The 288,358-nt window shown below is 38.9% G+C and overlaps 1 long non-coding RNA gene across 1 annotated transcript; it reads left to right on the top strand.

Annotated features, from left to right (window-relative positions):
• The first annotated feature begins 58,588 nt into the window (after positions 1 to 58,588).
• On the top strand, positions 58,589 to 215,446 carry LOC122234997. The gene is made up of 4 exons (XR_006213034.1): positions 58,589 to 58,638; positions 169,206 to 169,333; positions 171,185 to 171,247; positions 215,377 to 215,446. It is a non-coding gene; the product is annotated as an uncharacterized LOC122234997 (long non-coding RNA).
• Positions 215,447 to 288,358: the final 72,912 nt, after the last annotated feature.

Here is a 288,358-nt window from a genome sequence, read left to right as displayed (position 1 = left end):
AATATTAATGAAGGGAAAAGCCTCAGTATTATTGTGGTTAACACAGTTTTTTAAAACTTCACAGCACAAAACAATATGTTTTATATTACTGCTTACCCCCTTGAAGGAAACGGTTGTTTTAAGGGGACATCGTGAGACCAATCTCCTTATGTGCCACCATGGCGGCTCACATATCTTCTAGAAATCTGAAATGCTTTAAACACATCCAGATATTTTCACAGTGAGAATTTCCATGTGCAGTGTTGCCAAGCCCTGCTCTAGTCACAGAATGAGATTAATTATTTACCAGAGGGCTCTGTTAATTACTAAAACAAATAATTTACCACCTCTTTTGGATAGGCATGGCAGTATGTGATTATGGATATTTTGTCACCTACAGTTTTAGATGTTACTTTTTCCTTCTCTAAAAGTCAGAAGGGGTCTGAACATTCTTCTTCACTGACAGTCCCTCTGCCCAATTCATTAGCTGGAGTCGGGGACGAGGTGATTCTTTTGGGGCTGGAACAGTAGCGGATGCACTTTGTGTCCTGCCCACACCTCCTTGTCATTCACCTGTGCACCTCTGCTCACTGGGCCACCAGTGGCTCTCTGCTTCAGGACTTTTTTTCCTGGCTGTGAAGTGCTCTCAGGGTCTCTGGGGCAAATCGGAAGTTCTATTGAGTGGATGCCTTGAAGTCACCTCAATCACTGAAGGATAAAGTTTAGATGGATAAAAGCCATAAGCTTCCTTGCTCCTCAGGATAACTCAGTGTGGGAACTCCTACTCTCTCCCAGTGTTCCCTGGAGGGATTGAGCTCCAGGTACTAACTGGTTATGCAAAGCCCCCTTTATGCTTCTTCCTTGCCTGCAAAAGTTTCCAGCTCCGGAGGGGGGTGATTCCAGGGCTCACCTCCCAACCAGCAACCCACACTTGAATCTCAGAATCTGTCTCCTCAGAAAAAGTTTCTGAACTGATTTTGGGATTCAAGCAGAAGGCATCTGAGTTATATTGAACCAGCTCCAGCTTGTCACGAAGAAGCTCTATGCCTCGTTGCTTTTCTTGTTTTCAGTAGACTTTATTTTTTTTTTAGAGCATTTTTAGGTTCACAGCAAACTTGCACTGAATGTACAGAGTTCTTGTATACCCTGTGCCCCACATGCAGTGTCCCCCACTATAAGTATCTCACATCAGAGTGGTACTTTGGTTACAACCGACGAAACTACATCGACGTGTCCTCATGTCCCAAAGTCCATAGTTTACCTGAGAGTTCCCTCTTGGTGTTTCTCATTCATTGTATGGGTTTGGACAAATGTATAATGACATGCATTCACCGTTCTCTGTGCTGTCCCCTAAGGACTGAACGCTTGCTTAAAAAAAAAAAAAAAGAAAAAAAAAAGCCCTCTAAATTAATATTTAAATTTCACTCCCGTAGCTTTCTGTCCTGAGCGGCTGCCGCATGGGAGTGCCTGGCGATTATTTGCTGCATTTCATCTGCATCGCAGCCTCGGGAAAGCCATCCCTTAGCAGGTTGTTGGGGGGTGGGGGGGGGCTGCGCACACCTAAATGTGTAGGTATTGTCACATGCCTTGGGATCTTTAGTTGAAACGGACTATGTAAATATTATCTATTATTATTACTAATTATTACTCCCAGCTGTAACGGTGATAAAGCGTGCGCAGTGAGTCCCAGATGTGAGCCTCCTGGGCCCCTGTGTTCAACGGTGGCGTGAACCGCAGTGAACTTGTCTTGTCAGACCACGTCTCCACACAGAGAACAAAATCCCTGTTGCTCAGAGATGGTGGCCTGTCGTGCTCTACTGCAACGCAATCCTCATTTGCACTTCGGAGGAGTACCCTCCCCCCGCCCCGCCTTTTCTTTTTTAAAATGTAGAATGGAATAATCAGCTATAGTTCTTGGTGGGAGGTCCCCTGTGTTCTGCCCTAGATTTTCAATCTGGCTGTCAGGCCAAGCTGAATTGTAGATGGAAGAGGGTTTTTTGTTTGTTTGTTTGTTTTTTGTTTTTTGAGTGTTTTTTTTTTTTTTTTTTTGAGGGGGAGGGAGGCTCGGCAATTTTCTTTCTTAACTTTTTCTTGTTTTTCCCTTTCCTTTCTCCCTGCTCTTTTTTATCCCCTCTAAATCACAGTGCTTAACAGCTGCGCGGTTTCAGAAACTGTACATGCTCCCTGCTGGGCTACAAGCAGCAGCTTATCTGCCTGCCCTGAAGGGGAAAGTGACAGCTTGGGACCCAGGAGCCTGAGCTAGCTGCAAGGCTGAAGGCCCCCTAGCTTAATATCTCGGCAAGATTTAGGGGAGGTTTAGATTCCCAATCCGTATACTATCTGTGAGTATTTGAAGCATTGTAGAGTTACAGATATCTTTCTTATTTCCTCTTATTCTATTTCTTTATTTATTTACTTTTTGAGAGAGAGAGAGAGGGAGAGGGTGCAAATGAGCTGGGGGGGGGGGGGAGAGAGACAGAGAGAGAGAGAGAGAGAGAGAGGGGCAAGGCTCCCCTGAAGCAGGGCTCGAACTCATGAACAGTGAAATAGTGACCTGAGCCAAAGTCAGATGTTTAACAACTGAGCCACCCAGATTCTCTCCTCTTAAAAGTCCCTCTTTGTTTTATTTAAAATGATTCTGTGGGGCGCCTGGGTGGCTCAGTCGGTTAAACGTCCGACTTTGCCTCAGGTCATGATCTCACAGTTTGTGGGTTCCAGCCCGGTGTCGGGCTCTGTGCTGACAGCTCAGAGCCTGGAGCCTGCTTCGGGTTCTGTGTCCATGCTCTGTCTCTCTGTCTCAAAAATAAATAAACGTTAAAAAAAAATTAAAATGATTCTGATCTGGTGCTACTGTGTTCGTTGGTTAATTCACCTTCCCGACCACCTGCATCTTGCACTGGCTACAAAGCGCCGCCCCGCCCCCTCCAGCACCCTGCCTGACACTGAGAGAATGCTCAGCTAATCTTTGTGTTGAAGGAGCAAATGCATGAGCTAGAAGGCATCCTAGCTATGGCGTGCCCCACTGTTCTCATCCTGTAGATGAGAAACACTAACACTCAGTGAGGAAAATGACTTCTTAAAAGTTGCAGGGCTAAGATACAATGAGAAACCACAAGGGAAGGGCTTTAAAACTATACCAGGCCATGGAAATACAAAGTGTATTGTTTTTGCTTCTGGTGGTAAACTGGGCAAGATGTCAGTGTGCTGATGTGGGAACAGGCTGGAACCTCGGCGAGTTACCCATCCAGAGTGACGTCTGATGCACCCCTCAGGCCCTGCGACAGTTTTTATCAAGTCTATCAGACTGCCCTGACCACCTTCGTGGGATTTTACCAGGCTCATTTCCAGGGCAGGAGGGAGGCACCTCCAATTTGTTTTTCAGCCCAATTTCCCATTCGAATTCCTTCCTAGCCAGCTGCATGTCCTATTAGCTGTCTTTCAAACAACGGCACCTTCAAACGGCTGCTGACTTCCAGGCAGCTATGTTTTTATTGACTGCCTCCCTATCTGAAGCGGGGCTAATGTGTTCTGGACGAATACTGTTTTCTATGAAATACAGTTGGAGAAGTGGTCACCAGTCTCTGGGGCGGAGCTATAGGCATGGAAGGATATTTTTAAAAGTCTGGGGCTGAATGTGTGCAAACAGGAGGAGTGGTTTCAGTAAGGCTATTTTATTGGAGTGAGGTGGGGTCTTGTGATTCAGATTAAGGACCAGGTGCCAAGGCTTAGAATGCCAATTATGGAAGGAAAAATGCATTAGCCATTACTTCAGTCTGGCAGACTCTAGACAGACATATAATAACGACATTGCTGTACCTGTAAGCCAGTTACATGCTGAGGAAGTCAGCTCAGTTTTGGGAAGCCATTCTTCTCTGAAGGGGGATTTTTTTTCGTCTTCTGCAGTGTTTCCCCCCAATGAAATGTTAACAAATGCTTTTTAAAAAGCCCAGTATCTGTGGTCAAATACATTTTTCAAAGGGAAGTTTCAAAGCAGTTAAACAGGTTACGATGGGACCTTTCTTAGTCTTTGCTTAGTCTTAGCGTTCTTTGGGAATGTCCGAGAGCAGCTATGGTTTGTTGAGTATCCCAACCTTATTAAACCATGGAGAACACTTTTTGGAAAAAGTGTGTCAGAAGATTCTAATTTTGAGAAACGTACCTTTGGAAACAACCTTTTGGTATTTTCCCCAGGGTTCAACCATTTGTGATTTGAATGTCTCGTTAGCTTCCTTGGATAAATTTTTCCTGCCTTAAAAAATTTTTTTTTCCTGCCCTGAGAATTGAATTTTCATGAAACCTTTTCCACCATGCTTGTCTTCTTGGCATTTATCAGAATGAATAGTTCCCTAATCGTTATTGGTATGGTAATTTTAGATACATCTAAATATTATTTGGAACTTGAAGAAATGAGCACCCAGATAGGTCAAGCAGTCTATCCAAAATCACATCGTTATTTTGTTTCTTTTTCCTCTCTGAATACAAGAGCTTCTTCAGTGAAGATCTTCCCAATTTCCCTCCTCAGGCCATTCAGAGCATCTTGGTTGAAAATGCTTCTTCCCATTTTAGAACAGGGCAGGTCTGACTCAGAGACCTGAGTGCCTTTGTGTAAACTCAGTGAAAGTGATGCTCATTCCTGAGAAATTTTTAATCTTAATGTGGAGTTCTGAGAAGATGTTTTTGTTGGTTTGTTTAGTGTTAATTCCTTTTGCATCTTGAGCAATGAAGAAACTGAAATGCCAAAGAGGGAGAGGAAGAGGAGGAGAAAGAGGAGGAGGAAGAAGAAGGAGAGGAGGAGGAGGAGGAAGAAGGGGAGGAGGAGGAGAAGGAAGAAGGGGAGGAGGAGGAGGAGGAGGAGGAGGAGGAGGAGGAGGAGGAGGAGGAGGAAATAATCACAGAAAAGCTGGGTTGCTATGAATAATGAACCCACTTTTTCCATAGCCCAATTGCTGGGACTTGAAGACCAGGTAAGTTTTCACCTGCATGATGGAAAATGCTAGACTGAAAAAGGAGTTCTGTCTTCCCCTCCTGGTTGGTGGGAGGCCCTTCTTTCCTGGCAGAGGGAGGAAGAGCCAGAAATATTGGTTTTTCGACTTTACTATCGGCAGTTGTGTTGGGACGCTATGCTGTGTTTTGGTTTGATTTTCAGATGAGTGATTGCCATACCTCTAAGAAGGGCAGAGGGAAAAATGCTCACAGGCAGGGATAAGGACAGATCTGACATAGTTGTCACTACTTCCCCAGGAAGACCCAAAGGGCTTGAAGTCCATCAAAACAGGAATTCCCAAAGTGCATCAGCAGGAAATATGTGAGGACAGCATTTTCCTTGGGGAATTTGGTTATAAAAGACTATTGAGTGGACAACAGGACTCAGCCTGGCAGAAATCTATCATAGAGTTTTATTCAACTGAAATGGCTTGTCAACGGCTTCTCCCATTGTCCAGAAATGCAAACTGACTCGGGTGTGTAACATGTAATACAGAAGTAGGCACACATGTTGGATGCATGTGCCTTACACCATTAACTAGTTCAATTTTGTAATCCCAGCACTTGGCACAATGGCTTGCATGAAGTAGGAGCTTAATGATATTTATTGAATGAAAAAATGACTAAAGTTATGAAAGTTCCGATGTTGCAATGTCCTGGTTTAGAGATGGCTAAATCAGCCTGAGGCCTTTGAACCTCTCCTTTCGTCTCAAGTCTCCTGCTAAAAATCTGATAATTAACTGTCCTTTTGTTGTTCAATATAGGAATCTGGCAACCTTACTGTCTTTGCAATTATAAAGATAAACTTGATGTTCCAGAGTGACTGAGGACAATAGGGAGACCACAACAGCCTCTTCTGTGTGACAGAGAAGCAGCTCCAGGGAAGGACGCTGCTGGCTGAGCTTGCAGCAACTGTTTGATAAACTAGTTATTGGAGACACTGCAGCCCAGTTGCCTGCGGGAGAAACTCATCTGTGATGTGGTTTTGAGAACATCCTGGTTTTTCATGGTGTTTCCTCGTCTGAATTCCAATAGCACCTTCTTCTCTTTTGTTTTGTTTTGTTTTGTTTCGTTTTGTTTTGTTTTTACCTCATCTTGCTTGGGAAGAATGAAAGGCTCAGGGTTGGGATTACTGGATTCAAGTTGGGTTGCTGCCCCCTTACTGTTGAGTGACCTCAGGAAAGTCACTGGATGGCACTGAACTTCAGGGCTCTCTCTTGATAATGTCTTGTCGCATTTTTCTAAGGATTAAACAAAATAATAAATGAGGAAATGTTATAAAAGCACAAAGCATCTTGCAAATTATGGTAGCATCTCATTTTATACTTACTTTTAGGTATTTCCACCAGTCTGCTCATTCTTTAAAAGCAGGAGGCTATAGATGATCAATTTTTCTTTCTATGTCACAGTATCCAGCAGGTGGACTTACATAAAATAATTGAAGTATTGAATCAATACCCTGATAGAGTTAACAAATCAACAAGCCTTAAACGGAGAGCAAATGCTCTTTGCCAGCTCTGAGAAACTTATGGTAATAAGGAGGAGCCCTTAAGAGATTAAGGAGGCTCAGGACACGCAGAGGTGGAGGAGAGAGTAATATAGAAGAGATATGGTGAGATATATATATATATATATATATACACACACACACACACACATATATACATATATATCATATACATATTTACATATTTATATTTATATTACACATTTACATATTTATATTTATAGTAATAGAGGGGAAGTCATATCAGAGGTTTGGGAAGGTAACTGCCATCTTTTCCTACAGAGCCATGTAGGAGAGAAATAACCAGGAGGCCCAGTGGAAGTGCTCTTGAGAACTCGAGTGCCTTCTTTCATGACAGCCAAGCAGGCATCTAAACTGATCATAAACAACAGGGCTGGCTCGGAAAACCCAGGCTTAAAAGCCAGCAGCAGCAGCAAATGAAAGGAATAACCTGAAGGTTTGAAGGAACCAAATGCTTGATCTCCATTTAAGTTTGAAGGAGAATTCTAGGTCCATTGGCTAAGGTAAGATCTTATATTCTTCCCAGCTAGGGGTAAAGTAGGGATAAAGGGGACAACAAGAGAGTTGAGGAAACTCCCACCCTTTTTTTTTTCTTGGCTGAGCTCCAACTGTATTTGAAGGCCAAATATGTGGAAGATATGTGGCCAATATTTGGAAGATCTGGTGATCTTGGACAACTGTTAAGCCATACAAATGTGTTTTTAGTTTAAATGAGGTTCAACATGATCCGTGACAGGGTCGGTTGCTGAAGTGTTCCTTCTATCTCTTAAGGCAAATGAGGAATGGTTTAATCTTTGATGGTAGTCACTCCATGAAGCTGTGGACTAGGCATTACTCCCTCTGTTAAAGCGTGCCCTGGCCCTGTCTGTTTGCCCAGACTTTTCCTCTTTTCTCCCGCGTCTTCTTTCTGTATCTGCTGTATGATCCTTTGTGTCGGAGGTTGGCACCTCTGCCTGGGAGTTCTCTCACTGTGGGTTTGGGTGTGGTTTGCAAAGACAAAGATGAACATTCCTGCTGGCTGTCTCCCAAGTGATTCTTCCAGTGGCAGCAGAATAACACCTGTGGGAAAGTCATTGAAGGCTAAACAGGACCCAGAGGGAGTACGTCTGTCTCAATACCTCCTTGCCCAAGTTTTTGTTCCCCTCTAGGCTTCTCTGTATCCACCATTCTCACAAGATAATCACACTCCTAGGTGGTCCCAAAGGCTAACCTTCTCTGACGTTAAGCCACTCAAATTGCCGTCATTTGCTATGTTGTTTCTGCATCCGTTTGTGTGTGAAGCTAACATTTTCTATCTTCAATTATAAGTTCACAGCCATGAGGATCACCTTTGATTTGATTGGGTCTATCATAATGAGCATCTTGAGGAGAGTGACAAAGGCATATTCATGATTGTATCCATGGGACCTAGGATGGAGTTACTGCTCTGGTACTACACATGGATGTTGCTCAATAAAGATTTGGAGGATAGGAAATTGAATAATGCCAGGCTTATGTATGTGCCAGGAAAGTAAAATATAATGGTCATGAATCATGGATGCGTTCATTAATGACCCAGGTAAAAATTCAAAGTGGTCACATGAGTACAGGGCTAGTGATGACCTAAGATGAGTTTCTGCTTTGCTTTTGACCACCTTATCATTGACAGGCCCTACATTTCAACTGGTAGCAAATGTAGCATCTTTATTTATATTGGGATCTATAAGTTCTTTGAAGAAAGAAAAGACTTGAGCAGCCAAAAGCAGACTTGCAATAGTTTATGTCTTTGGGAGATCAAGGAGGCTGTCCAGAAGTCAATGTGAAGCCATGAAACTGTGTTGGGCAACCTTTTCCATAGTTTCTTTGCTGGCTCAATAGTTCCCTCTTCAGCTGTGTGTGTCCCCTTAATAAATCTGTCTTTTCCCCTAATAAATCTGCTCATTATGTTGTGTACACATAGTTCTTTTAATTTCTGACTGGCTCAGTTACTCCTCGGAACATTGTATAATTTCTATTGTGAATTGTTATTGCTTTGAGAGACAGGTTGGGACTCATTTGCATGTATACCCTCTTTAAGGTAGTGCCACCATGAGATCACACCCCTAATTCATGACTAAGATTTTTTTAATGTTTATTTATTTATTTTGAGGAGGGCGGGGAGAGCATGTGTACATGCACACACTGGGGAGGGGCAGAAAAAGAGGGAGAGAGAGAGAATCCTAAGCAAGCTCCATGGTGTCAGCATAGAAACCTAAGCTGAAATCAAGAGCTGGACATTTAACCAACTGAACTACCCAGGTGCCGCACTAAGGTTTTTAAAAAATCAGTGTCATCAAGCTGAGATGTGCTTCACCCTGACCCATGGACTCTGCTCATTTTTACACAATAATTTACAAAACAATTGAAGGAGCAGGAGAATGGGAATTATGCAAATCCTGACCCCTTTCTCTGTGTCCAGAGATGGCATAGATGGATTGAACCAAAAATTCTTGTTTATAGTGATGGGCAAAAACAGAGATGAAAAGAGTAACATTGTAAGGAAATACTTTCTAAGGTTATTCTAGGCATGGATTACTGCATACCAATTAATACTGAAGAAGTTATAGCTCACGAATGTCTACATTTTGATCAGCTTGAAATGACCAGGTTAAACCAAACAGTTCAGTTTCACTGAACTGAGCCCCTACTATAAACCTAGAATATTTACTAGGCACTAGATATGCACAACTGGATGCCACAGGCTCAGTCTTCGAAGAACCCTTCAGAAGTTTTGTTCACAGGAATGAGGAATGCTGCGTTTTACTCTTCACAAGGTTCTGAAAGAATGTAGATTTCACACCAAATGTATAGCACAGGTGCTATACTTCTTCCTATTACTATTCCTCATTATTAATCTGTATCGTTTTCACATTGGTGTTCTCACAGTCCCCATTGGTATCTGCAAAATTGTTTACGTGGTCAATCTCAAATGTATTGATTTACCTGAAGGCCATTCCTTTTTCAGGGGCATACATATGTAAATAGTTTTCAAGCAGGTTTAGAGAAAAGAGAAAAATATGTATAAACTCTAATTATTACAGTGCCAGATTCAGCAAGAATTTTCTTTTACATTTTTACCTGTTGCTGTGAATCTCTATCTTCTCTTTTCCCCTACCTTGAATTTTCCTCTCTCTTGGGTTCAGCTCAAATCCCAACTTTCTTAAATGACCCACACCCTTCTCCAGGTCCTCAAATACTGGTTTATCTGACTCTATTTTGGCACTTAACATGTATTTTATTGTTATTATCTCTCATCTCTGTTCTTCAGTTAGCCCTATAGCAACTCAAAATGTAGCCACATTGCCTGTTCTTTTGTGTTCTTTGAGCATCTAGACTAGAACCTCACATATAATGAGCAGCTAATAGCTCCTATTTGTTAATTGATTTTGCTTTTTCCTACGTGAGGTGTTCGTTGCCCATATTAATTAATGCCCAAGGCAAAACATGTGAGAGCTACATGTGCTGGTCTAAGAAAAATAAAAATCAAAGCAAACCCTTGAAATCTGAGAGCCTAAAACCTCATCTTGATAAGGGAAAGAACAGTTTTATGAGCTCAGGCATCGTTTAGGATTTTGGCTTCTCCTTCGTGAATTGGCACTGTACCACACCACAGCAAAGTTTGTTTTCTCCTTAGGACCCTGTGCGGGGGCACAATGCCACTCTCCAATTGCCTACTTTTGTCATTTTTCATGTTTGGCAATTGAAACTGATGCAAAATAAAATGTTATCTGAGAAAGAGTTAAAAACAAAATGACCACTGGAAAAACATTCTTCTTTGAATAGAGAACATCTCTGTACTGCTTGTTTGCTTTTAACATCCAGATTGGCAAATTACTGGTTTATCAGTGCTTGGCTGTTCACTAGCAGCATCTTATTGGAACAATTAAAATGGTACAGAAAAGTCGTGGCAGTGGAGCTGAAGCTGGGAGTTTCCTGGGAACTATTTAAGATACTTGGCAGTTTATGCCAAACAGGCCTAGGCCATATGTAGGCAAATAATCATGCATTAAATAAAATTTCAAATCTCTAAGTAATCTCTCTTGGACATCTTTTTTCTTTTGTTTCCCAAAACACAAAATGAAAGAGCCAGTGCCACTGAGCATAAATCATCTAAAGTTGCTCAGGGGTGACATAATGCGGGTCAAGGTCCTGGAAAGATGAAGTCTAAGAGAGCAGGACTCTCAAGCTTGCCCAACTTCCTCCATGCTGCTAGCCCATGGAAACTACTTCCTCTGGTTCTGATATGTACCCTAAGTGTATAGCTCCCAAGACCTAAACCTGTATCTATATTTGACAACTTACAGAAAACCTTCTTCTTTAGGGTGGTGGAGAAAGAAAGCAATAGGTAAATCTGATCAACCCTTTAAGCACAAGACCCTCTGTCTAAACCTTTACAATGAGAGTCCTTTTAGAGTTGTAAATCAGTAAAGTAGAATTCTAGTACTGCTCCTTTTGCAAGGGAAAAATGCTCTCATGGAACCAGAGGCTTTGGAATTTATTTGTGGCCACAGAGATAATCCTTTTCATAGAAAGAACGAACTAGCAAATAATTCCCAGCCTTGAGCATGCTTATCTCTTGCTGAATCCCCCCCTTTTTTCCCAAGTTAAATAGTGTTTTTTGAGAAATGCATTTGTTTTCCCAGTGATTCTCTCCTTGTGTCTTTTTTTTTTTTTTTTTTTTTTTTTTGGAGTTTTGAAGTTCAAGGTGCTTGTCTTGAAGGAGGCTTGGGTTATTTCCAAACTCATCCAAGGTATGGAGCAAAGATATCAGCCCAGGTTAAACTGCATTTTCTTGCCCACAAATTCACATTTGCATCTGTATCTTAGCCAGTCTTCGTTTCTTGGAAAGCATTTTTCACACATGCTGAGCCTTGGTGGGAAAATATAAACTCCTGGCTTTGAAGGGTGCCATGTATGCAAATGTAAAAATGTGGTAGGATAAAATAGATCTCCCAACTGGGCCAAGGTTGGCTTTATAATTTCTCATTTCAGTTGGCATCCATGGCTTTCACTATTCTGAAAATCAAGTACAGAGCTGGGTGGGGTTTACGTAGCTAATCTTACCAATGTAGATATACAGTCTGAATCATCCAGACCTCTAACTTCCATTTTAATTCAAAGGGGCTTTGAGACTCAGTGTTCCTTTCATTTTGCCTGTCAGGGTGCAGCTTGACAGTTTCCAATGGGCTACTCTTTCCTTGCTACAGGGGGATAAAAGTTCTTTCAAGACTAAAGGAGTAGGAATCTAGAAGTTAGGTGCAAAGCTGTGGAAATGATTTGGGGAACATTCTTTTCTTATCCAATTTAACCGAACTACTCAAAGTGTGGAAAAATGAAAATAACTCTTATTAAATGGTATAATCTAGTCAGGTATTTTCAAAAGACAAAAATGACACTGGGAAACTTTGCATTCTAGACAGTTCTGTCAGGAAGTTCTAACAAAGGACTGAAACTCATGGGCATAGCCATGGAAAATCACAATGAAATAATGAAGTGTCACCAAAGTTCACTTAAGTAACACAAAGTGAACCAACGAAACCGGTGAGCCAGTTTTGAGATGAGAAAATATTTTCATTCCACTGGAATAATTTTTCCAGCCATTTACTGTGACCCTCTAAAATGTCTATGGATTTCAGGCTTTCTATATTGCATTTGAATTCTCAAAATTGGGCAGTAAGTGTTGATCTAGGTACTGGAGCTCAGAGAATTGTAGAACCTGTTCATTTTACCAGCACTGTGTGGGCAAAGCAGATGTGTTTTCATGGAATCTATATTCTGGAGTTAATGACATAACTAAGGGAACGTTGTGCCTGGCCTATGGTATATGCTCAATGCTGCAATTATTAGTATGTTTTAGAAAAACACTTTGTCATCCAGGAGCACATGGTCAAGTAAAGAAAGCAGAAAAGAGACATGAAACTATTATGAATGACACAAGGCAGCATGTGATAAGGTATCTGTATGTACAGTATAGTCAGCCAGACTGAGCCTTAGTGGTCCAGGGAAGGGAGACAACAGGATGCACTTTGGCGGTGGAAGAGGTCTCATGGAGCAGAAAGGACCTGAGCTAGGACTGAGGTTAGGGAGGGGCAGGCGAACAGAAGGAAAATGAGAGAACGAGAATAAGCAACTGACATGGCAATGTTGAGGAGCAATGAGGCCAAAAGTTTGTAAGGTAGTGGGCTAGATTTTCTCTGCATGCACCAGATCCCTGAAAGGAATATTTTCCTCCCTTGGTTAGTCATATTGCCCCCCCCCCTTTTTTTTTTCTTTGAGTGGGAAAATGGGCTTAGTTTATCACCGTAGAGGAGGCTGAGGTACCAACTTGCCTGTTTTTTAAATGGAGTGGCTTTCCTGGCCACACAAACTACAAAGTAGATTCAGAAGGAGATTCTTTGGTGTAGATTTCCCAGAATATCTGACCATTGTCTGGGTCATGGAATTGACATTCCAAGTGCAAGTTAGATCATTTCCATTCATGGACATAAGTTAAATGCTACTCCTTTAGGTAATTTGTTTGAAAAATGCTGGTTCTTGAGAACACATTCTTTCTTTCATAGGGCAAATGTTATGCACCCACAGCATAGGGCAGGATACCATAAAAGATATTTGCTCAGAGTTTAATTATCGTACACAAGACTCCAGCAGAGTGATTTCAAAGCCTTTTTGAATGACTGAATATTCACTTTTCTGTGCCCACAGCTGTCTATTCTTATGCTTTATGGAGGCCTTCCATTTTTCTATTTGTTGAAGATATAAAACCACATCTCAAAACCCATGTAAAAATACTATAAAAAGCATACATGATTAATAGAACATTTTCTACATTAACTGTCTTAACCAATTCTATTAAAAGAAATTTTGAAGAATATCTCCCCCCTTTTTTCTCCTTCCAAGTTTTAGGGGGTGTTCCAAATATGGAAGCCTTCTGTCAGAATTCCCTCAGATTGACAGGGTGGCTTTATGATCGTGATATAAAAAGACAGAGGTTTCTCCTTTTTCCTCCCAAATTGTTGTTTTAAGTATTTTACAACTAAAAATATGCTTAAGAGCTTGGTACCCTTATGATTATAGAAGTAACATACTTTATCTAAGACCGTATCCACTAAAAAAAACTTCAGGAAATAATCAGGGTGACTTTGTTGCTACACTAACTCACTGCTTGGGGTTCTCCTCTTTCAGTGGCTGCACCATGTCTGGGGATCACCTCCTCTCTCGTGTAATGTTTTCCTCCACTGTCCCAACTGCTGACCCTTTTGTAGACTTCATTTCACTTATGATAAATTGAAATGACAACTTAACCAAGGCAGTGATGGTCAAGTTTCAAGACACAATATAACATGTTGAGGAGAAACAATCACCAGAGTGCAAGCACTTGTAAGAAGCCCAAGATAAAAGAATCTTGTTTTTTTGGCAAGCCCCATAGATGTTCTGCAATGACGAATGATAGGACTGTTATCTTGACACCATACTCTCCCATGTTGAAACTGTTTATGAGAAACAAACATCATATGAAAAACAGATTGCCAGACACTAAGTAAATCACTATAAAGGGTAGTGAGTCAAGTATTGCCAGTTTTACCCACATTGTCATTGTTATGATGTAACACATTCCTTGAGGCTGATATTGTATCCAAATTTGGGCACAGAAACGTCCTCTTGATCAGTTGGCTGAGATTCTGTACCCTATAATATGTCACACACAGTCACACACACACACACACACACACACACACACACACACACACACGGATTTGGACACACACCCAACCTGAATTAGGCACAAAGGATAGTCCAGAAAGGATGGAATATTAAAAAGGTGTGCAGAGATTATACAAACTGTAAATTTCAGCCCTTGCCCAGGCAATAAACCCAGTAATCCTCTAAGCTCTGCTAGCAATGATTAATAAACAGTTGGTGTGCTAAACATATGGAAAAATCATCCCATCTGGACCATTTAAAACTAGGACATAGACTTTATCTTTGTTTATTTCATCCTTAGCTAAAAGGCTTATTATGAATTGCAATAATCCAAGAAGCCAACCATGGAAGACAGACAAACTCTTTAGATAAAACCAAAAAAGCAAGTTCTGTAACCGAGGACCAGATGTATTTTTGGGTTTAGCCCTTGTACATATTTAGCCGAGCTTTTCAAGTGGTGAAGATTTGCATGTTTGTTTTGCAATACTAATGAATATGTTTTTGATTTACATTTTAGAAAATGGAAACTTTTATCTTCTTGGGGCTTTGTAACTTAATGACTTCCAGAGGGTGGTTTGTGTCCTCTTTTAACCCTTCACCACGAGAAACGTATCTCTTTCAGAAGCCCAGCGCTCTATCTTGCTAAATAAAACCCCTAAGATAATGTGGTTCTTCTGTCTTTTGTTGCCGGAACGGCAAGGGTTGAAGAGCTTTTGACTTTCAATCTAGTGAAAACATATGTAAATGGCAAATTATTTTTAAACTAGCTTTAATGTGAATCTTGGGGGTATAAAGAATGACTCCACAGATGATATTTATATTAGATGAATAAGGACAACTCTTTTGGAAAAACATTGAGAAGTAAGATCTTGAGTATTGGTTCAATTTCTTTGGAGATAAAGATTGTTTTAGGAGGATGAGGAAAATGTCTTCCTGAATTTTTTACTGTTGGAAGATATCCTTAGGAGTTCTTTCTTCCTTAAAGTTTCTTTGAAGATGTTACGTGGAAAAATAAGTAAACACATTTCTCCCCCAAGACTTCCTTTGCTTATAATTTGGATTGGACAAGGACCTTATCAGAAATGGAACAATTTGTCCTTGAGGGATAACAAGAGTATTTTAGAATAAGAGATAACTAGAGCTTTGAACTCTCATTATTTGACAAATTGGTCCGAACAGATAGCTTTTCTTTCAAATTCTTCAGTAGTTTTTTAAAAATAGAATGCGATAGAATAATAAATATGCCCTTAAAAGCTTGTGTTGGGGCCATTAAATATTTTAAATGTTTAACTTTCTGGGACAAACAAGTAAAGGTGTAACATCACACTGAGCGTGAAATGGGGGATGTTGAACATTATTTTTACAGTGATTAACTGCATTGAGGTTCAATGAAAATGTGCCAGTGAGGACCAAGTAGTTGTTTGATAAGGAACTGATGGTGTTTTTATTATGTAATATTGGAAAGGCTTATGATCAAGAGTCCCTAAGCCTGAGTCTTCACATGGGAAATCATTTCACCCCTAGAGAATATTTTTCCCACCCAGACTCTGTTAATAACTAGTTTTAACTTTCCAGAACAGTTTCATAGTGTTGTATTAAAATTGGATACATATTTGCTATGAGTTCTCGGTTAGCAGGCATTTTCTAACCCAATTTCCTTAAACCAAAAAAGGTTGAAATGTGGTGTGAGAATTCCTTATTTTCCCTTAAAAATTCCTCCAAAATTTTCAGTTCCAGTTTATTTTAGGTCCTAGATAAAAACTACCTAAATTAAAAAAAAATTGTTTTATTTATTTTGAGAGAGAGAAAAGCAGGAGAGAGGGAGAGAGAGAATCCCAAGTGAGAACTATGCTACGAGCAGGGATTCATCTCACTTAGGGCTTGATCTCAGGATCCGTGAGATTATGACCTGAGCCGAAATCAAGAGTTGGATGCTTAACCGACTGAGCCACCCAGGTGCCTGCTACCTAAACTTATTTTAAAAATAGATACTTTTTCTTATTGTTCAGAATCCAAGTCTAGAAGAACACTTCCTTTATTGTGATATTAACTTATTAGATCTTATTTTTAAATTGTTTATTAATAATTTAGTTTTATTTTTAATTTTTTCATGTTTATTTATTTTTGAGAGAAAGAAAGACTGTGAGTGGGGGGAGGGGGCAGAGAGAGAGGGAGACAGAATCCAAAGCAGGCTCCAGGCTCTGAGCTGTCAGCACAGAGCTCAACACGGGGCTTGAACCCACAAACCGTGAAATCATGACCTGAGCCGAAGTCTGATCCTCAACTGACCGGCCGCCCAGGCCCCCCAATAACTTAGTTCTTAATTTATCCTTCCTCTTCATTTATGATAAAGAGGAAGGGAATGGGTAACTAATTAATTGTGTGAGTGCTATATGCCAGAAAGTTTGTCCCTATTATTTTATCTTCACAAAAGGCCTATAGGTAGATCTTATTACAGGGAGAGAACATCAAAGCTTAGAGAAGCTAACTAATCTGTGTAAGGTCATAGAATCCAGTTGATATTGAGCTAGAATTCAAACTGAATTCTTTGCTTTGCCTAACGTCATGCAATTTTAACCCGCCACGTATCTGAGTCACTAATTGCAAATCTTTTTTTTGTTGTTAGTGGTGTTCCTTAAAATTAATATGACCAGCATATCAGTCACCTTGAGTAATGTAAATCTGGGCATAGAAAACCAGCTACTGTGGGATTGCCAGATGAACACTTCAAGAGCAGCTGGTGACAGTTGGGGAAAAATAGAAGGAGACATTGCATAGCTTGGAATAGAACAGTGGGAGCTTTGGCCAATTGTTCTTAGCTGTTGCACAGGGTCCTTCAAGACTCTGATGGGAGTTATAGACCCTCTCCCCAGAAAATTGCATACACACACACACACACACACACACCATTTGCTAAAAATTTTAGGAATTTTCAGACTCACTAAAGCTGCTCAGATTGATAGATCCTATGCTGAGTCCTTGGCAGTAGTCCTGGCTATCCTAGAGAATTGTTCATGGACCAGCAGCATCAGCAATTTCTGATAGCTTTTACTAAGACAAGAATCTCAGGCCCACCTCAGACCTACCAAATTAGAATCTGCATTTCACAAAATCTCCAGGTGATTCCCAAGTACATTGAAGTTTGAGAAACATTGGTCTAGGTAAGCAACAGTCAGGTAAGAATGAGGGTAGCATCTTTCTTAATGAGGGGTGTTGAAGAGGTTAGAGGGTAAAGGTCGGGAATATCGTGGTTGAGCAGGAAGACTGAGGACAGTACAAGGTCTCAGATTCATCAGGAAGTGGGGAGATGGCTGGAGGCCGGCCATTCGATTGTTAACTGTGGACATTTCTCATCTTTGGTCATGATGAAGGGGATAAGTGGCATAGGTTGTCTGATTAACCTCAACAACCTATACTTCCTGGGTTTCAAATGACTGAAGCAGTTTTCACACAACTGTCATGCAAAAGTCTTAGTTGAAACAAACGACAGTAGATGGGAAGTGATGAAATTGTAGATTTGACTGTTACGTAGTCACTTAAGCTATTCAATATTGCGTTTGTTTTTTCCCTCTTGAATCAGTAAGGTTAATGGATGGGTTTCACATCATGTGGTAAAGTGGTTTGGACTATCATCTCTTAATTAGGCATTTTAGATTGATGTCCACACACTCATCACAGCTTCTGATTCATGCCCATTAGCCCTGGTAGGCAGTTGCAGGAAGTAGCTGAGCAAGATGTCTTGTATATTGCAGCCATTTAGAGTGTTTTCTAACAGGATTGGAACATCAATATGTTTATAGGGACTGACCCTGGCAAGGTTCTCCCTGGGACTGGGATCATCAGGATTCTTAATGAGAACTCATGTCACCCCACCCAAAATTAGAATTTGAGTCATATAGATGGTGGCCATACAGTTTTTCTTTCTCACTTTTTAAGCAGCTTTTAAAGTATGTGCAGCCCTTAGCAAGTATTAATTAACTGTTTTAACCTGAAGACCCCTTTGTGATATGATATCCTACAGCACATGAATGGTTCCAATGTTCTCTTATGGGCACTTGTTGGGTAAGAAAAGGACTTGAGACCCATGAGATAGTATGACTAAGCAAGGTAAAATATCTCTGGTTAAATATTTCCAGGGACAATGGATTTCTGGAGAAGACACGCCAGTGTTTTCAGTAGCAAAGCAATTTAGTCATTTAACATATATCCATTGAGAACTGGCTCTTCTGCAGGTCTTGTGCGGTGAAGGACATGCAGTTGCGACAAAGACATGTTCCCTACCCTTCAAGAATTCCAGTCAGGTGGAATGAGCGTTATGATAGGGGAGGCCAGAGTGCCCTAGAAGGATATCCTGAACCAAATTTTTTGGGACAGCAAAGGCTTCCCAGGAAGAAGTAAAGGAAGAAGGAAGTAATTTCGAAGCTCATATTTGAATGGGTAATGAGGTGGAAGTGTGCCCAGGTAGAGGGAATGGGATGTACAAGGGCTCGGAGGTGAGAGGAAGGATGACACTATCAGACCATAATGGTGTCTTGCCTGGGGATCTGGAATATAACTTTGGAGCTTGAAGAGGTCTTTCAGGTCATCTAGGCTAAGCCACCCAAGATGCCTTAACACTCTTTGTTTCTTGAGCACCTCCTGTGATGGAAAGCTTCCCAAGAATGTCTATTGTTCTTTTAGCACCTCTAATGAAGTCCTTCCACAGGAGGAAGAGAAATCCACCTTCTGCTTCCCATCGCTGGTCCTCGTTCTGTGCCTTTTGACAATTTGTAGCTTCTCCAGTGGTTAACAGTCACTGGCCAGTGCCCCCCACCCCTCCATCTCTTTGGCAACAAAATGCTGAAGGAGACAAGGCAGAGTCAAGTTGGACAAGTCATACCGGCAGCAAATACTTGTACTTCATGCATTAAAAACTTACAATATCCCTAAACTGCAGTTTTATATAAGCTCTCAGTCAATCACATTTCATGGGGGAGGTGAGGAGGCCAAATATTTGGCTTAAGGAGCTCACATTATTAAGATTATATTAAGGATTCAATTTTGTGCAAGCCTTCCTGTAAATTTCCCCTTCTCATCCACCCAGTCTCATACCATGCCACTGTTGAGTTGGCTTGAATTGTCAGCACACCTGTACTTTTTAATGATTATGGCTAACCCTCAGTGCCAGCTGGAGAGAAAGGTCACATTTCATGGTGGTGTAATTGGAGAAGTGTTTCTTAAGAATAGAGGTAGCAAAGCCTTGCTGGAAAGTTTGAGAACATAGACGTATTCAGAAGCCACTACCTTTGGTAGTGAATCATTTCTTAAATAACCGATTGGACCTTGATTTTTTATTGTGGCTGCTCCCTTATACAGCTAGAGGATTAAGTTAGCAGGCAGAATTAGATATGTATTGAACCCCAAGTAGAAAGTGAGTTGGAAGAGAGGAAAGAGTTGCAGGTAATTGGGTCCAGTGTGTAATATGGGATCCATAACACACTTTCACACCTTCACATATGAAAGGATGATTTTCCTCAGCAAGTGGCCCTGAATCATCTCTATTAGTTAAAGCCATGTTTGCTGTTCTAATAATAAAAAAGTAACTTACTTCTGTAGCCAGCCTGTTCCTTAGTGTAGTCTGTTGATGGGATGCAGACACTGGTAAGCATTGTTATAGTGCCTTTTAGACTTAAAAAAAAAGAGTCTCTCTCTATATACAATGCTTAAGTTATACAAATGAACTTGGTTTGAAAAGAGATGAAGTGACATCTCAAAGATGAAAAATGCATAGCATCTGAGTTTAGAAAATGTTAGCTTCATTTGCGGCAACACAGTGAAAATATCCAAGATCTAATCTTAAAATAAAACTTGGCTCTAAGAGACATGTGTAATAAATTAGCAGATTAAAGTTGTTTACACCTTTGGCGTTTTTAATCTCATATTTCTGCTTTAAATAGCTTTCTTGGCAATTACATTCTAGTTTTTTTTCACCATGTAATTCTAAAAGTTGCCTATTGGACACATTTTCAATATTTATCTTTACCATTTCTTTCTCACTCTCTAACTTGGAGATGATTATTGGTTAATGATAGTTGATAAAAAAACTCTATGTTTGATTTACTTTTTAAAAAATGTTTATTCAGTTTTTTGTTTTGTTTTGTTTTGTTTTGTTTTGTTTTGTTTTTTGAGAGACAGAGAGCTTGAGGGAGGGTAGGGCAGAGAGAGAGAGAGGGGAGACACAGAATCTGAAGCAGCCTCCAGGCTGTCAGTGCAGAGCCTGATGCGGGGCCTGAACTCACAAACCATGAGATCATGACCTGAGCCAAAGTCAGCCACTTAACCGACTGAGCCACCCAGGCTCCCCTGATTTACTTTTTATATGAATATAGTAGGTGCTACCTTGATACTCTGAAGTAATAGATATTTAAATTAATTCAGCACATTTATTTTTTTAACTGATTAATCTATTTTTAATTCAACACATTTAAAGAAGTATTTATTTGGGTCTCTAGTGAGCTAGATATGGTGCTACATCATATGGAAGGTATCAAACTGAGGGACACATTCTCCAGGCCCTCAGGGGCCTTACAATCTTGTAGACAATTTAGGACAAATACTCAGATGAGTAAAGTATGATGGAAGGACCATGAATGAAATTCAGAGAGAGCACTGTGAATTCAAAGGAGGGAAATGTAACATTATTACATGCTAAAAATTTAAGAGATTTTCTTAATATTCAGGTATCTCCATCAGATACTTTCTTAAGGAGACTTTTTTGACCTCTCCTAAAATGGGTATGCTTTCCTTGTTCTTAAAGATCTCTAGATGTTTCCTTAAAAAAAAAAACATATTTATTGAGGTATATTTCACATACTATAGTATCCACACATGTGGATACACCCATCTGTATGTTTCCTTGTATGTGTGTATTTGTGTGTGTGAGGTGTATGTACAAGTGTGCATGCATGTGTGTGCACTGGACTAATCTAAATCTGGGCTTCCTGGAACACGCTACTCTCCCTGCAGCCTCCCCTACTGGCAGCCCTGCTCCTCCCTCACCCCTTGCACACTGGGTGCATTTGGGTGTCTTCCTAGTTCACCATTTCTATTTCCAGGCCATCCATTCTCCCTCCCTCTTGCCTAAAACCCTGCAGCTTTGACTCCCTTGTCATTAGACAACCCCAGCCACCGCCCTCTTTGTTGCAGTCTTCTGTAGACCCCTCAGATCACTCCTGTCCACCTGTTGAAGACTTTCACCCTGGCTCACTGTCATGTTCTACTTTCTTCATCCTCCCTTGTATTATTTAAAAAAATGTTTATTTATTTTTGAGAGGAAGAGATAGAGCAGGGGAGGGACAGAGAGAGAGGAGGACAGATGATCTGAAGTGGGCTCTGTGCTGACAGGCAACAGCCTGGTGTGGGGCTCAAACTCACAACTGCAAGATCACAACCTGGGACAAAGTCAGATGCTTAACTGACTGAGCCACCAGGCATCCCATCCTCCCTTGTTTAATTTATTTATTTATTTATTTATTTATTTATTTATTTATTATTTATTATTTATTTAAAATAAAAAAAAATGTTTCTTTTTCAGAGAGAAAGAGACAGAGCATGAACGAGGGAGGGGCAGAGAGAGGAGACACAGAATTAGAAGTAGGCTCCAGGCTCTGAGCTGTCAGCACAGAGCCCAGTGTGGGACTTGAATTCATGAATGGTGAGATCATGACCTGAGCCGGTCAGGTACTTAACTGACTGAGCTACCCAGGCACCTCTCCATCCTCTCTTGTTTCAATATCTAAACGGTACTTCCAATATCCTGGTTCCTCTATTCCTTGAACTCCTTCCCTCCAGTGATTTCATTCTACACTGATTTTCCTAACCCACTACCCCAACCCCTCCTTCCCAGGGTTATACTAGACATCATGCGACCCACCCATAATTTCAATTTCAATGACCTCACCATCTGACCCCCTTTCTTCATCTATTGAACTTGGTTCCTCTAACAGCCTGGTTCTCAACCAAAACAGTACAGAGAGCCTTTGGTTCTCAACCAAAACAGTACAGTCATTACAACCATTACCCTGCTGTCCCTCTCAATTCTCTTGCCCCTCTTCCTTATACTGATGTGGCAAAACCCCAAACTTGCTTAAATAGAACTCTGCCAATTCTATGCCTGTACCCATGCATTGATGTGGCTGGAAAATACACACATGAACATAGTGGCCACGAACCTTATGTGAATATCTAATGCTTCCCAGAAATCATACCACATTTCTTCATTTATTCATCCTGCTGTTCTGACAACTATTTTATACCTTTTCTTTTCTTTTAAAACCTCTAATACCTCTATGTCACCGGAGATGGCTTTGTCACTGAAAACACAGAAGCAAAAGGTAACTTCCCACAGACACGACCACATTCACTTGCCTCCCAGCACCTGTTGTGATCCATTCTCCCATTACTAACATTCTCCTGTTACTACAGAGAGGAAATGTCCATGCTCCTATCTAAGGACAGCCACTCCATGTGTGTGCTGAATTCTATTTCCTCCAACTACTCAAGGATATTGCCTCTGCAATTCTCTTTCTCATATCAATAATTTCTCTGCTCTCCTAGGTTACCATCCCCAGCATATAAATATACAGTTATTTCTCTGAAAAAAGCCTTCATCATGTCAAATAAACTGTTTTCCTCAATGTTGCCACATTGCTAAATCCATCGGTCAACTTTCAGTGGCTACGCTTGACCCATCAGAAATGTTGGACACAGTGATCACTTCCTTCTCCTTGAAACTGTTTTACTGTTTTTTTCACTTGGCTTCCAGGATACTCATATTCCAGGTCTTTTGATGTCATCACGTTTGATGTCCTCTTGTTTCCTTTGCATATTCCTCTGCATGTCCCCAACATCTAGCGGGCTTAGCTCGTGGCTCTCTTAACTTCCCTGCACCCACACTCTTGGTGCTCTCATTTAATTTTATGACTCTACGTATTGCCAATATACTGACAGCACTTAAATTTATATTTGCAACTCCAACCTGTCTATGAGCTCCAGATTTGTATGTCCAAAAGACTCCTGGGCATCTCTCCTTGGATGTCTAATAGACACCTCAAGTGGAACATCCCTACAAGTGCACTTCTGATCCTTCCTTCCCAAAGTGCTCCACCTTCAGGGTCTTCGATCTTGACCAATGACAGTTCCATCCCCCCAGTTGCTCAGGCCAAAATGCTTGGAGTCATCTTTAACTCTCATGCCCCACATCCATTCTGTCAGCAAATATCATTGACTCTTCCTTCAAAATATATTGAGACTCTTGATACTTTTTCCGCCTTCCCCTCTGAAGGTGATGGTCCAGGCCATGATCATCTTTTATAGACATTGTTGCAATAAACTTCTAAGTGAACTCTCCACTTCCACTTTTGCCTCCCTTTAGTCTCTGCTTAAAAATACCATTTAGGCACACCTGGATGGCTCAGTCGGTTAAGCATCCAGCTCTTGATTTCGGCTCCGGTCATGATCTCATGGTTCATGGGTTCAAGCCTTGCATTGGTCTCTGCACTGACAGTGTGGAGCTTGCTTGGGATTCTCTCTTTCCCTCTCTCTCTCTGTCCCTCCCCTGCGCCTGCTCTCTCTCTCTCTCAAAAATAAATAAACTTAAAAAAAAAAAGAAAACACTACTCATATTCCTTTAAATTTTAAGATGATGTTATTCTTGTTCAAAAAAAATTCCAGTGGCTCTGCATCTGATGCAAAAGAAAGGCCAAGGTCCTTATAGTGACCCACAAGACCTTACCCAAACTGTCCACTCCTGTTCCACATTGAGCTCTCTGCATGCTACTTTTCTGCCCCTACTCTCTCCTGGTCAGCCACATGCCACCACTCTGGATATCCTCCTGGCTCAAGACCTTTATTCCTGTATTCCATCTACCTAGAAATATTTCTTTCCTTCACTTGCTTCCTCACTTCTTTCAAATCTTTGCTCAAACATCACCTTCTAAATGAAGTCTTCCTTGACCGTTAAGGTGAAGCCTATGCGGTCACATGAAAGTCTGACTATCTTGTAGGTGCCCTCTCCAGAGACGTGATTGTCAAAGCCTACCTCCCCTGTTAAACTTCTCCTTCCCCATCATTTCTCAGGGGACTATTCAAAGGAAACCAGATAGAACTGAAAGACTGACTTCCTGAGTTGAGGGAAAGAAGATGTGGGGTCCGACAGGAGGACAGAAGGGGATGAAGTGACTCAGGCAGGCATAGGGAGAGGGGAGGAGAGCAGGTCCAAAAGGAGGGGGTTTGCTTCTCTGGAGACTGGCTGACGTATGTGAGTGGGCTCCTATTTAAAAGATCAACCCAAGCCTTCCTTTCAACTCAGAGCATACCCCTACATCTCTGGGCATGCAAGATTTGTCACGCTTTCATGAGCTTTTCCTTACAGTTGTAAAAGAAAGCATCTTCAGGGATGGTGGGGGGAAGGGATGGCGGTGTAATTCATTTTTGCAACACGCTCTGAAATTCTTGCGTGAAAGGTGCTAAGCATGCAAACTGTTAGATTTTATTTTTAAATTGTGCAAGCTATATATTTTCTCCATTAAATGTTCACTTGCCAGTTTTTCCCTTTCTGCCTGAAAATAATTAAACCAAATCTTATATCATCCAATTACTAAGATAAATTTGAAATGTAAAAGTAATGATTTCTTGTTTATGTGAAATACCTCCAATCATTTAGAGGATAATATCACTCATAACGCTTTCCATATCTTCATTCCCAATATAAGTACCATTCAGTTATAGACCATTATTTCTGAATCAATAACAGAACAGAGTTGTAGAGTGTTGACAGTGTCCTCTCTCCCCCAACCTGTCCTTCTCAGTTGCTTGACCTCTTCTAAATTTTTTGAATGTTTATTTTTGAGACAGATGCGGTAGGGAGAAGGGAGTGAGGAAGACACAGAATCCAAAGCAGGCTCCAGGTTCTGAGTTGTCAGCATAGAGCTCACAAACCAAAGCTCAAGCTCACAAACCAAGACATCATGACCTGAGCTGAAGTTGGACACTTATCCAACTGAGCCACCCAGGTCCCCCTGCTTGACCTTTTCTAAAGTCAGAATGTCTCTGCCTCTACCTTCTTTATATCATCTTAATATATTTTAATTAAAAAGAATAATCTTCCATTGGTGGGAAAAATAGTTCCCCCTTCCAACACTTATGGCCCCTTTTTCCTATTAAGAAGCCCCCATGGAATCAGTCCTGTGGTTTCTTGACAATTTTTTCTTGTTCAGCCATCCATTGGACTGTACCCAAAGCGTGGTCACCTTTGAAGACCAGGATGAAACTGGGACGTTTAGAAGCCTGGGCTTTGCTCTGGGACAGACCTGACTTCCAGTCTATTGCTGTTATTTGCTATGTGGAGGGTCTTGGGCAAGTTACTTAATTGCTTTGAACCTCAGTTTCCTCTGCTGTCGAATAGAGATACATGCTTTACAGAGTTGCTTAAGGATTCGTGCAGTTCAGCTGAAGATCCCTGGGAAGACACCCGTGGTCAAACAAGTTGGATTTGTTATCCATTGCAGTGGAGAAGAACATACATCGTATAGCAAGTATAGGATGTTTCATAAAGAAGGCATTAGAAAGAACCTGTTCTAGAATTTGGGTTTTGGGCTGGTGATGCAGGGAAGGGTTTGCTCTAGATTAGATACCGTCAGAAAGCAGAGGCAATTCTATGGTTGTGTGTCTCAATTAAGCTTATCTGCAGGGAGTGGAACCAGCCTGAGTATAAAGCTGTAATTGGTGACCACACAGCAGGCATTCATTTGGGGAGAGAGGAGGTGTTTGGTATTTTCACACGGCACAGTGGCTTTGCTTGTGTCTGTGTTTGGACAAACTTATCAGGTGGCTTTGCTTTGTGTCATTTCATCATGGTCTCAGAGCAACATTGTCTTAGGTTGGTATTTTGTGAGGTGGTGAGATATGGTCTCCTAATAGGAGGCTCACAAGGCCTGGCTGGGAGTGCCAGGCCAGCTTCTGAATGTTGGGGGCTGCATTTTTTTTCCTCTCTGTAAAATATAAACCCTTGGCCTAGCATCTTAGCCCTTGAGGATTCAACACATCATGGCCCTTTCCATCGTAAAAATCTAAATTACACGCTCAGCCTTCCCAATGTCCTGAATAAACATTTCCAATTCCTTCAGCTGAGCCTCAGGGTACTGGAGGGTAGTAAAGATAGCTGGTATTTCTTTAAACCTTATGCGAACATCATGCTAAACACTTTAAATAGATGATCATGTGTGATTTTTACCACAGGCTGATGAGAGAGGTATTATTATTTTTCATATTCCACAGATGAAGAGACTGGTGTTTAGGGAGATGAAGAGACTCCCCGCCAAGGTCGCACACACCTGAGAATACCGAGGGAAGGACGGATTCACTCCCAGTAGTCATTCTTCAGAACCCAGATCCTTAAGTGTTACGTGATGTCGCCTTCTGTTTCCTGACTCCTCGCGAGTGCTCTAATCCAGAGCTCCACCAGCACCACTTACCCGTCTTGTCCCTCATCTGAATTACAATTAACATGTATTCCTTGTACTTATTTTACAACAAACCCTTTATAGTATCCATTAGCTGATAGCAGCAAAGCATGCAGCTTTAATTCAAGACAGCCGGATTGTGCCTTCAGCATTAATTGCAAGACAGATCTGGTCTGGTTTTAAATTGGAAATTTTTTAATCTTCTCTTTGGACCGGAGGAGAATGGTGATCCTAGATTGTGAATTCAAAACACATTATGGTCCCTCTGCTCCTTTTTTTAAAAAACGAGTTTACAATGTTCAAGCATAATAGTTTTTGGACTTCTCACAAAATGGCAACACGAGGCAATATGTACCAGGCTTAAATTGGCATTTGCTCGGCCTTATTATAATGTTGTTGTATCAACATTCAGTTGATGAGGATTCAAGTCTCTGGCATTCACGGTTCCATGCATTATGTCTGCCTCTTAGAGTTCTTTGTGGATTTAGAGTCTCTGCTATAGAACGGAGGTGAAAGAAGAGAATGAAAATATTTATAGTTAGCATCCTCTCTGTGCAAGGGATTGTCCCAGGTGCATTTATGTTCTCTCACTTATTCTTCAGAGAAGCCTGGAGAAGGAGAGAAGCGTTTGTGTTGCAGGCCATATCATCTCAACCTTGGTTACTGCGTTATTAGCTTTCTAATGGTGCTTCTTCGCTTTCACTTTTGCCCTCTTCTGGTGGAGTCTACAGCTTGAATTACCTTTTTTTTTTTTTTTATTTTTTAACGTTTATTTATTTTTGAGAGAGACAGAGACAGAGTGCAAGCAGGGGAGGAGCAGAGAGAGAGGGAGACACAGAATCTGAAGCAGCCTGCAGGCTCCGAGCTGTCAGCACAGAGCCTGATGAGGGGCTCGAACTCACGAACAGTGAGATCATGACCTGAGCCGAAGTCGGATGCCCAACCGACTGAGCCACCCATGCTCCCCTGAATTATCTTTTAAAATTGCGATTCAAAGCTCGTCACTTCCCTACTTAAACACTCCCTATGGCTTTCCACTGCACTTGGAATAAAATCCAAGTTCCTTGCCATGGTCTACTAGCCTAGTCTGTAGGACTTCTCTCCTGCTCCTCTGACTTTATCTCAGCCATTCTTCCCCTTCCTCGCTGTTCCTGCAGTCACACTCACATTCTTTCCTGTCTTTAACTCCTCAAGTGTGTTCTTACTGCAGGAACTTTGAGCTTGCTGTTTTCTCTGCCTGGAACCCTCTGCCCCCCATTCTTTCTTTGGCTGATCCTTCTTGCTCTTCACTTTTCAGTACAAATGCTTTTTTGTTGTTGTTGTAAGGGAAACCTGCCTCTGATTATAGAATTTACAGTAGTTTCCCATTTTCAACCAGCCATTCTCCGATTCACTGCTGTGTTTTTCTTCATAGCAATTCCCACTCTCTAAAATTATGTTGTTCATTCACCTGATCATTGTCTGTGTCTCTGCTGTCGGAAGAAGTTTCCATGACAGCAAGAACCTTGTCTGTCTTGTTTGTCACTGTATTGCTGGAGCGTAGTTCGGTGTTGATTGAATGATTGAACATGCATTTTTACAGATAAGGAAACTGAACAACCACAATAATAATCCTAATAATAGCAACTGCAGCCACTGTTTATTGAATGCCTTCAAAGCGCCAGACATTAGGCAAGGAACTTGAAAAATATTATTTCACCTCTTTAGTTAATCTTCAGAGCCACCCTCTGAGGTAGGTACATTTTTCTACACTTCACGGAGAAAAGTGTTGTAACGTGGTCAAGCTCATTCATTCCTAGAGAGAAACTTGCTTCTCTGATTTTACTGTTCTTTTCACTGTAGACAATGAGAGAACAAGGTTGTGTCAGGAGCACTTGTAACGTAGGAAATTTTCCTTTTCAATGGAAAGAGAGGCCAAACCCACTTTTGATATGATAGAAATGTTGTAGCACATAGAAATGGCAAGTGGCAGAAAGCGTTTTATACAAAGGGACCAAACGTGCTTCAAGCCAAGTGGGCAGAGGCCTGGGCGGAGGAGCAGGGCCTTGTGTGTGAAGCCTGGCCCAAGCAGGTTCTACGTTGGTGATGGATGAGGCGGTGCAAGGCTATGGTGAAGCAAGGCCCTGCCGAGCCGTGTGTGTGGGCATCTGAGAGTGATGGAAACCCGTCCACTGCTTTATCAAGGGCCAGCCACCATCTTTGGATGAGCAGAGAGCGTGGTCAGACTGGACTGACCTAGGGGGACTATTTCCAAAGTTCTTCATAAGCAGTTCCCAGACATTGCAGTTCTTTGTTCCTCAGGAAAGTAGGACTATTTCAAGGTTCTCAGAAAAAGAAATGTTGACTGTTGACCTGTTGGGCCCCAGTGAGGCTTAGCATACTCACCCTGTTGGCTTCTGCCAGAACTTCAGGTCCCCTAAACCCCATCCTGAGCCCCAGAACCTGGTCCCATCCCACTCTTTGGACTCAGACTGATGGGGGCCCGAATCTGTCCAGAGTTCTGTGCTCATCCTGGTTGGCTTCAGGCTCGCTCTCGTGGATGCTCTAAATATACAAATCTTCTTGTTAGAGGCGGTTGGGCAGTTTGACCCCTGGCTTGCATAAGGACATGTTGCACCACATATGGGTTCAGGGAAAGGGTAGAAAGGAGAAGGACAGGTAGGAACAGATTGTTTTCATAAAAATGTGTCGGCTTTCAGTGTGCCCATTAAAATTGCCAGTATGTTACTGACTTTTTAAATCACTGAGGATACTTGGAATTGTTCACCTCAGGAATTGTGTAGTGGCCTAAAATAGAGAAGTTAGTGTCTTGTTCTACATGGGCTGTGATAGAATCCCTGAATGGCTGGGTGGCTTACAAATAGCAGGTGTTTATTTCTTACAGCTCTGGAGGTGGAAAGTCAGAGATCAAGGCCCCGGCACGTTCAGTGTCTGGGGAAGGCCTGCTTCCTGGTTCACAGAGGGCTGTCCTCTCACTATATTCTCACATGGTGAAAGTAGGTCAGGGAGCACTGTCGCATCTCTAATAAGGGCACTAATGCCATTGATGAGGGCTCCATCCTCATGACCTAATCACCCCCTACATCCAAATATTATCTCGTTGAGAATTAGGTTTTAACAAATGAATCTGGGGTGGAGGGACACAAACATCCAGTGTATAGAAATTATTTACCAAGAACATGAAGGAGCCAAAAGCATTAGTGAGAGAGCAGGAATCTTGACTCCTTTTCTGGTCATGTCCAGGAATGTGATGGTTTGTGCAACAACCAGCTGGGGAGATGATGTAGTGACGTGTTATAGTATTAACATCATTGAAATGACCACATTATTTTAAACCCAGTCCAATTGTTTTAGGCACTTTGACATCATCTGTAACTTAAAAAAGTGAAATCTTTCAGAATGGCTACCACTTTTGGGGTAATAGGGACAACGTAGGCTTTGTGTCAATTATTATAATATTACTGTAACATCAGTATTTTTATTTCCATTTAAAGATGAGGACATTGAGACTCTGCCACAGTTATGTGATTTGTTAAGGGAAGACTTGGAATTAAATAGAAGTTGGTCCAAAGATGAAGCTTGTATTCTAGATCTTGTACTCTAAAGCTTTCCTCTTTGAACCATTTTCCATAATCCAGCCTTTTGATTCCTCTCAGTGCCTTAACATAATTGTACATTATGGATTGATTTTGGTTTTTCATGAGTTGTCTTATCTAAGTTGTCTTATCTAAAATTTCTTAATGTTAGCACTACTGACATTTTGCACCAGGCAAATATTTGTTGTGTGGGGATGGCCTTTGTATTGTAGGATGTTTAATAGCATCTCTGGATTCAACCTACCAGATGCAATCAACATCTCCCCTAACCCAACTGTGAAAATAAAAAGTGGTCTTAGACATTGCTGAAGGTCTTTGGAGGCAAATTTCCCCACTTGAGAACCAGTACTCTACAAAATTAAACTGAAAGCTTCTTGGAGGACAAAATCTCTAACCATATCTCAACCCCCCCCCCAAAAAAAAAACAAACCAGAAACAGAAACAAAACAAACAAAACCAACAATCCTAAAGAGGCCTATGTCACTGAGGTCATTCAGTAAACACCAAAAATCCCATTCCAACTCAAAGTTTCCCAGCTCTATTACTACATCATTGTGGGATTAGGAGAAAATTACTTAACTTGATAATTCTCTGTCTCCTCATCTGTAAACCAGGGGTAATAACATTTCCAAACTCCCTGTTTTGAGAGTTAAATGAAACAATGTCTGAAAAGCACTTAGCATAGTACCTGGACCCTGGAAGACACTAAAGTAATAAAAATATTTTTATTTAAAAAGTTAATATTCTGTTTCTTGTTCATGCCTGGCACAGAGTAAGTGCTTAAAATTCTTAATAAATGAATGACTGAAATGATTAGTTGTCATAGCTGCCTGCAAGAGTTATGAAACACAAAGAGTCAAGGAGATCTATTGCCAACAGTGTTATTCATTCAGGAAAACCCAATATCACAGTGGTACTCTTGCTTTAAAATCACTTATGCCCTTGTTGGCTTCCATGATCAGTAATGAATTTTAAGTATGGTAGCAAATGCCTATTTTATTGGGGCTCACAGGAAGGGAACACGCACAGAAATCAACCAGATGACTCCATCTTCAGACTGCTGGGGCCACTCACTGCAGATTTGATCACAGAAGTCCTCTCTACAAGTTGGGGGAATGTGCTGTTGGTTCTTAGAGAGTGAGCTGTTCTGGAACGAAACCAAAATGGCCAGGAGAAAGCTAAAAACTTCAGGCAACCCTCTTGTCACTTCGTTTTCTCCAAAAACAATTTTTTAAACATCATGCTTAACATAGGCTGATTAAGTTGACTCCAACGATGCTATTGTGGTAGATACAACTTAAATTCTCTGTTGGGGACATTAGACCTATGGAAAATGTGCCTTGAGTCTTTTATGAATCAGAGATGGAGTTTCATATTCTGAAATGAAAAGAAGTACATCAGCTAGAGGCTCTGGGACAATATGAGGGTAGGACTAAAGTTGATGAAATGGGGAATCAGGTTTCCAGAAGATAATAGAGCTAAGGCTTTGGAATCATACAAACCTGACCTAAATCCAGGCTTTTACACTTACTAGCATTAAGACTTTGGTCAGTTTATTTAATCTGTGTGTGTGTGTATGTGTGTGTGTGTGTGTGTGTGTGTAATGGTAATGATAACAATCCTTAATTCACAAAGCTGTTGAAAAGATTATGGTCATGTAGGTAAACTGCTCAGCATGGTACCCGATGCCAAGTTAGTACTCAAGAAATACTGGCTGTTATTTTTGGATATTCCATTGACATCAGACCAATACCTTCATTTTTCTGGGTCTGTTTATGCTGTTGATGTATGAGAGAATTAGACTTTATTTTTATTACTTTTTAAAAATAAGGTTATTTTTTTAAAAGTTTATTTATTTTTGAGAAAGAGAGTGCAAGCAGGGGAGGGGCAGAGAGAGGGGGAGAGAGAGAGAGAGAGAGAGAGAGAGAGAGACAAAGGATCTAAAGAGGGCTCTGTGCTGATAGCAGAGAGCCTAATGTGGGGCTCAAACTCCTGAACCATGTGATCATGACCTGAGTGGAAGTCAGACACTTAACTGACTGAGTCACTCAGGTGCCCTGAGAGTTAGACTTTATCAATCTTTTCCAAAGAGCCTTAGAGTCTTGTTGGGTGATAGTAAGAGAAATTAAGACATAGGATGCTTGTTGGGTTGGCACAGTGTGTATATGTATATGTGTGTGTGCATGCATGCATGTACGTATGTGTGTGCATGTGTGTGCGCATGCATGTGTGGTTATATGCACATGTGTGTGGATGAGGGGAAATGGTCTTTCTAACCTCTTGATTTAGCCAGAGGACCCCATACTTTGGGATTTTTCCACGTATTTGAATGAGGGGTTCTGCTGCTAATAAATACATGCTAAAATCACAGGATTATATGACTTTTTTATATCTTAGTTTAAAAATTGTAATAAACATATATGTGTATATGTATATTCATTTAGTGCAGATATATATAGCATGTATATTTGTTTTTATGTCTCGGCCTCAAAATTTTAATAATCATATATAAATACACATATATCCACTTAATGTGTACATACATAGCATATATATATATATATATATGTATAGTGTGTGTGTATATACACATATAGTATGTGTGTGTATATGTATCTCTGTGTTTGTATGTGTGTGTATGTGTGTGTGTGTGTATGCAGCTAACATTTACTGAATGCTCTCTATGTGCCTCAAACTGTACTGGGAACTTTCTGTGGAGTATCTTATTTTTTCTGCATAATACCTCAAGAAAATAGATACTGTTAGTACCCCATTTTACAACTGGACCGAGGCTTAGCAAGATTAAGTCATTTGTTCAATGTCACACAGCTAATAGGGAAGTTCAGGCTAGATTTGACAGAATTCAGAGTCTGTATTTCTCTCTCCTCTTTTAACTAATTCTCTGTTCATCTGCTGTTACATTGCTGCTCTCATCTTAAAATTCGGAGTGGATTCAGTAATTTAAAAAGTAAATGAAATCTACTAAATCCTTATCCTTACCCATCTTGTCTATTTTGGCACAATATTTAAATCCAGAGCTGCTTGTACTGGTTCAGATTGGATGGAGCTGATTTCTGCATTAGCTACATTTGTGTGTTTATCCCAGTTTTCCAGTGTAATCCAGTCACTTAGCAAATAGTCATGGAATAGCTATCGTGGGCCAGATACTGGGCTGGGTACTGAAAGGATGCTAGTATGAAAACCATGTGCTAGTTATAAAATAATGGCTTTCAGACATTTCAAACTTTTTTTTTTTTTAAGCAGTGGGATTTAAGGAAAAAAATAACAAATTCTGCCCTGGGATCCAGTATATAAGATCAATGAAAGTAGGGGTGCAGGGATAGTCGGAGCACAGGCAGGATGCTGGAGGACTGCTTTCAGGGTCCTGTAACTGTCCAGTTACAGTCCCCAGGCATCTGTGTGAAGCCCTGGGGCAATCTGGAACAGAGCCTGAAACCACAGACCTACAGCTAAGAGTGGGCTTACCATGCTCAGATACCGGCTGTCATCAGGCACTTCCTGGGTCTGCTCTGGTGACCAGGGATACACAGATGATGGTCATATGCAGTCCCTACCACTGATGGGTTTGCCTTTTTTTTTTTTTTTTTTTTTTACAAATGAAAAATAATCATCTCAACACAATACCTGTGTCCCAATGCATGTTATTTTTCAACATCTTGATCTGAGGTCAGTTATGCTTCAAGATACTTATGGAATTGCCTTCAAAGCTCTTTTTAAAGAAACTCTGCTTTTTTATTTTATATTCACACTTTAAATTAAAAACATTTCCTTAGTGCTGGATATTTGCCACACCAGATCCATACTCACATCAGTGTTCTTTAATAAAAAAAAAAAAGATCGTATGGATATCTTTACTTCTTTATTTCTGGTGAATATGTCATCACGAATAATGTCCCTCACACTAATTAACACTTGTATATGTACATGAGGTGTGTAAGTGACATACCACACCCCCATCTGAGTGCAGACTTGTCCAAGATTGCACTCACGTAACCCTCATAGCAGTCCTATGTGGTGAGTACTGATAATGTCTCTATTTTACAGACTTTTCTAATGCACCAAAAAGTTGTGTAACATGCTGAAAGTTACAAGCTGGTAACAGGGCCATCAGAGTATGACTGTAGAAAGGTTGATTCATAGACTCATGCCTATCTACCCTGCATTCTCTGCAATGGCCAAGAACTGTCCAAACCACAGCCACAGTTTTTGGTCCTTGGATGTGTCATAAGTCACCAGCTGGGGCAAAATTAATACGCAAATAATAGAACAGTTGATCAATATTATCAGGTTGATTCTTACAACGTATCTACCAGAAATGAAATTATGGGATTCCTTACAACAATCCTGAAAGGCAAATACCAATGAAATAATTGAATGTAACTGAGATGCCAAAAAGTATTTCAAAAAGTGACTTTCTCTGGGAGGCCTTCCCTGTCCATGCTGCTGAAAATTTCCACCCCTACCGACCTATGGGCTTTCATATCTCACTTCCCAAATTTATGTTTTATGTTTTCTCCTTAGTACTTACTGCTCACTAACACGCTCTGCATTTTACTTCTCATATCTTGTTTGTGGTCTGTGACCCACAGTAGGCGTCAGACTCTTTGAGGGCAGGAAGTGTGTCTGTTTTGATCTCCGCTATATCTCTGGCACCTAAAGGAGTGCCTGGCGCACAGTTTCTCAGTTAATATTTGCTGAAAGAATGAGTAAGTGAATCATGACAGTTCTATGTAGGACTCAGCCATAGCGTATTTCATTTAGCCTAAACTCTCTCCTGCTGGAGATGTATGATCAGAATATGGTGAGACACAGTGACATAAAATGGGACATCAAACAGAGAATTCCAGGAGCCAAGTGCAAATTCCACTTCTGCCCCTGAGGCTGTGTGACCTTCAGGGGCCATTTAGTCCCTCAGGCTCAGTTTCCACAAAGGTAAGGTGAAGATGGTTGATACCTGATTGTTATGGGAATGAAGTTATTTAAAACACTTGCCAAAAGTATGTGCTTAATTAATATAAGCTGGATCTGAAGCAAAACCCTTACAAGAGTATTAAAAGCTTCTCTCTTTTAGAAAACATTGATTTTTAGCTGAGGGATAAAAGCTAAAGGCAGTGTGACATTTTTATTCTCCTGAGGGGGCCCTAAAACATTTTAGCAATTTCCCTTCTGGCAAATGCCTGAATAAAAACCGGCTGCTTGGCACGCCCGCCTGCCCCATTTACTCAGGCCCACGGGAGCATGGAGAGCCCTGGGGAATCTAGGAGAGTGCAGGTGCCTTGTGGGGGCTTCCACAACCCAAGGAGGCCAGAAGCATAGCCGAATGTCAGTGGGCCTAGGTAGTGCCCTAGATTGAGTCAGCTGTGGGTGGGTTGTGCGCTTAGCGAGTGCAGATTAAGGCTGCATTTAACGACAGATTTTTATGCCGCCTGTACATGCAATGCTAGTATTAAAAATGGAAACCCAAATGAAATCAATCCAGAAAGTTGATGTTCAAGGTACAGAAATATAATGGTACATAATATCCCATGTTTTCCAATGAATCTTTATATTTCATTCCTTTGTACAGTGCCAGTGATTAGTTATGAATTATGGAGAATAATCAAGGAGGACTGTTCTTGGTGAAAGGCTCTATGAACCAAAAAATGACAGTGGTGGGAAGAAGGATCAGGTCTGAGGTGGAGCTGAGAAAGTGGTTTTGTCATCTGTGCATGGGGGCGCCGTGAGTCTTTCTAGTTGTGATAAGATGAATGAAGGGACTCCATTAACCCCCACAGGCTGGATTAATAGAATAAATTTGATTTCCTTTGATTCTAGAGGAATAGATGGCTCTAAACTGTCTCTCAGGACTGTTTATTAACATCACTTTGACGAAGGGCTTTCAAATAATAAAGGTGACGATGGGAAGACTGACACAGTTAAGGACGACGTAAGGAAGTGTTCTATTTTAAAGAAAAGTGCCTATAAAGACATTTAAAAATAAACTCAGCAGTGTGTCTTTAAGATGCCTTTATATAATGCGATGTAAAAGAGCCAGGACTGAAATTGCAAATAAACCGAGACAGTTATTCAAGGATTGTTTTGCCCCATAGCATTTCTCTTGTAAATGTTATGAGAACAATAGCTGAACAAGGAAGGTACAATTCCAGTCCTCCCTGAGAAGGCTGTAGGTTGATGACCATCACTGGTTTGTGGGTGTGGGCCTGGGGCAGGTAGAGAAGAGGTGGGTAGAAGGAAAGTGTTTCTATAGGCGTTGGTAAATCTAGATCCCACCTATTCTTGTCACTGGGTGACCTTGGTCAAATGTCTTCACTGCTCTGAGCTTCAGGGTCGTCTTCTATAAGATGCTTACATTTTACCTATCCACGTGTCACAAAGACTTTGGAGAAATTCAAATAAGTACCGTTTATGAAAGACACTGAAAAGGTGTAAAGTGAGATACAAATACAGGGGAGTACAATTCTGTTCAAATGGTTTGGACTCCAATCATTTCTTGACTCTTGCTACAACTCTCAGGTACTGTTTATTCAAGTAGAACCACAGACAGGAGGAGAGACAAGACAGAACAGGGACCTGAACCATTGGAGCCTGAGATGGGCACTGGAGCCTGGCCAGGACTGAGCTGACAGCATCCAAGAAGAAAAGAAACAGGATGAAGAGTGTGGTGTGGTATCACCAACAGCTCCACAGTGGATTATTCCTTCTTTAAGCATTTGTTTATATCATTTGAAACACTTCTGCTTTTGTGGATGATGAGTTATCTTAAGTTGTAAGGTTAAATACTAGCACGCATGGAGCATCTTTCTAGAGCAATAATATAAAAAAGGGAACAGGGAAGGAAGTAAAAGTGACTGAGTATGATATTATGGACCAGGCATTTGCATGGCAAATCTGTTTATTTAGCTCTCATTAACACTCATCTACCTGAGGAGAATCTGGCTGGCTCAGTCAGAAGAGCAGGTGACTGTTGATCTCAGGGTCATGAGTTCAAGCCCCACATTGGGTGTAGAAATTACTTAAATAAATAAACTTAAAAAAAAAAAAGTCATCCATCTGAAAGGACCAGCCAATGACAGAGCAGAGGGAAGTGTCCTTTCTGTGAGAGAGGCTGGTCCCACCATGTTCCTGGACACATGAAGCTGCCGCACAGGGACAAGGTACCAGCCAAAGTGCAGAGTGGTTTTGTACTCCCCAGGCCTGGAACCTTCACCCAGAGGTTGCTGAACCATGCCCATGGCCATGTGTACATTGACCAAAGCTTCTAAGTATCTCTATAAAACAAAATCAGTGCTATTTTATGACATGGAAACTTTAACAGAAGTACTTTTTGAATAGATAACAATGAAGGTATCATTTAGGATACGTAAGTGGAGATAAAACTAAAAAAAAAAAGTAAGGATAATAAATTCTGGATAGTGATTTCCTCACATGGGAGAGAAGGGGAATAAAATAGGGAGAGGATACTTAAATGTAAGTTATTATTCATGTTCTAGTTCTGTAGTTGGGTGTTGGGATCAAGGGAATTTGTGTATGGTTGGAATAAACCAATAATAAAAGAAGATGAAATAGCGTCTTGCATGAAACAAGGATGATGGCATGTGTGAACTGAAGATTAGGATTAATGCAATTCTGTGTATCTGATTATTAGAAAAAGAAATGAAGAAATAAAGAAATGAGTGAATAGAAGAAAATCCAATGGAACGAATGAGTGAGTAGATGAATGCTCTCTGTACATTGTGCTCTCTTGTAGCACGATAGTTTTTTTTATTCTAGTGGCTGATCTCATGACAACGCTCTTTCCTGCTGTAATTTATTTGGGGCAGGTGAAATCAAATTTATGGAGATGCTAGAATGAGGAAGGACATTGTGATTAAATAATAGGACAGTCTCAACTATTCTGAAAATGTGTTAGTCAGCATTGAAACGATGACCAATCCTTGGCTCGCCTTTCAGTGTCCAGAACTCAGCTGCTGATGGCAATGGATGTTGGCAATAAATCATGCCATCTGAAGACATGGACGTCAGCTGCATTTCCAGATTTCTTCCAATATTAATTTCTTAATGCAGTAGGCATACATTTAGCTCCTGCAAGGAGGCAGATACTGTCTTAAGTTTTTTTATAAAGCTGGCCTGACCCAGATTTTTACCTGTAGGACTGTTATCTTGAGTCCCATTGGAGTAACATATATATAAACATTTTATATCTGCTAAGATGGAACATCATAAACCAGATGAAGGTATATGACAAAAGTTTGGAGAGGAACGAGGAGCAGCAGGGACCAGGGAAGTTTTCAATGGGTGATATGCCAGCAGAATGAGTGAGTTTTCTAGGGATTTAATCCATCTAGTCTCATTTTCATGACTTATATTAGTTCCTTCAGATAAGGTTTGTGTTAGGAAGTTGGGAGAATTTAGGGAACCAGAAAAATCTGATCCCCACTTCTCTGATCAAAGAGGAGAATAAGTTGCACCTGGGTGCCTCTGTCAATTGAACGACCGACTCTGGATTTCAGCTGAGATCATGATCCCAGGGTGGTGCCTTCTTAAGATTCCCTCTCTCCCTCTCTCTCTCCCTCTCTCTCTCTCTCTCTCTCTCTCTCTCTCTCTCTCTCTGTCTCTCTCTCTCTCTGTCTCTCTCTCCTTCTGCCCCTCTCCCCCACTTACACTCTCTTTCTCTGTCTCTGTCTCTCTCTCTCTCTCTCAAAAAAGAAAAAAAAGAATCATAACTCTTAAGAAGTAATTTCCTTCTACTGTAAATTTACACTGATTAGTTGCTACTTCTTTTTCCTTCTGTGGCTCATTTTCCTCCCTTCCCTGCCCCAGTTCTCTCCTCCACCTCTCTCTCCCTCCTCCTTCTCTTCATTCTTTTTCTTCCTCTATTCTTAAGGATCAAATAGACTAGTTGTGAAACTGAGACTGATCCATGATTCTTTTGAGAGTCTCAAGAAAGTGAATCAACTTTGCATGAATTTTAAAAGGGATTTTTCAAGCAAAACCATGAAGAACTTGGCTGAATTACCTAATTTTAATATTTTGGCACATTACACAATCAAATAAAGGTCTCATTTTCATATACACAGAGTCTCTCTATATAAAATTCTACTTGTCTGTATATAGACACACATATGTGTATATCTATAAATGTACGTGTAAAACTGAAACTTTATTCTGGCAAGTAGTAGTATGCATAATATACTATAAGAGCAGTATTGCAATGCCAGCTAATGTTTATTCTTGAACAAATCTCTACAAAAGTAGCTAGTTATCTCTGTGGGTTAAAAAAAAAAAAAACATTGAAATGTGTTCAAGATGACCGAAACAATCATGCGTTAGAAAAGAAGGGAGCCCAAGGAACAAATACATAAAAGATAGAAATAGTCACTTTGGTTCCTTAGTTTACAGTTTTGAAATACCTAGCAGCTTATAGTTTATTAACTTTGGGAAGAGTCGGGGATGAATTTCGCAGTTATCTGATAGAGCAGCTTTTGTGACTTCTCTACAAAGTGAAGAAACATTCATTTGATATATTACTCATTGTTGATTTTACTAAAGCATTTGTTTATCTAATCTTCACAGAATAGTTTCCATTTAAACAGTAAAAAAACTTGAAGGGTTTTATTCATGATTGGATCTTTTGTTCTTTCTTGTAAATGTTACCTTACTTAAAAGTCACTAACTTCATCACTTCCTTTTGACAAAAGTCTCTTCTTTAGTCCAATGGGTGACCAATGAAACAAGCATTATTAGAATTATAAATTGCACCAAAAATGTTAGCTAGAATAATTCTACCTTTGGTGATAAGTGGTAATTTTAGTTCTGATTTCTTTATAACATACCTGTTAAAGAATATGAGCAGATTATGATCAACATGATACTTGATAAGTCTGAAGTACAGTTTTTCTCCACATGGGGAGAAATCACTATTTTTTGAGGATTGAAGTGTTATGAACTCAGGGACCCCTTATCAAGATTTGTGAACATTAGGGGTTGAGGAGGACTATTCTAGAAACAGCTTTGTGAGGGGTTCCTGACTAAGCAAGATTTAGGAATCAGCCATCCTCAGAGCCCCACTTTAGTTTGGATCAATCCTTGTCCAGTTTTAGAGTCATCTGGTCAGGCGCCATGGTCAGACTAGCAGTGGAGGGGAGTCTGGGAGATGGCACTTGCTGTCCACTCGACTGACATGACTAGGTCCCCTACACCATCCCTGGCTTCAGAACTTACGAGGAGTTTCTTCATATGGGTGAGTTCCTCCTTTGCACAGATGTCCTACATGCTGCACTTTGCCCTAAGAATGGATTACAAGAAGAAAAATACTTGGGTTGAGTGTTTTCTCACACATTACCAGTGCATTTTAAAAAATCCTCTGAATGATAAGGATCTTGCAGAAGGAAATTACTTTTCTACAGAGTAAAGCCAATAGGTAGTGGCACAGCTTCATTATAGGAAACAAATTGGGTTGCCCTCGGTTATGGAGTACAGAGAGAACATGGCAGTTTCACTAACACTCTTGTATTATAATGTGCAAGCCCGGAACTGTGGTGAAGACAGGAGATGATTCGGGGCATGAACAAGGCTCACCACAACTTGGAGCTTGCCGATGATAGCTTCATTTAGGTTTCAAAGCCAGAGATGAGTTCCAGCCACAGCTGCCTGGCTCTGCTCCTGAGTCCTATGGAGTGAAAACAGGTCAGCCGCCACTCTTACCAGTGAACAGATGGCTCAGAACTAGGAAGAAGGTTTGGCAGTGATGAAATGCGCAGGGAGAAACCAGCAAAAGGGTGGATCGGTGATCCACACGGATTGGTGAAGACTGGGAAGAAGATGAAGGTAACTCATTCACTCACTCAGCAAACCTTCATTAAGCTGTTTGTAAGATATGAGAGGCAGGTAAGTGCTGGGGGTTCAGAGATAAAGGATATGGATCTAGCCCTTTTGGAGATCCATCTGGGAGCTTTGATGGTAGAAGCAAAGAGGTTGAGGAGAGACTGAGAAATGTCAAAGATGACAACATAATATGGATATGGGCTGTCCTAGGGCTTTTTAGAGTGATATAGAAGATGAAAGTCAGTGGGTAAATCAAAGCCGTTTTCCAAAAAGGATGATGTCTAAGCTGACTTCAGCTGAAGTCAGAGGAAGGGTGATGGTGGTAGAGTCTGGGGACAAAAAAACAAGGGCAGAGCATTTCAGAAGGATCATCGTGAAAAAAACAGGAAAGCGTATGCATGGGAGGGGTGTGTGGTGGAGAAAGGAAATGTTCAAGCTAGGTGACTGGAGAGGGAGACCCAGAGTAGGAGCGTTTTAAGGAGAGGATTCAAGGAAAAAGGGCACAGTACAGGTGTACTGTAATTAGAGAGTTAGATTCCTAATTACATAGCAAATAAATACTTCTGTGAGTTGATTCTTAAAAGAATGACTAGAGCTTTGTTCCTAAACATTGGCTGCTCACTAGAATCGGCTGGGGCGGGGGTGGCTTTAAAAACACGGGTGCCTGGGTCTCCTCCCTCCCCCTTCTGTAACTGCCCCAGAGATCCAGATCCAAGTAACCTTGAATGAAGTCTGGGAATTAGACTAAAAACTCCCCAAGCAATTCTGTACAGTCATGGTTAAGAACAAGAATGAACTTTGTGCCTTAGTTTTGTGGTGAGTAAAATGAGTAAAATATTGCCTAACTCACAGTTAACAGAATAATCTTTAGAATAATAAAAGGGTTAGTTGGTGTGGTGCACGGAGATCAACCAGGGGTGATTTTTCCTCCAAGGGGACATTTGGCAGCGTGTGAAGACGTTTTTGATTGTCACGACTAAGGAGGGGGTGCTAATGGCATCAAGTGGGCAGAGGGCAGGGGTGCTGCTAAACATCCTACAACCTCCCCCCCCCCCCCCCGCAACAAATAATTAGCCAGTCCTAAATAGCAATAGTGCCAAGGTTGAGAAAGCCTTAGTTTGCAGGTAGACAAGTCTCTCAAGCTGGATTGCCCGGGTTCAGATCCCAGCTCCATCACAAAGCAGCTATCTACCCTTCTGAAAGGTACTACTCAACTTCTTTGTGTCTTAGTGTTGTCATAAGTTCAACAAAAATATTACTTAACTCATAGGGATTGGATAGTTAATTCATGTGAAGGCAGAGATGTCCCTGGCTAGTCCTCTACTCTTATTTAGGAAGTAAGAAATTAATACGCTGTAAATCTCAAGCCAAAATTTTGGAATTCCCCTTGCCTAGATCCATGGGTTTGGGGGCTTTAATGCAAGGAACAGTAGAAGTAATAATAGCCCCTGTTTATTGAGAGATCACTACATTTTAAGCAATACGTGAAGTATTTTTTATACATAATATCATTTAATCTTTACAATAACCCATATGATGTAAGTACCACGAATCCCATTTTACAGACACAAAATTGAAGTGCAAAAAGTTGTGGAACTTGCCCAAATTTACACAGAAAGCAGAGGGGGGTCTGTTTGGCTGCAAAGTCTGGTCACTTAACACGATATTATACAGAAAGCCAAAACTGTGGTATATGGGAAACACCAGAAAGGAATTGATCAGTCTATCAGGTGTTTTGGCTCATTCCTGCCTGGGTTTTCACTTCTGATCTGCTCTAGCCCCACCCGATTTTTCCCAGATCCTGAGTTGCCATGGAAGCTGCCATTACAGTATTCTTTGTGGGCAGGGATCTTCAAACAGACACGTGCACATTTATTTAAACATCATATACATATTCCACTGGATTACTTATGTAAAAGCTAACACATATTTTAAAAGAAAAAGATAAAATAAACATACATGTTCTAATGTTTTCCTACTGCATCACCCCCTAAGGTGAATGGATCCATTCTGGAGACCACCATTCCAGACAGTTCCTATGCTCCTGTTTTCTGTATCAAGAACTCCTTTCTCTCTTATTTTAACAAAGGTAAGTTTACATTTATTTTCTATGTTGTATGGCCTTGGAAACTAAGTGAAAAAAGGCAAAGGAAAACATAAAATCTCTTAACCTGGCTTAACCAAAACCCAGCCACAGCTGACATGGCTGGGTAGTTTACAGGATTCCAGCACACTATTTCTTTTCTGCATCTCAGACTCTGAGAGATAGGGTAGAGATGGGGAAAAACTACAGGCGGTGTTGGGATCTTATCTGCTGCACTAGCTGCACTTGTCTATAACAGGCTTACTTTGGGATAATACTCATGGGCTCTGCAAATGTTTTGAGGTCTATACTTTTCTATTTGTTTTCTTTACTCTTGGTTTCCTGCTAAGAGCCCCTTTTGAAAGAGTCCAAGATAGTCTTGCTGAAACTAATAGGAGAGGGGATTTCTTATACCATGACTGGCTGGGGATAAGCAGAAGGTCAGAGACATCAGCTGTGCTGATAGCTACAGCCATACTGACTTAGGGTCCCAGGAATTGTAGCCAGAATTGGAGCCATCACAAACAGGAAAAACCCAAGTGAAAAAGTGAAGCGAGCTGAGGTAGCAACAAGGTTTTCTCTCTCGGGTTTCTATTACTTTGTCAGAAATCCTCAATTCATCCTTTTTTCATCTGTTTTCATATGCAACTTTCAAATATTAGGCCCCGTAATTCCTGGAAAGCATCAGGCTGGAAAGATAGAAATTTGGATTTCAATTCTAAGAAAGCAGTTTTGTTGTTGTTGATATGGTAATTGAAGAAACTTGATAGTTTTTCATTCTTGGGAAGTTAAGAATATATCAACAAAGCTGAGAATCAGAAAATTCTAAAGCAATAGTTATTAAAATGAACTGAATGAAGATATTTATGAAATCAGACAGGCAGTTAAGAGGGACTAAAATGATTAGTTCTCTGCATGTGTAGCCATCTTTTATATCTGAGGATGAAGAAGCAGATGGTCTTGTTATCAGTTTGCATATTTGCCTGAAAAAAAAGCAAACAGCACAGGTGTAGGATCCACATTCCTTTCCACATGGCACACATGTGAGAGTCTGGCTCTGGGTTTGTGATTATAGATGTTGCTTATAGAGCCTGACATCATTTCCTGACATTCCAGAGTGCACTGAATCTCTGAGCAAGAAACTGACCTGTTTCTAGTGACCACACTCTAAATCCATTTATCCAAGAACCTGATGTCTCCTTTGGAGGGAGATCTCTAATGATTCTTTGACTTTATTTACTCAGATTTAATTAGTATGATTACCACCGCCAGGTACTGTGCAAGGCACCTGCTTATGAAAAATTTGATCATGAACCCAGGTCAGAGCTTTTGGATCCCAGGTGAAAGAGACATAATAATAATTGCAATTCTTACCTCAGGGAATTGTTGTCACAGCTATGTTGACATCCTATAGAGGTACTTGGAATGGACACTAAAGAGCTGTCTGGTGTGGGTCTGCTTCTTGAGAGATTCAGCTTGCTTCCTCAACTTTCGAAAATACAGTTATATGTATCTGCGAAAATCTTTGGCTATAACTACAGCTTTTTTGGTGAAGGCAAAAAGGCATATAAACCTTGATTATTACATCTGTATATCTGCAAAGTGGTCCATGATTTCTTATATATCATGTGTGAATGCTTTCAGAAAAGAGTTTTATCAGAAGGCTGCTTATAATTACAACTTTAACTCAGGTGTCAGCAGCACGGAGATACCTGAGATTTGGGAACGGTGACCATCTATGGGCCCCTTTGGAGGGCCAGTACACAAAATGGCTGCTCCAAAGTCAAATCCAACCTGCTGATGTGTTTTGCTTGGCAAATAGTGTCTGTGTATTGTGTTTTGAGGGTTTGTAGACAGAACAAACATTCCCTAGTTTTCCACAATCTTTATCACTCACTCTTATCTTATTCCTGCTTGATTCACATGTTTACATTAGTTGACTGGCCTACAGGTCTTCAACGTACTCAGCTCTGACAGGCATGAGAGGGAAAAAGACGAGTAAGAACAAATAGAGATAGTAAAAGAAAGGGCTAGAACTGCATAGAAGGCAAAGGATGGGAAACACCTGGCAGAGGACTTGGTCTGGAGCGGATGTCCACTAAAAACAACATGGGGGCATAAGAGACAGGGAGAAGAAGGAGCTAGAGGAAGAAGTTACTGATCTCTGTTAGGTATTCCATCTCAGGCATTTAACTCTCATTATCCTATACAATAAACATAAAAATTTCCCACCAAGGGGTATTCTTACAATAAGGTTATAGTAAAGAAAGGTGATCAGTACTAGCCAAAGAGTGGGGTCTCAAGCCTAGGGCTATGTGACTCCAAAGCCAGACTTTTCCCACTTTCCTACCACACTGGTTGTCATAATGGTTTTTATTTTTGTTTTTGTACCAAGTCCAATTCTAGAGAAAATTAAAACAGCTATTGGTCACATTCTTTTTCACCTAAACTTACAATAGTTTTATCATGTACTATAGAAAAAACAGTGTATTATTGCAACTTAAATTATCCATTTTATTGAATAAAGGATTGCCAGTGAGGAAATCGGAATTACTTTAAGTCACTAAGAATATTAACCCTTCAAATGTAGCAATATAGGCCAAAGAGCAGATTCAGGTGAGTTTGAGTGAGGTTGCTCAACATATACAACATGAGGCTAAAAATTACAGATAGAATCAATAGCATATTCTTGAATCTTAGCCTAAAGACTAAGCTAACGACGCAGCAGAAGAGACATGTTGATGCTTCGATTGCAGAAATATCTTCTCAGCAAAGCCACTAAAGGAATATTAAGAGTAGAAAAACATGGTCTATGATAGATCTAACCTAGGTTGCCAGGGAAAGGGAGAGAATGGGGGAGTTAGTTAATCATATAGCAAAGGATCAATGTAGGGGAAAGGAGATCTTACAAACAAAGCAGGAAAGAAATAAAAGAGAGAGAAAGTGAGAAAATAAGTCCCATTAATAAATCCATAGGATGATAAAATTAATTATGTCTGAAATCACAAAGATACAGAACTTTTAATGTGTGGTTAACAAGGCACTGTCATAAAGGAAAATATAAATAATTAGGAAATAATTAAGAGCCTGTAAAACTAGTTCTTGATAAAAGGTAGTTAAAGACCACTTGGCATGTTTGGACATATGTAAAACAGGAATGTGTGTTTCTCTTAAGATGTTGGTGACAACAGTAGTTAACAGTAGTTGTTGGTCTCTGAGGACTATTATGAAAATCCATAAGAAGTGGAAAGTGGTAACAAATTTGTTTTACTGGTGGGCTTTATAGTAGTAAAGGAACTCATGAGAAGCCTGTTTTAGATCAAGCATTTCTTGATAAGTTAAAGGACCTGAGTAACCCACTTGTCTGGGTAGTCTCTGTTTGTCCTTCCAGATCAACTTGGCCTGTGCCCTGGAGGGCTGACCTGTATCAATGGCATCAACAAGGTTCCCCTGCCCTCTGACTTTTACTTGCATTTGGCCAATGGAGGCAGTAGCAAGAGAGAAGAGGGCAGAAGAAGAGTGTGGTCAGGAAGTTAATTCTCTGGCCACTTCCCTACTGGATTGTTAGAGTCTTGTTTCTCTACCAAGGGCCACAGTTCCTGTGTATACACTTTCCTATAGCTCTGGATGAGTGCATGGAACCATCCAAGGATGACAATAGCTCTTAGTGTTTGATAGCTAAGATAGTGGGCTTCACATTGATTCTTCCTGCATCTTTGTGTCTTGTCCCTTTATAAAAACTCTCCTTAAATTCCCTATTTGAGTGTGCCCTCTGTTTCCTTACTGCTAAATCACTGATCTTCAAATTTGACCTTTGTGTAGTGGGTCGGGTTAGGCTTCTTTATGGAATTCTTTGAAGGGCCTACAGAAAGGATTTTAAGTAACTTTTCAAATTATTACAAATTGCTCTAATAGAATATTATAAATAAAGTTAGCAGTGAAAATGAAAATGTGGACATTGCCTTGGATGAACGGGAAGAAAAGCCATGTGGGTGTTTACATTAGAGAGTCTGTAGAATGGGCAGTCGCAGGGAACCCTGCAGGTGTCCGATGGCAGAATTTGCCTGGTCTTTTTAGTTCTGCTCTGTAGACTAATGTTGGGTTGGCTAAGACAGGCTCGGTGTTAGGCTTCTAGGCCATGCCATGGGTACAAGATAGAAGGTGAGATTCTGGATGAAAAAAGCACTAGTTACTGCAAATGGTTCATGCTGCTTCTTGTAAAATTGTGCCACGTCCCTTGCACACAGAGAAAGTCTTACTTTGGAAATAATTTTTCATCTGAATGCATACCTAGAGAAGGCCTTAAAATTATGTATCAGCATCAGGTCAACACACTCAAGTTAACACCTTGTCAAAGCTGTTGGTTGGGGAAGAGAGTTCATTTTCACATGGTATGAACAATTGTAACTTCCGATTGTCTTTAGTTGCTTTCATTTGGCAAGATTCCAAAATACTTTCCACATGCAGTCAGAGTAGAGGGGGAATCACAAGTCTTTGGAGATGAAACATCTTCAGAAATGAGGATGGCTGCTTCAAGGGAAGGGGATCTGGTAGCAGGTGCACAATAGGCAATGAATGAGGCCTGGGAAGAAAGGTCCCCTCCTTCCCCAACCTTCTGAAAACCATAGAAGGAATCGGAGACAGCACCATTTTTTTTTTTTTTTTTTGAGAGAGAGAGGGTGCAAGTGAGTGAGAGAGAGAGAGAATCGGTAGAGAATGAGAGAGAATCCCAGGTGGGGCAGAGGGAGACAGAGAGAAAGACAGAGAGACAGAGAGAGAAGAGAAGTGGGGCTTATGTTTATTGTTGCCCAGAGTGGGGCTCATGCTCACCCGAAGTGGGGCTCAAGCTAACCTCATGTGGGACTCGAACTCATGAACCATGAGATCATGACTGAGCTGAAGTCAGATGCTTAAGGACTGAGCCACCCAGGTGCCTGGAGGCAGCATCTTATAAATACTTAACCAGTCCTTTCCAGAGCACAGGGACAACACTTCATTCAGTGCTTTTGGCCACTAGGGAAGAACCATGTGAATTGCTGCTTCTGGCCCTACCCCTGTTCCCTTGGCCCCAAGGAATACCTCAATTCTGTCCATTCCCATTACAACACAGGGCAGCTTGGATTTTGTTTACATACTGGCCCATGTTTAATATGCTGAGCTTGGTACAAAGCTATCACTAGGAATCATTAAATATATTAATTTCCCAAGTTAAAAGGCAGCCATAAAAAGGAAAATCCAGTTGTGTTTTGAATGTGCCAGAAGTTGCCTCCCCAGGCAGAGAATTTCAGTTTCAAGAACTTCCAATCTATATGCTTTAGTTATTGCAACATGTAGAAAGGCTCTTGGAGAACCAATAAATACATCAGTGCTATGAGATGGGTTGAGTCATTCAAGGCCTCATTAGCTCCCGCCATGTTTCACACAACAGGGAGGCCAGTAGGCTGACATTAAAATTCTAAGGCTCTTTCTGAAAGAGTCATAGTAAGATATATCCCATGGGATCCTTGAATTCGGTGCCTCCCTCAAGGGAATGGAAGGTAGACAACCAAGAGAAAATTTGCAAAGGTTTTTTTTTTTTTATATCTTATAAATACAAACTATATGAATAAAAGCATTGACTGTGTGAACAATACAACCTTGTATATATAGCTCCCCACCTCTCTGTTCTCCCCTTTTTTTTCTCCTCCTGGAGAAACAAGGGCGTAAAAAGGCAGAGAAATTGCTGGTTCTTGAACAGAAATAGTGTTAGATGCAGCATTCCCTTCTCGGAGGCAGTGTTATCTCCATGTCTTTCCAAGTATAGCAGGCTCGACAGAATGCTGCTCAAAAATGAACAGTCTGTATGCAGGCAATGCTTTAGCTATAATCCTCTATTTAGTAGGAAAATAAGAAATTGCTTTTGCATGATTTGGTAGCCTCTGCCATAATATCGTATTACTGAAAAACATGCTATAGTTTCCTTTTCATAGCCCCAAATTGTCTTGTTTAACAATTTAAGGAGGAATTTAAACTAGGTCTTAACTCAAACTTAAAACAAATATTAACCTAGTTATGATTTAAAGCCAAATAATCTGTCCTAATGCATTTCCCTTGTGGGGAGGTACAGGGCAATTTAAAGAGATCTTACAAAAATAATAAATTCTACCTAAGGGAAACGGAAATCTACAATTCTTTTAACAGTGATTCACATTTCCAAGGAGCTGAGACAGGGGAGTCTCAAGTTGGCAGACTCCATCGACTGCCTGACCTGACATGGGTAGAAAGAAGCCACTCCACAGGGTATATTTCTAGTTTTGATGTAATCTGAGATTTTTTTTTTTTTTTTTTTTGTCTTTAAACAATAAGCGAATCAAGTCACGGCCGAATGGATGTAATGCTCTGGTATTTTAATGTATTACAATTTATGGCAGTATTTACTTCAGTCCTTGGCTTGCTGACACTAAAATTATCTTAAACAGGAATTATAACATAAAATTAGATTAGATATACTTCAACAAGTTTATCTCTAACAATAAATATATACAAATTCTGAAATGAAGTACCCTGCAATTTTCAGCCAGCGCTTAAAGTAATTACACATTCTGTGGTGATAACACATTTCGTTTTTTATTGTGCCACAAGCTGGTGAGATACCTCTACCGCGCATGTTAATGCTAATTAGCAGATAAAGTGTAAATCTGAGGGAGCCTCAAATTCTGTTGCTTTGCCAGTTTTCTCTTGATTGGAAATTGCAGGCCGAATTTCCTCTCATTCTGACTTGGCCTATTCAGGCATCGCCTGAGATGTCTTTCTTCGGTGCATTTTAATCCATCAGATCTGTTCGTCATTGAATGCCTCACTGTTTGTTTTTAATTCTGCAGACTCAAACAGTTTCCTCTATAACTGCCTTTTATAATCAGTCATAGGAGAATTTCAACTCCGCAGAACAATAGGTGGGGGTGACATGTTTACGCCACGCTCCCTCATCCCTGTCGAAGAGGTGTTTTTGTTTAGCTGCTAATAAAGTGGCATTTTGAAATGTGTTCCTGAAATGGGAGGGAGGGAGGGAGGCAGGGGGGAGGTATGCTCTGTAGCAAGCTTTGTTTCCACAGATGCATCTGGAGTCCTTGGACTGGGGAACACACCCAGTGACGCTCGTTACAACGAGCCTTCAGAGGGATTGGGGTGGGGGAGACTGTCCACTCTGTCCTCTGGGGTCACAAGCTCCAGGATTTCAGAACTTTAATTCTACTCTGTTGACTCTAAGCACAGCTTCAGGCACATCTCGTGACCTCTTTGCTGTAGCCCAGTTCTACCTTTGAGGTCAATGAGAGATCATGTAGGAGGAGGTTTTGCTTTGAGCGATCGAGCTTAATTTAATTTGAATTTACATTCTGGGCCTATAGCAAATATCTTTGGGTTTCATAAATTCAGATGTACTCAAGACCCTTCCGCACTCCTTTCTTTATTTCCACCTGCCTTTTTGGTTTCTACCTCTACCAGCAGTTACACAACAAAAAATCTGTCCTGCCAGCCCCATCCTCCTTTGTCATCAGTTCTGTCTATGCTTGCTAAATTCCTTTTCTCTTGAATTCTTGACTGACCATGTATGAACCGCTAGGACCCCGAAGAGTCATCAGCTGGCTATAGAGAAGAATCAAAAGGCTTGGAAAGAAAAGTAGTTCAGGAACATTTGCAATTCACTTGTGTGTGTGGAAGAGTATTGCTTCTTTCACATCCTGATAACAATGGGTGAGGAATATCAAAGTGCTGTGATTGCTTAAGAAATTAGCTATGAAGTTAAATATTTATGCATGAGGATGAAAATGAATTGGTTGCACCATGACGTTCGTATCAGTAGCTCAGGCTGCCATAACAAAATGCCGTATGGCTTAAATAGCTGAAATTTGTTTTCTCACAGTTGTGGACGCTGGGAAGTCCAAGACAAAAGTGCCTGTGGATTTGGTGTCTGGTGAGGACTTTCATCCCGGCTTGGAGCCAGCCACCTTCTTGCTGTGTTCTCATATGATAGAAGGAGGAAGGGGAAAGAGAGTGGGAGAGGAAGAAGGAGAGGGAGGGAGAAAGTACTCTTTCCTGTCTCTGTTAAAGGACACTAATCCTATCAGATCAGGGTGCCATGCTTAAGATTTCATTTCACCTTAATTATCTCTGTAAAGGCCTTACTACAAATATAGTCACACTGGGGGGTTGGGGCTTCAACATATAAATTGGGGGGTGGGGGACACAAACGTTCAGTCCAAAACAATGTGTCTTTAGGCACAAATGGCACACAAGAAGAGAGATAGTGATGTGGATTCTGAATATAAAAAAATGTCATTACAGAAGATATCACAAATATAGCTAAGGAAAAAGAAATTATCTTTAGAAAACTCGCCACCCAAAGAATATCTGCTAATACTTTAGTGAATATCCTTCTAGAATTTTCCTGTGCAAGCATATGCACGCACACACACACACACACACATACACACACACACACACACTATATTCTGTTTTTCAAATATGGATTCATATTGTGTTTGTATTTTAGAAATCTGCTTTTTTTCCTCTACCAATATATCTTGAATATTTTTCCATGTCTTTAAATGTTCTTTTATAAACATGTGTTTCCATTTTTTTATGAAAAAAAAAAAGCAGTTTCTGCTGCAGAATTTCATGGTCAACTTGTTTAAATTTATGGCAAGAACATTTTTAATTGAAAGTGTATCAGAACGACATGCCCGGTCCTGGAGAGCAAGTGGAGCAGCAGGGAAGCACAGCGGTGTAATCCGAGGACCCGCAAATACACAGAGGGCAAATCACTGAACAAATCAATACTCGAAGACGTGGAAAAGTCACCGTGCCCCAGTTTCAAGCAAAATTCATTCTGTCTCTCGGAGACATTATTTGCAACAAGCCTGGAACTCAATAAAGTTTGTGTTCACTGATGTGATATGAAGTTGATTTAATAACCAAGGACCCTGCAATTTACTCAGCTGGCATAGAAAAAGTCAGTCTTGTGGTATAACAAACGTGTGAATCTATTGGATTATGCAGGAAAAGTAGCAATCAGCTGCTGTTTAAATACTTGCAGGGATTAGTTGCCATCTCTTAAAATCAGTTTCAGAAGAACACCTTGTAAATGTACTTTCTGAACAGCCCTTGCGTGTTTGATGCAAGAATGCTAATTTGGTGATGGGCCAGAAAGTGACGGGCAGGAATATAAAAGACAATGGGAACAGACAAATTGAAGCTAAAGATATCCATTGGTTAAGGAAGTGTGACTAGAGGAATTAAAATGTAGGAGAAAGAAGAAACCAAAGGTGAAGGAAGAACCGACTCTGGTTAGTATAATTTAGAAAAGATGATTCCATATGGGGTATCCAGTCATGTGTCTGGAATATTGTATTCATCTCTCAGGGGTCAAATACTTTAGGGACCATGACAAATGATGCGCTTGCAGTGGAGACAAGAAGACATGATGGTGAAGAGTCTGAAAACCATGGTATATTAAGAACATTTGAAGAGCTATGGACATTCACTGGGAAAAAAGAACTCTATAGTCAGCTACATTTATTTCATTTGAGGTCTGAGGAAGTACATGCATACATTTCTTCTGTGCTACAACAGATGGCTCGACTAGGACCACGGAAGGAAAACTTTTCTAACAGAAATTTCTCACAGTGGTCTCGCACTGGCTGGCTGACCATTCCGGGGTGTTTGAGGCATGTCCGTGTTTGTAGTGCACTGCAGGAGATCTCTAACGTTCCCGTCAATGCAGGTGTCCAGGCCTAACCTTTGTGCATATTACATAAAAGCTTTTTGGTGGAGATGGATAATAATTCACCAAAAGTTTGTGTTCTTGCATGATACGGAGCTGTTGCTGGGGGGAAACTGCTCAGCCAGTGACTGTTTTCTACTCCCCTTCTCCTGTGGCCACATGATACCTCTCACCCACGGAACCAGACTGGCAGGGAGGGGACTCACTTCTGCGTAGGGCTTTTAAGATACAGGCTGAAATTCTTCTTTCTCCATTTCCCTGTCTGCAGTTGGGTGCAGGATCCCCTGAGAGGCCTTGGGGATGGTGAGCTACCGATGGAGGGAGCAGGTCCTCTAATTACCAATCATTGAGTAAAACTCCCGACCCATCAGTAACACCAGCTTTGGACTGTTATATGAGAAATCAGCTTTTAAGGTGTTAAGCTGTTAAAATGTAGGGGTTTATTTGTTACAGAAGCTAACCTAAAGCTTTCATCTGGGCTGATTCTGGGTGGTCCTCTGTACAAAGAAGGATAGAGAAAATAGATGAGCGCTTCAAATAAAACTATAGAGGATAAGCGAAGGGATTGTACCTGGACAACCGGACATGAAGCACTTCACTTTGCCTAGAACCAGAGGGAGGCAGGGAAGAAAAATAATAGTAATGATAATAGTTATTATTATCAGCTAACATGCATCAACACCGTACTTGGTACTTAATATTTCATCCTCACAATAACACTATGAGGTAGCCAGTAGTTTCCCTGTGATAAAAATGAGTAAACTGAGATTCAGAGAGGTTAAGTAACTCACCCAAGGTCACACAGCAAATATATAGATAGACCAGGATTTGAATGGAGTCCTTATAAAGGCATCGTTAAGTTCTAAGCTGGTGACTCGGAAGAAGGTAAAACTTTTAAAATCCTGGGTCATACTGTAAGCAAGAACCTTTCTGTTTTGCAATGATACTGGAACTTTAGGCCACAGTGTATTTTGCCCCATCTCTTCTGATAAGATAAGATTACTTGCTTTCTTGATTTTCCTGAAATTTGGCTCTTGCAGAGCCTCTTAAGACAACAAGAAATGCAGCCTCAATTAGAGCTCCACAATGCACTCTAGAAGGGAACTCATCTGGATTCCCTTCACTGCGTAGAAAGTGTAGCTCTCAGCCAGAAACACTGCCTCTGACTGCCAAGGATCCCACACAGCATCCAAAATATTCAGTCCACAGACTCTCCACTATTTATCTTAAATCAGCAAGAGAAGCTTTCTCTGTGTGTTGCGTTGTCATGACCTACACAACTCGTTTATGTCCTTGGTACCATTAACCTCTGATCTAGCTTTGGCTTCAAGAACTTAGATGAAAGAAGCCCTTTTTTACCTGTATTTAGCTGGCTGTGGATTCTCATCTCAGATGTACAGGTCGTGCCATTTGGTTGTTTTATTCCTGGGTTGTACTAGGCACTGGAGGAATTCATAGGAAGTTATTGCTGAAATGAACTGAATTTTCTTGGTCTGACACTAGGTTCTAGGGGAGGCTTAGGAACCTACATATTTAATAAGATTCTCATGGACACTAGAATTTGAAAATAAATGCTTTAGAGGATTGTAGAAAACATGTTTCTATAAAGTCTGAGTCTTTCTGCTTAAACACATTGTGATATTTTCTGAGCATCTGTCCAATGATTAAGCAAATGCGTCTATTACATTTTGCATGTCTAGAGATCTCTCCTAGGAGCTGGAGATAAAGCACCCTTCTGAAGCCTCCAGTCTAGTTTGGGAGACAAAGTCAACATTATGGTGCAATGTAGTAAATTATGGCTATGTTTTGTTCTGAGAGATCTAGTAAATTACTATGCTGTGATACACTGACTTCCTGGTTAAATTTTCCATTAAAATGGTAAGTATTATCTAAGGAATCTTTGTAGGGTTTCTCAACCTTGGGTGCCATTAGCATCATCTGGTGAATAAAGGCAGTCTTGATGCTTGGGCCGCATCCGGACCAATTAAGTCCAAGTGTCTAGTTTGGGATCAGTGCTTTGCTCCAGGTTTTAGTTTCAATTTTAATCTTAGCAGGATGCTTCTCTCCTACGCCTTTCCAAGCATCTTTGGGTGCAAGGAGAATGTGTATTTCCCAGAGACATCCATCATCGGTGGAGCAGAGTTTCCATTCAGATCTGATAGAAGGCCACATACTTGGCTTTCCAACCGGGATTCAAGGTCCAACTCTTTAATTAGGCGTCCCCCACGTCCGCTATTGTATCTCACTGTAATTATAACAAGTTGGCATGGCTTGCATTTGAGCAAACCTATGAGTGATGTGGACCTGCTTTCTGACATTGAATTAGAAAAATAAATTTGCTGAGAGTGGAATGGAGGGGCTACCAGAGAGCCCTCTACCAAATAGTCTATCTTTAGAAACATCACCTCCTATCTGTTTGTATAAAGCATTTCAGGAAGTATTGGGGCTGGGATGATGAGAGAGGTGTAAAGCAATTCTACCAGCCACCCACAGGTAAGATGTTAATTACACTGGGTGAGAGCCCAATACCAGTTGAACATGAATACGGGTGATTTTCCAGTGGAAAAAAAATCTTTTCCGTCCTGGGGGTTATGCTGCTGACCCGTGACAGTGATTTACTAGCAGAGCCATTTAGCATATACTAGATTTCTTCTTTGCCTAGGACTTTCTCAAAGACCAGGCTTAGCCTAGTGACAGGATCTCTGGCTCGGAAATGCAGGGCTCTAACGTTCTCCATTGTTTGTGTGTTTCTCCAGATGCCAGTCCACTGCGGCCTGGGTGGTCCAAGCTTGCGTTGCAGGCAGCTGCAGAGGCTCCAGCAGGCTGGAAGCCTCTGACGCAACCTTCCTTGTGAGGACTGATTGGCCAAGAGCTGGCAGGCAGCCACGGGTGGGTTTTTTTTTTTTTTCCCTTTGCAGTGTTTGCACTTTTATGTCTAAGCTGCTACCTTTGCTGAGCTGAATGGAGGCAAAGTGTTTGAGCTTTATTTTCAAAGCCGAGAAATGTTGGTGAGAAGAAAGTGGTATCCCAGTTCTCGTGTGGGTCTCCAGTAGAAGATGATGGAAGTTTGTTTTTTTGGTGAGCGTTTATAGATTCAGGTATCTCAGAGTTTTGTGATTTTCTTGTTTCTACTTTAAACTTCTTAAAGCATCATTGATTAAAATAAAGAATGATACAAGGAGGCAGTGTGCTACTCTTTTTTTGCATTCTCCCACATTGCTAATAGAAGACTCAAACATAAATAGTACCTGATCTAAGGTGATCCCCACTTTGATTTCAGAGACAAACCAAACTTATTACATCAATGTTTTATCTTTATGTGTTTCCACTATCCACTGAGAATATTTGGGCTTGAACGAGGGAATGGAAGAAATTGCTTTTTGTTGAGTGCCATCTATGTTCTAGGCTGGACTTTCAACAGCTTGAACCAGCTGGCCCTCACAATAGCCCTCTAAGGCAGGCATGCTTGGTATTCTGATTTTACAACAAAGGACACTCAAACTCAGAGACATTAAGCAACTTGGCCAAGGTTACAATATAGGGACTCCAAAATCCATGCTTTACCACTGCCATCATGTGCCTCCCTGGCCCAATCTGATCATGCAGCAGCTAATTCACAAGGCCCAGTGCTCCAACCAAGAAGCTATTTAATAACTTACTGTCTATCTCATGTATCACTATGTTCCCAGTATGGGGACTAGAGTCTGATATTTATACACTAGATGCTCAGTAAATATTTTCTAAACAAGTGAACACTTTGCTTTTAACCTGAACTCTCACAGTGGTGTTCTTGAAACACGTAAGCTTTAATTCCAGTTATGGTACTCTTTTGTTTTTTGTTTCATTTTGTTTTTGTTTGTTTTGGTGTGGAGCTTAGAATCCTCTTCTATACTTTCTAAATGATGCTTAGAAGGAAATAAGAGACCCCATTGTCTGGTTCTAGCTGGTATAGTGAATGTCAGCGGATTAAGCCCTTTCTATTGCCCTGAGGAAATCAACCACGGGAGGAATACTGGTGGGGGAAAATGCAGTTTGTGTCTTACCTGATTTGGAAATCTTATTTTGATATTCAGAGGCAAACTGGTGAAGTCTTGGTATCATCATATTCGGTGAGCTCTGTTCAAATTTAAGACTTATTTAAAGAGACACTGCTTGCACTAGAAATGCCCATGTGTATGCATATGACACCAAGTTTCTCAGGATGCCACGTTTCCTGTCTCATTTTATGGAAATGTACTATACCAGAGATCTCAAGGGCTGAGAAATGTGTGATGGGATTGGATACCTAAATTATATCAAACTACTGGCATTTTAGTGCTTACTTGTGTCCACATGGATTTACTTAGTAGAAAATGGGAGGTGGGAGAGCAATTTAAATTATCAGTGTTTTTTAAGAAGTAAAATAATCAATCTCTTTGTAGAGTATTTTTCTTTTGACTAGTCTTATAAAATATGAAAAGGTTATTATTGTAAAGTTACTTTTGCAATTAATTAGGGCTACTTCATCTAATCACTTCTTATAAACAATTTTTTTCAAGAATACTTAGGAGATTATATAGAAAGAGCACATTAATAATAATACCAAACAACAGATCTTTTTTTAAAATACCAGTCTTTGGTACAAAAAAGGACTTTATCTGTATTATCTCAGAAATGGGTGTTATTAATCTTTGGTGTGAATACTGAAGCTCTGAGAGGTTTAAGATAACACGGCCAGCGGGTAGTAGTAATTGGCTATTCGTCCAAGTTTATCTGAGAACTAAGTTCGTGGTAGGCCCTTATGTGCTGGCGACAATATTTCCTGGTGATACAGTGAAAGCTTTTTGATTACTGTGGTTTCTTTACTATTGTCCTTTCTAAGGTATAATAATGCATCTGATAGATATTCTTCTCTAAGTATTAATTAGTGTAGTTACTAGTTGAATTGCTTGGTCTCTGTATACCGAAGGAGGCCATTTAGGTGAGGATGCCCTATTGTATTTTGGCAGAGGGCAGCCAGATCCAGGAATCCAAATATCACTTCGTACAAGTCTGATTAGATTTTGGGGCCAAGAGGCAATGCAGGTCTTATATTCAGGCTGGGAAATTATGGTAACCAGAACCATATACACATAAGAGGATGTCCTAATTTATAACTAAAGGTGTCACTTGAGAATGTTCTACAGAGAATATTCCCCCTCTCTCTCCCTCTCATCCTCTCTGTCTCTCTGTTCGGTCCAACTTGGAAACAAATTTCAGCTTCAGATGTGGAATAAAATGGTGAAGAAGAGACAGAAGTCCTTCTGCCACCAGATAGGGAGGGATTTCCCCCACACCAGGCAATTCTCTCCGATGCCAAGTGGGCGTCCTACAAGTCTGTTCCATTCGCACACCAGCTGGAGTTAGCACAGACCCCGCAGGTAAAGGCTCAGTCACACAAAACTGCGCCCCACTTCCGATGCCAATCGCCACGACAGTGGTTTCCATTTCGGCACTTTCAGTTGCCCGCCTCGTTCGAGGCCAGGAAGCAGAGGGCCCTCCTCGCGATGAATCGTCAGAAGGTCAATTGCAGGCTAACTTTACGTCACGACGCACGCGGCGTTCCCCTCCCTTCATCTCGTCTTCTTGGCGTTTTTATCACCTCACCCCGGCGCCGCGCGAGGAAAGTGAGTACGGGACAAAAAGAGGGTTGGAAAGAGAGCAGAGCCACCACGGCCACACAGCTCCTGTTGCGGGACGGGCGTGCCGAGCTTTGTTGCACTTTGCGGAGAGCACAGCGCGGTCTTTCCCAGTGGGAGGTGTGCGGCCACCCGCTATGGTGCACGTGCCCTGGCCCCGGTTTCCCAAGGGTGTTTGGTCACTTCGTGTCCTCCGTGTTGCATTTGGGTAATTCTCGCAAGATTTTGAACTATTTCGTTATAATTATGTTTGCTGTGGTGATCTGTGATCCGTGAATGTGACTCGCAGAACGCCCAGATGATTGTTAGCGTTTTGAGTAATATTTTTAAATTAAGGTATGTAAAAACACAACTTTTTTTTTTTTTAATTTTAAACAGAGAGAGAGTGTGAGCAGGGGAGGGGGGGAGAGAGAGGGAGAGAGATAGAGAGAGAGGGAGAGAGAGAGAGAGTCTTAAGCAGGCTCCATGCTTAGTGCACGACCCTGGGGTCATGACCCGAGCTGAAATCAAGAGTTGGACCCTCAACTGACTGAGCTGAGCCACCCAGGCGCCCCCCAAACACATTTTTAAAAGACCTAATGCGATTGCACACTTAATAGACTATAAAATAGTCTAAACATAACTTTCATACGGACTGGGAAACCAAAAAATTCATTTGACTTGCCTCATTGCGGTATTTGCTTTATTGTGGTAGTCTGGAACTGAGCCTGCAGAATTGCTGCGGTATGCCTGTGTATTAGTACATTTGTTTTATTTTATTATTAGTTATTATTGTTAATCTCTCACTGTGCCTAATTTATAAATTAAACTTTATAGTAGGTATGTATGTGTAGGAAAAAACATTGTATGTATAGGGCTCTGTAGTATCCCCAGTTTCAGGCACCCACTGGAGGTCTTGGGACTTAGCCCCTGTGGATAAGAGGGGACTATTGCAGCAGAGCCCCAGGTTACCCACAACAGCTGTCCTACTTAGCTGCAAATTGGAGGTTCCCATGACCTGCCCCCCCCCCGCTTTAATTTGGTTATTTGCTACCAAAGTCACAGAAACACTTTCCTTCCGTGTATCAGTTTATTGTATAATAAAGGACACAGATGAACAGCCAGATGAAGAGATTCATAGGGTGAGATCTGGAAGGGTTCTCAGCCCAGGAACTTCTATCCTATGAAGATGGGGTGGGCCATCCTCCCAGTACCTGGATATGTTCACTAGTCAGAAGCTCCTCGAACCCCCGTGCTATTGGGATTTTCACGGAGGCTTCCTTGTGTAGGCATTTCCAGCTCCTCACCCCTCTCTGAAGAATGGGGCTGGGGCTGAAAGCTCAAGTTCCTAATCAGAGCTTGGTCTTTCTGGTGACCAGCCCGCATCCAGGAGCCCAGCAAGAGTCACCTCATTAGGACAAAAGCCACAACTATCACTGAGGAAATCACAAGAGATTTAGAAGGTCTGCCCCAGGACCTGGGGTCAAAAATTAAATGTTAGAACAAAAGGTTCTCCTAGCACCCCTGTTTATAAGGGTTTTAAGAGCTCTGTGTCATGAACTGAAGGTTGGCAGAGATGATTTCACTTTGGGCCAGACATTTCTTAAATTTTTTAAAAATGATGGAGCGCCAGTGGTTCCTTTCTGACACCTACCTTGGCACACACCTTACTTTGGGCCTGTAATGACTCTAGGTCATGCATTACAAAAAGACTTCTTTAGCAGTTAGAGAAGCTGCTTTAGTAACCTCATTGTTTCCTGTGTGTTTTATAACTTAGTTTAATACTATATTAAGGATGCTTTATTTATTTTAGTATGCCAAGATGCGTTCTTTACTCCAGGCCCAAATATCCATTTTAGGGTTATTTTATGCACCTGGGGGGCCCATACATTTAAAAGTATTCAATAGAATTTCATTAATTTTGATTTCTTAAAAGTTGAGTAATTCTTCTGCAGTTTCCAGACTGAAAGTAGTATTTAAAAATGAAAGTTAATTTTTCTAAATGTGCTTCATAATTTGGACCTTTTCTAGTTCCTACATGGTTCTTTTCCCCCTCCTTCATTTAAGTTAATGTAATTTATTTTATATGTGCTTTGATGACAGATAAATATATGTTAAAAGAGATTATTATTATATTATTACCCCATGCATTTTATTACTGTTTACCATTATTAATAACAATCACCAATATTTATAATAGAAGATATAGTTTGCAAGTGCTTTTGCCTGCAACATTATTATTTCCATTTAACAGATTGGGAAATGGCGCTAAGTGAGACATGACTAGTAAGTAGCAGGGTGGTAATGTCAAGCTGGATCTCACAACTCCAGAATACTTTTTCCCCAATATTCCACAATACTTTTTTCTTTTAACTTTTTTTAAGTTATTCGTTTTTGAGAGACAGAGACAGAGCATGAGCGGGGAAGGGGCAGAGAGAGAGGGAGACACAGAATCTGAAGCAGGCTCCAGGCTCTGAGCTGTCAGCACAGAGCCCGATGTGGGGCTCGAATTCACAGACCGCAAGATCATGACCTGAGCTGAAGTCAGACGCTCAACCGACTGAGCCACCCACGCACCCCTCCACAATACTTTTTTGAGAGTTAGACTGTATTTATGTATAGGTAAAAATAGGTGAAACTTCTGGAGAATTGTGAGTTCAAGATCACTGATTTATCAGAGACTCTCTCTTTAATCAAAAGGTAACATGCATTTTTGGGCTCATATTGCATATGGTGTTGTAGACATATATCTTTTTTTTTTTAAGTTTATTTATTTTTGACAGAGAGAGAGAGAGAGAGAGACAGCATGAGTTGGGGAGGGGCAGAGAGAGGGAGACACAGAATCTGAAGCAGGCTCCAGGCTCTGAGCTGTCAGCACAGAACCCCATGCGGGGCTCGAACTCCCAGACCGCGAGATCATGACCTGAGCCGAGGTCGGATGCTCAACTGGCTGAGCCACCCAGGCGCCCCTAGACATGTATTTTCTTTAAGAGTTATGACCTTGTCTCTCTAGACTTAAGATTAAGCACTTCTTAATTTCTATTCCCCCTTCCTTTTGTTTTCATATAGCAAGGATCAGAGGAATTGTAGTGTGTGACTTCCTGTGATCTTGAGCAATTTTCATAACTTTTCTGAACTTGTTTTCCTCCTGTGGTAGAATACTACAATGAGTGGCTGTAAGGATGATACAACATATACAATTTGATGGACTGTGCCATACAAATGACATGTAATGTTATTATTGCATGCAGATTGTATATAATTTATGGGGTAGATTTATAAGAATTATGAGATTAACAGTTTTTGTGTTCATCATGGAGCAATTCATTGTGTCCCTCCAGGATCAAATGTCACTCCAGAGCTTTTGCTCATTGGCTTAAAGGGATAAGAGAGGACATCCAGTGAGCTGTTCAGTTAGTTGACTAATACCTTAAAAACTGCTAACCATTTTTTAGTTCAAATGGAGAAACTGAGCTCAGAGAAGCAGTAAATGATTTAAAGTCACAGAGCAAGTTAAATGAGAGAAAATGAATAAACTTAGGTCTTCTGATTCCACATCGATGGGCAACATCCTTAGTGGAATGAACAGGGATCTGGAAATCACATGGCACTAACTGTGTATCTCAGTTCAGAGATAACTCAATTAACATGTTTATTTTCAGGCATTTCACACCTATTCCCAGGATGGGGACTCACAAGTGTCCTACGTGTAAGGTTGTTTCTTTCGTTCGTTCGTTCTTTTTTTTTTCTTTTTAAGTTTATTTATTTATTTTGAGAGAGACAGAGACAGTGTGAGCTGGGGAGGGCCAGAGAGAGAGGGAGACAGAGAATCCCAAGCAGGCTGTGCACTGTCACTGCAGATCCTGATGTGGGGCTCGATCCCTGCACCGTGAGATCATGACTTGAGCTGAACCCAAGAGTTGGACGCTTAGCAGACTGAGCTACCCACGTGCCCCATAAGGTTGTTTCCTTAGAGACTAAAACAACTTTCTGGTTATCTTAACCCGGACATTCTGGTCCACTCTTACCTGATGTAAATACTTCCTGATAACTGCCTCATTTGCAGGGTTTCAATTACTCCTTGCTCTCCTGGAAGAGAAGTAGTTCCTCATATAAAGGGCTTCTCTAAACCCAGACACCAACCATCTGAAGGAGGTGAAAGCAATGTTAGCACCTTTCTCTTCATATTTAGGATAAAACAGTGGTTTCACATAGAATTCATAAAATTAGCCTGAAATAAATATTTGGATTCATCCATCAGTGTTTGCCCATGCATTGAAACTGTTTACGTAGGTGACTGAGGGATTTGACGCAAATAGCTTTAGGGATCACAGTACAGAAACTCTCGTGCATGATTAGCAGTCCTCAATGTTTTAGACAAACAAGTAGAAAATAATGCTAATTTGTTTCTGTTTACTCTGAGACCAAATCAATAAAAGTCATGAGCAAGGAGTGATTCATTTAGCAGCATTCAGGAGTGGATACTATTTCATTAAAGTTGTAGAACACTTTTTCCTTGTTGCAGTATGTGTTTGTATTTGGGAGGGGGCTCTTTGTAGCAATCTTGGAAGCTGGTTCTTAGTTACTGGCACACTTACCTCCTTTGATAATGGCGATGAATGTTCATTCATGACAGCAGCCTGTCATTGGCTTTAGAGTTCTCATAAGATGTACATTTGGTACTATGTGTCTTTAACAGGATTGAATTCAAGAGGCATACAGGGTAAAGGTAATAAACTTCTAAAATCATGATTATTAGGAATGGTTTCATTCAGTCTTTTAGATGGTTCGAAAAAGGTTTTTCTGTGGCAGGTGAAATTCCAGTCAACTGAAAAGGTGATCTTTTAACTCAGGTACTATGGGACGTATCTTAAAGTTTTTTTTTTCTTCCATGTGAATCTGCATAGAGGAGAAACATCTCTATAGAAAACATGTTCAAATGACAGGTTTTTATGGTCTAGACATTCCAGAATTTCATAAGATTTACAAGGCTCCAGTAAAATGTGGTAGAAAAACTCATAAAACTCCAGTGGCTTGAAATGAAACATTTCCACGAAGTGGAAATCAACCTGCTTTGATTAAAACACAGTTCAAAGGGAAGTAAACCCATGTGATGCAACAGAGTTAGTTAAAGTAGTGCTTTTTCGACATCCTCTGCCACTCTCCCCCATTTCCTTCTCATCAGTAAAAATGGCATACAAAGAAGCTGCTGATTTATTTATTGGAATAATTAGAAGTTATTTATTTATTTGTTACTGTGATGATCCAGAGACTGTTTGTTCTTAACTGGCATATTAGGAAAGGATATTGCTTCCCTGAAATTGTATCTTGTTACACACACACGCACATACACATGCATGCTTTAGACTTTCACTTGGAAGAGAAGCACGGTATAGATCTCATTCTAATTTAGGGAAGACTAATTTATGTCCAGTTTAAGTGTAGTTTCAGTGTTGGATCATGGGCATGTTTTTAGTCAAGCTGAATCCTTTCCTGTTGAATTTATTGTGTCCTGTGAGTTTGGAACTCAGGCATAAGGGATGCTTAGTTTTGGTTCTTCTTGGTCAGAGCCTTATAAAATTTCTTCTGAGGGATGGATATGTATGTGTGGATGGTGGAAATGGCAGTGAGATGTACACCTTTTTGTCTTTATGTGAGTTCCCTTAGTTGATCTTTTAATTTTTATTTCAACAGAGAAGATCACCATGGCTAAGGGTCTGAATAGAGAAAGATGCCATCAGGAGATTTAGTAGGTTGAGAAGGAAGCTTGTCAGTACATTTATGGTTGTCAGGCTCTTGGAATTTGTTGCACAGTAATAAAAATTTCAAGAAATTATGGTGTGCCAGAATGCCAATTATTTAAGCAACTACATATAGTAAGTAGATTCCTCTTAAACACTAGCCTGTCAAATCAATCCATCATCTCCAGGTTGCTTATGAGCCCTGAATGAGAGCACAGAGGTATGCACGGTCTACACTATGGTTCTTAAACTTTAGTGTGTCTTAGAATCACCTAGCAGGCTTATAAAACATGTCTCTGGGTCTTATCCCCAGAGTTTCTGATTTAGTAAGTCAGGAGAGGAGCCCAATAATTTGCATTTTTTTTCTTTGAAAAAATTTTTTTAACGTTTCTTTTTGAGAGAGAGAGAGGGAGAGAGAGAGCACGCATGGGCAAACTGGGGAGGGACAGAGAGAGGGAGACACAGAATCAGAAGCAGGCTTCAGGCTCTGAGCTGTCAGCACAGAGCCCGATGCAGGGCTTAAACTCATGAGCTGTGAGATCATGCCCTGAGATAAAGTCAGATGTTTAACCAACTGAGCTACCCAGGTGCCCTGAGAATTTGCATTTCTAACAGATTTCCAGGAGATGCTGATGCTGTGGTCTGGAGGTCCACTTTAAGGACTACTATTCTAGAGTAGTAATGTACTGCTTAAGTTGTATTACAGCTTTGTGAATTATTTCACCTTTGTCATAGAATATAATTTCCCAGTGATGAGGATACTTGTGTCCACCCAATGTAATTATTTTTCACCCCAGATAATACTTGAAAAACATAAACTATTATTGACCAATGCCCTTTCTACATCAACCACAAGACAATATTATTGAGTTGTGCTACTTGCTAGGTACATCACAGCATCATTGAGATGATCATAACTTGAATAATTATTAGGTCCCAATTATGCTCTTCTGAGAACATTCCTTAGGTGTTTTGCCATGGTTGGTAATTGGATTTCCTAGGTAGAGGTTTGAGAATCTGCCTTTTCTCATTTGCAGACAGCTTCCAAAATATCTCCTTAAGATAGGGCTATTTTTCTGATGGGCAGTGTCTTTTACCGTAAGTTCTTTCACTTGCTTAATTCCAGAGGGTGGCATTTTTTCTGATTTTTGTCCCCAAATCAAATGGGGTGCACTCTTTATAGTTTCTCATGTGCAGTTATGACAAGTAATGTCATCTATCTCACATATATTTAGAGCTTTTTATGTATCAGAAGTTACTCTAGATACCTTGCATGCATTAACTTACTTCATCTTCACCACAACCATACGAGGAGTGTGCTTTTATTATCCCTACATTAAAGATGAGAAAAATGAAGCCAAAGAGAGGGGAAGCAGTTTGCCCAAGGTCATGATAATACATAGGCCATCCAGGATTTGAAGTCCAGGGTTAGATATTTGTCCATTGGTTGCTGTTAGTCCCTTCAGTATGGGTGGTGAGGAGGGGATCTTTTTCCCAGTCATGTTTCTGTAGGGTAAGGCCTTCATCGCCACTGTGCGGGTTGGTCCTTTACAAAGGAGCCAGGACAAGAGGCTGAGAGCAACTGAAATTGAGCTGTTCTCAGTTGACCAAGCCATGTCTACACTGGTGTGGACTCTACCAACTGAAATGTGCCTTCTCCTATGTCATACAAAGGCTCTGTATAGGTTAGTGCTAGTTAGAAGAGAACTTTTACTTTGCTTTCCTGGGAGGGAAAAGTACAGGAAAAGCATTTTGGGTCTCTTTCTGGCCTCCTTTTCTCTGTAGAAGCCATTTCAGTGCATCATTGCTGGTATCCAGCTGTTCCTGTGACCGGGGTGGTGGTGATAAAGTTAAATTCAGGGTGTCTGTATGGGTGGTGGAATTAGAAAGCCTAATTGTGGCCTCAAATCTAAGCAAAGTGTCTTTGGTGGGGTTCACTAGCAGAAGAGCTGGAGGCAGGGATTTAAGTAAATGCGGTTTATTGAGAGAGTGTTCAGGAAAACATGTAAGGGAGGAGAGAAGCAGAATAGGGAAAGGGAAGGAGCTGAGCAAGGCAAGATATGGCCTCAGGTCAGGTTCACCTATATCACAGGGAGAGGGCCCAGCACATAGAAACCACAGCAAAGTTGCTTCTCCTTGAGACAAGAGGGTTGGGGTGGGCTGGAGAGAGGGAGTGATGGACTTGTAACTTCTCAGGTGAAGTGATCCCATCAGCTGAGGACAACTCTTGGGCCATCATCTATGAGATGTTCAGCAGTCAACACACACAGCAGCTGAGGGTGTGTGCACTGAGCCCTAAAGGGCGTCTGGTGTGGTGCCAAATTCTGTTTTCAAATTTAGTTTTAACGGAGACAAATATTTTTATCTTTCATTTGACTCATATATCTACTCTTCACTTGTGGGAAAAGAGATGTGATTATCACTCTAAAACCCCAGCAGTAGGTGACCAAGCTTTACTCTGCATTAATACCAGCTTGAGATAGTTTATTTATAGAATAATCACACATTTACTTAAGCTTTTCATTATAGCACTGTAGGACTGAGTTTGTCTAGAAGAAGGAAATGAAAATAATAATATGTTTGCTTTGGTTATTTTTTTCTTTCTAATAAATGAAGGGTACGACTTCTAATTGTATATTGTAAAAAAGAAAACAAGAGAAGTCAAAGTAAACATATAAATGGTACTTTTGGCTAATGTTGACATTGCTCCAGCCATGAAGCTTCCATGAAGCCTTCGTAACATATTGGAGAATATCCAGGCTTTGGAGAAGGACAGAAATAGTTTCAAATGGAGATTGTGGCTCAGTAAACTGCTTCAGTTTGAGTAAATCACTTAATCTCCCTGAGATTCATTCTCTTCATTCGTTAGATTGTCAGCAGATTCAAGATATATCTAAAGCTTCTCTTACAAGTGCCTGACACATAGTAGGTGCACAAAACATTGAAAGCACTTATTCAGTAAAGATTTATTGCCTGTGCTATTTTATTTTGTTTTATTTATTTTCTAAATGTTTATTTATTTTTGAGAGAGACGGAGACAGAATGTGAGTGGGTTAGGGGCAGAGAGAGAGGGAGATGCAGAATCCGAAGCAGGCTCCAGGCTCTGAGCTGTCAGCACAAAGCCCCATGTGGGGCTCGAGCTCACGAGCTGTGAGATCATGACCAGAGCCGAAGTCGGACGCCCAACCGACTGAGCCACCCAGGCGCCTGTGCTATTTTAATATATGCTGAATAATGCACTAGGCACTGGGACTATCAGTGTGAATATAACCCAGTTCTTCACGCCCAAGAACTCTTAGTCTAGTGAGAGAAAGAGGCGCATGAGTAAATCATTACAGTGTCAAGTGGGACAAAAGAGGTGTAGCTTTGAGAGACCATATGAGGAAATAATTGCCCCTGGAGTGGGGAAGCCCAGAAAGTCTTTGCAGGGAAGAAAAGAATGGAATTGGATTTCACAAGATGGGAACAAGCTTTATAAAGGGTAGAGGGAACTATACAAGGCATGGACGCATGGAAAGCTTTGCAGTATTTAAACGCTTTGTAAAAGGCGAAAGATTTATGCAATCTGAAGAGAAATCAGAGTATTAAACACCATGTAAAGCGTCATCAGCAAAGAAAAATACAGTAAGGGGTGTCTCAAAGCCCTGCTTTGGCCAATCTGATATTCATACCTGTTGTTACACATGAATGTCCACACTCCATTTTAATCCTATAAACTTTTGAACTGAATGATTTTGTATGACATCACTTTCCTATCCCACAAACATGATTTCTGTAGGTATCAATAAACCCTCAGTAAATGATGAAGACTATGATGATACATTAATGCAGTGTATTGGAAGCTGTAGAGATGTGTCAAAATATTGATTATGTATATTTTGTTTACTTAGCATTTACTAAGATACAACTTAAATGCAGTGGAGACCTAACATTTCCGTGAATATGATATTGAATCTTTTTAAAGAAAAGACATTTTTTTGTATATTAAATAGTTATTCCTAATATACCTATACAAGTCAATACTTCTAGTTTGGGGACAGTTTAACCTGAGAGTATTATTAGAGATTTTAGATCTTTTAATTACTAAGGAGGAACAAATATGTATTGAGCACTTACCACGTGCTAGATACATTATAGTATTGTTTGAGCTTTACAACATGCTTGGAAGGTAAAAGGAGCAGTCACTACTGTTTGCCTATCTGCCCTCTACAGTACTCCTTACTAACAAAGCTCTGGTTTGTTCACATGTGTGGTGGCCATGGGCGATGAGTGATTCAATCATAGTATCATGTCCTACCAGTGTCATGATACCTCTTGGTTTAGAGGTGGACATGTGACCCAGTTCTGGCCAGTAGGACCTGAGGAGACATCTGCTGGGGGCTTCTTGGTAAGATTTTCCTCTTGGTGAAAAGGCAAAGCTGTTGCACAAGAGGAAGTGCTTCTCAGCTCCTTCCAGCTTTGGGCATTTTTATGTGAGAATATAATTCCTGGAACCATTGTAGCCATCTTGAGATCATGAGTGGGGAAGCCATGTCTGAAAATCCTGAGAAGGAAAAAAAATAGTTTTCCCAGTTTCTTTTCTACTTTTACAAGGCAACCACACTGCCAATAGAAGTTTCTGCAAGAATACATTTTACTTTTGCCAAGACAAAAAAGGAATTAACTTAATGTGGTGCCCAGCTGTTTGCCAATAAATTATTATATCTTAGGTTGGAAGAGATTGTAGAATCCATCTTGTCCAGCTTTTCCTTCCCAGATTGGCCTCCTCAAACAGAGGTTATTCAACCTTTGGGTAGAAATTCCACTGATCCTGCAATGGCTTACTTTGACAGCTTCAGTTGTGAGAGAATTTTTCCTTTTTATTGATTTTCTTTTTTTGTAATATTCATTTTAGAGTTTCTAGGTCAATTGTCTGTACAAGTGTAAGCTTTGACATCACAGAGATCTAACGTGGAATATCATTTATTCTTGCTTAGTTCTACTTTTGCTCATGATTAAAATGGGGAAGAGAATGTCTAATAATGTGGGGTCAAAATAAAGTTTACAGGAGAAGCTCACGTTGCTAGTATGCATTTCCAAGGCAATGTGAGTAGATTGGTCAATTGCTACTTTAAGGGTAGAATGTTTGAAGCAGTGACCTTATAGGCCATTGGGCAGGAGGTAGCTTGTCTGTCCTTTTCTCAGGTGCCCTGTTGTGCCCAAGGGCCAAGAATTACATGGTAGAATGTCATATTTTAAGAATATGCCATAGGTGTACCTCATTAGAAACTGCATGTGTGGCTGTTGCCTTCAGAAGAGGGCTGCAGACATGGCAATAAGAGAGTAAAAGAATCTTGTCTGGTATTCACACCTAGTTTGGTATGTGAGTACTCAATAAATGCTAATTCCTTTGACTTACTTCTTACTCCACTTGCAAACCTTTCAAGTTCTTACAGACAGCTCCTAGTCAATTCACTTCAGCAAATACCCACTGAGTGCTTACTGTTTGTATCAGTTTTCTAACTCTGCAGCAACTACCCCCAAGGCTGGGATTGCATCTTCCAGTTCTTTTGTCTTGTCCTGTAGCCCTTAGATAATGGTGGAGGCCACGCCTTCAGAGTTTGACAGTCACCCCAATCGATTCTAATACACCACCACATTGAGATTTTTGTTCTTCAATGAGGGAAGCAAAATGATGTCATTTAGTTATATTTTGGTTCCCACAGTTTTTGATAACCTTCACTGGATGGTGAATGGTTGCGACTTTTATATTCAGTAAAGGTTGCACTGGGGGAGTTTGGAGGATCAGATCATGCAAACGAGATGTGACTGACTCCCTGTTGTTTTATATCTCTTGTTGTTCCAGTTGGGTCCAGTGCCCTAGGGTGGCTGAGCCTTTAGTCTAGTTATCCTCAAAGTTCAGTGTACATAAGGATCTCCTGGGGAGCATTTTGCAGTCCTAGACCTCATCTCCCAAGGATTCGGATTCATATGGAGCCTTAGAATTGACTTTTTAAAATGATAATCCCCAGATAAGATCATCATTTGGAGAAGTATGCAAGTAGGGAACATTTAAGAATCCTCAAGTTATCAACATAAAAGTAAACTTACTGTTGGTTCGGCAACGGCTACCGTCTTGGATTAAGACTCTCGGAATTTATTTCTTCTTTGGGAGAAAATATTTGCCTTTTGCCCCAGTGTTGGACCCTGTCTAATAACCACTCCATCCCACACCTCTCAAAAACTGGGGACTTGGTGCTGAATCCCAATCCGTTATGACTGGGTCCATGTTCTCTGTACTTACTTAAGATAGTGGCTTCTGGACCCAGAATAAGGTAAGGGCGGGGATTGATTAGATGAAGATGACAGAGGAAGAATGTCTGATTTGGTAGGGTGTCTCTGCTGTGACAAAGTTAATCTGGAAACAAAGTAATTCAACTATTGGCACCATCCCTAAAATTGTCATCCTTGGATTTTTCTTCATTACTCATACTGCCTTTTGGGTTCCTAACTCATTTTGTCCTTGTTTTGGGTTTCTTGACTCTGGATTTTGAATCCATAAACTCCCAATTCTGACCCTTTGGCCTGACTCTGCACCACTTCTAGATTATGATGGAAGTCTAATATTCTATCATGTATTTCCACTGATAACTGACAGAATGATAATTAAGGTGATAATATTAATAAATGTCTACAGAGTACATTTTGTACACTTTACCTTTATTATGTCATTTAATCCTTACAGCAAACATATAAATAAGAACAGGTCCTATTCTTATCCCCTGTTTTAAATACAGAAACTAAGCCACAAATAGGTTAGAGTTATACAGGTAGTAAGTGGCAGAGCCCAGAACTGAGATGCAGGCTGCCTGACTCCTGGAGCTGTGCTTTCATCAAGTGCGTTTCATTTCTGGGTTCCATCTCTACTGTGCCCTCCACTGCTCACCAAAGAAAAAGCCTCCTTTTCCTTTCATGTATGATAACTTAGGATATGGGGGACTAAAGTACCCCCAAATTCCTCTTTGGAATTTTGGATATTTTCCCCCAAGAGAGCATTTTGAAACCCTGACATTCCCTGTTATCTCTCCTACCTAATGAGATCATCTCAATGATTCTGGGGGGCTAGTTGCATTTATCAGTGGCGCCTTTGTTGCTCAATTTCCATTTTTGCTCTTGAAGATACAATAATAGATTTATGCCTGATGGACTGTGATGTGGTTTGCATCTAAGAGAAAAACAATTCTTTCCAAAAAAATACCATATCCCCAAATGATTTCATAATTGCAAACAGTGTTGACGAGCTCTTTGGCTTAAATAAGTTTATAACATATTTGCTGTGTTTTTGTGTAGATATGTTTTGATGTGCTTGCTAAGGAAAAATAATTAAAACCCCTCTGCCATTTCTAATTGAGAAGAAAGAAATGCAACCCATTAGTTGATGTCTACCATAATAAGATTTTTTTTCTCCCTCATTTCATTCCAGATTTGTTTCAAGGATTAACTTGCGTTAAATAGTTTCAGGTCTGAACGTCAGCCATGTTTCTCATTATTGGAGATCAAAATGGCTTAATTCCCTTTGTGTGTTGGTGCCACTAAAACACAAGGGAATCTTAAAACTACAAACTTCTGATAGAAGCACCACATTTTCCTAGTCAATCTGCCCAGCAGAGCTTGTGTTTTTTTCTGCACTAATGGCTGGAACAATGCTTTGTGCTGACAAGTCTCAGGGTTCTGGTGTCATGCATACGCTAGGCAAGACACTCTGTATCTTCAAATATGTTGTTGTGAACTTTACTTTCTAATGTTCCTTGAATCAACTGTTGTGTTTGATCTTTAAGTAGAACGTGGCCATCCGTTTGTAGGGATGGTAAGTATTATCATCTAGGTTAATCCAGAGGCCTCTGCATTTAAAGAGATCTGACTTTAAAATCTGATTCCATACTAGTAAACTGGGCAAATTTTGAAAACTTCCCTCATCTGTAAAATGGGCTAATGGTAGTACTTATTGGCTGTTGAAAGGTGTACAAGAGATAAGGCATGTTAGGTGCTCTGTGAGTTCTATTGTATGTTACCCTATTGTGTTGAAAGGCAAAAAAATTGGTTTCAAAGGCTTCTGGAAATTGTTTCCAGCTCTAGCATTTCATTGTGATGTTGCTAGATTGGTTATCTGGTTGACTCAGGCTAAACAATTAGACACGAAAGGAGAATTGTTGGGTCACAGGGCAGAAGGACTGTAAATAGCAAACTCTTCTCTGCTCAAGGTCTGAACCAATTGAGAGACCAGAATGTCACTCTTATGGCAAATGAAACTGAAAGTGAAAACGGGGGCCTGTGTCTATGGCTTCCTCACAGAGAACCCCTGCAGTGGCCAGGTTGATGCTTCCAACTGGCCTGGGGCCCTGGCCTCATTCTCCAGGAGCAGAGGACATGTGTTCCCTTCTGACCGCTTGCTCTCAAGAGGACATGACAGAGCTCAACTCCACTGCCAGTCAAGGAAGAAGGAAGGGAGTGAGGGGGTAGAGAGGTGCCAGGAGAATAGTGCCATTGATCACCCTCCGGCTGAAAGCAAACATCAGGAATGGGAATGAGTGTTCCCCCAACAGGTCTGTCTACTTCAGTGTCTATAGAGTTCAGGAAACGAGTGGCCCAGGTTTCATTCTTTGAAGATATAATTTGTGGAAAGAGAGTCAAACATTTTAGAGACATTTTACTTGTAGGTTAAACTGGTTCATATCAGTGGGTTTAGTCTTATCTTCTAAATCCACAGAGTCCTGGGAACTTAGTATTCATGGACAAAGGTAGGAATTGAGTAAAAGATCTTCCCTCAACCGTCCTTCTCCAACTACTTACACAGTTCATGACCCCAACAGTGAATCTTAAATAAATTGCTTCAGACTCTTCATACTGAAGTAACTGATGGGATGGAATTAGCTGCCATACCGTTGATAATGAAATTAAGAATAAAGGTTCAATTTCAGTAGGCTTTAGCTTTAAATAGAGGTAAATTGTTTTGTTATAAGACTTGGCACCCTTGCCTTTGTCCAGCTGTTTAACAAATGTTCGTCCCTGGTCACCAATGGAACCAGACTAGAGGGTGTAGATAGCTGAGTGTGAGCCATAATTACTACTGTTAAAACAACTCAAAGCACATGTCCTACTGACAGGGGTGTGGAGATGGCAGGCAGTATTTGCACAATGCAGACGGTCTGAGGTATGTTTTCAAGTTGTGCTTTGCAGGAGGCCTTAGCCACACACACATTGTCAGACTTTTAGAATCTTAGTTCATGCATGAAAGTGGGGTCCTGCATATACCAATTCCTCCTTTTCTGTGGCATCACTTGGAGGAGGGTCTTCTCAGGATCAGGAGCCCTTCCCTCTGTGCTGAGGCTCTTCTTTTACTACTCTTATTGCAGCACTCTTATCATTGCTTTTTAATTTTTTTTAGCCTGTTTTGACCTTTTTCACCAGGCAGGGCAGTCTGTAGGAACAGGGTTAAGGCTGTCTTATTCGTAGTTGTACTGTAGCACTAAGCACAATGTTAGACCCTGGGAGGGAATCAGCAAATATCTTGTTGAATTGAACTGAATGAGTTTGATTCCTAAGGCAGGCAGGGTAGTGCAGCATTCTGGGCTGAGTTCTGGTTTTGTTCAGGCAACACCTCCTAAGTCACATGACCTTGCTTTTCTTCTAGACACAATCTGCAGACTCAAGTGGAGTTTTCAAGGGCCTCCAAGATCCCTGAGAAGTTAATCATACTAACCTTTTTGTTTGGCCTAGTTCCATTGCCAATACACAGGAATACCCAGACTCAGAGCTCTCAATTCCCCAATGTAAAGAGTCTGATTACATCTACTCCTGGAGCGCTTTGCTGTGTCAATTTCTATGACTGGTTCCTAGTCTTTAAGGGAGGACCAAAACTAGCCTTGGGCACAAAATTTACAGGGGCACCTTTACTGCTTCACTCTCTTCACCTAGTCTTGGCCCTGGAAAAGACAGAACCAATAGGAAATCTCTGGCTATGGCTTTCCTGATATTCACCATTTGATTTTGTTTTTCCTTTTCTAATTTGAGGGGAGGTGGTATGGGCTTCAGGTAGTACTGAAAGGTAAATGTATAAACATAATCATAAAAAAGGGAAGCAGTTGTCAAATCTGAAGTGTCTATATGAAAAAAGATTTAGCAGGGGAAATGTTGCATATTTAATGATTGAAAAACAAAAGGCTGAAATAAATAAAATTTAATAACATTCACCAATATGGCTACAGTATTTCTCAGATGAATTTGTATGGCTCCATTTTAATTTGCTTTGTCTTTTATTGGAATTGATTTTTAAAAGGCTTTTTCTTAAATTGTTCTGGATTTCCGTTAAGCAGTACAGAATGCTGCTATATGCAAAGTTACTTTAAATGAGAGCAAATGTGTATGAAATCAGCAAACTCTCCAACTGTGTTGTTCTTCCCTACTGGAAGAGCTTTCTTCATTTACATAGGAGAACATGAAGCCAGGAAAAGGGAAAATACAAACATGAAATCTCCAAGAGCCTTTTGGAAACACAGCAGAAAAACACAACACTTAAGCAGGGAAGCCAAGTGGTTTTTGAGTTTGCTGTGAAGCGGCAGCTTTAGGGAGAGAACGACCTTCTGGGAAAGGTCCAGTGGCTCTGGCGGGAAGATTAGGGGCTGCTGTTTTGCAGGCTGTGGATGAGAGAGAAGGGGAAAAGATTGTGTAATTGTAGCAAAGCATCTTGAAACTTTTCAGTTTCATTTGTTTCCAAACAGGAAAACAAAGTGCTGAAGAAGCCTTACAGAAAAGGGGGAAGCCTCAGGCAGTTTTTTTCCTGTGGAGGCACAGCTGTGGCTGTATCACAGCATTTCCCAAGTGTTTTCTTTGGGATCTTTCTACCTGGCGTCAACCGTGTACAACAAAAGCAGAAAAGAGCTGCTTGATAGGAGCCAAATCACCATCAAAATGCTGACTTATTGTACCACAGGGTGGATCTGATATGCTTGTAAGGGACCCTCCCTCCTTCCCTCTCATCACACAAGTTCTGGAGGTTACGGATGCAGGCAAGCTTTCCTGCTGCGCTGATTGTTGGAAGGTGTAGAATCTTGCCTCACAGAGTCTGAAATGAGATGCAAGTGGACCCAGGACCAGACACCAAATTTCTATTCCTCCTCTCCCCCTCCAGTGAGACACAGAAATTATACCACTTTGCTTCCAAGGAGTCATCTCAGGGCTGGTTGCACATTAAAAACATCTAGGGAGCTTTAAAAAATACTGATGCCAAGGCCCCACTTCAGTCCTATTAAATTAGATGCCCTAGGGTGGAAACCATGTATCCAAATTTTCTTAGAGCTCCCCAGGTGATGGTAATGTGCAGCCAGGGTCCAGAAGTCCTGACCCAGAGCTCTTGATCCCACACAGAGCCCTTTTCTTTTCTCTGGGTAGACTTTCCACCCAAATAGCTCTCTGATCTCCATGGGTGGAAGCTAAGACTGCCTTTCAGTGTAATTCAGTTCAATTACATACAGTTCAATTCAATACATGTTTATTCAACTGCTTCTCCACTTTTCATTTCTGATTGTGTCTCCCATGAGAGTGATGAGAGCCATGTTTCTCAAATAGGAGAGCAGAGATACTTGAATTTATCTCATTTTTTGAGAAATGTATTTAAAAAAAACCTGTTAAACGCAGATAACAAATTTCTAAAAATTATGCATTGAATTGACGCATCAAGCTTTTTCTGACACTCAGAGTTCTGAACAGATATATGTTTGTATATATGTAAAACATCCATCTTTTAATGTGTTCATTTATCCAGTGCATGTTATTAAGCATTGATGAGCTGGGATAAATAAGAGTGCTTAGGTTTTGAAGAGTTCCCAGGGTAATGGGAGACATGAAATGTGAACAAGAAATTAAAGTTCTGTGAACTGGTAAAGCTAAAAGGGGCTTGTATAAAAGGATGTTTCAGATATATTCAGAAGAAGAAATTGTGCCTGGCAAGACAGAAAGGCTTAAAGAGGAAATATACAGGAGTAGCTGTTCTCCACAAGCTTTTCAGGCAATGAGAGGAGCACGTGTAGTTTATGTAGGTGAGAAGTAAATGTTTGGCTGAAATGAGGGAACATGGTGGGAGTGGGAACGGGGAAGGAACTTGAAGGCTCCCAACTGTCTTTAGAGCTTTATCTGTTGGACCAGTGTTTCTAAAGCACTCTTGACTCATGGCTGACCCAAATTCATGAATTTGCAGCTAACTCTGGGTGTACAAAGATTGAGAGAACATGCTGGGTGGGATGAGACAATAGCTGGCCTGCTTCTGGGATGTGATGGAGAAGCCAATGAGGAGGAGGAGCTAAGAATTTAGGATCTAGAATTGGATTGACCTAGGATTTCACACACTAACTGTGGAACCTTGAGCAAGTTCCAGAACCCCTTTCCCTAATTGTTAGAAGTGAAGATATTCCATAGGTTAGGTAAGCCTCATAGGGCTTTTTTTTTTTTTTTTTTAATTTGTTTTTGTTTTTAGTGAAGGCTCATTGTATTAGGTATTATGTAAAGTGCTTAAAAGACTGCCTGAACATGGGAAGTGTGGATAAAATGTAGCCCTCCCAGTTGAGATACTTTATTTTCTCTTTGTAGTTTCCTTTAGTTTTTATTTGCATGTATTTGTGTTTGCCATTGTACCTGGCATTCTTCCTGATACATACTCTAAGACCATCATACTGACGATTATGAGAAGTGCATGATTTTGGACATACAATATAAAATGATTTTTAGGAAGTAGTTAACTAAATCACCATCAAGGAACAATACAGTTCTAGAAAGTTCTCTGATAGGCTTTGTCTCTATGGGTTAATTCTGAAGTCCTCTTTGTCTCTGCTTCCAGACTTAAAACCACCAAAAAAATTACTAGGCAGAGTCCATCTGCAACATCTAATCTGATCTCTCCGTGGCTTGCTCATTATCCTTACTTTATATCATAAGACTTGGTGAGGAGGGTGATATTTGAGAAAGGCCTTGAAGAATGCATGGATTTTCTTTATGGCTGAGAATAGGCGTTCAGGTGGTGAGATTAATACAAGTAATGGTATACAAATATATTTAGGAATAAAAAGTAGTAAAATAGTTGTTTTATTGGAACACAGGTTGCATGTATAAGAAACATAGAGGAATAAACCTAAAAATTTAGGCTGAATCTATAAGGGTCTCCCTTGTAGATTCTGTATTGAGAATGAAAATTTGGAAAATTTGTGTACATCCTATAAAATAGCTGACATGTCTTTGAAAAACACTTGGCTCCAAATTTTCTTTAAAATCATTTTCCCTCTCCTTTTATTCTGTTATTTTTATTTCTGTTTGTGTTTATTTTTTCTCTTGTGTCTTATTGAGGACATTTGTGGTAAGGTCCCAATCTTGTCTAACTAAGAGTTCATTTGCTTCTGATGCCTTGTTCTTGCACCACCTAAAGTCACAATCTGTTCCTGGAAGAGTGTACTCATGAACAATACCCAATTGTGATGTGAAAAAGGGAGGGCTAGAACATCAGTTGGGGAATGAGCGGCTGGCATGGAAGAAGTCTGACCAGGCACAGATCCTGTTTCTGTACATATGTCCTTAATAAGAATGAAGGGGTAGGGGGTAAATTATGCTAGAAGGGAGCAGAGTCATTTTTGAATAGCTAGTTTTATAAGGGAGTACATATGATGTCAGCAATTAATTAAGGCCCTAAATTCTGTTTTTCTATAAAAATCCTATTTTAGTTGCGGTATCTTTGACGCATCTGCTGGCATAAGCAGGATATATGCCACAAATAAATTTTCAAAAATATCTCTTTCTTGTAGAACTTGGAAACAGAAATTCTGAAATTGAAGGAAAGCTATATAGCATCAGAAGGATCCCCAGATCCTTTGTAAGATGGAGGGCAATGAAGTCCATGCTAAATCCAGGCACCCCCTGGGTGTGGGCCCTGAGGAGTTTGATGTGGGAGGGAAGACCCCAACTGGAATCAGGTCCAGGATTTATAACTGGACAATTTCAAATCCATGTTGGATGATCTTTCAATACTAAGGGTATGTATGAAAGAAATGGTAAACAATGCCAAAAGTGAAGAATTTATTCCAACCCAAATAATGAGAGTAAGAACTTTATAGTTTCAAGATATTGGTAACAGAGGGTAGAAGGTTGACAGAACCAGATATTGCAAAGTCCTATTTCCCAACTTTACCTTAAATGAGGATGAGTGGGTTGTAATTAGAACCCTGGTGGCTTCTTTCAAAATAATGTAATGTACATCTAGAATGATAGATTATTTCAGCTGAGAGGGACTTGATTGCTCATTGAGTCCAACCTCCTAATATTTTATGAGCAAATAGATGTCCAGTGATCTCTTAGCCAATTTCTATCGTAGCCAGAGGCAGAATTATGGCCTTGTAAGAGTTTTGTCTGGGTTATTTTAATGCCCAAACCTCTGTTTATACATAAATCCCAAAAGCATCCTAAAACTTAGCTGGGTGAGTCCCAAGGTAGGAGTAAGGAGGAATGGGCATGTTACATGACCACTGTGGAAAATATGACATGTCGGTGTAAACTACCAGGAAGAGCAAGTAGCCAAAAATCACAAAGAGAGTCCAAATAGTTCAGTGGCCAATTCAATCCAGTTTTTTTGGTCAGCTTCAAGATCTGGGAGAAACAAAACTGGGATTTTTGGTTGGAAATGTAGAATGGAGTTGAGAATTTCCTCAAAAGCAGAGGAAGGAGATCTTTCTAAGTCAAGGCAATAGGAATGAAGGGAAAAGAGCTCAGATGTTCAGGAAGTGAGAGTATCAGAAGAAAGATAGGGAAGCAAGTCCAAAGGCTAGCCAGCTTCTTTGGTTGTGGTGGTGGTGCTGGTGGTAAGAGAAGGTTTCAGAAACCATACTTAAGCCTCTCAGGAAGAAGAGGAATAGACAGAGCCATCTGGGGGTGAGGTGGGTTGCAGAAACAAGAGGCTGTCTCTATGACAATACTGACAAAGCATCCCAACTTCATCCCTCAGCCATGCCCACTGCTGGGATATGAACTTGCTAATGGGATATAAACCCAATGATTTCTTATTGATTCCATGGGAAGAAAAAAAATCAGACTATTACAGGTCAGACTTCTTTTTATAAAGTAACCCCCCCAAAATGTCCATAAAAGACTTTTGTTTAATGAGGGAGACACATCAAGGAAATATAGAACTGGACAATTTTTTTTTTCTATTAAAAATGGCATTTAGGCATGCCTGGGTGGCTCAGTTGGTTAAGTGTCCAACTTTGGCTCAGATCATGATTTCACAGTTTGTGGGTTCGAGCCCTGCCTCGGGCTCTGTGCTGACAGCTCAGAGCCTGGAACCTGCTTCAGATTCTGTGTCTTCCACTCTCTCTGCCCCTCCCCTGCTCGTACTCTGTTTCTCTCAAAAATAAATAAACATTAAAAAATTGAAAAAAATCTCTGCAGAAAATATTTAGAACGAAGAGCCAGATTTCTAGCATGCTGGCTTTTGTGAAAACATTATCTATTTAAGTTCTAGCCTCTGCATGGTTGTAGAAAGAGAGACTGAGAATTCTCAATGGTTAGTGCTATTGACAGTGATAAGTGGCAGTAGCAAGAGTGGTATGGGTCAGCATGGCATGTAGGCAAGTATGAGGCATAGAAGGTGATCACTAGATTCTATAGACCAAGGATGTAAGAGTAAACTATGACCTGGATTCAAAGAGTTGCCTCTACTTCATGCTAAGGGTTCATTCATACTTTAGTGAAGGCTAACTTTAAGATGAAAACATACATACACTGTATTGTTTTTCTGAAGTATTTGTTAGTATCATTAAACACACAACATGTAACATAGTTAATTGATTAATAAATAATAGTTTATTTCTTAAATAGGTTCACTCCCCACCCCCCCACCTCAGTGAACACTTTGTGTTGTCTACATAAAACCTTGAGTTATAAGAACCCCCATCAAAGGACCATTAGAAAGGTCCTTGAAACCAGGTGGATCAAACTGGTCTTGGTAGTTTAGTTGCAGATGCCCACTGTGGGCAGACTGTGGAAGCTGCCTTCTTACCAGGGATGTGCTAGAACAAGGTCAGGGACGTTTGGAAAAAAAAAATCTTGCAATGACACTTTTCTACCACTAGATGATATGCATGTATAAGCAAGATAAAAATCCTCCTACTTTCCTGTCTTCATCAGTGGCCACAGTGATAATAGGTAAGTTGAGGTATTTGGAATTCAGTTATAGATATTACTAGAAAAGATAAGCAAAGTGAGAAAATGCAGAACTGTCATTATTGATTGGGATAACATGTATGAGAATAATAAATGTATTGAACGCTTATCCTTTAAGTCTGGGGCCATCAAACTACTGTCTGTGGGCCATACCCAGCTTACCACCTCTTTTGTAAATAAAGTTTTATTGGAACACAGCCACAGTCATTGGTCTGTGCCTAATTTTGCTCAACAGTGACAGAGGTGAATACAGACAGAGACTGTATGACCTGTAAAGCTTAAAATACATTGTTTTTTTAACAGAAAAATTTCTAATGCCTGGTCTAAATACATACGGTCATACTAGCTCATTTTATCCTTAGAACGTTATGGTTGTGGGTATGTATTATTATTTGTTTTACAGATAAAGAAAGTGATTAAGGACCTAGTGAATCCTGGCACATATATTAAATGACTATGGCAGGCATACCTGACAAAGGGTGTAACTATTGATATACCACATGCTTGATACTGTTTGGTTTGTGTACCAAGTTGAATGACACTTGGCTTCAAAGTTGTGGGGATCCTAGAAAGAAGAAATTAAAATTATTGCAAGGTCAGGCTGGCCTCTGTGATCTATAGGTAGAAATATAGCTGGGGGAAGGGGGGTGCCTGGGTGACTAAGTCAGTTCGGTGTCCGACTTCAGCTCGGGTCATGATCCAGGTTCATGAGTTTGAGCCCTGTGTTGGGCTCTGTGCTGACAGCGCAGAGCCTGGAGTCTGCTTTAGAGTCTGTGTCTCCCTCTCTCTTTGCCCTTCCCCTGCTTGCGCTCTCTCTCTGTCTCTCTCTCTCTCTCTCTCTCTCAAAAATAAACAAACATTAAAAAATTAAAAAAAGAGAAATATAACTTGGCTAGAGTAGCTGCTCATGAGTACTTCTTCCAAAGTGACACTTATTCAGGACATATTTTAAGAAACTATTTTGACACAGTAATTCATAAGACTGAAGATTATTCATCAGATGGAACTATTTACATTGTGATTGAAACATCAGTGGTCAAGTGGAGAGACACAGAAATAGAGTCAAAGGTAGGCTTCTTTTTAAATATCCTAGTTTTCCACAATCAAAGGAAGTCTTTGCTCCTCCACTGTTGGAACCTGCGTATGTGTACCTCAGCCCTCAGGATATCTGCTGGAGATGGTGGAAGTCGGGAGTGAGGCTGGGGAGCAGGGTGGCATTCAGCTTTGCAATTTCCTAGACTCCTAGTCACTGTCAGGGATGTCTTTTCCAGTGATTTATAATGAGCAGCGATGTACAGGGATAGCCCTTGGTGGTTTAATCCACACTTGTGACTGTTGGTCTTTTTTCTTTCTTTTTTCTTTTTTACTGAAAAGTTTGGGTAACTAACTTCCTCAGCATCCTAGATCATGAGGAAGAGATGGGAGAATCAGGAACCGGGTCCCTAGACAGCTTAATTCTTTGTTCCACATGAATTGATGGGGCCATATTGCCTAGGTTTTTCAAGGGTTTTCCACATGGACACTCCTACCCCCACTTTCCTTTGCACCAGGAGACTTTTGCTGTTTGATTCTTCCACATTTTGATGTCCTCCTTCCTGAGGATACTCCATTGTCCTTACCAAAAAGAAGCCCTTGGTAGACTTTCCTTCCACTGAACCTTTTTTGACTCTAAGAAAGGGGGGAGGTGCTATGTCTGATGTCTCCTTGGGGTGATGTCGAGGTGTGAGTAGTGGAGGCTTAGGGTGGAGGAGCAGGAAGGAGAAACTGTGGGACCTTGCAGAGGGATGTGGGGAAAGAGCCAGGGCTTCTATTTCAGGGAGTTACTGTTTTCTCATGAAGAATTTGATATAAGCAAAGCTTGCTATGGTAAGAATTAATTTTGTTCTAAAGATCATACTATCCGGATTACATGAGAAATTTATTTTCCTTCTAATAAAATGGCTTGGGACACAGCCCCTCCCCCCCACCCCGACCTTTTTCTTGTGAAATAAAAATCCCAGTTTCATGACACCAATGGAGCACTTGGCCCACATTTCAGTACAGAATGAATGTCCCAAATCCAGCTCCCTTTTCCTTAACACGTAGGTATGTATGCATGTATGTTTGTATCTATGTATTGTATTTATGCATTTACAGCTGAATTTTTTATGGGACGGGCTATGTGAGATAGTGTCAAGCTGAAAAATTGGTAAAGATAAAATGGGCTATTGGAACGTAAGAAGGGGGAAAGACTGGGGAGATCAGAAATGGTTTTGTTAAAGTAAGTGAATTAGGTTTTAAGGTAATTTGGGTATGCAAAGGAAGGGACCCTTGAGGCTAAGAGATGGAGAATCAAAAGTGTGAGCTTGACAGTGGGCACTTTAAGAGAAGATACTTCTGGTGAAGGCTAAATTTAGGAGTTTAAGAATATCAAGTTAAAGTTCAAACTGGATCTTACACTCCCAGAGAGAACCAGAAGACTTTTGACTAGGGACATATCACTGGCCATAAACTCTGCAAGTACAAGACCATCATGTTTGTCTTCTCTTTTCTGCACTCAGCTAAGTGACCATTGACATGCAGTCAGGGTCCAAGCAATTTCAAATGAATAAATGCACAGAAGCTATATTTCAGGAAGAGTACTCTGGGGACCAGGTATAGGATGAATTGGAGAGGAAAGACAGAAAACAGAGCAAAAATAGGGGTGAGTTTAAAGACAACCACATTAGTTTCCTTTACCAAATATACCATGTGAAATGATCAAATTTTATGTCTCCTTGCTAGTACCACAAGTATAGTTGGAAATAGCTGAACATGAACCAATCATTGCACCAGGAGTTGTAACCAGAAATAGGAAATGTTTCATAAAAATCTGTTTGTTTCACTTTGGCTAGTGGCCATGTCTTACCGTGCCTGGTTTAGGATATTCCATGATGCAGCATGATGAAAAAAACAATCAGGAAAATAGAGTTTGTGTTTGCCTCGTCACAGTCTTTTTCTGATTGGTGTGAGGAATAGCTTATTTAATAAATATTATTTCTTTTCATTCATACCATCTTCAGCCCTGTATCTGAGAATTAAATAATTTTTTAAAATTCACTTTTTTAAATACATGGAAGCCAGGTAAGAGTAAAGGGTTAAATCTGAGTTATCAGAATGGATTTTCTTCAATTCTTAATTCTTTATTCTGCCCGGGTACTTGGCTGATATGTTTAGCTAGAAGGACTCACTTTCAAAATCTCTGTGTTATTGGGTTGAGAAAGAAGGGCTGAAGTCTATCCCCGGTTACGTCAAGTGGTGTCAAATTTGGCTTGCCATTCTTACTTCCTGTTGACTCCAAGAGAGAGGCTGCAGTTGGCGTCTCACAGTGAAAAACACGAAGCTCTGAGACCAGTCTGAATTACTAATCACTACATGTCCTGTTCAGTGTAACCACTTTCCAAGTGATTAAATGAACCGCCAGGTCAGTGACTCAGCTTCCGAGGGGGTAGCCAGCAGTCCAGGCTGATCTGCACATCCTGGTTTTAATTCCCAAGGTTTGATCCAGAACTGCCTCGGAAAGATGATTTCCCTTTGGAACTTGCCTCTCCAGGGACAGAAAGATGGACACAGATGATGAAGCATATAGTCTACTGGAGAAGGGCCATCTCACCATGAGTCCTTTGAGGGAAAGAGTTGCAAGAATGTCATCTTTCATCAGCTGGTGTCACTGTTTGGAACCAGTCACAAGTCATTGGGTGTGGCAGGGCGAAGTTGTCTGAATTTTGAAAGGAGAAAATATATTGAGTAGGAAACATTAACTTTTTTCTTTTTTGGCTTAGCTGTCAGTAGATACAGTATTCCGTGTTTATTTCAGTAACTTCCGAAGGTTCTTGAAGATGTCACCATTTTATAGTATATTTGGTGGGTTTTCTATGTGATTAGCTGAACTTTGCTGCTTTTTCTAAGCTTCATGTTCAGTTACCATAAAAAGCAGCACGTAGTCATTGGTGGAAATAGGGGTGGGAGTGTAAGGGCCACAAGGGAATGCAATTCCAGGAACTCCCAGTCTCATATGCAAATTAGATTAAACTGTTCTGTGGCCAGGGCTCCCAGAGCAAATAATTCCCATTCCCACCTCTTAGCATTGTCTCTTGTGGGAATAAAGAAATCACTTTCAATTTATGTCAGCTACTGTCTTGTTTTAAAAAAAGTACATTATATGCCTATTATATGCCTGTTTGTCCACCTTACTTAAGAAAACTCCTTACCAGGTAACCTTTTTAAATACCTAAAAAAAGAAAAAGATTTTGATATCCTCAGAAGAAACACTGTAAGCACATCAAAGTCTTATTTTGTCAGTAAGAAGTTGAGTCTTTTGAATGGCTGGTGCCACCACATCCTTCAGGCAGTTTTCATACTTGGCATAAAACTTTTAGACATTTCTCATATTCCCTTTGTTTTGATTAGTTAGTGCATGATAACTTGACAACACTTAAATGTGAAAGCTTGAGAAAGGGAGGGTGTCGGGGAGGGAAGAAGCCCTCCAGCCAGCAATTCTTTCTTTAAAATTGTTTTTCACATGAATATTTCTCAAACACATTGACTGAAGGTGAACTTGAAGAATACATCCCAAACCACAGCCTCGATTCTCTGAATGTGACCATTTCAGGGCTCTCTGGAAACAACGTGTGAGGGTGTGCACGTCAGAGAGCAAACATGTAAATCACTTGTTTCCCAGGACACTTCAAGTGCTGCTGCTTTATCCGCACAGATGTGCTGTGGGCCTTGCAGATAGCATCTGTTGGTTCTATTTATGGGGGAAGAAAGCATGTATTTGTGAGCTCAGCATGAGCACAGCTTTCTTTGTGGATATTTTATTTCATTAGAATTAAAAGTTTTTTGTATTTTGTGGGTGCTTGGGTGGCTCAGTCAGTGGAGCATCTGACTCTTGATTTTGGCTTGATCATGATCCCAGGGTGGTAGGATCAAGCACCATGTCAGGCTCCGTGCTGAGCGTGGAGTCTGCCTAGGATTCTCTCTCTCTCTGCTTCTGCCCCTCTCCTCTCCCTCCCCACTCTCTCTCTAAAATTAAATGTTTATTATTATTATTATTATTATTATTATTATTAGTTTTTGCATTTTGGAACTACAGAATTTGAGTAGTTGGCAGTTCCAGGCAGTTCTAATTCCTTTTTGTGTTCATTTCTCATTTGCTCCCCCTGTTAATCCCAAATTTTAACAGAGTTAAAATCAGAACTGGAGAGATGAAGTCACTTGCACAAGAATATATGGCATTTATTACTAGTTTCACTCATCATTATTGGTCGGTCTATCTATCTATTTATCTCAAGGACCTATTATATTCCAGGCCCCTGTTGAACATTCTGGAACCTGGTGGTGAAAAAAAATGCCAGTGTCTGCCTTTGTGTATTTTATAGTTTACTAGGGAAAGACACAACAATATAAATAGTCATACACAAATATACAACTTCATATCTGACAAGCGCTACATGATGCCTTAAGAGCCTAACATAGGCCAATTTGAGTTGGTCATAGAGGTAACAGAAGATTTCCTTGAGGAAACAATGCCTAAGCAGTGATCTGAAGGGCGAATAAAACCCAACAAGACACATCAAGGAGGGAAGAGTCTTTCTGGCAGAGGGAAGGGCATGGGAGAAGACCCTGTGATGGATAGAAGCATGAAACTGAAAGAGTCAGTCTGGTTGGAGTGAAGGGAAAGAAGGAGCAGGACGAAGATGGGCTGATCAGTGAGTTAGAATCAGACTCTGCAGCACCTCGTAGCTCATTTTGAAGTTTTGTTTTTGGGGTAATGAGAAGTCCATATAGTAAACAACGGGAGAGGCAAGAGTGGGTGAAGAAGACCACTAGGGAGTACTGTAATAGTCCTGGCAACAGACAATAGGTGCTTGGTCTAATATACTGAGTGGTGGAAGAGAGGAAAATGGAGTAGATATATTCAAGAGGTTCTCAGAATGTGAAAATGACAGGATATGGGGAGGAAGGGAAGAAGTGGGAACAAAGATGACTCCAGGCTTCTGAATGGGAAAATAACTGAATAGTGGTGCCATTTACAGAGATGGAATGCTAGAAGGTGGGGAAGAGGGGAGGATGGTAAGTTTATTTTAGGAAGTATTGGTGTTAGATGTTAAATTATAGGTGGACTCTTTCTTGGGTCTGACCCTCAAAGGCAAGGTTTGGGCTGGAGAGAAAATATTTGTGAATGAATTGCTTATAGTTTTGATACTAATACGATCTATTCCTCTTCAGTGTCTTTCCAGAATGACATCTCTGTAAGTAGGGATGAGTCCAGTGGTCTTGGACAGCAAGCTAAGTGAACTGTTGAACAACTAACTCTGCATGGTAGGAATTTGAGGGACCTTTAGGAGGCAGTTCAGGTCTCATGTGGATGAATTAGGGAGCTGTATAATTTGCAGGATATCGAAAGGTACCTCTGTATGCAAGTATCTGTATTCTTCCTCTTGACCTGCCAGAGGGCCTAAAATTACTGGCCATTGCGTTGCTCTTTTACTGATTCTCATTTTATTTGGGTGAGAATGATAGTTCTGGTGTGTGAAGGTAAGGTGAAAGTTGTATACTATAGACTTCTCACTCAAAATGAGTCTGCTTTACAAAATCTCTAGACATACAGCCTCATCTTAAACAATGTCTGTGATGGTGAATCCATGATTTGAAAAGGCAGTGCAGATTTTAGTTCTGTTCCATAAATTCTTCCTTTTATTGGATTTTCCCATCCAGGATGATATGAAGCACTTCTGCTTCCTCTTCCACACAGCAGACAATTGACTAGTGTTAATCCATAAAGCATCACTGTTCTCAACTAAGCTGCCACAGAGATGAATGGTTTAGATTCAATTGTGATTGAAATCATTGAAGCCCTTGGGCATATATCACTTCACTTCGAGTTCACAGTGACCCTTTGAGATATGTATTATTATTCCACAAAGAGATGAAGAAACTGAATCTCAGGTTAAATGACTTACCCAGTGACGTGTCGCATGAGTAAAGAGCAGAGCTAGGATTTGAATCCAGGAATTTTGAGTCCCAGTCCCAGTCCAGGCTACCTTGAGGACCTGGGTTAGGGCTCTGAGCTGACTTCTAGAAGGAACACTTCAGTAGGGACCATCGAGTGCTCAGCTGCTAGCAGTGAGGTAGAGCTCACCCACCTGGACCTTTTGGGCCAAATGATGCCTGCCATCTTGTCTTGCTCAGCAGATATTATTAAAAAAAGTAATTACAGATGTTCAGACTGGTGTGAAGAAGGCAGGACGGGAGCGGTCTACTCTTCTACTTTCTTTACTGCACCCTTTAGCCCCTGGATTTCACCTATCTGCATGGCCTGCAGGTAGGCACGGGCTGTAAGGCACTTGTGCTTATAAGGCACTTGTGCTTATAACTTTGTATCCCTTTAAGAACTGGACAGAACTCTTAATTTTCAAGTTTTTTCAGATTTCACTCCCTGTTAGTTAAAAGAAAACTTGAGCATGTATCCCAAATATTTTGTCTGTATATTTTTAGATTCAATACAAATATTCATGTAGATTACTGTATTTTAAAATATATTAAATATAAATTTAACTGACCATGAAATAATAAATGGAAATCCTAATATTTTCTTTTCTCACCTCAATGAATCATCTTCATGGACCATCTCCTTATGCTCCCACTGGAGGGACCACTGAAATGGAGTAGGGGAACAGGGGCAGGAGAGGAGCCTAGTGTGACAGGCCATGACTAGTTGGATGGAGTACAACACCTGGGGATGTATGGACACATGTTAGATATGCTGACGTTGTGCCTTCCTCTTTGTGTTGCCCAGCTTCAGCTCAGTTCTGAGGCACACAGGCTGCTAAGATCTCTCTGGAGTCATAGCGAGTGAAGGGCTCATTGCTTTGGTCTGCATTGTTTGTCCTTGGTTTTAATTGCCACTCGTGTCCTGAGCTATGTGGCAATAGGACTAATAGCTAACATTTGTTGACTGCTTACTATGTGCCACTGTGCTAAGAGATTTATTCACATTACCTCATTATCCTTATTACAACTCTGAAATTTTGCTATCCTTGTTTTACAAATGGGAAAACTGAGGTGTGGAAAGCTGTGACTTACCCACGGGTGTAGGGCTTGTTAGTGACACAGCTGGGATTTGAAACCCAAGTTTGTCCTCCACCAAATCACTCATTCTTGACTTATATTTTCTACTGGTAGGATTAGTGCTTAAGTTACTGATAGTGATCTTGGTGGATTTTACATCACTAGAAGTGACTCAAAGGGTAAGAATCACTGACTGCACGGACCAAAAGGTTGGGTTCACAGGAGGTGTGGATATATGAGAGGAAACAGCCAGGTTTATAGAAATACAAATGTGCCAGTGCAGTTGAAAATGAAACTCTCCAATAAAATCTGGGTTCTTCTTTATTTCTAGATAATTTGGTCTCATTGTCACCCATAGCTCCAGGTGCAAAAATGTGTCGATACTTTTCTCGATGAGACTGTTGGAGGCAGCAGTTGTTACATAAGGCATCTGAGTTCCATTATAGGCTGTACGTGTTTCAACCTGGCATTCCAGTGCTTGAACATGACACAGAGATGTCAGGGGATCCTGGAGTTCTCTTTAGTAACTGCCAGAGTGCTTCAGCCTAGTGGAGTCAGACAGACCTGGGTTTGAATCCTCACTTTGCTATATATTAGCTATGAGAACTCTGGCAAGTTGTCTAAGCTTTTCAGGTCGGTTTCTTCATCTTTAAAGTGGACATAATAATACCTTCTTCAAAGTGGGATTGTTGGGATTAAATCCTCTACCATATGTAGAGTGCTACACACAGTGCTTGGTGCATAGTAGTGCTCAAAATTTGGCATCAGTTATTGTTGTCTGTGACCCTGCTTTCTCTAAAAGGAGGCACTGATTGATTATTTATGGCATAAACCCATGTCCTCTGCTGCATTGGTTATGTCCTATATGTCCTATTTGTAAATGAGGAGGAACCTTTTCCTAAATCCTCTCAGTATCTTGCTTCCACAGAAAAACAAATCTGTTTCCACAAAAGAAGAACAAGAACTGGAGACATTGGAAGTTTATGGGCTAGTGAAGGCGGCTCCAAGAAGAAAAGAATTCTAGTGATCGGCGACACCCTCCTGAGGGGGCCCAGATGCAGGCCAGATGCTGAAAATCTGTAGAGACACGTTAGGCTCAATGAAATGACTGTTATGCCATGACTTTCATCCATGTGGGCATAAAGAATATTGACTGATCTCACTAAGATTATTAAGAGTGACTTCAGGGTTCTGGAAACATGGAGGCTGGGACTCAAGGGGTGGTCTTGACAATCCTCCCAATTGAGCAAAAAGAATATCTGTAGATGACAGCCCGCCCTAGTGATGGATGCCTACTTCACATGCCTTGCCTCGTGCTACCCCCAGATGGGCGCGCGGCAAAAACCACTGGAGATGCTTCAATGGGGAGTGATTTGACATTTCTGCCTAAGCAGAAATCATCTCTAGTGACTTTTGTGTGGTGTTATTAAAGTTATTTTGATGGGATCCTAAATACAGTGGTTATTCCTATAATCACTTTTCTTCAGTCAGCCTGTCTGGTTGGTCTCTTTTCTGGCTGGACTTTCAACACATACCACCTTTTGATAAGCATGTTTTATTCTTCTAAATGTAAAAGGATGGTGAAAATTTCTCTTTTTATGACTGGTACATTAATATAACTCTTTTTAAATAAGGGCCAAATGCGAGAGCTGAACTCTGGACACAGAAAACATGACGTTGATGGTTGCTGCTTTTCTGCCTTCAGTTTCCCCCTTCTGGTTCCTAGTCAGTTCTTTTCCACTGCAGCCAGAGTGACATTTCTACCTTCATCCCTGCTAACTTAATTTTCTATTGCTCCCATAACTAGTTACCATAGACTTGGTGGCTTACACCAACACAAATTTACCAGGTCGCAAGTCTGCCATGGGTCTCAGTGGGCTAAAATCAGGCTGTTTGGCAGGGCTGTGTTCCTTTCTGGAAGCTCTTAGGGAGAAACCTCTCCCTTGGTCTTTGCAGCTTTTGGAGGCTGTCTGTGTTCTGTAGCTCATAATCCTTCTTCATCTTCAAAGGAGCAATGTTGCGTCTCTGTGACTGTGCTTCCACAGTGCCACCTTCCTCTGCCCATAGCTGGGAAAGGGTCTCTGTTTTTAAGGACCCATGTGGTTAGACTGGATCCATGTAGATAATCCAGGATAATCTTTCCACCTCAAGGTCTTTAACTTAATCACATTTGCAGGTCACCACTTTTGTCAGGTAAGGTGACATGTCACATACTACAAGTTCCTGGGATTGGGATGTGATATTTTGGGGTGGCTGTTATTCTGCCTACCACATCTACTGACCTGCTTTTTAAGCCCATCGTTTCTCTACTGCACAGTGGGAACTGCTTCGTAAATGGTTTCTCTTTGCGCACCCTTGTTCTACCATTTTCACCTTTTGTTATTTATTCTCCCCTTCCCTCTGATATAACCACACTGGCATCCTTTTTTTTTCTTTGAACACACCAAGCACACTTCTGCCTAAGGCTTTTGCACTTGCTGTTCTCTCTGCCCGAATTTCTTTTCACTCAGGTATTCTCATGACTGCCTCCCTCAGGACTTTTTGAATGTCACCTCTTCAGGGAGGTCTTTTCCTGAACCATTTATGTGATTGGGCCCCTTTTCCTTGCATTTTCATTTATCCGTCCCTTTGTCTCTCCTTCTTATGACAGAGGACATGTTTGTTTGTGTCTAGTCTCTTTCTCTCTTTCCTTTTTCCCTCTTTATTTCTCCTTCATTTTAAAAGATAGTTTCACTGATTATATAATTCTAGGTTGGCAGTCCCCCCCCCCAATATTTTAAAGACACATCCGCATTGTTTTCTGGGTTGCATTGTTTGTCATGAGAAGTCTTGTTATTTTTGGTTTTCTTCCTTTTTATGTAACTTTATGCATTTATGGTTTTCTCTTTGATAACGGTTTTCAGAGATTCAGTTATCATTTGTGTTGACGCAGTTCTTTTTGCATTTCTTTTGTTTGAGTTTACTCAGGTTCTTCAATCTTTGGGTTTACAGTTTCATCAAATTGAGCTATTATTTCTTCAGATATTTTTGTTGTCTCCTCCTTCTTCCGAGACTTCAATTATGAACATATTAGTTCATTTGATGTTGTCTCACAGCTCACCAATTCTCTGTTTATTCCTTTTTTGCCATGGTATCTTTTCTGTGTTTCATTTTGTAGAGTTCTGTTGCTCTGTCTTGCATCTACTGCTTCTGCTGTGTCTAATCTGTTGGTAATCCTACCCAGGGTTATTTTTCATTTCGACACTATGTTTTCATTCCTACAAGTCTGATTTGTATCTTTTCATACTTTCCACATCATCTCATCTTAAGTAGACTTTTCTCTACTTTTTTTAATCTATGAAGTATATTTACTATGGCTGATTAGTTTCCTTTTACTAATTCTATCATTTGTGTCATTTCTGGGTCTGTTGCTACTGATTGACATTTATCCTCATTATGAGCCATATTTTCCTCTCTTTGCATGTGTGATAATTTTTGATTCATTGTAGATATTGTCAATTTTATATTGTGTAGTTGTTAGGTTTTTTATTTATTTAAATAATTTTGGACTTTTTTTCTAGGACACAGTTACTTATTGGCAGTTTTGTTAAGGGAAATCTATAACAGCTTTTAGTCTAGGGTTAATTTGGTCCTACTCCTGAGGCAATATTCTTCTGAGGACCCTGTTCAGTACCTTGTGTGATGGGAGTTCTTTGTACCCTGTTTGGTGAGGGTAGCAACTCCTCTTCACCCTGTATTTTCCTTGAGGATTGTTTTGCCTGCTTTTTTCCGATGGTTCTTTCTTTGGCCTTTGTAGTTTTCTCACGTGTATGTGCTAATCAGTAGTTACCTAAAGATTCCACAGTAACCCTCTGAATATATCCAGAGCTTTTCCAGTAAAGATTTCTCCTCTCTAGTACTCTGCTCCAAAATTTTATCCACCTTGGGCTCTTTGAATCCAGAACTCTATCTACTCATTTCAGGGAGACTGTTAAGCTCTGTTTGGGTCCTCAATCTCTATGCTGTGGTCGGGAAGTGCTACCCGGGTGTTAAGCACTTGTAGGTATTGATTTCCCTTCTCCCAGACATTACTGTCCTATAATACCAGTTGTCCAAAACTATTGTTTCACATATTTTATTGGAATTTTAATTGTTTAAGGTGAGAGGTTAAATTCAGTTCTTGTTACTCCTTCTTGCCCAGGAATAGAACTTTGTTCACTGATTTTGAGGTCCATTTGTATCAGAACTGTGTTTTCACAAACTCCTGGCTCTGTGCTCTAACTCTGATCCCTACCTCTGGCCCTGCCAAGATCTACTGCTCTCTTCACTATCTTTTTCTTGGTATTTGAATTTATATTTTTCTCCCCAGATTCTAATTTGGCTTACCTTTCTGACCCTTTATTTCCAGTCAGTTCAGTTGAGGGTCCATGTCATTGTTCTAGATCCTGGATCTTCATTCTGATTTCTTTAGTAAGCCTTGAATCCTTTGCTGTGAATGGAATCCGGACAATTATCCATTTTTTAAAAATGCATAATAATTTGATAGTTGGAAATAAAAACTCATTTTGATTTTTATTCTTTGATGACTGATGAGGCTGAATTTTTTTCCAAACTTATACTATTTACATTTCTTTTCCCATGAGTAGACACTGTCCATTTTCAATTTTTGATTGCTTTTCTCTGTCCCAGAGACTCCACATTGAAAACTAGCTCCTACTGTAGTTTGGATAAATTTGTGGGACAATTGGTCATGCCAAAATTCCAATGCTTTCTCTCTCTCTAACAAATGGGGAACTCCTTTCAGATGAAGGAATTTTTTGCATTGAAATCTTCTTGGAGAGGTGTTTGTTTTAGTTTGAAATATTCAATGCTAGGAAAACATATCAATTATTGATTTTTTTCCCATCACTTTTTTCCCCCATCACTTTACCACACAAATTCAAATGCCAGAAACAATTCCCAATCACTGAATTTGAGTCTTTAAATTAATTTTAGTTCCAAAGGTAAATTGGGCACTATGTCTAAATGAAAGAGAGATGAAAGTATATCATGTAATGCATCCAACATTTTAAAGAGTGATTAATGAATGATTTGCTATTAAAATCTTTTGGGGAGAACTGATGAGTGAACTGAGGAGAACTGGGAACTTTACAGACTGTAGTTTTACAATTCAAGCTTGGCCTAAATTTTATCTGAGTGATGTTAGTGGATTTATTGGTGTAGAACAAGTCATTGGATTATCATTACTCAAAGCTGCCCTTGATTATACTACATATGAACACCATCATCATTATAATGACTTTTAAATTTGCTATCATATTAGTCAGTCTCTAACTTTTTTCTTACACAATGATTTGAATTCCTGATAGATTTTGATCGTATCCATAGCCCACAATTTAACAATCTCTTTCATAAACCCTCAAAATTATATCTTCCCCTTTTAATGTCTCCACAAAATGAAATTATCTTCTGAGATAACAGTTGGAGTAACGCAATCTTCCTAGCTTGAATGCTGGCTTCATGTTAATGTCAAGATTCGGCAATTTGCAATTTTCTCCACCATCTAACAGAGTCTGCTTCCCAAGTGATGCCTTGTTGTCACTGATATTTTATAGGTTGGCGCTTTTTTGAGGGGGAGAAAAGGGTTTCAGTACATAACCCACCTTTTTTGCTCTTCCAGTTATAAAGTTGGATCCAGGCATAAGATAGACAAACATCAATGAATTGTGTCAGTGCTATCACTGATAAAACAAGTTGGAGAATGTGACATTTATTTTTTTGGCCAAGGGAATTTGCTGATACTTCAACCCTGAATAGACAGACTTTACATCCACTGCCCCTTCTGTCTCTGACACAGCAGGAAAAATGCAGGTTTTCCCAGATGGAAACCCCTTACATTTGCTCAGGAAGGTACTTAGGAAGAGAAGAGATAGGAAGGATCTCAGAGAAGCATGCTAGTCCTATCTCTGGGCTACTGATTACCATGGGTTACTTAACCTCAGTAGCCTGTTTCCTTATCTAAGAAACAAGGACAATACTACCTGCTCTTTTTACCTGCTGGGTGTAAAAATTCAATAAAGTAATACAAATGAATGTGCTTTATGAAGCACATTCCTAAATGTGTTTCCAGTGGCCAATTATTGCTAAACGACAAAAATTTGCTTAGAGATTATAATAGTAATGTAAGTAATAACAGCCACCCTTTATGTATTCCTTTTCATATCAGGCCACTGTGCTAGGGGCTTTACATGTATTTTCTCCATATTTTCTTAACACATATTCTGTTTAAATTCTTACTCTATTTTCTGTATCAACTCTCCATAAAAATTAGAACTGTATCCAGGTTATTCTTATCCTGAGTTTACAACTTGAGAGAATTGTTTGTTTTCCTCTCAAATACATGTTAAGTTTTTCACTTCAGCTCTTTGCAAAACTTCGCAAGAATCTGTTGTTTTTGCTTCTTGGGAAAGGACATCTTAACGACCCTAGTTATCGTGCACAAGAGAAAAGGGGGACAGAATCTTTAAGTCTTCTCAACACTAGGACATTCTCTGAAAACAAGCGCCAATAAAGGGAGCAAACAGTGCATTCAGGGAGCAAGCAGGCTGGAGGAGAGATGTCCTGTGTGTCGACATATGCTTGGTAAACACAAAGAAAAATTGTTCCCCTCCCATCTAGCTCCTTTGATGTTTCTTTTTGCTCTTCCTGCATCCCCACCCACAGTGGTCCCGGTTCTAGTATATGTGCTGCCCAAGTGAGCACATAGTCCTGGTTCTAGGAAACCGGAGGCAGGGGAAGCACTGAGCCTGGCACCATACCCAGCTTCCGGCTGCTCTTCCTGTGTGTCTTCTCCGCTTGCTTCTGCTCCTGCCCTGATCTCTTTTCAGACTGGGGCCCCAGGTTACACTGCACAGAAGGGCAGGACGACCTCTTCCTTCTTCTCCACTGTGCTTGGGGGAATTAAATACAGTAGATGCGCTCCGTTTTGGCTTTGCCTCATTAAGAGGTCTCTATGGATTAATTCCTAAGAGATCGAATCTCGTTACTTTACTGTGGCAAAGTGAAATTAGTGTGAAGTAACAAGGAGCCAGATTAATGTGACCCCAGGAAATAATCCATAAAAAACTTATGAGGCCTTTAGCAGGCTGTAAATTGGATTTCAGACAGGGTGAGGGGAGGGGAAGAATCATGTTAAAAACAATCAGTTGGTAATGAATAGAGCTAATATTTTAGCACTTCGAAATAGAAGAAAACACCAAAGTAAATAACTCTGAGAACCCAATGGCAATATTTTCTAACATGTGTAAATAATTGAAGTTGTGATTATAATCCTAACTGAATTTTTCTTGCTTTATGGCTGCTGGGAAGTGTATTGTTCATTAAGCATCATAGAACTCTAAATCAAAAGAACAACGGAGAAGAGGAAGGCAGAAGAAAAAGATGGAAAAGAAAAATGTCTTGTCTGGGGTGATCAGTTGTCCAGTTCAGTGTGTAGGCAGGAGAGAAAACAAACAACTCATTAAGTCCATTTCTGTGATAAGGAAGCTGAAAGAGGGGGTGGAATGGTTTGGAAGCTGATAGGATACTGATTTCTTTTTTTTTTTTTTTTTTTTTTTTTTTAGCAGTGGCAGGAAGGGAGAAGTGACAAGTGCTTGGCATTTGTAACAGCAATCCTGTGTCATCATATGGTTAAGAAAGGATGCCATGGATATTTCACAGAAATGGAAAAGCATTGTAAAAATCCTAAAATTCACGTGGAGTCACAAAAGATTCCAAATTGCTGAAGCAATCTTTAGCAAGAAGATCAAAGCTGGAGGTGTCACAATTCCTGCTTTCAAACCATATTACAAAGCTATAGTAATCAAAACAGTATGGTATTAACATAAAAACAGACATATCAATGGAACAGAATAGAGAACCCAGAAATAAACCCACATAAGACTATCAACTAATTTTCAACGAGGGCAGCAAGAATACACAAGGAGGAAAGGACAGTCTCTTCAATTAATGATGTTGGGAAGATGGAATTATCCATATGCAAAATAATAAAATGGGACTCTTGTCTCACATTGAACAAAAATCAACTGAAAATGGATTAAAGACTTGAAGGCGAGACCTGAAACTGTAAAACTTTAGGGAAAAAGCTCCTTGACATTGGTCTTGGAAATAATTTTTCAGGTATGACACTAAAAGCATAGGCAACAAAAGTAAAAATGAACAAGTGGGATTACATCAGACAAAAGCAAAGGAAACAATACAATGGGAATTTAACCTACAGAATGGGATGAAACATTTGCAAACCATATATCTGATAAGGGGTTAATATCCAAAATATATGAGGGACTCCTACAACTCACCTGTCAAAGGACCTGAATAAACATTTCTCCAAAGAAGACCTACAAATGGCTAACAGGTATTTGAAAAGGTGCTCAACATCACGAGTCAACAAGGAAGCATCAATAAAAACCACAGTGAGCTATCATCTCATACCTGTTAAGATGGCTATTATTAAAAAAATAACAGATAACAAAATGCTGGCGAGGTTGTAGAGAAAAGGGAACTTTGGTACACTGTGGATGGGACTCACAAAGGCGAAGGATAAAGTACTTGCCCTGTAGGCTCCCTGGAACCTGAATGAACTGCAGACAGGAGCGGTCAGTGCCACCAGTTAATCCAACAAGAGTCTGGGGCAGGAGATGGGAGGTAGGTTTCCAGTGTCTAAAGGGAATTAAAATCTCAGGCCTATGTGCTCAGCTTTACCTGTCTAGACAGTTATTTTTCATGTTAAATGAGAATTTATACCTTCCCTAGGTTATTCATTTAGTGCAATTTTAATATAATCCTAATTTTTGGTGAAACTTAAGAAAATGTCTCTGAAATTACCTGGAATAATAAACAGGTAAGTATAGCTAATGTGATTTTGAAAAACAAGGGTGATGAGGATATTTATTCTGAAAGTTAATAAAACATTATAAAAATGTAATAAGTAAAGCAATCTGGTATTTGGACAGGTAGATAGAAAAATAGATTGTAATGTAGTATTCAAATCCAAACTATAGAATATATGAAAACTTAATATGTGGTAAAGCAGATAACCATAATGAGAGGGAGAGAAGTTACTTAATTATTTTATTGTTTGGGGAAAGTTGATTAATCATTTAGAAAAAAAAGTTGAGATTCTCATCGCTTAGGTAGCAACATTTCTAGAAAGCGTGTGTGTGTGTGTACATATACATGTTCTGGATTGACTTGTGTTCTCCAAAAAGATGAAAGTTTGGTTCAACAGCTCTGGGAAACTAACACTGTATATATTTACCTGCATATATGCATGTATATAATTATAATATTTTCGACAGTTGATCTGGACACTGAAGTGCTAAAACTAGCTAATATAATTTGACAAGGAAGCTTGTGTGGCACCTTGCCTTTACAGGTTTTAAAACATTTTATAAAGCAATGATAATTAAAGCAAAGAGACCAATAGGTCATTAGAATGGAATGGGGAATTTAATATATAAAATATATGGGAGGCAACTAAGGATATGGGCGAGCAACTCAGTTCTTCCCAATGTGGATCTGCTTAGGCTTCCTTAGAATGTGGTGTCTGGGTTCTAAGAATGAGCATACTGAGAACACAAGGTGGATGTGTATGACATTTGTATGACCTAGTCTCAGAAGTCATACAGTGTCATTTCTGATATACTCTATTGGTCAAGGTGGTCACAAGGACCTGCCTGGGCTCAAGGGGATGGGGCATAGACTTCACCTGTTGATGGGAGAATGGCAAAGTTCTAAGAAAGCATGTGGAATTGGAGATTGGAAAGCATACTGTTATTGCCATAGGAAAATAGTCTGCCACAATTTGGACATGGGAAGTCCTTGCCTTCTCCATATATAAACTGTGTTGGGTATATAATTGGCTTTGCTTCCTGGGTTTCTTGGATTTGTTCTCATATTTGCACGTTTCTGACCTCTCGCTTTGGCCTCACTTTTACTATCATTTATTGGGGCAAAATTGCTGGACACTGGTGATAATTTTATTTTGTGGGACCTTTTGGGAAAAAATCTGAACTTGATTTCCATCAGGGTTAAAGTGATTGTAGAATTGTCCTAAACATAGCAACACAATGATTCAAATGTAAGACACAGAAAATACTGGGTTTTTGATAGTTTTAGATGATACAAATTTGGGGAATTGTCAAAGGAATTGTGAGCATGCCACATAGCCACACATGCAGGCTTCTAGATGTTTCCAGTTATGGAATGGCCACAAGAATTTTGAGTTCTCTCCACATTGTTTTGGGGGTTCAAGGCAGGCCCTACCCTACAAAACCTAATTCATAGGCCATGTTAAATCTGTGGACTAGATATACTGTATTGACAATGCTATGACTTCAGCTTTGAGAAATTCCTTTTGTTCCTTGTACCAGGACTCCCTTTTTGTCTCCCCCACCCCAGTCCCTACATTCAGCCAACTATAGCCTCGATGGGGGTTGTCAGATAATGTCAAAGAATAAAAGATAAGTTTGTTTTATAGATTCTGAAGAAACTCTACTGACTTAAAACTCAACCCTGTATCATGGGAATCAGCTAGACCACATAGTGTCTCAAGTTAAGATCAAAGGAGCAAACTTGGACAAAACTTTATGTAAAGTAAAAATTTTCACTGCTTCCACATCACCATAGAAACCACATCCTGTAACAAGTAGCTGCTGTTATCAGAAATGAACTTGGAAAAGTAACCTTTACCCCAAAATGGAGTTCTGATGTTTCATACAAGTGATATCATAGCCCATGATACCCATGGGCTAATTAGCACTTGAAAGCAGTCATTTGGATGAAGGTCAGCAAGTTATTGATATCAGAGATACTGCTCTGTACTCTTTATGTCTTAATACCGGTAAATAATGTCAACCCAGTCAATGTGGAGATGGTATAGAATTTCAGCTTTATTTTATCTATGCTCTAATCAAAAATAAATGAAAGTAAAGGAACTATAGTATTTTAGAGAATGAGAGAACCATTATCCAAAAGGGGAAATGTGTGTGTGTGTGGCAAGGTGGATGCTAGCATATTCTCAGGCCTAACACAGTGCCTGCACATACAAATGATCATCATAAATTTGTTGAATAACAAAATGAAGGAAAGAATTGGGATTGTATCAGTAAAAGAAGATAGAAAAAGTATGTGGAATGATGGATGCCTTAGAATTGAGCCATTGCTACATTGAGCATTAAGATGTTCATTATCGTGTTGTATTTTTCACTAGGGCTATGGTTTTTCTTTTGAGGGAAGGGCCAGTTTGAAATCCTTAGCTTGCATTCATTGTATTGAACAGATCTCAATGAGCTCTGTAAAGACTATAAATTTTGATGTGGCTTAACTTCAAGTAATTATTTTTTTGGTTTCATAGCATCTGGACAACATTTTAGATTTTGTTCTTTTTGCATCTGATGCTTCAATGGCTGATTTCAGGTGGGGTTAGCAAACAAATTTTGGAAACAAGTGCAGGAAGTTATTGAGATTGTATTTTGACTCACTTCTAAACAGAGGGTGGGGAAATGCAATTGCAAGAATAATAAAAGTGATGAAAAAAGTCCTTGTGTAGTGCTTTCCCAAGGCATTTGGTACAACTTTGAAGATATTAATTAATGCTTGTTAAAGTCCTATGGGGTAGGAAGGGGGCAAGGATTATTAACTTGTTTTATAGGGGAAATGAAGCAAGAGAGCTTTAATAAACTCTGTCGTATCAAGCAGCAATTATGGAAAAGAAAAAGGGTCAAGCCTCAAACTCCTTTTTCTCAGGGCCTTGCTCACCAAAGCACAAGTGTGATTGCTCTTGCATTGCGGCCTTGAGTGAATTTCAGCAAGCCTCATTCGTATCTCTCTTACCTTCACAAATTGTTCCTCAGATCAGGTGTTCTGAGTCCTTATTTACACTGTTCAAACCTCAGCCCTTTACTTCCCTCCTTCTCAGCAGATGAAATTACCTCCTATTCACAGAGATCCTTGAAGCCATATACGGTGAACTCTCAACTTCCCTTCTCTCTGACTCAAAATTTATTTTTATCTTCATCCATTTTCTGCTCATTCCTCTTCCTTGTTTCAGAGTCTCATAGCCTTGAAAAGTGGAGTCTGTCTATCCCTCTTCTGAATTCCACGCATGATAGCCTTCTGGCGGGGGTGAGGGACTTTCTGCCACCTGCCACTCGCTCCCCCATATCTTAATCTTTCCTTAGTTCTTTCCTGTCAAGCTAAAACCAGGCTCAAAACTCTCCTTCCCTAAAAAGACTTTTCCTTGGCCCCACTTTTGTTTCATGAAACTTCCCTATCTCTCTCTTTTCCTGTGATTGCTAAATTTATGAAAAGAGTGGTCTGTGTCTGTTCTTACAGGCTCTTAGTAAAGATCATTTGGACTGCTCTTGTTTTCCTGAGAGGCAGCAGAAGCGTTGGAACCAGACTGCCTGGGTTCAGTTCCAATGAGAGCAAGACTGGCCTTATCACTACTCTGCTGTTCTCTGGAAAAAAAGTGATTACTGCTTTAATACTGTCCTTTCAAGCACTGATTTACCATGCTGCAGTTTACATCAGCTCTGCTGGGGGAGACATCTCATTTGCTTTTATTTTTCAAATTGGACCTCATGTCTGACATAAAGCCTTGTCTTTCCTATGAAATTCAGTTGAGCTTGTATACTGTTAAGTAGAATAACTTCCAGTTTTGAAATTTAGATTTTTCTTCTAATAAAGTGAAGAGAACAAGAAGAACAACCACCACAAACTGAAAAATCTACTTACACATAATGGCTGGCTACCATTCACAGCTCTTCAGCTTTTTCTATTAAAAATCTCTGTACACACAGAACCAAATGATCACTCAGGTCTGTGGGGAAGTGATTTTTGTTCGACTTTAAGATAAGGATAAAGCAGTATTGCTTCACCAGTTACCTGAAAGGCTTACGAGCAGTTTTTTTATACTTGGTTTAAAGTCGCTGATTTGATAGATAGGAGAGGTCTAAATATATCATGGAGATTGTTCTAGAATAAGGAATGTGCTCTGATTGAGGGGAGAGAGAAGTAAAAACAAAGGGCTAATAACAGTTCGTGGTAATAGTTCTTTGGGTAAATAAAGCACCATTATGTTAACATGAAATTTCATGACAGTTATAACAAGAGACTGCTGACCTAAAGATACAGAGAAACCCAAGAGAGCCTCAGCTGCTTCCTCTAGCTGGTGACTACCAGATAGACATTCATTCATTCAACAAACGTTTCTGGAATACTTTCTGAACGAGACACTTGGAAGCAGGAGTGAATAATACAGCTGTTGTTCTGAAGGAGAGCACCGTCTAGAGCATGAGACAGATAAACAAAAAGAGCGTGTGTGATAAATGCAGTGGTTCAGGTTTCCCTGAAGGTGTGATGAAATGGTATAGACTCAAGGAGTCAGGCAAGCATCCCAGTGAGGTGCTGACCGAGCAGCTCTCGGGAGGACTCAGTCCAGCGTGGAGGGGTAGGAGTGGAAAGGCATTCAGGGAGAGATAGAGTCGGGAAGTTTGGGGAGCTAAGAAGAGTGGGGGGTGCAAAATAGGGTGGGAAAAGTAGGTCAAGTCTAGATCAAAAATTAAATGATGTTGAAATAATACCCGTGGCAATAAAATCGGGGGTGAAAAAATACAGATAAAGAACCAAGCACTACAAATAAAATGCTCTGGCTAGGAATGAGAAATGTAAACCATGACTTAAAATCCCCTCGGAAGAGGACTGTAAACCAAACTGTGTGTGGGTCTGAGTGACCTTGACCAAGCTCAGTAATTCCAAGTGCCCAAAACTCTTTACGCGGTCTCTAAGACTCCAGATCTCAGTCCTGATCTCAAACATGCCATGTTCTTATATTTCAAGGGAAACCCACTTTTCACCTGTGTTTATTTTTATCTTTGTGCTTGGTGCCCTGCTGCAGGGCAGTGAGGACTAGAGGTGCCTACTGAAGTGTAAGTTTGGTTTGCTCTCTAGACATTCCTTCTAGTCACAAGGATAGATGTGTAATGCCCTAGGCTGTGTTTGCTTTGTAGATAGAAGTCTGGAGTGGCTGTATTTCTACCTTTCCCCTCAAAATTTTCCTACAGATGTTATAGCTAGTGGAAGTGATGCTTGATGCTTTCATGATCTCACGTAGCTCAATTTTGTAAATGAGTTTTCATAAGTTTTATATGGAAATAGGCAGTTTTTATAAAGAAAACTACTGCTTTCCCAATTTTACAGGTATAGAGTAACTTCTCATACAATTCTGGACAAATAACTTTAATCATGGCAGTGAAAATGAAAAGAAAAATAGAGATATTGAGATGGTTGGTTTTTTATTTTTTTTCTGTGGTGTATTTGCTCTGTTGAAAGATAGACTTAAGAGCAAAACTGAGGGGAGTAAGTATTTATTCGGCTCTTGTTACGTTGAATTTGTTTTCACATAGGTTACTTTATATATGTTACATATCTAGTGAGGCAGGAAGTGTTACTATCTCCATTTTCTAGAGGAAGAATAAAAAAGATTAAATAGTTGATAGAATAGCAGAGAATTAGTAAAAGAGTTGTGAGTCTAGGTCTTACCTATCCAATGCTAAAGATTCAACTTTTCCTACTGCATCAAGTTGTAAAAGTTTGGGGGCTACTTAGGCTCACAGGACCCTATCCTTCCTCTTTGTCAATAAAAAAGTTACACTTTTCATTGAAGTAAAATATACAACAGAAAAATGCACAGGTACTTTAGGGGTATAGTTCGATGGGGGTTTCACAGACTGGACACATCCATGAACTAGCTCCCAGATCAAGACACAAAGGATCATCAGCATCCCCAAGTGTTCCTCATATTCCTGTCCAGTCACAGACTCCCACCTCCTGAGTAACCACTGTCCTGACTTCTGTCATACACTAATTTTGCCTCTTTCTGTATTTATTACACCTAGACTCATGTCATCTGTTTCTGCCTTCTTTCACTCAATATTATGTTCATGAGATTCATTTATAATACTGCAAGTCATTGAGAAATTTCATTCTTACTGACATGTAGTGTTCCAGTATATGAATAAACCACAATTATCCATTCTTTAGTAGCTAGGAAGTTGAATAGGTGTTTTTGGTAGACAGAATAATGGTTGCCAAGATGTCCACATCCTAATCCTTATGAATATGTTACCTTACATGGTAACCTGACATGGCAAGAGGTATTATCCAGGTAGGTCCAATGTAATTGAAAGACTCCTTATAGGAGAGAGGCAGGACAGTCAAAGTCAGAGAGGAGATGTTATGATGGAAACAAAGGTTGGAGGGATGCATTTTGAAGATACAATGTAAGGATGGCAGGTGGCCTCTAGGAGCTGGCAAAGGCAAAGGGACAGATTCACACTTAGCTCCTCCAGAGGGAATGTAGCTATGCTGACATCTTGATTTTAGCCCTAGGACACATGTGGAATCCTGACCTTCAGGATGGTAAGATAGCGTGTTGGGGTGTAACCCATGAGGTTTGTGGTAATTTGTTACAGCAGCAATAGTAAACTAATACAGGGCTATTATGGGTAGAGCCACTAGGAGCATTCTAGTACCTGTATTTCGGTGAACATACAAACATATTGCTTTAGAATATATATCCCTGGGGAGGAGATTGCTGAATCACAGGATATGCATGTGTCAGCTTTAGTTGATAATATCAAATATGTCTCCAAAGTGGTTATACTTATGTATACTCTGCACTAGAGTGATGAGAGTTTTGGTTACTTTACATCTTTGTTGACATTTGAAGTTTGCTTTCCTCATTTTAGAAATTCTGGGGGTGTGTAGTGGTATCTCTTTGTGGTTTTAATTTGCTTTTCCCTGATGAGTAATGAGGTTGAATGCTCCTTCCTGTATTTATTCACCATTTGAATTTCTTGTGAAGGGTTTGTTCAAGTCTTCTGCCCATTTTTTCCCCTCCCAATTGGGTTATCTGTCAGTCTTGATTATTTTGACTATAGAATTCCATTCAGCTCTGCTTTCCAGAAACTGTACTAGTGCTTCAAAATGAGTTTTCTCTCTTCTTTCCCATTTTTCTAACTCTCGTTCTTCAATTTCCCCCAAAGAAATACACCATAAGCTGATTCGGACCTAGTCATGACTTACTATTGGAAGTTTGTGATTATGTCCTTTAGAGCTTTGCAATTATTTTTTAAAAGAGGATATCTGGTCTAATTTCTTGACAGCACCGGCATCTTCGCAACCTCTCCTTATCTAGGTCTGTAAGGTAAGGCCTGGCCACTCCACATTTAGACACCTCGGGGCTTTCCACCAAAAAGCAAAGTCTACTTACCACACAGCTACTCTTCCCTGTAGCCAAATCTGATGGTTAACATGTAGTTGGAAAGCTCAGTGGCTTATGGAGTTCGGGCTTGGTGGGAGACACCAACATAACTGTAGTTCTTTAGTTTCTTCCTGATATTGGTGACTTGTGACCTCTCTCTTTTTCTTTGTCAGTCTTGGTAGAGATGTACCAATCTTATTGATCTTTTAAATGGCCAGTTCTTAGTTTCATTTATTTTCTCAATTGGCTTTCTGTTTTCAGTTCCATTGATATGCTGTTACTTTCATTAATTCCCTTATTCTTTGCTTTCAATTGTTTTAAAGTGGAAGCTTGGATTTTTTACTTATGATCTTTATTCTTTTGTAACATAAGATTTTAATGCTACACATTTCTAAGCACTGCTTTAGCTACATCACACAAATTATGATATGTTGTATTTGCATTTTTGCTCAGTTCAAAATATTTCCTAATATTTTTCTACTTTTCCTTTAGTCTCCTTTTTTGACCTATGGGTTGCTTAGAAATTTAGTTTTTATTTCCAAGTGTATGGTGACTTTCTTGTAGTTCTATAATTAATATCTAGTTTCATTCAGTTATGATCTGAGGACATACTTTGTATGGCTCCAATTCATTTAAGTTTGTTAAGGTTTGTTTTTGGCCCAGAGTGTTTTCTATCTTGGTAAATGTTCCATGTGAACTTGGAAAAAATGTCTGTTTTTTCAAGATGTTTTTGGATAGATTATCTGCTGTTTTTAGGTGGAGCTCTGTATACAACTAGATCTACTTGATTAATGGTGTAATTCAGTTGATATCCGTGCTGATTTTCTTCCTTCTAGTTTTGCTTACTACAGAGAGAGCAGTGTTTAAGTCTCCAGGTATACCTGGGACTTGTCTATTTCTCCTTTGAGTTCTGTCAGTTTTTGCTTCATGTATTTTGAAGTTTTGTTGTTATATGCATACACATTTAGAATTGTTACATCTTTTTGGTGAATTAACACTTTTATCATTATGTAATGTCTCTTCAATTGCATAGTTTAATTTAATTTTTTAATTGGTGTATGTAATCTGAGAAAAATATGTCTAGGGCATTATGGATTTTTGAATGTAGACTTAGTCCTGATTATATCATGCCTATTTATTTATTTATTTATTTTTGTAGAAATGTTTATTTATTTATTTTTGAGAGAGAGAGAGTGACAGAGCACATAAGCAGGAGAGGAGCAGAGAGAGAGAGAGAGAGAGGGAAACAGAGAGAGAGAGAGAGAGAGAGAGAGAGAGAGAGAGAGTCTGAAACAGGCTCCAGGCTCTAAGCTGTCAGCTCAGAGCCCGACATCGGGGTTGAATCCATGAACTGTGAAATCATGACTTGAGCTGAAGTCGAACACTTAAGCTATTGAGCCACCCAGGCACCCTTATTTATTATTTTTTAATTAAAAAAAAATTTTAGGGGCACCTGGGTGGCTCAGTTGGTTGGGTGTCCGACTTCAGCTCAGGTCATGATCTCACAGCTTGTGAGTTCAAGCCCTGCATTGGGCTCTGTGCTGACAGCTCAGAGCCGGAGCCTTCTTTGGATTCTGTGTGTGTGTGTCTCTCTCTCTACCCTCCTCTGCTCATGCTTTGTCTCTCCCTGTCTCGAAAGTAAATAGACATAAAAAAAATTAAAACAATTTTTTTTATTTTATTTTGGGAGAGCATGAGCTGGGGAGGGACCAGGAGGGAGGGAGAGAAAGAATCCCAAGCAGGCTCTGAGCTGACAGTAATATAACACTCAACCCCATGAACTGTGAGATCATGACTTGAGCCAAAATCAAGAGTTGAATACTTAACCAACTGAGCCACCCAACTGCCCCTGTGTTCTTTCTGCAAAGCTGCTTTGTAAAGGTCTGGACTCTGAATGTTAGTTGAACCAATATCACCTGTTTGGCTATATCTTAAACAGAAAAGTTAGAAGAGCTGGTCACTGTTTTAGTCGAGTGAAGTCACAGACATTTGCTGGGGCCTGTGAGTAGCTACATTTTCTCTAAAACTCTGTGGTGGGAATTGTCTGTTTTTAAAAGACTTAATTTTAGTTAATGGATTCCAAGTGAATGAAGTTAGCTTCCAGGATCCTTGTCCAAGGGCTTCATCTGCTTTGGTTGTCCTTCAACCCTGCTGGTGAGAAGACTGGTACAGTTTCTGGAAGAGAGAGGATATCTACCTGTGACACAGAAGGCCAAAAAAGATGAGCGGAGAGAAAAAGGATATTGTGGGAGTGAGGGAAACCACAGCCTAAGAAAGGCTCTTTCCTTTCCCTAGCAGCTTTAAGTTTTGGTCACTCAGTTCTACTGCACTTCTGCTAGGCCGATGATCTGATGGAATGTGGCAAATACAAGTTTCTAGCCTGTTCTCCCTAACCCATGGCTCAGCAATGGAAACCACACTGGCACCGACTGGTGCCAGTCGTCCCTGAAACAACCACTCCTTATTCCTAGTCTGCACTGAAGCAGGATATGACCATCCTGGAGCGCAACATGGAGATGCAGCAAGAGGTTAAGAAGATAGGAGAAGGGAGAGAAGTCCCTGAAAACATTTCTCTTGCTTCTTCTTCTATTTGTCAAGTTAATTATGCTTCACCTAAAATAATAGATGGTCACCAAATTGAATACCACCCCAAAACTCATTCTCAGCATTAAACTACCATGGTTTAACTGCTGAAATGGTGAGCTTTAGTTTATAGCATCAGCATAGCCCTTGAATGAATTATGGACTTGTATTCACTCCAGAACAATCTATTACCCTCCCACATAACAGAAAATGCCATTTATTGCAATTTGTACAAACTATAAATCAAGACATTATTACTTAGAGGCATGTGAGCTGTGGCCATACTGCATACTCCTGCATCTGTAATGGTGTGTGTGTTGGGGGTGGGGGAGGAGTAGATATAGATTAAAAAATTCCCAGGGGATTTAAATGGTAGCTGCTATATCTCCTTATGTTGTGAAGTGGCATCTCTGTTCAAGTGTTCCTTCAGTTGTGAAACAGGTATTGACCAGTCTCAAATAATCAGCCTTTGAATGTGGTTTTAAATTGGAGGAATTGATTGTGCACACTCTAGAAGGTTGTAGAATCCTCTTTCAGAGATTCCAACCCTGGCTGTACACTGGAACCATCCGGGAGGTAGGGCAGACTTTTGGAAAACACCGCTGCCTACACGAAAATCCCAAAGGTTACAATAAAAATTTTGGAGTGGCACCCTGATGCCAGAATTTTTAGAAATCCATCCAGATAATTTTAATGTGTAGCCAAAGTTAATAACTTCTGCTCTACAGAATAGGGAGAGGAAGAAACAGAAAATGTAAAGGGAGGGTAGTTATTGGCTGTAATTTTCTCAAATCAAAATGGAAATGCATCTTCGGGATTTCAGATAGAAGCAAATCCATGGGATGCTGCTTACAGTATTTCTGTGAACACTCTGAGTCGAAAAAAAGATAAAATTAAGTGTGTCTGAGAAGAAGTAAGTGCTTAATAAATCCTTATTTCCTTCCTTTAAAATGCAGATACCTAACAGAGACCTACGTGTGAAAATAAGCACCTACCAGTCTTGCATAAAGCTTTGTTGCCTTGCTTTGGTCTTTCATGCAGTGCTTCTCGAACCTTTTTATATAATGGTACACTGAGAAAATGATGTTTGATTTGCACACTGGAGTAAATACCAGAGGCTGCAGCCCAGATACCCCGAGTTCTGAGGTGTTGACATCTAGTGGGAAAAGGCTGTGACTTTTTGTCCCCGGAAGACTGCAGAGTTTGCAAGAGTTGCTGGATATTTCTTTTTTTTTAATTTTTATTTTTTAAATTTACATCCAAGTTAGTTAGCATATAGTGCAACAATGATTTCAGGAGTAGATTCCTTAGTGCCCCTTACCCATTTAGCCCATCCCCCCTCTCCACAACCCCTCCAGTAACCCTCTGTTTGTTCTCCATATTTAAGAGTCTCTTATGTTTTGTCCCCCTCCCTGTTTTTATATTATTTTTGTTTCCCTTCCCTTATGTTCATCTGTTTTGTCTCTTAAAGTCCTCATATGAGTGAAGTCATATGATATTTGTCTTTGACTAATTTCACTTAGCATAATACCCTCCAGTTCCATCCATGTAGTTGCAAATGGAAAGATTTTATTCTTTTTGCTTGTCGAGTAATACTCCATTGTATATATACACCACATCTTCTTTATCTCTTCATCCATTGATGGACATTTGGGCTCTTTCCATACTTTGGCTATTGTTGAAAGTGCTGCTATAAACATTGGGGTGCTTATGTCCCTTTCAAACGGCACACCTGTATCCTTTGGATAAATACCTAGTAGTGCAATTGCTGGGTCCTAGGGTAGTTCTATTTTTAGTTTTTTGAGGAACCTACATATTGTTTTCCAGAGTGGCTGCACCAGCTTGCATTCCCACCAACAATGCAAAAGAGATCCTCTTTCTCCTCATCCTCACCAACATCTGTTGTTGCCTGAGTTGTTATTGTTAGCCATTCTGACAGGTGTGAGGTGGTATCTCATTGTGGTTTTGATTTGTATTTCCCTGATGATGAGTGATGTTGAGCATTTTTTCATATGTTGGTTGGCCATCTGGATGTCTTCTTTGGAGAAGTGGCTATTCATGTCTTTTGCCCATTTCTTCACTGGATTATTTGTTTTTTTGGGTGTAGAGTTTGATTAGTTCTTTATAGATTTTGGATACTAACCCTTTATCTGATATGTCATTTGCAAATATCTTCTCCCATTCCGTCGGTTGCCCTTTAGTTTTGCTGATTGTTTCCTTTGCTGTGCAGAAGCTTTTTATTTTGATGAGGTCCCAGTAGTTCATTTTTGCTTTTGTTTCCCTTGCCTCTGGAGATGTGTTGAGTAAGAAGTTGCTGTGGCCAAGATCAAAGACGTTTTTGCCTGCTTTCTCCTCGAGGATTTTGATGGCTTCCTGTCTTAAATTGAGGTCTTTCATCCATTTTGAGTTTATTTTTGTGTATGGTGTAAGAAAGTGGTCCAGGCTCATTCTTCTGCATGTCGCTGTCCAGTTTTCCCAGCACCACTTGCTGAAGAGACTGTCTTTATTCCATTGGGTATTCTTTCCTGCTTTGTCAAAGATTAGTTGGCCATATGTTTGTGGGTCCATTTCTGGGTTCTCTATTCTGTGCCATTGATCTGAGTTCTGCCATTGTCTGTTCTTGTGCCAGTACCATATTGTCTTGATGATTATAACTTTGTAATATGTCTTGAAGTCCAGGATTGTGATGCCTCCTGCTTTGGTTTTTCTTTTTCAAGATTGCTTTGGCTATTTAGGGTCTTTCCTGGTTCCATACAAATTTTAGGATTGTTTGTTCTAGTTCTGTGAAGAATGCTGGTGTTATTTTGATAGGGATTGCATTGAATATGTAGATTGCTTTGGATAGTATTGACATTTTAACAATATGCATTCAGGAGCAGGGAATCTTTTTCCATTTTTTTTGTGTCTTCTTCAATTTCTTTCATAAGCTTTTTATAGTTTTCAGTGTATAGATTTTTCATCTCTTTGGTTAGATTTATTCCTAGGTATTTTATGGGTTTTGGTGTAATTATAAATGGGATCAATTCCTTGATTTCTCTTTCTGTTGCTTCATTGTTGGTGAATAGGAATGCAACCGATTTCTGTGCATTGATTTTATATCCTGCAACTTTGCTGAATTTATGAATCAGTTCTAGCGGTTTTTTGGTGGAATCTTTTGGGTTTTCCGTATAGAGTATCATGTCATCTGTGAAGAGTGAAAGTTTGACCTCCTCCTGGCCGATTTGGATGCCTTTTATTTTTTTGTGTTGTCTGATTGCAGAAGCTAAGACTTCCAATACTATGGTGAATAACAGAGGCAAGAGTGTTCCTGACCTTAGGAGGAAAGCTCTCAGTTTTTCCCCATTGAGGATCTTAGTGTTGGGTCATTCATATATGGCTTTTATGATTTCCAGGTATGATCCTTCTATCCCTACTTTCCTGAGGGTTTTTATCAAGAAAGGATGCTGTATTTTGTCAAATGTGTTCTCTGCATCTATTGAGAGGATCATAGAGTTCTTGTCCTTTCTTTTACTGATGTGATGAATCATGTTAATTGTGAGTTGCTGGATATTTCTTGACTAAAGTGTACCCTTTGAGGCTATTTTCATTTTACCTACAGCATCAACAAGGCACTGGAAGTTGGTGAGATGGCTGCCAACATCATAAGGTAATAATAAGAGCTACAATTTGTCGAATGAATCCATGAGCATCTCCTATGCTAAAGTGATTCTGATACCTCAGCTCATTCAGTTCTTCTGACCACCTAGTAAGGTAGGCAAATTTATTCCCATTTCCCATTTTCCCGATGAGGAACTTAAGATCCAAGGGGTAAGTGATTTGCTACCCCCACTTCTCCTGACCATCATTCTGTGACACTTTAACTACATCATCTCCATTCCATTCGCTCTCCATATCTAATTATTCCTTCCTGGATTTGACTGTGGCAGGGCCTTTTAAGGAGTATTCTACCCCAGAGTTTGGCTACGTGGAACCCTCCTCCTTTTCATTTGTGATTTAAAACCTGCCTCTATGATGACCTTCCCTGACCACCATATTGGTCTCCTCTGCCTTGGAGTCCTGTGGCACTTAGAGTCTGCTATGTTGCACTCACACTTTCTGTTCCATGTGGTTAGTACATTTGTGTGTGTGTTCATGTGTGTGTGTGTGTGTGTGTGTGTGTGTGTGTGTGTGTGTATGTATGCTTTATTTGCCCAAAGAGCTTACAACTCTTGGGAGCAGGTCTGTGTCTCATGCTTCTGTTTCTCCACAAATGCCTTAATTCATTACTAGTACCTTTTGAGCCCTATTATGATTGTTCTTCAGGAGTTTTTAACAAATTTTTTTCCCCTTGAGGAGTGGAATAAAACAGGGTAAGCGGTGACCTGTAGTGGAAAAGGTGACATTTTGAGGCAAGGCAGACCTGGGTTTTAGTTCTGACTCTGCCGTTCACTGCTTGCATGGCAAGTCATATAGTTCCGAGATTGTCTGTTTTTTTCATTTGTAAAGTGGCACTATAGTATTACCTTGCAGAGACTGGATCATTTGCCTCCATGGAACAACATTAGTAAGGTTTATGAGCGAATGAACCAAAGCACTATCTTCTTCTTTGTGACTTCACTTCATGTCCTTCTCTCTTAATCACCAACAACTGAAGTGCTGGTTTAATTTATCATCCAATCATCCAGAGACACTTTTGAGAGTGAAAGGGCTGCTGCTGACAATTAAACTAGAACAGGGATAAATTGGGACTTTTCTGGACCAACCAGGTTGTATGGCTATACTTCCTCTTGATTGCACTTCTTTGTTCACCTAACTTCCCTACCAGATTGTGTTCTCTCCAGGGCCGACCGTGTCTCACTCATCTCTAGACTCCCAGCATCCTATGTAGGGTCTAGGACATACCGGGTGCTTAGATGTTTGGTGAATGAAGGAACTCATGAATTGACTAGTTGGGGACACATTGGGTGACCTTGAGCAGCTCAGATGAGCTCTTGGTGCCTCTGAAAAATGAGCAGTAGACCAATGATTTCAAGGTCCTTCCAACTTCCCAGCATATGACTCCTCCCACTGTGGGCAGTTTCCGCTTATACCCTGTCCTCTTGGATGACTGAGATGTGCTCTGTGAGTACCAGAGGAAAACCCTGGTCCTGAGCTGGAGCTGGTGAGATGGCTCCAGGGAAAGATCTCTTCACGTCTGTGGGAGTCTGAATGGTAGAAGGGAGAAAGAAATTAAGAAAACCATGTTTGTGCCTTTCTAATTTATGGTGAGAGAGAGAGGTAGAGTGCCTGGAGAGGAGGCTCAACAGTGCCAAGGTCATACAATAAATTGGTGATTGGGATAGGAAGAGCCTCAGACAACTATTTACTAAGGGAAATCTTTCAACCTGAGCTGAGGGAGCTGAGCCTGTGGAGTTCCTCAGCACAAGCACAGGGCGGTATTTTTGTCAGCAGCAGCCCTTTCAGGGAACCATAACTGCAGTCATATTGAATCATGAACTAGATTAGCCACATTAGAGGTTTAGCTACAATATATTTCAAAGTTAAAACACAGGCTGTGGCAGTGGTATCAAAACCTATAATTTCTGATGCAAATGAACGGCATGAAAAATGGCCCCTGGCTACTGGGATAGACAGAGGAATATGTGAGTGAAATAACATGGCAGTTATGTCAAAATTGGAAGAATAACTGTATTCCAGAATAGTAAATTATTATCACGGCCTGACTGGTAGAGTAATCCATAAGGTAAGAGAATGTGTTTTTTGGTACCTGTATAAAATTACATTGTCAATTTTGTTTAGTCCCTCTTTAAAACCTGAGCATTCATTTTTGAAAATATGTGTGGAACATAAGGTGACATTTGGAAAAAAAGCATAATTTTCAAAGAATACTGATCCCATTAGTTCTTATATTACAGATGTCGATGAATTTAACTTTTATAGTGTTGCTAACACATGGAAGGCATAAAATGGACTTTCAGCTACCTAGGCTTTTCAACAACATCTTGGGGAAGTACCTGAGCTTTATATAAAATGTTTTTGGGGGTCATACTGTGGCATCAGGTTTCATGGGCACAAGCCCATGGAATCAGAAATCTCTACCTTTAAGTGCTAGGGCCATTTCTTATTGGCTGAATGACATTATGCAACCTACCTAATTGTACTCAGCCTAACTTTGCTTATCTATAGATAGATAGATGGGGATAATAATACCTTTTTTATTAGGGACTCATTAGAAATGATAATATGGGGAAAGTTTTAGTAAATATCAATCTTCATATATCTAAACACTCTCTAAAGAACAGCTGATATTACTGTGAAAGCAAATATAGTGGCTTCAGTGTTTTGTTTACATTTTTGACTTTTGTACATGTTTGTATTGACTCTGATAGTGGGTTCTGTGTATAGTGAGTCAATGAATCTTTCTAAAGTTACACTTTTTAAAGTTTTTAACCAATTAAATTGTAGAATCCTCTCAATCTGATGGAAAATATAGATATATTTCATCTTTATTAGAATATCATTTATTAAACATTAGATATTGAAATACAAAATATATAAATATCATTTATTAAATGTTATATTCAGAGTACCACAAATTATGTATACACACTCACACACATAAGCATACACACAGTAAGCAAATTTATGTATTTTGATTAATTGCATATCTATTCCAGACAACAACAAACCAAGGTGGCAATAACGTTGTTGAGAGCAAGCCTTTGGAGTTAGGCAAACCTGGGCTAAATTTGTGGCTTTTTTTTTTCTTGCTAGCTGTGTGACCTTAGACTCAGCTTCTATGTGCCCCATCTAGGAAATGAAATTAATATCTATTATAGAATTTTAGGGATTAAACAAGGCAATGCATATAAATGTTTGGCATGGTACCTATCAAATGGTACAGTCTACATAAATATTGTCTGTTATTAAAAAGTTATCTAGGGTTTAAAACTATAATTTGATCAGAGTGAAGAAATATTCACAGGGTTATTCCATACCAAGACGTCATGTAAATTTCCAAATAGTTCTTACAAGATGGTTAGAAGAATGGATCTAATTTCTGTGTAGACAATGGGATCTTTTTGGTCATTTTCATGACTGAATGGGGTTATTCACTTGCTGTTTGAATGCATTTCTTAGCTCCCCAAAACTCTTGCAGAAAGAAAAGCAAAATTGAACATTGTACATGGTTAACTTAATATTATATTTGGAAGAAGAAAGGCTCTTTTAAAAAATATGTTATTTTGGCTACCAACAAGTAGATGTGGTCTTGTGTTAATGTTATAAGTAAACTTAGTTTGATTCAGTGCATTACAGTGTTCTAAGCATTTTTCACAACCATTATTCCAGCAAGAAAGTGTGGATATGATAAAGAAGTGAAGCTGATGTTGATAAATGTAAGGAAAGCTAGTAAAAATGTTATGGTCTGAGTGAACTTTTTTGTAGACCTGTTTATATATATCTATATGTCTACTACCTCTGTTTATCTATCTATCTGTCTATCTATCTACCTACCTACCTACCTACCTACCTACCTATCCATCTACCTGTTGTTTGTTATTTGAGGATTTGAAAATGGTCATCTAATAATTTTGGTTATAGGTATCATTTCTTTTGTTAAAAACAGTCAAATTCAACAATTTGCACTGGCTTTCCCCCATGGTGACTATAATGCATTATCATAATTCAAGTCATATTCCGTCAACTCTCTGGTTTCAGGGAGCCCATACACTTCAAATTTATTTCCAAGGTCACGAAGCCATCCCTTATGGCAAGTGCAAAATACCTTTGATGTGGTGGGTGCAACATCTGTGCAGACAGACACAGTTAACTTATGCAGTGCTTTGATTTCACATTTTGGTTGAGAGGTAAGGTCTTTTGAACCCAAGTACATTTAAAACAATTTTTTTAATGTTTATTTATTTCTGAGACAGAGAGAGACAGAGCATGCGTCGGGGAGGGGCAGAAAGAGAGGGAGACACAGAATCCGAAGCAGCTCCAGGCTCTGAACTGTCAGCATAGAGCCCGATGCGGGGCTCGAACTCACAGACCATGAGATCATGACCTGAGCCGAAGTTGGACACTCAACCAACTGAGCCACCCAGGCGCCTCTGAACCCAAGTACATTTAAAGTTAAGTCATATTAAACAGCTAGGCAAATGGGCCTTGTTAGTTGGGGAGATAGCATCCTGGTTATAAAGTCTGTCCTGGAACACCTAACAAGGAAAAAGAAAGAGTCGTGTGCTGATATCACCATCATCTTGGGTTACATGCCAGCAGTAACTCAGAATCAGCTCTTGAAATGCAACATGTTGAACATTAAACTTCTGAGCTCCAAAATCTGCCTTTTCTCTTGGTTTTCCCAACTCAGTTAATGGCATCAATGTCTACTCAGGTGACTGTGCCAGAGCCCTCGTGTCATTCTTAATCCATTTCCTTCCCTCATCTTCATTTCTGTATCTAATGATGACCATGACTACTGAATCCTAAAGTTGCTCACATGTGTCTAGCACTGCTTTTTCCTCTTCTCTTACTTGATAATCACTACAGTTTCCTGATTTCCTTCCTGACATAGGCTCACCCCACTCCAACCCTCCATTCTGTGGCCATGATGAAATCATTTTTATTATTTTTATTTTTTTTATGTTAGAAAGAGTGAGAGAGTGCTAATGGGGAAGAGAGGGAGAGAGGGAGGGAGGGAGGCAGAGAGAGAGAGAGAGAGAGAGAGAGAGAGAGAGAGAGGGAGAATCTTAAGCATCTTAAGCATGCTCCATGCTCAGCATGGAGGCACATGTGGGGCTCAAACCCATGATCCTGGCATCATGACCTGAGCTGAAATCAAGAGTCGGTTGTTCAGCTGACTGAGCCACTCAGGTGCCCTGCCATAATGAAATCTTTAAGCTACTTTCTTTCCTGCACCAGTTTCTGCAAAGGATTTCTCATGTGAATTCCAATTTCTATTTTCTTGTTGACATCACCTGCTGACTGTAAACTCTCAGAGCAGGGAATAATTCCAGTACCTAGCAGAGTGGCACATAATCACTGTTCAAAGAATATCTGTTAAATCAATATATGATTTTAAATCTACTCCTCCCTTTCCCTACAATTCAACACTAGATCTTGATATAGGTTTATCTATATATCTGAGTCTGTGTTGGGCATAGGAAAGGTTCTTGTATAGAAATGCCATTGGAAACCTAGATTATTGTGATTTAATGAAATATTATTAAGAGATATTGGAGCATGAAGTTCCATCTCTCGTCTGCAGGTAGTGGAAGTGGAGCAGAACTGATGTACAGCTTCTTGTAGGGTACAAGCCAGGGAAAGAAGTATGGGGAAAACAGGCACAGTGGAAAGAATGTTTTGTGCACACATTTCTTTCCTCTCTTCAGTTTATAGATCTTTTCTGAATGGTGGTATTTAGTTGGGTGATAAGAAAATTCATTTGTCATGTATGCAAGTAATTTTCAAGGGCTGTCATTTGGGCAAGGCTGAACAGGCACCCGTGACACCACACAGGAGCATGGTTCCTGCTCTAAAAGATTTGGGAAGATTGAGAAGATGAGATTTTGAATAAAAGTATCAATTAGAAAAAGAGCCAAAACGGGAGTTATTTAGATAGTGATGATAATTGAGGTGAGAAGTGCTGAATGGATGCAGGGCAAAAGAAGTATAAATTCTCAGTCACTTCTCTTCCATTGGCCTCCATAAAGTGAAAGTTCACACCAGAAAGAGTGTGAAATTGGAGACACATGAGTTTGTCTCTGTCATATCCTTGAACAGAGCTGTGGGACATTGAGAAAGCTGCTTAGTCACTCTGATGCTAATTTTTCTTATTTAAAAAAATGGGGATAAGACATATTTTATGAGGTTATCATTACATAAGATCACATGTGAATTAAGATGACTCATGCAAAATTGCCTAACATTATAACTATTTGTTTAAATGTCAGGGCTCAGAATACACAGGAATTATTACATGCATAAGGGTAGAGGAAAAATTTAGAGAAAAGGCAAGTTTTTGTTTTTAGTTTATTTTTTGAGGGGGGGAGAGAGAGCGAGAGTGAGCGAGCAGAGGACAGGCAGAGAGAGAATCCTAAGCAGGCTCTGTACTGTCAGCACAGAGCCCGATGTAGGGCTCAAACTTATGAACCGTGAGCCAAAATCGAGAGTCAGATGCTTGACTGAGCCACCCAAGCGCCTGAGAAGAGCCAAGTTTTTAAAGGAAGATTCAAGTATGCAATAGTTTTGCCCAGGATCTGGGAGGTAACATTATGTGCAAATAATATAAGCAGGATGGAGCCATCACATAAAAGGACTGGGAGGTGTTTGTGGGGGCAACCAGGCATATGCCAAATCAGACACTACCATGGCTGGCCAGGAAGGAAACATGTTTATGCAGGATTCTAAGATAACCTCCCATTGATCCATGCCCTTGTATCCCCTCCTCTTGAGTGTTGATGTGACTTGCAGATATGATAGAATTTCTTTTTCATAATTATGTGGTGATATATGGGGAAAGGATTTTACAGACATAATTAAGGTCAACTAATCAGTTGACTATGAGTAGATCAGAAGGGAAAATATCCTGGGTGGGACTGACCTAACCAGGTGAGCCCTATTTATAAGAGACAAAAAGCAGCAGTAGAATCTCCAACAGTTCTTGAAGAAATAGGTCATTTCCTTTTGAGATGAGCGGTCCATATGACAAGAAACTGAGAGTGGCCTTTAGGAGTTAAGAGTGGTCCCTGTCTGACAGCCAGCAAGAAAATAAGGACCTTGGTTACACAGTCGCAATGAAATGAATTTTGCCAGTAGCAGTGAGCTACAGTGAGCAGTGAGCAGGAGGATCCCAATTCACACATGAAACCATAACTTTGGAAAACACCTTGATTTCAGCCTGGTGAGACCCTCAGCACCTGGCTAATCTGTACCTGGACTGCTGACCTAAGAATATGTGTGGTAATAAATTTGTGTTTTTAGCTGCTAATTTTGTTCTGCAACACTAGAAAATGACCATACTTAGTCTTCTTTGTCTGCTCCAGGCAGAAGTAGTTGTTTCGTCCTTTAGGTTCTTATAGGCTTCTGGTCTCTCCTTAATGAGAGCCCCAGTCACCTTATTTTGTAATGCTGGATTATGGCTGTGTCTTTCCATGAACTCTTTATAAGGAAGTGAGCTCTTTATGGAAGCTAGGTATAGTGGAAGAAAATCAGATTCCTTTAGAATCAAGGAGATCTATGTTCTGTTCTTGGTTCCACCGATTAATCATTGTATAATTTCAGCAGCCTGTTGAACTTCTCTAAACATCAGTTCTCATTTACAAAATGGCAGTAACACTACTAGATCAGTGGTTCTCACAGGGGAGCAGTTTTGCAACCCCCAAGGGATATTTGGTAATGCCTGAAGATATTTTGATTATCCCAACTCAAGGTGGGGATACTACTCACATCTAGTGGGTAGAGGCCAAGGATGCTGCTAAATATAATGTGCAGGACAGGCCCCATTACAAGGAGTTATTTGGCCCAAAGTATCAAAAAGGCTGATGTTGAGAAATCCTTTAATAGACTAATAAAATTGTTATGAAGAATGTGAAGTGGTCTGCATAGTGCTTTATATTCTGTGGGAAAGGTCAAAATTCCCCATTGAAAGGACTCTTTAAATTATTTGGAAAAATTTCTATAAACTACACATGTGCTTCTACTTTTCTTACATGATCCTGAATTTGTCTTCTTGTCTATTTCTTACCACCCCTAAAATCACTGCACACATTAAGAGATATTACAAATGGGAGTTTCTTGTGTAAGAAATAGCATGCAGCCAAGAAGTAGTTTGAGAACCACTGGCTATAAAACATAGTGGATGCTGGAGTGCCTGGGTGGCTCAGTCTGTTGAGCATCTGACTGGCTCAGGTCACGATCTTGCATTTGTTGGTTTGAGCCGTGTTTGTTGGTTTGGTCTGACAGCTCAGATCCTGGAGCCTGTTTCGGATTCTTTGTCTCCCTCTCTCTCTGCCCCTCCCCTGCTCATGCCCTCTCTCTCTCTCTCTCTGTGTGTCTCTCTCAAAATAAACATTAAAAAAATTAAGACACAGTGGATGTTGAACGGTTCCCTTTTTCCTTTCTGAGGCATATGATTTACATCTCATCATTAGCACATATCTACAAGCCTAACCTATATCAGGAATATTTTCAGTACCTAACTAACTGCTTGAATAGATGAATGCCCTCCTTTGGTGGGGGGGGAGTTTATTTATTTTTGAGAGGCAGAGAGAGAGAGAGAGAGAGAGAGAGAGAGAGAGAGAGACAGAATCCCAAGCAGGTTTGTGCTGTCAGTACAGTCCCATGAATCGTGAGATCATGACCTGAACCAAAATCAAGAGTCAGGCTTAACCAACTGAGCCACCCAGGGGTCCCGATTGTTTAGAAAAAAAAAAAAAATATATATATATGTATATATATATATATTTTTTAAATATTTTATTACATTTATTTATTTTTGAGAGACAGAGTGAGATAGAGCACGATTGGGGGGGAGGGGCAGAGAGAGGAGACACAGAATCCAAAGCAGGCTTCAGTCTCTGCGCAGTCTGTCAGCACAGAGCCTGATGCGGGGGTCGAACCCACGAATCATGAGATCATGACCTGAGCCGAAGTCAGACGCTCAACTGACCAAGCCACCCAGGTGCCCCTAAAAAATATATTTTGTAATTTATTACTTCTCTGGCATTTTGGTCCTATTATGTTGTATTTTGAAAATCAAACCTTATGGTAAAAATGGACAGAGAATAAACTTGCAATTGGAAACTAACTGTGTTACGTTGAGTTATTGATAGGACATTTCTGAACCTCTCGTAAGGAGATGTAATAACATCTGTCCCATAAGATTGCAAGGATTAAAGGAAAGCTGATAAACCACTCCCATCTTTCAAGATTCAGTCCGGATTTCAGCTCCTTTGGAAAAACTTGGTGACTCCCATAGTGCTACGGTTCTGTGCAAGGAATTTCATCTCTGTGTCAATGATTGTACATATTTATGGTATGTTTATTTGTACTTCTGTTACCTCTGCTTGAGAGATGTGTGGGTCATTTTCTAATTAAACTAAAATTTTGAGATAATTGTAAATTCACATCTTATAAGAAATAAGATAAAATCCCATGTGTTGTTTACACAGTTCCCTCAAAGGTAATATCTCACAACACTGTAGTACCAAATTACAACCAGGATATTGACAGCAGCAGCCAAGAGGAAAACATTTCCATCACCACAAAGATCCCTCATGTTGCCCTTTTATAGCAACAACCACATCCCTCCCACCCTACTTACTTCTTTACTTCCTTGTGACCATAAATCTGTTCATTTCTATAATGTGTCATTTCAAGAATGATATATAGGTGGAATCATAGCGAATATAAGCTTTTGGCGTTGGCTTTTTTCATTGAGTATAATCCTCTGGAGGTTTGTCCAGATTCCTATGTGTGTAAATACTTTATTGTTTTTTATTCCTGACTGGTATTCCACAATATGAATATACTAGAGTTTAGCTACTTGTCCATTGAAGGGCATATGGATTGTTTCCAGTTTGGAGCTATTGTGAATGGAATTGATATAAACATTAGTGTGTAGAATTTTGAGTGAATATAAATCATCTTTTCTTTGGGACAGATGCTCAAGAGTGTTACTGCTGTCATATGATAGTGGCACGTTTAGTATTTAAGAAACTGCCAAATTATTTTCCAAAGTGGATGTATCATTTTATATCCATGCTAGCAACATATAAATGATCTAGTCTCTCCTCATACTTCCCAGCATCTGGTGTTCTCACTATTTTTTATTTTAACCATTCTAATAAGTATGTAGTGATATTTCTTTGTTGTTTTAATTATCGCTTCCCTAATGTGCCATGATGTCAGGTGTCATTTTATGTGCTATATGACATCTGTGTATTTTCTTTAGTAACATATCTTTTCATATCTTTTGCCCATTTTCTAATTGGATTGTTTATTTACTTTGAGTTTTGGGAGTTCTTTTTCTAGTCTCCATTTTGGTCCTTTCTCAATTTGTGGCTTATCTTTTCATTTTCTTCATGGGGTCTTTCAAAGAGCAAAAGTTTGAATTTTGAGAAAACCTAGTTTATATGAATGCTTCTTTTCATGATTTATGCTTTTGTTGTCGAGTCTAAGAACATTTTTCCCTAGCCTCAGATCCTGAAGATTTTCTCCTATATTTTTTTTCTAAAAGTTTCATAGTTTTACATTTTATACTTATATTTGTTATCCATTCTGAATTAATTTATAAAGTGTTAGATTTACTTTGAGTTTCTTTTCCTTTTTTTTTTTTTTTTTTGGCTATGGATATTTAACTGTTCTGATGCCATTTGCTGAAAAGGTTTTTCCTTAGTAAGTTGCTTTTACACCTTTGTCAAAAATCACTTGGGCATATTTGTATGGGTCTATTTTTGAGTTACATATTCTGTTCCACTGAACTATGTATCCCATTGATTATTCTCAATTATTCTTTCTTTATAATAGGTTTTGATACTGGGTAGATGGTTACATCACACTATGTTTTTATTTTTTTTTTAATTTAACAATTCTGTTTTCTTTGCTCTTCCACATAATTTTAGAATAATCTTGTCCATATCTACAAAATATCTTGCTGAGATATTAGGAGGAATTTTATCAAACCTATATGTCTTTTAGGGAGAATTACATCTTTACTGTGTTGTCTTCTAATGCATTAATATTGTTGTATCTTCATTTATTTAGATCTTCCTTAGTTTATTTCATTAGCATTTTATCACTTTTAGCATATAAGTTCTATACATGCTTTGTTAGATTTATAACTAAGAATTTAATTTTTAAGTGATTATAAGTATATTTTTATTTTCAGTTTTCATGTGTTTGTTGCTAGTATATACATATAAAATGAATGTTTTTATGTTTATTTTGTATCTTGCTACCTTGCTGAAGTTACTTATTAGTTTTTATGAGGTTTTTTTAGGTAGATTTATTGTGGTTTTCTATGTAGATAATGATGCGATTTGCAAGTAGGGGCAGGTTTATTTTTCTCTTCTGATTACTCTGCATTTTCTTGTCTTATTATATTGGTTAGAACCAACAGCAATATATTGAATAAAAGCAGTGAAAGCAGCCATTCTTGGCTTGTTCTTTATCTTAGGGGGAGACATTCAGAATGCTACTATTAAGTATGATGTTAGCTGTAAGCATTTTTGTAGATGCACTTTATCAGATTGAGGAATTGCTCCCTAGTCTTATTTTTCTGAGAGTTTTTGTCATGATCCAATGTTGAATTTTATCAAAGGCCTTTTCTGCATCAATTGATATGATCATGTAATTTTTCCCCTTTAGCCAATATATAGTGGATGGTATTGATTGTTTTTCAAATATTGAAATAGCCTTGTATCTTGGAATAAATTGTACTCGGTCATGGTATATAACTCTTTTTATATGTTGCTAAGTTCTCCATTTGCTAATATTTTGTTCAGAATTTTTGCATCTGTTTTCATCAGGAATATTTTTATTATCTTTCACTGATTTTGATATCAGGATAATACTAGCTTTGCAAAATGAATTGAGAAGTGTTCTATTCTGTTTTCTGGAAGGGATTTCATTGTGTTTTAAGTCCGCTTTAATGTTTGGCATATATTTCAGTGAAAGCTTCTGGAATTGATTTCTTTTTTGGAAACTTTAAATTATGAATTTAATTTCCTTGGTAGGTATAAGGTGAGTTTATATTATTTCATATGGATGAGGTGTGGTCATTTGTGTTTTTCAAAGAGTTGGTCAATTTTATCTAAGTTGTCAAATTTAGGTGTGTAGAATTTGTAGTATTCCCTTATTATCCTTTTGTTGTATGCAGATTTTGCAGTTAGTGCCTTTTTTTTCATTCTTGAGATTGCTAATTTTCGTTCTCTCTCTCTCTCTCTTTCTCTCTTTCTCTCTCAATCTGTCATTGCTCCCTAGGGAGGTTGGAAGTCCAAACTCTCCACCTGGTTTTTATTGACACTTTGACAGGGATCTAATGGGGATGAAATCCCTAGCCCCCTATTCTGCCCTCTGTCATACACCTTGGCAAGAGGGTGGTTGTGAGCAATGGGGTGCCTTGTTACAGCCATGTGAGGGTAGAAATCTAGGCTTCCTCCTTGACCTTTGTTGCCATGGGTGGAGGTGGGACCACTTTTTTTTTTTTTTTGAAGTGTTTGGGTAGAATAGAAAGGTTATTGTCTAAAAGTTTTCTGTCTTACTGGAATTTCCCTTTGTCTAGAGGGAACAAGTTTTTGATTTTTTTTTTCTGAATCTTTTGTTATTTCCACACTGAAAACCTCTTCAGCTCTAAGTCTTGGGTATATGAGGAAAAATAAAACCCAAGGAATTCACCACTTCCTTGTGTTCTGAGGTCCCTGGCTGGTCTGCTTTATTCCTTCTCCTTTACAAAGTCTATATATATATATATATATATATATATATATATATAATGCCCAGGGCTTTTAACTCTTCTTAGTGGGAGAAGTACTAAAAGTATATCCATCTTCTTGGAAACAGAAATTAAACAGTATTTTTATTATTTTTATTTTAACCTGCAGCACCTGCTTGGGGGTATTTAATGAAGGTTGGAAGACATAGTGATGGAGAAATTATTTTAAACTGTAAAGCAGAAAATAAATGTAACCGATTATTTTCTTTCCATCATTTTATTATTTTTTAATAGTATGGAAACTAGGAAAACTACTTGTTACTAACGATAGTGGTTTTGAGATTGTTTTTGTTATGTTTTCTCTTTTGACTATGGAGTTAATGCTTGTGAAGTGGAATAGTCATAGTCATGGTGAGGCAGCACAAAAGGAAACAGATTCCATTAACATACATGAGCTGATACCACAAAGACCAATATCCTCTTCAAATTGCTTGGTAAACAGGAAGTATAAGAAAAATATGTCTAAGTGAGCACTGTTTCTTTTGAATTAAGGCAAGCAGAGTGTACAGTCCCTATTTCATTAATCTGTCAGAGACTTGGTCATTGTGAGGAAAGTATGTCACTGAGGGATGGACAGTTGTGTGACCTAGGAACTAATTTAACATGTCAAAACATCACGTAGCTGAAACATCTACTGAGAATTGCTACTCCTTTGAGAAGAGAAACAGAGCAAATTTAATATTGGGGAGTAATAAATGCTTACCTGAATGGTTGTCTGTAAAGCAAATTTTGGAAAATTGAATTGAACTTTTCCATTTGGTTCCATTATATATTTATATATAATAAAAATCCCCAGAGATAAATTCTCAGTAAATATAGTAGTCACATGTAATAGACTAAAACTTTGCTTGCAGAGAAGCCTTCCCTGGCCATATATTACATATCCCTCTCTTACAACATCTATCCCGTAGAATCCCAAGAAATATCTGGTTCTACAGCTTTGTTTCTATTCCAAGTTAAATATGCCCTTGGAAAATCTGAGCATTCATTTTTATGAAACCAATTTTCTTTTTGAAGAGCTTTCTTGACAGCATATTCTTGAATTGAAGTATTTGAAGTGCTGTAAAATGATTTTATGCTGTTAAATGTTTTGGTTTAATATTGGTGACTCAATTTTTTTTCTGGTTTTCTATACTGTTCACAGAACCACTCAAAATAGGTATCTTTCTTCAGTTCTTTCCTACCTTTTATTGTCCATGTATTCCACCTTCTTCCTCTTTGGTGAGTTAGTGGGCTTTTTTCTAGAAAATTCACAGTCCTATTCCCTTTGATATGCCCTGAATTTCACCATTTACAAATGGATCTTCACTGTAAGGAAGGTGTCACAGGCTTATTGATTATCACCATACTTCAAGGTGCAGTCTTGGATCCTCTTCTTGGCTTCAATGAAACTAGCTAAATGGCCATGATTCAGAGCATCAGGCAGTCATAAATCAGCAGCGTGAAGTAAGCGCAACCAGTTTCAGAAGTTAATACTTCAGCTCATGTGAATCAATACATTGTCTAACTGGCTAGCTACTATTATTCTCCCTGCCTAGAATTTTCTTCACACTTTGTTCATCTAGCTTAAATGTCACTTTCATAGGGAAGTCATTGCTTAGGTTAGGTCATTTTTCTTCTAATGTGTTCATAGCATTTATTATTTTATTTACTCAATCAATAAATATTTATTAGGTATCTATTATGTACTAGGAATGATTCTAAGCTTTGTATATCTCAGGAGATTCATGTTCCTCTTTTAATAATTATTCAAGACCTTATTCACTTATCATCTATTGAGCACCTACTATTTGGTAGGCTTTGTGCTATGTACATTCCCATGCATTGTGAATATTTTTGCTTTTAGTTGCTTCTTTACATAGATTGTGAAGTTCTGACCAGACTTTTAACTCCCAGAAGGCAGGAACAGTGTTTTATTATGTTGATGTTGTATCTTTAATAGTGCCTGGTTTGTAGTAGGTGCTCAGAATATATTTGATGGATGAACGAATGGATGAAAACACGGGCAGGTCTGACTTTGGTAGTAGAGAAGGTTCTGTGTGTCATCGCATGTGAAAGGTTTTCTCTGCCTGTGGTGTCTGACACGTTGATTCTATCACAAGCAATTCCAGCCAAATTGACTCTCCTCAGGCATAGAGATGTTTTCTCTCAATCAGATTATGTGCCATTTACCATATTCTGCTTGATGCCAAAGTATGCTCCCCTGATGAGCATGACATTTTATTTGCATGCACATAAGCAAGTCATAGTGTTTAATTTAGAAGTGCAACCCCGCTAAGAATGCATTTGTTTGTATTTATTTAAAAGCTTTGTTTGGATGGGCACATGGGGGTGATCTAGGATATGGAAGCCTGAAAAAGCTGATGAAAACTGGCTCTCCCTTGAAGAATGCATTTTGGATAAAAAAAATGTGACCTTTAATGACCTTTGGTCCTCTTTTTATTCTTGTTCCAGAACATTCTATGAGTAGAAACTCCTAGACCTCTTCGGTTCTTTTATGTTGATTTTATAGACTGATCATATATGCCTTTGGTATTTGAGATGAGTGTTCTGGTGTTTAGGTAGAGTATGTTTAAAGGGAGTTGGTTGGTGGTTGGGAGGGTATATTCGAGCAGAGTTTCCAAGGACTGACTTGTCTAGATTTCAAACAATTGAGGAATAACTATCACTCCTTCACGTCAGCTTCAGCTATCACCGATAAATCAATCAATCTATCAAGGTAATATCATGCTGTCTCAAGGGACTGGGCTAATTTTTTTTATGATTTTCTCAAAAATGTTATAACTGTGGTGGATGGAGCGAGAGGTTCCATTTTGCCTCCATCCAGAGTGAGGAAGCCTACCTTAGATTGTTGTGTTACAGGTGCCCCTTTGTTGGTAGAAGATTTAGAAAAGAAAAGAAAACAAGGAGAAATCAATTTGTTTTTCATATCCAATGATGTTGCATGGTGTTTCTATTTAATGGATGAGAGTACACCTTGTACATTTCTTATGTAGAGAGACTTGCTTGGGATAGGTAATGAAACAGAAAACCCAGAGCAAACACTGAGGGAAGGAAATGGTTACTTTAGCACAGTCTCAAGCACCTCTTGCCTTCATTTCAAGGCAGTCAACAAAAAAGTCAGCCTCCTTCTCCTGTAGGATATCTGTTTATATTTCAGTTAACCAGGAAAAGGGGAATTTTTCTGAAGTTTGGTTTTGATTGAAGATTTGTAATTTAAATGGAAGCTACTGCTTTCAGGATTAAGAGCATTATAAAGAAATTTCTCATAGGTTTTCGTTCTATAAAGTTTATAATGGTTTATACTCACACAAAATATCAACCTATATCCCTGTAGGTTTGTGCTTTTTCCTGTTTTTATTTTTTTATTTTTTTGTTTTTGCTTTTTCCTTTTTTATGCCAACTTCCTCATTGCAGGAAACATCTGAATTCAACCACAGTATTGGGGGTGAAAACAGACATATATTCACATACACCCATGGACTCTTGAGAATAATTTTCTTCTTTTATTACTATAGAAAGTGATTTATAACCAAACCAAGGAAAACCTCAAGTCACTGGTGTGGTGAGATTTATTATTACTATCCAAAGTCAAGTAGGTTGGAAGGGTTATATTTGGTTCCTAGGTTCATCCAAATCACAGTGGTTTGGAAATCATCTTAAACTTGAGTTCTTTTTCATTTTTCCCACTTAAACTGGCATCTTATATTCACTTTCATCAATAGGAGTTAAGATAATTTTAGGAGAGCTTTTGGTTTATAGCTTTGTAGCCTAATTTAATGCTATGAGATTGGCTCACATAACTCCATATGCAGTGCTCTCACCATGTTCTAACTTTTCCCACTCTGCTGTTAACATGTGTATGTTTTGCATCCAGTGTTTGTCCCTCAGGAAATATGAAGAAAGTTGGTTGGCATTAATATTAGAAGACAATAATTATAATATCTTGGTTTTGTATAGTGCTCTAGTTTGCAAGGCACTTTCACATGATTAAATCATTTGATCCTTAAAACAGTCTTTTGAAGTCAGCAAGGAGGATATTATTATCTCCACATTAGAGAGGAAACAGTCTCAGAGGGGTTAAGTGGTTTGTCTGTCATGATTAGTAAGAAGAAGAAGCAGGATAGGAGAGTGAGGTCACGGCCCATAGCTGCCCACTAACCACAGTGCCCCTCAACTCTGTTTTGGACCAGAACCCAAGGAATAAGATTTTCTCTGAATGAACTAAAATAAGGTTGTTTTCTTTTTTCTTTTCTTTTCTTTTTTCTTTTCCTTTCTTCTTTCTTTCTTTCTTTCTTTCTTTCTTTCTTTCTTTCTTTCTTTTTCTTCTTTTTTATAGTGCATAGCACCAAAACAAAGCATTTACTCTTGAAACTACCTCAAAAATACTTAGAAAGCAATAAAATAGCAAGATGCTGTCAATAGGTACTTAGAATTTTAAGGGCATACCTTTAAGGAGTGTTAATGAGAAGAGTTTACTGTGGAAGGCAAATTTGAAAATTATCGCTTATGCGTGTTTTGTTTGAGTCCTCTGAGAAGCAGACACCAAGACAGGATTAGACAGACAGGAGACTGGAGAAAAGGGTGCGAGGGGAAAAGGGCAGGCGAAGAGCTGGAGGAGGTAGGAGGACGTTCAGGGCACCATGCAGGTCTGCCCCCTGGGAAGGAGGGAGGGAAGGCAGAGAGAAAGGTGGGTAGGAAGAGTCTCAGACTGCAGCCCAGTTATAAGAAGGTTTGCATTGAGGATGAGGGGAAGCCCTTGAGCCAGACTCTCCCGTAGAGGGGTCCTCTACCTCACAGGATGGGGTCTGTGTTAGCAGACCTAAAGGGCTCAGCCTGTGGAGTAGCCTGTGGGAAGCATGGTCTCAGCATGAACGTGGTGGCTGCTTTCAGAGCCTAGCAGCTGGGACAGGTCAGTCAATTACATTCCCCACAGCAGGGGACCTGAGTGGCATGCTTTCCTGACTACCACGTATATGTCATGATACCACATTCGTTTTCCACCTCCTTGAGAGTAAAGAGCACATGAAAACAATAGCCAATATTCTTAGCAAAATGCTGGAGTGTCAGAAGTAAAATTGAAAGCTTAGGCATCATCATTAACAAACTGACCTCTAATATAAAGGATATGCTAGGATTCTAGAAGACTTAGATTTTGGTTTTTCAAAGGTTTTGTTAGTAATCTTCTTGATAACCAAACTCTATGCTCTGTGATGGCTAGATTGGTAAACTATTTTTGTATTCCTAACACAAGCAGATTGCCTGGTCCATAGTAAATGTTCAGTAAATTGCTGTTGAACAAATGTGTGACCAAAGTTAAAAAAAAAAAAACCAAACACATAATTATTTCTGAATTTTTTCATTTCTTTGGTATTTGAATGACTTCCAAGGGTATTTCTTTATTAAGCTTATTAACAGCAGACTCTAATTTCCTGAAGTCAGGGGGAAACTAGAGACTCTAGAAAAAATCATAAAAGTCAACCTTTTCTAGTTTAATGATTTTGCATCTGAGGACTTGGGCAGCTGACTTGGCCTTGTACATTCCTTCTCTCTGCACACTAGTCTGCAGATGGAAAAGCTTATTTGTCTAAACGGGATTTGCTTTTTCTTAGCATTCTTGTTTAGGGAGTCAAGAGGCACTAGGGATGGGGAAGAGAAGTAAATGGAAACTATGGGTACAGAGGTGAGGCTATTCCACATTTATAAAATCAGTAGAAATTCAGTACTTAAATGATTTGTTCATGAGTTTCAGGTTCTGTTAAGGGATATTTATATGGCATTCCAGTGCATATTTCTGTTATTAAGACCTCAAATATCCCAGGCCTTTTGGATATGTTGGATTTTTCCTGTCCGTCATATCCAACTAGTTAGGAAATACTGCCAATTCCTCTGTCACATTATCTATTAAGATCCTTTCTTCCATTTTAGGAAACATTATTTAAGTGCCCTGAACTACTATGAATGCCCCTGATGGGTTTGCTCACCTCCAAGAGCTCTTGGCCTTGTGAATATGTGTTGTGTCCACTTAGGCTTCAGTCTCAGATCAGCCTCTGCCCAGCAGTGAACTTTAATGCAAATCATTGACCCTCTTTCAGCCTCTATCGTCCCACTGGTAAATGGGAATAATAGATCCTACCCCAGGGGCTGGGGTGGACTCGAAGTGAGATGATACATGGAAAGCACCTAGTACCACACCTATGGCATAGAAGTTTCTCTCTGCCACCAGGGAGCCCAGGTGGCATCCCTGATACCATTGTCTGGCTTATCTTCTGCAAAGATTGTTTCACTCCAGTCTTCAAGTTAGCTGTCCAGACTGGCTGCTGTTTCTTCAGACATCTCCAATGGTGTGAAATCAAGGAACCACAGAACAAATTTCAAGTTTATCAGTCTGCCATTTAGTGTCCTCTGTTAAGTTACTCTTTCCCTAAGTTCCTGATGGTATCTTCTATTATTTTCTTAAGGAAAACCTCCTGTTCCACTTGAGCTGGTTTATTTATTTTCCCTCTTATTCCATATATGGACATACCTGTGAACCTTAGTCACACCTTTGAAGGTACCTTTGAAGGACTGAATTTCCCCTTTTTTCAAACATCCCAACTCACAATCCACAGTGATCCTAGTTCCATCATTTACCATGTGATCCAGGGGACTGACCTCTTTGGGCCTCTCTTCCTTATCTACACTATGAAGGTGAATAATACCTACTCACAGCATTGAAGAGAGGATTATATGAGGTAAGAAATGTAAAGCACCTACCTGGCAGATAGCAGGGGCTTGCTGAATATTAACTACTATTATTTGGCCTGTTTTGCTTCTGAACTCCTCTGCACCTCTGTCTATGCACTGGTGACCACCTGTGGCTCCAAACCCAAACCTGGTGGCTGCTCAGTATGTGCACATGTATTTTCACTATGTTCTTGTACTGAAAGGACAACTTTTAACACAAGTCCTAAATGATGTTAAAATTAGGTCTGCTGTTGATTTGGGAATTCGGATAGCTTTCAAAACATACTTATCTATCTTTTTTGGAAAATTTTCTGTCTTTCCAAATGGATCTTTTTTAAGGTTTTATTTTTAAGTAATCTCCACACCCAACATGGGGCTCTAACTCACAACTCTGAGATCAAGAGTCGCATGGTTCACTGACAGAGCCTACCAGGCTCCCATCCAAATGAATTTTTTAACATATGAGGACCGAGATAGTGCTTTTTGTTAGTGTCAAAGACAGAGTTTTTTGTTTTTTAAGGTATACTTTACAGTAAAATTTACCCTTTTTGGCAGGTAGTTTTATGAGTTTGGACACATATGTGGCGTTTAATCACCACCACATCAAGAAATAGAATGCTTCTAACCCCTCCCCCGACTATTCTTCTGTGGTCCTTTATAGTCAGCCTCTTCTCCAACATCCAGCCTCTGGCCACTGGTAATCACTGATCCATTCTGTGTCCCTTTAATTTTGCCTTTTTCAGAATGTCATGTAAACAGAATCATTTGGTATATAGCCTTTTGAGTCTGGTTTCTTTTACTTAGCATAATTCATCTGGGATTCACCTATGTTATTGCATGTGTTGCTAGTTGTTCCTTTTGATTGGTGAGTAGTATTCCACTGTGTGGATGTAGCATGGTTTGCTTCTCCATTTTCCTGCTGAAGGACATTGGGTTGTTTCTAGTTTTTGGAAACTAAGAATAAAGTTCCTATAAACATTTGTGTACAAGTTTGTGTATGATTACAAGTTTCTATTTCACTTGTGTAAATAACTAGGAATGATATTCCTGGTTCATATGGTAAGTGTTATGTTTAACTGTATGGGAAACTGCTAAACCATATTCCATAGTGGCTTTACCACTTTCCCTCCTACCAGCAGGATATGAGAATTTAGTTACTCCACATCCTCACCAGCATTGGGTATGAAGAGAGTACTTTTCACATAATAAGCACTGAATGTTTTTAAAGTAATTTCACTCAGTAGTGCTTACACTCATTCCATTGCTCTTGCTATGACCACTATCTCAACAACCTGTCTCATGAGTTAACTAACTTCTGAGTGTGACTCAATTTCTCTCTGGAAGCCAGAGCACCTTTTCATTAAAAACAAAATATTGGGTTTGGCAGTTGAAGAGGCCACACAGGTTTTATGCCTCATTAAAACAAAACTCAAAAACCAAACACAATAGACAGGAGGATGGGGATTAATAATTTAGGATCTTCAATTTCTAGGGAGTAAAGAAATCTTCTATATTTGTTCAGTTGAAATGGGACCCTGCTTTAGCTCACTCTCCCTCTAGCCATGCTTTTCTCTGGTTGCCTGATTAGACCATTCAGTGTTTCCATGAGTGTTTGTGTATGGTACTTTTTTTTTTCCTGAAGCCAACTAACTGCAGTGAGGGGGAGGGTGGGCAGAGATAAGTAATGAGGCACCAACTAGGTGCTAACAGAGGGCTATAGCAAAGAGGAGAGAATGTGGAAATGTGATAATGAAGAGCGTCTAATTAGGTTTCATGGGAAGCAGAATTTTTAAGAAGGGCTGCACTAAAAAGGACATTAAAAGCAGCAGAGCTTTGAATGTATGAGAGTTAACACCAATCTGCTGGAGTGGGTTGGAAAGGCTAGCGAGGGAAAGCACTGGTGATTTACCTATGTTCGTAGTCATGAGCATAAACAACTTCATGGAAACCAGCAACCACTTCCTTGAGGATAGGTGATAGCTTGGCCCAAGATGTAGATGGAAAATTAAAAACAAGGAAAAAATGAAAACGAAAACAAACGAAAACTGCCTTTTCTGTCTATACTGTAAACTCCTTGAATAATCTTGAACGATTTTCACCAGGTTTTTGTTTGCCAATCTTTTATCTGTGAAAGTAGCTGAGATGTATTTATGGATTGCTTTGTTTTAAAAGCAAAAGACACTTTTAAAAAAAGATTCTAAGACTTTAACCATTTAAATATGATTGGAATGGAAAAAGGCCAAATGGTGTAGCAGGTAGAACTTCCAAATGGGGATTAGAACCTGGGTACTAGACCTGAATCTGCTGCCAACCAATGAGATCTTGGAAAATACTTACTAATCTTCCTGAATCTCATTTTCTTAGGAATAAGATCAAGGTATTTGAGTGGGAAACTTTTCAGATCCTTTCTAGCTTTAAGATCCCATCTTTCTAAAGAGTAAGCAGAATGCAAGTGACCAAATGCTCAGTTTTCTTTTGGAAATATTTTTCTGTGGTTTTTGGCTAGAGAGATAGGAGGTAATCCTAGTTTTCATGGCTTACGGTGAGGTGAATCCTCTTATAAGAGCTGTCCCGTTAGGGGTGCCTGAGTGTCTCAGTCAGTTAAGTGGCTGACTTTGGCACAGATCGTGATCTCACGTTTCTTGGGATTGAGCCCCGCATCAGGCTCTGTGCTGACAGTTCGGAGTCTGGCGCCTGCTTTGGACTCTGTGTCTCCCCCTCTCTCTGTCCCTCCCCCCAGTCACACTCTGTCTCTCTCTCTCTCTCTCCTTCAGAAATAAACATTAAAAAAAGTTTTTTAAAAAAGAACTGTCCCTTTAAATTGTTTGAAAATTCTGATGTATGTTTCATGGACATTCGGAGTTGTGAATCACCATAATTATTTTCTAAAGAAATCTCAGGTATCTATTGTCTGTAGGCAGATCAGCTAGGGAAAACCAGAACACAACCATCTTGAGATTTAACTGGAATGCTGTGCTAAAACTATTTTCCATTTTCATTACAACTGTCATAAGAATAGATGTACATAATAGCAATTTTAGTTTCTTCTGTTCCTCATTGCCTCGTATGTTCTGTGAATTACCAGGGTATATGGTATTTCCCATATGCTCTGATTGAATTTACTGCTCCTTCTAGTTAGGTTTTTAGTAACCTGTGAAAGAGAAGGATGTAACAAGAAACTGAATCTCATGATGTGGAAAAGGTGAAAATACTACCGGATTTAGGGATAAAGAAGGAGTGTCAGAATGCATCGATGACAGAATTGCATTAATTGCTATTGCTCTCTGAGTCTTCTCTTTCCCTGTGTTTAGATAACAGCTAAAGAGACAAGGGTCTAGGGTCTTGAGACCCTTGAGACAAGGGTCTCAAGAGCAGCAGCTAAATCTCCTACATTGAGACTTCATGAATGAGACTTCAATAACTGGATGAGGAGCCTCTCTTTTGTTAGCAGAAGTACCTTAATGCTAGTAGTCAGGGTCTGTTACATTGACCTCACAGCCAGATGTGTACTAAGATGGAGAGGAAGACAGAGAGCAACTCATCCCCATTTAGGGAGTGCTTCACGCTTGAATGACCACGTCATGATCTATTCACTGAGTTGCAGACATTAAATAAATTTTTATTTACAACATATTAGATGCTGTAGGTAGGCAGATCAAACCCATTGTTAATTAAGCGATATATCCTTTTACCAAACAACATTGGCAAAACTAAATGACTCAGATTATACGAACATTACACATTTTCTTTTTCACCTTGAGGCATTATTTTTTGGGTATAGTGATAGGCAAATTATAAGGAAAGTATTGATTTGGATTATGGCAGGGTGCGGTACTAGCCACAGGCTTGGCATTTGTGAAATATTTATTGAATAGGACCTTTCTTGATAGGTTCCATTACTTTTCAAAAGAGATCTTAGACATTTTCGTTTTTCCTGATCTACTAACAATGTAGTGGAAAGAATCCTGATCTCCTAGCTGTCACTACCTGGTTAGTGATTTGGGTTCATCGTTTTGATTTACTCAGAACTTATTTTTATCATCTGCAATGGAGTAAACAAACTATGGCCTACAGGCCAGATCTAGCCTGCCACTTGCTTTTGTAAATAAAGTTTTATTGGAACATAGCTACCCTCATATGTTTACATACTGTTTATGGTTGCTGTCACCTATAATGGTCAAGTTGAGCAGCTGTGACAGAGACTGTATGGCAAGCAAAGCCTACGATATTTACTATCTGGCTCTTTGCAGAAAAGAAGTTATGGATCTCTGATCTACAGTGTAAGAGAGATAAGTCACTAGATTTCAAACATTTTTTTTAACCGGCGAGACTAACTTTTTAAAGTAAATCTTATGCAGAACTCCAATATACAAAACAGACAAAAACAAAGTTTCTGTGGTGGAAGAAGTAGCTGGGATTGAAGGGATCCATCCAATTTGGCTCTCCCTGTCTCCTAAGTTATTGTCAAAGACCCCCAGGGCTCCAGTGTGAAAACCCTTTGAAGAAGTCCTCTCCAAGGTATTTTACAATTCTGGAACTACGTATACAGGTTCTTATTTTTTAACATATGTGGGAAAGTAGAATTAAGTGATAGATTTGCCTCTTGTTTCCAATCTTCCATTCTTAGGTTGTGGCAAGGCTTCATTTGTCTGTAAGCCAATTTCAATTGATAGTACTGTGGTGATTCTATAACATGATGTATGCTGTGTGGCAAGTCTTTAAAGTCTTCATGTTTCTTGGAAAACTTTTGTATACTGATAAAAGAGAAACTAAAGTTACACTTTTAAAGCAGAGCCCAAGGGTAGAATCTATCAGAGTATAATGTCTCAACTGCTACATGCGAGTTTTACTTTCAAAGCATGGACCAATGGGTAAATTGTTTATTTCCATAGACTTTAAGCCAGCTTTTCTGATGATGGAGGCAGCAAAGGAATTGGATGTGGTCTAACAGCATAATAAAATCCAATTCAGTTACTGTTTATGGAGTGCCCACAGGGTGTGGGCTATTGTGTTAGACAAGATAAAAACCTCTGTGATGCTCATTTTCTCTTCAGTGCATTTCTAAGGCCTGTTTTGCCTTCCCAAATAAGCTGGAAGCTTTCAGTTCGTTGGAGAATGTCCTCAGTGAAGGGTATGTTCTTGTCCCGTGACTTTTTCGTGCGTAAAGGTACAAAAGTGTTAGTGAGGTAGTGTCATAGACTTTAAGTCTGGAGTTCTGTCTTGTCCAGCAAGAGAGTGGGCCCATAATTAAATACAAGAGAGGCTAATGTCCGGGAGGAGACAAGAGCCCCAAGTAAGAGTCCTTGCTTCGCGTTTATTAGGATCAGAAGGCTTACAAACGTGATAGATGTGCAGAAAGAGACAGTGAAGCAGTGATCATTAACTCGTGTGTGATAGAAAGGGGGATTTCGAAGATATGTGGTGTTAGGGGTTTGAATCAATACAAAACAGAATCCCGGTGCCCCCAGCAGATGGCTGTTTATGGTAGGCACCAGGTGCCGTGTCTGTTTATCTTAACTTGCCTAGGGGATAAGACAGAGCATGCTACCTCAGGGTCAATAAGGCACCTTTCTTTTGTTAATTAGCTCTGGGCAATTTCACCCCGCTGCTGCTGCTGCTGCTGCTGCGGTGGTCTGTCATCCTGTTTACCTGTTCTTAGATGCTTTCGTCCTGTGGAAGCAACTTTCTCCTTTCAGTGCTTTCGCTGGGGGTGCTTTTGCCCTGTTTACCTATTCTCGGGTGCTTTCGTCTTAAGCCTTATTAACCCATTGGTGCAAGCTCAGGGAATTCCTAAACTTATTCCTCACAAGGTAGGATGAAGGTAGAGGAAAGGAATGAGTAGCTATGGATTATCTAATAATAGCTATGGGTTATCTAATAACTTTTTCGTAAAATGTTCTCTTTTATTTCTCAAAACTATGTAGGGGGCAGGTCTTAAATTATATAAATGTAAAAACAATAGCTTCCCAAAGTTCCACAACAAATAAGTAACAGAGCTGAGATTCTAAATCTGGATGCTTACAAGTAAAAAATTGTAGTGTTTGTTAGCTCTGGTTCAGATACTTAAAATACCATGTATACTCATGTAACTAGGAATAAATACATCCACAACCACATAAAGGCTGGAATTGTCATTCCAAATGCACAGGACAGCATTACTTTGCATAATCAGTGCCCTATATGACTTGGGAAATTATCTTGCTCTTTAGTCCAAACAGATAATAGGGAGTTGTTTTAGGAGGAGATCAAGAATGAGAATATATCCTTCCAGGAGTCTATAAACATTTTCTGCAAAGAGCCAGACAGTAAGTATTTTAGGCTTTGTGGGCCACATGATCTCTGTTGCAACTACCTAACTCTGCCTTTCCAGTACCAAAGCAGCCACAGCCAAATGTAAACAAATGAACATGGCTGTGTTCCAATGAAACTTTATTTATGGACAGAATTTCATACAATTTTCACATCATCAAATTATTTAGATTTTTAAAAACTATTTAAAAAATGTAAAAATGATTATTAGCTTGCAGGCAGTGTCAAAACAGGGGCAAGTTGGATTTGGACTGTGGGGCATTGTTTGCCCATCTCTGCTTTAAACCAAGGCTTCACAAACACTCTAAAAATCAACTAAAGAACTTGTTGAAATGGTTTCCCACGCTTCATCTCTAAAGGTTCTGATTCAGTCGAGGCCTAGAATATGTATTTTTCAAAAACTCTGTAGATTATTTTTTTGGCAATGTCAGGTTTCCAAATGAAAATAGAAGGCATGCTAAAATTAGGATAACTTAGAGTTTTATTTCTGTGAGAACTAATTAGAAAGATGTGGGTGCAGTATAGGAGAGCCATAAGGGAAATGCAGGAACTCCGGGTTAGCAGCGGAAGCTCTGTCAACACCAGGCCTGAAGGGTAAGGAAGGCAAGGGTCACTAGAATCCAGAAGGAGACAATTGCTGAAGTCCACCTAAATTTCTGTGGTGTTGAGGGAGGCATCCATCCAAGCAACTTTGTAGGGAGGGAGCTGGAAGAATAATGGGCCAACTTTACTTTTTTTCCCTTTCCTGATTTCCTGGAAAGGGTCCCCTTAATCAAAGCTAACCAGAAAACGGGAACACTGGAGCCCCATTTGTGTGATCCATGCTGGTCAGCCTTTTAGCACAGAACAGGCTGGAGAAAACAGGAGTAAATCTGAAGGGTCAAACAAGACACCTTGAAGAGTGGCATAGGCATTTTTAAGAATTTTAGTCTTTGTCTCTCCTCCTATTCCCTGGATGATACATTTCATCCTAACTCCTGATTGCCCACAGCCGAAAGCAGTAACGGCAGATGATAGCTGATTACGCCCATTTCTTTGGCTGGTTGCCAAGCATTTGGAGGTATAATTTTGTCACATGTTCTGATGAGTATGTGAGGGTTCAGGGGACATTTGTGGTGTCTTTTAGCTCCACAAAAGCCCTAAAGTTGACTCACACAAGAAGTTGGTTGAATGGTTTGGGTCAGAGACCACAGATCCAAATGTCAGCGTAGGTCTTAGCCTCTGATTTCCCTTTTATTGATGTGCTTGGGAGAAGAGATGTGAAACTTCTAAAGCTTGGGCATAGGGGACAGAATAGGGAAAACAAAGAAGACCTTGGGAGTCTCTTGAGCCTGAGGTTCAGACTTCACCTATCTTGGTGTAGAGGATTGTCAAAAGTACCCATTAGTTACAAAAACCATTTATTGTTTAAGTGACAGGTAGTTGAGATTGGAAAAAGTTAATCTAATGGTCGGGTTGGGGGGGGATTGATTCCAAATAATAACATATGTTGTAATATACTGTAATATGTATTGATATATTGAAACCTCAGATCTTACCAGAGGGGCTGAAAGATAGGTGAGACCAATGATTTGGAGCGGAGATACTTGACATACAATAATGATAACTGGGGAAAGTCTTCTGGATTTGGTTATTAAAAGGTCACTAATGGTCATCAGTAGCACAGTTTCAGTGGGCTCAAGGCTAAGAAGCAAGACTTGTATGGTTTAAGGAGAAAGAGGAAGAAATGCAGGTTCCTAGGCCTACAGGCTTGAAGGGGTCTCATTGGAATGTACATGCCAACAGCCTGAGCAAATCTCACTTGACAAGGTGGTCATGAAAGGAGAGGGCAGGTTAGTTTACAATTTAAAAAGGGCATGAGCGTTTTGGAAACTTACAAATTTTTAGAATTTAAACTTAGTGGTTACCATCCCTGGAGAATCTGCTCACTGTAAAATATGTCTGTTGAAAAGTATTACTCCAACTTACCTTTTTTCTTTTTTTAACTTTTTTAAATGTTTGTTTATTTTTGAGAGAGAGAGAGAGAGCACGTGAGCACATGAGTGGGGGAGGAGCAGAGAGAGAAGGAGACACAGAATCTGAAGCAGACTCCAGGCTCTGAGCTATCAGCACAGAGCCCGACGTGGGGCTCGAACTCACCAGCCATGAGATCATGACCTGAGCCAAAGTCGGACACTTAACCTACTGAGCCACCCAGGCGCCTCTCCAACCTACCTTTTAACAACCTCTTCTTTTCAAAGAACATGATTCCATAGCTGATAAGTATTTTGCATGCCAGGAAGGGCTGAGCATAAACATTATCAAAAGGTGCAAGTACTTTTCTACTACTGGTTTTATGTTTGTTTGGTGCACTTGAAAGAACCACACAAACTCAGTTCATTCATTTTATGGCAAAATTCTGTTTCTTAATTCTTTTATCTTCCCTATATATGCCCATATATGGGAAGACTGTCCAGTCTACTTAAGACTAAGAAGAAGGGGGAAATAAATATAAGCTAAAGGTTGAATGCTAGATCTCTTGAGTTGATTTTGGTTCTTATGGGTTGAGGAGCTCAAAGGCAAGAGCAAAGAGAACATTTCTTTGAGAAGGCGCCACTGTGGTCTAGGACATTTCACATATCCATTTGGCTTTTGCTATTTGCATAATAACCATCCATTTATTTTCCCATTTGTCTAAATTTACACATTCATATGGTTTACTTTATACACAAGAAGACATCACTCCCCCTTACCCCCCATCAGTATGAAGCAATAAAGAAAATCTGTTTGCCAAATGAAAAATTTAAGAGATTTTCAAAAGGCACATTAATGAATTGGTGGTAGCTCTGGAAAAAAAAAAGAATGGCAATAATTTTCAAATTAGTAAGTTTCTTCTTTGTTCTTCTCCAGAAGATTTTGAATGGATTGTCCTAACCTCAAGCCAGAAAGCCCACTTTTCTCTTTAATATCCTGATTATCTCATAAGTCTGTGATTCATTACTTTTTCTGCTGTTCTATCCTTATATTTTCAGACAGAGCCACTTTCATGGGAAATTCAGGATAGAATTCCAGTATTTCAAAAGGAGTCCACACACAAAGTTTGGAAAACCAATGTTGCAAAGAGCTTTTCTCCTATTATCTTCTTCAGTGACACCAAAGCAGGGCTTGAGAAATTATTAGGCATTTTCCACTTGGAGATTCTTAGATAATAAGATAAAAATATATAGTTGGAATGGCAGTGAACAGAAAAAAATAAAGAAGTAACTAACTGATCAATCACCGGAGTAGCTAATTACCCAAAAATAAGTTTCCATTTGCTTTGATGAATTCTCTCTGGCTCTGGCTATCTGATTAATTACAGTGTATAAATCGAAACTAGCTCCTCAGAGGTGAGAAGCCACTAGAAATGCTCTTATAAAATGTTCAATGAATTCTATCTGTTCCTTAAATCATGAATTGCTATTTAATCCCAGGTTACTTTTATTCAGCAACATAGAAAGGAATGACATAATAACCCCTGAAAATTGCTGAGCCTGCTTTTTTAAAAGTATACATATAGAATAAAATATTTTTCCCAAAGATATCATTAAAACTAAAGATCTTGACTCTGTTGCTCGATTTAGTTTTAAGAATATTCCCTGCCTCAATCCTCAGCGTTCTGTTTGGTTACCATTTTGTCATTGTCACTTTTCATGCCTATAATCTAGTTTTTTCCTCAAATTATTGTGTCATTTTCTTTTATTTCTGTAAGTTACTATTAAAATATCAGACTTTTCTAAATATCCTATGATTTGATCACCTTATAACTATAATTGTGTCTCAAACTGAGATTTGGGCGAGGGCAGCAGGGGTAGGAATTGTGAGAAAAAGGTATTAGAAAGGGTTGTCTTATCTCTTTAGTTTTCTTCTTTTTTTTTTTAAGTATATTTTATGAGTAGTAGATGAGACACAAAAGGGAGCAGGAAGTGCAGGAAGAACTGCGATGCACTTTTCGTCTTTACAAAAAAGCGTTCTAGTGAATAATTTCAAACACAACAAAAGACAAAACAAGAAACCCTGGAATTATGTTCTGGTTTTCTATTTCTGTTCTTCCTACATTCTTCATTGTGCTCTCCCTCTCTGCAAATACTTTTCCAGACTCTGGTCGCCTTTTTTTTTTAAGCTTATTTATTTATTTTGAGAGACAGCGATAATGAGGGAGAGGCAGAGAGATTGAGGGAGAGAGAGAATCCCAAGCGGGCTTCACGCTGTCAGTGCAGAGCTGGAGTTGGGGCTCAAACTCACCAACCATGAGATCATGACCTGAGCCAAAAGCAAGAGTCGGACGCTTAACCGACTGAGTCACCCAGGAGCCCCCAGACTCTTGTCACTTTTAAAACCCGAGGATGTGGAATGAAATGCCTACAAGACAAGACAGGAGCCCTGAGTAAAGGACCAGCTGAATGGGACTGTCGAGTTCTGGAGCCCACCTGCCATCTAGAGGGAGTGGCTAGTGATTTAGGAGGGATGTGTGCCCAGTGTTCCCAGATCTCTGTATTTTGCAAGTCTAGAAATTTGGATTTTCATGTGAAATATCTTGAATTTTCAATGTTGGAGACTGATTCAGTTAAAGGAAAGGACTGCACACGTGCAGGCCAGATTGACTCTTCGGGCCACCACTTTGCAACCTCTGACAAACAGAGTATTACAGGCTTTGGATAGATCCCTGCTCCGGGGACTTCAGCACTACCAAGAAAGGAGAAACTGCTGTACATATGCTTTGATTTTAGTAGAAGGAGAGAATTAAACTGACAGAAACTCATAAGTACATATATTTGCACAAAAGAGAGACCCAACTCTAGCTCATTGTCTTTGCGAGGAAGACAAATGTGGAATTATATACCTATTTAGTTTTTTCTCATAGGAGCTACTTTTTCAAAGTCTAATTAGCTCATAGAAATATTTTCTGATTTCACAGAAGCCTTTGATTCATACATTTTTTTTTTGTTTTATATCAAGGAGCTAAGATGAGTTAAATATACTTTCATCTATTTTTAGCATATATATTTAAGTGAGACATCAATCTTTAAATATGTACTTGTCTTTGAAAATTGTACCATGTGTAAGTCTTGGCTAATGTGGTTATTAATGGAGCTAGACTTCTTTGTTTCTGTTCGCAATTTATACTTTTTTAGTTGATTAAAAAGGGTAGAGTGGTTAAGAGCACCAGCTTCTTGGTGCACAGAAATTCAAGAACCAATGAGGGCAGCTTTGGAGTGAGAAAAGCTTGAGTTTGAATCTCCCCTTTTTCCTTCCCACAACATGTCCTTGATCGAAGTACCCAACATCTTTAAGCTTCAGTAGTACTATTCACAGCACTCGTAGTATGCTCTGTGTACTTCGAAGCCACTAGATGGACGGAGACCTGGTGAGCTGGTTGTGATGAAGGCTTTGTTTCAGGAGCAACTAACAATGTGGGGTAGTAGATAGAGCCAGATAATGGAAGCTCTTGATTACCTGTGAGGAGTTGGGAGTCTGGGGTCCAAGTTTGGAGTCTAGGGTGAAGAACAAGAGCATTTGAGCAGGGGGCATCCTAAAAAGGGAGCGCTTGAGCACAGGGATGGAGCTGCAGCTTGTAGCACGGCCCAGACTTGGGTAGCTATTGTAGTAATCCATGGAAGAGGGGAGAGCAGTCTGAATTCGATCGCGGTAGTGGAAACAAAAAGGGGGAAATGAGTTTAAAAGATAATCACTAGATGTAACTTTCAAATGAATAGACTCAATCTGAAATTCTGAGGTTTTTGGAAAAGCTACACTGCAGCAAACTGAAGAGTTTTAGGATTATTTTTAAAGTAATTTAAGGTTGTCATGAGAGATAAGAGCACTAAGGACTGAGAACTTAGTAAGGTCTAACAATTAGGAATTGAGAAGGGAAAATATACTAGAGGAAATGGAGAAGAAATAAGGAATATGAAGAAGGAATAGAATATCCTAATAAGTTCTTTTTTTGTTTAAATATTTCAAGCTATTTTTGCATCCCTTATATAGCTTCAATACTATTGATAATGATAATTCATATCCCACGTATCTCCTAGGAATGAAACAGATTTCCTCTCCTTGTGTTTTCCATTTTTATATGTCACCTTAGGGTTTGTCTCTCCTAAGAGGTTTCATCACTTGGTTTTCACTATTCTGTGCCTGCCTCTGAGTTGATGTGGGGTTATGGAGATGAACAAGATGTAAGACATCGCAATCTGGTGTAAAATATGATACTGCATTTCCTGGCCCATTTTGTGTGTGTCTCATATCAGCAAGGAGACAGAGCCCATTTCATTTTCTTCTTAACGAGTTGTATGATTTTCATTTTGTTAAACATAAGACTGTCAGCGTTTGCAGGGCTGGGGCCTTCTTCTGTTGTTGCTTCTGTATATTAAAATCTTATATTATACCTTATGATCTTATCTCATGAAATATGAAATTGAACTGTGCGACTAGGTTTTTGCTAAATTTTAAATAGTAGATATTTATTTTCCAAGCCTGCCATACTTAGTAGAAGCTAAAATAAGGGGTGATGTCAAAATTTGCAAAGGATTGATTCATGCTTTCTGGTCATTTAAATTTTTATTTAACATAAGGTAATTGATTAACTTATTTGCTCCCTCACTTACTCTGGTCTCTGGTCACTTTAAATATGGCTAGCGTAGGCCATTCCTTCCTCTGGCTTTCTTCCACATTTGTTTTCCATCACTCAGTCAGTAGTTTGGGAAGTAAGTCTTTATAGCATTTCTTTCCCTTCTATATCCTCTTTACTCTGCTCTAATATGTTTCTTTCCCAGTTGCCTCATTTTCAAATGTATTTTTGTTGTTGGTCTTGTTCTATTTTGATATCCTTTCTAGTGCCTTGATGCTTGCTTTCCTTACCTTCTCCCCTTTGGTATGATTGAATTTAATCTCCTGGAGGGCAGAGGCTGTTTCTTTGTGGCCCCACATCCTGAGGTAGCACAGTGCTTCTCATAAAACAGATGGCAGTAGATACATCAACACACAAATATTTAGGATCTATTTGAGTATGAGTCGCCATGTTAGATGCTGGGATACAAATTCAAATAAGATGTTGCCTCTATTCTCCATGAGCTAAAGTCCAGTAAAGAGGTGGGCAAATAAATCAACAATTGTATAAGAAATGGCAAGAGCTTCTAGAGACCTCCACAGGTTGAAATTAGGGACATCTTCCCAGAAGGGGGAAGCCCTTGCTGAATTTTGAAGGATGTATAGGTGTGATGAGAGGCAATAAGACCTGATCTTAGATGGTGTTAGCAGATGAAGAGAGGACAGGATGAGGGTAGGAGACGATAGATTCTGTAGGAATTCCAACTGATGGAATGTGGGGAGATGGAGAAGGAAAGGGTCAAGGATGTCCCCTATATTTCCACCTTGGACTACTGGGTAGAAGGTGGTATCTGTTCAGTAATGTAAGTATTAATGGAAAAGGAATAAGTTTAGAAGGAAGGTGGATAATGATGATGCCAAGAATAGCATTGTTTCTTTATCTCTACTCTTATATAGTCCTTTTTTTTTTCCTAGTGGCAGAATATTTAACTAGAAAGGACTCAATCTTGGATCGTGATGAAAATATGGCCATCCATCTGTACATTCGTCTTCTTTTACATCTTATACATTGGGGGAAGGAGAGCCGTGTTGAGGGGAGGAGCAAGTGGATGCGGGACCCAGATCTCCTTTAAGGAAGGACTTGTTGCCTCAGTCCTCAGTCACGTGGAATGACTAAGCATGACAGATATGTAAAGATCTAGGCATTTCATGCCGCGGGAGATGTTATGATGGCAAAATATCTGCTTGAGAGCTCCCTGCTAGGTTGACTGAGGCTTTGTGGGATCTACCACATAATTCGATTTCCTCCTTTGCTTCATCCTGTTTCGTCGCCTTCCCTCCCCAAGTGTGATCTCTGATATAAATTCTGCACTCCAAACTACTCTACTGTCTGCTTTTGGAGAAGCCAACCTATAACACAGATGCTGCCAGGCAGATTTTTCAGAACTTTCAGCATCCCTGGGATTGCCCAAGCTCTCTTTCCTCTTAGAGTTCCAGAAGGGAGGGGTCAGGGAATGTACCCTAGAATATAGTGGAGTAAGGGGCTGCAGTTATATCTTAGTTGTTATTAGCCTAATATGATGAGGTGAGGTTGCTTTAGCTTGGGAAGAAATGAATCTGAGAAAACAAGTGAGCAGTTAATTTTATGATTGGATTAAGGGTACTTCCAATCTCCAAAAGGGGCTTAGTTAAAAACCAACATATTGCAGCGATTGACCTAAATGGGAGCCTCCTTCATATAAAGAATATCAAAGAAACCATGGGAAAGTTTGAAACAAGTTTAGTTGCTGTGAACCGGAACACTTTAATCTCTTATTAAATGAATGCAGTGTGATAATAATATAATGATACCTTGCATTTAGATTGCATATTTATTTTCCCCAAGACATTCCTAAAGCACTTTAGTGCAATGCCTTTTTCCCCCTTATTGCTGACTTTCCTCAAGTGGGGGAAGGAAGAATAGAGATAATTGAATCTTTAATAGCTAATGTCCCATTTTTTAATTCAACTGCTTTCCCAATACACCTGTATTAGAGCTATGAGATAGTACTAGAAATGATTTTACTTCCTGTCCCTTTGACAGTCTAGGGGAGGTTATCAGAATAAGAAATGAGATGGTTTGTATGAATAGAGAAATGAGGGTTGTGGGGATAAGGAATCTGGCTACTGAACAATCTGCAGACAGAATAATTTATCCCTTGATCATCAGAAATTGTTACTGATTCCTAAGCTTTTATCATAATTATTAAAAAGCTCTAATTATTAATATGTGTGTATCTTAGTGGTACACTTAGCAGGTATTCTGCTAAACATTTTATATATACTATTTATTCCTCACAATATTCTTGGGTGGTATTTTTCCCCTTATTTCATAGAAGCAAAAACTCAGGTTCTGAGTTGAATAAGAGGTCCAAGGTTACAGCTGGTAAGGGACAGTGCTGGGATTTAAAACTAGGAGATAATTTCACTCCAAAGGTGGAACTTCTAGCTGTATGGCTTACTGCTTCCATAATGTGGAAGTCCCTTATCTGCAATTGCTGCACTGACTCTGTAGTCAGAACAATGGTGTGTGTGTGTGTGTGTGTGTGTGTGTGTGTGTGGTGGGACAGGGTTTGTGGGGGAGTCTCCTGAAATAGCCCTTAAGAGAACAGCTTGCTGCATATGCTTAAAACAAAACAGCTTCACCAATCAAGCCTCAGGCTTCTATCAAATATTCCATCTTCCCAAACTCCCCCTTCATGGAAATCTTTGGCTTTTCCAGTACAACTCAGGGAAGAGGATTTGACATCTTCAAGGATGACATCAAAAAATAAAGGAATAACAAACAATAAACATTGCACAACTATGCTAATTCATGCCCCAAAGGGAAGACAACAGGAAAAACCTAAAGTTTGCCAAATGGAAAAACAACTAAGCTGGTAGAGACAGAAATGTTAATTCAGACTTCAAGATGATAAAAGACTTGTTATAAACAATGGGGATTGGAAAAAAATGTTGTACTCAGCCAAATCCCTCAGATATATGTAAGCAACTAACTCCCACTGAGATAGATGGATGCCTCAGTTCCTTCATTTTAATGAAGACTGTTAGACTTCACATGTTCACAGGCTCTCTGTGTTCAAGTCCTTTTCTGGTTGGTACTGATGAAGCAATAAAAACAGTCAAATGCTTACACTGCAGTCAGGGCAAGAAGTAGGCTCAAAATGGAAAACGCATGGCTCAGTTTGCCCTGGTTCATTACATCCTGCTTAGCCCGGAGGTAGGGGAGTATGGGCGCCTATGTAGAATAGCTGACCTTATTTTTGAATTCATGATAGGCCGTTATTATTATATGTTTGTTCAATATTGTTATCTTAGGAGCAATCTTCCCTAAATTGCTACCTTCTACATCTGATATTATTTAGAACAATGTACAATTAGCCGCATTTTTGCATGAAGAACTTTTCTTCAAAGCAAACATGGTAAACTTTGGTAGTATCGTATTCCTACAAACAATGCTTGATTGAGGCAGCTTAATTTAGTAATTTATTTATCAGCTTAAATGATCCCAGTCGTCTTCGCACATGTCAACATCCATTTGTTTTTGTGCATATATTGGGGTCAAAATCAGCCTCTCATTCATAGGAATATTTATCTATACCCACAGATGCATCTGAGTCTGCATTTGATATCGCCTCATGCTAATCCATAAGGAAAATTGTCCTCTCTAATTAAATTGCTTTTATATTCTTACTGGGAGATATGTTAATTTGTATTGTTCCCATGTAATTCCATTTGTTTATTTTTGCCTCTCCAACCAGATTTTGAACTCTTAAGAGTAGAGAACAAGGTTTCTATTTCTTTCATAACCTTGTTCCTTTCCCCTAGCCAGTTACCAATAGATGCTTTTTAAACCTTGCACCCTGAGGAAGTAGATATTAAATAAATATTTGCTGGATGACTTTGTAGATTTGTGTATTCAGACAGACAGGGAAATACCCTTAGAGAGAGAGCCTAGTTCCAAGTATGTGAAGTTTTAAAAACCAATAAAAATGAAAAAGCGGTTTGAACCTTTGAAGGACTTGGATTGCCAAGCAAGGTTCCTCTGGCAGTTCCTCAGGCTTGATGACCACCTCCCCTGAGAGATGTAGTCATCAGATGAAGCAAAGTTAGCAGCATGTGTAGAGGAGGTGGGACATACACTGGTGAGTCCATAAAATAGGTGTTTCCCTGTGACTTTCTCCTCAAAGCATCTCATGGTTTCACTTCTGATATTTCATTTATGCCTATTTCCCATTGCTTCCTCCATTACTTTTTTACCACCATCTTTCCCACTATCATGTTACGATATTACTGTAAATCTGTTTCAAGGGTGTCATTTTGTAGAATGTGCCTTAGGGAGAAAGTACTTTTCCCTAGCCCAACCTTAGTCTCCCTACAGTTTTGTCTTTCCCTTGGAATTATGAAAAGCGCACTTAGAATGTATAGGCCACATATCTCCCACTTCTTGTCAGAGTAACCCATGTTATCCCCCCAACCCCTTCCTGTTCTTAAATGACTTCTGGGCCGGCCCATTGGAAACTAGTAGAGAAAAAAAAATCATGGGTACCGCGAGCCTTTGCTGATTGATTATTTCATACTTGTGAAACAATTTTCTGTACCAATTATGTTTTTGCAGATGACAGAAGCCATTTAGTCTAATGACCATAATAATTAATTTTCATTATGAAGCAGATTGGTTAATGATGCTAAAGCCTAGATTTCATTATGGAATTAAAACACAAAACTTGCTCACACTCCCAGAACGTAACTTTCAAGTTTGTTAAATCAGGGAGTAAATGCAATCATTGCTTTTCTTATAGGGTCAACTGAGGCAAAGTTAGGATGAAAGTGTAAACGGCTATAGCAGAGATTTTTTTTGCTTCACTTTTTGCATTGTGAAATCAGCTGTGCATCTCAAAAAGGAGTCCTTGACCAGCAGCAGCTGCATCACTGGGCAACTTGTTAGAAATGCAAATTCATAGACATGGCCCTAGCTCTAGACTGCTGAACCTGGAGACTCTGGGGGTGGGGCCCAACCATCTGCATTTTCATAAGCCTTTCAGATGGTTTTGAAGCAGGCTAAAGTTTGAGAAACACTGGTTTGGAGAACATAGGAATAAGCAGTCTTCCTTGTCATTTTTAGTGTTCCTTCCTTAAAGTGTTGGGGACTATAGGTCTCTCCAGTATAAGAAACTCAACAACAACAACAAAAAATCCAAGAGCAATATTTGATATACTAGTGTTTATTGCCTACCATTTGGAATGTTAGACAAACATTCCAAAAGCTGGGATTCAGACAGAGATCTGTAATTTGAGGTCAAGGCACTCTTCTAACCACTATAACATCTAGTGGGTGCAATTCACTAGATTCAAGATCCCAGTGAAATTGTAGGCAATTTTAAATGTATTTATTCACTCTTTAAACAATTATTAGCAGAGCAGCACTTTGTTTGGATCAAGATCTGTTCTAGGTGCTAGGGGTTTTAGTAATAATAAAAAAGACAGAATCTTTGCTACTATTCTGGAGTGGAGAGGCAAGCTGCAAACGAATAAACAAACCTATAATGCCATGTGGCATGACATGCCATGAAGATAAATGAGAGGTGATAAGGGGAGAGAGAATGACGGCATGAGGGACTGCTATTTGAGATAGTTGAGCAGAGAAGTTCTCCAAGATGAGCGGACATTTCAGCAGTGTAGGAGAAAGGCAAGCAGATATCTGGGGAGAACATTTTAGGCAAAGTAAACAGAAAATGGTATGCAACTGGTATGTTTATAATCCACCTTTCAAGGAAAGTACAAAATTTGGCTGAGGTCATGAAGCCTAAATATACTTGGCTGATTCCCTTATGCTGTATTCTCTCCCACTATATCTTTTCAGTGGATAGTTACCTGAAAAAAACCTGTGTGACTATATGCTTGATGGTAAGACCTGTGGTTGATGTTTGATGGTTTGATGGTGTATTATGCCCCAGGCTGGGACTTTTGTTTGAACTGACCAGCTGCAGTGGTTCTTTTGCTCATATGGCTGATTCCATCACTTCCAATGAAGGTCATGGTTATATAACTCTTGGTGCTGTTTAGAGAGGGATGGGGGAAGAGACAGAGCTTCTCTGTTGTAGCTGTCATTCTTGGTGACATAATTTTTGAACTGACATTGATTGACCATTTGCTATGTTTTAAGCACTGAGCTAAGTGAATTACCCAGATTGCATTCTTTTAAAACTCATTTTTGTTTTTGGTGTTGATTGGGACATACTAGTATGTGAGTTCCACAAGGGCAGCATTTTATCTTTCTTTTCACTGAATTTTCCTGGAGCACTGCTTGTTCATAGTAGGTACATAATAAATATTTGTTCAATGTAAGGATGAAGGAATTTCTGTAAGTCACAAGGCAACACGGAGACTTGAATCCAATCTATGTAGTTCCAAAGCTTTAACTAATGTGTTACACTGTGAGTTAGCCTGGAATGGAATGACGAGGAAAAGATGAATTATGAAGGTTGAACATAAGCAAAGCAGCAGTGTGGAAGAAGCCACTCATCTGGGGCACCTGGGTGGCTCATTCAGTTGAGTGAATGGCTCAGGTCATGATCTCATGGTTCGTGAGTTCAAGCCCCACGTTGGGCTTGCCGCTCTCAGCACGGAGCCCACTTTAGATCCTCTGTCTCCCTTGCTCTGCCCCTCCCCTGCTTGCACTCTCAAAAATTAAAAATTAAAAATTAAAAACAACATAAAAAAAGAAGCAACTCATCTGAAGCTATTAATTAAGCAAAAATAGTGGGTCTCCACTCCGTGACTGAACTTGTCTTAGACTTTCTTGAGGCTAACAGAAGGCTGTAACAATGCCAGTTCTCTGCCCTCTAAAAGAGCAGACTGGCAAGACTAACTCTCATGGAATAATTAGTCAGCAATACGATAAATTAAGTGGGATGGCATCTCATTTCATACTGTCCACTCTAGAGCTTGTCATCCTTGGAATCACAAACATGAAACTTGTAAATTACAGCATTATGTTAGAAACTGAAATTATATCAATATGAGAATGACCCTCATGCTAGTTTTAATTAGTTTCAGTTAATCCAAATTACCAACATTTCTAATTTGCTGAAGCATAGTGTTCAAATGCAGTGTAATGCTTTGAATGGGTAGGAGGGTTCTCCTCTCTTCTCCTTTCCTCTCTCCACCCTCCCTGCTCTTCCTTTCTCTCTTCCTCCTTCTCTTTCTGTTTGCTTTCTTTCCTTTTCATCTCCTTCCCTCCCCTTCCTCCTCCTTTCCTTCTCTCCCCCTCTTCCTCATCCTTCTTTCTTAGATTTATTTTTCCATTTCCAAGTTTGTGATTGTAACCTTGTAACTTTTATGTGGATTATGAAGACGTAATGATACCCACTTTACACATGAGAAAACTAAGTCATTGCAGACATTATGTAATTTGTGAATTTTGGGGTGAAAATGGAAAAGAAAAAACATTTCATAACTTCAACTACCTTGTGCTTTTTGATATGTCCACAGATCCCAAAGCAAAATTTCAGGTTCAACCATGGGCACTGGTTTACAGTGTATAATGAATAATGATACATTTATTAAAGGTAAATGAATATGAAGGGTAGCTTGAAAGCCCTTTCTGACTTGTTATTTTAACTTGACTAGTTCACATCACTTTTCATCTATATTATAGGAATAATAATGGATCCTCCTATATCAGGGATGTAAAATCCTTTTATAAAGAGAGAATTATATTTTAAAGACTTGTTTTCTGTGGGATTAGATGGCCTTGGATTTGACCAAACATCGAGAAGTCCTGTCTTTGGGTATCATTTCTTGCCTACACTTGAGTAAGAGTTATTAGGTTGGTTCTGTTTTTTTGCCAGTAGGTGGTACTAGCAATTTGTATAGTGTTCGTGAACCTGTCTTCATAGGGGAAAAAAAGGCACGCTTGGGTTTTTTGAGGAGATAAATAAACTCTTCAGACTCTGTGGTCAATGAGGAGCCTTCGGCTGGAAGCATTTCCTTAGGCTCTATGGTCTACCTACCAGGGATACAGTCTCTAAATGGTTAAAATGTAATTATTTGAAGAGTTTTAGTTTTACAAAAGAAGAAATAAAAAATAAACAGTAGGGAGCTGACATATTTCCCCCCCCCCCCAAGTAATTGGATTACCAATGACTTCTGATCATATGATAGCCAGTGTTAACTCATTTTCTGGGGAACATGCTATTAGATCAGATGGTAACTTTTTGCAAAAGATGTTCTAATAATGAAGCTGTGTTTGAAAGACATTCAGCAGAACAGGTTTATTGCTTCTCATATCATAATGATTGTCATTGTCCTGATTCTAATAAGGCTGAAGTATTTTAGAAGCAGGTAGTTCTTGTTGGAGATAATGTCCCTGTATAGTTTTTTTGGGGAAAAAAGCCCAGTTAAACAGCTGAGATACCCAAAATGGACCATTTAAGGTTCAGAGTACTTTCCAAATGTGTTTTAATATGAAGCATATGAGAGAACCTTGTTAATTTATAGGAAGGTGGTTGCAACACTAAGTCCAATTAAAATGAATGGTAACATTAATGTGAAGGGGAGCTAGTGTCATCACCATCTCTTATTTTCCTCAACTGCCACCCTCCACAAAACAGTAAGAAATGAAACATGACCACAGACAATCCTACTGTCACTTAGTTTGTAGACAGGATGGGACAAAGTGGTGGAATTCTGAGCTGAGGACCTCACTGTAGTTCTCAACTCTTGCAGCCTGGGGGACCGAGTTGGATGGGAGCCTTTGGCCATGAAGACTGTCCTCAAGTCTGTTTCAATGACTGTATATAAAACCCCAAGTGAGATAGGAATGCATAGAACTGCTGGAGTTTTCATTAGTTACTCTTTAAACCCAGCTGTATTTTGCCTTTTTCTTCTTCATGCATTAATAGAGTTAAGGATTATTTGCTTAGTGCTTGTAAAATTTTCAGTTTTGGTCCAGACTAGGATAATACTCCTCTTTTGGGTTTTCTCCTGCTGGTGGGTGGGCAGGCAAGGGGCATCCTTATTTGCCTATCTGGCAGCACTATTGTGAGTTATATTTATTGACTGGAAACTTGGCAAGACTAATATTTTTTCTCAGTAACAAGACACTACCCTCAATTTTTACTTACAAGATTCCACGGCAACCAGGTGGAACATACATCATTAGCTTACTGAATAATGAATATATTTTAAACCATGACTTAAAGCTGTTCATTTATAGTGTATTAAACCAAAGAAAAGTTTTAATGCAAGCCCAGTTTTATGCAGTAGAATTAACTAAACCAAAATGAGTCTTCTTTTTTTTTTCTTCTTTGGTCAACTTTATTGAAACTCATTCAACTTTCCAAGAACTAAAAATTAGCTTCCTGTCTTGACTGTTTGGAATTACTTACTGTCATCTGTTTCAGACGTTAAAGGATGTGATTTAATATCAGCAATAAGGCCTCTTTTCCTCATTTGGCAGGTGTTAATTATTTAAACACTACTCATTTTAATTTGTTTCCAACACTCTTTTGAGTGATTTGCTTTACAGGTTTCATTATGTGCATTTCTTGAAAAAAAAAATCAGAAGGAAGACAAGTTGAAGCCCTGGAACCACATTGGCATAATCTATCTATTGATAGGTGGGGCAAGGCAAGGTTGTATTTCATGTATTATGATCTTCATGATCTCTGCTGATGGAATATAATATACAATACATCATTTTTATCTTCTTTGTAATAAAAAGTTGCTCTAGACACAAAGCCTCGGGTCCCTGCATGCTAATGAACTTGACTGACTGACTGGAGAAAGCCTTTGCGTTTCCTGATCTGTCAATTAGGAATGAGCCAGGCAACTAGAATAATTGAAAATAGAGGACAGACATTTTCCCCAATGAAACCACTCCTTTCTTGAATTTGGGGTATCATCCTTTTTGTCAATTCTTGCTGCTTTGTTCCCTCCAGCTAAACTGGCTTCTGCTCCATGATGAGTCTTGTTTATAAAAAGCTGTGGGCTTGCGTTTCCCCCAGGTTAGGTGCTTGTCAGAGCCTCCTCTGCTCAGATGGTATGGCCCTGTGTGTGCTCATATGGAAAATCAGCTTTGCACTGGACAGAAATGCTGGTGTCACTTAAGTCAGGCACTAGCCTGAGTGCTTGATAGAAAACTTTTTCAGAAGACTAACATCTAAATTTGAAAAGCAGAGGGATACGGACAAAAGAGAAAGCTTTCACAATCCCTCTGGGAGAGGAGAAACTGACAACTCCGGTTTTTTTTCAGTAGTACACAGCAAAGTAATTTCATCTCAGTGTGAAATGGAAAAGGTGGGTGTTTGTTTAGATTGAGGCCATTTGGTAATGATTTTAACACTCATTGGAATCTCTTAGCCAAAGTATTCCAGGGACAAAGTCTGTAATGAACACTTACCCTCCCAATTAAAGTTTCAGTCCCAATGAAAATGTTACCTGATATTCTCCTTCTCCTATTTTAAGTTTTTCAGTCTTTGCTCTGTTTTTGCCTTCATGATTGGTGGCCTCCTCGCTCATCCTTTTTCCAGTGAAATTATTCTTCCTTTGGCAGCCAGCAACGAAGCCAAACAGGCTGATCTTCCAGCTTGAGAATCAGGTTCATCAAACTCACTGGCCTTTTAGATCTGAGGGCTGGATGAATGGACTGAACTTCTGGGTGAAACAGCTTTATTTCCTCCACTGAGTGGAAGAGGGAGTCATTAAGTCTTTATACATAAAATGTTAATAAACGAAAGCCTTAACTATTTCAAACATGACTCAGTTATCTAAGTTAGCTGTTATTCAGTTTGCTGTTTTCCAAATCTCCGAGGCCACTTTCGGTTTGGGGCTAGAGGGATGCCTGTGGTTGAAGTGGTGGCAAAAGTATGTAATGTGAAATGCACTTTGTAATGAAGAGCACAATAGCCTTGCTTGTCATTCTTCTCCATGTGTCGACAGAGCCTGTGAAGATAACATGTGTGGCTTCGTTGGAAATCATCACAAGAATGGGCGGAGGGCTCATGTAGATGAGAAATAGATGAGAACTGAGACCTTTGAAAACATTTCAGCGTTTCTTCTTCTGTTCATTCATTTGTTCAACAAATGTTAACTGAATGTATATTCTGTATTACAGGGGAAATTCAATGTTTCAACAATCCAGTGGATCGGACAAAACTGTGAACAGAGAATATTAATCAATGTGTCACATGAACCAAATAGCAGTGTTCTAGATGAGCTGAGAGCAGAGAGACGCCTACATCCTGGGGAGTTTAGGAAGGCTTCCCAGAGGAGGTAGTATTTGAGTTGGGTGTTGAAATAGTGAGTAGGTGTTCATCACGTAGAAAGGGGGATGGGTTGGGGAAGCAGGTGGTAGAGGGTATTCCAGGCAGAGAGGAGTAAGGGAGTATGGGATAGCACTGGTGCACGTGTCAGAGAACACTCAGGGTTTGGAGACATGGCAGGATGGGCTCACACCGTGCAGGGCCACGCTAGGAAGTTTAATCTCTTTGCCAAAAGCAAGTGATCCTCTAAAAGGCTTTAAGCTGGGAAGAGTCAGCGTCACAGTTGCGTTTTAGATGATCACTCTGATGACTGAAAGGCAGACATTTTCAGCAAGGGAAGGAGAATGAAATTGGAAGACGACTGAGGAGAATTGAAAGAAACACAGGTGAGGGGTAGGTTCTGAGCTAAGCAAAGGCACTCACAGAGGGTATTATGTAGAAAACTGGGAAGAGTCTAAACCTCATCCTACTTGTGAGCTAACAAGTTAGTCTGCCACAGTTGAACATACGAATACTGGCAGAAGACATAAACCTTGAAGTTAGAGACAGATGCTTTGTTACCTACAGCAAAAACAGCAGCTAGACCAGCAAGCAGTGTCAGTCCCTGTGCCCCAGTCCTCACAGGGTGACTCCATAAGGGTAGGGTGTTACCTATGTGTGTAAATGGGGTGTACCCCAGGAGAAGACCCCAAATTTTAGTACACTCTGATCTTTTATAGGATCACTAGCATAGCTTCCCATCTTTCCTCCAGAGAGAGAGATTATTTATTACCTGGCATGTAAGCCAGTCTCTTCTATGTGAAAGGGGCAAGCCATCTCTAGGTTTATAACCCTGGGATGTAAATAAATGTCTCTGAAAAGATGCATCTCTAAATCTCTCCAGAGGGATATACTGTCTCGAGCTTTCTAAGCTGTCTGCTATTTAAACATGTTCTTTGCTCAGAAGGCCCATTGTGTGAACATGGGAAATTCATGGAGGTTCATTACCAGTGCAGAGATGGAGAGGAAGGGCTAAATAAATAAAATTTGTGAAGGAGAATTGTCAAAGAACTATACAAAACAAAACCCTGGAAGCTGATTAGATGGGGCGGAGGTTGGGGAAGGAGGCTGAAGGAGGCCTCAGGTGTGACCAAGGTTTCTGATTTGGTAGATTTGATGGTAGGTGGGTAGTAAGAGAAGGGGAACCTTTTTTTTTTTTTTGGTGATGGAATGGGGGTGCAGATGCCAGGCACGAGTTAACAGGTTAGAGGTTGGTTTGCATAAATCGACTATACCTGAAGATATTTGGGGTTCTTCGAGAAGTGGCTACTTTTTTGTGTGTCATTAGTGGTTGCACAAATAATAGGGAAGAAAAATACAAACAGTAAGCAAAGAAAGCCAGAATTCCAGATCTCATGTGGACTTAGATTTGTTAGTTTGTTTTGTTTTTGGAGAGTGGCAGTGGCATCCTATTAGACAAAAAAGAAGTAAGAGCTATGTATTACTTAACCCTCATTTTGGGAAATGAGCTTCAAGGGGAACTTGAACTTGCCTAGAGTAGAGCTCCGAAAATACTTTCCATCTTCCAAATTGCCACTGAGCAATTACTCCTACAGACCCGTGACAGGCCTCGGACATGTGAGAAGTAAAATGGCATAGAGGGGGAAGTGCCCAGCTCTTTAAGATCTTCTGATGAGCTGCTGTAATGGCAGAGACTGGGAATCCTGGAATGCATTTTTCATTTTTATGGGAATAGCAAGGTGTGGTGGAAAGGACATTGGACCGGGAGTTGGAAGGTCAGGGTAGCTGCATCATTGACTAGTCATAGAAGCTTGAGGGATTGCTAGGCTACCTGAGCCCTCCATTCATCTTTTAAGTGGGGAGAGGACTGCTGTTCATCAGTGCTTTGATCATCAAGTGAAGAATATTTCATAAACTGTGATGATCTTGCAGGGATAAATTGTTGCATGCCTTTGCCTTTGAATCTGAATTCTACAAACATTCAGTGAAGGTGCTTAATACGTATTAGGATTTGAAGCAAAAGATGTTATTGCTGGTTTTTTTCTCCTCTTCTTTCTCTGTCTATGAGACCACTGTCTTTTCCTTTTCCATAGCTTGTGGGATGGGTAACCATCTGTAGCTTTTTATGTGTGTATGTGCCTTCTTTGATTATGTACAGAGCATTCTACAAAGTTTGTACCTAAATCAATATAAGGCAAATAGAAACTTGCATTGTAAATAGATAAGAAAGTATCTTGTCATCCCTTCACTGGGCTTAAAACACGAGAGCTTTTTGGGGAAAAAAATTAGTGTTTTTTTTTTCTTCTGATTGAGGTTTATTTTTAGTGGAAGCTTTCTTTTTCCTTGGCATCTATGGTATTTAAAATACAATTTTATTACCCATGGTATCAAATAACTGTATATTATCCAACGTGCAGAAGGTACTGTGTCTGGATTGTTATGAAAATGTCAATTATGATTGCATCACTTTAGGGCTGGACATTTAATCTGAGAAAATAAACTAAGCATGTACGCATGTTCTGCATTTCAGGGCTTGGGTTCTAACTTCTTTTCTGGTGTATAACTACTGGCTGCTGAATACACGAGACTCTACTTGATTCTAATGTAATATATGAAACCCTTGTTGCAACTTGTCTTCAAAAGTTCACATGCTTTTCCTCTTTAGTCAGTTTAAAACATTACAAGCTACACTTTATCTTTAATTATTGCTCTTTTATATACTAATTGCGTAGGCCAAGCTGGGTGAGTTTAGAATTTTGGTACTGCTTGGCCTTCTGAATCCATGCATTTTATTTCAGGCTTAAGCACCTAATTAAGGTGGGACACTGAAGAGAGTCCAGTTTGGCTTCCCAGGTACAAGAAACGAGATGTAAGATTGCTCCATTCTGATGTCTGGCGAGTCCAAGAAGAGTGAGGGAAAGGTTGAGGAGAGGAGAAAGATTACTTTTCAGAGAAGTATGGAGACACATAATATTAGCGTTACAAGGGATCTAAGTGACCCTTTAATCCAGAGGGACAAAGAAGTGAATTAACTGGACTTGTGAAAGCAGTTTGTTTATTGGGACAAAGTTGGGCAAGAATCCTGTTCCAAGTTGAATCTTGAACCATCCCTGCTCCTCAGGTCGTGCTTCTCCTACCTGAAGTTTGAGAAAGAGGTCCGAAAAGAGAAGAGCCAAGGGGCAGGAGAAATGTCGACTTAGGGGAGAGGTGTTAATGGAATTTAGCTCAGATTTCATTTCATGGAAAAGAGATCAGTCAGTGTTATGAGCTACTAAATGTGACTAGATTGCTTAAGAGCTCGCGAAGATTTACAAACTCCTTGGGTTATTTCCTCTGAATTGCAGTAGATTTTTATATAGTCCTTCCAGTTTAAGGCACATTGGGTTGAACAACAAATCGGTTATTTTGAACGGTTTTGTTTCACACCTGTTAAGAGCTAATAAATTGCAGTTCTTTTCTTTGCAAAACATTTTCCAAATAATTTAGATGTTGCCCTGCCTTGGACATTACCAACAAATTCTTTGCACTTGGGACTTAAAACAACAACTTGACTAGTCGCTAGAGTTGGGAGAATAATCACCCCAGTTCAGAACACCTGGAATCCTCATCAGTTCTTGGGAAACACTGCCACCATTGTCCTTTGGGTGATGTGAGCTAATTGTAGCATTACTGTGCAATAGCCCTTTATTTGGGACTAATAAAACCATAACCTCATTGGAAAGTATGGTGCTTACCCATTGGACTCTTGTATACGCTCAGTAATGTCTGCATTAAAAAAAGAAGAGAACTAGAACCCCTCTTCTGCTAATAGAAGAAAACATATCTATTTATACTTAAGGGCACTAGCTAGAATATTTCCTGAGCAAGATTATGCAGTGTGTGTGTGTGTGTGTGTGTGTGTGTGTGTGTTTGTGGATAGGGGTGAGTAGGCATGTAGTTCTGTCAAGATAAACAAAGCCTGGAGGGCCTGGAACCTGGAAGGGTGGTGGTGCCGATGTGCATGGGGTAGTGTGTTTGGTTGTAGTGAGGACAGCTTGTCTCCTCATTTCAACATACTAGGCAGGAGACAGCACAGCTGAGTTTCCCCAAATGGCTAGTGCTATAGCCTATCTTTTTCAATGTCACTGGATTGATCGATCATTAAGATGTCTCATGTTTTTAAAAAGAGACAGCTTACTGACAAGCAGAATGGGCATTTAAAAAAATCTTAACAGGGAAAGGAGCCAGACAGACTGAAAGAAAACTATTTAAAGTATTGTTTTGGAAAACATTACTACCTTTGGCTAATCTTTTAATTCTGATAAGTAGCCAACGATTACGTTGGTGGGCAAGTCTCATTTCCTTGATAAAGCCTCCCATGACTCCATGATGGGATCTCTTTTGCCTCTGCTGTCCAGTGGCATCTATTGTCTGTATCACTCATTTGCCAGTGAATCTCGTCTTGTTTCGATCTGACTTTTGCTCATCATTTAAACCTTTTGCTTCAGTTTGACTTTGCTGGTTAGAAACTCAAGATTAGTTGGAGGTAAGACCATTCTCTTATGTGTCTTGTTTTTTCTTAGTGTTGCATGGCCAAACATAGGGTGGGCGCTAAAAAATGTATCTGTTGACTTGATTTACTCTAGAGTAACTTCAGTAGAGTAAGAAGCAATTTTACTCTTTTCTGAAGCAGTAAACAGCCATTATTTTGTTATTGTAAGGTTGCCTAAGGCCAGGTTTTCAGACTAAAAGTGAGTGTGAGCCATCTATCAAGGAAATAGAATTATTTAGCACAATAAACATTTTGGTGTACATTTGGCCTAGAGGAAATTTTTGTCTCTCTATATGGCCCAAATTCTTAAAATAAGGACATATTCCTTATTCTTTGTGTTTATGTTCCTGGTTATCAGGGAAATCCAAGTCTAATCTAAAAAGGGGGGTAAATGTACTCTAAATGTAGACTAATGGTGAGTAAAATGCCAGGATGATTTTGAGAGTGTTTCTTAGAAAAATATCAGTAAACATTCCAACTTGAGTCCAGGATTGCAAGGCTTAGATCTGGGGGTGAAGTCTCATACTCAGCTCTGTAAATGATTAAGATTACAGGTTGCTACAAGCATCAACATCCTGCGTGCAGAAATGTTTCTGCTCACAAGGTTTACTACAGTGTGGAAAGTGCCATCCAGTGCCTCTCATGACCCTGGGAAGTTTCAGGAATTCTTAATCAGTTGATTTCATGTTTTCAGGCTAATTCCATTTCCTATTCTGAAGACTGAAAGAAAAACATCAGTGCTTAAAAAAGCAGTTTAGGATTCTTGCTTTTATCTTGAAGAATGTGATTATTAATGGCTATTTTAGAAGTGCTTTTAAATTTGGAGGCATTTTCCCCCTCCTTATTCATGAATCCTGAAGCTGCAACCAGTAAGCCATCTCCCCTTTCTTCTACTCTTCCTTCTTGCTATTTCAGACCCTCAGGCAAGCTTTTCATCCTCCTCCTGTATGCCACAAAATAGAGGAGCTAGTTGGAGGCCTGAAGCTTTTTGTGTGTGTCAAAGGAAGGGATCCAGACCTCTTTAATGTAACAGCACCCATTGGTCAATCCATCTCACTCCTTTCCATAACCATCAGCCCTCCCCCCAGAGTCCCTTGGCACCCTTTGCCTTGAAGCCAAGGCCCAAGGAGATCAGACAGCCTCTCTTGCCTTGCCAAGCATCACTCAGCCTCAGCTGAAGTAATGTTTACATATATGATCATTCCATGCCATTTAAAATATGTAATGGATACTGTGAAAACAATAGGCATATTCAAGCTTCAGTGCTGTGCACAAATGAGAGAAATATTCCAATACTCATATCAGAGCCTAATAGGTATAATTTTGCTCATGATAGAGTAATGTGCAGCAGCTTTCCCCAGACTGCTGGGTAAAACAAAGAAGTGGTTGTCAACCTTTTCAGAATCAGATGTTAATGATATTTCGTGTCTTTGTTGAGTCTGTGGAAAGCAGCTACTGCACCTAGAAGGGAAATGACTTCCATACCAACCGCCCTCAGCCAAAGTCATTCGGACTGGGAAAGCTGGACCGAGGCCATATTTACATTTCGGAGAGAGGTGTGAAAGAAGATTTCAAGACAGAATGGACTGAGCTGCCTCCCACTTGCCTTACCCTATGTTCAGTCTTATCTATGCTATGAGGGGTCTTATTATTTCCAACATATAGAAGGGGAAAATGTAGTGTAAACAAAGGGCCGACGTGTTTTGGCAAAGGAGGGAAGTGTTTTCTGCATTTCGTGTATTTTTGGAAACCTCTGAAATCCCAAAGTCATACATCTTCCAAGGTTAAGAGGGGGGTTTATTCAAGCATCGCCTATGCTCAGCAGCGTGGGGGGCAGGGACTTTGCTGCATCTTTTGTAGCAAGCAGCTAACTCTTCGGTTTTCTTCTCAAGCTGGTTAAGAGCTGCAGCCATCAAATAGCTTGCTTTCCGCATCTTCCTCAACCCTCCTTTTACACATTACATTGTGTCTTCACTTCAACAAAATTCTATTTCCATTTGTTTTAAGAAAAGGTCTGAATTCTAATTCAAGTCCTCCCAAAGAGTAGGGCCCCTTAGCACTATGTTGATGAAGCTGCTGGGAATTAGGCCACTGTTTTGACCAGATACATATAATTTTGATCCTAAATCTTTTTGACCAGATACATATAATTTAAACGTAAATCTTTAGACACTGTACAACTAACGCTCTTCTCACAGGTACAGAGATGAGGGTTGGATCCACACCATTCTTAGGGAAACACAAACTCAACTAGGATTGTAAAAAGCAGAAGCTATACCACAGTCACACTTAATATTATACTTTGATTCAAATCCCATTTTCAGAATGATTGTAGTATGTCTTTAAATAAAGACCTTCCCAGAGTTGTACAAATGAAAATCAGGGGATATTTCTCTTGTCATGTGTGCTCACTTACGAAGTCTATGTCAACTCATCTCTGTAACTGTGAAAATTTTATTTTATAATTAAATTAGAGGCAACATGTCTGCCAATATTGGAACCTCTTGTGTTTATACATGTACTCATGTAAGAGTCCCACAGAAGTTCTGAAATACTTTATAGACGTAATTGTGATTGTATGATGTGTTGATTAAGACATTTTCCAGATTTGATCAATTACAGGGACTTTGGCACAACTAATTCAATCATTTCAGTTATTTTGAAGTCTGTTTCTGATTGCCATAGCTTAGTGTCTTGCTGTTCAAAGTATTGTTTGTGGACCAGATTGGCAGCATTTGAAACTTGCACAAATGTGGAATCTTGGGCTCCAAATAAGACTTACTGGATCAAGTGCCGGTGCTTCTGGTCTGCCAGTGATACTTGAATAGTAAGGACCTGGTAGATTCTAAGTTAGGTGTTCAGGTCATTTTGAAGTTTACAGAGCTTTGGAAGTATGCATGTCTTTTTTTTTTGTCATCAGGAGGGAATTATTTTATATATGATTGAATAATGTAGTAACATCCTATAAGTTATGTGGTTTCCCAAAGAACCTGCTTTAGGGGCATCTGGGGGACACAGTCGGTTAAGTGTCCAACTGGCTCAGGTCTTGATTTCGTGGTTCACGGGTTCAAGCCTAGCATTGGGCTCTGTGCTGACAGCTCAGAGCATGGAGCCTGCTTTGGATTCTATGTCTCCCTCTTTCTTTGACCCTACCCCGCTCATGCTCTGTCTCTCTCTGTCTCTCGAAAATAAATAAAAATGTTAAAAAAGTCCAAAGAACCTTTTTTAATTTTTTTAATGTTTATTTATTTTGAGAGAGAGCGAGAGAGCAAGCACATGTGCAGGCATGCACAAGTGGGGTGGAGGCAGGGAGAGAGGGAGAGAGGGAGAGAGAATCCCAAGCAGGCTCGTGCCATCAGCGTGGAGCCCTACACAGGGCTCCATCCCATGAGCAGTGAGATTATGACCTGAGCAGATACCAAGAGTCACATGCTTACTAACTGAACCACCCAGGTGCCCCAGAACATGCTTTATTTTTTAGAAGTATGCTTTTGGCAGAATCTGACTAATTAATTTATTAATTTATGAATTCCTAAGGGTGACTTTTGGATAGAATATGCAAATAGTTGTATATTTACAATCAAGTATCTCAATCATGTAGATGAAATACTTAAGTATCATTGGAAATCTAAAATAATTTAAAAACAATAATAATAGTAATAGGTAATATTCATACAGCAGTATGTGCTAGGCTCTCTTCTAAGCACTTTATATATATGAACTCATTGTACCTTCTTGACAATCCTATGAGATGTCTTATGATAATGGCCACTTTACAGATGAGGAAACTGAGACATAGAGAAATAGTGACTTGCCCAAGTTCACATAGCTAAAAAGTGGAGAAGTTGGGATTGGTTTGATTGCCTTTTACAAATACTAGATGGTGATTAAGCAAAGAATTCCAGGTTGGATGTTTTTTGTTTTAGAGCCCAGTACATTCTCTTGTTTTACATATGAAGGAAATGAGGGGCAAAAAAGCCATGGGGCTTTCATAACATTACAGATAAATATATGGCAATTTGCATATCTTAGCCCCCTTGTAGCTTACACATTAGGACTTCATAATCTCCCTGGCAGATAGGCAGATATTCTGGTGTCAAACCAATGATGACATTTTGCTTTACTACTTCAAGGGAAGAGGCTGACATAAGTACAGATGATAGTGCCCGTAAATTGGTCGCTTCTTATGTGGCAGAATTGTGCTTTCTCCTTTTTATGCCTCTACTAAACCCTGTCCAGATGTGTACTGTTGCACCAATTACTCTGACTTGCATTATTTTTTGACATGACTGCTCCACACTGAGGCTTGAGAGCTACGGCCATGTTTTATTCTTTACGAACCTAATATTACCATGGACTGTGATGCACAGTAAGCTCTTAGTAAACCATTGTCATGTGGACCAATGACTACTCCTTACCACTACAGATATGCCATGGAAATGGGTGTGAGGCTTGGCTGGCTCATATAGGAAAGGAAGGAACTAAGACCAAGTTGAACATGGAGAGGCAGGGAGTATAGTTTCATGGGCCATTGATGGCTTTGGTAGTGCTTTGTGCATGTGAGAACGCAGTTCAGTGTTTTGGCCTGATTATTTATTTCCTGTATCTCTTCATGTGCATATTTTCTGGTTTTCCATGTAAATTCTCAAAGGCAGCAACTCCTTTTCTTTACTTCTTTTGTACAGTACCTGGTTTTATACCACACACAGAGAAGAACTGGTGAATGCTTGCGGGGATAATAATGAAATTGTTAATCTGCACCATGGAGAATTTATATTATCCTTTCCTGGGAAAAATATGCTCCTTGAAGAATTTCATTTGTTTAGCTAGGTAGATGAATCTGCTGGTCAGAGTCTTGGAGAATAGTTAAAACATGGATGTTTTAATTTTTACTAGCCTGTGGTTTTAAAATACAGTCACACTGGGGCTCCTGGGTGGCTCCATTGGTTAAATGGCCAACTCTTGATTTCAGCTCAGGTCATGATCTCATAGTCATTGGGATCAAGCCCTTTGTTGGGCTTTGTGCCGAGCATGGAGCCTGCTTGGGATTCTCTCATTCTCCCCCTGCCCCTCCCCTGGGCTCTCTCTCTCTCTCTCTCTCTCTCTCTCTCTCAAATAAATAAACATTAAAAAAATACTTACTTTTAATGATCAAAGGAGCCCTTACTAGTCCAGAGAGTCCATAATCAGAGCATTTCTCAGTTATTTAGGGGAGTCCCCAAAGAATTGGCCCATATATCCCCAGAAAACCAGAAAACCAGTCAACTGTAGTTATCACTTGGCTCCTCCCCCCCCCGCCCCCATTCTGACTAGTATTTATCCACAACTTCTGTCTTCCAAGCCCTTGCATGAAATGTCATGGAATTGCTACTGTAAAATGTATAAGGAAAGGTCAAGAAAAGTCACTTGAAGAAAAATGAGTCTTGTCCAATCAGATTTATTTTTAAATATTAAGCTATTTTTAGATGATCCATATGTATTTAAAAGAAATAATTCAGTGAGTTCTCATGTAACCTTATCTAGTTTCTCTCAATGGTAACTTCTTGCAAAACTATAGTACATTATCACAACCAAGATATTGATATTTATATTGATACAGTCAAGGTAAAGAACATTTTTATCCCCACAAAGGTCTGTCATGTTGCTCTTTTATAGCCACATCCACTCACCTCTACCCACCAACTCCCACCCTCTCCTGAACTCCTGGCAACCATTAATCTGTTGTCTGTTTGTATATATATGTTTTCAAATTATAAATTGTATATAGTCTGTAACCTTGTGAGATTGGCCTGTTTCACTCAGTACACTTCTCAGGAGATACATAGAGGTTGTTGTGTGTATAAATACTTTATTCCTTTTTTATTGCTGTGTAGTATTCCATGATACAGACCTACTACAGTTTAACTATTCACCCATTGAAGAATATCTGGGTTGTTTCTAATTTTTGGCTATTACAAATAAGGCTGCTATGAAATTTGTGTACAGGTTTTTATGTGGACGTAAGTTTCATTTCTCTGGGATAAATGCTAAGGAGTATAGTTGCTGGGTCATATTATAGTTACAGGTTTTTGTTTTTGTTTTTTAAAGAAAGTATCTTCTATAGTAGATATTTCACTATATATAGGATTCTTGGATGACAGTTCTTTTAATTCAGCAGTTGAAAATAATTTTGGTGATTTCCTTTTCATTTCCATGGTTTCTGAGGAGAAATATATTATTGTTAGCATCCCCCCCATTATTAGTAAGGTATTTCTCTCTCAACACATTTAAGATTTATTCTTTTTTAGTTTTCATAAATTTGACTATGATGTGCCTTGATGTGAATTTGTTGGGATTTATCCTGTTAATATTTACTAATTTCTTGAATCTGTAGATTTATGTCTTTTGCCAAATTTGGGGAAGTTTTAGTCATTATTTCTTTGAGTACTTTTTTTAGCCCCACACCCTCCTTCTCCTTTTTTTCTGGGACTCTGAGGATGTGAATGTTAAAGCAGTTCCTTGAGACTCTGTTAATTTTTTTCATTCTATTTTCTCTCTCTCTTTTTTTTTTTTTTTTCGGATTGGGTAATTTCTGTTGTTCTGTGTTCCAATTCAATGATTATTTCCTTTGTCTCTTCCATCCTCCCCTTGAGTTTATCTATTCAGTTTTTTAATTTTGGTTCTTGTATTTTTCAATTCTTAAACTTCTATTTGGTTCCTTTTAAATCAGCTACGTCTTTACTGAGACTTTCTGTTTTTTATTGGTTTCAAGTGTATATTCATACTTGTGCATTGAAGCATTTTTATGATGGATGCTTTACAAAACTTTTTCAGATAATTCTAACATCCCTGTCATCTTAGTGTTGGCATCTATTTATTGTCTTTTTTATTTTTTTTTATTATTTTTTTAAATTCCAGTTGATACACTCCTGATTGTTGATTTGTAATCTTAGGCTGAAACCCAAGTTTCAGATACTGTGTTATGTGAGACTGAATCTTATTTAAACCTTCGATATTAACTGGCTCATTCTGACACACCCCTCCAGCAGGGGAAGGGAGAGGAGATGCCACCTCTTTCATGATATGCAAGGGTAGAGATCAGGTTCCCCGCTGACATTCATTAACACTTGAGAAGGGAGGGAGAGTCTTCTAGATAATACTAAAAGGAATTGAAAGTTCCAGCTCTATGCTAGACCTCCATTAACTCCTTGTCTGGCAGGGGTAAGAGTGATTTGTTGTTGCTTGCTGCATGGTTTCCACTGATACATCTGGGGGTGCCAGTGGCCTCATTACCACTGGGTGGTAGTGAAAGTTCTGATTCTGCTTACTCCTTCTCTGGCACCATTCCAGTGGAAAAGAGGTGGGGTGCCTTCTTACTCTCAAGTTGGAATGGAAGTCTAAATCTCTGCGAGGGCTTTGCTGGCTTGGGTTGGGGTTGTGGCCATAGTTTTTTTTTTTTTCCCTATGGTGTTTGGCAAAAGTAAAATGATTATAGTCTAAAAGTTTTGTTATTTTCTAGGCTGCCCCTTCCTGGTCCTTTGGCCGGATATAACAGGCTTTGTTGGGACTCTTCTTCTCTTCCCTTCCATCTGAAATTGTTGGTGTTTCTAGATTGTCACTGTCTTAAGTTCCAAATCTGGAATATATGAAGCAAAAAAAAAAAAAAGTTCAGGGAGCTGTAATTTGAAAGTCCCTAGCCAGTCTGCTTTCTTTTTTCTTTCACTGTTTTCTTGTATTATTTTCGTATATAATGTTCTATGATTGTTATTTGCATTAATGGAAAGATTAGAAAAAAAAATTTACCCACTTTATCTTTTTAGAAGCAAATTTTCTCTATCAGAGATTAACAATTATTATAAAGATACAGAAAAGTTAGCAAATTTTTTATTCAACCCAATGATTTTAGGTGAATAGGCTTCTGGCCAGTTAATGTTTGGTAAGTTACCCTAGAACTAATATATCAATGGATAAAAACAACTACTAGGGAAAACTAGGTGGAAGGATTTGTCTTCACAATGGAGCTGTGCTCTGATATCCTTTGGGCAATTCTTTTCGAGCAGTCATAGGAAGCTGAAAGAGCAGTAAGAATACTTAACTATTTTTCATATCAATTTCCTATTATAAAATACTTTTTAAATATCTGATATGTATAAATGATTCCTATTAACACACCAGGTATCTCTTTGTGAGGAATAACTATAGTTTATTAGTTTGACAATTTTAAGAGTAACTAATTAAGACCAACTATAGGTTCTTAGATGGGTCCATGGGAACAAGAGGGTTCACATAATCAACTAACACTGATTTACTAAGCAAACTGAATTGCTGAGATTTCCTTTCAAGAGTAACCAAACAATTTGTGGTGTTGACCTTTCACATTAAGGGCTGCTGCTTAGATTTTTACTGTAACACCAGATAACTCATCCTTCCTCAAATAATGTCATACCCTAGGTTGCAAAGCAGTGACCCATCAACTGCATTCAGTGCACTGATATGGGTATTTCGTAGCATGGAATGTTAAACATTTTTAAGAAAACCCTCAACTCAATAGATTTTAGGTAATAAAAAGGGTTTTTTGTCTTATCCTGAAAAAAAATATTGCGTAATCTAGAGATGGTTGACCCACACTCTGTTGGGCAGTGTAGTTCTGAACTGAGAACTGACTAATTCTAACTACTCTTATTTATGTTATCTCTCAGTTTTTAAATGAATGAATTAGTCTGAATACTTTTCACAGAATATCTTTGAGGGAAGTACATTCCTATAGCTACAGTAATATAAGTGAAGAATATCCTGTGAGATGTCCTGAATTATATCCAAAGATGTGTTCTTACTTAAAATAAATATGTTGCCTATGTTTTAAGGCTTATAGTGCAAGAACTAGAACCTGGCATCAACTTATTATACTTACTTGTCTTATCTTTCTTGGTGTATTTTATATTTCAGCTATATAAATTATGTTTCATTAAATAAGAATATAAGCTATGTTCCATTAAATGAGCTTGTAGATTAGACTCACATCCTAAAAAAGTTAATATTTGTTGGGCACTATATGGTAAGCACTGTGCTAAGTGATCGTCAAAACTTACCTCACATTGTCTCCTCAAATACCTAATTTTCACATTGGGCAGAAGGAGACTAATGAAAATTAATTTATTTGTCCAAAATTTATACACAGAAAACCAAGAGGTGGTGTACACTCATATCTGTCTACTTAGAAACCCATAAACTTCTTTGAACACCTTGTTTTTGTATTTCTCTTAATTTACTCCTCCATTTTTCTTTACTTTGTTTATAAATTTTCCTTTATTGGTGCTACATGCCAGTTACCCTTTTCCATGAAATCAGCTTTTTTGAGTGAAGACTGTTTTTCTTATAGAGAAAATTGTATAGTAGAAGTTGAGAATATTTTCTGACAGATTTTACATTTCTTTCTTTTTTTCTACCATTGTCTTCCCCAAAGCTCCCTATACATTTAATTCCTTAAATCCTGTGAGTTTGAACACTTCTGTTCTCTGTCATCACTGCAGTGTCTCAGAAAAGAATCTCATTCCATATGCTTTCAGGCACTCAAGGAACCAAAACATGAAAACCTGGAATTTGTCATTACCCATTTGGCCTCTGGTCCATCAAATCCAGTAGCTTGCCTCCAGGAGAGATCAGTCCTTGACTCCTCAAAAGAATCTCTTCTCTCTATTATGTATTTGGTTAATTGGAAAATGCTGTTTTTTAGGTAAAAGATCCTGCATCATTTGGATAGCAACCAAGCCAGCCATATGGGAAGGAAAATAATCTAGTGAGTTGCAAAATAAGAAATCATGGTCCATGTGTTCCTTCTGATGGTTTTCTTTGGGATATGAGGTACTATCTTTTTGTGTTTCAGTTTATAGCTGTTAAATGGGGATATCCTTGGCTCTGTTACTAAGATTTGAGAATATAATGAATATGCATATAATAACTAAATCTTTTTACCAAAAAAAGGAACTCTTTTAGAGAATTCCCTTTCCTGACCACCAAAGAATGTTATCAACTGACCTGGCACTCTTCACAAAGTTAGTGATTTCACCTCTTCTCATTTCATGCACTAGTCCATTTGTGAAAATGTGTTGAGTACTTTAAAATATTGGATGACAGCTTTGCTGTAGAAGTAAACTGGCCAATAAAAGCCTATGACAATGTTTCCTGCATTTGCTCTTCTATTCCTATTCCTTGTCTAAAACCAATGACTTCCTGGAGAACAAAACACACTACTAATAAATATGGCAGAGATAATGACAAGGCCAGAATGCTCATTTCAGCTACATTGAGAATAAGAATTCTGTTTATCTATGCATTGCTGTAGCAAATCTTTTTTCTAGAGAACGAAACACCAGGAAGGAGGTATACATTCTTTATTTAACACCGACCAGCAAAAGAGGAGAGGGTCTGGAAGAGTGTCTGGTATCAGACCAGGTGGTCAAGAGAACCATTTGATAAGTGTATGTGTTGTCAAGAAATCTTGTCCTCCCCAAGGAGTAAAAAGAAAATGGCGTCAGGCTTTCATGAGAAGCGGAGCATGCTTAACTGGGACTGCGAACAGTGTACTTGCTGAACTGGGGACTCACATATGTATAAACAAATCAGGTTGAATGAGTTCAAAAAACTGTATTTTAAACTGTAGTTGTCATTCAAATTGTGTAGGTGCTTCAAAGTGGTGATGTCAATGAGTTCATTCAAATTGTTTTCCTAGAATGAGTCAACTTTAAGAAATGTGAGAGGTTTCATAACCACCAAGCAGTCTTTGTAAATCCATCTTGTTACTTATGTGAGGGTCCTGTGAAAATACAGTGTGAAATTCACTCCCCTGGAGAATAGGATAAATCTTTCTGGAACAATTTAAGTAGGATCATGTCTAGATGCAAGGGAATTAATAGTTTGTTTTGTTTTGTTTTGTTTTGTTTTTTAGCTTCCTAGGGCCTTTATATTTCTGTGAAACACCACAGATAGTGAGTAGATACAAAACACTTTAGTCTTGTGATAGTCTTTTCTTTGTCTCTACACATCTTCAGAGAATCTCTATTACTGTACTTAGGAATTTGACCAGAAAATAGACAAAGATGAAAATGTCCTCTGGAGAAATTGCCACACAAAAAGCATAGCTGAACCCCTGGTTATACCTTGTGGGTAAAGCACTCATAAGATCCAGGTGCATTTATTTAAGGATAAGATTTCATAGCTGTTCTGGAGCTAATTATTACTTAGAAGTCTATCTTTGTTTACGATTTATAGATTTATTATTTTGCCAAAGTTCAAAATCTTGTCACAAAAGACCAATCAGTAAAAAAACAGTTTGACTGAATTTGCTGGTCATGGAGTAGCAGTAAGAAGTATAATGTTAGCTACAAAAAGAAAAATATCTATGAAAAACTGAAAAGAAATGATTTTGTAGTCTCTCTTGAACAAAACATGGGGTGTACATTTTTTGGACCCTCTTTATCTCATGCTGAAACAACCTTTGACCTATAGTCATAGCTTTGTTAATTATTTGTACCTTTCATAATTCAGCAAAACTTTATTTGGGTTTATCTTTTTTCTTTGACATTAACTAGTACTTTACTCAATTAAGGTAAACATTCCAAATATGTTTGTAATGCGAAAAAATAACATGGAAGAAGTTTGAAATGAACCAATAAGCATCACCAACACATTCTTATAAATTTGTCAATGTTACAGGCAAAATAGAACTTCGACTTCTCTCCTGAAACATCTGTGACACAATTTAAGGAAATTCAACAGGTTAGTTCGTATACCTGATAAGTTTGCATAGCATCTTTGATACTTTTACGGAAACCTCCCCAACATTCTTCTATTAGGTCAATAAGCCACTAAGCCCATCTTTCCAAGAGGGGTCAGATATACAGGAAGACCCAGGAAATGAGTTTCGTATATTGATTCAGTTACTGTTGTGAGGTTACAAATACAGCATGAAGGCTATTGAGGCCATTTTGCTTAGCATGTGAGCAACCATTGGAAGGGTTAATGAATAGCCACAATTTTAAAGATCACATTTATGTGATTTAATCACCTTTAAATACCTGAAGAAAAATTAAGAGATCCGGTCCATCTCATGAGGTGCTCCATATAATAAAACATTATGGCAGACTTAGAGGTATTGGATTTTATAGTGTCTTTATACTAAACATACCACATCGATCATTTCTAACTGATAACGCTTTAATTAGTCAGGTTATTTAAATGTGAAATGGTGACCTAATGGAGTTTTATGCCTGATAATAGCCAGGTGGAAGAGAACATATGAATAACAGGATCCCTGTTCTATTGGTAGATGATAAGCAAGTCGGTATCTTTACATTTTAAAAAATTTTAATAAAGTAGCAAAACTTTATTTGGGTTTATCTTTTTTCCTTGACATTAATTAGTACTTTACTCAATTAAGGTAAACATTCTAAATAGTTTGTAATGTGAAGAAATAACATGGAAGAAGTTTGAAATGCATCAGACTGATAAGTTTATCTGAAACAACCATGAAGTACTATATTAATATATTAAACTAGCATTAGAAATTAATTCATTAAAAAAGAAACTAATTTATTCTGTGCTTGTGAGGATATAATAAAACTGCTATCTTCACATAAAGGTAGCAAGATGACACAACTTCTCAAAGGAAATTTGAAAATATGTGTTTCTAACTAATTCTATTGCTGGAATATTATCTTAAGGACATAGTCAAAAATACAGGACGAAAAGCTCCGTCCACTAGTATATGGATAGCAGCATTATTTATACTAGTAAGTAATTGGAAATAAATTAAATGTCCAACAGTAAGGTAGTTTATATTATAGTATGTTACATGGCTATTAAACTCATACTTATGGGGTCTATTTAACAGCATGAAAAATGCTTATGTCCTAATGTTAAGTGAAAAATTTATAGAAAACTATGTACATACTATTATTATAAATATATGTTAATTATATGTGTGTTTGTTTAAAAAAGATTTGAAACCAAGTAAAAAAAATTATGTACAAGGAAACAAGCCTGAAGGAAATATATGTAATTATGTATTTGGTGGTTATTGTTCTATTTTTCTTTTGTAATGTGTTTTAATTGTTTTTATGATAAAAAATTATAACTAAAAAGTAAATCCTACTGCATACAAAACTTCACTCCCCACCCCATAGACAGAAATTTAGATAAATTATGGAACTAGAAGAAGAAGAAAATAAAAGGAGGTCAAGTTGAAAGTTAATAACAAAGTAGTGGATAAAGAAATATGTAAGCATAAGGGGAACATTCCTGTGGGAGGTCAAGCAAATATGAACAGATACCTAGACGGCCTTGAAATTCACTGTTCACAAGTGAAATTTGGAGATCAGTTGCATAGGGAAATCGTAAAAAAAAAAAAAAAAGCAACTAAAATTCAGCCACATGGTAAATGGAGAGATGAGGGACAATGCATGACCTGAATCACATCCAGCTTCTTGGACAGTTCTCCTAGCCTAATCTGTGAATTTTGCTGAGTGCTGAGTAGCAAGGCAGGTTATCAACACTAAAGACTTGGGTCAGAGCCAGAAGTTATCCCAAAGGAACTTGGCTAAGCAGGAGCCTATTCAAAGAATTGAAGATAGAAGGCTATTTAAACAAGTTGTAAACTATTGAGCTGAAGTGGTGGCCACTTGTGAACGGAACATTCATATTCCACCATGATAACTTTGAAAGAGGAGTGGTCTCCAAAAAATAGCAAGCCATCTTTGAGATATTGTTGGCAGTAAACAAAACAAGGGGTTGCAAAAAGCATGTGCTTTTTGAGACTTCATATGATGGTTACTTGTTCTGGAGTTTCCAACTTTATCTACCAAATGTGTCTGTATGTCATTAATAAATAAACACTTTTATGTATGCATATAGAGGGAAGTGTTTGTGGAAGTAAAAGGGTTAGTGGATTTGAGGATAAATGTTGTATTCTGAAGGGTAATGGTTTGGTCATATTGTAGACTCTATGCCCTGATGATATGAGTGTGTAATCAAATTATACTACCTGTTAATGTCTTTGTACTGGCATACTCAAAAGTAGTCTACACTTGACTCCATTTTCTCACCTTACATTTGTTGTTGACTGCTCTTTAATTCCTTGGAATTTGGATTCCATTTTCATCACTTCATTAGTGTTTTTTAAAATCTTTCCTTACTTACAAGTAGCCATTGGCTTTTCCTTTTTCCCTCTGCATATTTCCATATGCACACACCTTTGGCTTTGTTTCATACCAGTTGGCCTTTTTTCCTAATTGGATAAAAATGGCTAACATTTAGTGAGCATTTACTCTGTACCAGGTATTGCACTAAGAATATCAATAGATGTTACTTTGAATTCTTTTCCGGTCCAGGTTGGAGTAAGGGGTCCTCTGATGTTGGGCTGGGATAGTTACCTTGATTCACTTCTCCCTTGAAATCATTTCCAGGTATAGTATAATAATAATAATAATAATAAGAAGAAGAAGAAGAAGAAGAAGAACAGAGGAGCTTGCTTTCACAAAGAAAGTCATATCAGTTAAGTAGACTTTCTCTTTACTATAAAACCAATTTGGAAATTATACGAGAAAGGAGCATCTTTACAAAGGAGATGCCTTTGAGTGTTAGTAGCATTTGCCTCTTTGTTTCTTTCCCAGCTCAGTGTTAAGTGGACATCTGACAAGGGAATATTTTTGGCCCTCATATCCAGTTGTCTGTCCCCCTGGTAATAGTAACCAAGGAATTATCTTTGTGTTGTGTAGATCTCAGTAAAAAGTGCCACGAAGAGCGCTTGCTATTGCATCGATACAGAGAAATTTATTATAGGAATGCAAATATCATACATATGGAAGGTTTGAAAATTAAAACAAAAAAAATAATAGAGGTCTCTTTGTATCCAACTCAGTGAGTCCAAGGTTTGAATTGGAAAACAGTAGAGGCGGGAGAGGTGAAATGGCATTTCACCCAAAGGCACATTCCGGGAGGATGTTTTAACTCAGCCTCTCATTTGCTGCCCTTCCTTGCCTCTGTGTTTTTGCATTGTCCCTTCTTTCTGCCTTTTCTTCTCCCTCCTCCCGTTTCCCTGTGGTTACAAACTGCTGTTGAAGTCGAGCATAGGTAGGGTGCTGTGACAATGGCAGAGAGAGAGAAGAGAGGCACTGTTTCTATTCAAACTCTCTGTATCTTTCCTCATTCTTTCTTTCAGCAAGCATCCCACATGAACTGTGGAGAACACACACACACACACACACACACACACACACACACACACACACACACACATTCTGTGCCAGAGCAGATCTCCTGAAAACTGCTGCCAAGTGGCTGCCGCCCAAGAGACTGCAGAATTTCTGGCACTAGGCAGAATCGATGACTGCAGCCAAGTGATTGTTGCTGAACTTACCTGTGTCGAAAGGTCAGCCTTGCGGTGCTAAGGCTGGGCACAGTCACTGAAGGCAAATTGGATTGTGAATGGAGGCCCTGAGGCATGTTCTGCACTTTGCAACTGGTCTGGCAGGCTCCTCCACCTCCTGAGTCTGCCACAGGCATGGGAAACACCTGGGCAGTGACAAAGGCAGGTAAGGCAGCTTTGCCAAGGTACAGTATCAGGTACCTTTGTTTTGCCCAGAAAACTGTACAGTGATGGCCACGCTCTTAGCAAGTGATTCTCCAATACACTGCATTGTGATGAAGTTCCAGATCTTTGCATGAGCTATTTACCTCAACACTTCAACTCTACAATCGTGTGTTATTTGAGTGGATCCTACACTGATTTGTAACTTACATAGAAATCTTAACCAATTCAAGACAGCACTAATGAGTCAGAGCACAGCTTGGACATTGTTCTGCGTACATATTCGTCTGTGTTTGTGTGCGTGTGTGTGTGTGTGTTCATGGGTTTAAAAAAGAACCATGGGTTATCAAAAGAATACCTCAAAGTGTAAGAACCAAAGTTATTTAACCATTGGTCACTTTTGTTCCTCTCTTCTTCCAAATGAAAAATAGGTAAAAGAAAAAAATACCATCTAATTTGTAAGAGGGTCAGAGGGATGGGTGAAATAATAACTTGTTTATGAGTGAAATGCATCTTCAACTTCCTGTGACTGCCTCCGTGCCCAGGGAACCAACTCTTCCTCCTTCCTACCTGCTGCTATGGAAGATGAGTCTACCCCCTTCATTCTGCCATCTAAGTCTAACCCTTTTACCTTCCTCGTCACACACCCTTTCACCTCTTCAGGAACTGTATTCTATTGCACGCCTCCTCTCCTGGTAACTTCAACTAACTTCCTCCCGTTAGTATTTAAATGTGATCTAGTCTTTCTTTCTTACCTTTTAGGAAAACCTTCCTCAATTCTACGGTACCTTTCAACTCCCCTGTATCTTTCACTACCAAACTCATTAGAGTCTGATCTATACCTGTCATCTTTATACTGCTTCCCATTCTCTCCTCAGCACACTGAACTCTGGTGTCCACCATCACCATCTGACTTTTTTATTTTAATTTTAATTCTTTGCTTATTTGATCAGTCAGCACCACTTGATCCTATTGACTATTTGCTCCATTAGAGGTGTTTCTTCCCTTGGTTTCAGTGACACCACACTCTAGTTGGTGACTTCTGCTTCTCTCAAGAAGTCCTTCCTGCTGTGTCTTTGTTGCATGTAGAAAGGTAATTCAGGATGATTCTCACTGATCTAATATAAATATTTTAATCTTATTTTTATAATAGCTAATATAATATCAGTTAAAATCTATGGGATTCCAATAAACTTTTGATCATCAATTTTAAAGTCACTGTATTATTACCATTACTTTATAGTGGTATAAGCACCTAGGATCATCTATCATTTGACTCCAGATCTATTCTTGCCTCTCTTTTTCCCATGAAAGTGCTAAATACTTCATGAGGGCTATCATCTTTATTTTAATGGGATTCTTTACAGTATCACCCATAATTTCATCTTACAGCTATTACAGCAGCGTCAGTATGAAGTATTCATGTTACTATCAGCTTACATTTAGTGAGCAACTGCTATGTGCTAGGTATTCACATTTGTAATGATCTCAACTCTATTCCAGTAAAAGGTGTAATATAGAAACAATAACAATTAATTATTCTAGTCCAGAACAAGTCTGCAGAATTAGATATACTTATGTCCCAATATTAAATTAACAAAGATAAGATTCACACCAAGTCTACCTAATACCCAAAACATATTTTCTTTTCGTTGTACATACTTACATTCTTCGCTATAACCCAATGTTCTGGTTCAGAACACTACAATTTAAGATTGTCTAAATAGTTAAGTGATAGCTTCTTATCTGGTCCTTTCTACTCTAATACATGACTTTCAAAACATTGAAGCCCCTCAAACCCCAACCTTTTTGGAATGACCAGAAACATTTCTCAGATTTCTTTTATAAAATTTTCATTTCCCCTGTATTGGTTGTTGGTTGTTGACTTTGACAAGGCTTGCTACACTGTCAAGTAAATTTCAAAAAAATTACTCTAAAAAGACAGCACGCACTCTGATTGTCCATGTGAGGGCTTGGCACAGGGATGAGACAGAAAGGAGTGACATGTGGAACTATAAGAGAACAAATAGAACTAATTGGCTACAGGGCAACTAATTGGCTGGTGGAGGGGGAGTGATTTTGTTCCCCTTCTCCCAGGGGATATTTCACAGTCTGGAGACATTTTTGGTTGTTACAGCTTGGGGAGTGGGCACTGTTACTGGCAACTAGTGGAGAGAGGCTGGGGATACTGCCAAAAATTGTACAATGCACAGAACGGTTCTAGCCTCGCTCTCCCGCAACAATGAATTTTCAAGCTCAAAGTGTCAGTAGTGCAGAGGTCAAAGAGACCCTGCTGTAGAAAACGGGAAAAGAAGGAAAAAAGGAGACTTTGCAATTTTGAGTCTCTGTGACAACAGACATGGAGATTTCAACCAGAGCAATTAGAAGCCCAGAAGTTTTGCTGCATTATTGGATAAGGGGATGAATCATTTCAACCGGCTTGAGCTTGCGGTTAATGTGAGAGACACAGCTGGCAGAACCAGGAGGCAGAAACCTTGTTAAACTAAAGCAAGAGGAAGAGGAAATGTGGATATAGAAGTAATTCACCTTGGGGTGATAGTTGAGACCACAGAAGTGGTTGAAATGTTCACAGACATGTGGGAAAAGAAGAGTAAAGGCATTTTACTGGGACTTTAAAAACATACATCCTTCATATAAATGGTGTATTTTTAAGTGATATACAGTAAGAATTATTCCTGCTATGCCCATCTGTTTCAACATGAGGAATCAAAATTTGAATACCAACCTTTCTAAAATAAAGGTTTCTGGACAGATTTAGTTTCACTTGTGTTAATAGTTTGTTTCTTCTACATTAATATCACACTTTCCCTTTGAAGCAGAGGTTATCAAATTTAATATTTATTTTTGCTTAGGGTTTACATGTTAAGATGATAATGTGGCAATGGTAAGAGTAGCTGAAGATATTTTGCTGTAACTCTAGATCAGAAGAAGGATGTATATAAAGAGAGGTGTAGCCTAGCTCTTTTTTTTTTTTTTTTTTTTCCAGTCTGTCTGCTTTCTGGCTTGGTTTCAAAGCACTTAATAGTTTCAGCTTATACTTGCTAAACATGGAAACATTGAAACACCACACCCTTGTGTTGCTTATAATGAATAGTGTCTTTAGCACAAACGTATTTTTATCAAAGCACCTAGAGACAGCCTGCCACACCTGTCATGTTATTACTCAGCCATACTCTCTGGCTGCCCAGTCTTATTGTGGAGAAGTTGTGGGGGGTAAGGAGCTGCTAAGTTAAGTAACCTGCAGCTGAATAATTTTAACAACCCGGGCTGAGGATCATTCCACTGCATCTCTTTCTTCCTCCAAAGCAAGACCGACCCATAATCAAATTAAGAAGTTCTTATTTATGGATACTTGTAACTTCACTTATCTGATCCTAGAAAACTCCTAGGTTGTTTAGAAATATTGCTACTGAAGAATAAAATGTTGGCAGATAAGACACCCACTGGTTCTGTAGGAAGGATGAGTTGGCAACATCTGGGCCCTCCCTCCAAGGCCTTCAGGCACAGTGAGATTTGGAGTTTCCCGGATTAAGGAACCAGTTTGGTTCCTCTTAACTCCCTTATAAAAATTTCTTGACTTTATTGGTTGTGTCTTATGAAGATTCATGGCTTCATCTGCTCTGTCTTTTGAATAATATTTACAGCTTCGTTAGCCATAGCCTTAAAAAAAAATCTTAACCTTATTATTCAAATAGATGTCTCATCATGCTGAATAACGCATGACCTACACATGCTAAGAATAAACTGGATGGTGCCATGAAATCTTCCACCCACGTAACTGGAAATGCATGGAATGCAAAACTGTATCTCAACTGCAGTGCTCTGTGCAGAAATGGCTTTTCATGTTGGTAGAGGAAACCACCCATTCATACTTCGTTAGAATGGTCTGGAAGTGTCTGTGTGGCAATTTCTCCCTGAGGCCTGCTTTCGTATCTGAAATTCTTACCATTACATACAGTTCTTTGTCTAAGACATCATTTCAGTAAAAACACCTATAAAGTGCATAGAAATATTCTAGAAGGGTAGGAACATTGAGTCAGTTGAAACACAGATAGGTTTTTCCTAATTTGAGCCCTGTTTCTTGGAAAGTAGAGCTCTGACAAAATAGAAGGAGAATATTTGAGCAAGGTAAGAAATCAGCAATATTCAAGTATTACTAATGGGCCTATTGTAGTGGCAGTAGGTAGACAAGGGTGGAAAAAGCTGAGGCATGAGGCAAGGATCCATTGAGGCAAGCATGCTGCCTGAGGAAGCAGAGCATGCCCTTTGGGCTGTGGCCATTAGAAACCTATCCTTGAGACACAGAGGTGGGTCATTTCTAGTAACAGCAACAGGAACAATAAATCAGTAACAGTTAACTTCAAGTATTCTTTATTGGGTTCCAGGACCTTGGCTATATATTTCACATTAGTTATCTTATTTAATTCTTACAACAACTGCAGATGAATAAACAGACTCAGAAAGGGTAAAACCTACCCAGGGATGAAGTTAAGAAAGTGGGAATAATTGGGATTATAAATGAGGTTGTTCTGGTTCCAAATTCATGATATTAGCCAGCATTCATATTGCATCTTTATGATCTTTCCCCTTGTTTTCTCTCCCTCTTGTCATCCCTTCAAACTTATCCTTGCCATATGCTGTTTTCCCTGCCTAGGATGTCTCTGCCTTCTTTTCTACCTACTGGAATGCTTTTTTAATTTCTTGAGAAATAAGTGAAATGGTGAAATACCACCTCTTTTAAAAATTTTTTCTTTAATGTATGATCTGTTGCATTCATATTGTAAGTAACCAGGAAGATAAGGCTCTATTCCCCACCAGATTGTAAGATAACTTTTTTTATTATAATGTTTGCAGAACAGAGTCTAACTTTGCTCATTGAACACAATAGATAACCATTAGACATTTGTTGAGTGAGTAAATTCAGTCATAGGTATCCTGTAAAATTAGAGAATAAGAAATTTTCATCCTGAAGTTAACAACAAAGGATTAATTATGTTTTCTAGAGTTGATTTTAGAAGGCAGAAAATAACTTAGTACTTTCAAGAATATTTTCATTTTTTAATGAACTAAAATTTTCATTAGCTGTCCGGACAATTGTTATAAAGGTCACTAATTTGCTTGTGATTGGATAATTGAATTTTGTTGTATATCTTCAAGTGACATAAGAATGGAAAAAACTATATACATACATATACATATAGTTTTTCCATAGTTTATACCTTTGAGGACCCATAATTGCAAACTTCTGCCAAAGGCGAATATATGCACTGTAAAAATGAGGAAAACAAAATACGTGCCAATTTATTATTCAGTGCATTTATGAATAAATGATATAAATGGGTGTTAGGAGATATAAATATGTATGCTACAGATAGAAAAATACCTTATAAGTAACTTTAAAAGAGACATATAAAGGTGCTGTAAGTGTGGGAAACACATCACATATGGCCCTAAAGACATAATGCGAAACATCAGAGAAACACGTGGTTGCTTTTTGTGGTCCTAGGAAACCAGAGATGTGTATTTATCCATTTGTAAATTTTTGTGTGTGTGCCTTGATGATAGCAAGTTCTTTACAAAATTAAAACAAGATAGATAAGTCCCTCCACCTACTTATACTTTTTAAAAATAGAAATTGTTTGTTTTATATTTCCCAATATTAAATATAAATTGGAAATGTAAATACTTCTGAAATGGAGAAAAATTTATAGGAGAGCTATCTTGTCCCTGCAGTTTCCTCTTCCTCTTAGCCAGTGGGACGTATTTTAGTAACTTTGTTAAGCCAAATCAAACTGAGTGTGTGTATGTGTGTAGGTGTATGTATGTGAGTGTATCTCTCCTTACTCTTTGTAATTTAAGAACCGAAAGTAGCTGATAACTCCACTGGCAGCTTAGGATATGAATATCAAAATGGTGCATTTATATACACTATTCTCTGGTTCTAGACTGAACATAATCCATCCACCCATTCATTTACTTCATGCACAATAATTGAGAACCAACAGCTTTTCAGGCTGGAGTACAGAAAAGAATGTGCCATAGACTCAGTCTTGAGGACTTAGTCCGGAGGAATAGGCATACTTATAAACCAAAAATGTGACAAATACATACATTTTTAATGTTCTATTTGAAGATCTGATGCTGTTTTAACCTTGGATTCTGGATGAAGGATACTTAAAACGTTTGCCCAAGAAGAACCACCCAATACAGATTGCTGTGTACCACACAATTCTTAGCTGTGTGATAAGTTTTTAAATGTTAAGGGCAGGTAGCACCAGCAAATTACCCGAGCTTCAGGGCTCTGACCTCAGTTTTAGCCATTCATGAATCCACTGGGAGTCATGCCGTGGGGGCTTCCTGTCCTAACTGACATCTGTCATCTGAAGAGCATTTTATTTCTGGTCTAGATTTGGACTAGCAGAGAGCAGCAGATAGGGTAAGAAACTGAATCCATTTCTCATGATATCTGAAGGTAAAACCCTTGAAAGTCCTGGCTATGCACCATCATAGGCACAGAGAAAAGTTACTTTGTCCTTTTCACTCTCTTTATCTGCTCAATTTATAGGGCATTATTGCTTAATGATTATGCCTTGAAGCTAGGCTTTCCGAGTTTATCACTTAGTTCTATCATTTGCTGTCTGTGTGACTTCAGGCAAGTTATTTAACTAGTGCCCATTTCCTCGACTGTAAATGTAAAATAACAACACCTGCTAATAAGATTGTTGTGTAGATGTAGTTAATGAATGCATGCAAAGCAATTAGAGCAGCACCTGACATATAGGCAGTGCTATTGTTATATTACCAAGTTTTTATGACACTTGTTTTTGCTGGGCCCCGGAAGGCAACAGACTCCTTCTCAATATAATACTCCAGACAACCACTGTCTCTGGATTGGAGTTGCACATGAGGTAAAATTAATTTGTTAGCATTATCCTATGGAGGTATAAGGATCTTTCTACTATTATAAGAAAAGTCCTCTGAAAACCAGCTCTAAGCAGTCTTACAGGACATTGTTCTTATTAACCTGCCAACTGGTCCTTTTATAGAAAGCATCTCATAACTCAAGGGAACTATCCCTGCCAGAGGTATTTGCATTTTAACAGACTTACTAAAAATATACATGGCTTCACAATCCTCAGGTATAGTGTTTTGATGGTGAAATTCCAGGTATCATAATCAATAGTGAGGGAGCGCGGATCTCCCACAATGAATTGAGATACTCAGGGGGCCTGAAGCTGACCCAGTTTAGTTGCATCCTCTGGCTATCTGCAGGAGAAAATCTTCTCTGCAGAAAGGTTTCCCCAGTTCTCAATGAAGGACTGAAGGACTCCTACAAATAAGACTAAGAAATGAGCTCCTAATAAAAAATCCTTGCATGTCTGAGGAAGCCACTTTGACTTAAAGTTCTAGGACTAACAGACAATAGATTTAGAACCTTGAGATACTTGAATTTTTTCAGGTATGGAGTATACATGTAGAATATCACATAAAATGTTACATGCAGTAACTATATAATAATTAAAGACATAAAGGATGCAGAAGTTACCAGTCAATAGAAATGTATTAAGAAAGAACAAGGAAAAATGGAAAAGGAAAAAACTCTAAATATGTAAAACACTTGACAGAATGATAAAATAAAACTCAACTATTACAGGTAGCATATTGGAACCAAGGTTAGAATGAAAAGGTCTGACACACAGAATGGAAAAGAGGTGATATGTAAAGAGAGATAGTTGGATGTGAATTTTCCAGACCTGATGAAAAAACATGTGAATTCTCAGATTTTGGAAGAGTAATGCAGCCTAAACAGGATAAACAAAAAGAAATTCACACATTGTTGTGCAATTGCAGAACATCAAAGACAAAAAAAACCTTAAAAGCACCCAGAGAGAAAGAACAATTAAACTGAAACAGTAAGTGGAGTGACAGTGTCTTTCTCAGCTGCTTCTAGTAGAAGCAGTTCCGCATAATGGAATAATGGAGTAATGTTCCCAAAGAGTTGAAAGGAAGTAACTTACGAACCATTCATCTGTATACTTAGCAAAACTATTATTCAAGAATGAGGGTGCAGTAAAGATACTTTCATAAAAATAGAAGCTGAAGACAAAATTTACTACTGAAATTCACCAAAATCACTGCTTTAAGGAACTTTTTTTTTTTTTAACGTTTATTTATTTTTTTTCTGAGACAGAGAGAGACAGAGCATGAACGGGGGAGGGGCAGAGAGAGAGGGAGACACAGAATTGGAAGCAGGCCCCAGGCTCTGAGCCATCAGCCCAGAGCCCGACGCGGAGCTCAAACTCACGGAGCACGAGATCGTGACCTGAGCTGAAGTCGGACGCTTAACCGACTGAGCCACCCAGGCGCCCCTTTAAGGAACTTTTAAAACAATGCTTCCCACACTTTTTGGTCTTTGGGACCCTTTTACTCTCTTGAAAATTTTTGAGAGCCCCAAAGAGCTTTTGTATATGTGGGTTGTATCTATCAATATTTATAGTATGAAGATTTAAAAGGAGAAATTAAAAATAGTATTTATCAATTCACTTAACAATAAGTTTAAAAGCTACTGTATGCTAACATAAATGTAACATACTTTTTATGAAAATAATATATTTTCAAAAAATAATGAGAAGAATGGCATTATTATACATTTTTCCATCTCTCTTTAATATCTGGCTTAATAAGAGACAGATTCTTGTATCTTCTTCTCATGCCATGTAGCTCCTGGAAGATCCCACTGACAGAGTAGAGTGAAAATGGCAAATAATTTTTAGTGTTTTTATGGAAATACTTCTGACCTCATGGATCCATTGATAGGGTCACAGGTACATACAGAGATCTCTGCCCCATAACTTTTTGAGAGCTAATGTCTAAAATATGTCCTACAAGAAGAAAGTACATGAGACTACAGGGAGACATGAGATACAAGAAGTAATTTTAGTAAGAATAAAGTGGCAAAATATGCAAATTTGCAGATAAATATGTGTGACCACAGTAAGAATGATGCATTTAATTGGTAGAGTACATATGAGCATGGATAATAAATGTTTAGAATGAAGAACAGATAGTAATGATAAACATAATACTAGTAATAGCAGACGTTATTTATTGACAACTAGTGTGTCAGATCCTATGCTGAGCACAGTCGTTTAATCCTGACAGTAAATTTGTAACATAACTACTCTTATGATCATTCTTTTTGTAGTTGAGAAAATTGGGGCCCACAAAAGTAAAGTTACTTGTCTAGGGTAGCAAAGTCAGTAAATGATGGGCCTAAGATGCTAAACCTTGCGATCTGACTCCAGGCACTGCAGTGGAAGCAAATGATGTCTAAAGTTAGAAAATAAAAATGTAGAGGTGGAGAGTAATTTTGCTAAGGGGATAAATAAATTAATATCTAATGGCTGCCTTGTATATGCTTAGCTGAAGCATAGATATTATGGAGAATTTTAAGTCTCCATTCTAGTGGGGTCTGCAATCTTGTGGGCATAAAAAGTCTTAGGCACATGAGAAATGTATACATTATAACACAAAATCATGTTTTCAGACCTATAGACATTTCTGGATAATGACATTGTATAGAAGTATGGGGGCAGAGCATGAAGGAAAAGGATTTGAGGTTGTGTTAGAGGGTGAGTGGAATATGGATCAACCAAGAGGTGGTAGGAGCGTATCAGTGGACGTTTGAGCAATGGGAAAAAGAATAGACAATGAAAAGTGCTTTAATATTGTACAAACCACATTTGAAAGATGATAAGTCTGTCATATATAATATATGAGAGTTATTATGGATGTTTCCAAACTTCATGTCAGTGGTGTCCTGTGGGCCCCGTGGCCTTCATCTTTAGGCAGATAACAGACCTGTTATAACAGTCTCCTGACTGTGTGGTCTTCTGCAGCGTTTTCCTCTTCTTTTTATCAATTCTCTTTATATTCATCTGGTCACCAAATTTTCATGTGTGTCTTTGAGTTGTTTTATGTTGCTGAAAAACGCTTGATGTTGCTGTATCCAGGAAATAAATCCAGTGTGGTGAGGGAAGAAACACTCTCAAGACCTGGAATAACAAGACCTTTTTTTGGCTGCTCTATTGACTACACATGACCTGAATCAGCTCTTTATTCTCCAGTCTTTTCATCTCTGACCTGGGGAGGGCAGCCACATTACTGCTAGACAATGTTGAAAAACACTGACTCATTCTGATAAAGGAGGATTGCTAGAAATCATTGACTAAAATCCTAAAACTTTTCATTGCTATTTTAATTTAAGCAACACTGTGCCATACGTTGTGTTTTAATTACTAGCTAGGTTTCTAAATGTAGACTGTAATTTGATAAAATATCTGTAATGTAGGCAAGCTACTATAGCTAAATACCCTTGCCATTTGCTGATACATATTGTATGTATACATGGGCACCATATGCACACATATGGCGACTTGCTATATGGCTGTAAGACTTGGACCTGTATTTGTATCAGTTCCATTTGTGGAGGTTCAGAATAGTGTTTATAGGAGAAGGAAAGAGAAAAATGGGACTGTCTTTGACAAGAATCAAAATCTGAAAACTTTCCTCCTCAACCATCCTAAGCACATGCATTCCACTCCTGACTTTGATAGTAATAATAGTTAATATGGATATAGCACTTCACAGTTTATGAAACATTCATGCATAGTTTTCATTGTGATTGTGGGGCACCTAACTGTGGGAACAAAGCCAGTGTAACGCCATCATGTGAGTAATGGGGAGGAGGTGTGGATTGGGTCTGTGAGCTATGCAGCATCTACATTGCAGGGCAAGTATTTGGTGATGAGGAGTTGGCCTTTATTATGTATGCAAAGGGAAGCCACTGAAAGGTTTTAAGCAAGAGAGTGACATGAATTAATTTACATTTTAGAGAATCTCCCAGATTGCCACATGGAAATGGATTGTGGGTGGATAAGGGTGAATGCATAGAGACCAGTTAGGAAGCTACTAAAGTAGCCTCCCTGAGAAGTGGTGGTGGCTTGCGTGTATTCACCTTGGAGCTAACGAAGCTTTATCTTCAGGGCCCCTTGCTTCAAAAGCTACTTCTTAGGCTGGGGAAGAGCCTGAGCAATGTATTCGTGACATCGTGTGTCTGGTGATATTAGTCAAAATAAGACATTTTAGCTATTAACTGTTGAGACAACTGTTTCTTTCCATTCTGACCTTCTGTCCACTGTATTTTCACTTGGATGGGGTGATACTGGAGTGGCTATAAGCATTTTTACGATCTTGTCAAGGGGAAGTTGAGTTGGGCATATGTCATTTTAACTACAATTTGGAAAGGTGTTTTGGAATGGTCCCGTCTTACAAATGAAGCATGCTTCTTTGATAATCTTTACGTTTATTGGAGAACCAAAGAAATACAGATTAAAAACTAATGATAAGAAACAAAAGTGATAAAGATAAACCACAAAATCCCTAGAAATTATTCTGACATGTAGAAGCAAATTGTGTAACCCTCAAATTTTCAAATTTCATTAATCCATTAAGAGATAAATTTTGAGTAGAAGTAATTGATAGTTCACTGATTGTTTGATAACCCAGTTAATGAAGAGGAGTGAATCATGTGGGCTTATTGGGAAAAGATGTAAATTTCTTGCTGTTTTGATAAAAGGAAGAGAACATGAAACGAATGCTATACCATTCCCAATGAGAACATCAGCAAACTGCATAATGAGTTTTGCTGATTCTAAGAGTATTTAAGATGAGTCACTAAATATATAGAAAACTTGAAATGCTCTGAACTTTTAGAGCTCATCTACAGAAGAAACCATAAAAATTTGACAAAAGTCTGAAACATGTACATAGAGCTACAATAACACGCGGTGATGCTGACATAAAACTGCTAAGCTCTCAGCAGCTATCCTCAACTTGTTGGAAGAAAGACTGAATTATCTATTGTCTTCACCAAAAACTATTTTATAAAACTGTTGTCGTATGGAGGTGATCAAAGAGTATGCAGCCATTTGTGTAGGAAAAATTATAGCGATGTGTGAACATCTCAACTAATAAAGATAGTATGTCGTTTTTCCAGGTTTAAAAATAAACTTTGTAGTGTTTTTCAGCTTAAAAAATGTGCACGTGTGTGTGATTTTCTTTTCCTCATTAAAAAAAAAATATTCTTCTTTAACTTAATTTTGTATGTGTAGCTCTTTAAATATGGCCTCTCAAATTCAACAAGCCTCAGGTTCTACCAAACCTGGCTCTGCCCTTCAACCTGGGTTGTGGCTGAGCAGATGGTGAAAAGTGGAGATATTTAGGATGTATTTTGGAGGTAAAATAAATTCTCCTATGGTTGTCTTTTCGAAGGGCTAGAGCCCCTTTCTGAGGGTGAGTGAGTTAAAACTGAGAAAAAATGTAATTCGTTTAGAGTCCTACAACTTGGAACTGACTAACTAGGATGGAATCTAGATATGTTAGGTTCAAGTGCCTTTGTCATTGTCATATTTGAAGCTTCGGTTTTCGTAGGGTGGTTTAGACGATTCAATTAGTTGATGCCAACAAAATGCTTCATGTGGTGTCCAGCACATTGTTGAGTGTGCTGATAAGTGTTGCTATTATTAAGGTGTTAAGAGGTTTATTCTTTAGGTGCACGTGTTTTTGTTGTTTTAAATTGGGTGTTATTTACTTTTTTGTCCGCTTGCCAATCTCTCTGAGGGAGACAGCCCGCTCTGCTGTAAGTTTCCATTTTTGTTCAGTGGATAAAGGAGTCTCTCTTCTTTGCTCTCTACGTGTCACTTTTCAGCGAGGCAGCGCCCGTAACTAGGAGTGGCTGCTCCTAAGCAGCAGAGCCCTTCAGCTGATCAGCCTATGGAGCTTCAGCAGCTGATCATGCCTCAGAGCTGCTTGGGGAAACCTGTACATGGGACAGAAAGTGTACGTGCTTCAGTAGGGATGTTGGTGGTATCCTCATGTTTTGTTTTGTTTTATTATTTTAATCTTACTTATTTTTGAGGAGAGAGAGAGAGAGAGAGAGAGAGAGAGAGAGAGAGAGAGAGAATGAGAGAATGAGCAGGGGAGAGAATGAGCAGGGAGAGAATGAAGCAGGCTCCAGGCTCTGAGCTGTCAGCACAGAGCCCGATGTGGGGCTCGAATTCGTGAACCTTGAGATCATGACCTGAGCCGAAGTCAGGCGCTTAACCGACTGAGCCACCCAGGTGCCACAGTGGTACCCTCATGTTTTAAGAGGTGGGAAAATGGAATCATGCATTTCCTGATGATACAGAACAGGGGAAGTCTTTAGGGCTCCAGTACTTTTCTAAAATAATCAGATCTAGCTAGTTTAGAATATTTTAGGCAGATTTAAGATGAGGAATGAGATGGGATGAGTCTAAATGTTACAGATTCTACACAGCAGAACATTCTCTAAATGATTTGCTATTGAAACTTGTTTCAATGACTAACAACTCTTAAGGTCTCTTTGGACTTCTCAATTACTTCTGTAGAACTTATTTAGTCACAGTTAACGAGGAAGAATAACATTTATCTCTTTGAGAACCACAGTTTCATTCAGGGTTTTATTTTCTACATGTTATCATAATGAGTTCCTGCTTTATCATCCAATATGCTGATAGGCCCTCTCTTTTTTATTTTTAGTTTTAATTCTAAGATCAGAGACCTGAAGGCTTTCAGATATACAGGTACATGTTTAAATGCATGCACAAGTTGTTTTTGCTGGGAGAGAATGAGAGCTCTAAAATTGGGTGTTTTTGTAATGTTCCTTTCCATCTTCATGTAACAAAGACTATTGCTTCTGTTCTCCCAGGCTACCACACCCTTAATTGGTCATCATAAATCCTGTGGGCTTTCAGCAGTTTGCCAGGAGAGAGAGCAGTTACTTTTGTTTGTTCTTTCATTTGCTGGTATTCTGCTTGTTGGACTTCTAAATTAGCAGAGTGCCTGATAGAGATTTCAGTTTTAATTTGAATTCTGCACTTTAATTACGTGTTTTCCACCTGCTCAAATAGGGGCTGGGACAACTTCTTTTTCTTTTCTTTAGCAGATCCACATTCCACGACCAGAGCTTTAGAACTCTCTGGGAAATAATGCAAACCGATTGTGACTTCTTTCTTTCTGTCCCCAGTGTGGCACTTGAAATTATGTAAGGTATGGGTCAGTGAGAGAGAGAGGAAGTCTGACCGGAAAGAGAGATGATTCAGAATTGAAGAAAGATTCAATTAGGATTGAGATTTGGGGGCAAAACCCCATTTAGTGAGTTTCTCTTCTCTATGAAAATTTGCTTAAAATATAGGATGAGATCAAACAACCTGATTTTCACAGCATTAAAAGTTAAATGTTTCTCATTTGAATTTTACGATAGGTAAGCAAGGTATCTTCAGAATTGTATGGTAAACTGTTGTCTTCAGGCTGAAGGACATTCATTTTACAGACCACTTTTTGCATGAACCTTTTATTTCTTGTAACAGAAAAGAATAATTCCTACTCTGAATTTCTAATGAGATTATGTTTTCCCTTCTCCCCAGGCCCCTTTCTAAATATGTATACACACACGTACGAAAACATGATTCATGCATGCCGTTACAAATATGCTTATATTTACATAAACAAAATATTTAACTTTTTTTCTTTGGTATGATGTCAATGTTTTGTTGCTACAATTGAGTGAAAGCCCCAACGGGGTCAGGAAGTGAGGTCACTTTTCTTTCTTTATACAGAATGTGCAGACCCTCTGGTAGCTCTGTCTGCATTCTCTGTTCTGCTTTGTGAAGATGTTAGGAAAATCAGACGTGGACAGCCCAGGGGTAGATGTCTTCCCTTCCACTGTGATAGACTTGGTTCAGTGTAATCCCTGTAGGTCACCGTGGAAGTGACTGCAGGGTATCCTGGAGCAACTTCTCAAGCCTTGCATCCCTGACTCTGTGGAAAACAGTGTACGTTTTTTTTTTTTTTTTCTCACTGCTTTTCATCTGATCAGATGCCCAGTGCTAGATGAATAGTTTAATCTCTTAACCCCAATAGGAAGAGGAAGGAATGGCCTAATTATTGTATAATTCATCACTTATTGTGCTTTGGCTGTCGCCCTCCTCCCCCTCTTAGTCACCTCCTCAGGACCAGCTTCTCCTAAACTATTCTATCCAAACATTTTGAGTCTTGACCTACTTATTGAAGAACATGCCCAGAAATTTGATCCTGTAATTTGAGCCTATACTTCTTTATACTTCTTTATAGTAGCTCTTTAGAGCAGAGGCAGTAAGTGGTGGCCCTTGATTAAGCATTGAGGGTTTTCTGTTGTTGTTTAAATGAACAAATAAATATTTCACTGGGACATCATTGGTATCTTGATTTGGTTTCAAAGTGAATGCAGCTACATGCCTCGAGTGACTGCTTTTAAACAATTAGGTCCTGTCTCCACCTTAACATTTTGTTCATTAGTCACTGTTGAACCTTTGTCCTTACTTGTCAGTATCTGAAAAAACATAGACTTTAGCTCACAATGTCTACTCATTCTCTCCAACACTGTGATAAGAGTTTCCTCACTCATGGCCAACCTGTCAGAATGGAAACTCTGCATCACAGGTGGGATTGGGAAATCTCGCTCAAGCTATGTCCCTGTGACTCCAGTCAGTATGAAAATGGAAAGTGGTGATCTGGATGGTTATAAATGATGGGAATTTTTCAAACATCTGGATACTTTCATCTTTTAGATTAGTAGACCCCAAGTTCTTAAATTCATAGTCCAATAAAAAATTTGACAACCTTACTTTTATCAGGTTGAAAAAGGTAACAAGCTGTACTTCCTTTTGCCATCATTTCACGAAAGGAAGGCCATATAAATACCAGAAAAGGAAAGGTCATAATCTCAGATTACAAGAGTGAATCCACTGTTTCACTGAAAACATGCCATCTCTTGTTCATTTCATACCAGACCCTGTGAGAACTCTGTGTTGGGACTGAACACGGGACCTGCTTTGGGGACATAGGTCAGCATTTGTTTGGATGCCTGATATTTTGACAATACAGACCACAGATGCCTATCAGTGTAGGAGTTTTCCTTACGTGTTTTTCCTTCTTATCAGCATGCTGAGGTGGTTGCTTTATATCTCAAGAGTTCTGCCTAATGGGTATGTCTTCCTATAGATGGCTTTTAACTTCACGTTGTTTCTCTGGTAAGATAACTCAGCTATGCTTGTGGGCTTAGTGAAGATTACTCATTCTGAAACAGGATCAGCCTTACCCTTCTACAGAGTAGGCAGTGGCTTGTGTGGCATGATTCGTGAGGTGCTGAGAAAGCTTGAAAGTAATTCTTCCACTCCGTTGCCACACAGCTTGAAATCAAAATGTGCAGATATTTATTCCTTTGGGCTCCTCAAAGGTCCTTCTGTGTCCTCTTCTTTATTTACACTCTGTCCTTAAGTCATGTCCATCACCCTAAAGGCTTTAGATACTTTATAAAATGTACCTAATAGGACTTTGTTTTTATTCAGGTACGGTGAGGCCAACAGATCAGGAGACAAATGTCATTGAACGGTGGTTTGTTACTCATAGCTCCCAAGAGGAAGGACGTGCCATGTTTCACAGGGCCACATGGGGAAGCACCAGGGTCTGCCAGGAAGCAGAAAGGGCAAGGGGAAAGCATGCACAGGAGCCTTTCCTGTGGTTTTCATAGGAAGGAGGGTGAGGCGGTGTCAGCAAGCAAAGCAGGTTTAGGATGGGATAGCGGAAACAGCTGAGGTGGGCTCTGGCTGGGGGGATGGCCCTTCCTTGTCTGGTGCCTGGCAGTGGGCTGGTTAAGACAGGGGAGTGCTGGTTTGATAGTGAGAGCCTGATAAAGGAGGTGGGTGGGGTGTGAGCTCTGGATTAGTTGGTTTGCCTATGAAAGGCATGCTCTTAGGGAGACTTTCCCGAGCCCTGGGAGGGGCACTGAGGCTTCGGATGGCACAGCACCAAGAATACAGAAAATAAGAAAAACAGAGTTAATACATGAATCCCCGAATTGGTGTCTGCTTCCCAGACCTCCCTCTCATGCATATTCATCTCTCCAGCTGCTCTTGGCATCATCACTTAGATGCCTCAGGGCATTTCAGAATTAACCTGCCTCAAATGAAGCACCGATCTATCCCCAAACCTGGTCCTCCCCCTTTGCGCATCTCAGTAAATACTACCTCCAAAAATAAAGCTGGAAACCTGGGCAGCACCTTTCTTTTCCTTGTTGCTATGTTCAGCCCATCTGCCACTCCTTTCAGTACTTCCTCCAGAGCAGATCTTATGTTTATCCACCTCTCCTTCTAGCCGCTCCTGCCATGTGAGTCCAGATCAATACTTCTTATCTGATCTTCCAACTCCCAGTCTTCTCTGTGTGGGGAAGGCACAACAGATGACAAACCGACAATTATTTAAAAACCAAAAAAAGTCAACAAATGAATATAGAAGCTATAAAATTAGAAATACTCTTCTCTTCTTCCATTTTCTCAATTCCCCCATCATCACGGCCCTGCAGCACAGGACAGGGTCTATAATCCTGACATATGCTAGAGTAAACTTGTAAAAAATATTAAGCAGAGCATATCACTGCCTTACTTAAAAGTCTTTAGGGCTGTAAGGTTTCAAACATGCTCAGAATCCAGCCCACTTCCTTACCATGAGCTAGAAAATCCTGCATGACATGACCACAGTCTGGCATATTCTGACTTCATTTCGTGCCATCTTCATCCTCACTCACTGTGTTTCGTAGCCTTTTTGAGTTTCGAGAACATTCTAAACTCTTTCCTGCTGCAGGAACTTGGCAGTTGCTGGTAACCTCTATCTGAAAGTTGTTTCCTAGGCTTTGTGTGCCTCTGGCTTCTTGTTTCTTACATATCAGCTTAACAATTATTTTTTTAATGCTTATTTATTTTGAGAGAGAGAGAGAAAGCGAGAGCATGAGCCTGTGCCTGCATGAGTTGGGGAGGGGCAGAGGGAGAGGGAGAGAGAGAATCCCAAGCAGGTTCCACACTGTCAGCGCAGAGCCCGACACAAGGCTCCATCTCACAAACCATGAGATCATGACCTGAACTGAAATCAGGAGTCAGACGTTTAACCTACTGGAACGCCCAGGTGCCTCAACAATTATTTCTTTAAAGAACACTTCTCTGATCACCCTCTCTAACCACAACTCCCTCCTCACCACTGTCCATGCCATGTATAACGTCAAGTTGTTTATTTTATAATATTATACTGATGTTTGGTTATCTCGTCTTTGTTAGTTTGTTGTTTACGGGGTCTTCTCTGCTTGAATGTCAGCTCCAGGAGGTCTGGCCATCACTTGCCTCCTCACCATTATAGCTCCTTGCTTATAATAGGTGCTTGATAAGTATTTTTTAGATGAATGAATTATTTAGACAATGCCTTTTCACCTGATTTTTTTCAGCTTTATTGAAATATAATTGGCATAAATAGCACTGTAAATGTGAGATACATAGCATGATGACTTGATATAGGTATATATTGTGAAATGATTACCACAGTAAGGTCAGTTAGCACACCCATCACCTCACATAATGCTATTTGTGTGTGTGTGTATGTGTGTGTGTGTGTGTGTACTGAGAACATTTAAGATTTGCTCTCTTAGCAACTTTCAAGCATATAATACAGTACTGGTAACTATACTCACCATGCTGTACATCACCTCCCCAGAACTCATTCGTCTTACTACTGGAAGTCTCTACCCTGTGACCAACATCTCTCCGTCTCCCCTACCTCCCACCTCCTGGAAACCACTATCCTACTCTATGAGTTCATTATTCTTTTCAACTTCAAGGCACAACTCCTAAGACATGACAGCCTAGTGAAAGTTAACTTATCACTATGGAACAAACTCAGGGAGAAGGGGGCAGAGAAAAAGATCATGTCTAGATTTATATAAAAGGCATGTGGAGAAATGGTGTCCAAATGAATGATTTGTGGATCTTAAGTTTTAATTTGTTTTATTTTTTTAAGCTATCATTTCTTAAGAACTTACTGAGTGCCAGTCTGTGCCAACTATGTTTTAAAAATTATCTTATTTACTCATCACAATAACCCTAAAAAAGTATTATCCCTCTGTATTCAGTATTATTATTCTGGTATTACAGATAAGGTTTATGAGGGGGGGATTTGTAAGATGACAACAATTTTTATTTGGTTTTCAGTTTTGTGTTGTTTAATAGCACTCCATACAAATAGGAGAGAGAGTCTGTGGGCTCTGAAGCCACATTAGATTAGGTTTTCATTCCATGACACCATTACTATGTATGTGACCTTGAATATATTTCTTAACCTCCTTAAAAATTATCTTTTTATATAAATAATGGGAAAAACATTAGTGCCTACCCGGAGTTGTGGTGATCATTAATTTAGATTAGATGATGTTGGAAATGATTGTAACACAGTGTCTGGCACATAGAAAATGCTCTGAAAATAGTAGCTGTTATGATCATCCCCAATTTTGTAGCATTTAGGAGTACTGCATATAAAAGGAAGTGTAGTGTCCTTGGTTTAAGGGAACAAGATGTCCCAGTTTAAGAATGTTATAAAACTATAGCAGAAATTTCTATACTTAAATGTCTTTGAAGAAGCCTGTGATACATGTAATGATTATATTTGTGTTAAAATGAAATGAAAAAGCTGATAAAATATCACATAAAACATACACAGTATGGCTCAAAATGCAATTTCTGAGTTTATAATGAATACATTAATAACAGTCAATGGATCAACCTCATTCGCAATCACATTTAAAGAAAAAGATTCATCCTGATTTCTGTTTTGTTTCTGAACTTGTTGTAGTGTCGTTTTGTTATTACAGTTGAAAAAGCTTTGAATTATGCTCTCTCCTCTCTTCATTCTTCCCCACCTCCTGCCACTGTCCAGGTCATAGAAAATTGCTCTTAATAATCTGAGAGCAATTTCCTAAGTCTTTGTCCAAACTTGTTTTATGGGAACTCGAGTGATGTGGCTGCTTCCTCTCTTTCGGAACCTGGCTCCATGGCCCGGTAGCTTGCTCAGTCAGCAGAGATTACCCGACACAGTGCCTTCATTTTCTCTTTCATAATACATCCTATTACTCTTAGCTAACACCTTTTGCATTATCCAAAGTAATTCACTTCTTTCCTTGATGTTTGCACCCTTCAGGTATTAGTGCACTGTTATCATGACCCCCCTTTAATTGTCACTTAGTCAGGTTTTACATATTCAGTTCTTTTCATCTTTCCCCATAAGTCCATCCCCCTAGGCCTATAATCACTTTGTTACTCTTCTTTGAGCCCTTTCCAGTTTGTCTGCCTCTTTCTGGAAATGAGGCTCCCAGAAATGACTGCATCATAACACATATATTCCCCACAGGGCTCTGTGGAGTCACAGAGCTGCTTGGTTGGAGAAATGATACCATGTTGAGCCAACCTCAAAATGAGATGGTGTTGCATTTCACTTTACATTTGCTTGTGCACATGACCGATCTCCTTGCCTAGGTTTCAAGTTCCTTGAGAGAAAGAACTATGCACAATGTCCTTTTTTGGAGTGGATAAGTAGTGTCCACCTTAGAGGCACTTTGGACTCACGTGATGATCTGTAAAAAAAAAAATGCTAATGCCTGACTCTCATCCCCAGGTATCCTGATTTAGTTAGTATGGGATGTGAGTTGTCCATCAGAATTTTTTAAGGCTCCCCAGGTGATTCTAATGCACAGCAAAATTTGAGAACCACTGCCTTAAATAACAGGTGCTTAGTAAACATTTGACAGGTGAATGAATAAATCAACATTGTATTACTTATCTTTTCCTCAACTAATATCTCAAAGTATCTCCACGAGTAATAGACTCCTGGCTTTCTGCCACTGGTATTTATCTGTGCTTTATACTTTATATAGATACTTCAAACTTTTCCAGGTCGCCACTCATGATTTTTTTTTTTTTTTTTTGGCCAGAATTTCTAGAAGCTGTAGAGAAATTGTATCACATGCTTGACATATTGGTTTTCTGACAGACTTCTTAGTTTAATGATGCTCTCTTGTTTAAGTATCTTATTCTGTATCCTTCCATGTGCTTGGGAATGAAGTAAATCAGAATTTCCCTTCCCCTTTTGGTTTCCATTCTTTCATTTTTATAGCAGTTGTCAACCCAATGAAGACCTACTTTATTTATTTATTTATTTATTTATTGAAACATTTATTTATTTTTGAGACAGAGAGAGACAGAGCATGAACAGGGGAGGGTCAGAGAGAGAGGGAGACACAGAATCTGAAACAGGCTCCGGACTCCGAGCTGTCAGCACAGAGCCCGACGTGGGGCGCGAACTCACGGACTGCGAGATCATGACCTGAGCTGAAGTTGGCCACTTAACCAACTGAGCCACGCAGGTGCCCCGAAGACCTACTTTATTTAAATGGCTACAGGCTTTTGCAGTGCTTTTTCCTGGCAGATTTTGATTCAAGAGCAGCATTTCTATCCAGATGAGATAATGTAATTCATAGTCAAGAAAATTTCAAGATACAGTTTAGCATATTTGTAAGTATCATGTCAATTCAGTAGTGGATTTTTAAAGCAGTTTTTAGTAGAGTTTTAGAGAAGTTTTAACTTTATGAAAAAATGGAACAGAAAGTACAGAATTCCCATAGATTGTGTGTGTATGTGTGTGTATGTTTCATCTGGGATTGAGGCTCAACATCATATACAGGGAAGTGTCTTTTGAATCTTTGTTTTGAGGGGCACCTGGGGGCTCAGTTGGTTAAGCATCTGACTTAGGCTCAGGTCATGATCTCATGGTTTGTGGGTTTGAGCCCTGCGTCAGGCTCCATGCTGACAGCTCAGAGCCTGGAGCCTGCTTTGGATTCCGTGTCTCCCTCGCTCTCTGCCCCTCCCCTGCTCACACTCTGTCTCTCTTTCTCTCAAAAATAAACATGAATCTGTTTTTTTGAATTTAATGTTTTAAAGTGAATGTTACATAGGGAATCATTAAACTTGCTGACAAGAATGTGAAGCTGTGTCGTGCTGGGCTTTTAATCATAATCATAAGAACAATGGGGTTTATGTTGCGTGGTTTGGAGTTTATTCTTTGCATGGACCTTCAAATGTTTTCACTTTTAGTGCAATCAGAGGGAACACAGCCAAAATCCAGCTCCCACACAGTACCACACCAAACCCACTTTCTTGAGAGGCCTTCCTTCTAGTGATGGCCAAGACACTGAAAGACAGGTCTCTAGAATGTGAGGCAGCGTGAATGTCCCCAAAGGGGCAGTTTGTTGGAATAAGCACTTGACCTTCAGTGATGATACATTGTCTTTAATGTGTAGAAATTCTTTACCTGAGGCTTGCACAAGATGGAAAGGCCCACAGGTAGTTCTCATGCATGATTTCTTTGTCTTCTGTACTCTGCTTTTACCAAACACGGACAGTCTAAAAAATCAAAGAAAACAGTATACTTATTAATTGTTTCAGCCAGTTATGTTTGAGGTTGGAGGAAGGTCCGAGCTTTAATTAACCCCAGTAATGAACAGAAAAGAGAGTAGCAAGTCCAAAGAGCTTCTTACTTAGTTGCCCATAGTATCAGATAAATGATTTTCAGAGGTTAAGTCTCCAAGTCAATTGTCCAATGACCTTCACTTTATAAAAGGGAAATAATGTAGTATGTGATAATGACTTCTTTATTAAAACCTGTGAAGCCTTATTCGGTAACATTCTTGTGCCTAAAATTCAGGTTTTCTAACATTTCTCTTAATCTGTCAGGTATATATACATGCTTTTACCAAACCACAAAAGACAGTGAAAGCACCATATGCCTGTCTCCAGACAAAGAATAACTGTTGAATCCTCCACCACTATGGTAAACTGTGGACAGTGACAAACTTTTCAAAGATGTTTACAAAGAAAACATCATAGAAACCTCTCAGAGGCCTTTAATTAATATAAAATTTGTTAATAATCAGAAGTAGACTGGTCTAAAATATTTTTGTTCAAAAATCAGCGCAGCAAAATCTCAGGTTTGGGCAACTGGGACATAGTAGTTAACTGTGTGATACAGAAAGTCAAAAATTGTTTGGGAAAGGACTTTTGGGTTGCATTTTCTAGGAACTTCTCCAGTCCTGACAAAAAGGAAGGGGAGTTGATTAAATCTTGCTTATTAACCCAGTGTGAGTAGTTTATATTCGTGGGTGTTTTTGTTTTTGTTTTTGTTCTTGTTTTAGAGAGAGAGTGTGAGTTGGGGAGAGGAGCGGCAGAATCTTAGGGAGGCTCCACACTCAGCACAGAGCCTGATGCAGGGCTTGATCTCAAGATCCTGGGATCATGTCATGAGCCAAAATCAAGAGTCGGATGCTCAACCAACTGAACCACCCAGGAGCCCCTAGATATATATTTTTTAAGTTTTTATTTAAATTTCAGTTAGTTAACATTCAGTGTAATATTAGTTTCACGTGTACAGTTCAGTGATTCATCACTTACAGACAGCACTTGGTGCTCATCATGACAAGTGCCGTCCTTAATCCCCATCACCTATTCCCCGCCCCCCACCCCCTTCTCGAGTAACTTCCCCTCAGTTTGTTCTCTATAATTAAGGGTCTGTTTCTTTGCTTGCCTCTCTCTCTGTTTTTCCCTATGCTCCTTTGTTTTGTTTCTTAAATTCCACATATATTTGTTATCTTTTAAGGGGTGGTGTAGGGACTGCCTGCTTTGGCTGGGGAATGCCTACTAAAATGTAAATCCCTAGGCCTGACTCTAAACCCATTGTAGCAGGATCTCTTGGGTGGGGCCAGAAAGCTGAATTTTTAACTGGATCCCTAGGAGATTCTTCCGTACCCTGGAATAAAGTATTTGCAGAGTACTGACTAGGATGGGTCAGAAAGTGTTGAGCATTTTATGCTCTCATTTTGCTTTGCTAATCATAAATTGAAACAGAAAATGTAAGCTAGAACTATAGAAATTCAGGCGGTGAGTGCTCCTATGCTAACAATTTATCTTTAAATAAGTGGATACAGAAAGATCTCAAATTCTTTGCTTTAATATTTTAGCTCTTGAGCTAGCATGGATCCCAGACAGTGAAAAAGAAACATGAACTAAAGGAAAGTAATCTGAATATAATCAATTCTCTAATCGGAAAATAGAGTGGGATTAAGATCAGGTGAACTTTGTAGTGAAAGTTGTATCATAATTGTAGTTTACTATATATACTTATGCTTAAACTAACAATCCAGTTCTGTCATTTTAGTTTCAGTTATTCTTAATTTATCTTGCCTACTCTCTTTTTTAAAGATCTGGTTCAAAAGCGTCTCAAATATTGTTAGGAAAAGATACTGCAATCAAGTGTACTTAACTGACTTTTATTTTTCAGAGTTCCAGTTCCTAGAGGGGTCAGAACAAGAAAGTAGCACTCCTGTAGAATTTGCTTGAACAAGATCTATTCTTGCCCTACTGTCTTATACATTACAGTAAAAATACAAATAAAGCAGACAAAATTATAGAGGGTTATTTATTCTCACTGAAGAAACAAAAAGGTTCCAAACAACTCAAATGTATCAATTATCAGAGGCTATATACTCATTTCAAACATCCTGCATTGATTGAAACAGTTCTGGAATTTCAAGTTTTTATGTTTTTATTTTTGTTTTTTTGCTAAGACCAAACTATATTCTTTTGAACATCCTACGGATGGCAAAATTTCATAATTTGAGAGTGGCTTTGATTTGGGGGAATGATATGGTCATCTGTTTGGCCACTTCTTTTTTTTTTAACTGATCAGAGCTAAGTTGAAACTGTAATTGTATTGAAATTGATTTTCCTCTGTGATTCCTAAATGGGCTCCAAAGGTAATTCCAAGAGCAAAATTCTACTAATATTTTGAGCAGAAACAGTATTACTACAATTGACAAGGAATTTGTTGTGATATAGGTGAAATAATTTTGGGCTTGGGGTTGTTAAAAAACAAAATTTCAACTGAGTAAATTAAAAAATCTAATTGGTTTTATTCAGTGATTCATGAATTGGGCAGCATCCCATCTAGCAAATAGGAGCTCCGGTGGTTGTACAAAATGGAAGTCTTCTATGGGCAGATGGGGGAAGAGATAAGGAAGGAGTGGGTTACTGTATCTTCCTTTGGGGATGGAAGAGTCTATGGGGCAGATTACCTCACTGGTGTGGACCAGAAAATGCCAAAATGACTGGTTAATATTACATTCCTGGAGAAGTTTGAAACTATAATTAGGTAGATATTAAGCCTTGGTTTGATGATGTGGACTTAGCACAAGTGACTCCATTTTGGATTTGTTGTTTCTTTTTAACAAAATGTAAGAACCTATTTTAAGTCATAGCTCTGCAACTATTGTTTGTGAAACCTTAAGCAACTTGCTTGCTTGAAGTTTCATTTTTTCATCTTTAAAATGATGATTAAATCAACTTACCACACAGGATTACAGTAACAAATAATATGTGAGAAATGCTTTATAAATATGTTGTGGATAAGCATACCTATTTCTGAGTGGTTTTAAAGAATTCTGTTTGTATGAATAAGTTTTATTTTTAACAGAGGTTCATATTTTGGTGGTATTACTTATTAGTAATTATGTTTATTTAAATAAATATTATTCTTTACAGTAAATTTCCAAAAATTTGCCTTTGTCAGGATATTGGTCTTTTCTAGAAGACACTGAAAAGTAATAAAACCATATTTTAAAATATAGAATCCTCACTCATACTTTTTTTACACAAGTAAATTCAAATCACTGACATTTTAATACTCAAGAGTTTGAGGAGCCAATGCTTATAATATAGGAATTGAGAAAATATTTAAATGAGAAATATGAATATTTTTGATGAAAATACTGGCCATATTTATCCTTTTATTCTAACTTGGAAAATAACTAATAAGGCAAATTGTAATGACCTTAACTTTTATTATTTATCATTCATTTTTGAAAAATGCTTTCCATGTGTAATGGAAAAGTGACATTATTAGTAATTATAATCAATCAAAAATCTTTAAGACATTTTAATTTTCTTTTCCAATACACTTTTAAAAAAATAAGTGGGGTAAAGTTGAAATGACTGATTAATTTGGCTTTTTGCTTCTTCTTTCTTTCCCCATCACATTAAAGTTTTCAAATCCAGTGAATAGAAAGAGGGAGGCCATGAGATTTATTTTCTCCCCAAGTAAAAGGCTTAGCCGTGAATAATTTCAGATGCCACTTTGTGATATCAAAAATATTTTAAGTGTTAAATATAATTTTGAAAGCCTTAGTTGTTTCTCTTAATTTTTCCATATTTAATTTTGATATTAAATGTCAGGTCAGACTTTTGTGTGAGAGGTCAAATTACAAGGTTAATCTCTTAACCTCCATCAATAAGGGCTTTTTTAGAAGGATCCTTTGTCACCAGGCCAACAAGGGGTATATACTTGAGTAAGGTAATGACAGAAAACACATAAATAGAGTAGAGGAAGAGAATTAGGCCATAGGTAAGGATAATGTCATATAGATAACAACTCAAACTATTTCAAATTCTCACGAACACTTGTCTTCTGAAGATTAATTTTTCATTAAAAATTTTTTCAGCCTTGGCCATAAAGCCTCTCATTTTTCAGAATTTGCTTTCTTAGTCACATAGTCTCCTACACTTATCTCACAAGAACCATAGTAGAGACTCTATGTGGAATCTGTGCTTGTATTCAAAGTCAACATAGAATGTCTCCAAAATATTATTATCTTTAAAGGAAGGAAATAATCATTTTGTACCAGACATTTAAGGAGATCCATATTTTTTCTATACAATCAAACACCAGGAATGAGAAAGTAGAATTTTCTTGTTTAAGAAATCACTTCAAAAATAAGAAAATGGGCCAAAAAAGGCCTGCTATGTTAAACCTTAAAGTTTAAATTATAAAACACATTTTTAGTTCTTCTCCAGATAGAAATTTGCTATATATTTCATATTCTCATTAATTTGATTTCCTTTTTAAGATTTTTTATTTGAGAGAAGGGGTCATATTATCATATTATCTTTTTTTCCTCCTGATGCCTAGCACAGTTCCTTGATCAAAATAGACATGCTATAAATGTTTGTTCTTTATTTGAACACACATATGTGTGAAGCATTGAGAAGGCACCAGGGAAATTTCCTGTCCCCCAAACCCAACCAAACAGCATTTTCTCTCAACTCTGGGGTAAAAATGTGTTCTTATGGCTTTGTCAGACTACATTTTAGCTATCGGTTAAGAATTGTCTTCATAATAGCAGCAAATGAATGTTCATTGAGTACTTAGTGTGCGCCACTGCTATGCTAAGCCCCTCATGCATATTGTCTTCTTAATCCTCACTAATATTTGAAATATAAAGCACCCTTGATACTCCCATTATTCAGAAGGTAAAGTGAAGATCGGAATATTCTGTCCAAGGTTACTCATTGAGGTAGTCAGAGTCTGTGTTGTCTCTACAAACTTTCTCCCAACTAAGCATTGGCAGGATGTTAAGTGAGAGCCCAGGATAACAAGTGCTAAAGATACTAATCTCCACAGTTTTGTTTAAGCCACCTCCAATCTCTCCGCACCCCATCCCATCCCATCCCATCCCATCCCATCCCATCCCATCCCATCCCATCCCATCCACAAGATGGGAACTATTGGTGGAAATACTCATCCTTGCCTTGGATTTCCTGCCCTCCTGGAAGCCTCACCCTGCAGCTTCTCTCCTTCAGTTCTTTACCCTGGACTTGTGTTCCAGGATCTTTGCTTAGCTGGTTTCACGAAGGCAGCTGCACACGGTAGTGATGGCAGAGACCCCCCTGTGATTGATGCTACTCTGTGTAGTTACAGAACTCTAGAACGCTCATTTATACCAGACTGGGAGACTTTGATCTCTGTGTAGATCTACTGAGTGGACTTTCCCACTCCCTTCTTCTCTTCTGTGACTCTCCCTGCTGTTCTAAAACTCTTTTTACCTTAGCTCTTTCCGCTACTCTTTTTTCTTCTCCCTGTTTTTACTCCTATTCAAGCTTGATGCCACTACTTCTCTGAACGTTTCCTATCATGAACATGAGGCTTCTCCCACTCCCCCTGGTCTGATGGGCAATTTAATACAGCAGCAATGTTCAGGCATGGAACAGTTTAGATGGTACCCAACAGGGGGATGGTAGCACACAGCATGCGGTGCTCACCTGCATCAAACAGCTAAATTACCTGCAGTACAGCAACTGCTTTGTTTATGGAACAGCAGATATTATCTTCACTTTCCTAGCAGTCTGTGTTTGCCAGTGCCTTCCTCAGTATCTCAGAAGTAAAAATTCCCACTAGACTGAACCCTTGGAAGGGAACCCAGATTTTCAAACCTGATTTTTAAATGATTTTGTTTGACTGCTTGCACTGCACAGTTAAAACACAGACCTTTCAGGAAAATAAACTTCATGAATATTCACTTACCCCTTGCAGATTTAAATGCCTCATTGAGCTGCTATGCACTTCACTTTTAGAAAAACAAATGGAAATTGGTTGATGCATTTTATCAAGTTAGACAAGTTCCTTTTCTTTTTTTTTCTCTTCTTTCTCTTTCTCTTTCTCTTTCTCTTTCTCTTTCTCTTTCTCTTTCTCTTTCTCTTTCTCTCTCTTTCTCTTTCTTTCTTTCTCTCTCTCTTTCTCTTTCTTTCTTTCTTTCTTTCTTTCTTTCTTTCTTTCTTTCTTTCTTTCTTTCTTTCCTTCTTATCCTATGTCTCTAGTTCCCTTTATTTCTTGCTTGCTCTGGCATTCTTCCTGGAATCAGAGGCAAATTTGAAATGGTTCTAAATTTAGGTTTTCATATTTAGGAATGCCAGATACTGTATTTTTGCATAGATGAGGTAGAACAAAAGTCTCTAAAAGTCACCTGGGGAGTTAGCACTATCTCATATAAAACCTGAGCATCAGGTCCACGTCAGCAATATCTGTTACTGTCACATTGCCATGGAGATTCATCATGCCCCCACCTCCTCCAGAATTTTTACCTGGAAGGAATAGGTTAAAAAGAACACCACAAACAAGTGTGAAGGAATCAAGACATGGCTGGAAGGTGGGCACATGGAAAATTTTCTCTTTATATTGATAGCAGGAGGGTGGGGTGGGGGATTTGAGTTTACTGCATGGTTGGAAGCCTCAGGATCTTTCTATTACAGATTCTCCTGAGTTATTGCCTGGTAGGAATACTTTTCCTTCACCTTGCCCTACAATTCCTCTTGCCATTCAGTCACCCCTGGGGGAGATACCCAAGTGCTAAGGAATTGATCTTGGCAGAGATTCCCAAATCAGGTTTTAGGGAATACCTGTGACTTATGAGATGGGAACAACAATACCTCTAACACATGAGTCTTACACATTTTACTCTTGTCCATCTGTGGTCAGTCTTCCCATGAGCCTGGGTGGCTCCACTTATAACTTCAGTCAGATCATGTCTTGCACAGATGTGATTCTAAAGTTGTTCCCATATCCACAAAGGCCTTCATGCTCTGGTTCCTGGCTTTCTCTGTGATCCATTTCCTTTATTCTTCTGTATGCTCACTCAATTCCAGCTTCATGGGACTCTCAAACCTGCAAGCATGCTTCTAGCACAGTGTCTTTGCAACTGACATCAACTTGGGCTGGAACACTACATTCTCTCATTTCACTCAGGTCTAGGTCTTTGTGCAAATGACATCTCCTCAGAAAGGCTTTCTCCAGCCACTGTGTCTAAAATAAGACTCATCTGTCATTCTTTGTTCTCTTATTCCAGAGGTTTCAAACTCATTTGCCTGTTACCCACAGTAAGAAATACATTTTGTATCATGACTCCATATGATGTATACAGTTGAATGCAACAAAAATTCATAAAACAATACCTATGTTTACTATGGGAGATGCACTCCAGTATATCCTATTCCATTCCAATTTGACTCCATTTCATCCCATTGCATTCTAATTATTTCATTAAAAATAATTCTGGCTACATCCCCTCAAGTTGATCTTACTGCCAGCTGAATGCTTACAAACTACTGCTGTGTTATAAATATTGCCTTACTCTGCTTTATAACAGTTTCATAGCAGTTATATTCTGTATACTGTTTGTTATCTACCTTTTTTGCTAGACTGTATGCTCCACAAAGTACACAAAGAATGCAGACTTTAGCAGGTTTTATCACTGTTGTATGCATAGTGCTGAGGAGAATACAACAGGCACCCAGTAACTGTTTGTTGAATGACTGAGTGCATGTGTTAAGTGTTTCTTGGAAAAAAAAAGGTATTGTTTTCAAATAACGTGGGGAAATTCTGTCTATTCTGCATCCTTCCTGAAGATTCATAATACCCAGTAGAATATTCAAAGCTCCAAGATGTTCTCTAGTAAAGAAACTGTTTGCTTTTGTTAACCCCAGGATTCAGAAACTTAATGGATTCCCTCAAGCTCTTCTGTATAATACATGTTTAATGCATCATGGGACATCAGTGACACTCAGGTCACAGTTCACACAAAAAAATCTAAGCAAATATGCTAGTAACTGATATTGAGCACAAGCTACATTGGGGTCCTGGAGTCATCACTTTCTCTCCCAAATGGAGGCATTAATAATTTAGTTACTAGAAGTTGGAAACACCTAAGGATCCTGAGGAAAGGTCTAAGTTTGAACTTCAGGAATAGGGCACTTGGGTGAGTTGGAATAGCAGTGGCTATATTCCAATCTGGAGGAGATGTTTAGGTAATTTTACAACTGGGACGGTTTTGTCAATACCTTTGAACACGAAGCCTGAGTAAATAATTACTCCGCTTTATTTCTAATCTTTTAGTTATAGATCCATAGTTGGGGGTAATGATCCTCAGTGACATGGCCAACAGATCAGGTGAGGGAGCAGAAGACCAACATCACTTCTTTCTTCTCTTGGTCTAGAGGATATCAGCAGAGAGAAGCTCCTTGAGTAGCAGGAGGAAGAGGCAGGGAGCCATGAGAGGCTGCTTTGGCTACTGTTGTTCATACCATTTGTTTTTTAAGAGGGGACATTTACATGGGTTGAATCTTTGGGTGATGAGAAATTGGCTCCTAAATACATGTTAAATCACTAAGGTAAGAGGCCCCTAAATTCAGTACTTTAGTTCTGGAAACAGCATCTCAACTTTTATGATTGTGATTTTTAATTCTTTCTTAATCAGTCCTTGGTTCTACTTCCTTCCTTTCCCTCCTCAAAGATGTAAGCCAAGCAGCAGAGTTGTTTGTCTGCTGTTACTCTTTGCCCAGTTCTGTGGGCCATGAGATAGCTCTACACATCTTTCTGTCATGTGAGCCTGATGGGACACCGATTTTATTTGCTGTGTTTCTGCAACTGCATGTTACTATAAGAGCATGATCTCCTGATTATGCTCATTTCTAAGAGGGAGATTTGGGCAGCATCATAACGCTTTAGATTGTAGTTTTAAGGCAGAAAAATGTTTCAACACTCTTGCTAAACGGTTCATCAGTTATTAAGAAAGATGATTACTATGAATGTCCTCAAGTCATGACTTACTGCCTTCATTCACTTCATCTAATGTGAAATGAAAGGCACAGGGAAGCACAACTATAGGCAGAACGTTCCTTCAAAGGTGACACACTTAATATTAAAAATGTGGGATGCACATTGTCTTTATGGATGGGAATATTAGTCCTGTGGTGACCCTAGTGTCTGAGGATGTCTAAAGGAGTGCTGGACGATTAATGCCTCAAACAAACCTAGAGAAAAAGAACAATATGCAAGAAAAGTTGCAAACACTTGGAGCCTTCCTCAGTGGAACAATGTCACGTGAGTCTCTAATGGAAAGTGCCTCAAAGGCATCCAGGACCCAGCAGGAATTCCTACTACCATCAAGCTCAAAGATTAACAGCATGTGTGCATCAGTAAGACGGACAGCCAGAGTAAAAATGTAATTCTGGTACTGTGCTACATCCTCTGGTGACTATCTCTGTGGTTTTCTCTTTGCTGAGAGCCCCTTCGTTGAAAGGCACAGAGTTCTTCAAAGACCCTTGCTTTTCCAGCACCTCGTGAAACTAGCCTTTGATATGACATTATTCTGAGCTTACTCTCATTTTGCCACTTGTTGGCTGTGCAGCTTTTAAAGAGTTACTTAACCTTTCTCTGCTATTGTCCCTATATTCCTGAAATGAAAATAATGATTTCCAAGTACCAGGCTTGCTGTGGTCACTAAATCCCCAAACGGCAAGCCTTTGAGCTTAACGTTTTATGTTCAAATCCCAGCTTAGGTGCTTGTCAACTGTGTATGATGTTGGCTGTCAGTCTCCAACACTCTCATCATATGCATGTCATGGGGTTGTTGTGAGGATAAAATAGAATATTTCATGGATAGTTCTTAGCCCGGCAACTTTTCCAGAGAAGGCCCTCCATAAATATCAGCCATTATTAACACAAAGAATATTAAAGTGCTTGGTTCATAACAGGTGTAGCATAAATTTTAGTTCTCCCATCTGTAACATATTCCTGTTCAGGGCTTTACTTATTTCATTATTGCTGGCTAATGAAAACTTCTCTGACTAGGGATGTTCTTATGGATGTTAATTTTGCAATTTTCCCCTCAAAACTTTGTGAATCTTATTCTGTGGGAGACTCATAAGTCAGAGTCATTTTGGGATAAGGGACTCTTTGTCTCAGATATCCTTGCAAGAAAGAGAGGATGGGCCATGGCGATTTTATCAGCAGTAAAAGATAATTGTCACAAAGATTTGGGAGGTGTGACAGGAAGGAGCACAGACTGTGGGATCAGTTGAGAGGGGTTGAATCCCAGTCCAAACACCCCTTTCCAGCTGTATCAGCCTTAGGCTAGTTTAGCTGCTGCTGTTGCTGCTGCTTCTTTCTTTCTTTCTTTCTTTCTTTCTTTCTTTCTTTCTTTCTTTCTTTCTTTCTTTTCTTTCTTCTTCTTCTTCTTCTTCTTCTTCTTCCTTCTTCCTTCTATCTTCTTTCTTCCTTCTTTTCCTTCTTGTCTTCCTCTTCATCTTTTTTTAAAAACTGTTGGAGCTTCCTGGAGAACTATAGAGAAGATAATGCCTGTATGAAAGACTGATCAAATGAAATCACTGATGTGAAAAGTGCCTGTGTTTTGCAAACTATAAAGTCCCATACAAAGTCATTTGAAGACATAAAAATCAGGGAATTATTTCTATTACTTTAAGTTCCCAGAATAGAATGATTTTGGAAATAAAAGAGGAAATCGACAACATTGGTTTAATGCACGTTTTGGTAGCACAGCAAATGTTTTGCTTGTTTAAAAGTTTTCCCCAGAAAATAAGAGCAAGGATCAGAAGAAATTAGAATTCAAATTTGGTTATGTCTAAAATTGCTTCTTTACTTAAAAATAAAATACATATTATAATACATTGCATTTTAAAGACAGATCATGGGCAGGTATATGGAATTTAGTGCAATTCCAACATTCCAGTTAGATCATAACATAAAACTTGAGGTGCACAGAACCAGATGGTGAGGAATGACATTTGGCATGGATTATTCCCTGTTCTGTGATTATATCATGATTATGGAAAAACATAGCTAAATACACCTCTCTGCTTAATATTTCATTCCTTAGGTTGAAGGTATATAGAATTCATTGTTAATACATGGGCTTTGGAAGTCAGGTAGACATTTTCACACATGCCAGGTATTGTCAGGATTCCATCTCCTGGGTACACAGTAAGATTCCAATTCCTGCTTCCTTTGCATTTGCACATGTGACTCCTTCTGGCCAATGAGATGTGAGCAGAAGAGATTCTGTTACTTCTGGGCTATAGCATTTGAATTGCTGCCTAAGACCCTCAGATCTCCATTTTCTTTCATGTAAAGTGACGGGCAACATCGGAAATTTTGGTTGCTCTGTTAGCTGGGACCCTGAGTGATCAAGAAAAGCAGAGCCCTCCTGCTGAGGTGCAATGCACATCTAATGTAAGGGCAAAGACATCTCTGTAATTTTAAGCTACTGGGAATTGGGAAGTCATAACCTTGCCTAGCCTGACAGAGAGACAGACAAATCCATGTTTTGATCTTACCTCTAACACATACTGTGTGCCTCTGGATATATAACTTAACCTTTCTAAGGCTCCATTTCCTTATCTGTATTATCATCTCATTGGGAGATTCTAGTAATGCTAAATTCATAGGGTTGTTTTGAGAATTAAATAGAGCAGTGTAGATAAAGTACTTAGGATAGAAGCTGGCATATGGCAGGCATTAACAAATGTATTTATTGTTATTACTATTTTATTAGAGTCCTAAGATCTTAGTATTTGAATGCAATTTAGATGCCATCTACTCCGACATGCTTTCTTTTTCATCACCTGCAGAGGGTTACAGTTAGGGTCCTTGACTACTAAAGGAAGGTTCTTAATATGTATTACATGGCTGCCTCTGAAATTGCATGATAAACTTGTGCAAACAGGGTTCCTGGCTTCCATCAGCTTCTCAGTGGAGCTCACAGCTAACTGAATGTTGAACATTGCCTCTATAATGTCTCAGCTGATTCTAAAGTTTTGTAATTCTGAATGCCTTGCTTAAGTCAAGATTTGTCCATGTGATCCTTCTGGTATCCCTAATTATAAAAGGAAAAAAAATAAGTGAATCTGGCCTGACCTATTGCACATTGCCCATTCCCTTTCCTAATGGCCCTGGATGTAAGTTTTCTGGGTCAGGAGGCAACTTTCCCCTAGAGAGCAGCTGTATGACTACTGCACTGTAGAGCATTGCCTCATAGGCATCTTCCAGCATGGGCTCCTGTGAGGCAGTCAGGATTACAGCATGCTGGGAGAACTGGGGCAACAGTATCTGGTAATAAACAGGAAGCAGAACCTGACCCTCTTAGAAGAGGTGGCATTAGGGAGGGGTAGACAATTATGAGACATATCCCAGTGGTGGCTGCATAACTGTGATTCATTTCTGGACTGGGATATAATTCAAGATGGGAAGTAAGAAGTGGTTATGGAGAAGTGTGCTCAACAATGATGTAGGAGTAGTCAAGGCTGGGAGGACGAATGGTCCAACCACTTCAGGGAATTGGGGCTGGAAGGAAAGAAGGTGCAGTAACTAGATAAGGTTTGTGATAGATTCCCTCCAAAATGACAACAGGCAAACGGACTAAAGACTTAGTCCTGTTGGTTTTAGGGGGTGGGGCGGGTAGAATGGTCTTTATGTTGCTGGATGAAGATTACCTGTATTTGGAGAGAGCTAGTGCTGGAGCAGAGCTGGATACCATCATGTTTAAGCATTCTCTTAGTTAGACTTGTCACCTTCTTATTCCAAAAATATTTTCTAAACATGAATTAGATGCCAAGCACTATGTTAGTTGCTTTGGATCCAGAGGAGTGAACAGCGATTACCCGTGTTATCAAGAAGTCACATTCTAGTTGGGGAATACAAACAAACTTATAGGGCAGATAATGGGATTAAATAATTCTATTTTCTGACTGTCATCAGATAACATTACCTGATTTGCTCCCAGATAGGAGTGTTCCCTATTCCCTTGTCCCCCACGCTGCAGGATAGCTGTTAACATATTTTCATAAGGATGTTTTTGCAAGTATGGGACTTCCTTTATTCTTCCCTGTCTAAGCCACTCTATTTATAAGCTCCTGTTCCCATCACTCCCAACCTTTTAAAAAAAAATAATTTCTAAACTCACTAAAGAAAACCAGAAAAAAAAACAACAACACTGTTTTCTTTAGATGTCTCCACCTTCATTCACTTCCACTTGAAAACATAAGTGATTATGTTGCCACGATTTTTCTCTTTTTTTAAGACTCTTTCACTTATCCCCCATGGGCCTTCTTTCCTTTGAGAATGTGAACCCAGGAAATTATTCTCAAGTTTTCTCTGGGCATTTTAAAATCAACACTCCTTAAAGCTAAGGCCCATACTGATTGCTGTTCACATTAAACACTCAATCAGAGTACCCTCATTCTGCCTTGTTCTTGCAGGATGCCTTATTGTTTTCCTGAGTTTTATCATATTTATGGCTTCTTAGGTAGGCTGTTCTACAAAGGAAACACTTGAGATCTAAGATACTGTACCGCTTGGCTTTATTTCACTGGCAACAGTGTCATGTATTACAAGATCAAAATATACAGCTCTAGTGACCTGCCCCAACTTCTGGTTATCTGTGTTTATAAATATCCACTTCTCTTTGACACTGTGGAACATGGCGTTTTTGAGAATACATCCATGGGACTCCAGCAGTGAATATGCAAAAGGAAAAATGAAGGACTTATTGCAATATGCATGCAATATGCACCAACTTTGGCGGTAGAAGTAAGGTAGGCAAACCGGCAGGGTCCATAGCAAGAACTATTATCGGTTCAGTAAATAGTCTCATCCAAATAATTAGTAACACATTCTCATGATCACTTCCCAAATGGCCAAGGCATTTGGTTTTCTAACACAGGATTCCGAAGGCTCTGATATATGTACTCTGTGATATATGTGCACAAATTTTCCTCTCTTCCTACCTCATCTTTGAACTTCTGTACACAGAGAATTGATCCTTTACTCTTTTTGTCTCTGTTTTTGCTGTTTGACTTACAGCTTCCTTTCATCTTTTCACCAACCTTGACACGTCTCCTCTCTCATTCTGGGATTTTAAATATCTTTGTCATGTAGTTTTGCTGGTTAGACCTACATCTTTATGCAACTTTGTGACTCTTCAACAAAAGCTCTCAGATTTATACAAAGATGGAAGTCACATCAGGTTCAGTGAAAAACCACTGGAACCTTGTGGGCCTTGAGGTTTGAAGGGACTTCGAACCTTTTGGGGATTGTGTGCGTGTGTGTGTGTGTGTGTGTGTGTGTGTGTGTGTGTGTGTGACTTGCTGAAAGGTCTCTATTTCTAAGGGGAGAAAGCTTTTCTTCAAAAAAGCTCAAAAGACTGGGACATCAAATAACTCTTACAAAACATTTTGATGAGTTAAGTGTAAATGAATCAGAAACATATGGATTGAATTTCCCTTAAAATACACATGGGTTTAAAAATTAAGGGGAAAAGTGCTTGGCAAAATTCTCTTTGGGTTTGGCCAAGTCTGATTCCTTTGAAAACTAGTTCAAGACATGATGCCAATCTCGAAATGCTTCTGGGTCCACACATCTCTGGTTCAAAGTGCTCTCTTCCTCAGAGTCCTCTATTTCCCTGCTTTGTTCACTGTTGTCATCAGGACTATCCCCTTTAGTAATCCTAATCAGAATGATACCTAAGAATAGAAAGTTCGTATGAAAATCTTCTCCGATGCAGGAACTGCTAGTGACCAGATCTTTGCAGAGTGCATTGAATGGGCACATTGTGATTCATTTACTTCCCAATTTATTGAGTATCTGTTACATACTAGGCACCTACAGAACACAAACAAATCAGGTATTATCTCCCTAGTTAGAAAACTCATAATCTGCAAGTAAACCAGACGTTCATTATGATAGGAGACGATGAGATGAATGTCGTATGGGCTGGAGTCCTGCTGGCTCTCTCTGCCTTTTTGTTCTTTTCAGGCCCTTGATGTATTGGATGATGCCCAACCGTATAGGGGAAAGCAATTTGCTTTACTTAGTCTATAGATTAAATTGCTAATGTCTTCTGGAAACATCCTGACAGATATACCTAGAAATAATATTTAGCCAGATATTTAGGCAGCCTGTGGCCTAGTCTAGTTGACACATAAAATAAACCATCATAGAGGTTGAGTTTTGTTCACTAGACAAAGTAAAGTCACTGAAGATGTTTAAGAATGTAACAAAATTCAAGTAATGTTTTATGAAAGTGAGTCAGGTGACTTTGTGAAAAATGAATCAGAAATGGGAGAGTTTGGGGATCAGGTAACCAGAAGGCACTTAGAAGCCTTGATTTATATAGCTTGATGTCTTGATTTGCCTATTTTGCATAATAGTTATTGATTTCCTGACGATAGATGACATTTTAGTTTTGTACCCCCTAATGTGGTTGTATATCTGTTTTTAGTTAAATCAAAATTGGTGATTGTATCATCAGGATTTGTAAATATTGTTGACTGCTGAGCCAAATAGTGTATCAGGATTTCATCTTTTTCTTATAAAACATTTGTTTTTCTTGGAGTTTCTAATTGGGTCAATTTTTTTTTTACTTGCATAATTTGCTAGACACACATTTTGATTATTTTCAAATGTTCATCATATCAATTGTTCTATCAAATTCCCCTTTTTACTAGGGTCTTCTCTTCCAGACTCCTTAATCTTCCATCTCCAGCCTGGACTGTTTCTCTTTTATGGCTTTACCCTGAGAATTTGGTTCTGATTCTTCTGCAATGGATTTTTGCTTTCTCTTTCTTGGATTCATACTTCCTTCTTTCCCTTTATTTCATTGCTAAAGGACATTCCTTCATAGGCTTACCAAAAAAGAGAACATGTTTGAATAATTTTCTGTTTACTTGCATTTATTCATTCTAATCTGCAATTGGCTGATGGCTTGGTTGGCCTAAACTGCTTGGTTAATAATTTCCATTTCTCTCTGGCTTTTGAAGGTGGCATTACCAATGATGGCCTTCATATTCTTGACCCTTTGTATTATATCTGAATCTTTCTTTTTTGGAAGCTTCTCAGGTATGCTCTTTTAGCCTCAGTGTGCTGATATTTCATAGTGATGGGCAATGGTATAGGTGTTTTTCATTCATTGTGCTGGGCATCCAAATAAGTCTCTTTTTAGTCTAGACATTTGCATTCCTCAATTTTGTGACATTTCTATGTAATTTTCCTGTGATAATTTTCCTCTCTTTGTTTTTTCACATTGTTTTGGAATTCATATTAATTGGATATTAGATCTCTTCCATTAATCCTTAAACTCATTTTCCCCTAGATTTTCATTGTATCTGAAATTTTGGAAAATTTTTTTCACTTCATATACTTTTTGCTTTTCAATTTTTAATGGTATTTTTTATTTTCAATGGTATTTTCAAGAGCTGTTTTTTTCTGAATTGTTCATTTCTCATAGTAGTCTCTTCTTGTGTTAGAAAAAAAGTCTCCTATCTCTGATACTATTAAAATCCTTTTGAAGTTTTTTTTTTCCTTGTCCCCTGAGTTATTTCCTCTATGTCCCCTCCTTTATTCACCGTGGTTCCTTTTTTAATGTGGGAGTCTTTTCTTAAGTGTTAGCTGATCCGTTCATATGTTAAGACTAAAACCTTTTAAATTGTGTTTAAATTGTGTATCCGTACAGTGGGATACTCCTCAGAAATAAAAAGAATAACAGTGATGAATCTTAATAGCACTATGTTAAGTGAAAGAAGTGGGTCCATGAAATTCCATTGACAGGAAATTTTTGAAAAGGCAAAACTCTAGTGACAAAAGCAGTTAAAAGTTGCCAGGATCTAGGGACTGGAGGAGAAATTTGACTGCAAAGGAATTTGAGGGAAATTTGGGGGTGATGGAAATGTTCTATATTTTTATTATGGTAGTGGTCATATTACCATATGGAACAGTCAAAACTCATAAAATTTTACACATAAAGTTGGTGAATTTCACTATATGATATCACAATAAAACTGATTTGACAAAAACTAAATTTGTGATTCTTTTTTGAGGAGGTTGGTTGACTTGGAGTCTTTGAATTGAGCTTCCCGTATGGAAAACCATCTATTTCATGGGTAGTATCCTACAAATAGCAGTATGTGGAAGTCTTCACTTCTATTGAATGTCTTTAGAACAACAAGACAATTGACTGGGGTTCTGTATATGAGCTGGGGTCCTTGCACTCCACACAACAGAGTTTAAAGTTCTTTTACCTATTTTAATTACCACTTTTCATTGTATCTGTTACATCTAAGTCCATAGTTGGTATGTTTATATTTCTAAAGTAAGCCATTTAGAAGCACATCTATCTTGAATCTTGAGATACATATCTGAATTTATATGTAATTGAGATTTTCCATGAAGGAACAAAAAAGGGAAAGAAGTGAAAACTGAATAAACTGCATCTGTCTTTTTATTTACAATTTCTATGAGCTGTGGAATTGGGGTTTGAGATAAGTTTCTCTGTTGATACTTAAGATCCATGAGATGCATAAAACGAGGCACTGGCAGTATCTAAGAAAACACTTGCCTATGTCACAGTAACCCTCCCCCCAACACACTGGGCTATTATTTTTAAAAATATTTGTAAAAATTGGAAAATATTTCAAAAATACAAAAAGCACAATATATAATACAGGAAGCACCTATGCGTCCCTTACTCAATTTTAAATTATATTATCATTTTACCATTTTCTCTTCAGAATTTTCATAAGAAATAGAAATATTTTAGATATTGTTATTCTCTCTGCCTCATTAATCTCTCCCATTTCCCTTCCAGAAAACAACTGTCCTCTTGATGATGGCACGGCATTCTTGCATATTTTGTTACTTCACAATAAATGATTAAAGATGTAAATAACATATCTGTCTTTTTTTTGAGTTTGAAAAATTTACATGAGGACAATCATACTATGAAATCTTTTGTCACTTGATTTTTTTCATTCAACTTTGTTTTTGAGTTTTATTCATAGCGATATGCAGAACTACTTTATTCATCCTAATAGTTGTAAAACATTCTATAGAAAGAATAAATCAGAGTTTACTTATTCATTTCCCTCAGAGGACCATTGGGTAAGGACCATTGGGTAAGATTACATGTAGTGCTTTAATGGACTTTCTTTGCACTTGTCTTCAGGAGCACAGATGTGGGGACTTTCATACACTAGTGTGCATTAGAACTAGCTAAGGTGGTGGTGACAACACAGATGTTCGGGCCTTACCCCCAGAGTTCCCAATTCAACAGGTGTGGGTGAATCCAAAAATTTGGATTTTTAACAAATTCCCAGTTAATATTGGTGCTGGTGTTGGGGCCACACTTTGAGAACCATTGCTCTAGGGTTGACCTGTAGGTGAAATTTTTGAACATTGGATATCTATATAGTTTCCACTTTGCTAGAGATTTCCAAACTGCTAGGGATTTCTTTTTTTTTTTTTTTTTTAATTTTTTTTCAACGTTTTTTATTTATTTTTGGGACAGAGAGAGACAGAGCATGAACGGGGGAGGGGCAGAGAGAGAGGGAGACACAGAATCAGAAACAGGCTCCAGGCTCTGAGCCATCAGCCCAGAGCCCGACGCGGGGCTCGAACTCACGGACCGCGAGATCGTGACCTGAGCTGAAGTCGGACGCTCAACCAACTGCGCCACCCAGGCGCCCCAGGGATTTCTAAACATACAGTATTTGCATCAGTATATACCTCCACTATCAATCTATGCATCCCTATTCCTCATTATCTTGACAAAACTTGGTGTTATGTCTTTAAAATTGTTTTCAATACAAATGATATCTGTTTTATGTTTTTCTGATTAATAGTGAGATTGAGACTAATTTCTTACATTTAATGTTCATTGCTTTTTCTTTTCTATGAATTCTATATCCTTTGCCTCCCCCCCATTGAGTTGACTGATTTGTTTGTTTATTTCTTTATTTTATTGCTTTGTAGAATTTCTTAATATTTTCTGGGTACTAATCTTTTATTTGATAATGAGCTGCAAATCTCTTCCTTTAATCTTCTATTCTGTGATTTCTCTCCTTTCATTTATCATATTTTTGATGGAGAAAAGTTTGAGATATTAATGGGGTCAATGTCAGTATTTTCCTTTGTGATTTGTGCTTTTATAATATATTTCCTATTCTGATGCTATAAACCTATATCATTTTTTATAAACTTAAGACTTTTATTTTCACTTTTCACATGTAGTTTTTAATATATTTGGGATTAATTATATGTATCAAATAAGGTAGGAAGCTAATTTTTCCCCACATGGGAAATCAGTCACTTTCTCTGTCATAACCAAGTTTCTATTCATTTTTGCATTTGTTCCCAAACTCCTTTGTCCATTCTATTAATCTTTTGTCTATTGCAGAGCCAATACTATACTTTTTAATTACTTGAAATTTGAAATGTTTAGAAAATATGGGAGTTTTTTCCACTGTATTCCTCTTCTTTAAAATAAACTTATTTCTTTTTAGTTCTTCTGACAGGGTTCAATTTGTCAAGTTGGGTGAAAAATTTGGTTTATGTTTTCCAGTCGGTTCTATCTCTTTATTTGGCACTGAAGTATTTCTCTGTAATAACGTGTGCTTATTTGAACTTGATTTCTTTTTACAAAAATTTGAGGTGGACTTTTTAAAAAAGGACCATAATGCAATAGAAATAATTGTATGTGCGTGTGTGTGTGTGTGTGTGTGTGTGTGTGTGCATGTTTGAGGGTAGAAATGAGAATAGTGTGCCAACCGTAAAAGTCATAAAACTATTGGATTCAGCATAAAACTATATTCAAACCTTTCTAGTGAGGATGAAGAGGGATGTGTGATAAATATGTGACTCCTCTGATAGAAGAAACACACAAGCTTGTGGTAGAAAAAAAATTGTATTCTAATACCAAACACTGTCAGAAAGTCTTGCATAGAGCATTTCATAGGGAATAGTGAAAAACGGTATCCTCGATAATAATTTATCAGCAAGTACAAAAATGTATTTCTAATGGTGGTAGTCAATACAATGTTAATCTTATACAAAATTGATAGCAACTAGCTAATGTGATGTATTCTACCCCTTCGCATGGTCCAACTTCATTCAGGAATAGAAATGAGAATAAAGAGATCTTCAGGTAGATTTTTCTCTAACTTTGTAGTTGGCAGATTAAGGCTCTTGGGTCCAGTCCACCCTTGCCACCTGTTTTTGCAAATAAAGTTTTATTGGAACGTAGCCACACTCATTTGTCTGCATATTATCTGTGGCTGCTTTCCTGCTACCAGTTGCAGAGTTGAGTAGTTGTGATAAAGACCATATGGCCCACAAAGCTGAAAGTATTTACTGTCTGGCCCTTTCTAGAAAATGTTTGCCATCCCCTGCTCCAAATTATCATTTCTTAAATCATTAGCTTTATATTTATTCTAGGCATATTTTTAAATCCTACCCTTCATTTTTATAGCATCTGTGAGTATAAGATGTAATGGACACAGTGGTCAAGGTCAGGCACTTTGCCAAGATGATTTGTTAATGTCTTTATTCGGGAAGAGAATGTAATCTCACCCTGTACACTCTTTGTACCCAGGAACTTCATCACCCAAAGGGAAGCACAAAGATATCCTGCATTCTGAATTAGGAGATTTTCTATTTGCCTCAGCAACATATTCCTTCCTTTTGCTCTGCTCGGAAGGTGGTTCAGCCTCTTGCCATCGCCCCTCACTTAGTCACGTAGTCTTGATAGTGCTTCCTGGACTGTCACTGAGCAGGCCATAGGAGTCCTGAGATAGCATCTTTCTCCTCACCTGGATTCAAGTTCTAGTCAGTCTTAATGATTGCGGCAACTTTGTTTCCCCTTAGACCCAGTACTAAATTCCTCTGAGCTCCCTCATGTTAAGTCATCTTTGTTAAATTTTTTTTCGTAAGGACTGGTTAACTGAACTGCCACAACTCACAACTGGTAATATGTTCCAGTGGAAAAAGCACAGAATTTAGAGCCAGAAGTCCTGTTTTTGAATTCCTAACCTTGATACTTAGATGAATGACCTTGGGCAGGTCACTTAAACTCTGAGACTCAGTTTTCTCATCTGCAAAGCAAAGATACTAATAATGCTTGTCATCTCTACCTATTAGGATCAATGTTAGAAACAAATGAGATATGTGAAAATAATTTGTAAACTACAAAATAATACACACATGCTCATTATTATCACCAGTTCTCAAAGTTTCCCTCAATGGTTTTTCCTAATCTTCAAAGGCTTTTCAGTTGGGTTCAGGAACCAGTCCATTAATTCTCCATTGTGAGCCTGCTTGCCAAAGGGTCTAATCATTGCATTAGCAGCTGTCTTCTCTGGAAACATGCTGCTCCTTCAGGCACAGCCACTCTCTGCAGATCACTGTTCTAGAACCTGAATGTCTCAAAGCTGAGCTGTGGATTTTGACAATTTGAGGGTGGAGTCAGGGAGAGAATGTTCCTTTTGCTGCTCATGAATTCTATGGCATCTCATGGCCCTGGACCCCAAAGCAATCCTGATTATGCTGAGTCGCACATATACTTTGATGAACACCTTCTTTAATTTCTTGACTAATTCCTTTTTTTTTTGTCTGACTCAAAACCAGAGGATAGAGCAAAAGTGGGAAATGGAATGTAAGTGCCCCTAAACGAATTTTGCCCATCTCTCCTCTTAGGATCCAGATCTGTGTCCTGAATTCCTTCTTTCATGAGGTTTTTCTTTCTCCACTGCTTTACCTCACCTCAGTCCTCACACCATTTAGGAGGAGGACTTGGCTATTGGATTCATCCCATTTCAGGACATGAATAGTGTCACTTAAGAGTGGATAGGGTCACTCTTTATTAAAAAATATCACATGTGAGGTCCTTTATTCATTTTTCTTTCTTTAGATATTCTTTCAAGCATATGTATTATTTTGTCTTTCATTTCCAGTATCATGGAGACAACCCAAGAATGGTCAGATTGCAAAATTTGGATTGAGTCAGGGGTGGTAGAGACTCATTAGCTGTTAGGGCAAGCTGTCCATCTCAACCCAGCCTTACTAGAACTTTGCATTGAACGTTGGACTAAACTTAAAATTAGATATATATAAAAAAAATGAAACATTTTTGCTCTTTGCTATTGCTTCCTTTGTGGATATTTCCTCCAGAGCTCTCAGAGAGAAGGTGTAACTCAGATTCCTTTTTACCATCAATAATTCACACAGTTTACATCCATGAACTCACAAATAAATTCCCGGAGTGGTCACTGGCCCACTGTTTTCTGCAAATGGCTAATCTCTGCATCCTGAGTTAAGCGCAACTGGGACACTGTGTTATAAACTGTAATCTAAATTTTCTTCAATTTTGAACTAACTGCTTTTTACAGAAAGGAAAAATGAGGATTACAAAAAAAAAAAAAAAACATGGCCATGATATGTCTGCCAGATAAAACATAATTTGCTTTATTTTTCCCCTTTGCACCATTAAGAGATTTATTGTCTCCTATTTATTTTCAGCACTTTTCTTCATTTCTGGGAAGTCTGACCTGCCTGAATCATTATTGCATCTGAACAGAGTTTTGCAGACAGATTTCCAGTAATGGGCTCAAATAATGGGCTCTATTTGGCATTTCAGTGGCCCTTTAATGGCATGAGAAGGGCAGTGCTTCTTGCATGGTTCCTGAGAAGCAAACATGAGTGGCCCCCGGGCCTAGTGGCAAAATCCGAAGCAGACCGCCACAAATTAAAAAATTCTTTGTAGTCATATATTATGGAAAATTTGCATTTCATATATTTGTGTTTCCTTATATATAAAAGTGTCTAAATGCTTTAACTGACATTTCAGGCCGATGTACCATTTTTATCCTGGCATACTTCTGCTAGTTTTTGTTCACTGTTAGTGGCTAGATGCATCTCCAGTCTGAGATTTGGAAGTAGGGAAACTGGATTTGAATCTTGATTCTACCACTTCTAGACACCTAAACCTGGGCAAGTTACTTATCCTTTTTGAGTGTAGATCTTCATCTGTAGAACAGGCTGTTGTGACGTTTGAATCTGCAATTGGAGATCCCTTTCTGTTGATAATTGTTCAGTGTTGAGAGAGAAGGGCTGATTAGAACCAATGGGGAGGTATGAATCCTAGAGCAGTTTGAGATGATTAAGGGAAGGCATTTTCATGGAATTTAACCGCTCTCATTTTGTAAAAGTTTCACTTTATCATATTAGTTCCTTGGGGATGTTTATAGTGTTTCTCATCATAGATGTGCCAATGTTAGGAACAATTCTCCCAGAAAATTTTGAGACAGCTGCCAGCTTCAGGCTCCCAGACTCACCCCTACTGAACCTCAGTTCAACAAATACTTACCAAGGAACTTTTCTGCATCCATCACTTCCCAGGTACTCTGGGTCATATTAACAAATTGTGAGCTATGGTCTATACTCTCGAGGACTGGAGGTCTCATTAGAGGAAACCCACAAAGCAGCTATACAAATTCATCAGTAATGCTATAGGAATATGTAAGAATATAATATATAAGAATATAAGAATAGTACACATTTTTCAAGACTCTGCCAACCTCTTTCTTCTAGTTTCAAAACATCTTGAAAGATAGAAATCATTATTTCTGTTTTACTGATCTGGAAATCAGGGTTCTGGCTCAAGACTGTATAACATGTGCTACAGTAGATCTAACAATGTCATATGTCAGCCACCCGAGTTCTTCCCTGTAAATGGACTTTTCCCACATGATTCTTTAATTGGAATATTTTGGGTCAAATGGAGGTTAAGAGTGATAACCTCTCAGTTTCTAGAAGCAAAGCTGATACGAGATTTATTCAGCACTTACTACATTGATCAACGAGGCTCACTGCTGTAAAAAACCTTACATTTCAATACCAGGGCTTATATTCTTTCTGAATCCCCTCTCCCATTTTTAGCATAATGCCTGATACGTAGCCAGCTAGACAGAAGCTATTACTGCTCACTAGTATCCAGTGCCACTTCACTTTCTTCATTTTCCTTTGCAGTTAGATCAATTTGTGACTATTCAGGCCAATGGAGTGACTGAGATGGTTTAGAATATGAAACATCTTTCCCACTCTTTCTTCTTCCTGTGTGTCAGCCTGATGATGCGGAATGACCCTGGAACCACAAGATGGCAGAGCCACAAGATGGGGGATACCTGGGTCTCTCTGAGTCACCGCTTGAGGAAAGCTTCCAGGAAAGCCATCTTAGTAGGGACATCCACATTGGGCTTTGTATAAGCAAAAAATAACTTTTTATTGGGTTAGGACACTAACATTTTTGCATTGTTTGTTATAGTAGCTAGCCTGCATGACCAGTACAGAAAGAAGATACTGAATAAATAGTTGCTGTACTGAATAAATACTTTCACGTGTTTCACATTAAAATCCCTTGGGAATTTATTTTTTTTTTTTTATTTTTTTTTTAAATCTGGAGTGCCCAGGTTACAGACCAATTTAATTAGAGTAATTTTTGGGTAGTGTTCAGGCATCAATCTTCTTTTTCCCTTTTTTTTTTAAACGTTCTTGGTGATTCCATTCTACAGCCAAAATTGAAAACCAGTGTGCTGTATTAGTGCTATTCTAAAAAGCGTGGTCTGTAGATCTTGTTCAAAAAGCCCGTTCTTGTATGTCCAGATTTGTGGAATCAGATTCTCTTGGAGTTTTGTGTTTTAGTGAGCTCTCTGGAGGGAATTCTTAGAAAGATTAAAGCTGAGAAAAACTGCATTAGAACACCCTCTCTAGTGATTCTCAAAGTATGGTCCTCTGACTACAATCAGAGTTGCTTGGAAATATTTTTTAAAGGCAGGTTTCAAGGCCCAGCCCTAGGCCTACTAAGTTAGAATCTCATGGTGGAAGTGCCTGGATATCTACATCCCTAAAGAATTTTCTAGATAATTCTTGGCTCACCAGAATTCACACATATCAGTTTACTGAAACCAGTGCCCTTCCTTAGAATCATATACATTCTTTCCCACAGTTCCTCTTCACCAACTACCAAGTCCTTCTGAGTTCTGCTCAGAAGATAGAGGATGGGAAGGATGATAATTTTCTATTTTTAACCTTATATGTAGTTTCCTCTTATAGTTGCTTAAGTAGAGAACTCTAATACTTGCTTTCAAGTGTTGGTTTATAGATCATTATTTATTAAATGTGGATGTTCTGGAGAAGAGAACCTTCCAACTTAAATGATAAGAAATGATGCTGGCTGAAAGCCAAACCTGAAAATTAGGACTCTCTAAAATAAGTCAACATGTGGTTCAGTTGGTGGAGCTCTTATGTCTATTGATCTAGTCAGGAATTTTATCTACTGTGTAAGAAAAGCTGCCATGGCACTAATCTAGACGCTACATAGAGAGAAGTCAAAAGAGACATGGAAAGGAATATGCAGAAGCAAGAGGATGATTGGAAAAAGACTAAGTCATTTAAGTGCATTGGGCAAGGCCTGGCTGGGGAGTATACTTTAGTATATACTTTTAGTATATAGTTTAGTCCTGGCTGATGTCTTTGCAAGTTTTGGAAGAGAGAGATTGCATAATAGACCTTTTTGATTAAAGATAATCAAAATCTCATTCTTTACCAATTTCCTTTCTCTTTCCCCTGCCCTCTCAATACTTGGAGTTAGGTCTATGCTGGGTTTTGGAAGGGCATGATTTACATGGCTGCTATAAGAAGCTGATTCTAAAAGCTATGGACATCATACATAGCCTTTGTGCGTGCTGTTTGTTTTGCCCCTATTTCATATTGTCCTGATGCCTTACTTTCTGTCTCTCATAGGAATTTGTTGGACACTAATTCTGAGCTGGAGAGCTAGAAGTGCGAATGGGAAGGTTTTTGGCCTGGCCCTAAGGAAGGTTACTGTCTAAAACAACCCTTGAACAACCCAGGCTTGAACTGTTAGGGTCCACTTACATGTGGATTTTTTGTGATAGATACAGTACAATACCATAAATTTATTTTTCTTCTGTATGATTTTCTTAACATTTTTTTTCTCTAATATACATCTAACATAGAAAATCTGGGTTAATTGACTGTTCATGTTATGAATAAGACTTCTGGTCAACAATAGGCTATTAGTAGTTAAGTTTTTGTGAGTTGAAAGTTATATGTGAATTTTCAACGGTGGGAAAGTGGGTTGGTACCCCTAATCTCCTTGTTGTTCAAGGGTGCAGGCGTTCCAGGAGGAAGGGCTCTGTGCTTTGGATGTGGGCAGGAGGAGAGCCTGGGCTGAGGAGGGAGATGAACAGATCCATTCCTCATTTCTCTGTGAACTGTGGGGGACAGAGCCAGCTCACCACTTTCATTAGAACTGTCCTAACCCCACTCTTTTGCAAGTGGGAACGAGGGATGTGAGGAGCGAGAAATCCTGTATATTAGGAATGATCTGGGTATATTCAGACAAAACTGCATGTAGTGGAAGAGACCATGGTTTGCATGTTTGATGGGACAGAGCCCTGGGGCTCAGTTTCACCTGAAGATACCTTAGTCTGCCATCTAGAAGCATACTGCACCATGAGTAGGGTATCAGTGAGCTAAAATCCTGGCACACACTTGGCCATAGGGCTCTAGGTCCTAGGAGGTGACCACAAATCTCAGAAAGTGACTGAAACACAACAATTTGTAATACTCAGGTGGTTAGGCAAAAGGGTTCCTAGTCGCTATGTTACAATTTATAATTTCCAGTCCCTAAGAGGAGACATGAGAAGGCAATGTAGCATGGTAACTGAAAGCTTGGAATTTGGAGTCAGGGGACCTAAATTTATACTCTCACTTTATCACTATATCAACTGTTTGGCTTTGGACTTAGTAGAGTCCCTTGTGCAAGTTGAATAAAACAAATAATCAGTACTCTCCTTGATGATAGTTGTAGTTCATGGATAGGTAAAAATGGAAGGCAGTGGTGTAGAGAAAATATGTCTGGGATGCTCTGGTGGTTATAGGAACAATGACCAAGGCAGAGGCCCAATTTTCCATAACTGATAGAACTATAACACATAAGAGGCAGAAATTCAGTTATCCTACACAGGCACCCAACCAGGGGCAAGGTGGCAGCTAGTGTAATTTGTTGCTGGTCCACGGCAATGTGTTTGGGGACATTGACACATCCTTCTTCAGGGAAGCATTGAGTGCCAGTGAGTCATCATGAAAAGTGCATAGAGTTTGGACTTAGGTTTATTTTATTTTATTTTAATTAATTAATTAATTAATTAATTTTTAAAGTTTATTTGAGAGACAGAGAGTGTATGGAGAAGGGGCAGAGAGAGAGGGAGCACACAGCCCAACACAGGGCTCCATCCCATGAACCGTGGGATCATGACCTGAGCCCAAATCAAGAATCGGCTGCTTAACCAAATGAGCCACCCAGGTGCCCTTGGACGTAGGTTTAAAGCCAATCTCTATATTCTACCAACTGTGTGATAGGTTCAAGTTAACTTAATTTGTAGAACAGGGATGGGAGGAGGTGAAGATCCTTACTTTTCAGAGCTAGAGCAAAGAATAGAGACAGGAGCCTAGAAAGTGCCTGGTAAATGGTTGAAAGTCAGACAGTGGCAGTCATTGAACACAGGTAAAGCTGAGCCTACACAAGGCACTTCATTGCTCAAACCTTAGGGAGAGAAGAGATACAGCAGCCTGAGAGGCAAGGAGGGTTGCTTTTACTACTTGGGAGTAACTAAAAGTTAAGCATTACTTTTGCTTTCCAGATTTCGCAGTACATGTAGCAAAAATGGTCAATTACTATATACTTCTCCCTTGAATATGCAGACAGCCTCTATTCACACAATGGTGAAAGCTACTTGCAGTTCTGACTATGCTTCCCTCTGTTTTCTACCACTTCAAGAGCCGTTCTTCATCTGCACTGCCTCCCGAGTTCAGTTCCCAGTATATCCTATTAAGGGCACTCTACTAAAGAGCACTTTTCTTTTCTTTCTTTCTTTTTTTATCCCCCCAGCTGACACAGAGGCTTAACAGATTAATTCATTAGTCCTTAATACCTTCTCCTTCTAAGGCCTGGTTCAAGTCAGTGCTCTTTGATTAGCACTATCTTTTCCAGTACTGTGCTGAGCTGTTTTGCATCTCAGTTCTTCTGGCATTTGTTCCTGAGAGGGAGGTGAAAAGATTAAAGGGAAAAAAAAGGACTTGTAAAGTTTGCAAGATCACATCATCTAGTGATAAACCTTTCTTTACTTGCCGTGTTTTCTGACTGGGCAAATATAAATGATCAATTTCCTACACAAGCAATTTATTTAAGAAGGGAAATATATATGTATGTATATAAATACCACTGCTGGTATGTGCTAAAGAATATGGTTTATTTCAGCAATAGGTTCTTGAACTTAGTAGTTTTACAGAATTATTGGTGTAATAAACCCCATCGGTTTGTTACAGCATTAACTGTCCCCTGTTTACTTCAAGCTGTTAATCAATACAACAGCCAGTAGTTGCTGGCAACTTGTAGTATTTTGAGGATTACTCCAAATATTTTTAGTTACAATTTCATTCTTGCTTTTCTTTGTTCTTATTTTTTGGCTGTATTTAGCAGAGAGGTAGGAATCTGTAAGCTGATCAGATGTGCTCTCAGATGCAAAGTGCCACTGGGATTTAATAGGTGAGAGATTTACCTAGAGAAAACATTTCTTTAAATCAACCAGCCAGAAAAATAATATCCTTCTTAATAATGAAGAAGGAAAAGTGAAATGTGAATGTCTTGTATAGGAGGTCTGCTGCATAGTTTCCTTCCTGGGTACCTAGTTTGTAAATGCCATTGATACGATAAATGGTGAATGGATGATGATAAAACCAGCCTTCAACCAATCTCCGATTCTTCGTAGTGCAGTTTGAAGGCATGCCATTTCTAGGAAGTATTCCCCAAAGACATGATCCTCTGAACCATGGAAGTTTTTCATGTTTTAATGTTTGCTTTTTTAATATGTGAATATTTGGCTCTGTTTCTTTCCATGCACTTGGCATGGTCTCTGTTAGAATAACATGTAGTTGATGCTTAGCTTGGGGTCATGATGACTATCAAGCTGCAAAGCAACAGGGCAAGTAAAAAGGCTTTGCAGCTGCTGCTTGCCAAAGAAGAGTGCTGGACGCAGGAACTTCATGTCTGGGAGCAGCAAGTGTGAGGGGCATTGTTAGTTGCGGGGAAATTTCTCCTTGAAGAAAGCTTTGGTTTGTGCACATGAGCTAGATCTGTGCTATGGTGTTCTCTCTCTAAACCTAGTGGGTAATTATGGCCAACTAATCTTTGCCAAAGCAGGAAAGATGGAAAAAAGACAGTCTCTTTAACAAATGGTGCTGGGAGAACTGGACAGCAACATGCAGAAGATTGAAACTAGACCACTTTCTCACACCATTCACAAAAATAAACTCAAAATGGATAAAGGACCTGAATGTGAGACAGGAAACCATCAAAACCCTAGAGGAGAAAGCAGGAAAAGACCTCTCTGACCTCAGCCGTAGCAATTTCTTACTTGACACATCCCCAAAGGCAAGGGAATTAAAAGCAAAAATGAACTACTGGGACCTTATGAAGATAAAAAACTTCTGCACGGCAAAGGAAACAACCAACAAAACTAAAAGGCAACCAACGGAATGGGAAAAGATATTTGCAAATGACATATCGGACAAAGGGCCAGTATCCAAAATCTATAAAGAGCTCACCAAACTCCACACTCAAAAAACAAATAACCCAGTGAAGAAATGGGCAGAAAACATGAATAGACACTTCTCTAAAGAAGACATCCGGATGGCCAACAGGCACATGAAAAGATGCTCAATGTCGCTCCTCATCAGGGAAATACAAATCAAAACCACACTCAGATATCACCTCACGCCAGTCAGAGTGGCCAAAATGAACAAATCAGGAGACTATAGATGCTGGAGAGGATGTGGACAAACGGGAACCCTTTGCACTATTGGTGGGAATGCAAATTGGTGCAGCCACTCTGGAAAACAGTGTGGAGGTTCCTCAAAAAATTAAAAATAGACCTACCCTATGACCCAGCAATAGCACTGCTAGGAATTTACCCAAGGGATACAGGAGTACTGATGCATAGGGGCACTTGTACCCCAATGTTTATAGCAGCACTCTCAACAATAGCCAAATTATGGAAAGAGCTTAAATGCCCATCAACTGATGAATGGATAAAGAAATTGTGGTTTATATGCACAGTAGAGTACTACATGGCAATGAGGAAGAATGAAATATGGCCCTTTGTAGCAACATGGATGGAACTGGAGAGTGTGATGCTAAGTGAAATAAGCCATACAGAGAAAGACAGATACCATATGTTTTCACTCTTATGTGGATCCTGAGAAACTTAACAGAAACCCATGGGGGAGGGGAAGGAAAAAAAAAGGAGGTTAGAGTGGGAGAGAGCCAAAGCATAAGAGACTCTTAAAAACTGAGAACAAACTGAGGGTTGATGGGGGGTGGGAGGGAGGGGAGGGTGGCTGATGGGTATTGAGGAGGGCACCTTTTGGGATGAGCACTGGGTGTTGTATGGAAACCAATTTGACAATAAACTTCATATATTGAAAAAAAATACATCTAGTGGGTAATTAAGTACTGTTCTAGTTGCGGTTTGTTCCTGCTTCCTCTGCCTCTTTATTTCAAAGCTTAATTCACAATCTCTTAAGTGGAGGAGGTGACATAGGACAGCTCATTTCTTGCCAGATTGGTAACTGAAGTGTTACCTCTTTGAGTAATAATAACACTTGGTTTGGAAATGGTCCACTTGATATTTCTTGGTATTGATGGTCTCCACTTCCAGGGGGATTTAGGGAGCTACTGTAGTTTAAAAAAGAAAAGCAAACAAGGACAGCTCTATCATGCATTTGTGGATCCCAAAATTGAAACTGAAGATAGCAAAAATGATCCTTTTTATTGTTTTCTAAAATAACCTTTCTTTCTTTTTCATTCTTAGGTTCAATGGTCCCAGAATAGCTATGTCTAAGGTCTTTTAGAATACAAATTTTCATTTGTCTTAATTGGTCATTTAACTAAAAACATTAAATAAATATTATTAATAATAAATTAATGAGGAATAAGTACTAAGAGACAGAACTAAATTGCTGTTAGAGCGTTTCTTCCCCAGGCTTTCCAATCAGAGTTAATGTTGTCAATAGGAGATAAGATGAATAATAAAAGATGGATACCAGGCACTTAAGAAACCCACATAAATATGAAATATAATGCTTATAAAAGTATAGCATATAGTATGGAGGGCAAAAGAGTGGTGGGGGAAGTGAAAGTCACATTTAATATCTTCAGTTTAGGGGCTTAATATATTTTGAAGGAAATGCCTCAGTGTGCTTCCCGGGGATAGAATGCGCACCCAACTCCAGAGGCCTAAAGGAAATGGCAGATCGTCAAGGACGTGGTGAAGAGTTCTTGAAGCTGAGGTTCTCTGTGTTGCCAGAGTTTGTTTCTTCAAGGGATCACCAACCCAATGTACTTTTTGCAACCTTTTGCTTGCCATGTCTCGGTTTCTCCATCTATAAATACATTACATCTAATCTTTGGGGTGCTGAGTGTGATAATTCCATAGCCACATCTTTTCCATATTCATTTCATGAGTTAATTAGGAACTGCCTAGTATTTACATTATTCAATCCTAAAGACCAAGATTAAGTGTTAGCCTTTCCATTCATCATCTTACTCTACAATCATCCTTGAGATCTTTCCTTTTCTACTTAGCATGTGTTTTCTTACAATGGTGGTGTAACCCTTAACTGTCTCTTAGAGTATCAAAAGTGGTTTGTCCATGTAGCATCTCCTTTGTCTCTTTCTGTTTTTGTTAACTGGTTAACCTAGAGTCTATATTTATTGAATTTATATTTTGGACTCTGAGAATCTGAGATAAGCTTAGGTGCATCCTTTTAAAATCAACCATAGTTGATTAAACTTGGCTGAGATCTTCAGCCTTTTACAAGAGTGTTAAATGCATTTGAATAAGTCTGCCAAAAAATATGTCGTTAATTATTCTGAGCATACGAGGTTTACTTTCTTATGCAAATTTCAACAATAAGCAGACATACAAAGTAGGTGTGCACATTTAGAAGAATATTTTTTATTTAAAGTCTATTTTGATCATTGCCCCTAATGGTTAATAGTAAAGACAACTTAAGGGAAGGTTTGGAAAAACATTTTTAATCTTTCCTTAATCACAAATACTGCTGACTGATATGTTTGATTATGCTGCAGCCTGCTTTATTGTTTAGCTTCTTCTGTTTTCACCTTTAGCTATTTATTTTTAATATCTAATCCTCTTTTCCTACTTGTTCAGTTTCAATCAAGGATTTTCTTTTTCTTGAAAGAGCCTCCCAAATAGGAAAAGTCCTTTGACTTGATTAGCAAGAAATTAAAACAACGAACTGAAATTAAATGTCCACTCTCAAACTTGAGTTTAATTAAATTTTCTCACTTACTTGTAGGTTGACTATATTTTGGGTCTCTTATAGAATTCTTATCAATAAGACTATTTTTCCTTTTCTCCCGGGCCTGTGTTTTTTACCTGTCTTGTGTGTGTGAATGTGCTGTTGTTTCCTTTACATCAATAGTATTTTATTTTCTTTGCTTGTGTTCCCCTCTGGCACCCTTCATTTTATCCCTCGTACTACATAAATCAACTTTTTACTATATTGTCTATCAAGACCCTGCTAATGTTTTTTATTTCTGCTTCTACTTGTAGAATGTATAATTTGACTACTTGACATTTTTCCTTCTATCTCAAGTGGATTATACATATAAATGAAAGTCTGGATTTGAGTTTTCTTTTTTCATTAAAATACACATAAGCTTTGTAAAAATTCCAGTATGTTTTAAATGTGCTTTCCACAACTGTTAGAAACGAGCTTCTTTCAGCCTGTTCAGATTAAATTAATTTTTCACTGACTCCTTGTTTCAGACTGACTTTGCTTTTAATAAAAGCATCAAATGAAACTAGAAATACAAACCAACTATACTCTATAAGGGAAACAATAGAATCATAAAAAAAATAGTCATCAAGATGTCAGTTAGATATGTTTGGGGAGATTGGGAGGAAGTAGTGATAGTTCCCTTATCCTATAGAAAATTTCAACTCCCCAAGAATCTTACAACATGAGAAAATATTTCGAAAATGAATTTTAACAGGAGTTACTAGAAATTGAACATTCAACACTCTAATTGAAAAGCTCAACATAGATTAGTTAGGTCCTTCCTTCCAAATACATAAATTCTATTGTGGATTAATTTGGTTGCCACTGTTGGAAAGTGACTCTGTTGAGCATGGACAAAGTGAAGCCCTGCTGTAGAGACTCACGTGCCCGTGTGTTTTAATGCCAATAACATGAAGCCAGAAGACCATCCATGGAAACAGGGAGACATAAGGAACAGATGACAAAGTTACAGATGATAGACTGGAAATATAGTCTTATATTCCCCTGAATGCTTTGAGGAATATTCTCTAAATTTTATAAACTGGCCCATGATAACTCGTTTTAGTATCCTTAAAAGACAGAAAAATGGTCAGCTGAAATCAACATTTAATCCGAGCAACTCAGATATTTATCTCAGTTAGGCTGCTTATCCAAATGGGACTGAGTCCCATGTGGGAATAAATCTTTAAAACCAATTCATGATAGAAGTTACAAGTATCTCAAGATACCCTAGTCTCCAGACCTATTCCTTTGCAGTTTCCTACATTTCAGAAAATGCCACCTCAGCTTCTCTAGTTGTTCCTGCCCAAATTCTTGATGTTAATCCTGAACTCCACTCTTCCTCTTCCATCTCATATTCAATCTATTAGAAAATCCTCTTTTTTCTTCATCACAAATGACATCTGATATCTTTATATTTCACAATTTTCCCCACTACTTGGGAAGTTTAGCCCACGCCATCATCATTGCTTACTTGGATATTTGCAACAGCTTCTTTACTGCTATGCCACCTCTGTACTTGCCCCTTTATTCTCAAACCAGAAATCAGAACAGTGGTTAAAAATAATTCAGATTATGTCTTTCTTCAGCTCAGATCGTTCCAATTGTTTCCAATCTTACTTAGAGTAAAAGTCAAAGTCTTTGCAAGGCCTATTTGGCCCTCATTGCCTCCTCTACCACTGCTTCTCTAATCTGTTTCCTGTGAATCTCTCCCTCATTCTCTCTGCTGTATTTACTCTGGCCTTCTTACTGTTTCTTTAAAATACCCAGCATGATCTGCTTCAGGACCCATGCCATTCTGTCCTCTGTGCCCTAGGTTTCACATTGAGAAAAAGCTACCAATTCTGTCAGTTAGTTCTAATAGTATAGCAAACTACCCCCAAACTCATTGGCTTAAGATATCAAGCATTTATTACTATTGTTCACAGCCCTGCCAGTCAGCTGGGTATCAACTGACTCGGGCTAATCTGGGCTAGGCATGCAGTTCATCTGCAGGTTGGGTGTGATCTCTGCTTTAGACTGGGCTTAACTGGGTCAATTCTAGTCCTCTTTAGTCCTTTTCACACTAATGGCAAACATTTAAGAAGGTGAGTAGGTGTAAGACTATGTAAGTATTTGCTGTGAACTATTGTCATCTTCTTAGGATAATGTTCTTTGGATGATTACTAGATCTCATTTGGAAAAATGGCTCACCTGGAAAAATTAGCAAAGTGGCAGCAAGCTGGAGCCTAAGTGAATGGTCGCCACCAATGGTTTTTCTTGCTGAATGACCAAAACACTTTTAAGAGGTCCTTTTCTCATCTATGCTGCACTGAACTACAATTGGACGTTTTTTTTTTTTTTAATTTTTTTTAACGTTTATTTATTTTTGAGACAGAGACAGAGCATGAACGGGGGAGGGTCAGAGAGAGGGAGACACAGAATCCGAAACAGGCCCCAGGCTCCGAGCTGTCAGCACAGAGCCCGACGCGGGGCTCGAACTCACGGACCGCGAGATCATGACCTGAGCCGAAGTCGGCCGCTTAACCAACTGAACCACCCAGGTGCCCCCAATTGGACGTTTAAAAAAAATGTTTCCTTATTTTTGGGGGGGAAGGGGCAGAGAGAGAGCAGGAAGAGGATCCAAAGTGGGCTCCACACTGACAGCACAGAGCCCTATGCAAGGCTTGAACTCATGAACTGTGAGATCATGACATGGCTGACGTCAGACGCTCAACCGACTGAGCCACCCAGAGACATTTTTAAACCTTGAATAAAAGTTTTTCACTAACAGCTTAGTGTTGTGATAATGCAGACTTTTTAAGAAATGAAAGCAAAAGTTTATCCACAAAATTTGTGGTATGGGACAGAAAAGAGGATGGCAAAGAAAGGACTCAAAACAGAAAAGGGAGATTAGTTAGGGAGCAAAGTTTGGAAGGAGAGGTTAGAGAGATGTAAGCTGTCAGCTTTCTGTTTATACCTACATGAAATTCTCAGGAATATGAAAGATCACATTGGTCTTCTTGCCATATGATTGATGGGAGCCCTAGTCATGTTTTTGGGTGTTAAAGGAATGGCTAATCCCAGAAGCTGCAGGGATTGGGGACATCAAATTTCACATACAGCTTTAAAACATTGCCTCTTTTCAGAGTTGAGATGGGAAAATTTCGACGACTCTCCTAAGATATATTTTTTACTGATAACTGTTCTTGTCTAATTTGGGGGAGGGTTTCTACCCAAATAAAACCTTTTTCTTAATATAACTATCCATATATTTTCCTTGTTTGGTCTCTGATTTTATTGCTTGTATGATATTAATTTTTTGGCCTTCATATCTTGAATTTAATGATGCATTTAATGAAGGGCTCAATAATTCCTTGTGCTAGCAGTTTATTTATATTCATTTATAGTTGCTGCAATTGTCCATTTATGGTTGGTACTGACCATGGATAAGGACACACCATTGAATTCTCTGGGTTGTGAACATACTCTTTCCTGTCCCAAATGGATAGCAGCAACTTTAGCTTCTCATAGTAATGAGGGACAGTCATCTTGCCCACATAAATAGCTCTTTTTTTTTTATCAGCTATCTACCTACATGATGAACCCAAAATGACCAGAGGGTTCTCAAAGCATCAGGTTAAATGAAACCCCTGCTTTGTTCTCTATTAAAAGGATTTCCCACTGGGAATTTGGACTTCTAAAGAATAGAATCTATAGAACCAATAGAACCCACAGAATCCAATAGAACCATTCTGCAAGTGAAGCCATGGAAGTAAAGGTGAGTGAAAGCAATCCCACTTCCACTGCTTGGTTCTCATGCCCATACTTTGTCACTCCTGGGATGCAGCACAATGTGTGGCCTGATGTTTTGGTTCCTACACTGTATCCTACAGGACATTGCCCCAAATTCACAGGTTGTGTGACTCTTAAGCTGAACTTTTTATAGGTTGTTTATCTTTCTGTTAAGTTGCCTTCTTTCTGGATGCTCTGGTAAACTGTAAGCATGACTTCAGTCCCTTGTTCTTATGTTATGAGAGATCCTGAGTTGGCAAACCAAGTATTCCATAAGCCTTCAGGCAGTCATGTTGCCAGAGTCACTTTGCAGTGTAAGTAAACTTACAAACAATACATGTAAATTCTAATAAGTATTAATTGTCATCCTCTCTGGAATGAGTCTGGTATAGTCAGTGTCCTACCAACTGCCTATTAATCTCCTTGAGGGATGCTGCCATATTGAATGTGCAGCTGTTGAGCTGTTGAGCGTTCATCAACAGCAGTACCTAAATTCGTTTTGGTATGGATTTTGGTACGGTATAGTCTTCCATTCTTGCCACCATGGATATTCTGTTCATGGACTGGTTGCATTAACATTGGCGTGGAAGTAGAGAGAGGTCCTATGACTTCCACAGGTATTCTAGTTATTGACTGTTCCTTTATAGTGGACATTCATTAGTGGTCATTTTCAGAAGACAAAAATATCCTCATTCCATGTGCCCTTTAACATAGGTTCATCCACATGCTTTTTTCCCCAAATTTCCTTACCTCACAAATGATCAAATCGTATTCTTTCCAGGTCCCTTGTAGATTAGCTAAGTGATTTGTCATTGCCCTAAATTCCTATGTTTCTGTACATGTTAAGCCACTATTACTGTCATAAAAGGAGGACAACAAACAACTTGCAACTCTGCTAGCTGAAAGGATTTCCCTTCATTCTGTCTTACAGGGCCACCCTAGAGATTGTCGTAGTGCAATGACAGTCTGGTTTAGTTCAGCATTAATAGACTGTGATCCACACCTGAGTTTTTGTTCTTCCTGGATTAGCTAGTTTCAGGGAATCACCCATAAGTCTATAGGTTTAAACTAAGAGACAGGTTTCACTGCAATGCAAGTAGGTGATATGAGAATCTAGATTACCTGTTTATGTAACTTATTTGTGCTTTTTGTATCTGCTCATATCCTATCCCATCATGCAATGGACTCCTGCTGTGCCCACCTGAACTTAAGACTCATTAGATCTAGTGATACCCAGTCCCTGATACTAGCTCCAGTTACACAGTCATGTAGAGGCTAAAGGTCAGTCTTCACTACAGTCTAGAAAAATTCTAGGCTCTGCTTTTAAAATGGCAAGCATTTTGTTACTGCTGATGGTATGGCCTTGTGGCAGAATCCTTGGGGTCTGCATGACACTTGCATTAGGACCTGTCAGAGATTCTGTACAGCATTCTAATCTCCTATATATACCTCTAGCCCATCAGTTTTCTGGGCTAAATGTCTTCAGTGGCAAGATAATTTCCATGATACCTTGGGCCTTTCTTGCTCTTGGTCATGCTAAAGCCCTGACAGCCTTTTGAGTCACCTGATAAATCGCTTTCTTCTTGTTTTTTCATATCATAATAGCTCCACTCCAGAGGTCAGGGAACCATCCTGAGGATGCTGCCAGGTGTTAAGGATTTTTATTCCAATTATGTACCCAGGGACCAGGCACATAAATGTAGCTTCAATCCAGTTATGACTCATTCCATTCCAGTGCCAATGCTGCCATGTAAACCAGTGTTTTACCTTTTACACCTCTTCACTGGTGGACATCTTATAGTATTGATGCTATAGCATGCCACAGGTCACTATCAAAGAGGCCCTATTGCTATCTGCTGAGGGAGCGAAGTCCCATTTCTTCTTTTGATACCCTATTTCTGAATTCTATCCCGATGTCTAATTTTCTAGAGCCATTCGTCAAAACAATGATTCTAGCCTGAGTAATCCAAAAAGCAGAGCAGGATGAAAGGTTTATATGTAATTGGTTTGTTTTCGGAAGGGATTCCTCAGAATGAATTTGGGGAATGGGTTGATTGATGTGGGGAAGGAAAGACGGAAAGGAAACCAATCTAAGACCATCCTACCAAGTTGATCATTCCTGTGGGTACCTGGGCCTTGGTCTCCTGAGGGATCTTCTGAGAAACAGTGGAACATACTGAGGCATCATTTATCAGAAAGGCTGATAGGTGTTGGAAGTGATTCCTGTTTTGGAGAGAAAATTTTGTGAGCAATATGGAGAGATATTGATTGAATAACATTATACTTAGGTGGACTTGACATAATCTGAAAGATTGAAGTCAGTCCTAAAGAAGGTAATCAGTGGCAGGTATTAAGACTCTGTAGTATCAAAAAGTTTCTAAATTGTATATTTGAAAGTATAATCTGTATATTCACCCACGTTGGCTGATAAATTCGGTGAATAACTGAATTCAGAATTAGGATCAAGAAAGTCCCACTTCTCTAAATTTCTTATTTATATGTCTCTTCCTCTTTACATTTTAGAGCAATACTGTCCAATAGAAATATAATGTGACCTGCATAAGTAATTTCAAATTTTCTAGTAGGTATGTTAAAAAAATTAAAAACTTAGGGTGCCTGGGTGGCTCAGTTGGTTGAGCATCCGACTTCGGCTCAGGTCATGATCTTGTGGTTCGTGAGTTCGAGCTCCACGTTGGGCTCTGTGCTAAAAGCTCAGAGCCTGGAGCCTGCTTTGGATTCTCTGTCTCCCTCTCTCTCTGCCCCTCCCCCGCTCATGTTCTGTCTCTGTCTCTCAAAAAATGAATAAGTGCTAAAAAAATTTTTTTTAAAAAAAGATTTAAAAACTTATTTTAAAAATTAATTTAAATAATATACCTTACTACAAATATATCCAAAATATGATTTCAACATAGAACCGATATAAAAATTATGAATGAGATATTTTACATTCTTTTTACTAAATCTTCAAAATTTAGACTTAGAACACATCTCAACTTGTACAGGATGAATTTCCTGTGCTCAATAGTCACATATGCTAGTGGATAATATGTTGAACAGAATACTCTAGAGTGTTCTTTATCTGTTCTTAGCCTGGGTAATTTCTACTCACCTTCAAGGCACACATTAAATATCACTTCTTTTGAGGAGTCTTCACAGTGTTCTCTTTTTATTTTCCTCCCTTAATGATTTCTGCAATAATAACAATAGCAATAGCAAAAGCTTATGCATCCCTTATATACGTTATCAGTGTACCTTGTATTTATACAAATTACAGTAGTTATTTAAAAAAAATTATTAAATTATCCATCACTACCACTAGACTCTGAGTTCCTGAAGAGCAAAAACACTATCATCTTTATAGCCCAGAATCTAATTTTTTTAAAAAAATTAAACAATTAACTGAGGTTAATATAACAAGTGAAGTTAATATATTTAAATACAATGAATGTGGGCTCCTAAAACCAACCCTATAAATACAGGATGGGAGGAATATGGTTTAGATGCAGTCTACTTGAATAAAATTTAAGGGCCTTAGATTTAATGATTAGTTCAATAGGGGCAAATATTAGTTTTTTATTGATGTAAGGTTTAAGGACTCAGTTTTCAACCTTGTTACATAAGCAAATAACTTATAACAGAGTCTAAACCTATTCTAACATCAAAGAGGTATTTTAAAATGTTCAAGTGACCAAACAAATGAAGTGAAGTAAGAATAAATCACCTGGGCAGGTAGGAGATTTGTCTTTTGGCAAGGTATTCAGATACAAGCTGGATAGCAGCTAGGAAATGTTGTAATGGGGGTAGATGGTGAGAATAGATGTACTCTATGCTTCCTTCCAAGCCATGAATTCTTCTTTTCAATAATCCTATTCACTTTAAAGAAAAACAGCATTGCTTTTACTCAAGTCAGTGTTGACAGTGTACATAGCTAGTTATATATCAGTCATAAGAAACTCTCCAATCAAAACAATAATGTCATTTTCCCTTGAGTAATTCTCACCAAGTTTCTGGTTTTGGAAGATTCAGTTGGTTAAAGAAAGTTCATAATCAGTGTTTTCAGAATACATTTTGGGACATGAAGCAAACCTCACACCAACAATGCATTATTACTCATTTATTTTTAGCAATTACTCATGGAACAACACAGGTGCCCAGAATTTCCTGGGCATATAAACATGAAACCTCTGCCTCCGAGAGCTTCCAGTCTAGATCGAGACAAACACAAAACAGGAAACCTGAGCTTTACCACAAGAAGATGAATGGGCATCATTGATACCTTCATATGTGATTTCTTCCAGACAATAATGTTTTGTTTATTCAGGAAGCTTCAACTAAAAAGCAGCTCAGGGCATATTTTAGTCCTCTAGAAAATAGAACAATCAGTATCACTGCAGTTGCGTTCAATATATGGAATTTGCTTTGAGAATTAGGAGTGGTTCTTTTGCCTTCATCTTCATTATAATTAATCAAGAATTTTGTTCTGAGTGCTTTCCATGTTCCAGGCACAAGGGATATGCAGATGATTAAGACATGGTTCTTGCCCTGAATAGAGCTCACATCTAGGAAGAGCAAGCTATGCTAACATGAAAAGCTGATTAGACACCAGCCACAGTGCTAGTGGAAAGAATATGAGCTTTGGTTTCAGGCAGAGTTCAGCTTGAAACCTGGCTCCACCACCCATTAGCTATTTGACCTTGGTCAGTTTTCTCAAATTTTCTGAGCCTATGTTCCATTAACGATATGATACCCCCTAACTAGCATGTTTGTTGTAAGAATTGAATACTATCTGGTAGAGAAAACAAAATACATAAATTCAAGTATTGTCTTAGCTGCTAAATGGGTAGACTAGGTTAGGGATTAGCAAACTTTTTCTATACAGGGAGAGAGAGAAATATCTTAAAGCATTGCAGTCTATACGGTCTATCACAATTACTTAAGTTTACTGTTGTAGCATGAAAAGAAATCTATAGATAACATGTAAAAGAATGACCATGGCTGAGTTCTAATGAAGTTTTATTTAGGAAAACAGGTGTGTAGGTCTATAAATGCATTGACCCTGCATGAGATATAAGGGCTGTAAGAGTTTAAAGAGATCATGATTATCAAAGAACTGGGAGAGTGTCTTTCAAGAGGGAAGGGGAATGTTTAATTTGTTTGTTTTGATTTTACTTTTTATCCAAGTTAAACATGCACAAACTATAAAGAGTCAAATTGTTTTGCAAGATTTACTATGAAAAAACTTCAGCTCCTCTATTCCCTGGTCCAAGAGCCAGTCATTTTCATCTCCTTCAGCTGATTCTTCTAGTATTTACTTTGAACTCTCTAAATAACATGGGTCTATATTCCTCTTAATTGTTGTTTTAATTTCAGGTGATATCAATGGACTTCCCATCATGGACAATAGAGATTCCATGTTTTTTCCCCACCCAACTCCCACCACATAAGCACCCTTCTGGTTACCCACCCTGCCTCCCAACATAGTTATATTCTAATTTTGTTTGTATCATTATTCACTATTTACATGATTATGGATATGTGTGTGATTCACATCGGAATTACAAAGTAAACCATGGTTACTTAACCTTTGTTGTATAACATTTTGTTTTCCCTGGATTTAAGAATTTCTTTTTGTTGCTTTCGTAATTTCCTTTACATTGTACTTATCTCTAATTCATCCTCAACCTCTTTAGCAATTGTCTAATTATCTCCATAAGTTGTTCACATGCATCAGATGCTCTAACAATTTTATCTCATTAAAGAAGAATCACCCAGAGCAGTTCTCAAGCTTGCACACTCAGAATTACTTGGAGGGCTCATCACAACACAGATTCCTTGGCCCCAGCCTCAAAGATTCACACGTTCTGGGGAAGGGCTGGTGAACTTCCGTTTAGAACTAGTTTCCAGGTGGTGCTGATGTTGATGCCCATACCACATTATTATTAGCACTGGGAAGTACTAGCCAGGGGCCTTCTGCCCTGCTACAATCTGGACTGGGTGCCTTCTACATTGGGTGTGGCCACTGATCCTGATGTTGCCTTTCACCGTCATTTTGGGGATTTTAATGGCTTTTCTCCTGTGTTGCTTTTGAAAAATCCAAAGCCATTCTGAAGCCTGATCCTGTGTACGTCACCTTCAGATAACAGTGCCTAATATTGTCAAATCAGCTGATCATATGTTTGTGTATTATTTTACATTCCCTCTTTGTGAGCTTACTTTAGGAAACAACAATGTCTTAATCATCTTCATATCTCACAAGCCTGTCTCACAAGCCTGGAACATAGGGAACGCTCAAAACAAAGTGCTTGTCTGATGATTTTCTCCCCAGATTTTTATAAAAATTTCTCTTTGTTCTCAGTACTCTGAGGAAGCTGTTAACAAGTAGCTCCATCTACAGAAAACAGATTTACTTAATTTTTGCATAAAGGCTTCCTTATTCACCAATATGCATCTTTCTCTCTAACACTTGCGTCTCTGTGTGCTGAATTGTTAAGGGTATAGGTAGTCGATATGTACTTATTGACTGCTTTGATAGATCTGCATTCTTTTGAGAGACCTGGCCTCACACCTTCTATACTACAGGGGATTCCTATAAAGTGTTTGTTTTCTCCCAAGAGATCGGTTCAAGTTTGTTTGAAAATGATACAAGAAATCAAATCCTCAGTCTTATTAACCATAGGTACTCTGAATGCCACAGTTTCCCATGATAAAATATAGTTATCTGCTGGGAACTATATAGTGAGGCAATTTGCATGTAGGGCAAAAATAAAACAAAAATGTTATAAAATAATTCTTTTCTTTTCTATAATAATTAATGGCAAGATCCTCAGGTACTACAGGGATCACTATGAGTTGCATAAAGGAATTCTGTTGTATATCCATTCACAGCAATCTCAAAGTTTTTTGTCGCATCCAAATCCATAATAATAATAAAAAATATCAGCAAATTAATTGAATACAACATCAACGTTAAGATTTCATCCAGGGAACAAGTTACTATACTTGCTTTCCTTTTCTTGTGCAGCTTATGGAGCATTTCAAGCCCACTTTGCATATAGGATGATAACCTCATATGTACCTGTGAGGGAGGGAGCAGACCTGTGCACAGAAGGTAGCTAGGGCAAGACAAATGATAAACATGATGATAGAACCGATTATATTCCTCAAATGGGAGATAAACCTATGGGTGCAAATGTCGTATCTTGAATAGATGAACTATCATTCCATCATCCATCACTGCCAATATTTTCTGCTTTATCTGGATTGTATTGGAGTAGACTACATCTTAGGAGTTATATAGCAGTTTCTTAAAGATGAAATTCTATGTTGCAACAGGCCAAATGTGTTTGCTGTAGGCCCATCTGTCTCAGTAGTTCTCATTCACACACTCGCTATTTAAGGCTATTTATTGCATATAAATACCCAAAGCACAAATAACAGGCAGGAATGTTTTAGACAAACCCATGACATGTATCAAAGTATTAAAAGAGAAGCAAAAAGGGGACAAAACTCTCTGTTGAGTGTCAGTAACAGGTCCTTCATCACTTACCCAATTATTTAGTTGATGGCAGTTCTCTCTTAAATCAAGGTATTGGTATGATGAAATGGAGATAAATCTGACAATGATATTCTTTCCAATAGGGCAAGCCACTCTCCTTTAGAAAGTATAAAATCCAAACCTATCCAGAGTTCATCTGTATAAGAACTGAAAACACAGAATCATAGGATATGAGGATTGGAAAGGACCTCACAATTCAATGACTATGGATCTCTTATTGATGTTTGAGACCCCTTTAAAACATTGAGACTTACAATTTTCCCAGCATTTGGTTGAGTGTTTCTTGTGGTGGAGGGACCTTCCCAAGACTATGCTATATTGTATATGCTCTGTTTGGACTGTTTGATCATTTACACATTCATGTTGGTTAAACCATTTGATTATTCATGCCATTCATATTTATTAAGTACTTAACATATTCCAGGGATTGTTCTAGGAACTGAGATCCATATGGTTCTTGTACTTTTCAGTACTCCTTTATTTATAAGTACAAAACTCAGTCAACCCAAATGTACTATTTAAGCAAAAGGGAGGATTAAAAAAATCTCGTATTAGTGAAAAATCCAAGAGTAGATCTGATTTTGATGTGACTGGATTCAGTAGCTCAGGTGACTTCATGAGGAGATTTTTCTTCATTTCTGTTCTCTCTTTTCCTCTATGTTCTCTCTTTTCCTCTATGTTCTCTATTTCCTGCCATTCGTAGGCAGGCTCTCTGCCTTGTGATGGTAAAATTGCTGACACAGGTCCAGGATCTCAATCTTCCTGTAACTTCTCTCCAGTCTACCATCTGAAACCAGAGGAAGGATAATTCTTCCTTCATGTGATGAACTTCAACTATATCACCTGCCCTGAGACTTTTCTTCTTCAAAGTGATTTCACCATGCTTTTCACCTGTTTATAGAGATTATGTAGCTCTTTATGTCTAATACTTACTGAACATTTCTTGAATGGGAAAATGAGTGAATGTATGAACAGAAACCTTCACATCACTTGGTGAAAACTGAGGGATATGCCAAAATAGAGGAAAGCAGAAATCGGCAGTACAGAGAGAGAGAAAGAGAGAGAGAGAGAGGCAGAATAATGATTGCATAATTGGAGGACCTGTATCAAGCTGTGCCAGCTGATACAAGTTCAGTGTTTGGGATTTTTATGTGTATAAGCCCATACATTCCTTTTTATGCTTGAACCAGTTTGAGTAGGGTTCCTGTCACATGAAACCAAAACATCCTCCATAACACATTTGATTACTTTGGATGTAGTCTCTACCCATTTAGTACTTAGGAATACAACAATTAACACATTTTTATTCTGTTAATTGAGAGAATACAGGTCTTAACAGAATTAGGCACTTCTGGAAGCTCAGTCCATGGTCAGCTAGACTAGAGAGAACAATGGAAAGAACCTGGTCTTTGGAGCCAAAGCAGGGGGATTTGCATCTCAGTTCCATCACTTATTTACTATGACCTTGGGCACATAACCTTATATCTCCAGATTTGTTTTTGAAAAAAAAAACCCATGACTTTATGCATCATATTGATAATCTGAGTTTCTTGTGAATAATCTGTGAATATGATGAGATCATATTATAGCATATTAATAGCACTGCCCTCTTGCATTCATTCACTTACCAAGAAGTTTTAATACCCAGAAAGAAGCCTTCAGGAACTGCTTGAGGTCCTCCTGGGATACAGTACGTGAGCTTACAGAGAAGTCCCTTTATGATTCTGAGACACCCCAAATGGACCAAAGATAAGAAATGACCAGTGGTGAGATAAGCAAGAACCATATATTATCTTTTGTGTTACTGTTCATTGGAGGAAAGCTCAATCTGTACAGTTTAGGCTGAAATATTTTACAGAAATGTTATTAATCAGATAATTTAATCTTTGTTATACCTCTCTTTCCTGGACAACAATAATTAGCTTGCCTTTACTGGGTACTTATCGTGTGTCAAGCACTATAAATTAGTCCTTTACATCAATTAGGTAATTCACCCTCCTGTCCATCTACATGGTATTATTATATACTGTTAACCAAATTTCATAGATGAAGGCTCAGAAAGGTTAAGTAACTTGTCCAAAGTCACATAAATAATAAGTGGCAGAGCTGGAATATAGTCCGGGCATCCCAGAGCTTGTGCTCTCAACCTCTATATCATATCTCCTTCCAGGATCGATAATGGGATTTCGTGGGGTTTGTTTTGGCTGGATTTGATAGCAAGGTATTGTGGACATCAACTCACATCGTCTCCTTTCAGAGACTGCAGCTTTGTTTCTTGGTCAAGATGGTCAGGTCAAACTCCTTTAGGACATGCTCTCTTCAAGGAGAATCCTTGGGAACACATGCAAAGAGGTTCCTAGGGAAGGAGAGTGTTGTGATGAGTCCTACCTGTTGATTACACATGATCTGGCATGTCTAAATCTCATCTCAGAGTCCAGTTGGAGCCCTTGCTAAGCAATTTATTCAAAATAGGGAAGAAACGTGTATCAGTATGTACATTGTGCCCAGTTAAGCCTCTTGTCAAACCTGTGAATAAAAAGAATAAAAGAAGTATCTTCTTATTAATTGGGTTTTTAGAAGTGTCACCCATTTACTTGTAATTCTAGTAATTTCTGGTTTTGATCACTGTTCTCCTAAGTGTGAACACAGGCCAAACCTTTCTGACTAATGCTAGGATTAACCAGTTCATCTTGGTATTTATATGAATGGAAATGTATTATGTGTAGATATTTACTAGTGCATAGAAACAGAGCTGAAAGATAATGGAGGTTTTGCTTCCTCCCTCAGCATGCCATTCCACATCTATTTAAATCATACTACCCTATAAAGTCTTACCACATCAACGAGAAGTCTGCTCTAACTCTCCTAGCTTCTGGCCATTTCTCTCTCTAATCTTAGAATGACTATAGCCCTTGTAGACTAAGACAGGGTTTCTCAATCTCAGTACTGTTAATATCTGGTCTGGATGATTCTTTGTTAAGAGGGCCTGTTCTGCGCTTTGAAGGACGTTTAGCTGCACCTCTGGTTTCTATCCACTAGATGCCAGTAGCATACCCCTTGCCCCACCCTGTGCCCCCTCTTCCCCCTGTTGTGACAATCTAAATGTTCTGGGGTAGCAAAATGGCTGCCATTTGAGATCATTGGCCGATACCAAACAATTTAGTTTAAAATGTTTTCCCATGTAATTCTCTAGTTGTCCTTTTTGTTCATATTTCCTCAACAAGATGGCAGATCTCTGAGGCAAAAATTGTGCATAATAATATGCCTTCTGTCTTCCAAACATGAAGACAAAGAGAAAAGGAAAGTCAACTAGTGTCTGTTGAGAACTTTTCCAAGTGCTTTCCATATGCCATTTCATCAATTCATTCTATTAACATTTATTGAGTGTCTACTTACTATATAATACTTGAGAAGCAACATTCCAATCCTGGCTCATCTGCTTAGTGTGACCTTGGTAATTTACTTAATCTGTCAGTGCTTCAGTTTCTTTGCCTATAAAATAGGACAGTAATATCACCCATCCCATGGGTTGTGAGGATTACATGGGTTGAAATGTATAAAACATTTAGAACAGGATCTGGCACATATAAATATCTGCTGAGTATTAGTTATCACTATTAATTAGTATGTGCCAATTCTGATTCTTGGTGCTGAGGAATGAGCAATGGACAAGAAGCCTTGTTCTCATGAAGCTTGTAATATGTTCTCAGATAAGCCTCATTAAAGGGGTAAGCAATATCATTGCCCCATCTCACAGGGGCCAAGGGCAGTTCAAGTTCAGTGAGAGGAAGTAATTTGCCCAAGGTCACGTAACTTTTAGGTCTCAGGGCCAAGATAAGAACTCCGCTCTCTCTGGCAACAAGGCCATACTGAATACTTAATAGGTTCTCAGCATACTTGCTGATGTCTAGACCGAAAAGGAAATTATTTTCCCTTTCCTTTTGTTCTTTTTCCTCCTTTTGTATTCCTTTTTCTTTTCTAAAGACCAGTAAAACTTCTCTTTCAAGTTTTATATGTACATTTTGCTTCCCTTTTTATATCTGGGTATTTATTTTGCTTGTGACCGCTGCGCTATCCTTGCAGATGAACCAATCCTAGTCTTTAGATACATGAAATTTCATTGAAAATGAAATGTCCACAGTGATTCATCTTTGCAGCAAATGGGTAATGTGTACTTTGGGGTTTAAAAATAGAGATGAGTCAAGAAAATCATATGTTTCCTGATTTAAAAAAAAAGCTTTTCAAAGATTTGGGTGCCTGTCTACCCCTTACCATCATATTAAACATGATGACCATAATTGGGGCACACATCCAAAGAGAACCTAAAATAAATCATTCCTTTCCAGTTTTAACATTTAGAAGTACTATTTATCAAAATAATAATTTCAGCTATTTCTAGCCACATTTCACATTAGCTCAGGGACTCCGGTGTCTCAATATATACCATTCGGGGTCTCTCACCACATGGAATGTGATGGGGGATTGGATGATCCTGCAATGCTCTTCCTTGCTCTCTCTGTCTCTCTGGACATGGATGACTGAGGCATGAGGGTCCTGGACAAGGGCTGCTTTCTTGCTAAATGACTCTTACGTTATTATTTTCTCAGGGCTCTGCCCCTGTGTGTTTACGTGCGCCACCTCATAGTGGGCGTGGCAGGTGACCAGCAGGAGGCTGGTTAGGCAGCAATCTGGAAACTTGCAGGAAAATCCCTGTGTCTTGCACCTCACAGATCAGTGCTTCGGCAGCTTGGCCATCCCGTCTGCTGTCACAAGCTCCTTGTCCTCAGCTCACACTGATGGCAATGAGATGCTGATTTTCAGGTTGATTTGCAACAGTTGCCCCCTTTTAATGAAATCTCATCGAAGTTCATCCTGAATGAACACACTGGGCAAAAACTTGGCTCTTTTTCAGTGAAGGGAAAAGAGATGAAATTTTTAGAGGATTTCTTGAACTAAAAAAATATGCTATATGTGTATTTGCAATTGGATTCTTGTCTGAAGAAAAGCTCCATGCCCAGTGACCTCACTTGTCTACTTTGTGAACAAAAATCACATCCAAACAAGAAGAGAAGGAAGCGGGTAAAGAAGGGAGAAAGGATGAAAGAAGACTGCATAAAGGGCACTAAAGATGGACCAAAGAGCAGTTGCATCACCGGGGGACTTCTGCCGCCTCTCAGGACTGGCCTTCACTCACACTAGCGACTTTGAAATGTCCTCTTGGTTCTATGTGTGTCCCTGTCTCCTCTCCTTTCGCTTCCTGCCAGGTTTTGAAAGCCACACCTTACTCCCAAATCATACTTCCAAGTCAAGGTTCCCAGATCAGCTCTCCCTTCCCTTCCAGGATCAATACCTGGCATAGTCGAGCAGCTGTGTCATACACTGCAATATGGCAGCTACCACACGACTCTGTGGTTCAGTTGTACACTTATTATCATCCCATGATATAAATTCTTGAAGGTAGTCTGTCAGCTGCTAAAACTGTCTAGAGAAGAGACAGGCAGTCTTGTCCTTACTCTGCTCCGCCTCACATGGAGAAAACATAATCTTGTCTCTGTCTTTACCCTGCCAAGCCCCCATATGTATTTGGCACATTTCATATGTTTAGTATCAGTTAACAACATGAATGATCCTGGATTCCATACTTCACACACACCCCATTTAAATACATTAAGACAAAAAACAAATTTTTCAACTGTGAGCACTCAGTTCTGTGAGAAATATACTAATATTTAGGGGAGCAGAAACTTCAAAAGGGTGACTTAGAGATGATACAACTTGCTTTGCTTCAGGAGAAAGTGGACGCCATTGGAGGAGGTTCTAGAGATGGGCAGTGAGCAAGACATTCACTTGGAGCGGCAACAAACATGTTGCACTGACCCTGAATCTGCTCTTTGTTTTCCTGTCACTGTGTTTTTGATGTGGCCTTCGTCTGTTATATTCTCTTGCCCGTTAGAGATTCAGCAGATCTGATCCTTTTTCTCTGAGAGGTTCTCCTCAGAGTTGGGGTCTTTCCCTTCGCTAAACCACACCACTGCATTTTGGGCTTCTGTGGTAATCGTGGGGCTCTTCTCTGGGTTTTTGTGTACTTGACATATTTGCCTTGAGTTAAGGACTGGGTCTCGCTTGCCTCGCGGGGAATCACGTTGCTTAGCACAACATTGAGTTCATGGCTCCTCAATAAATGTTTATGGAATGAATGGAATGAGTGACTTGACATTATCTTTTAAATGTGAGAGAGCAGGATGTAGGTAAGGAACACAAATATTGACACTCAGAAGATTTGGATTCAAGTTTATGCTCTGCCTTGTACCAGCTCTATGAATTATGGCAGGGGAAGATCATTTAAATCTTTCCTCAGAAAAACTGAGGTTAGTAATGCTTATCTGTGACCTCCCTCGGATTATTATAAATCACAAGAGTTGATGCAGGTATTGTAGTTTTTGAATTGTACCTTGTGAAGAGACTTGGGTTAATACTTAAGTTAATACTTAATGCTCAGTAGGTCTCCCTGAATTCCAGTTTTCTCTTCCTCTTTATCACTGTAATGCTAACAAGAATTTTTCCTTTGGTATAAGAAAGTACTATGGGTCTACCAACCAACAAGTGCATGGTGGATCTGTGAATAGATGGACCGATGCCTGTTTTCCAGCTCTGGCTCACAACTCCACTGTGGTCATTGAGACAGGAGTGTCAGAGGAGAAGTTAGGTTTATGGGTGCATGCAGCGACTCTGTTAAAGAAGATTTTAAAAACTGATATGTGTAAATAGGGATAGAACTTGCAATGTTGGACTTAAAATGTAATGAGTTTTTGCATAGTCATGTAGTCCCATAATTCTACTGGGACCTCAATATGGATTAATCAATCATCAAACCCATGAAAGAATCCCTTTTTGTGATTGCTAAAGTATTGATGGTATTTTCTGGTTTGGAAAAGACTAAGTACAGCTTTTCTACAGAGTGTTTTTCTGAAGTAAGGAATAATTGAGTAAGTGCTAAAAATAATTGTTGAATGAATGAACTCGCAATTAGCCACAGCACCAGGGCCCTCTCTTCATCACTGGAAAGAATATTCTCTGACATCCTTTTTCAAGAGTAATACTACTGGTAACCTCTAAGTTGAAATGGGAAGGGGGAGAACTCAGAAGTATTTTCACAGGATACATATACCCAGGACTTTTCAGTATACAACAGGTCTTATCAGTACTGTTATATTTTATAATATTTGCAGCAGTGATTTTTTTTTTTAAATTTAGTTTTAAAAATAGAAACCCAAATACAGACGACAGGGGAAAAACTCTCCATTGCATCACTATGAGCATTTTTATAAGATTTTTTTTTCTTTTGGCATCCTGATATCTTTGAAAATGCTCTCTTCTCTACTTATGGGGAAAAAATACACCTACTAATCGCCTGGAGGGATTATGCAATGTGCTTTGCACAACTCTCCATGGCCTCAGGTAACAATGTAAATGAACCTTATTAGAAATTTTTTTTCACTGTGCATGTGAGAAAATTATTTTTAAATGAGTTTTTTTTTTCTTTTCGATTCAGTAAAACTGCTCTGCTGGAATGAAGACGAGCCTCATGAGAAGGAATTAGGGCACGTTACAATTCAGCTGTTTGAGTCAGATGTAAAAAGAAAAAAAAAATTGGCATTTCCGAGGTTGGAAAAAGCTAGGTCTTCCTTCTCAGGAATCACAAAAATAACTGCTGAAAACCCTCACACTTTCCAAGAGAAACTTCTTTAAAAGTTATGTGTATCTAAAAATAGGGGCATTATAATGGAAATCGGTGTGCATGCGTGTAAAGTCGCAGAGCAGCATAAGAGGCCTTGACTCAAAGCTCAGGGTTTGTGATTTTAAATTTGTCGGCCGGATTTAAGTCTACTGGCCAGAAGAGCATTTAACCCTGGGGAGCTACCTGTGTTCTTTACCTGTAAGATGGAGATCTCAAAGAAGTCTCGGTGAAACGAACTTCAGGTTCATCATTGGATTTTGAAGAAAAAATCCACTACCTACACAAAAGAATGATGGTAATTGTTTTAAAGGACTGTCCAAAACTTGGCTCTTGACTGTAGTGGCTTGGAACAATGTAGTGTGTTCCTGGGGTGGCAGACATCAACTTTGAGAGCACTTGTTTCAAGACCCGAGATCTTAATTGTGATTGGATCTTGAGAAAGACCCTAACCCAACAAAGAACATATGAGCAGACACTCTTCTAAAATACACTGGTTCCAAGCAGGTGGGAGAGGAAGTACAGAGAGTAACAATTTTTAGTGCGTAGAGGGTTTCCTTTTGGGGTGATTAAAAATCTTTAGGAATAGGGGCACCTGGGTTAAGCATCCGAATATTAAGTTTCAGCTCAGGTTATGATCTCACAGTTCGTAGGTTCAAGCCCTGCATTGGCCTTTGAACTGACAGTGCAGAGCCTCCTTGGGATTCTTTCCCTCTCTCTGCCCACCGCCCGCCCCCCGCCCCCCACCATCTCTCTCTCAAAATAAATAAATAAAAATTTGAAAAAAATATTTAAAAAGATCTTTTGGAACCAGGTAGAGGTGGTGGTTGCACATTATTGTGAGTGCACTAAGTACCATGGAATTGTTCACTTTGGAAAGGTTAATTTTATGTTACATGAATTTCACCTCAATAGAAGAAAAGTACATTAATAATTCAAGATAAAAGGTGCTCGCTCCCTCAATGCAAGCATTCTTGCATCATTGTTGGCAGATATGTAGGGGGGTTTTTGTTAATGATTTTGGATGGAATAGCTGCTACTTATAATTCCTTTTTTTTTTTTTTCAAAAAGAAAGCATTAATAGCCTTCATTGAAAAAGTTATGTGGCTAAAATAGAAGTGACATGTACACATTTAGAAGAGGAGTCATTATTTTGACAAGCTGAGTTTTTTTAATGAACTAATATAATAATTGTTTTCTGGCTGATTTTAATTCGCAGAAGTGGGACTTAGTGGAAAGAGGGCACAAATGGGTGAGTTACGGCATTATTGCATGGAGGTTGAAACTTGACCTTTGTTGTATTGATGACACACAGCCCTTCTGCGGCATCTTGACTCTTCCACATTTCAAAGAGCACTTGGTTGAAAGGAATGTGGACTCAAAGAATTTAGCATGACTGAAAATTGATAAAAGAGAGCTCAGATTCCTTGCCCTACATGCTAGGACATAATCACCCTGCTCTAGAATGCCCTTTTCCTGGAGCGCCACCAGCCTTTTTCATTTTCCAGTCCCCTCCTTTCTCAGCCTTACCCCCAAGCCCTCAAGTGAAATTGCTAATCTCCTTCTGGAGCCTCGTGCCCCCGTTGTCCTTGTGTGCTCAGGTGAAAGAATTCCACATGCGAAATGTTGAAATGTCATACCAGGTCAGGACCAGTGAAGGACCCAATTTCTGCAAATACATCGCTTGTTTCTAATACGATGATGAGAGGCTCACACCCAGAACTCTCAGTTGTTTCTCTCCAGGTGGAGCTCCAGACTCTTGGGTGCCAGATGATTAAGCCCTGCTTCTCGCAGGGGTTGGAAGCAGCTGCTCCCGTATCAAACCTCTTTTTCTCTCAGCCAGTTGCGGCAGAGTCTACACCCAGCTGTGATTCGAGGTGCTTGCTGGCAGCTCTCATCTCCACCGACAACCTTTCATCTCGATTCTCTGTAAACTTTTCTTAATATCTGCTTGTTAAACCTGACAGAATGGCATTAGAACAAAGCTAACCTGGCTGCTGAAATGCTGGCAGCATCATGTGTCAGGCCTTTTTGCTTCTTCCTTTGATAAAGTTTTGCCCAGCTATTATTGCAGAGGCCTCGCTGGATGGTTCTGAGGCCTTGGAGCAGAAAGGCACCAACTGCTGCAGAGAGCTCAAAGGCTGATGTCCTGGGGCGTACCCAGAGTTGAGTCATGTATTTCTTCCCCCAAATCATTCCCAGTGAATACCAAATCAAAACTCCTCATCTCAGCTTATGTAAGTACTTTTCAGACCTTTTGAAATAAAACTTTTAAATTTGGTTGTTCTACTTAAAAATCCCAGAAGTAAGACAGATCTAGGCAGTTGCATAAAATGGTCTTGAGGACAGTTGCTTTCCAGGGGTCTCAGAGTAAGTTAGATCTTCTTATAAAGAAAAAGACAAAAAGCAAAACCAACTTCGTTTGTGGTAGGATATGAAGTCTGTGTCCCTCCTTGACATCTAGCTGGTGCTTGAATTGACATGATCAGAGATTAGAGTGCTATCTGGACTGTTGGAAGGGCGAGGCTTGCAGATTCATATTGCTATGAAGGGCCCACCCTGCCTTCAGACTGGTTAAGAGCCCTTTCCAAGACCAGGGCCTGCCCACTGCAACCGACTCCAGCTCTGAGGCTTTCTCTTTGGGAATGGCTTTCCACCCGAGGTCTTCATACAGATCTGTGAAGAATCATACAAATCCATGGAAACTGCCTTCTAACACTTAACTAGGACACTCCTTGCCAGAAGAGTAGGTGCTCAAAAAAGGGTTTTTGCCATTTGACTTGGAAGTACAGTTGACAAGTTAGGTTAGAGAGAATGGTAAGTCAAATGTGCTCTTCCCTGAAGAGAGTATCAATAATTTAGCTTGCCAGATTTAGCCTTTAAACCCCAGACCAGCTTTCACCCCACCCACCCCAATTCCCACCACTTGCCAAGAAAGGATTATATGGTAGTGTTTATAGGATCTTCATTAGCATAGTCTTCTCTCTTTTCTTAAGAGCTGCGTTTTTTCACATTCACTTATTTTGACCTATGTGAAGGCAAATACTAGATTTGAAATATTCTTTGTGATCGTCCCTGCCTCCCTCCATAGAACCTAACTGGCCTAGGTTGCGTGAAACCTCTGTGAATGCCATTGACGTTACATCCCTGGCTGTGGGCATCATTTGGAGCTAAAAACTCAGAATGCTGTTTTTATCTCCTTAAGTGCTTCTTCATATATGATATACAATTGCAAGGAAGAAAAAGATGTTTTCTCAGAACCATGGGTCAACACTTTGATGCTATGGCATAATACTAGTTAAACTTAGTTGATGTCAGTTTCAAGTTCAAGAACAAACAAATGAGATGCCTGGTTCTTTGCTCCCCCACACCCATACTCTCCTCCTTACAAGCTATGCCAGGGAGAATTCCCATCCCCAGACTCTTCTCCTTATAAGGTGTGGTTTCTGCCATTAAGAAGTCTGCTTGGACATGGAAGACTTCAAGCACTAAATTATGTCTCCTGCTCCCTGCTCCCTGGCAGCAGCTGTGCCAAGGTCCAAAAGGAAACTAGGTAGGTGTGTCCTAATAGGAGACAGTGTTCCTCCTCTAATTGCTGTAAAAGCTTTTGAAGCCATTGTCTGGCGGATCTAAGGAGATTGATCCTGGAGGTGTGAGCTCAGACTGCAAGTCAGGAGCTCAGAGTTGTAATTCTTGGGTTGGCAATGACTCACTGTAGGGCCTGCGGCAAACTCACTCATTTTCCCTATGCACCAGTTTATTCATCTACACAACCTAAGGATATTAACACACAATTTCCTGATGGGATATTATATGGTTCAGGCATTAATAATCATGGCAAATAAGTTTGATGGCAAGCACCCCCAGAGGTTTTACCTGATCGAAGGAAGCCACTATGGATTTTTAGTAGGCTTTGTTGGTTTTGTTTCTAAGTCTGGACTTCCCTTTTTGGAGGTCTTAAATCTACAGTAAGGAAATTCAAGTTCCCTTGAAGTTTCGTCCTAATCCTGGTAAGCACAGATGATTTCCTTTAGGACTGTGTCATATGGTGGTTTTGCAAGAGATCTTCTCACCTACCACAGAGACCACCCCCTGCTGCCCCTCAGGACCACATGCCATGCAGGATGGGAACCAACTTCTGTGGTGGGGACTACGTTGTCTTAGAGCCCATCTGTCTGAAAGCCTTCTCGCGGTCTTGGCAGGGCTATTGCGTCAACCAAGAACCGTCGTAAAGACATCCTCCTTTGTTGATGGTCTTCTTCCATGTCTGATGAAACAGCCCTTTTGGGGATTAAAAAACTCAAAGTGAAAAAGAATGTGTCAATACATGGAAGTAAAATGGATGTGTTAGCATTAATTTGTTACATTCTACATGTGCCCCTCTGAAGAAGTGGTGTTTATATTCAGGGCCAGATGCAGGCTTCTAGTATGGTAAAGTAAGAAAGGACCCAAGAGAAACGGATCCAGCAGCCATCACGTGACATCCATCTCAGCCAGATCCTCCCGTCCTTTGCTCACTTACTTCTCTCTGTGGAAAGGAGTGCAATTCCTAAGTGTTCCAGTCTCTGGGTGGACTGGCCTCTGCTCTTTGTCTTCCATATTTCAGGTCTCTAGAGTCCTGAAGCATATTTCTGTCTCATCTACTTAACTCTGCTGTTAAATCTCTGCCACCATGCCTGTCTCTTCAGCTCACCAGATTTCACACTCATTTGCCAGTGGCTGCGAAAGGAAATGACAGCAGAATTTCTCATGGACTTGGCTCCCATCCAGCGTGGAAAACTTACTGAGTTGATGTCTCCCAGAGCCCGTCTCTAACTCAGGTGTCCCCGTTTCATTGGGCTCAGCAGATTTCCTACATCTGTGGTGTATGACATTGTAAAGAGTTCAATCTGGACTCTTTTCCCCCTTATGTGTCCCCATTCCTTGTTTAAGCCAAGGAGCCTCCCCATAGGTTTGAGACTGAAAAAGTGCAGATTGTCTCAGTCCTGCTTTTAGCAGTGCCCTGTGGAATAAGACACTCCTGCTCAATGTTCCCTCTACTGCTTTTAAGGTGTGAACAGACGAGCAGGATCCACGAGCTGACAACCATGCTGTGTGAGCACCAGAGATGGTGAGCAGAGCTCTGCTAGTGGCTTAGGGCGCTGGGAGGAAAGAAGGGAATGCAGGCATTTCGTGCTCATTCATTCATTTACTCACCCTTTCATGCACCCAGCAAGTAGTTACTGAGTTCTCTTGTGCGGTGCACCGGGTTGGCCGTTGAGATATTGTGGCCAACACTTACAGAATGACTACTGTAGGGCAGGCCGGGTGCTACGTGTGAATCTTCCACAATGCTGAGGGAAGTACTGTGGTTATCTCTGCTGTAAGGGGAGGAAATTGGCACTTGGAAGTGTTAAGTAATGTCACACAGTCAGCAAGTGGTGGAGCCAGCGTTCGAATGCAGATAGTGTCACTCAAAGTCCTGAATTCTTAAACAGCCACACCACACTGCTTGAATGCAGGACTCTTCACTACACATTGTGGGGGATACCAAGACAAGTAGGACACAATTCCTCTTCTCTGGGAGCTAATGGTAGCAGAGGGAACAGATATTTGTTGTGCTGCAACTTACATCGTTTGGACACTTCACTTCAGTGGGCCTCAGTTTTCTCCCCCTTAAAATAAATGCGGTAATGTTTTCTATTTCTTAGAGTTATTTTGAGGATTAAATATGGTAAGATATGTAAAACACTTAGGGTAATGCTTGGATCATCCAAGAATTATTATTCATTGTTGTTTCTACTATCACCTATTAATATTCACCATGAATATATAACAGCATTCACTGGGCAGCTACTATATACCAGATACTATGGTAATCACTTAGTGATCTGTAGTGAACAGGATATATAGTCGATGTCCACCTTTTATTCTTTCACTGGAGTGAAGGTAGCCCAAAGAATAATTCTAACATCAAGGAAATGAGAGCCCTGTAAGACAATCCTCTCTCCTTCTTAAGACAAAGAACACAATGTTGAGATAACCCTTCACTCCACTCTAACTCCCCCAAGAACAAAGAGTATCTCAGATTATTGGCTTAAGGAGAAGGGAGCAGAGAAAATGCTATATTTGGTATAGGGAAAGTTGTTTGAGAGCAGCCGGTGGGGGGAAGGGAAACAGAGCAGCAGACAGCTCGTGTGTTCCCCAGGCCACTGCATCTCCCCAGTTCTCCAGTGGGTCACTCCAAAGATGTCCTGAAAGCTCACTGTTCTGTGTGGTTGGGAATAAGGGCAAGGTAGAAGTCACTGAGGCTCTCAGGGAAGGGCAACCCAGCCCTATCATTTTGCGTTGTGTATCAATTGACTAAAGGGTAGACATTAATTTTCTCTGGCCTTTCAATACAGAGGATGTGTATGAACAAGGGGGACACGACAGGACCTGTTTAGGAAGAAATGAGGGAGGGGGGCGTCTTTGCTATATTCTAGGAACATGCTATGTACAGGGATACAAATACAAGAAGGAACAGTCTCTGTTCTAAGGGAATGTGACTCTTTTCCTTCCCTGCCATGTTCAGCCCAGAGATACACTTATTCTACTCCTTGGCCTTACAGGTAATATTGCCATGACATTATCTGGTTCTCCTCCATCCAAAAAATTCAGTTATCTGAAGACTGAGACGTAACTGCTTTGATTGAGAAAGAAGAAATATTTTTGAGCAGGAGAGGAGTGGGATTTGCAAGCTTCTTTGAAGATCTTGTAACTGATTTTTCTGTGTCACTGGTGGTGAGAATCCTGGAGTGTGACTAAATTGCCCCGAAATGATGAGATGACCACTATTCTTACTGCATCCCCATAGTGAGAAGTCCCTTTGGTTTCTGCAAAGAGCAGCTGAGGATCCAGCGCCGCCAGAGTCTGAAACAACACTGCCATCACCGGCATGTCCGGCCCCTTTCTCCTCACATCCCATTCACCCTGAAAATGGGCTTCCTTTTAAGATTGCAAAATAATAGGGTGTACCCCTCCCCCCTTTCCAAGCAAGAGCACTGTTTTTACCTCCCACAGATTTTTTTGTTTCGAATTGTTCATTCTTGGCAGTGATATTCTTAAAGCAGGGAAGAATGAGGAAATTTCACTGTCTTGGTGAAATTACCTCATTTAGGAATAATTGGTATTCACAGAAGAGATGCACATTTTCATCCACCTAGTAATGAACAAATTAACAAGACACCTACTGAGTTGTGTTAACAAAATTACCAAATGTAAAAGGAACTAATTACTATCCACTTCATCCAGACAAACTCAAAACTGCATTCGTAATGGGCTTTGTGGCTGACTTTATGTAACTGTGGAGAAAGGAAATGAACAGGTGCCTGGTGATCAAAGACTCTGTGCTTGGTGATTGTTTTGGAAGTGGTCCCTGCTTCTTGAGAAGGCTGAGACTACTTCTAGAGACCTTTCTTCCTTGCTAGTGGAGATGTGTACAACATGCACACTTTCTTTATGGAGATAACTGATGGTTATCCATAAAATAGCAACCAAAGCCTACAGAGATGAATTTTTTAGAAATAGTAATCTTCTGTGAAGAGATGTAGCCAGCAAGCTGTCTCTGTGTTTATTGGTTCACCTAGAGAAATTCACAAGGAACCCCTGGCCTGGTGCCTGGAAGAATTTAGGCTTGGGAAGATTTCTGATGAAAATGAAAGTAGGGCTCTCATATAATACTGGAATTTTGGTATCTGCTCATATTGAAAACTTTTCTTCAGGTGTTTGAAATAGGCTGGTGGCAGTTTTACAGACTAGACAATTCAACTGATCAATGAATTAAGTTTAATTACATATGATAAGTGTATATATATATTTTTAGAATTTATAATATTGCTCTAAAGGAATTTGAAGTAACTTTTGGACTATTTAGTTTCAACTAAATATCTCAGCATTTGAAGTGGCAAGAAAAAGAAAATAAAGGTTATTGTAGATGTTAAGATGAGGTAGAGGAATAAAAGAAGGCTTTGGTTTCTTCACGTCTTCATTCATCCATTCATCCATTCAATAAGTATTATTGATTGGCTATTGTGTCCTAATAAAGTTCTAAATTCTGGGGATAAAACAAGAAATAAGACAAGTAAAATCTTTGCACTCAAGTAGCATACATTCTGGAGAATAAGAGAGAAAAAAGAAACAAAAGAAACAAAAAGATTTCAGAGAATGAGAAGTAGCATGCAGTAAAAGAAACAGATGATGTGAGAGAGTAATAGGATGGGGGATGGGACAACAACATGTGGTAGAGTGGTCAGGGAAGAGTTGGAGATGTGTTCTTCCAGTCAACCCAGTTTTCACTAGTCTAGATTTTATACCGGAACCAGTCCTTACCAACCATAGATTTTTGGTTAGATTTTCTGCATTCTATCATTTTTCATGGCTCAGTTACATGTATCTAAGTGCTGATTGTCTGCACTTATTTCTGCACTGTGTAGCAAATTTCTCTCCCCCTGTGTGAGGAGAGGGCACTCTTCATTTGCTTCTGGGAAACCAGTGGGGTAACTCTTTTGCTAAATGACAACAGATTGAGCGGATCCCAGCATTTAGGCAAACATATCTGAGCAATTAGCTCAGAGTAACTGTGGGTAGAAACAGGATCTGGAGTTCTAGGAAGAAATCTCTCAATTGGAGTTCTCATCACATAAACACACACACTCGGGGAAGGGATACGGTGGACCCGTATGTAGGTGGGGTTCAAGCCCTCTGCACTCAGAGTTAGGGCTCAGTGAATGTTGGTTGTATGCATTAGTAAGTGAATAAGTGATTGAAGGAATAAGTGGAATAAATCTGTAGCTCTTGGAAATGATCTCAGACATGGGTTTATAGAGTCAAAATATGCCAGTGGAAAAGCCAGCACTGCACACACACGTGCACATGTGTTCACACACATCTTACATTAATAAGTTTCGCAAAGCAAAGCTGTGAAAAGACACAGGGGGCCTTCTCTAGATTGGTCTGACATAGAGGGTTTTATATTAACATTTTTCTCCAGGGGCAGATGCATTTGAGACTTATGTCAAAGATTTTAACAACCTACTTCTGAAAATAGGTAAAATATCTTTTCTTTTCTTTTATAGCTGGGGCCATCTCAAACTAAGGCCAATATGGGAATATTATGTTTTCTTTTTTTGATTAAGCATAGAGATGAAAACAGGACAAGGGGGGGTATCATCAAAATTAGAGAACCAGTTAGCAATTTGGTGACCATTGTGAGGCAATGGGAAGAACAAGAGACCAGGATCAAAAGAGCTGGCTGGTGGTTTTGGAGGAGTTAATTAACCTCCCTGAACTGCCATTTTTAAAATATAGGTAGTGCTTCATATCAATTTTCAAAGTATGGTCAGTTGAGAGTAGAACATACTACATCTTCATACTTGTCTTGCAGAAGTTCATGATAACATTGGCATTTAAAGAGTTTGAAAGTGGGGTGCCTGGGTGACTCGGGTGAGCGCCCAACTTTGGCTCAGGTCATGATTTCGCGGTTCATGAGTTCAAGCCCCACATCAGGCCCTGTGCAGACAGCTCAGAGCCTGGAGCCTGCTTCAGACTCTGTGTCTCCCTCTCTCTCTGCCCCTCCCCCACTCACGCTCTGTGTCTCTCTCTGTCTCTCAAAAATAAATAAATGCTAAAAAAGTAAAAAAAAAATAAAGGGTCTGAAAGTCTTTTAATAGAGACACCTGCTTCACTTTGTTTAAAAGAACATGTTCAACACTCTTTCCTTTTGATCACTGTTGACATATTATGGAATTATCTTTCCAATAAATGTAATCTTAGGATGCTGTTCAAGACTCTCTGATACCTGTATCAGGTATCACTACACGCACTACATACATACCGCATATCCACATCTCCTTTCTGAGTAGAATAGGTCAATTTCTTCCCCATTCCTCCTACTTTACTGAATCACCATGGTTGAAGCTCACTCTAAGGTCAATTCATCTCTTTTTTAAAGCTCTTGTAAGAGAAATTTACCCTCACTAAATCTCTTGGAAGCAGTCACAGTTTCCTAAATGTTCTAAAGAATAGTTCTTCCCAAATGCAAAATCAGGTTTTTAGGTAAAAGCCACAGGCATTGAGGCTCTTATTGCTTCTTTTTGCTGCTTTTTCTGAAATGGAGTTACCTTATCTTGGATTATTCTTTTTATGTATATATAGAAGGATGTAAGTCTAAGGGATGTGTGTAAATAGATGCCATCTGCTAGCTGCAGAACCCAGCTGAGGATGGTGTAGCTTTTTGTGGCTTTCCCTGAGTTCTGTTGGATTTGTGATCTCTACAGGAATAGAATTGCTTTCACCTTCTTCCTCATCTTTTTCGGAGTTGGTCACCACTGAATTTTCAGTCCTAAACACAATGGCTGATACAGAGTTGACAGACATTCAATAAAACCAACTGTGGAGTAAATGAGTGAGGCTGAGGGGGAGGGAAAGAAGGAAGGAAAGGAGGGAGGGAGGAAGGAAGGAAGGAAGGAAGGAAGGAAGGAAGGAAGGAAGGAAAGGAAGGAAAGGAAGGAAAGGAAAGGAAAAGACATGGTCTTTTATATTCCTTTATTATAATTTGAGTACTTCATGCCTGTTTTCCCTGTTTTACGTTGTGTTATGCTATACCCTGGAAGATTTCTGCCATCACCCTAGTGAATGCTTGTTTTACTTCCAATTATCCCATAGCATCTGCTTTTTAAGCCAGTGGTGGCCACTTGTTACCGGAGACACTTTGGAAGTAGCTAAAGGCCAATCAATAACATGCTGATACTTTTGGAGAGATTCTGCTCCAAAAACACAATTGTTGGAAATTTTATTCTGTCATTTGGCTTGAAGCACAGCATGTAGTTGTCACAAGGGGACATTTGCTCTGGGGGTGAGTGTGACATTGATAGGATCTAATTTCACACCCAATACAACAGGTTGAAGAGCATCACTTCTTTGCAAACCTTGAGTTTTGTCTGCTGCTTGGTGCCTTTTTGTTGCCAGACTCTATTTCCTAGTTTGCTCTGCCAAAACTGGCAGGCTAGCAGCTTTTCAAAAAAATTAGGCAGAAGATAGAATTTTCTGTAGCATATGATGAAAGATGGGAAAAAAATGAAAGTACTAAAATGTCTTTATACAAATGCAAGGACTATAGGAGGTTGGCAAGAAGATAACTGTGTATCTGAGTGAAGGAGGCTATGACTACAATTTAGATAAACAAAATCTGCTGAGATCATGTTCATTGCTGAGATGCCATCCTTGAAAGATAAATACCTCGAGGGATTGGATAAAGAAAAAAAAGTTGAAGAGGTGCCATCTACATCAAAGTGCTTTTACAAATATTAATGGGGCTCATACTTGGTGCTTAGCATCGAGACTAGTACTACAGTTGAATTGTGGCTTATGAGACATAAAAGCTGTACAGTACTATTGCCTGTTACCAAGATGCTTCCAGCTTTGTGGGAGATGCTATATTCTTCAAAAAATGTCTAACACCAGGCTTTATTTCTCAGATTTAAAACTATTTGGATGCATTTATATATCAAATACATCAATTGAGGATACAAAAATTCAAAGAAAAGCTGTAGTTTCAGCTCTAAGGGATTTTGCAAACTGTAGGAAGATACGCAGACAACCCTCACGCAAGGCAGAATGTGCTACTTACCAAATGAATTGTACCCATCAATTTACTAGGAGTTCAGTGGAGGGAAGTATCACTTCTTCCTCATACAATCAAGGGAAGTCCTTTTGTGGAAAGTAGCATTTGGACTGGGCTTTGGACAGTTGGTAGAATTTCCGGAAGAGGAGATATGTCTGCAGAATTAATGGCAAAAAGAAGTGAAAGAGCAGAGGTGAGAGAACAGAAAACACTGTTTCTGAAAAGTTTGCGTCTTTGCTCATTTCTCTGTCTCAGCTGTTGGCACCTTCATCTTTACTGGGCCGGGGATTGTTGAGTCACTGATGATTTCTAACTTTCCTTCTCTCTTTAAATCTAAGAAGTCATTGAGCCCTACTGATTTCATTCCTCATACTGGCAAACTTGACCGTCTTCTTCCATTATCATTGAATTGGCCTTAGTGAGAATGTTATCACCTTGTTACTTAGTGTAGATGCCTTTCCATACTCTCCTTGTTTCCAGGTCGTACCATCATAATCAACCCTTTATAGGGCTTCCTACCGGAGAGGTTGTTCTATGACTCTAATCTCACGATGTCACTCCTGCTTCAAATCTTTCACTGATGCTCCGTTACCTACAGGATGAAGTCCGAACTCCTTAGTATGGCATATATGTCCTCCTTGAATTGGTCCCTGACTGCCTCTTCAGCTTCCGCTTCCACCTTTCCCTTCCCAATGGTCTTTTCCTGATAGGTAGTGGGAGATTATCATCATTCTTTTAGAACTAAATTACATGATAAAAGAGAAAGATTAAGTTAGTATTTCCTTGCAGGAAATATTAAAGAGTGAAATGATTACATACCTAACGTGAAGTCAATAGACCTGGACTTGAATTCTAGATTTGCCACCTAATGGCTGTATGACTTTGGGCAATGAACATAATTGCTATAAATCTTACAAGTTCCTAGTGAGGATTAAACTCAATGATGCAGCCAAAGTACTTAAAAATTCAAAATTGCTGGAACACAGTACACTTGTACACGTTTAAAAAATGGTAGTTTATTGTCTTTTTCTCTTCCTCTCCTACCTTCCTCTCTTTTCTCCCACTTCTCTTCCTTTCTTTTCTCCCCTTTCTTTCCTTCTGTCCCTCATTTCTTCCTTTCTCCCCCTTCCCCTACTTTCCTTCTTTCTTTTTCTTACTTTTTCCCCTTTTCTTGGAAATTTAGAGGAAGTAAAAGCCAGAATCAATGTGTGAAAATGAATTTTTGAAATAGATCCATGTCTGAGTGAGATATATTACAAAACCTCAGGACATCATGGAAAAACAAAATCAAAAGTAAAACTGCATGAATGATCCACAACAATGATGCAAAAAGAATGGAAATATCTTTATATCAGATAGTTGTTTACTGTCACTCTAAAGTATAATTAAATATTACTCTTTTTAAAAAAATTTTTAGTGTTTATTTTTGAGAGAGAGAGAGAGAGAGAGAGAGAGAGAGGGAGAGAGGGAAGAGAGAAGGAGACACAGACTCTGAAGCAGGCTCCAGGCCCTGAACTATCAGCACAGAGCTTGATGCAGGGCTTGGAACCCATGAATCATGACATAATGATCTGAGCTGAAGTCTGACGCTTAACCGACTGAGCCATCCAGGCGACCCTAAATACTGCTTTTTATTTACTAAATAAATATGAGTGTTGGGCATTGTTTCTGTCAAAATTAGCATACCAACGGGACATTTATTAAGATTCTAATATTCTGAACATAGAGCTCATGGACCATCATGTTTGTGGGTCACAATGTTTATAATGCCTAGGGCCCATGCACTTTCCAAGTACTTGAAAAAAAAGGAAATTGCATCTTAGAAACTAATATATCCATGCAAGAAAGAATTAAATTTCCAGTAGAATCTAATGCATGGAAAGTTAGCATAATTGAAGTTTGGGGAAGAATTGATACAAAAATTGTGAGATTGTGGTGTTTTAGGTATTTTCAACAGTGCCTAGACAAAGTGTAAGAATGCAAAGAAATAAGGTAAATATATAGGTAATGAATTGAATGATTGACCATCCAGGCAGAATCTGTTTTGGAGAATATGCATAGACCTAGACTTCTAAAAGGAGAGAGAGAGAGAGAGAGAGAGAGAGAGACAGAGAGAGAGACAAAGTATAAATTCATTCTTACAATAGCCCCATGAGGCATATACCATTTTGTTTGTTGCAGTTTGTAAAGATCATTGCTTATCATTCTCTTTTATTGCATATGTCTTTTAAAAACTATTCTCAATATATGTTCATTGTAGTTAATTTGTTGCAACAGGTATCCATTACTTTTTAAGTTTTAGGGTGGAAATTTTAGATGAAGAAATATGAGCCATGCAAAAAGTAGAAAAACTTAATTTATGTATTAGGAGATAGGTACTCTGGTTAAATAAAATAGTTGCAATTCCTCTCAAAATGAATGAAGGAAGGGGCGCCTAGGTGGCTCAGTCGGTTGAGCCTCCAACTTCGGCTCAGGTCACGCTCTCATGGGTTGGTGAGTTTGAGCGCCACACTGGGTTCTGTGTAGACAACTCAGAACCTGGAACCTGCTTCAGATTCTGTGTCTCCCTCCCTGTCTGTCCCTCCCCTGCTCAGGCTCTGTCTTTCTCTCAGAAATAAATCAACAACAACAAAAAAAAATGAAGGAAAATGTAAGCTGTCTTAGATGAAGAAATGTTTTAAATTATCCTTAGTGAAAAAATTTATCTGAATAGGATAAAAAGTACATATTTAAAATAAGTGCAGAAAAGATGCAAGGACTGAATGAGCACATTTTAGTGAAGTTAGGTTAAGTGTTATTAGGAGGAAGAAATTTTCTAAGAAAATACATTCTTAAAGTCAAACAAGAAAGGCCATGGCAATATGATGAATATAAAATGGCAAAATTCCTGAGCATTTATATTTCTAATTTTATTTAAACAAGAAAAGTGCAGATAAGAAAGTCTACAATTAGAAATTAATGAAGACCTTTTGGGAAAAGGAAAAAGTAATTGGCAAAAATTCTCAGCCAAGGCTTGAAATATGGAAACTTAAGAAACCACATGAATCCAAGGGTGAAAGGGAATTGGTATCACTTATAAAGCTACTTATAATTACTTGTGAAACATGCCAGAGGATTAGAAGCTTTCTAAGATGAGTAGGGAATGCAAAAGTAGTTCTCTTAACACTGATCTTTCCCAGTAGGTGTGGCATTAATGCTTAGTAAAAAGGAGAGATGATGATGTACACGTTCAAACAGGTGCAAATCCTTCAGGCGTCAGTGTGATGGAAACTACCCTCTGGAAGTAAATAAGGCATTTGTTGAAGAAAACTGTATAGGTTAGTTTTTGTAAGTCTTTAGAGTCTTACAGTAAATAATAATGATAATAATAATAATAATAATAATAGCCAGCATCTATTGACTATGTACTGTGTGCCAGGGTACTGTTTTCTAAGCACTACTCATATATATGTTTAATTTTCAAATAGTCCTTCGAGGCATATGAAGTCTGACTAAATGGTACAAAAGAGTTCATTCATTCAGCAACTGTTTATCTCCCACCTTGTTTGTATGACACCATGCATTACATATCTGGTATTGATGAAAGAAGACAAAACTTCTACTTTTTTGAGATTGGAATCTACTTCTAAATATTAGGGCTAGTGCCAGCAGAGCTTAATGTAATGGCCAGCTGCACATTTCTTAGAATGTACCCCTGACATAACACAGGCATCTGTCAGGCTTCTGTTTCAGTCATTAAGTCTTATTATCTTATGGGAGGCTATTGCTGATCTTTGAGTTGAAACATTCTCCAGTGAGCTCAAGAATCTTAAAGCCAGAAAATTAAGATGAGATCCAAGACATGGATGTAGTTCTCTTATTTCCGTATGGATCTTGGAGGGCACACTAGGAAGAGCCCTTCAGGGGTATAATATACTGAAGTGGCCAGTTTTGGAGTCTAACTGTTTAGGTTTGAATTCCAGTTACTATCGAGGTGACTTTGAGCAAGTTACTTAATCTCTCTGTAAATGAGGGAAAATAGTAAGCACCATCTCAGAGAGTTGTTATAAAAACTACATGAGATGTCACAGATACAGAGCAAATGTGGCATGAATGTTAGTGATGACTTAATGATGTCATTAATGGTGATGATAATGATGGTGACAATGATAAAAAACAACAACAAGGAATATAGAATGGAGTAGTTTGTCTGTTGTTAGCACACACATTTTCTCTCTTCTTCCTTCCCTAAAGCCAACTGCTTGATATGCAGGATCTCTATACTACACAATTTTCAACTTGTTCCAGTTCATTGTACCTATCATCTTTGACCAGAGGTAATAATGTTAAAAAGGAATAAGGATCACTGCTATCCATTGAGTCCGTTATGGCCCAGCCACTGCCCTCCATCCAAATCATTCATTAAATGTGTTTAATCCTCTCAACAGCTCTACCAAGGAACTGAGATTCAGACAACTTAACAAGTATCTAGAAACAGATGAAAGCAAGAATTTGAAATCTTGTCTGACTCAAAGTCCATGTGTTTTCATTTTACGCTGCAGTAGAATGCTGAAAAGATATAACTACATAATAATTTATTAAGTGCACAGTGGGTGCTAGATGTGATAAATCAGAATATTAGACTCCACTGTCCCTCTCTACAGGGACAGAGTGATAGAAGATGCGAATGCACCAATGAGTAAAAATGTAAAATTTATATACATGTAAAGTAATCTTTTCCCCTTTTCTTTTGATATGTTATTCATTTTTTAAAAAATGATACTAAATTTAAAGGTCTGGTACACTGCATGTTATTTATTAAATCTTAAGGTGTCTAGATATCCATTTTTTATTAATTGACATATTCCCTTCCTCCCTCCATGGGAAAACTTCAGTGTGGAGTATCTTATTATTGAATTGGTGAAGTCTGTTGAGCTTCCTATTCCCAAATTAGTGAAATCTAGAGAACCTTAAAGAAATATAGGAAAGATTAAGATGCTTCCTCGGATATTTCTACATTAAATGTGGATTACAAATACACATTCAGTTTGAGAGAATATCTATTGGAATTCTCAAGAATCATTCTTATTTTTCACCACAGGCCAGGGGAAGAGGACTATAAATAAAACTGAAAAATTATCTGAAATAAGAAAATAATTTATTTTAAATAATTTCAAATTTATATCTCATTATGGTTTTGATTTGCATTTCCTTGATGATTAGTGACACTGAGCATCTTTTTATGTGTTTGTTGGCCATTTGTATGTCTTCTTTGGAAAAATGTCTCTTCAGGTCCTCTGCCCATTTTTTTTTTTTTGTCTGCCCCTTTTTAATTAGATTATTATTATTATTATTATTATTATTTTTTGGTATTGAGTTGTAGAAGTTCTTTACATATTTTGGATACTAACCTTTTATCAGATAATCGTTTGTAAATATCTTCTCCCATTCAGTAGGTTGTCTTTTTGTTTTGTTGATGGTTTCCTTCTCTATGCAAAAGATTTTTTTTGATGTAGTCTCAATAGTTTAATTTTTCTTTTCTTTCCATTGCCTAAGGAGACATATCTAGAAAAATGTTTCTACAGTTAATCTCAAGGAAATTGCTGCCTATGTTTTCTTCTAGGAGTTTTATGGTTTCAAGTCTCACATTTAGGTCTTTAATTCATTTTGAGTTTATTTTTTGTGGTTGGTATAAGAAAGTGGTTCCTTTGTTTTACCTTACACCTGTCAGAACGGCTAAAATAAAAAATGCAAGAAATAACAAGTGATGGTGAGGATGTGGAGAAAAAGGAACCCTCACGCACTGTTGGTGGAAATGAAGACTGGTGTAGCCACTGTGGAAAACAGTATGGAGGTTTCTCAAAAAATTAAAAATAGAAATATCATATGATCCAGCAATTCCACTACTGGATATTTATCCAAAGAAAATGAAACCACTAATTCAAAAAGGTATATGCACCCCTATGTTTACTGAAGCGTTGTAATAATACAATAGCCAAGATAGAAGAAGGATTCAGTGTCCATCCATAGATGAATGGATACAGAAGATGTGGTACATATATACAATGGAATATTACTCAGCCATAAAAAGAGTGAGATGTTGCATTTGCAACAACATGGATGGACCTAGATGGTAGAATGCTAAGTGAAATGAGTCAGTCAGAGAAAGACAAATACCATATAATTTCATTCATATGTGAAACTTATGAAACAAAACAAAAGAACAAACAAACCAAAAAAAGAGACAGATAAAAACCAGACTTCTAAATACAGAGCACAGACTGATGGTTAGCACAGGGGAGGTAGGTGGGGGGATGGGTGAACTAGGTGATGATGATTAAGAGTACACTTGTCCTGATGGGCACTGAGTAATGTATAGAATTGCTGAATCATATTATATACTGAAACTAATATAACACTGTATGTTAATTATACTTCAATAAAAAAGAAAAATTAGGAATTTCAAATTTATAGAAGAGTATAAGAAATTTGAAGAGGTTTCCATATTTTCTTTGCCCAGATTCCCCAGCTGTTATTTAATTATTTCCTCTGTCACCTTTCTCTCTCTCTGTCTCTGTTGCTGTCACTCCCTCCCCAGTACAATCACACACACACACACACACACACACACGCGCGCGTGCACGCGCACATGCACACACAGAGTATATATCTTTAGTAACATTGGTATTCTGAACCATTTGAGAGTATATTGAAAACACAAAGCCCTGACAATTCTAAAACCTCCAGTGCAATTCTAAAACCTCCAGTCAAGGATGCTCTACTACATAAGTATCATACAAACCTCCAAATCAGGAAGTCAATGCTCATATGATACTACCATCTAATCAACACATTCAATCAAATTGGCAATTGTCCCAATATAATTCTGCCTTTCTTGTGCAGGATCCCATTCAGGAACACTCACTGCATTTTGTTCTCATATCTCTTTGTTCTCCAAACTGGAACAGTTCTATGGTCTTTCCCAATTTTATGTCCTTGGTTGATTCTTAAAGAGTACAATTCTTAAACTTCTTAAGTTGTTTCCTCATGATCAGACTCAGGTCATGCTCTCCTGGCAGAAACACTACAGGAAAGATGATTTTTTTTTCCAGTACATCATATCAGGGGCACAGAATATTGATCCACCACATCTCTGCTGATGTTAAGCTTGATCATCTGGCCATAGTGATATCTGGCAGATTTCCCCATTGTAATGTCATTTATAATTGACTAGTATTTTGTAAGAAGATATTCAGAGAGTACACACTATTCTGGCCTCAACCATCCTCCAACCTGCCTGAATAAATTGCCACTATAGTGCCTACTTAATGGCAATTTTCTACCTCCATAATTTCTTCTACACTTATTAGTTGGTGTTTTATTTTAAGAAACAATTTTTGCTTTTCTTGCATTTATTTGTATTAGTATGGACTCATAGATTCCAACTAATTTAATTGGTTGTATTTTATTATTATTTTGATTTTCATTATTATTTTGATGCTCAACCCCTTCCTGATATGGCCAGTGGCAGTCTCTTCCTGTGTCTTTTTGACATCTTGCCATCATTCTTTGAGCATTTCCTCACTTTTTGATTGCTGGGTGTTTCAGGTTCATTTTGTACTTTCCCTGCCTTAGCTCTGAAATCATTAATTTCCCAGAGAACCCAGATTCATTTTTGTGGAGAAGAATATTTAGAAACCAAGATATGGGTATTTAGTGTGACCAGTGCTACTAAAGCATTGTTAATTCCTGGCTCTCTTAGTGGATAGGGCTAGAGATGTACACACAAATATACAGCTGTGTAATTCAGATGCACACTTAACCCTGTAAGTATATATATATATGTATATATATATATATATATATATACACACACATGTGTATTGTGTATATATATATATATATGTGTGTGTGTGTGTGTGTGTGTGTGTGTGTGTGTGTATTGGAGAGTGGGGAAGCAAAGAAATGGGAAAAGAAGAAGGGGAAAGGAAGAAAAATGTTAAACAGGAATTTAGAAAATAAGTAATGACCAATTTGTGTGTTTGGGTCACAAATTTGAATTGCACAGAGGAAAGACATTAAGGAAGTAATAGGGGCAAAAACATGATCTTTTACTATAAGGGCTATAAAGGGAAAGAAATACCAGGAAGAGAACTTTTTGGTGTATAGAGAAAAAAATCCTTTTGGATAACACCTAGGACTGAATATACACATTAGACAAAATTCTTTAAAGGGATGAGAATGTTGACTGTTAACTTGGATTTTCCAAACTTTGAAAGTAGTCATGTGCCCAGTTTGAGTAACTCTTTAGAAAGAATTCACCAATTTTTTAATTGGATGCAGTTGATGGGTATATCTTATGGGAGAGATATATTAAATCTCCATGAAATATGGTGGCAGTGTTAATCCATAGCAGAAGTCAGTGCTTTCTAGGGTTCTTATCTGGGTGACATAGGTCATGGCAAGTTAGAAATGGCTAAAAGATTAATTCTCAGGGTATAAAGGTAAAGCCATGCAGAGGAAGCCATATGGACTGCCAGGAAAAGGCCCCATAACAAAAATATTAATAATAACACAACAACAACTGTTTTGTGTTGCATGTGTTTTTAGAAAGATGTATGCAAATGTAAACAAAACACATTAATTTATTTTCTCTAAAGCATAAACAAACACTGCCTTGTTTGGCAGAATCTGCAAAATGCATATTGCTCCCTTTGGCTTTTTTCTTTGCTACAATAGAAGTGTGTTTTGTATTAAATCCATTGTTACTAGGAAATTAATCCCAAAATATGCCAGTGTGGCTTTCCATAGTATTGAGAATCCCTATTTCTCATGAAAAAATGCAGCCTCAGCTAAACACAACAGCCCCCAGAAATTAAAAAAAAAAAAGATAAAAGTTTTCCCTTTAAGTTGAATGCAATGGTTGTGTAAGAAGATGCTGGAGGGGCAGAGTTCTTTGAGCATCATAACCTTCTGGGGAGCTGTTGGTTAACAAGGGTATCAAACTGCAAATGTATCTGTGAGACATACAATGAGGCATCACAAAACAGTAGTTTGCTTACAAACTTGTAGGATGAAGAAACATGGGGACCCTGAGCTTATCTACTGAAGTCTCTAAAAATAAATCCTCCTCGACACACCTATATTGGTTTCTTTTATTAAAAAGAGTAAATGAATCAGCTGATAAAGGGAGTATGGATGACATAATCAATCTTGACTTTAGCCGAAGAGTTGATGAAGTGTTTACAAGAACTGGAGTAATCATTAAGTCTGAATGTGCCAAGGCAGTCACCTGCTGAATGGCCTTGATGACAGAGCTGTGAAGACAGAGTGAAGAAGCACAGGCTCCGGGGGAGGGTCTTCATGTGACCAGGCCATGACTCACTTTACGTTGACTTCAAATCCAAACGCTGTTAGAGCTTCTATCTTTAGGCGTCCTTGGGCAGAGTTTCAACATAAATGTTTTTGGATGCTTCTCTATTAGAAGTGAGGCTGCAACTAAAGTTAAGGAGAATTGCAGCTATTGTCTGGAGAACAAAGCCTGAAACATCCAAACTTTTATTATTGAGAAGTTGCCATGCATTTGGCCTAAATTGTTGAAACTGGCCAGTTGTGCTTATGGAGTTCTGAGGACACTTGTCATCCTTTCCCTGTGTAAGACTGTAAGTTCCATGAGGGCAGAGGGGCTTTGTTTATTTTTCTTACTGAAGCACTCTTGTTTTGAGAAAGGCATCTGGAACAAAATAGGGGCTCAACAAGATTGGTTGACTGAATGGCTTATCATCACAAACACCAATTGAATGCTTATTATTTATTTGGTATTGATCTATGTGCCACTTCCCTTTTCTGTATGACAAAGGCAGAGATAAAAGGCAGCATGGAAACTCAACTTAGTGTGGTGGTGCCTCCTTGGACACGTACATAGGATTTCTGCCTGTTCTCCACAGTGAGTAGTGGGTAGGATAAAAATCCTTCTGCTATCATTCCCTCTGCTCAACTGGGGCCATATCTCCTTGCATGGTAGGGTCTGACACCTGCCTTAGCAAATTTAACTTGCTAGAATTATTGATGGTTGCAGCCTTAGCCTGCACATTACCCCTCATGCTGTGCACACTCCTAAAATCCTGTAATGGGAAATAGGAGCTTCAGTGACTCAAGATCACAAATTGATGGACCTTACAAATAATTCTGGGCTGCTTAACACAGAGCCAAAATGATTGGAAATTGTGCAACAAGGTAAATAATCCAAACAGACCTGAAGACTCGCAAGAAGGATTTCAGAGGTTATGGTTGCAGACATCTTCCAAATGAAAGAGAAAAGAAACTCATCTTTCATTGATGATGTGGAAAATAGGAAAAACAGTCAAAACTGAAAATGAGCTAGTGTTCCTGTTAGAGAAGAACAAGAAGATAGATTTTTTTTTTTTACCAGACTGCTGTAATATTCTTGGGTTGTTTGTTTGCCCTTGAACCAAAATATTCCCTCAAATGAGAAAAACTATAAAGGAAATGCTGTAGTCCTGGGGTGCTGTGTTATTTATGCCCTAATAGGAATACAATACCAACAGCAAGCCAGAAAGAACTCAGATCACAAACATCAGAATTTCATTGTCCAAGTATTTCCAGACAATATCTTGGCATTTACCAAATTCTGAATTTTGGTGTGAATTAAGGGGAAAAATGAGTAGAAGGAAGTCTCCCTTTGGAGGCCCCTCTGTTATGTGATATCAGATTTGATTCTTCTTTAGCACCTTTTATGTTGAACATCTTGAAGGATCTTGCAAATGCTGCTTAATTAATTCTTCACAACAGTCCTATAGGTTAGTAATATGGCCTTAAAAATCTCAAGTTGAATGAGCTGAGGAATCAAGTAGAAATGCATCTCATTACCTGAGAGAGAAGCTTTTCTATTACCAATTCCCTTAGAAAGTGTTTGGAAAAAAACAACAACTAGGAAATCCCTAAAATTTTATAGTCAGGTTGGAAAAAAAAGTTGATATCATTCTTGTTGTTGTGTTTAAACTTGTAGGAGAATAAGCTTGGGATGTAATTTTTAAGAACCATAGAACTCTTCTTCTGTTCTTGATAAACTCATCTGTGAATCTCTTTTTTATATTAGCTTTTCTTCTCCTGATCATTTATTTACATGTCTTTGACCAAAAAGAAAAAAAGGCTGGTAATTTAATATATTCTGTTGTGTGGTGACATCTGATGCCATGGGGTTAAAATCTGGACTTAACTTCTTGGAGGAGGAAAAGTTGTGTTCACCGGGCTGGGCTCCAATCAGGATTTTTTTTTTTCTTTTTGTGGCCATGTGTGCTTTGTCCATCTACAGGATTTTAGACCCAAGTAAGTAAACATGGTTTGGAATAATTTATGTGGAGCATGTTTGGTAAATGACTGAAATTCACTCCAGATTGGAGAGATTCCTTAGGAAGACAACAGCCACTCCCTGCCTTGCAGTCACTACAATGAGCCCTGCATAGGGGCAAAACCCTTTTGCCGTCACACATTCCATTGATCTGGGGCCACAGGCCCCAGTGTGGCAGTGGGCACTGGTTAAGTTAAGATTGTTGAGGTTTGCTAAGGGAGTTTAACCTCAGACCCAGGTATGGATTTTTTCTTAAAATTCTCAGGCCCTCATTTGTGGGCATGTGCAAGTTCTGGAATATACAGGGGTCACTGATTGACCTATGCTTGACACTTGTCACATGAAGTGGTAGCATTTGAAAATGTAGGCAAATGCGCTTACTATGTCTGAGAAATAATGGTCATCATGTTGTCCTGAATAGTCGTTCACAGAGGGAAAAAATGATGTTTGAGTGGTTCTTCCTTCTGCGTTCTCTGTCCCCTCTCTCATTATCTCTGTTTCTGTCTCTCTGTCTCTGTCACACACACACACACACACACACACACACACACACACACACATGTGCACATATGTACACACAGACACACATTTTCATTTAGGCCCCAATCTTGAAATGCTGCAAGATCCCATCAGAAGGAATCCCTTCCATGAGGATGGAAACCAAGCAAACCTGCTTTAGAAACCAGCCTTTGGTTTCGGTTGTCTCTTTCCAACCTCAGCCATTCTTTGAAAGCCTGCAGCTGTGCCTCTCCATCTTAATCCTTACTTCAGTTGGGATCTCCAGAAAATCAGGCAGAAGACCTTACACCAGCCCAGAGGACTTTCATAGAATCTGGAAGCCTTGATTGTAGAACAAACCATGAAGACTTTCATGACCCCAATTTTATAATTATCTTCATATTTATATTTTTGTTAAAACCCTTGAAAGCTACCTTTTTACTTACATGGAGAGTTGACTTTTTTTTTTTTTTTTTTGCCAGTGCTTAAATATTTCAGCCCCACGTAGGAAAGATTAAAGAGTTAAGTATATGATAACGCTACAGATAGTTTAATTTAAACTCACTAATGTGAGTGGATAAGCTCTTTATATTTACAATAATTTCTGTCAAAGTTTCCAGTTCCTCTGGGTAGCATGCTAGAGTTTATCCACCAAAACCTTGTTATATCAGTTTTAAACCAAGTACTTGGGTGATTATTTTAAGAGAATACAAGGAGTGTAACTCACAAAGTCAGTTGTCTTAGTTAAATTCATTTGCATTTTATTTGTCCTATTTTCTTTGTTCTTATGAACTGTTGTATTTTCACTCTGATGTGTACAATTAATTCCATTGTCCAAATTTCTTTGAGTAAGACCAGCCAGTATTTGAGTAATACCAGTTTTGTATTATGCTCTACAAAAACATTTGTCACTGGCCCCAAAATATCTTGTTTTATTCCAAGACAACACAGATAGCAAACATGTCTTCCCTCAGTCAGTGGTAGTGTTTTAAAACACCCAAGCTGAGGCTGCCTGTGGGTCTGACATGCTTTTGAAGGTGTAGTAGCCAGCTCTGCTAAAGCTGGTAAAACAAAAAATATCCCCAAAGACCCAATCAGCTCAGTTCTTCTCTTCTAAGTCCTAAGGGTGAAACCAAACACATTCTGAAACCAACGTGGTAAGACTGCACATCTTCCATGACTCCCCAGCAGGGAGTACATGCATTCTGCCATCAAAACTCACAAAGGGAAGGCACAGGTCAGAGACTAGAGAATATTTCTATTTTCACTAGACTAATGCTTAGGAAATAAAGGACCTCAGCCCTTTCCACAATAAGAGGAACTACAGTATCAAGTGTACAGACTTTGAAAGAGAAATTACCCTTGGTTCAAATTGTAGTTCTGGCACTTTCTATCTTGTATGATGAATGAGTTATTTAATCTTTCCATCCCTCAGTTTCCCCATTCCTAAAGTGAGGATAATTATAGGACCTCCTCCACAACATTGTTCTGAGGATCAAATAAGTGGGTACAGAACATAGAAGGGAGCCTGGCATGCACATTTTCTAAAAAATATAAAGAAATATAGGAGTATTCACTAGTGTCTTTCCAGATAGTTTGAAGTTTTGTCCAAGTTTTGATTTTGATAAAAACTCTGATTGTGCAATGCTTAATAGGTCTATAAATTCCCGTGCAACTTATTTTGTCTTATAGTCCTAGAGTATCTTCTAGCAATATCTTTTACCTGCCTTACTTGTAATTCAGCTAAAATTTAACAGAGACATCCTAATAGAAGAGTCTCATAGAGTATTATAGATCGCTAGAACATTTTCAGATTTTGCTCCCTTTGAAGTCTGATAAAAGATTTTATTGTAGTTACTGACTATAAGTACACCACATTTTTGCATTCTGCAAGGTCAATGCATAAAGCACAAACATTGATACCAACAATAAAGGAGAATGTTCCTATTTCCTTTTACGTTAAAAAAAAATTCCTCAATACCCTTCCCAAGTTACCTTGACAACTGCTACATATTATTATTTAAAATGCCTAGTTCTGTATCTCTCAATTATGCAGTTCACCATGCAGCTTCAGACATACTAACACAAAATAAAGGGAAAAACACAGGTTCCCCTGATACTGTCTGAATGCAAGAATAGTTTCTGATTGCTTTCCTTTTGCGGTTGGATTTTATTTTAGTGACCAACTGGAAATATATCATGCTTCGCATTACTTTTTAGGGTCAACATAAACACAAAAGATACCAGAAATGTTCCCTTAAAACTTTATTTCCTAGCAACCAAGTCTGAATTTTAGCACAGCATCTTCAGTAATTAGGGGCCAAAGTAGTGACTGTCACTTAAATTCTAAATTTGAAATTGGCCACAGTTGAAAGGGCAGTAATAATAGTGGTCACGGGGTATTGAGAAAGGTTATAACCAGTATGCACTATCAAAATGTTTCTGGAGGAAAGAAAGAAAATTCAGTGGAACATAAATATAAACCAAATTTTGTTCTGGAAATGGCATTTGTTACTTTATCAATATGACAAAACAAAACAAAAAATAAATTTCTCTTAAGTATTATGCCTTTTTCTGATTGAAAAGATCTTGGGCAAGAACTTAAATAAGACAAAAATACTGGTGGTTTACTGATCCTATTCTAAATGAGCTTGATGAATAACAAGTTATTAACATGTCTGTTAAAATGCTGAACACAGTGCTCTCTTACCGAGTTTTAAACTAGTTTTTTCTCCCATTTTTCTGTGGGAAAAAATGACAGGTTTATTTATTAGATTATGATGATAGTGATAACATAATAATAATAATAGCACTAACTACCACTGAGTCCTTATTGTATATTAAACATTGTGGTAAGTTATTTGTCAACAAATTTGATTCTCAGATCAATTCTGTAGTGAAGTACTATTATTCCAGTTTTATAGATGTGAAACTGAGACTTTGGGTTATTAAGTGACTTAAAGATTGGAGGGTCAGACACACGACAATGCTGGAATCAGGATTTGACGGGCTCTAGAGACTCTTCATCTTAAATTCTCTTTCTCTCCCCACACACATGCTTAAGAGATATTATACTATCATGAATACATGCATGCTTAAGAGGCATTAAATTCACATCCTCTTGATTTTTTTAAATAAAATTTAATTATACTCAGACCACATTTTATCCATGTTTACATATACCCTCAGAAAGAGCAAAAAGTGGATTCTGGATGCAGAAAGTTCATTCATTCATTATCGTTCATTCTCTAAGTCGTGTTTAAAATTCTCACTCAACTGGCCAGATTCAACATGTGTTGGGCTTGAAACTAATTCCTCATCATGCCTCTGTCTCCTCCAGATGTTGAACCAGCTGATAAATATACATGGAATTTGATAGGGATCAATATATTACAGTTGTTTCAGATAGCTTGGAACCAAGGCCAAATACTGGTTTCTTACTCTTTCACCTTGAGTAAAACTTACCTGGTCACAGAGCAGCAGGGCAATGACAATCCTGCCAGGCAGAGGCAGAGCACACTGGGTAGGGGATCATGTGGAAGAGGTGGGGCTGCAATATCAAGCCAGGTCTACATCCCGGTTCCTCAACCTCCCTGAGGTGCCTTCCTTACAAAGGAAATGAGAGGTGAAAGCCTGAGCAGCAGTTCTTTTAAAGAAAGCCAGAACTCCGCTTTAAGGGATAAGCGGGATCCTTGGGGGGAGTGAAAACATCTTCCCTAACAAAAAACAGATTAAAATGCTATATTCTTACTAGAGTCAGAAGTTTGCAATTGTTTGTTTCACTAGGAAATAGTTTGCATTACAATTCTTTGTAAAAGTTCTGGAGTCAGACAGGAGTTTAAATGCTGTCTCTTCTATTTCCCAGCTCAGGCAAATAAGCACCACAAAGTCTCAGTTTCTTCTTGCTACTCCTCAGAGTTGCTGTCGATGTGAAGATTAATGAGACCATTCATGGAATACAGTATTTTTGACATTGATGCACAATCAATAGTCAATACATATGTGCTATTATTTATTAATAATAATTTATTATTTAATTAATTTATTTATTAATAAAATATTATTTTGGAAACATGAGTCATGCTGAATCAAATTCAGCTTCATCTAGCATATTTTGAATTTCTACTTTGTAAAAGACTTAATGTTACTTTATGTAATCTTTCTCAAACCTTGAGTGCCATGATTTGTTATTTCTAATCTCAGTAGATGAACTGGAAGTTCAGAGAGACTAAATACCTCATTTATATTCACCTGGCTAATAAGCAGCTGGGATTCAAACTCATTTCTTCTAACTCGATTTAGTTGCACTATCCAATATCATCCAACTTCGATCATGTTTCAACTTCTCAGTCCCTGAGTCATATTTCTTTTTGTAAAAGAAATATGGCATACCGTAAGGAATGGCTCATAAAAATCCTTGTGACTTAGGAACATACTTCTGAATAAGAAGCACAAATTCAAAGTATTTTTTCCACTCAGGATATGCCTATGATCCTATACCAACAACTTTATTGCTTCCAGGGACACAGGTAACTAAGATAGTCTTTATCCTTGATGACCTTGATGACCTAGATTAAATGGGCAATGATAAATATTCTAACCTTGCCATGAAACCAATCATAAATGCCACTTCTTTCTCCAAGATTTTCCTAATTCTACAAAATTAGAATATTCAAGGGAAACCTTACTTCTCCTAAGAGTTTACTTATATACAAATATATGAGTAATATCTCTCTATCTAGATGTGAAATCTATAGGGTCAAGGGATTGGTGCTGTTATCTCCAGCCTGCTCTAACACTCATAGAATGGTTTCATTCTCTCTAATTTGACCTTCCTCAAATACTTGCTGAATTGAATTTAATATAGGAGACTTCTTCCATTACATATTTAGAACCAAGTAGATAACTATAAAAAATACAATACTAATTCAACACAAAGTTGGGTTAACACAGTCTAAATTAACTTATCAAACTAGGAAGGAAGTGACTTTGACAAATAAAATGTTTCATCTGAGATAAAATATTCAACAAATGAAAATTATTACAGTTTGGGGAATTAACTATGACTTTCTTTTCTCCTAAGGTCTTTGTCTGAAGCCATCTCAATTTTGTATCTGTGCAGGGAGTGCATTCATCATGGAACTGTTGATAGGTTTAACTATGGGGAATGGGATGGTGATCTCAGTCACTCCCATTGGGAATGAGATTGCTTCATGAGAGCTGAAGTGAAAATGGGATGATGTTGGATTGTGAGGGAGAGGAGCCAATAAAGCAAGTCAAGAGTACTGCTCCCCAGATTCCATCAGGTCCAGCTGCTTTGATAACACCAGGGAAAGCTGTAACCCTCAGACTTGATGGGGAATTCAGATGGAAGCAGCACCTTTTAGGACTGTGAATAAGTTTTTGAAATAGGGAGATTTATTTATGCTCTAATGATACATGCTTTCTGAGTGGTGAAAATATATGCTGTAGCACTCATTTTCATTATAGCTTTCAAAGGGATGCTCACATATGGAGTAGTTATGTAATAGATCATTTTGCGTACCTCTTACTGCAAGAGAATCAGAAGGCACATCCCAAGCGCTCATTTTAAAATGATAGATGGGATTATCTTTTAATTGGGTGAATGACTGTCTCTCAAGTATCTTTGTAGCCATGGTGACCAGTACCCTGTACATGAGCATTACATACATATTTTTTATGGTATTTGTATTAATTGATTTGTTCATGTATTTGCACAATCACTGTAATACCAGCTTAATTTTATTTTTTAAGTTTTTTTATTTGAGTATAATTGATACACAATGTTACATTAGTTTCAGGTGTAAAAGATAGTGATTTGATATCTCTATATGTTATGCTATGGTCACCACAAGTGTAGCTACCATCAGTCACCATACAATATGATTCCAATATCATTGACTATATATTCTGTGTTGTACCTTTTATTCCCATGACTTATTTATTCCATGATTGAAAACCTATATCTCCCATTCTCCTTCACGTATTTTGCCCATCCCCTCACCTTCTTTCCCTCTGGCAACCATCAGTTTGTTTCTGTATTTACAGATCTGATTCTGCCTTTTGTTTGTTTTGTTTTTCATATTCCACGTGAGTGAAATAATGTTATTTGTCTTTCTCAATCTGACTTATTTTACTTAGCCTAATACCCTATAGGCCCACCCATATTGTCACAAATGGCAAAAATCTCATCCTCTTTGATAGCTGCGTAATATTCCATTATATATATACATACTGCATCTTCTTTTTCCCTTCAACTATCAATAATACTTAGGTTGTTTCCACATCTTGGCTATTGTCAATAATTCTGCAATAAACATAGGGGTGTATATATCTTTTCAATTTAGTATTTTTGCTTTCTTTGGGTAAATACCCAGTGTTAGATCATATGGCACTTCTATTTTGAATTTTTTAAGAATCTGCCACGCTGTTTTCCACAGTGACTGTACCAATTTATAGTCCCACCAGCAGTGCATGAGGGTTCCTTTCTCTCCACATCCTTGTAAACACTTGTTATTTATTGTCTTTCTCACTTTAGCCATTCTGACAAGTGTGAGGTGATATCTCATTGTGGTTTTGGTTTGCATTCCCCCAATGATGAGTGATGCTGAACATCTTTTTATTTGTCTGTTGGCCACCTGTACAATCTTCTTTGGAAATATTTCTATTCGTGTGCTCTACCCATTTTTTAATGGGATTATTTGTTTTTTCAGTGTTGAGTTTTAGAAATTCTTTATATGTTTTGGGTGCTAACCCTTTATCAGACACGTCTTTTGCAAATATCTTCTCCCATTCTGTAGGTTGCCTTTTAGTTTTGTTGATGATTTCCTTTGCTGTGCAGAAGCTTTTTAGTTTCATGTAGTCCCAATAATTTACTTTTGCTTTTGTTTCCCTTGCCTCAGGAGACATATATATATATATATATATATATATATATATATATATATATACATACGTACGTATATATGTATATATATATATGTACGTATGTATATATATATATATATATATATATATATATACACACACACATTCTAGTTTCCAGCTAGATGCAATGTATTGCTTATCTAGGGAGCAGACAGTGGGGTGGGATGCAACATAATTCTCTGTTTCTCATTGGGCCTAGTTCAAATGTTTTCATCAATTACATTTTTCAATCCATTCCACTGACCATGTAATCCAGGATAATTTGTCCAAGAAGTTATGGCAATATATTTGCTGTCAGTCTTAATTTTAAGATTTTCCTTTTTTATGTTTTGCCCTTTTTTAAAAATTATAACAATTATATTATTGAGAAATCTGGAGGTGTTTCAATGGAATGCTAGCAGATGGCATTTTAAAATCAGAAATATCTTGTGAGGTTTCAAAAAATAACTGGGGTCACCCTTCCCTGAGAAGTTAAAAGCAAATGACCCAGTCCTATTCATGTGTGTACATTTCATTTTTAAATATATAGTATAACATAATAATAATATCTTATACTTTGTTTCTTCCTGCAAATTTAGAATCTCACTTTACTTGAAATGTATAGTACCAGAACAGTTTTTAAATATTTGTCATGTCCTTTTAAAATGTTTCAAAATTTATATTTTGGTACCAGTTAATAATGATGACTCTTTATAGTCTTTCTGCAGGGGTGTCTGGGTGGCTCAGTCAGTTAAGTATTTGACTCTTGATTTCGTCTCGGGACATGATCTCACAGTTCATGAGTTTGAGCCCCTCATCGGGCTCTGCACTGAGAGTGTGGAGCCTGCATGGGATTCTCTGTCTCTCTTTCTCTGTTCCTCCTCAGCTTGTGTACTCTCTCTCTCAAAATAAATAAATAAACTTAAAAAAATAAAGTCTTTCTACAAGCAATCTGTATCAGATTTTCTGAAGATAATTGAGCAAAGCATGTACTGTTTACTGTGTTTTTTTCTTTCTAAAGATAATTGAGCAAAATATATACTGTTTTTTTTTAATTCCTGTAAAAAACATTGGTTACATGTTTGGACTATAACCAAGGAAACCACCAGTCACACAGCAGTCACAAATTGTAACAGCAGACTAAATATCTACAAGGGAATGGGGCGGCTGGATGGCTCAGTCGGTTAAGCATCCTACTTGGGCTCAGGTCATGATCTCGCAGGTCGTGAGTTTGAGTCCTATGTAGGGCTCTGTGCTGTCTCTCTCTCTCTCAAAAATAAATAAACAATAAAAAAATTTCTTTAAATACATAATAGGCAATAAATGTACAAAGTGAAAGTGTACAAAGAGGAAATACATGCCACCGGAGGAGATAGTATATGCACAGATTCTCTAGAAAAGGAGGAGAAAGAGAATGACAAAATGCAGGGAGCATTAGCTTTGTGGAGTTTGAAGACCTGATCCTTCATGCCTCCTGTCTCTGACCCTTACTTTCTCAATCTTTGAAATGAGTTTATTATAATATTTATCCCAAATAGTTATCACAATGAAAATATATCATAAAATGCCTTATAATGAAATGCTATAAAAATGTCAAAATGAAATACAATACTACAATATGGATGAACCTTGAAAATATTCTGCTAGGTAGAAAAAGCCAGACACAGAAGGGTAAATGTTGTATGATTTCACTTGTTTTTATCTTTTAACTTTTGATTTAAATTCCAGTCCATATACAATGTAATATTAGATTCAGTATAGATTGTATATTATACAATATAGTGATTCAGCAATTCCATACATCGTGTAGTGCTAATCACAAGTGCACTCCTTCATCCCCATCACCTATTTAACCCATCCCCCAACCTACCTCCCCTTTGGTAACCATTAATTCTCTCTAGTGAAGAGTCTGTTTCTTGGTTTTTCTCTCTCTCTCTCTTTTTTCCCCTATGCTCATTTGTTTAGTTTCTTAAATTCCACATATGGGAAATCATATGAAATCATATGGTATTTGTCTTTCTTTGATCAACTTATTTCATTTAGCATAATACTCTCTAGCTCAATCCATGTTGTTGCAAATGACAAGATTTCATTCTTTTTTGTGACCAAGTAATATTTCATATATATACACATACCATCTTCTTTATCCATTCATCAATCAATGGACACTTAAGCACATTTCCATAATTTGGCTATTGTAGATAATGCTGATATAAACATCAAGGTGCATGTATCCCTTTGAATTAGTATTTTTGTATTTTTGGGTAAATACCTGGTAGTGCAATTGCTGGATTGTAAGGTAGTTCTATTTTTAACTTTAAAAAAATTTTTTTAATGTTTTTGTTTATTTTTGAGACAGAGAGAGACAGAGCATGAGCAGGGGGAGGGGCAGAGAGAAAGGGAGACACAGAATCCAAAGCAGGCTTTAAGCTCTGAGCTGTCAGCACAGAGCCCAATGCGGGGCTCGAACTCACGGAGTGTGAAATCATGACCTGAGCTGAAGTTGGACGCTTAACTGACTGAGCCACCCAGGCGCCCCTATTTTTAACTTTTTGAGGAATCTCCATACTGTTTACCAGAGTGGCTGCGCCAGTTTGCATTCCCACCAGACTTGCAAGAGTGTTCCCCATTCTTCACATCCTGGCCAACCCCTTTTGTTTCTTGCGTTGTTGATTTTAGCCATTCTGACAAGTGTGAAGTGGTAACTCATTGTGTTTACATCTCCCTGATAATAAGTGATGTTGAGTATCTTTTCATGTGTCTATTGACCATCTGTACGTCTTCTTTGGAAAAATGTCTATTCATATCTTCTGTTCATTTTTTAATTGTAATATTTCTTGGGGGCTGTTGAGTTGTATAAATTCTTTATATATTTTGGATACTAACCCTTCGTCACATACGTCATTTGCAAATATCTTCTCCCATTCCATAGGTTGGCTTTTAGTTTTGTAGATTATTACCTTTGCTATGTAGATGTTTTTTATTTTGAGGTAGTCCTAATAGTTTATTTTTGCTTTTGTTTCCCTTGCCTCCAGAGACATATATAGAAAGAAGTCACTACAGCCAATCTCAAAGAGGTTACTGCCTGAATTCTCTTCTAGGATTTTTGTGGTTTCAGGGTCTCACATTTAGGTTTTTATCCTATTTTGATTTTATTTTTGTGTATGGTGTAAGAAAGTGGCCGATTTCATTCTTTGGCATGTTGCTGACTGGTTTTCCCAACACCATTTGTTGAAGATACATTCTTTTTCCCATTGGATATTCTTTCCTGCTTTGTTGAAGATTAATTGACCATATAATTGTGGGTTCATTTCTGGGTTTTCAATTCTGTTCTATTGATCTGTGTGTCTATTTTTGTGCCAGTACCATTTTGTTTTGATTACTACAGCTTTGAAATATAACTTGAAGTCCAGAATTGTGATGCCTGCAGCTTTGTTTTTCTTTTCAAAGGTGGCTTTGGCTATTCTGGGTCTTTTGTGGTTCCATACACATTTTAGGATTGTTTGTTCTAGCTGTGTGAAAAATGCTGTTGGTATTTTGATAGGGATTGCATTAAATGTGTAGATTGCTTTGAGTGGTATAAATATTTTAACAATATTTGTTCTTCCAATCCATGAGTATGAAATGTCTTTCTATTTCTTTATGTCATCTTCAATTTCTTTCACCAATTTTATAGTTTTCAGAGTACAGGCCTTTCACTTCTTTGGCTAGTTTTATCCCTAGGAATCTTATTGCTTTTAGTGCAATTGTAGATGGGATTGTTTTCTTAATTTCCCTTTCTGTTGCTTCATTATTGGTGTATAGAAAGGCAAATGATTTCTGTACTTTAATTTTGTATCCTGCAACTTTACTGAATTCGTTTATCTGTTCTAGCAAGTTTTTTTGATGGAGTTTTTCAGGTTTTCTATATATAGTATCATGTCATCTACAAATAGTGAAAGTTTTACTTGTTCCTTACCAATTTGGATTCCTTTTATTTCTTATTGCTGTCTGATTGCTGTGGCTAGGACTTCCAGTACTATGTGGAGTAAAAGTGATGAGAGTGGACATTTCTGTCTTGTTCCTGACCATAAAGAATAAGCTCTGTTTTTCCCCATTTAGGATAATAGTAGCTGTGGGTTTTTCAAAATGGCCTTTATTATGCTGAGGTATGTTCCCTCTAAACCTACTTTGTTGAGGGTTTTTATCATGAATGATGTTGTACTTTGTCAAATGTTTTTTCTGCATTTATTGAAATAATCATATTGTTCTTATCCGTTCCTTATTAATGTGATGTATCATATTGATTGATTTGTAAAAATAGAACCACTCTTGCAACCCAGGAATAGTTCCCACTTGATCATGGTGAATGATTCTTTTAATGTGTTTTTGAATTCAGTTTGTTGGTATTTTACTGAGAATTTTTGCATCAGGGATATCGACCTGTACTACTTTTTTTTTTTAGTGGTGTTTTACCTTATTTTGGTATCAGGGTAATGTTGGCCTCATAGAATGAATTTGGAAGTTTTCTTTCTTTTTCTATTTTTTGGACTAGTTTGAGAAGAATAGTATTAACTCTTCTTTAAATGTTTGGTGGAATTTGTTTGTGAAGCCACCTGGTCCTGGACTTTTGTTGGGAGTTTGTTTGATTACTGATTCAATTTACTGATTGGTTATTGATCTGTTCAAATTTTGTATTTCTTCCTGTTTCAGTTTTGGTAGTTTATATGTTTCTAGGAATCTATCCATTTCTTCCAGGTTGTTCATTTTGTTGGCATGTAGTTTTTTTTATAATATTCTCTTATAATTTTTGTATTTCTGTGGTGTTGGTTGTTATTTCTCGTCTCTCATTTGTGATTTTGTTTAATTGGGTCCTTTCTCTTTTCTTTTTGGTAAGTTTATCAATTTTATTGATTTTTTAAAAAAAGCAGCTCCTGGTTTCATTGATCTGTTCTATTATTTTTTTAGTTACTTTATATATGATGCCACTTGTATGAAATATCTAGAATAGGCAAAATTGTAGGGACAGAAAGTAGATTAGAATTTACTAGGGTCTTGGGGGAAAAGGAAATGGGAAGCAACTGCTTAATGTTTATAAAATAACTGGTGTGATTTTTAAAAATTGGATATAGAAACTGGTGATGGTTAAATGACACTGAATGTAATTAATGTCATTTGACGTTACACTTAAAAATAGCTAAAATGGGGGGTGCCTGGGTGGCTCGGTCAGTTAAGTGTCTGACTTCGGCTCAGGTCATGATCTCATGGCCACTGACTTCCAGCCCTGAATTGGGCTCTGTGATGACAACTCAGAGCCTGGAGCCTGCTTCAGATTCTGTGTATCTCTCCCTCTCTCTCTCTCTGTTCCTCCCCCTCTGGTGCTGTCCCTCTCTGTCTCTCTGTCTCTCTGTCTGCTCAAAAATAAACAAACATTTAAAAAACAGTTTTTTTTAAGTTTAAAATGGTTAACATGGAAATTTTTGTATCTATTTTAACATATTTTTTTGGTTACTTTACATGTACTCTTTAAATCAATTGTGATACAACCTTGTTTAAAAAACTAATTGTTGAGGGCATCTGGATGGCTCAGTCATTTGAGCGTCCAACTTCGGCTCAGGTCATGATCTCACAGTTCGTGAGTTTGAGTCCCATGTCCGGCTCTGTGCTGACAGGTTGGACCCTGGAGCCTGTTTCAGACTCTGTGCCTTCCTCTCTCTCTCTCTCTGCCCCTCCCCCTCTCACAGTCTGTCTCTCTCTTTGTCTCAAAAATAAATAAAACATGAAAAAAAATTAAAAAACTAATTGTTGGGGCACCTGGGTGGCTTAGTCAGTTGAGCGTCTGACTTCAGCTCAAGTCATGATCGCATGGTTCCTGAGTTCAGGCCCCACATTGGGCTTGCTGCTGTCAGTGCAGAACCTGCTTTGGATCCTCTGTCCCTCTCTCTCTCTGCCCCTCTCCCGCTCATGCTCTCTCTTTCTCAAAAATGAATAAACATTAAGAAAAAAAAAAGAAGGAAACTAATTGTTAAGTTTAGGCTGGCATTACAGTGATTATGTGATTTGTTGCACTTAGCATAACACCTCTTAAATTAGTACCTCCATTCCTACATCCAATTGGTGATTTTTAACTCCTTAAAAACAACAAGGTATAAACTGGATGTGCATCTGTTGGGTGGGGCTCTTGGGGCAAGTGTCACTGGTGATGACTAATTGCTTCATGGAATTTAAAGAAAAACAAGAGTCAGAAAAAGCAGTGGGAGCACTAATCTGTGATTCTAGTTTTTATATATTCCATCTGCTCAGAGAGTTAGAGGCAGCAGAGGCTCTAAGCTTCACTAGATCAAGACTGCTAAACATCAACAGTTGCACATACTAACCTCCTAATAGGATTTAAGAAAGCAGGATCTTTCTATGGAAAATGTAGAGAAATCTCTATCTATCTATCTATCTATCTATCATCTCTCTATTACCTACCTACCTACCTACCTACCTACCTATCTAAAACAGATGGAAATAAAGATGTTATAAGCCACAAAGGAAAGGGATACAGTAATACAAGGAAGTTTATCAAGAAAACTTAAAATGTGGTAACAGTATTTACATCCTAATGGATGCAGTAAAGAGCAGAACTGACAATGTGGAAAATGAATTAGTGATGCGGAGAATAAACTTGAGAATTTTCCCAAAAGAGCAGAGAATAAAATGATAAAAATGGAGAGTTAGAGAAAAAAGAATAGGAAAAAAAAATGGTGAGCTCAAATAGCATGAAAGGTAGATTCAACCTAAAGATTGTTTCCCTAAGGAAGATAATAGAACAATTGAAATGGTAACAATAAGAAAAGTTATAACCAAATAACGTTTCCAGGAACTGAAATAATTCCTAATCATGGAGTTTGACAAATCTCATTTTATTTTAAATGAAATCAAGGAAAAGAAACCACATCAAAATGCATTCAGATAAAACTTTTTGAAATATCTTGATAAGAGAAATTTGCTATAATAATATAAGTAGAAGAGAAGGAATTCGAGCTGATTTTGGACATTACCTCCATACTGAGACACAAAGCAAAGGTTATATAAATTTGAGGAAGAATAGTTGTGCCTTAAAATTGGAAACACAAAATGAGATAATTTATTTGTAATGTAAACAGAAGGACTTTTTCAACTGTGTGAGGCTAAGAATTTAGATATTACTTAGGCAGCTTGATTTAAAATGTTATTTGATATTGTAGTTCAGATGACCCAGAAAGAATCAAAACAAAACACCCAACAAAAAGGAAGTCAAAGTACAAAGGAGCTAGGGAAACATTAGTTAAAATATAGGTTTCTGGATATTTTTTATACACTTAGCTCATACATGAATAAAAGTAATTATCATCAAAAGAGAAACCTTATGGTATAAATATTAAATGTTAAAAATTGAGGTAAAAAATCTTAGGTTATATAAAAAAGTTGAGAGACAGAGTAGTTAGTATATAAGATGGGCAATAAAAGAAATGTAGGGAGGAATTACTCAGTACTCTTTACATCTGATTTTGCTTACTCAGGAAATACTTGTTGAAAAATGTTCTCAAAAAATTCAAAAAGAATTATTAGTAGCACTTAAAAAGTAATTATGTTCCAACCCACCAGAAAATATTAGAAAAAATACTAGAGGGTCACACTTTTTATTAGGAAATAAGTTCATAAGGAGAAAGAAACACATCAAATACTAAGAGCAGTTGACTCTGTGTGTGAACCTGTTATCTTTACATTCTTTTTGTTTAAACTTTTCAGCATTTTCTAAATTTTATTTAAGAGCATTTATTACATTTTTAATTAGAAAAGTCAATAAACAATGTTCGCAATAGTTTTAAAAGGCAACCTCAGAGAGAAAGGAAGAACTTTCTAAGCAGAGGGCATGAGTTGAGAAGAGCTTGGTCTATTCAAGGACCTGCACAAAAGCTGGCGTGTCTGGATGGAAGAATGCTGGAGAGAGTGGCCCTAGAAGAAGCCATGGTGCCACAGCCAAATCACATAAGACATAGAAGGCCACCTTGAAGATTTTGCTTTTGATGTTAAAAAAAAAAGCTGTTGAAAATGCACAATGAGATTTGTGTTTAAAAAGATCATTATTCTATTGTTTGCCCTTGGTTCAGAAACACCAGGTTTGTGTCAATCAGGATGCTGATCATTCCTTTTTTTTTTAAAGTTTATTTATTTTATTTTTGAGAGAGAGAGAGAGAGAGAGAGAGAATGAGCAGGGGAGGGGCAGAGACAGAGGGAGAGAGAGAATCCCAAGCAGGCTCTACACTGTCAGTGTGGAGCCCCACATGGCGCTCAATATCACAACCATGACATCATGACCTGAGCTGAAATCAAGACTCTGACACCTGACTGACTGAGCCACCCAGATGCCCCTGCTGATCATTTCTTTCTTGATCATGTAGATGCATCTTTAAAAAGCAGCCAAAGCAGTATTATGATGACTCTGATCCCCAGAAAATAAAGGATAATGTATGTGTGTGTGTGTTTACATACATGTGTGGTGAAGCATGTAGGAAGGGAGGTGGTATCAAACGTTTAAAAGACAAGACTTGAAAAGTATTTGTAAAATATTAGATAGCAAACTTCCTTTGTCTATAGAATGTTCATTCTACCTAACCACAAGTTCCAGTGCCATTATTTCACCTTCCTTCTCCTGTAGTTTTAAAAAAAATGGCTATTTGCATCAGAGTTATATAGACTACAATTATATGGCCCAATCATTTGGAGTAGTTTATTTATTTCTGTAATGACAACTTTTGTGTGGGCTCTTCATTTTCAGAGCTATATATACATAGTGGTATGACTTGGATAAGCAAACTGAAAAGGAACAGAAAAAGCAACAGAAGGCACAGTTCTTACATCT

Source organism: Panthera tigris, chromosome F2, assembly GCF_018350195.1.
Source record: "Panthera tigris isolate Pti1 chromosome F2, P.tigris_Pti1_mat1.1, whole genome shotgun sequence".
NCBI lineage: Eukaryota > Metazoa > Chordata > Mammalia > Carnivora > Felidae > Panthera > Panthera tigris.
Note: the sequence above shows the minus strand (reverse complement) of the source record. Positions and strands in the feature narration are given on the sequence as shown.